The sequence below is a fragment of the Nerophis lumbriciformis genome, linkage group LG11 (genome assembly GCF_033978685.3).
Source record: "Nerophis lumbriciformis linkage group LG11, RoL_Nlum_v2.1, whole genome shotgun sequence".
Classification (NCBI taxonomy): domain Eukaryota; kingdom Metazoa; phylum Chordata; class Actinopteri; order Syngnathiformes; family Syngnathidae; genus Nerophis; species Nerophis lumbriciformis.
The window spans coordinates 23,123,882-23,412,239 of NC_084558.2; the positions used below are offsets into that span (position 1 = coordinate 23,123,882).

General features: G+C 39.9%; 1 protein-coding gene across 5 annotated transcripts; it reads right to left on the reverse strand.

Annotated features, from left to right (window-relative positions):
- Nucleotides 1-14,643: 14,643 nt before the first annotated feature.
- shisa6 (shisa family member 6) lies at nucleotides 14,644-233,401 on the reverse strand. Of its 5 annotated transcripts, XM_061967047.2 has the most exons (10): nucleotides 233,296-233,401; nucleotides 232,251-233,032; nucleotides 218,103-218,263; nucleotides 186,780-186,878; nucleotides 84,696-84,734; nucleotides 57,794-57,856; nucleotides 53,159-53,179; nucleotides 39,690-39,842; nucleotides 27,529-27,632; nucleotides 14,644-19,028 (listed from the first exon to the last, which is right to left on the reverse strand). In XM_061967047.2, the coding sequence occupies exons 2-10, from the start codon at nucleotides 232,769-232,771 to the stop codon at nucleotides 18,183-18,185; spliced, it is 2,007 nt and encodes a 668-aa protein (XP_061823031.1). In that variant the 5' UTR covers nucleotides 232,772-233,032; nucleotides 233,296-233,401; the 3' UTR covers nucleotides 14,644-18,182. The 5 variants fall into 5 exon arrangements, with proteins under 5 accessions (XP_061823031.1, XP_061823032.1, XP_061823033.1 ...); XM_061967048.2 differs by lacking the exon at nucleotides 84,696-84,734; XM_061967049.2 differs by lacking the exon at nucleotides 39,690-39,842.
- Between the last annotated feature and the right edge of the window lie 54,957 nt (nucleotides 233,402-288,358).

Below are 288,358 nucleotides of genomic sequence, written 5' to 3' on the forward strand. Positions count from 1 at the left end.
GGCATTGAACATGAAGACTCTTCCTTCACTGTTCCGAGTGGCCATGAGAGTCTTGGCAGTGCCTGCCTCCAGTGCTCCAGTGGAGCGAGTTTTCAGCCATGGTGGCATCATACTACGCCCCCATCGTGCACAAATGACTGACAGACTCTTGGCTAATTTGGTCTTTTGCAAATGCAATGCAGCATAGGGCCCTGACATATAAAAAGTACAACTTTTTTGTTATGTTCACGTATATGTCATGTTTTTTCAATGTTAACACTTTTGTACAAATAAGTACATTTGCACTTTATTTTTCAATGTGTTTGTTCTGTAAAGGAATGAGTTAATGTTTAAAATGACTGGTTAATAGTGCTATTATAAAGTGCAATGTCAGCACAATTTTCTTTCCTGCAATTTAAAATGCACTTGTTTTAATAAATAAATACAGCGTTTGAAAAGCATACACAATCTGTGTTAATATATTAGTCTGTGGTTAAAAGGACTTGAAAGGACTCGAAACTCAAAATGCAGGACTTAGGACTTGACTTGAGACTTTCCAGTCTTGACTTTGGACTTGACTCGGGGCTTGCCTGTCTTGACTCGGGACTTGACTCGGACTTGAGGGCAAAGACTTGAGACTTACTTGTGACTTGCAAAACAATGACTTGGTCCCACCTCTGGCAACAACGCAGGAAATGTGTCCCGTGAAAAATGTTTTAAATGAAATTTTTCTCTAAGGTTATATTTCTCCTCTTTTGTTGAGAATAATTGTTGTACGTTCTTTAGTAGCAGGTTATAGTTTGCTTTGTACATCATTTTAGATGTTTGCAATTTCAATGTTTGTGATTAAATAAATAAAGGGTTTGAATGTTCTCTATATCCAACATTATGTATTATTCTAACTGACCTTTTTTGTAACGCAGTTAGTGAATGAAGCTCACATTTGGAGTTGTTTCCCCATATTTCTACACAATAACTAATACATAATATTGGTAACACTAGCGAGCAGTAGAGAATATGAAGTGATTTTTGGTCTAGAACATATTTTGCTTTATTCATTAATGACGTGTTTCTTGACGCTTTATGTTGTATATTTTTTACATGAGATTTCAAGTTCATTTGATCATCTATTATACCAAAAAATGTAATTTATTTTATCCTTTCAATGTCTACACTGTCTATTTGTGTTTGATTTCCCCTTCTACTGTTAAAAAAAAAAACATTATATTTGTTTTACTCAAAAAGTTTTTATTTCAAACCATCTTTCTTGTTTGTTCATTTCTTCTGTTATTTGTATTATGTTTTGTGTGTTTTCTCCTGAACAAAACGCAGTTGTGTCATCTGCAAATAATACTCAGAGGTGGGTAGAGTAGCCAGAAATTGTACTCAAGTAAGAGTACTGTTACTTTAGAGATTTATTACTCAAGTAAAAGTAAGGAGTAGTCACCCAAATATTTACTTGAGTAAAAGTAAAAAGTATGTTGTGAAAAAACTACTCAAGTACTGAGTAACTGATGAGTAACACACACACTCGTATCATACATATATATATATATATATATATATATATATATATATATATATATATATATATATATATACATATATATATATATATATATATATATATATATATATATATATATATATATATATATACATACATATACATTGATATATACAGTATATAATTTATAAGTATTTATTTTGCTGTTTTTGTTTACATGTTAAAGGTGTTTTAATGAATATACATGCATGTTTAACATATAGATTCCTTTCTTTAATGAAGACTAGAATATAAGTTGGTGTATTACCTGATTCTGATGACTTGCGTTGATTGTAATCAGACAGTCGTGATGATAAAGTCCACGTTTTCAAATGGAGGAGAAGAAAAGTTCCTCCTTTCTGTCTAATACCACATGAAAGTGGTGGGTTTTTGGCATCCTATTTGTCCAGCTTCCATATTCGTTTTTATACACTTTACAAGAAATATATTGGTGTCAAACTCCGTAGCTTGCTAGCTTGTTTACGCTGGCTTTCGGAGACTCTTATTTTGAAAGCGCAGGCGCGATGGCGCGGCACTTTTATTGTGAAGACAGGAACGTCCTCATGTGCGGTCAGTATTGAGGCTTTTGACGGTACGGTTGAAATAAAACAAGTACCGTATTTTCCGCACTATAAGGCGCACCGGATTATTAGCCGCACCTTCTATGAATTACATATTTCATAATTTTGTCCACCAATAAGCCGCCCCGGACTAAAAGCCGCGCCTACGCTGCGCTAAAGTGAATGTCAAAAAAACGCTGCGCTAAAGTGAATGTCAAAAAAACAGTCAGATAGTTCAGTCAAACTTTAATAATATATTGAAAACCAGCGTTCTAACAACTCTGTCCCAAAATGTACGCAAATGTGCAATCACAAACATAGTAAAATTCAAAATGGTGTAGAGCAATAGTAACATAATGTTGCTCGAACGTTAATGTCACAACACACAAAATAAACATAGCGCTCACCTTCTGAAGTTATTCTTCATTCGTAAATCCTTCGAATTCTTCGTCTTCGGTGTCCGAATTGAAAAGTTGTGCAAGCGTGGGATCCAAAATGGCCGGTTCCGTCTCGTAGAAGTCATCGGGAGTCAGTGTCGCTGTTGTTCTGTGAATCCTGCCTTCCGGAAAGCTCGGACCACAGTTGTGACCGAAATATCTGCCCAAGCATTTACGATCCACTGGCAGATGTTGGCGTATGTCGTCCGAGGCTGTCTGCCCGTCTTAGTGAAGGTGTGTTCGCCTTCGGAGCTGTGTGAAAAAAGCCACCCGGCCTCTTCGCGTAAACTTCCCTTAACCACTCGCTCATCTTTTCTTCATCCATCCATCCCTTCGAGTTAGCTTTTATGATGACACCGGCTGGAAAGGTCTCTTTTGGCAAGGTCTTCCTTTTGAATATCACCATGAGTGGAAGTTAGCATGGCAAGCTAGAACCACAGTGAAGGATGACTTCTCATTCCCTGTGGAGCGAATATTCACCGTACGTGCTCCCGTTCCACAGTGCGGTTCAGTTGCTGTGAAATACGGTAGTAATCCGTGTGCGGATGGAGAGATTGCGTCTTTTTATGACCCGGATCGTTTAGTAGGAGCCATTTTGTGGTCTTTACAGATGTAAACAGGAAATGAAACGTACGGTGATATCCGCGCGTTTTTTCTTCTTCTTCCGGGGGCGGGTGAAGCGCTTCCTGTTCTATGGGGGCGGGTGAAGCGCTTCCTGTTCTATGGGGGCGGGTGCTTTCCTTGGCGGTTGCTTGCGTAGAAGAAGAAGCGCTTCCTGTTCTACCGGGAAAAAAGATGGCGGCTGTTTACCGAAGTTGCGAGACCGAAACTTTATGAAAATGAATCGTAATAAAGCGCACCGGGTTATTAGGCGCACTGTCAGCTTTTGAGAAAAATTGTAGTTTTTAGGTGCGCCTTATAGTGCGGAAAATACGGTATCTTTTTTCCTTCACACTTTTGATTGATTGATTGGAACTTTTATTATTAGATTGCACAGTACAGTACACATTCCGTACAATTGACCACTAAATGGTAACACCCCAATAAGTTTTTCAACTTGATTAAGTCAGGTCATGTGACCACCTGGCTCTGTTTGATTGGTCCAACGTCACCAGTGACTGCATCTGATTGGTGGAACGAAGTGAAACGTCACCAGTAAGGCAGGCACTTTGAAGGTCTGTCTGACAGACCAAAACAAACAAAGCGTGCATTAACAGATCGATAAAAATTAGTAGCGAGTAGCGAGCTGAATGTAGATAAAAGTAGCGGAGTAAAAGTAGCGTTCCTTCTCTATAAATATACTTAAGTAAAAGTAAAAGTATGTTGCATTAAAACTACTCTTAGAAGTACAATTTATCCCAAAAGTTACTCAAGTAGATGTAACGGAGTAAATGTAGCGCGTTACTACCCACCTCTGATAATACTAAAAAAGATTTGGTGACGATATCGATGTAATCATAGTAGTATCGACTAGATATGCTATTGTACTTGGTATCATTACAGTGGATGTCAGGTGTAGATCCACCCATGGCATTTGTTTACATTCAGACGCTAGCTTTTGTTAGCGGTGACGCCGGTGAGCTGGTGTACCCTCCTACGGTGTGTAGTGAAGCATGTTTAGCTATTCCTCGTCCTGCAGGGATGATACTTGTAAGCAACTTACTTTATTTCTCGCCATGGAAGCAAGGATTAGTGATTTAGAAGTAGCTAAAACACTGCCGACTGCGAATGGATGTTCGCTGCTAGCTAGCCATGTCTTAAAGCATCTCTTCCTGAGGGCGTTACAGTTTTATAGCTTCACCTTTATCGTCAATTTTTAGGCCAAAATGCGTCCGTTTTCCTTTTCTGTCTGCACACTGTCTGCTTGTAAAGTACTCTGTGATTGTGCGCTGCCGAACATGCTCCTCTGCTTGTAAACCCAGCAATGTCATGACGTGATGGCGCGCCTTCATGCCCATTGGTAACCGGTACTTTTGATTCATTAGTACCGCGATACTATACTAGTACCGGTACACCGTACTACCCCAGTACAAAGCATACATCATGTTGGCGTTGTGGTAATATTACATGTTGCCGGTGTGGCATTATTAGAAACTCGGGCAGCAAACTACTCAAACGGCAACATGCAAACTTTGCAGTATCTCTATTTCGAGGGGTGGGACAAATGTAGGACGTTTCAATACAAGCAACTTAATGAAACCTTTGAAAGCTCGCCATGCAAACACAATGAAGTTACTGTAACTAAAGCTAACGAGGCGGGACAAAAACAACAAACCCTGACATAGTCATTCCAGCGGAAAGACAGTTTTTATGAGAACCCAACGTAGAGTCGGCATTTTTGGTAAACTAATGGAATTCATAGTATTTAAATGATCATCCGCTCTCAGTGGTGAAGAATGTGGGAGTTTTCCACTTGCCTGGTTGTAAATACATGACTGAAACAGCCCTTCCCGACCTGTTTAAGACTATTGGTGTACTCATCTCCACCAAATTACAAGGCGCGGAGCGGACTCTGTCAGCTTCATGACAAGATATTTGGAGCAGTGATGTCACGTCTTTATCAGTGATTATTTTAACAGCATATCGGGTTAGCCAGGGGCCTTTAGCATCTAAAAGATAGAACCATTGGACCATTGGTAAGTTTTCTTGAATTTTTGCGGAATTTCTACATAGGAAATGCCTTCCAAAGCATCTAATAAATTGTAAAATCTCTTCAACTTCAGGGGGCGATGCTCCCTGAACTCCCAAAAGATCACCCGGTTTCGCCTCTTAACCCGGTACATCTCCTGGTGGCGTAGCAGTGAACAAGGATGTTTCTCAGTCACCCTCCGCAACTAGCCTTTCTCAGGATTTGCTCACTCCCCATGCTTTGTCTCGTCTTCTCAGCCAAAGCCAGAAGCTCAACCATTTTCCCTGCATTCTGCCACTAGGCACAAGCATGGGCCGCTGCAAGACCAACATGTGTAGATGGAGCTATGCTGATGCAACAGACACAGCCTGCAATTGTGGTACATCCGAACAATCCATGCCACACCTGATGAGATGACCACTCCTGGATGACCAATGTAGTTTGGGAGATCTAATGGCTGCAAATGAGAAGGCTCTCCACCACGCAAGAGGCTGGCCAATAATATGACGTTCATGGATGATGGACACGAAAGAAGAAGTGAATAACCTTGAGTATAGCTTCATGTACCAATTGCACACTTGTCTGAGCGAGGTTGACGTGACTGCCAGTTAGAGCAGAGTAACACGATAACTTTAGATGGCGTGGACACGCCTGTTAGCGTAGGCTGTACTCGGTCTACTAGCTTGGTTAGCATTAACCCGAAGCAGACTGCTAATTGCGGTACGCAGGTGAGGATGCATAATGGATTTAGCTCTTCAGCTAGTTCTACACCTCAGTCCAGCTGCCCCATCACCTTAGTTATAGGTGACTCCATTACCCACAACATTAATTTTAGTAAACCAGCCATGATAAAATGTACTGTATTGACAGAGCTCCCGTTGTTGAGGCTAACCTGAAAGAACGGACTCGCAAGAGACCGAGACATTTACAACAGGCTAATCACAACATTAGTTCTTCAAACAGTGATACAGGTTGGCTCCAATGACACTAGAAGGCAATCTGAGATTACAAAGAGATAAACAGCTCAGATTTGTAATCTTGCTAGGAAGATGGTCATTGTGATGTAGGGATCAATTTTATGTGCAGTTATACTACAGGAGATCTATGTCTTACGCATGTGTGTGATCTGTATCATTTCGCCGAGTCGAGCCAAGAGCAGGTGCTGTGAGTGTTCTATGAAGTTCAGTAAACAAGTTAAAAGAAACCGATCTCCCTCGTTTTATTAACTTCACAGTCATCGTCATCAAGTAATTGTCTCTGGTCCTTTGCCCGCAGGAGGCAATGATGAGCGATATAGCAGATAAGTCTCACTTACAAGGTGGCTGGCTAAATTTTGCATAGAACAGGGCAATAGCTTTCATAGAATACTGGCCTTGTTTCTGGGGCAGACTTGACCTGCTGACAATAAACAGCCTTCTATCTAACGTGCAAGGCGCCATTACTCTGTCGAGGAATATAGATTACTGTTTGAGTCTCACTTGATTGGATAGACTGGAGCAGGTCGGGACACGGGTGATTAGCGAGCCTGTTAGCCTGCATGGGGAGTCAGTAACGTAAATTTAGACACACCTGTCCTTTGCTAGTGCTTTCTTGTATTCCCTCCACGAGTCCAGACCATGCCAAACTTCCTCCTGCCAAATCAAAAGCAAGTATTTTTTCATTGTTTCATTTGTTACTTTGTTTTTGTGCTCAGCATTTTGCCCGCCTTCCTACGGCCAGTTTATTATGTACTTTATTTTTTTTTGTGGCACTGGTTCCTCCACCCAGTGCCAGTGTTTTTTGTTCCTTTCCTTATTTGGATAATTCAAGATGTTTTTTGAACTGTTACGTCTCCCTGTCTGTCTGGAATCTAAACTTTGCTGAGTGTGACAACTTCACCTCAAATGTTATATGAAGCATCTGAAATTAACAGTGTTTGTGTTGCTAAAAGTGCCGTATGTAAATGTCACATTGCAAAGCAAGCGATGGTCATTGACATAAAGAAACATGGCATCAGATGGTTGAACTTGGCGTCCGACCGTGGAGGTAGTCGTTGGGACTTGGACTTGCAGTTAACTCAAAATGCAACTGATATTTGAATCATCAAAGTATCCGACTTGTAACATGGCTGAGGTTTGTCACTGTTTTATATCGCAATGAAAGTTGCATGATATTTTCTGGTATTTCAACAAAATAGCCACTTCTGAGGGCTTTTTTTTTTTGTCTTTACCGATAAATCATCCCTAGGTCTGCAGCTCAGAATAGAGACCGAACCACAAACTGTGAAACCCGTATACAGGAGCCAGTTTATTCAAGTTTGTTGGTCTGTTTCAAGGTTTAGGTTACAATGTTGGTTTGTTGAAAATACTAATGTGATCTCAAATGTATGGAGGGTCAAGAGTGACAAAATAAAATACATATATATTTAAATTGAATGTGTCAGTAATTATAATTGGAATTAAAACATATGTGGGATTTCTTAAATGTAAAAGTACATTCAATAATGTTATCATTTAATCGATCTCATTATTTTGTGATTAAATTAAATAATTTCCCGACTAATGATTTACCAGCAACGTATGGACACATTCTGGATTAAAACTAACACTTCTCTTCCAACCTGATGGAGTGTGAGAGGTGATGCAAAGACGAATGGGCGAAAATGCTCAAAGATGGATGTGCCAAGCTTGTGGCATCGTATTCAAAAAGATTTGAGGCATGAAAGGAGGAGAACTTTCTCTCCTACGCGTATTTGTTTAATCTTTAATAAAGCTCACCAAGTCGTTGTCAATTTTCAGATTCACAACCTTAGATTTATTTTACAGTGAGATCGTTTGAAGCAGAGAAATACAATTCCCTCATGGCCACAAGCAAGGAAGAGGAGATATCCTGCCAGCTCCTCACACAATGTCTGTCTTCTCCTTCTGCACTAAGACCCTGTCTACTTTAAGCCGGATAACTCATTAAACAAATAATTATCTAGCCTAAGCCCTGTGTCAGCCACACTAAATCATCGTTTAAGGTTTTCCTCCTTGGATACATTTTTACACGGGTAAGTGTGCCGTGTATTTCTTGAATCTCCGGCTCTTAGCTTTGTATGGACTCATTGATCGTTTACAAACTGAGTTCGGAGAGGAAGTGACGCCAGAAAAACCGTGCCCCACACAGGAAGTGACGTCAGAAAGAACGCGCATCAACCAGCTTCATAATAAAGCGGTTTCGCAACTCGGCGCTAACCACTGGAAATATGAAGGCGAGTCATCTAGACATGCCATGTGTCTCCTTCCGTCTGTTGTGGAAATCACACAAGAATACCTTAAGATAAAGCGGTTGCAGCTATTTCAGATACAACACTTCTCAGACGGCTAGAGAACTTTCGAATGTCCAGGTCAGCTGTGATTCTACTTACCTAAAAACTTTGTCCATTTGTCAAAGGAGAGACAACGAGAATACGGGCTCCCGTGGATGTGATAAAAAAAGGTAGCACGTGCTTTGTATTACCTGGCCGTCGAGGGAAGACTACGGAAAACGCTTTTGGACTGGCAAAGCAGACGGTAACAGTTATTGTCCGCCATGTATGTCGCGGACTCAATGTCTAGGTCCAGAGTATATAAAATCACCAAGAACGAATGGACAATGAAGGTGAAGACAAAAGAGTGAGGAGTGTCCTGACCAGATATCTAGATCCCTAGATTGATTGATGTAAAATGTTCCTTATCACATTGTTTACTTTCACTTGTCCAATAAAGATTTGAATAATTTATGATGGCTCAGGTGTAATTCACTACATTAGGGGGTCTTAAACGACCATTGTGTGTGTGTGGTCAAGGATAAGGTTAGTTGGGATTTATCCTGGATAACCTTAGTGTAGAAGGGGCCTAAGTCTGATAAATTGTTCAAAAGGGGTGTTGGGTTGTCCATGTCCCATCTGACTCCAATTTACATGGTAATGACTCCTTTACTGGCTTGTCTTGATGAGTATTGCAGCTGGAAAATACCTCACACCCTCGTTTCAGGGCTCTATTGTGTGTTCCTTGATATAGTGTTACTTTAGAATGAACCATTTACAGTAATACCTAATGATATACTATAATAACTATAGGTAGTTAACATGATGGGAAGATCGAAATACTAATTTCATTAGATGTATGTGTATGCTAGCAATGTGCGTTTTTAGCTTTAAAAATATTACATTTCTTCAGGCTGTAATTTCTGCCAAAAGTGCATCATTAAAGAATTGAGCAAAGGCTGTGGATACTAATGTACATGAGATGTTTTATTGTTTTTATTTTATTTTTAAATAGAATACGTTTCACATTGTCACTATGGGAAATTGTGCGGAGAATTTTAAGGACAACAATTATTTTATTCCATTTTGAAATGAGACTGTAACATAATGCAATGTAGAAAGAGTGAAGCGCTGTGAATACTTTTTGGATGCACAGTATTTCCAAACTTTCAGACAAAGACATTGACCAGTACTCCACAGCTTTTCTGGTTTAAAGATCCACAGACAATCAGGTGTTAGGACCTGCCTACTGACATGGGTTTAATATATAAAATAAATTCAATAAATAAATACAAATTTAATAAGTCATGGAATAATGAATGAAATCATGGAACTATTTAATTAACAATTAAACTTTTTGGTTACGTTAAATACAAAAATAACACATTTAATAACACATGTATATATCTAATTCCAATAATAATGACGTTTAAGTAGTTACTTAGAAATGTATTTAATCTTGTCCAATTTGACCCTCCAAAGGGTAGATTGTTTTACAAAATATAATATCTTTGTTAAAAAACTTAATATCCTTTTGAGGAAAACTGCTCTACTGTTTCTGTGACACTTGAAATTGTGCTGTGTGGCTCTGTGATTTGATTTTTAAGGTAACTCTAATGTTTTTTATTCAATTATTTTGATTGTGTTCAATGATTGTTCACATTTGCAATTTATTTCACAAACCAAGCTCAGGAGAGCATAAAAAACAAACATACAATGCTTGAATCATGATGTTTATTGTTTAAACCTAAATAATTGTCATGGAAGTCATGTTAGAAATGCTGTTTGCATGTTTTTATACAACAGTGTGCTGCTAATTTTGTTACCATCATTAAACAGCACTTATTGAAAAGTATTGTCATTATTAGTTTTAATCAGTGGCGGGCCGTGCGTTTCCCACCTGGGCCTTCAGTGATGACCTGTGTCCAATGATTACCTCTCAAAATACCATAATTGATGTCACCACATGGGCATTGCTGGAGAAATACTAGGAACACGTTTACGCCCTACTTGTCATTGAAGCACATCAACAGTGTACAAAACAGATTATTTTCTGGCGCATTTAAAAAACAATTAAAACGCATCAGCAATTAAAACATATCTTATGTGGTACTGTCCAAATTTAGATTACTAAAAACTAATTAAAAGTGAAAAAAAAAAAAAATTTGAACTCACAATTTATAGAACCTATTCGACGCCGTATAAGCCAGCGGTTCTCCTCGTCGTCGGCTTATTCGAGTAGAAATGGCGAGCACTTCATCGCCAGAACAGCTGAGCTTGCTTCCGGGGTTGGCTGACGCCTTGCAAATATATATCTACCACCTAATCAACGTTTCGTTCTCCTTCTCTGCTATCCCGGTCTGGCTACCGCTTCCTGCTAAATTGAAACTTGTGATTGGATACTCACTTTGGAGTGACAAGTGAGAATCCAATCGCAGTCTCGTTAACATCAGGCTACTTAGATAGGCTACTGTCAACAACTTGTGATCTGATTGGCTATCGCAACTGTCTATCAACTCTGTGTTCTCAAATTCATCCGCTAACGGTCCCGATGAGTATCCAATCACAGGACGCGTAAATGTCACGTTCAACGTGAGGCCAGCTAGAAAGCCTTACTGACAACAACTCGTGATCTGATTGGCTATCGTAACTGTCTATCACCTGTATGTGTCCGTTTATTTACAGTGCACGGACGCCAGAATTGATTCTGAAGGTGCCTGGCAGATTTGGTACAGCATGGCAACATAAGATAGCTGATTTCTGATTGGATATAAACTAAAACTAAAAACAACAGCAATGGAAGGAGCTTAATAGAACATGAAGAGAATATGAATAATTTTAGATATTTAGGGAAAGTAATTAAAAAATAATTGTATCTTTAATTATGATCATGATTTCTGGTTATGTTAAGCCAGCAGAGAAGGCCTTGCTGGTCCTGATGGCACACCACTGATTTTCTTAATATACAAACCTAATTTTTCATATTAGACACATTAAAATATGATGCAAATCAATACTAAAAAATGTTTGGTATCATGCCTGGAATTTTGCCACTTGGCCTTTGGTTTCGTCAAACTTTTGAGGGCACAAAAGCCAAATGTCAGGGAAGGACGGGCATCAAATAAAACAATGATTTTAAGTCCGCGCTCATAATTTATGTAGCCTAAAGGTTAAGGCTGATTACATTTTTAATATGCATTACTTTCAACTGAATACATTAAGCTTTTTTTTTCACAGAACTGTTTATTTCTTAATAAATAACACCATTTTTTTTAATGCTGGAAGAAAAACAGTAAATGAACACAACAGCTTAAGTAAAGATAGTGCTCTGACTTCTTCTGCCTTTGGGACTTCCCTTAACCCAGGGGTCACCAACGAGGTGCCCGTAAGGACCAGATGAGTCGCCCGCTGGTCTGTTCTAAAAATAGCTCAAATAGCAGCACTTACCAGTGAGCTGGCTCTATTTTTTAAATTGTATTAATTTACTAGCAAGCTGGTCTCGCTTTGCTCGACATTTTTAATTCTAAAAGAGACAAAACTCAAATAGAATTCGAAAATCCAAGAAAATATTTTAAAGACTTGGTCTTCACTTGTTTAAATAAATTCATTTATTTTTTTACTTTGCTTTTTATAACTTTCAGAAAAACAATTTTAGAGAAAAAATACAACCTTAAAAATGATTGTATGATTTTTGAACACATATACCTTTTTACCTTTTAAATTCCTTCCTCTTCTTTCCTGACAATTTAAATCAATGTTCAAGTAAATGTATTGTTTTATTGTAAAGAATAATAAATACATTTGAATTTAATTCTTCATTTTAGCTTCTGTTTTTTCGACAAAGAATATTTGTGAAATATTTCTTCAAAATTATTATGATTAAAATTCAAAAAAAAAATTCTGGCAAATCTAGAAAATCTGTAGAATCAAATGTAAATCTTATTTCAAAGTCTTTTGAATTTCTTTTAAACTGGAAAATCTAGAAGAAATAATGATTTGTCTTTGTTAGAAATATAGCTTGGTCCAATTTGTTATATATTGTAACAAAGTGCAGATTGGATTTTAACCTATTTAAAACATGTCATCAAAATGTTAAAATTAATCTTAATCAGGAAAAATTACTAATGATGTTCCATAAATTCATTTTTTTAACTTTTTCAAAAAGATTCCAATTACCTAGTTTTTCTCTTCTTCTTTTCTGTTGAATTTTGAATTTTAAAGAGTCGAAATTGAAGATAAACTATGTTATAAAATTTAATTTTCATTTTTTCTCCTCTTTTATAAAAATGTTAGTGGCTAGCTAGTTAAAATGGGATATTGTGATTTCACAAGACTGTCTGAGAAGTGATCATTTGAAAATGTTCAATTTGAAAAATGTGCACTTAGAGAAAATATAAAAATAAAGTGTTGCATATTGATATTTATCTGTTTCTATTTGTATTTATTGTGAGAAATCATTAAGATGATCAATGTTTCCACAAAGATAAATATCATTAATTGTTAATAATAACATAGAGTTAAAGGTAAATTGAGCAAATTGGCTATTTCTGGCAATTTATTTAAGTGTGTATCAAACTGGTAGCCCTTCACATTAATCAGTACCCAAGAAGTAGCTCTTGGTTTCAAAAAGGTTGGTGACACCTGCCTTAACCTATGCTGTCCCACAAACAGCATTAAACTCACTGTTCTAAAGACACAAACAGTATCAAATGCAGTCTTAAACAATTGTTTAGCTCTGGTTGTACATTAAGAAAGAACTCACGCTTAGGCTAAATTTTCCTCTTGGCCACCAGGACGATAACATGTTGGGGATTTATATCATTTAGTGCACGGTCAGAATTGTTTTCTATTTGCAGTTTTCTTACACCTTCTCATGTTGTATCGCTAAATATAAACAATGTGTTACATATGTGAGAGTTTATTGTCTTCCTATGCTTTCACAAATGTATCGAAACTTACCTTAGTTTAGCTCATCCGACTCCTACATTCAGTGCACTGGGCATGAGGAGGCGGAGACGTTCTTACATCTGGATTACACGCTGCTGGGTGCGTTGGATTTAAATCCTGTTTGGTCCGGTGATGCTTTGTGTTGTATAGCACTTTGCTGAGTGTGGGACTCCGGCGGTTCATACGAGGCAGATTACACCTACCACTGTTCAAAGAAGCCGTAATGACATGAAAATAGCGCAGAGGAAAAAAGATGCGTCCGTCGGAGCTTCAAGGCCAATGTGGCCGCGGCGCATACCATTTTTCGAGGGCCACACGACCAAACAGAGGAGCAATGAGAGTCATGGCCGCCGTGAAATTCCTGCCCTATTTGGTACGAACTTGGACCACATCTGGTCCCAATGTAATATTTGGGTAACACATACGTATTTTATTGTGGCCGTATATGACCTTGATTTCTGCTGCTTTGGACAAGATTTGGCCCAGAGCTTTTTCGGATCTGGTCAATGAGTCCGTACCAGATCAGGGCCATGGTGCAAAAAGACACTAGTGCCAGATGTGTTTTAGTTCCAGGTATATTTTGCTGTATGGGGCTTTTTAGAACAGTTGATGTGCCGCTTCTCTGCTGTTGCTGCCACGTGGCCACAGTTAATTTCTGGAGAGGTACAAGTCTGGAGGAGGTGTTAGCTTACCCAACCTGATACCCGAAATGGACCAACTTTGTAGCACTCTCCTATGCAGAGCGACAGACATCTCTAAGTAGCTAACCGGATGAGCCAGAAAGAAGATACACTCCCCCCATGACTATCTGTTGGTTTTCTGATGGCCTGCACTCCCACTTTATCTATTCATTTAACAATTAATTAATTCACTGTCCCTACATCTGTGATCACTTCTCAATGTTTCTTCTTTTTTCCCGTCTGGGTTTTTTCTGTTTTTCCCTGCCCAGATGTGGATCCGGGGATGTCATAATGAGCTTGTGAAGCCCTTCGAGGCACTTGTGATTAAGGCCAATAGAAATCCAATTTGATTGACTGATTATACTGAAAATACATACTGATATTGACTTGTGATTGTTTTATGCTTCCAATTAACAAATAAAAAGCAGCAGAAACTAAAACCATTTTAATCAAAAGAACAAATATCTAAAAGTCCATCAAAATATATTTGATTTTGTAGGTGAATAATGTGGTTAGGTTTGGGGTTTTTCAGTCATCATCAAAATGAACAACACAGACTGCTTAATCAATATTGAATAGTTAGAAAAATATGGATGGTTTATTTGTTCCTACAAGCATTATAATCCATTTCCATGATGTTCAACTTGGGGGATGTCAATGGAGAACAGTATACATCCAAGTATGAGCAATATATCTGTTATTAACAACACATTCATTCCTTTTCTCACTACAACGTTCTGCAAGACACACACAGTATAGTAGTCATTTATCCTGTCAAATACTTGGTTAAGTGGGGTTCTAATCTGAACTAACAAAACAGTGATCATTTATAGTTGTTCTTTCGAAGAATCTACTTTCAACAGACAGTCTAAATCAAAGTCCATTCAGTTCAGATTTGCCAAAAACACTTTTTCTAGTATAGCTTATTTACAGACTAGAAACAAAGTAAACCCCCAAAATATGTGTGTGTGTGTGTGTGTGTGTGTGTATGTATATATATATATATATATACAGTACAGTCCCTCGTAAAAGTGAGTATCCACCCTTTAAATTTCTGCAAATATGTATTACATTTTCACTTTAATACAATATAAAGTGGTCAGTGGAGAGCTTAGTGTAAATTCCCCCTAAAATAACACACAGCCATTAATGTCTAAAACACTCACAACAAAAGTGAGTACAATTTCTAAATTGGGCCAAAGTGTCAATATTTTACTTGTATACATGCGCGATATCGACAACAAACAAATATCCTGATATGGGTAAATTAGGCAGGACTGTGGCACAGGGAGTAGTGTGTGTGCCTCACAATAAAAGTCCGGGCTCGGGGTCTTTCTGTGTGGAGTTTGCATGTTCTCCCCGTGACTGCGTGGGTAGTCCGGCTTCCTCCCACCTCCAAAGACATGCACCTGGGGATAGGTTGATTGGCAACACTAAATGGTCCCTAGTGTGTGAATGTGAGTGTGAATGTTGTCTGTCTATCTGTGTTGGCCCTGTGATGAGGTGGCGTCTTGTCCAGGGTGTACCCGAATGCGTAAGGCGGGGTACAAGCAATAGAAAATGGATGGATGGGTAATTTATATCCCAAATAACGATATATATTAAGATATAGTGTTTGTTATTAAAATTATATTTTTATGCACACATTAAATGAGTTTTACTTTTGGTCATATTTTCTTCTTTTATTTCGTCTCGCATTGACTATTGCAATTTTCTTTTCACTCTCTTCAACAAGTCAACGCTAAAGAGACTTCAGACTGTACAAAATGCGGTTGCCAGACTGTTGACCGGTTCACCCAGGACAGCCCATATCTCCCCCGTTTTTTCCAGTCTTCATTAGCTTCAAGTTAAAAATTCCGCATTGAGTTTAAGATTTTAGTCTTGACATTCCGTGCGTTGCATGATACATCACTGACTTGCTATGCCCCTACACCTCAGGGCCAAGCCTCCGGTCTTCAGGCCAGGGTCTTCTAAAGATCCCAAAAACTCGTTTTAAAACCCGTGGAGACCTGGCATTTCAGGCTATAGCTCCCAGACTCTGGAACAATTTGCACCAGTCGCTCCGTGATCTTGACAGTGTTGAAACTTTTAAGAAACATTTGAAAACTTCTCTTTTTAGTAAAGCTTTTAGTTGATGCACCTTTAAACTATCATGTTTAATCCACTTTGTATCCTTTTCATGATGTTGCCCCTGTTGTTTTAATTTAATTTCTGTTTTACTTCACCTATGTTTTGTACAGCGCTTTGTGATTTTATCTGTGAAAAGCACTTTATAAATAAAATGTACTTACTTATATTATAAACAAAACAAGACAATTTTAGTGCCAACCCTTTTTTTCAACAGTGTATACTCGAGCCATGTCAAAACATGAATTTAGAGACTTTAGAGACATTTCTTGGTGTCTACAGGACTGCTTGTCATAGACGGTGATAACACTTTGTGGTTTTAACATTTTGTCGCATTTTTTCACTGTCTCCGTACTGTTCCGTATAACGTGTCTTTGAGTGATAAAAAAATATGAGACGTGTTCAGGTGACTGGCAACGACTTGTTGGCGGCATATTTTTAAAAATGACCGTTCAGGCGGCCACTGACTTTTGTTAATCCGAGCCAAAGCTAAACAAAGGAGTTCATCGTCCATCGTTTTTGGCAGCAATTCCTCTTCAGGTTTTGTTGGCTTAGCTTCTGTTGGGTTTGTCCCTGCCTGCTCGTAGCAGATTGCTATGATGTTGACATCCATACTGACTCTTCCCGTGAAGTTAATTCAAGTGAAGTAAAAATGCCACTGCAAAGAAGCAGTGTTGCTGCAGTTACATTAGTCGCATTTTTAGATAACGATATAAGTCATATCGTACAATAGACATTTTTATGTTGTACTGCATTATATCGTTATATTGCACAGCACTAGTGGATACCATTATTTTCCAGCACTGCCTTAACTCTCTTGGGCATTGATTTTATTACAGCTTCAGGTTGCCTTTAGAATCCTCTTCCACTCCTCCACGACAATGTCACAAAAATGGTGGATGTTGCAGACTTTGTGCTCCTCCACTTCACTTTGCCATGAGGTGTTAAATAGAACTTCCAGTGGCCAGTATGGGAGAGTGTAAGAGCAATAACACTAAATATGACACACCTGTTCCCTTTTCACACCTGAAACCTTGAAACATGACACTTGGCAGGGAAAATTAATAATTTAGTCCAATGTCAGACATTCTTCTTTTGGTTGTAGTCACTTTTTGTTGCCAGAGGTTTTGACATCATTGACTGTGTGTTGAGTTATTTTGAGGGGACAGTAATTTAGTCACACAAGATGTACACTGACTACTTGAAATTGTATCAAAGTGTCTTAATTTTTCCCCCATAAAGAAATATGATAATATAATAAAATATATGCAGGCGTACTCACTTTTATGAGGTGATGTAACTGTCATCGCCTTACAAAAACCCTAGCCGTCACTAAAAATTCAGTAACAATATGATTATTCTTTTTTTTTTTATGATTTGTGCTTTATAACCCACATGTCATTTTTTAGAAATTGAAACATCTGTTAGAGGCACCAAAAAGTGCAAATAACATCAAATTCAGCGTCTCTCTACAGCTATAAATAGGATGGGTTGTACAAATATTTTTTTGTCCATTTTATCTATATATTTATGATGTTTTTATAGTTCATTATATGTGGTGCTGTAGTGTCGTTCATCAGAAGTCAATGAAGAATTGGAACCTTGGGTTTTACAGTGAAAAGCCCTTTTACAGAAAAGGTCATACACTAGATTTTTTTTTTGGAAAAAGGGGGCTGATCACGGCTTGAAAAGATTAGTGTTTCTTCACCAAAACCCACAGAACGAGACCAGGGCCTGTGCATGGAAATGATAATGCAGAGAGTGGTGCGATTGTTTGCAGGTGAGAGGGAGAACTCCTGAATTAAAGTATTCTGGATGTAGCATACAGTGTAGCTCATTTTACCGGTCTCTCACAGTAAGCGAGTTGATGTTCTGGGTCCTGGAACGTGGGTCAAAGAAAGCTAAATCATCACCGTCCTATTCTAATCGAGCATGAGCACACCTGATTACTTCAGCCAATGGCACAGTAGTGTTACTGTCCGTGAAATTCAGGCACTTCCCGGTTGCAGTTACACGGTCACCTCAGTCTTGCTGCCAGTGCGGTAGTGCTGCGGCGGCTGTTGCTGCTGGTGATGCTGGGGGACGTAGTGGAGCTGTTCCACGGTGTGAGTCCGTCTTGTGGCGAATGCCTGCCGCTTAGTGACAGTCTGGTTCATTGCTAAAGTGTTTGAGTGTGTTGAGGGCGCCGCTGTCAGAGCCCCAGCACTGGCTCCACTACCCCCATTGTTGGAGGCACTGGGATGGGAGTGCATTTTGGTCATCTTGTAGCGATCCATCAGAGGCGTGGTGGGCATGAAGACGTCTGTGTGCGAAATGGCACGTGACATGGACTTGTCCATGTCGTAGAACCCACCGGACGCACTGCTGACCATGCCGCGCTTTAGCGACATCATCATCTTGTCTGGCGAGAGGAGAGGATCTTGGGACAGAAGGCGGTCTTGTGAGTACAGGCGATCTTGTGAGTAGAGTCGGTCTTGAGAGTAGTGACGGTCTTTTGAGTAAAGGTGATCCTGTGAGAGCAATCGGTCCTTGGAGTACATGCGGTCCTTGGTGTACAGGCGTTCTTGGGAAGTGTGGCGGTCCTGCGGAAGGAGTCGCTCTTGGGATCGAAGACGTTCAGCTGACAGCAGCTGTTCATCTGAGAGGATCCGACCTCCGTAGGGTGACATACCATTCGAGGATGTGTTGTATTCCTGTTGCGGAGCTCTCTGTGGGGACAGAACCCGATCCTGAGACATGGCTCTCTGGACACGACGGGGTCTTTGTCTTTGCTGGGACGACTGCTGGGAAGACTGTGGTTGGGTAGAAACCTGTGAGATGGAGGACTGTTGGGCCTGGCTCTGAAGCTGTTGCTGCTGTTCAACATATTACAGAAGACAGAGTAGAATATAATTACTTAAGTTTCTTCTTACTATTAGAGTTTCAATTAAGGATGCTGGATCAGTGTCAAATGAATGTTTGATATATGTGTTGGACATGGAATACCACTCAGTGTTGATGGTAGAACTGGTGGACATGCCTGTTTGATGAACCTTAAAAAAATGAAACCCTACTTGAACAATAGCAAAAATTCACCAAAGACTGTACTGATCTGTCCGAATCAAATCCCGCCACACCTGCTTTCTCCTAAAAAAAGGCTCTAATGTAGTTGATGCATGAAGGCTGACTATGAAAATGTACCCGTCTATTTCTCGCTTGACAATAGGGTGAACGCGAGTCCCTACACAGCTCTGTGCATGCCGTACACCAGTCAGTGAGTGACTGACACAGCGCCACAGTCAGCACAGTTCAGTACGTGAACCTGAATCACTTCTGCAGCAGCAGTTCTGTGTGCAGGTCGCGAACGACACAAGTCCTCAGCACCCAATGAACGACGCGCACAGTGACTGAACGAGAGCCTCAATGTGACGTCCTCCTCCGCGACAGTCAGTTCTCTGTGTCAGTAGGCTCGCGAGTCCTGATTCTGTCGTTCACTGAGTGATTCATGTCGTTAATCCGCGGTGAACGAATCGTTCGCTCAGTCCCTCCCCCTGCCCACATGATGAGTAGCTGGTTGCGTCGTTCGCCGACGTCGAGGGTTCAGTGAGTCACAGAATGCGCCAGTTCCACTCATACCGGCATGGTCGCGGCGGAGCTCAACTGAACTGAGAAAGAAACAAATCAGTTCATGAAGTGATTCGGTTCAGTACGTTCACTCAAAAGATTCGTTCGTTCGAACGAATCGTTCGCGAACAACACAACATTATTCTTTAGGTAATGAATGGCTGAAATGCACCACAATTTTAGGTAATCAACTGTTGCAGGTCATGCCCCAACACGTTGGGGGCAGTAAGAAATGTCCATAAGGGAAATGTACCAAACTCATTTTTCCAGCGATAAACAAATACTATTTGCATTGCAGCCCTTCATTTCCAATGTATGAATTGTTGTTATTAACAGATCTATTGTTCATACTTAGATTTCTGAGGAATTTCTTCCCATTGTCTTTGTTTTATTCATGAAAGCAGCACTAAGTAACTTTTCAACCCTCATAAAATATTTTCATAACTTCTGAGATGATACATCGACTGACAGCTAGTTGAATGACACCTCCGTCATGGCCTGAGGGGGTCTGTATCGCTTTTACTGGCATTTAGCGATATTGAGGGGAGTGGCAGGAACCCTGCCACACAAAAAACTACAAATGTACTGACTTCCTTTACGATATACGTCACTCCTCTTTTCCCTAGTCGATAATAAGACGGAAGTGAGAAAACAAAAAGGAATTAGAAGAATGCCTATGTGCAATTACTAATAAAACATTTTGTCTGAGAGGACAATAAAAGAAAAACTGACCTTGCCCGGATAAAAAGGACAGTCAAGGATCAACATTGGCCCGGCTTTCACTCACTGGCATAAGCTCAAAGGCGAGGAATTTCAGACCGATGCTGCCTTGGCTCTGTTCCTGCTGGTCTAGTAAGTGACTTTTGATGCTCAAATCAAAATGCTAATGCTAATGTTAGCTATCGGAAATTTGCGTAGTAGCAATAAATAGCCAACAGCGTGATCGTTTCACTCCTACTTCCTTCGAAAAAAATCTCATGTCATGTTTGTTGCACAATCCAAGATCATTGCTTGATAGTGTCTGGTAATTAACATCAGCATAGCCATTAGAGACGTAATATTACGGAGGATATCATGTCAGTATGACGTTATATGCGCTAGTCAGCATGGGAAATGTTCTTCTGCCAAAGCACTACCGCTTTGGTCTACTGGCGCTGCCAAAATCAACCAAAACTGAAGGTTCTTAAGTGGAGGTTTAATACATCCAATATGAATGTGATTGTGATGTTCACCAGAACGTAAGGTATTTTATTTTGAAGTCCCGTTGCTAGACAGGAGGTACGCAGATTCGATTTGCTACTTGACTAGGGATGTATGCCAGTTATGAGATGCCGCTGATGCGTTGTTATTAAAGTTACGAGTTCAAGGAACAAACTGTCATTATTTCTGCAGTCACCATAATGCAAGAACATTACAGTGATATTTGCAATAAATTAGAACAAAGGACTTTAGAGCACTTTAAAGTTACAATCTATGCAGAGATGACATTTCTGCCATTTTGTGTTTTACACTACCGCATCTATTCAGACAGCAAGCAGCAGCACATTTGCTGCTGACAGACAGACTCAACATGTCTATCCAGGTGTGTATTCATTTTTTTAACAAACTTTAGAATCCTTTTTTAATTAAAAAAACAACAACATATATGCTCAACTTTAATACATCTGAATCAAAATCAGACTATATTTTTCCACAATCAATTTTTAATACTCTCAAGACATTCACTCCTATTCATCAGAAATAGTTGTTTTACTTTGCCTGCATTAAAATGAGTGCTTAAAAGTATTGTATCACTAATGATGACATGCAAGAGAAAATAATGGATATTAATAGTGGATATTCGCTTGCATGCTCACACTAAAGAAGCTCTCAGTGCTGTTATATGGCCTTTTTAGCAATAGATAGTATAGTTAATTTAACTATATTACTGGAATAGGAAGTAAGAGGTTATACTGTACATATTTTATGGGTTTCACCCTATCATTATATTATACTCATATATAATGAATATACTTTGCTTATATACTTTGATATTTAATTAGAGTATATCATTATATATACTGATTATTTTAACAGGGCATAGTGGACACTCAGTCAAAATGGAAAATGTTGGTCTTGTAAACAAATCATCATTATTTATCTATTTATTTATTATTTTATATATCTACAGATATAGTTCTAAGTTATATATATATATATATATATATATATATCCATCCATCCATTTTCTACCGCTTATTCCCTTTGGGGTCGCGGGGGGCGCTGGAGCCTATCTCAGCTACAATCGGGCGGAAGGCGGGATACACCCTGGACAAGTCATACATATATATATATATATATATATATATATATATATATATATATATATATATATATATATATATATATATGACATCTATTTTATTATTTTAATTAATTTTGTCGCCATTTAGTTTTTTTTCTCATTGTGCTTCTTGCTGTTTTCCCAATTTTTGCTGGTGTTTTTTTTGTTTTTTGTTATGTGCCTGGGACGCCTGGGTGTAACAATTGAATGATATATCAATAGTCTGATTCAAATTCAAATTCAAATTGATCTGTGCTCTGCTGGTTGGCCTTTTTAGACAATATATATTGATTTAACATTGTTTTAAAAAGGTAATTAATGAATTTTTTTTCTGTACTGAAAATGAATGAATGAATGAATGAATGAATGAAATACATTTATTTCGGTCATATAATCAACCATCAACCATTTTGTGTGATCAGTTTAACAGTACAGATTGTACATATTTAACAATCATACACATTTACACACAAAAAGAAAAGAAAAAAAATGACAGAGAAAGGAATAGGCTGAAAATGAAAACATTGGCTCTAAGAACAACAGACTTCGACTTTATATAAAGTTGATTTAGCATTTTTAAATGAATAGAGACATAAACTTTACACGAGTCTGTCGCCTGTCTAAAACATCATTACCAGGCGCCATCTTTAATCAAAACAAGTACGTCGGTTACCGGAAGAGAAGCAGGCGAACGAAAAATGAATAAGCCACCATTGCAATCCATTGTGTGGCAACCTTTGGGCTTTTGCAAAGACAGAGATGTTCATAATAAGTTGCTAACTGTTTAGGCCAATATTCAGTATTTATTTTACAGTCACACTGTTTTTTTGTTTTTGTTTTTTTTGCTAAAAAGTTACTTAAAGGCCTACTGAAACCCACTACTACCGACCACGCAGTCTGATAGTTTATACATCAATGATGAAATCTTAACATTGCCACACATGCCAATACAGCAGTAAGCAGTTAGCTTACTAAAGTGCAATTTTAAATTTCGCGCGTAATATCCTGCTGAAAACGTCTCAGTATGATGACGTCAGCACGTGACGTCACGGATTGTAGAGGACATTTTGGGACAGCATGGTGGCCACCTATTAAGTCGTCTGTTTTCATCGCAAAATTCCATAGTATTCTGGACATCTGTGTTGGTGAATCTTTTGCAATTTGTTCAATGAACAATGGAGACAGCAAAGAAGAAAGCTGTAGGTGGGAAGCGGTGTATTGTGGCCGACTGCAGCAACACAAACACAGCCGGTGTTTCATTGTTTACATTCCCGGAAGATGACAGTCAAGCTTTACCATTGGCCTGTGGAGAACTGGGACAACAGAGACTCTTACCAGGAGGACTTTAAGTTGGATACGCAGACACGGTACCGTGAGTACGCATGCAGCTGCGGCTTCCAAACATTTGATCGCTTGCCGGTACGTGCGTGCCGCTATGTGCATGTCACGTACGTAACTTTGGGGACTTTGGGGAAATATATGTGCTGTACGAACTTTGGGGAGGTGAACGGTACTTTGGGCTGTGGGATTGAGTGTGTTGTGCAGGTGTTTGAGTTGTATTGGCGGGTTATATGGACGGGAGGGGGGAGGTGTTTGTTATGCGGGATTAATTTGTGGCATATTAAATATAAACCTGGTTGTGTTGTGGCTAATAGAGTATATATATGTCTTGTGTTTATTTACTGTTTTAGTCATTCCCAGCTGAATATCAGGTCCCACCCGCCTCTCACAGCATCTTCCCTATCTGAATCGCTCCCACTGCCCTCTAGTCCTTCACCTTCACTTTCCTCATCCACAAATCTTTCATCGTGGCTCAAATTAATGGGGAAATCGTCGCTTTCTCGTTCCGAATCGCTCTCGCTGCTGGTGGCCATGATTGTAAACAATGTGCAGATGTGAGGAGCTCCACAACCTGTGACGTCACGCTACTCGTCTACTACTTCCGGTACAGGCAAGGCTTTTTTATCAGCAACCAAAAGTTGCAAACTTTATCGTCGATGTTCTCTACTAAATCCTTTCAGCAAAAATATGGCAATATCGCGAAATGATCAAGTATGACACATAGAATGGACCTGCTATCCCCGTTTAAATAAGAAAATTGCATTTCAGTAGGCCTTTAATCAATTTCCACGAACTGAATTGTTTCGGATCACTTCCTTCCAAAAAAATATTCTGAATCAAATCTAATTGTTGTTAAAACGAATCGTTGCACCCGTAGTATACCTGGATAATGTTGGTAGCGTAGTAAAGAGGAAACTTCGGTAGTTACTGGAAGGCTACGTTCTCACTGCAGGGTATGAACCCTATTTCAGATTTTTTGTAAAATTTGATCTTTTTATGTATCTTTTATTACCCCAAAAATATGCGACTCATGTGTATGTCCAATATGTGCAGAACCTTTCGATGACTACAGGTCGAATAAACACAACCTGAAATTTCAGAGTGCAGTCGCATTGGAAACATATCTGATTTATATCAACATACAAAAGCGGCGTAGGTTGGATTTAAAAAAAACGGGAATTGTCCTGTTCACATTGACAGGAACAAATCTGATACATGGCACATTTGGGCAAAAAAATCGGAATTGATCTGCAGTTTGAGCAAAGCCTAAACATAAACATTTGAATACCTATGTTACTTGGCAAGTGTACTGCAAAAGCTGCTTGTTCAGTGAGTTTTAGTGTTGAAACAATTAAAAATTTACCATTGGAATGAAAAGTGTTAGCTTTAAAGCTAGACCATGTCTGTTGCGGAAGTGCAGGGGTCGCTAACCCATCATCTCAAAAGACTACTCCATTTTTTGGACTTTACTGGTAGATCCAGAAAATATTAGGAGAAATACAGTGGTAGCTCAACCCATGAGTAACTTGATGCACTGTATGAGCTGTGCTTTTTTTTTAATAATTAACTTGCGAGCACAGTTTAAGTAACGAGCCACAGATTCCCTAGGAAGCTAAAAAAGCTAAATAAAGTTGTTTGTTCAGAGAGTTGAGGTCACGTCACAAAAAGCTATGAAAAACAACTGAGTCTAGAGAGTGGCGCAGGAGCCATTCATGGCCATTGTTCATTTTTCTTTGGCTGCTATTGCTTTGGTACATTGCCAAAACCAGGAATCTTGGGAACCAAATGTTTTGTGACCACTGCAACTATTAATGACATAATGTATTCTGTTTTTGGCTGTTCGCCTATTATCCACATTTGCCCATTTATGTGCGTGCTTGTGGTTTGAAATGTCTGTTTTGAAAATCAGTTACGTTTAGTTTTGAGCTGAGGGTCTTCCAGTTTTGGGTAAATATTTTTAATAATATTGAGCAATTGCCATTACAAAACAAACACAACCCTGCACTAGGGTTGTACGGTATACTGATATTAGTATAGTACCGCGATACTAATGAATCATATTCGGTACTATACCGTCTCTGAAAAGTACCGCTCCTCCCCCGCTCCCCAGTCGTCGTCACGTCGTGTCATTGCTGGTTTACGAGCAGACGAGCATGTTCGGCAGCGCACAATCACAGAGTACTTACAAGCAGACACAGTGTGTAGACAGAAAAAGGAGAACGAACGCATTTTGGCTTAAAAACTAATGATAAAGGTGAAGTTATAACACTGAAATGCTCTCAGGAAGAGGTGCTTTAAGACATGGCTAGCTTGCTGGCGGCTAAAGTCCAGCTCCAGTTGGCAGTGTTTTAGCTACTTCTAATCACTAATCCTCGCCTCCATGGCGACAAATAAAGTAAATTTCTTACGTATCTTAAGTATCATCCCTGCAGGACGAGGAATAGCTAAACATGCTTCACTAGCACTTTGGCTACCCCTGTGGTAAATTTTAAATGTGCTTTATAAATAAAGTTGATTTGATTTGATTTGATTTGACTACACACCGTAGCTCACCGGAGTCAAAATGTAAACAAACGCCATTGGTGGATCTACAAACCCCGTTTCCATATGAGTTGGGACATTGTGTTAGATGTAAATATAAACGGAATACAATGATTTGCAAATCATTTTCAACCCATATTCAGTTGAATATGCTACAAAGACAACATATTTGATGTTCAAACTGATAAACATTTTTTTTTTTTTTTGCAAATAATCATTAACTTTAGAATTTGATGCCAGCAACACGTGACAAAGAAGTTGGGAAAGGTGGCAATAAATACTGATAAAGTTGAAGAATGCTCATCAAACACTTACACACAGGTGAACAGGCAAATTGGGAACAGGTGGGTGCCATGATTGGGTATAAAAGTAGATTCCATGAAATGCTCAGTCATTCACAAACAAGGATGGGGCGAGGGTCACCACTTTGTCAACAAATGCGTGAGCAAATTGTTGAACAGTTTAAGAAAAACCTTTCTCAACCAGCTATTGCAAGGAATTTAGGGATTTCACCATCTACGGTCCGTAATATCATCAAAGGGTTCAGAGAATCTGGAGAATTCACTGCACGTAAGCAGCTAAGCCCGTAACCTTCGATCCCTCAGGCTGTACTGCATCAACAAGCGACATCAGTGTGTAAAGGATATCACCACATGGGCTCAGGAACACTTCAGAAACCCACTGTCAGTAACTACAGTTGGTCGCTACATCTGTAAGTGCAAGTTAAAACTCTACTATGCAAGGCGAAAACCGTTTATCAACAACTGTAATGATACCAAGTACAGTAGCATATCTCGTCGATACTACTATGATTACGTCGATATTTGTTGGCATCACAACATATCTTTCGTTTTTTTTAAGTTATATTATGTTTATAAACTCAGGAAATATGTCCCTGGACACATGAGGACTTTGAATATGACCAATGTATGATCCTGTAACTACTTGGTATTGGATCGATACCTAAATTTGTGGTATCATCCAAAACTAATGTAAAGCATCCAGACAACAGAAGAATAAGTGATTATTACAGAAGTGTAGATAGAACATGTCAAAAGAGAAAGTAAGCAGATAACAGTAAATGAACAAGTAGATTAATAATTCATTTTCTACCACTTGTCTTTAATAATTTCGACAAAATAATAGAATGGAAAATGACAAAATATGTTACTGCATATGTCAGCTGACTAAATTAGGAGCCTTTGTTTGCTTACTTACTAATAAAAGACAAGTTGTCTTGTATGTTCACTATTTTATTTAAGGACAAACTTGCAATAAGAAAACACATGTTTAATGTACCGTAAAATGTTTTGTTAATATAAAGCCAATAATGCAATTTTTTGTGGTCCCCTTTATTTAGAAAAGTACCGATAAGTACCGAAATAATTTTGGTACCGGTACCGGTACCAAAATATTGGTATCGGGACAACACTACCCTGCAGTCCCAGGTACCAAGGTCCTTCAGTTTTAAAAGGTTCAACTAGGATGTTCACACATGCAAATATGGAAAGATGACTTGCCAAAAAAAAATCAACCGTTTTACCCACCGGGTCTTGACTGATTTTAAGAACATGAAGGGGAAGAGTGCCTCTTGCTGCCAGGTCGGGCAGGTGGCGTTTACGAGAATAGTAGTCCTCCACTTCTTTATCTGCTGCAGAGGAGATGAGCGGGGAGAAAAATCAGAAACAAGAGGTTAAGGAAGATGTTCAGAGAGAAAAGCTTGGTGCTGAATGAGAGAGAAGATCAAGAGGGAAATGGTTTCTCTTTTATAGAAAAAAAGCAGGCTGTCACCCTTACAAGCTTTGCGGACTAGAAGAGAAGGCGAGTCGTTAGGGTATTACACATGCCAGACACATCATATCCACACGCCCACATTGGGAAGCCTACAGAGTAGACGTGGCGGATTCTCAAAGGTCATGGGGAAGGAGACCATTGCCATACCACACGGACACGGCGTACGTGCGGAACAGTGTCCTGTCACATGACACACATGCTGTCGAATAGGATTCAAACATGTACACACAACGCGACTTTATATACGGAGCAGAAAACTTCCCAAGACGGTTATAGACAACCATGCACTGTAGCAACAACCCCATGCCACACAAAACCATGCATTCAATTATGCAAGGAAATACAAAACCTCCACTTTCAAAATAGAAGCATCCATTATTGCAAACACATTCATTTATTTCCATATTTGTGTGTGTGCGTGTGTGTGTGTGCGTGTGTGTGTGTGGGAATGCTGACACAAGTGTTTAATCATCTTACACAGTCGACGATGGGGTGTCATTTAAAAAAACGGGCGGAATACACGACGGACCAGACGTCGCCTTATTGAAATTCATAGACAACCTTTGAGTGTGAGCTGTACGTACGTGCATGGTTCACGCCACCTGTCATAACGCGTCCCCGACAAAAATCCCATTCGGCGGCGAGTCACGTCTGCGCGCCGCAAATCGATTCATAATGAGAGATAATAACAAGATGTTGCTTTTCAAGTATAATGCGAGTGTAATGGCGTAATCCAGATGAGCAAACACGTGTTATCTATACCATCCAGCACAGGAAACACTTGTTTTTTCTGTCTGGACAATAAGTTGCAATTAACCCATAATAACCCATTGTGACAGCTCGGTCCTCCAACACACTTTTGTGCATTCCACCGAGTATATTTACGTCTATTCTCATGGTATTGTGATTCATTTCTATTGTATTCAATTCAGTTGAGACTTCTGGATATAATGTGATATTATTGTGCTACAGGCTGTATATGAATACCTCTAAGAGTGTTTAGAAATAAGTGTCTCTCGGGCTAATTGTTGTGCTTTAAGTAACACGCAAAAGTTTTAGTCACAAGCATCATCGTCATCAAAAGGCGTAGCAAATGCCACAGTGAACCCCGTAAGATCATACTTGCCAACCTTGAGACCTCCGAATTCGGAAGATGGGGGGGTATATATTTTCAAGTATTTCTTATATATATATATATATATATATATATATATATATATATATATATATATATATATATATATTAGAGATGTCCAATAATATCGGCCTGCCGATATTATCGGCCGATAAATGCGTTAAAATGTAATATCGGAAATTATCGGTATCGTTTCTTTTATTATCGGTATCGGGTTTTTTTTGGTTTTTTTTATTAAATCAACATAGAAAACACAACATACACTTACAATTAGTGCACCAACCCAAATTCAAATACATTTAATTTGACTAATTTTAATTAATTACTAGTTTCTATGTAACTGTTTTTATATTGTTTTACTTTATTTTTTATTCAAGAAAATGTTTTTAATTTATTTATCTTATTTTATTTTATAAATTTCTGTATCTTCACCATACCTGGTTGTTCAAATTAGGCATAATACTGTGTTAATTCCATTACTGTATATATCGGTTGATATCGGTATCGGTAATTAAAGAGTTGGACAATATCGGAATATCGGATATCGGCAAAAAGCCATTATCGGCCACCCCTAATATATATATATATATATATATATATATATATACACATACATATACCATATTTTTCGGAGTATAAGTCGCACCGGAGTATAAGCCGCACCTGCCGAAAATGCATAATAAAGAAGGAAAAAAACATATATAAATCGCACTGGAGCCCGGCCAAACTATGAAAAAAACTGCGACTTATAGTCCGGAAAATACGGTATATATATATATATATATATACATATATATATATATATATATATATATATATATATATATATATATATATATATAAATAATCCGTTCATGAATGAGTATATCCGTTCGGCCACCGTGTTCAATGGATGAATTGATTGAAACAAGTTGAAAAACTTATTCGGGTGTTACCATTTAGTGGTCAATTGTACGGAATATGTACTGAACTGTGCAATCTACTATTAAAAGTTTCAATCAATCAAAGAAGTCTGATCTACAAAATGTGCAGGCAGCATACCCCTTCCCCTTCGAGCTGTCCTAGATGAACTGAAATTATTTTTTCCAATCATTTTGGAACTTGCAAGCGTACTTCTTCTTCTTACTCGTCGTCGCCATGTCTCTTCTTCGTTCCTCTGCTTTGTCTCTGTTATGTTTTTGGACATTACTACTTGCCGTAGTTTTGAAGCAATGCATGATGGGAATCCAGATGTTGTGTGTCAGCGTATTAATGTGCCGGCTGGAATAAACACACGCTGAGAAATAGCTCCGTGCCTGTCTACTTTATGGGTTATAGATAAACCTATGGATAACAGAGACATATATAATAGTCTCCTTTTCAGGTGAGAGAGGACGCTAAAGGCAGTGCCTTTAAGGCACGCCCCCAATATCGTTGTCCGGGTGGAAATCGGGAGAAATTCGGGAGAATGGTTGCCCCGGGATATTTTCGGGAGGGGCACTGAAATTCGGGATTCTCCCGGGAAAATCGGGATGGTTGGCAAGTATGCGTAAGATCCTCCCAAAAGATCTGGTCTTGCTTGCCAGCATTAGCCTAAACTGGAGATTAATGTAACTGTGTTTTTCCCGCTTGTCTGCACCACACTGAAGCAGAATGAGTTTAACGCCGGCTAAGAATGTTTTAACAACAAAGGACATTTATCCATTAAAATATGGAAAAGCTGCTGATTTTTGTTTGACGGAGAAGCAGATGGAAGAGGATACCGTAGAGGTTCAGCTCTCAAAGGTAAATACTAGACATTGCTACTGTACTTGTTCGTAGTACACTCTATAGCAGGGGTGTCAAATGTACGGCCCGCGGGCCGGATCAGGCCCACGAACAGGTTTTATCCAGCCCGCGAGATGAGTTTGCTAAGTATAAAAATAAGCTGACTTTTTTGAATGAAAGAAACTGCTGTTTTAAATGTGTCCACTGAATGTCACAGTAGCAATTATTTGTGTCCTCTGTCGCTAGGGGGGCGGAGCTATGTGCCCTGTTAAGATAGAGGACTGGGGACACATTATCTGGACGGACATAAATATGCTGAAATAATTTGTATCCCCCTTCAACTTCATGTGTGATTAATGAAATAAGCCCAAATTCACAAGTTTTGGTGTAGAAGATGCTACACATGTACAGAATAAACCGCATGATGTTAGTACATCAGTTGAGGAAAATGGGTAAATAATAATAATAATAATAATTTATATTATCATTAATTCCATCTTCTGATAGATTAAAAATGAAGAACAATGGGAGCATTTTAAAACTCTGCCAGACTCAATTCCACCTATTTCACTGATGAACAATATTACATCATTTATTCAGAAAGTAGAAATAACGACAAAGGAAGATAAAACACTACTAACTGCAACATGTAAGTGTAAAAACAACAACAACATTATAATTTGTATATTTTCAGGTTGTGCTTGTTCTATTTAAAAAAAAGAAAACAATCTGAAGTTGTCTTTATTTTTAAGTTATCATGCAATGATTTTACCAGTCAGGCCCACTCGGGAATAGATTTTCCTTAATGTGGCCCCTGAGCTAAAATGAGTTTGACACCACTGCTGTATAGTATTGTTTGTATACAATATTTATATCTACAAGTTAGTTTTTCTTTGTAAAAGGCATTTTATATGGTAAAATGGTGGCGCCTTGGAGGGACAAAAGGACCAATTAAATCGGATTCAATTCATTTCAATGGGAGACGGTGATTTGAGATACAAATGATTTGAGTTAAGAGCTCTGTCACAGAACCAATTAAGCTCCTAAACTGAGGTACAGCTTTAATTTGTAATTTTAATGGTGGACCCCAGGAAGACTAGAAAATGTTGCAGCGGACGCAAAAGGGGATCCAAAATAATAAACATTGTATGTTGTAAAATTGTCCTGAAAGTTTTATGTTTGACTTGAAGTCATGATGTGCGATACCACTGATTTTCTTTCTGATCCGAAGCAGAATATAAATCAGGCTCATATCGGCGGTACCGATCTGATAGCAATGCTATGTGAAAATATACCTATTGTGTCAGGTAAGTAGTGTTTCACTTGTTGCTGCTCTTGAGGATTCATCTACCAACGATATAAAATCACAGGGTGAAACAGATTATGGTATTATGCTATTTATATTCAACTCTGTATGTAGTGTCTTCAAAAAGCCTACAATAAAATGGTGCATACACTTGCTGTTTTATCACACTGAGTGACTCCATTTAATTGCCAGTCATTTTCTTAAATAAACAAATGACAGACTGAATGTGTGCCAAAGCGCTTGCGCATTTCTCACTTACCTATCGTAGATTTATTTCCCACAGACCCCGTTTCATTTAGACAAGACTATGTGTTCTTGTTAATGATTTAAATTATCTAAAACAAATTGAAATATCAAAAGCATCGATATTTTGATTTTTGAGAATCGATAAGCGGTAGAAAGTGGATGGATGGATGGATATTAGAGCATAAATATCTGGTATCGACATAAAGGAAACCTGTCAAGCGGTACCCCGGGGTATGGCTTCTACAAAATGGCACTGTGTCAAGTAAACAAGCCATCAGACTCATGAACAATAACAAGATCCGATAGCTCAGTTACAGCTCATTTTTATTCCTATTCTGTGTTATGTGTTTTATGTTGCACGATTGCACCGAAGAAAAATTCCTAGTTTGTGAACTCGTTCTCAAACAATGTCAATAAAAACGATTCTGATTCTGATTCATTTACAAAAGCTTGTCGTTGACATCAAAGCTGATTTTAAAGTAATTTACCAATTAGTCCAATACTACAATGTAACTCTTCTTACGACATTTCAAGAAATCCACGGTCCTTTAAAACTGCTGCAGTTAGCCGGACGTGATGTGTTTGTTACAATAGCAGAACAGGTTTATTAAATAAGTAATACAAAGTTGCTGAGTAGTCTGGGGTTCAATCCCAGGCTCGGGATCTTTCTGTGTGGAGTTTGTATGTTCTCCCCGTGACTGCGTGGGTTCCCTCCGGGTACTCCAGCTTCCTCCCACCTCCAAAGACATGCACCTGGGAATAAGTTGATTGGCAACACTAAATTGGCCCTGGTGTGTGAATGTGGGTGTGGATGTTGTCTGTCTGTCTGTGTTGGCCCTGCGATGGGGTGGCGACTTGTCCAGGGTGTGCCCCGCCTTCCGCCCGATTGTAACTGGGATAGGCTCCGGCGCCCCCGCGGCCCCGAAGGGAATAAGCGGTAGAAAATGGATGGATGGATGGGTAATACATTTTGAAAAAAAAAAACATCTTCGGCATGTGTTTGTAGTATTTCAGTAAAAAAAAACATCTCAAGTGCCTTCCTCGTTTGTTCCATGTGTGTCAGGCTTGTCCCTGACAGTTTGACTGTGTTTTAGTTTTTCCTCTGCGTTTGTCTTAGTTTTCTGTCAGCGCTTTTATTTTGTCTTCATTTCCTGATTGTCTCCCTGAGTGCTGCTTCTCCTCAGCTGTGGCTGATTGGCACCTGGCCACACCTGGTGTCAATCAGCCAGCTGCTATTTAAACCTGCCTTCCCCTCCAGTCAGGGCTGGATTATTGTCATTCCTACTTGTCGATGCCAGTGTAGCTGTAAGCGGTAGCGGTAAGCTATTTATTGTAGATGTTTGTAGCTTGCTGTCTTTTTGTTCCTCGTCTTCCAGTTCCTGTTTTCCTGGCATCCTGTTTCCTGTTCCTAGTTCCTGGTTTGTGTTTTTTCCTTTATTTTATGAACATTAAATCATGTTTTCCCGCACAATGCCTTCCACCTTCTCTGCATCTTGGGGTTCGTCACCTACAAACTCTGACAATGTGTTCCACATGGTCTGTGGTATATCCTAGATCAGGGGTGTCAAACTCAAATACAGAGTGGGCCAAAATTTAAAACTGAACAAAGCCGCAGGCCAAGTTTGAACAAATTAACCTTTTAATAGGGACCCAAACAAGTTTTGCATTGAATATTGAACAAGCAAGGCTTATATAACTTTATAGTGACATGCAAAATCAAGTTTCAAATAATAATAATTAAAAAATATCAATGGCATATCAAATACAATTTAAATAAAAATGTAATGCCTCTTTTCTATTTGCAGCACGACATTAACTTTTTCCACAGGCTAATACATTTGAAAATAAAATAACAATGAATAAACCAACCATTCAGGACTTTAAACTGCTCAGTTTGCAACACACTGATATAATCTGATGTGCCCAAGCCAGATACCTGCCATCTTTTCTTGGATGCTAGTTCATTAATGTCGGGGCTCAGGCTTTGAGCTGAGGCATCTTTCATTATCGAACGAAGTTGTTCATCAGTCATTATATCTCATATTCCACAGTCTCGGGGGCGTGCTTTAAAGGCACTGCGTTCATCGTCCTCCACGAGCTGTCGTAACGTCTGCTTTTCATCCATTCCAACAACGGGCCGGCCCGATCACAAAATATGTGCGACTTCAGCACGCACACACACGTAAATGCAATGCATACTTGGTCAACAGCGATACAGGTTACACTGACGGTGCTCGTATAAATAACTTTAACACTGTTAGAAATATGCGCCACACTGTGAATCCACACCAAACAAAAATGACAAACATATTTTGGGAGAACATCCGCACAGTAACACAACATAAACACAACAAAACAAATACCCAGAATCCCATGCAGCCCTTCGGTTGAGGCGGAATTAGCGGTGAATGCGGTGTTACCACGGCACCGCCGCTGTATATAATTGGCGGGCCGGCGGGCCAGCTCTAGTGTTAATTTGATATTGCCTCAAGGGCCAAGTGAAATTACACGGCGGGCCAAATTTGGCCCGCGGGCCAGAGTTTGACACCCATGTCCTAGATCATTTCATTTAAAGCACAAATAGCTCGGAGTTCTTATGAGTTAATGTGCGCTCTGTATTCTCTCGTTTATTATACCCTGGCATTGAAAACAGCCTTACTTTCCTTTCCCTTTCCTTCCCAACACAAGTTGTGCAATCAAAGAAGCAACTGGAGGGCTTTTTGTTGCGACAACGGATTTGCTCTGGAAGCGGACGTGAGAATTGCCTCAAGGACGCTGCCTTAGTTTAGAATCATCTGCTACCAAAAGGCACTCTTGAAATGCAATACTTTTCTCTTCACATTGCTTTGGAAAAAAATGTGTTTATCCTCTCAAGCAGTAAACAGAAGTGCATTGCTGCAGCCTGTCATTTTGGTAGAGTCGTGCCTGGCAGCTAAACAAGTGTGAGACCTGATGGACGTCGTTTGAGATGTATCCCCTCACTTTGCTGCCAGCCAGCAGTGAAGTGAGGCAGGAATGATGAAATTACACACGCCTTGAGGAATATTTGTGTTCCCCCTTAATAATGTCACGAGATGAGGTCACGCAGCAAAGCGCCACTGAATTGATACCGATCTAGGCTTGATGGTGCAATTATTGAGGGTTAGTGTAACAAAGGAAGAAGACATTTACGGCGTTTTCATGCACACAATATTCCTGTTTTGAGCAAAATACTGTGCAATAAATATTGGGAAAGGTTTTTTGACACAAAAACTCGGCAACACTTTAGTATTGGGAACATATTCATCATAAATGAGTTGCTTATTAAAGTAACAAAGACTTAATTTAGAGTTATTTGGACACTAGGGGAACATATAAGGGTTAGGGTTAGGGTTACTAATAAGCATACTTGCCAACCTTGAGACCTCCGATTTCGGGGGGTGGGGTGGGGGGGGGGGCGTGGTTGGGGGCGTGGCTAAGAGGGGATGTGTATATTTACAGCTAGAATTTACCAAGTCAAGTATTTCATATATATATATATATATATATATATATATGAAATACTTGACTTGGTAAATTCTAGCTGTAAATATACTCATCCCCTCTTATATATATATATATATATATATACATATATATATATATATATATATATAAGAAATACTTGACTTTCAGTGAATTCTAGCTATAAATATATATTTCTTTTATTGTATATATATATAAAAGAAATACTTGAATTTCAGTGTTCATTTATTTACACAAATACTTGTTGAGTTAAGGGTTGAATTGGCCATCCTCGTTCTATTCTCTGTCACTATTTTACTAACCATGCTGAACACCCTCTCTGATGATACATTGCTGTGTGGCACGCACAAAAGTGCTTTCATCAAATGCACTAGATGGCAGTATTATCCTGTTTAAGAGTGTCACAACATTGCTGTTTACGGCAGACGAACTGCTTTACGGTAGACCAAAACGTGACTGCTGTTGTTGTGTGTTGTTACCGCGCTGGGAGGACGTTAATGAAACTGCCTAACAATAAACCCACATAAGGAACCAAGAACTCGCCCTCGATCATTCTACAGTTATAACGTCATTGGGCAGGCACACCGTTTATATTGTGGGAAAGCGGACTCAGGTCCGCATGGACCTGAGTCCGCCTGAATTTCGGGAGATTTTCGGGAGATAATTTGTCCCGGGAGGTTTTAGGGAGAGGCGCTGACTTTCGTGAGTCTCCCGGAAAATCCGGGAGGGTTGGCAAGTATGCTAATAAGCAATAATTCTGAGGTTATTGAGGGAAGACTCTTGGTTAATGGCTTACTGGTTGTATAATAAGGCCATGCAGAATAAGGCATTCATAAGTACTTAATAATGACTAATTAAGAGCCAATATGTTACTAATTTGCATGTTAATAAGCAACTAATTAATGGCGAATATGTGTTCCCCATACTAAAGTGTTACCAAAAACTCTTTTTCAGATAGACAATTCAGAATCAAAGTGATTCTGTGGTTATTAAAAAGGCGATTGGGACACCTGATATTAGGTGATCTGAAGACATAATTAAAAAACACGCATCTTTGTGGACCATGACGTCGTTATTCTGAATGCTCACTGCTCGGATGGCGTAGGATTGTGGGATTTATTTGGGTGGCGAAAGATTTACATCTGTGGTGTGAGGAGAAACAAATTGAACAATACTGTAGATATCCTGACTATTTCAAGGGCTTTGTTGGTACCTGCTTTTGTGTATTTGGGACCCGCATAAATCCCGAAAATGTGAAATCAAACCATGGAGGTATGGCGGCGATATTAATATAACATTCGCTTAAAATTTGGGAGTTTCGTGACGTTTGTATGCCTCAGTTACGCCAGCGGATCTCTTCTTATATAGTAATGGTTTACCCAAAAATCTTTCCACAAGTCCGCCATTTTTACTCAGTTGTAGTCCAAAATTGTAGTCAATGCGTTTCTTATTTTTGTCCATCCTCTTTTTATCATTGTGTCATACATGCACATGCATGCTAAAGTACTCCGCGGTTGCCTGGAAGGTGGCCGTGAAATCATGCAGCAGCTGGTCATGATTATCAAGAGTCGGTCCGAAGACAGTGAGTGCAGAGTGAAGGCTTTCTCTTTCTGTTGGCCAGTTGATTTGTCGCGATCGGACTTTGTCGTAGTAGGACCCCAACGCAGGGAAGAAATAATAAAAATCAGAACAAAAAGCGCACTCAAAAGGAGTGAAGAAAAATACATTCAGGACGCACACGAAAGGTGCTAAGGGGAACAAGTAAACAATACACGGCCGCGGCGGGGCAAAGCCACATGAACAAGCAGTGTGAGTGGAGCCAAAGCAGAGGATATGAACATGACTGGAAGTGTGAAGCATCAGGAATCTACTGGCGCTGAGTGAATGCACTGGAGAGCTTAAGTAGTCAAGAGGAAATGGGTATCAGGTGTGCATTAAGGTGTCTTCGACTCGTAGCCCGAAAACCAGGCACTGTAACAAAAAGAAAATAGGCAACAGCAGAGCTGCCAAATAATGACACAGCATGCTTTAATTTTCCAGTGTGTGGCTTTCGGTGGAAAAGGCTTGGACACCCATGATGCAGGACAATAGTACAATATTTAAAATTTATAAAATAAAACTAAAAAATGTTGGCTTAAAGACTTCAATATTATAGACTGCATGCCTCAACATTAATATCTGTTAAACCAGCACAGTCATTTCTCTCAACCTTGTGCGTCCAAGTCTGCAGCTTAATAATGTCATACTGTGAAAACTTACTTAGTCGGTCGTAAAACAGTGTTTTATGCTCTGGCTATGAAAATGATAGATTTGTAATTAATAAAGTTTTACTTAATGAAAATTCATTTACCAGGATCAAGCCCAGAACCAACTAACAATGATAAACGAGGGACAAGTGTATCTGATAAACTACAGAAAGACACTTTTTCTGTAACATTGTTGACTATATGTACGGTATACAAATACTGTTGATGAGCAAATGACACAAAACTGTCAGAGCAACAAATTTTACATAAAGGCAAACATTCTGTCGTTGAAAGCCAGCTTTTTTATGTAAACAAACAATATGTTTGTTTTATTTTGACGTCATGACCTTAGCAACAATATTGGGATTATGCAAAACGGGAATCTTATTGCTTGCGGATGCAAACGTCTCATCTTATAGAGAACTGAAATAGTGTGTGCATGGAAACTTACCGTATTTTTCGGACTATAAGTCGCAGTTTTTTTCATAGTTTGGCCGGGGGTGCGACTTATACTCAGGAGTGACTTATGTGTGAAATTATTAACACATTACCGTAAAATATCAAATCATATTATTTAGCTCATTCACGTAAGAGACTAGACGTATAAGATTTCATGGGATTTAGCGATTAGGAGTGACAGATTGTTTGGTAAACGTATAGCATGTTCTATATGTTATAGTTATTTGAATGACTCTTACCATAATATGTTACGTTAACATACCAGGCACGTTCTCAGTTGGTTATTTATGTGTCATATAACGTACACTTATTCAGCCTGTTGTTCACTATTCTTTATCTAGTTTAAATTGCCTTTCAAATGTCTATTCTTGGTGTTGGGTTTTATCAAATAAATGTCCCCCAAAAATGCGACTTATACTCCAGTGCGACTTATATATGTTTTTTTCCTTCTTTATTATGCATTTTCGGCAGGTGCGACTTATACTCGAAAAATACGGTACTGATTGTTTTTTTTTTTCTAAAAGATGATTTCCTAAACAGTAGAATCTCCAAAAGTAAAATATACAACATGACCAACATATGACATGCACCGTATACCATACAGCGCACCAAGAATCTTTTCGTTTTTGTTTTGAGTCATTGTCACTCACGATATCAGTTGGCTTTGCTTTGAACTTTTGAGGTCCTACTTTGTTCACATACTTAATGGTGCTGTTTGCAACTTCCTCACGGTAAAATTTATCAAAGCAAAACATATAACACGAATATCAGCGGCTAGCTTATGTTACCATTAGTGGTTTAACAGAACACATTTGACATACAAAAGCAGTCCAAGAGAAGCAATTAACAATTTGCAGTCATGTTGTTGTTATGATAGAATTCAATAACGCTATCCAAATTGCTATTAGCAACTAACAACACCTAATGTGCAAGAAGGTGTTACGTATGAACGTAATGACGTTATTGCGTAGGAGAAGCCATTAGAGAGGTGTAAAATACATTGGAAAGTTGGCGCCCTCTAGTTATCTGTTTAAATGTTGCAAACAGCCCCTTTAGCAGTGTTTTTGTCTCCTTTTGATGTGTGGTTCTTTCTTCTCACAATGAGTGCTCCAAAAATATCCTTGGTGAGACAGGTGAATCTATTCCACAGCCAGAGGTTAGGAGTAGGGCAAACGTTCCCCTTCAATATCAGTTTTTTTCTATTAGAGCATCATTACCACCATTGTCAACAGGGATCCCACTCTTGCATTAATGCAGTGAACTTGGACCTACTCAGTTTCTTCAAGGACGAGAAGCGGCTGAGGTCGGCTTTGATGGCCGCCTCGTATGACGGCGGCAGGTGGGACAGGCTCTGGAAGGAGCGTGAAAAAGACAGGTCGTAGGGCTCCGTCTGCGAAGTCAGGATGCCACTTATCCGATTGTTTTCTAGAGACACGTACATACATATACAGACACAGGGGTGGAAGGGAAAAAGATATGGGCAATGCTGGCGTCTCCTTTCCACGACTACCACAACCAAGCTGGATTCCATTGTAAACCTTTATCTTTGGCAGACGAAATACTTGCAATTCACACCCAGTTTGGGAATTGCCCTTTTTTAACCAGCACTTGATGACACAATTTGCTGCATGGCAGCTTTATCATTCAACCCATTAGAAGTGCCAAATTACCGAAAAACTTTTAATTTAATTGCTCTTTTGCCACTCAACTATCTAAACTATTCATTTGAAAATGTGATGAACTAAAGGCATCTAAATGTCCTTTTTTTGGAACCCCCTCCCCCCCCAAAAAATATTTTAATTGTTTTTTTCCTTTTTTTTCTTCCTTTTTTTGTTCCATACAATATGTTCATGAATTGTTGTAAAATGCAGACAAACATGCATTTATGTTTTTGTAAATTTGTAAAAAAAAAAAGTCCCCTTAGGGTGAAAGAAAAAATGACATAAATAAGATACCATAAGTATTGTAACTATCAGTTTGCTTGGCAAATGAGACTTTATCAATACAATACTTTGATGAATTAAATGTTTTGATTATCGTCCTGACTTGATGTTAATTTTAAAAGAAATATTTAAACTGGTGAGTGCATAACAATTAAAAAAAGAAGGCTTTAAGAACAAATTTGTCTGGGGAAAAAGGCCCAACATTCTTGCTTTACAGGTTTGAAAGCACGGCTTGGGCATTGTGTGGCACACCGGGGGTCTCATGTATGAAGCCTGGAAATGCACAAAAAAACTTTTTTTATGGAAGTATTACTTTAGCAAAATGATTTTCAAACGCTTTTCTCAATCTGTGCGTCTATAATCCAATTCCCGTGTCCGTGTACTAATGTGTATGTTACAAAATGTGTGTGTGCAATCAGAGCTGCGTGTGCGTGTTTTATGTTGTCTGTCCGTTTTATGATTTTTATGGGTAAAAATATTTCTGTCAGTATTTCTTCGATTGGCTGGCTTTTTGCATGGGACTTTTTCCTGTTTCTGTCGTGAAAGAGTTGTGTGTGCGTAATCATAGTTAAGTGTGTGCAAAATCATAATGGTGTGTGCATATTCAGATGTGTATATGTGTAAAGGAATCTGTGTCTAAGAGTTGTGTGTGCAAAAATCATAATTGTGTGTGTGTATTCAGATGTGTATATGTGGAAAGGAATCTGTGTCTAAGAGTTGTGTATGCAAAATCATAGTTGTGTGTGTGTACTCTGATGTATGTATGTGTAAAGGAATCTGTGTCTAAGAGTTGTGTATGTGAAAGCATACTTGTGTGTGCATATTCCGATGTGTATATGTGTAAAGGAATCTGTGTCTAAGACTTGTGTGTGAAAGCATAGTTGTGTGTGCATATTCAGATGTGTATATGTGTAAAGGAATCTGTGTCTAAGAGTTGTGTGTGTAAAAACATAGTTGTCTGCGCGTATTCAGATGTGTTATGTGTAAAGGAATCTGTGTCTAATAGTTGTGTGTGCAAAATCATAATTGCGTGTGCGTATTCAGATGTGTATGTGTGTAAATGAATCTGTGTCTAAGAGTTGTGTGTGCAAAAATCATAATTGTGTGTGTGTATTCAGATGTGTATATGTGTAAAGGAATCTGTTTCTAAGAGTTGTGCGTGCGTATTCAGATGTGTATATGTGTAAAGGAATCTGTGTCTAAGAGTTGTGTGTGCAAAAATCATAATTGAATGTGTGTATTCAGATGTGTATATGTGTAAAGGAATCTGTTTCTAAGAGTTGTGTGTGCAAAATCATAATTGTGTGTGCGTATTCAGATGTGTATATGTGTAAAGGAATCAGTGTCTAAGAGTTGTGTGTGTATTCCGATGTGTATATGTGTAAAGGAATCTGTGTCTCAGAGTTGTGTGTGCGTATTTCGATGTGTATATGTGTAAAGGAATCTGTGTCTAAGAGTTGTGTGTGTGAAAGCATAGTTGTGTGTGCGTATTCAGATGTGTATATGTGTAAAGGAATCTGTGTTTAAGAGTTGTGTGTGTAAAAACATAGTTGTGTGCACGTATTCAGATGTGTATATGTGTAAAGGAATCTGTGTCTAAGAGTTGTTTGTGCAAAATCATAATTGTGTGTGCATATTCAGATGTGTATATGTGTAAAGGAATCTGTGTCTAATAGTAGTGTGTGCAAAATCATAATTGCATGTGCGTATTCAGATGTGTATATGTGTAAAGGAATTTGTGTCTAAGAGTTGTGTGTGCAAAAATCATAATTGTGTGTGCATATTCAGATGTGTATATATGTAAAGGAATGTGTCTAAGAGTTGTGTGTGCGTATTCAGATGTGTATATGTGTAAAGGAATCTGTGTCTAAGAGTTGTGTGTGTAAAAACATAGTTGCGTGTGCGTATTCAGATGTGTATATGTGTAAAGGAATCTGTGTCTAAGAGTTGTGTGTGCAAAAATCATAATTGTGTGCGTGTATTCAGATGTGTATATGTGGAAAGGAATTTGTGTCTAAGAGTTGTGTGTGCAAAATCATAGTTGTGTGTGCGTACTCAGATATATGTATGTGTAAAGGAATCTGTGTCTAAGAGTTGTGTATGTGAAAGCATAGTTGTGTGTGCAAATTCAGATGTGTACATGTGTAAAGGAATCTGTGTCTAAGACTTGTGTGTGAAAGCATAGTTGTGTGTGCATATTCAGAAGTGTATATGTGTAAAGGAATCTGTGTCTAAGAGTTGTGTGTGCAAAAATCATAATTGAATGTGTGTATTCAGATGTGTATATGTGTAAAGGAATCTGTTTCTAAGAGTTGTGTGTGCAAAATCATAATTGTGTGTGCGTATTCAGATGTGTATATGTGTAAAGGAATCAGTGTCTAAGAGTTGTGTGTGTATTCCGATGTGTATATGTGTAAAGGAATCTGTGTCTCAGAGTTGTGTGTGCGTATTTCGATGTGTATATGTGTAAAGGAATCTGTGTCTAAGAGTTGTGTGTGTGAAAGCATAGTTGTGTGTGCGTATTCAGATGTGTATATGTGTAAAGGAATCTGTGTTTAAGAGTTGTGTGTGTAAAAACATAGTTGTGTGCACGTATTCAGATGTGTATATGTGTAAAGGAATCTGTGTCTAAGAGTTGTTTGTGCAAAATCATAATTGTGTGTGCATATTCAGATGTGTATATGTGTAAAGGAATCTGTGTCTAATAGTAGTGTGTGCAAAATCATAATTGCATGTGCGTATTCAGATGTGTATATGTGTAAAGGAATTTGTGTCTAAGAGTTGTGTGTGCAAAAATCATAATTGTGTGTGCATATTCAGATGTGTATATATGTAAAGGAATGTGTCTAAGAGTTGTGTGTGCGTATTCAGATGTGTATATGTGTAAAGGAATCTGTGTCTAAGAGTTGTGTGTGTAAAAACATAGTTGCGTGTGCGTATTCAGATGTGTATATGTGTAAAGGAATCTGTGTCTAAGAGTTGTGTGTGCAAAAATCATAATTGTGTGCGTGTATTCAGATGTGTATATGTGGAAAGGAATTTGTGTCTAAGAGTTGTGTGTGCAAAATCATAGTTGTGTGTGCGTACTCAGATATATGTATGTGTAAAGGAATCTGTGTCTAAGAGTTGTGTATGTGAAAGCATAGTTGTGTGTGCAAATTCAGATGTGTACATGTGTAAAGGAATCTGTGTCTAAGACTTGTGTGTGAAAGCATAGTTGTGTGTGCATATTCAGAAGTGTATATGTGTAAAGGAATCTGTGTCTAATAGTTGTGTGTGCAAAATCATAATTGTATGTGTGTATTCAGATGTGTATATGTGTAAAGGAATCTGTTTCTAAGGGTTGTGTGTGCAAAATCATAATTGTGTGTGCGTATTCAGATGTGTATATGTGTAAAGGAATTTGGGTCTAAGAGTTGTGTGTGCAAAAATCATAATTGTGTGTGCATATTCAGATGTGTATATATGTAAAGGAATGTGTCTAAGAGTTGTGTGTGCGTATTCAGACGTATGTATGTGTAAAGGAATCTGTGTCTAATAGTTGTGTGTGCGTATTGAGATGTGTATATGTGTAAAGGAATCTGTGTCTAAGAGTTGTGTGTCCATATCCAGATATGCGTAAAGGAATCTGTGTCTAAGAGTTGTGTGTGCGTATTCAGATATGTGTAAAGGAATCTGTGTCTAAGAGTTGTGTGTGTGAAAGCATATTTGTGTGTGCGTATTCAGATGTGTGTATGTTTAAGGGCATCTGTTTCTAAGAGTTGTGTGTGTGTAAAAAATGTCTGTAATCAGATTTGTGTGAAGCAGGAAGACTAATTGGCTGTCTGTTTACACGTGACTTTTGCAACACTTCTGCCATGTAAGAGTTGTGTGTTCGTGCAGTGATTTGAATTTGCAAGAAGATGTTTCTGTCCGTAACCTCACCTTGCCTTTCCCCATACTCACCACTAGTCGGCGCCGTCAGAGTGGGCGGAGCTATGTGCCGTGTTAAGTAAGTGATAGTAATGATACAAAATGTGGATTGTTACGTTCATGCCTTGATCGTCAAAGATATTGTTGCTAATATAACCTGCGACATTTATACCCAAAGAGGTGCTTTTGAAAATCTGTACATTTTGTGTTGTACTTACTTACTCAACTGGGGGACACATTTCCTGGGAAATGAATAAATATGTCTGAAATAATATGTACCTTCATGTTATTAATGAAATGAGTCCAAATTCACAATTTTGGTTGTGGATGATGCTAAATATGTAAAGAATAAATCACATGATGTTAGTTGAGGAAAATAGAAGGGAACATGTCAGTGTTGTGGTTAATCTTCATTGTCCTGAATAAATGCTGTGATAATGTTCATCAGTCAAATAGGTGACATTGAGTGTTTGAAAACCCTCCCATATTGTTAATTTTTAATCCATCAGAAGATGAAATGGATTATATTATCAAACTCAAACTACAGGAGGTTTTTCATATCATTTCCAGAGAGTAACAGGCTGGCCGCTGAGCAATATTACACTCTATTACAAAAGAGAGAAGGTTATGCAGTGATATGAGATAGTAAATACAACACGAAATGTACAGATTATCAAAAGCATTTTTGGGTGGTGTAAATGTCGCAGGTTATATTACCAACAGTTTCTTTGACGATCAAGGCATGAACGTAACAATCCACATTTTGTATCATTACTATCACTTCCAAAGACTATAAAAATGGGACCCATTACCTCCCTGCTTTTCACTCAGCATCACGGGTTGGAATTAGGGGTTAAATCACCAAAATGATTGCCGAGCGCGTCCACCGCTGCTGCTCACTGCTCTCCTTACCTCCCAGGGGGCGGAACAAGGGGATGGGTCAAATGCAGAGGTTAATTTCACCACACCTAGTGTGTGTGTGACAATCAGTGGTACTTTAACTTAACGTACAGGCAGCGTAAGTAGTGTTCGAACACGGAAGCGTGGCCTCTATCTTGAACACGGCACATAGCTCCGCCCACTCTGAAGGCGCCGACTAGTGGTGAGTATAGGGAAAGGAAAGGTGAGGTTACAGACAGACAACTCTTTTATAACTATAAATCACCGCACGGACATACAACCGTGGCAGAGGTGTGCAAAAGTCACGTGTAAACAGACAGCGAATCAAAGTTCTTACTTCACACAAATCTGATTACAGACAGACACATTTTTTTACACACACACACACACACACACACACACACACACACACACACACACACACACACACACACACACACACACACACACACACACACAACTCTTAGACACAGATTCCTTTACACATATACACATCTGAATACGCACACACAACTATGATTACACTCACACAACTCTTAGAAACAAATTCCTTTACACATACACACATCTGAATACGCCCACACAACTATGATTACACTCACACAACTCTTAGAAACAAATTCCTTTACACATACACACATCTGAATACACCCACACAACTATGATTACACTCACACAACTCTTAGAAACAAATTCCTTTACACATACACACATCTGAATACACCCACACAACTATGATTACACTCACACAACTCTTAGAAACAAATTCCTTTACACATTCACACATCTGAATACACACACACACAACTATGATTACACTCACACAACTCTTAGAAACAAATTCCTTTACACATACACACATCTGAATACGCGTACACAACTCTTAGAAACAAATTCCTTTACACGTACACACATCTGAATACACACACACATTTATGATTAAAACCACACAATTCTTAGACAAAAACTCCTTTACACATACACACATCTGAATACGCACACACAACTATGATTACATACACACAACTCTTAGACACATACCCCTTTACACGTACACACATCTGAATACACACACACATTTATGATTAAAACCACACAATTCTTAGACAAAAACTCCTTTACACATACACACATCTGAATACGCACACACAGCTATGATTAAAACCATACAACTCTTAGACACAAACTCCTTTACACATACACACATCTGAATACGCATACACAACTATCATTACACAACGATAACTCTTTCACGGCAGAAACGTAGAAAAAAGTCACATGTAAGAAGACGAAGAAATACAGACAGATTTTTTTTTTACCCACAGACTAATCAAAATACGGACACGCAGCTCTGATTACACGCACACACATTGATACACAGACACACATATTAGGACAAAGACATGTGAATTGGATTACAGACGCACAGATTGAGATATACATCTGAAAATAACTTTGCTGCAATAATCCTTCCATACTTTTTCGCAGCAAAGATGTCATGTGTCAAGAATACATTTGCAGTGGAAATGTACGCACATTTCGATAGGCTGTGTATACTTCCTGTGACTTCAGCAGAGCAGACACAATGGCAACAGAGGAATGGCCCGACTTTGTATCACGTACGGCTGCTATCGCAAGTAGTTTGCCTGCGTTCTAATAATAAATTGAGTATTCAAAAAAGAGTCAAAGTCATGTGTATCGTTCTTGAAAGCGCTGGGATGTTTAAGTTTAAAAGACTGCTCTAATCTAGCTGTGAGCATGCAACTGCAGAGACACATATTGTTGTAAATTATATCATATTGAAGGTAATCAGTCATTTTTATGTATCATTGCAACGCTTATCTTTTCAAATGTTGCACTAATTTATTATTTCCGGTGCCCCAAGTCGTCTGTTTTTGCCATGCACACCTATCTTCTTCTTTACCTGAACTCTGGCCATCTCTTTTTGGTTCTAGTCAATGTGCGGTTGTAACAAAGCTCTCAATCGCACTCCTCTGTTGTTCGCTCAAAACATGAGAAAGAAGCACCTCCTGCTAATTGGGATTGGGCAGAGCGTGCAGATCTCAGGCACGTGGCTACTTTCAATAGGATTTGCGTATTTATTAGGGGGCGTGGTCCGGGCCTGCGCAGGCACGCATTTCCAGGTTGATTGTGATGTAACAAAACATGTGCTTGGATATGTGTGGGCGCATACTCTATTACAGGGGTCCCCAAACTACGGCTAAAACCAGCGTCCAAAATCCGGCCCGCGGGAAGTCCCAAGTTAAAAAAATATAATAATACCAAAAATATATATTTATATATATGTATATATTTATTTTTATTTGCTGCCCTTTCTAATCCATTTTCTAACGCTTGTTACTCTCAGTGTCTCCTAGTCGCTCAGGCAAATCAAAATGTCTAAAAATGCATTTCCCTATTGATAACGTGACATCATCGCGCTCGGAACATACATATATATATATATATATATATATATATATATATATATATATATATATATATATATATATATATATATATATATATATATAAGGGCTGCAACTAACGATTAATTTTAATAATCGATTAATCTGTCGATTATTACTTCGATTAATCGATTAATAATCGGATAAATGAGACAAACTACATTTCTATCCTTTCCAGTATTTTATTGAAAAAAAAACAGCATACTGGCGCCATGTTCTTTCAACTTACCAAATAAAACAAAAAAAATGTTACAAAAATGCACACTTTTGACACCCGTGCTATAGATGATAAAAAATTAAATCTGATAAATGTATCGATAAAAAGCAAATAAAACAAAAAAAATGTTACAAAAATGCACACTTTTGACACCCCTGCTATAGATGATAAAAAATTAAATCTGATAAATGTATCGATAAAAAGCAGAGCCTGACGACGCATGCACGTTTATCACAACTCTCTCGCTCTCTCTGTCTCTCCCCATCCCTCACGAATACTGCTGCGTGCACAATTTGTTTTGTTTTTAATCCCTTCTTAACCCTGAACGTACATTGAAAATACACGCAACCCTAACTCAAAATGCTGGACATTTGAGACATAAAGGTTTAAAAAAAAAAAAGTAGCCTCTGCGCATGCGCATAGCATAGATCCAACGAATCGATGACTTAATTAATCGCCAACTGTTTTTATAATCGATTTTAATCGATTCAATCGATTAGTTGTTGCAGCCCTAATATATATATATATACATACATACTGTACCTACACATATACATACATACATACACACATATACGTGTATATATATATATATATATATATATATATATATATATATATACATATACATATGTATATACACAGCCTGGCCCCCAGTCAAGTTTTTTTAACCCAATGCGGCCCCCAAGTCAAAAGGTTTGAGGACCCCTGCTCTAATACATCCGATATTTTTCTTGCGTACAATGTTTTGTGGATTTTAACGTACCTCTCCTTTTAGTAGAAAATCCACACAACTCTTAATACATGAGGCCCAAAGTCAGCTCCTATTAGTGCCACTTTGTTTTGCTGTGCTTTATCTTAACTCAAGCATGACAAAATTAACTATAGGCCAGCTCTTTAACAGGTAAACATGATTCTTTAATCATTTGCCCTTTTGAAATATTTCCCAAAGTTTCTGAAATCCAAGGTTCCTTGATTTCTGATATGCTTTTTTGAAGTGAAATATAAATTGTTGCAGTAATCTAAGGGATTGTGTCAGAGCTGCTCAGAGAAGATGATGATCTGATACACAGCAGAGTGGGGGTTTGAGACTTTTACGTCAAAGTTATGCACACGTAGAAGATATTTTATTTGATTGCATACATGTTGAGGAGGTCGGAGGGAAGCAATCATTTGAAAACCCAGTGAGTAGCAAAGCTTATTGGATAGTTTTCTGTTACAGTTTCAGTTTGCGACCTCACAAAAACTAAACAACAGCCCCCCTGGCCACATTTTAGAACCCTTGTGTGGTTCATGAGTCAAAAAGTTGACCTACCATGGTTTAAAGAAAACATTTAAGTCACTCCGCCTTAAGGAAATGGCTGCAGGTGTAAAAACTTCAAAAGCGATAGTGGCAGTACTCTGGGGAGTCAAAGGCGGTCATATATCAAGAAAGTCAGTGGGATGATTGGTGCAGGACGGATGGGACAAGTGACGCGAGAAGAAGAGCGCTCCAAAAGATGAAAGACAAACTGAAAGAGACAACAAACAACAGATGTGAGCCTGGAGAGTAACCCTGCTTTGTGACAGTGCTGCGATGTGATCAGAGACCGTGGTCAGGGAGCAACGCCTGCTCTGGCTGGAAGCAGCATGATGTGATGCCAGGAAGAAGTACAGAGGAAGGGCACTGGACCAAAGCCCATCCTCATCTTTTTCATTCCTTCCCACATATTCGCATACACCCCCCCGTCTTCCACACTGTCTCCCGTCCAATGCCGGCTTCCACGCTCTGTCAGTGTTATCTATCCGACCATGCTGCCACCCACTTTTGCTCCTTAATTCTTTCTTATATTCCCCCTCCCTCTTGCTCTATCTGCCTCTCTCATATGAGCTTGCAGCAGTCATGGGTGCGGCTGCAGCCAGCCTCCAATGACCAGCTAAAAAAAGGGGAAGACGGTGGAGATAAGGACAGTTTAAAAAAAGGATAAAAGGGCGGCGGAATGACGACAAGGGAAGGAAATGGCTGTGTGAAATGAGAAGGAAAGCTTGGGCGAGGATGACGGGAGGCTCAAAAAAAAGAGGGGTTCTGAGAGCCGGAAGGAGGCATCAATAAGAGATGATTTGACAGCGAAGTTGTACATACTGTTCTCAATTTGAAAATCAATCTCTTCTACTTACAACAGATAGACTGACTTTAACCCATTAAAAACCAGCACACTATAAATGTAGTAATACAAGTCAAATACAACTTTGTGATTGAATTGAACCCCTTTACAGTGCATCCGGAAAGTATTCACACTATTTCCAGATGTTGTTATGTTCCAGCCTTATTCCAAAATGGAATACATTCATTTTTGTCCTCAACATTTTACAGACAATGCCCCATTACCACAATGTGATTATTATTATTTTTTAATATGCAAATTTATTAAAAAAAAAGGAAAACTCAAAAATCACATGTACATAAGTATTCACAGCCTTTGCTCAATACTTTGTTGATGCACCTTTGGCAGCAATTACACTCTCAAGTCTTTTTGAATACGATGTCACAAGCTTGGCACACCTATCTTTGGGCAGTTTGGCCCATTCCCCTTTGCAGCACCTCTCACGCTCCATCAGGTTGGATGGGAAGTGTTGGTTTTCATACAGGATGTCTCTATACATTGCTGCATTCATCTTAGTCTAGTCAGGGAGGTGACCAAGAACCATATGGTCACTCTGGCAACAGTTGGGGACGTCTCTGCGCTGCTGACGGGTCTCCATGCAAGAGGATCCCCAGCTGGCCCCACTGTGGACTGGACTCTCACATTATTAACCGCATCCACTCAGCATAAATTGCACTGGTCGCCCGGAGACCGGTCCCCACATCTGCGGTCCCCTCCAAGGTTTCTCATTACGCCCATTGGGTTGAGTTTTTTCTTGCCCTGATGTGGGATCTGAGCCGAGGATGTCGTTGTGGCTTGTGCAGCCCTTTCAGACACTTGTGATTAAGGGCTATATAAATAAACCTTGATTGATTGATTGATGATGTATGTAAGTATATATGTAATGTAGTAACGGGCACATTTATAATAACATTTAATATTTATATACTATGATAATTTTAGACATACGCGGCACATTATATTCAAAAACGCATCACAACGTTTGCTTTTTTTCCCCTTCATCAGTGATTATTACTCACTGTAGACTTTATGAGAGCCAACAAACATAATAAAACATTGCCTACTGTACAATGTCTGCTGTCATTAGGATGCAGACTGCTAAAATGTTCATATAATCCCATTTAGATGAAAAATGTCTCGTAATCCTCACAAAGAAACAAGGTTGCAGGGGGGACAAGCGCCTTTTCGTGTCATTCTTGCCAGTTCCAGGTCCTAAATGGCTATCAAAGTGTCCCAACTTGTGGCATTATATTCTCAGCCATCTACTTTCCAGGTGAGATGCATGATTTATAATCTAGAAAAAATGTACATGGAGCAGGGAAGCGAGGAAACAGCAAACCACTCGATGATGTAAACATAAGGACACAGCAAGTGATCACGTCGCCGCTATAAATAGTTTGTCTGCGTTAGCGTTCATAAACACAATATCAGTAATACTTGGTTAATATTCAAGTCACGGAATGTAAATTGAGTATTGTTGCTGCTTTTTGAATGGTTATTTATTGGATTTAAGGAGCGAAATAAAGGACCTCCCATTGGCTACGCTGTAAGTGGATTTTTATTTACGTTTATTTAATATTTAGAATGCATTAAAAAAATCCATTCGTAGTAGTGTCTTTCATGATGATTGTGAACGATAGGAAAAATTCACAAAAAAGTGCACTTCCCCTTCAAAGCTGTCATTGCTGCCAAAGGTGCAAATGCTGTGAATACCCTTTTAAATTTTTATTTTTTATTTTTAATGAACTTGTAAATTTAAAAAAAAGTCTCATTATGTAGTATTGTCTGTAGAATTGTCAGGACACAAATTAATGTATTCTATTTTGGAATAAGGCTGTAACATAACAAAATATGGAAAAAGTGAAGCGATGTGAATACTTTTTGGATTGACTGGATGTCTCTCAATTAAGTATAGAAAACATTTTTGGAGTAGTTGTCATGTGACAGTCATGTGACTATCCCAGGATATAGCTTTCCCAAAATGGCAACGTATCAGGTAAACATGCTCCTTTCCAAGAGATTATTCATAAATCCCTTTTTAAAGGTATACAAATGGAATGCACCACCTAGCTGCGCTACAAAGTAAACACTCATCCTGAATTCAACGTGTGCAATCTGAAAACGAAACCATCACGCAGGCAGATTTGCAATAAGCCCCATCAAACAAGAGGGTATGAACCCCAGGGAGCCCTGATCCTGACATACCCAAGCCCGGAATATGTGATTATTATTTATTTAACACAGCTATATTTGGGTAAAAATTGACAATCTTTTTGAAAAATCATAATATTATTAACAATAATGATAGTAATACAAATATATTACCTCCTTCTAACAGTTAAGTACTAGGGGTCTAATGGTACATATATTTGTAATCTGTTTTTTTGGTACGGAACTTTTAGATACAGTTTAAAAGTGAGAGACGGGAAGTGTTTATTTTGCTACATGTCAATGTAGTATGTAAAGAAAAATGGCCGGCAGCTCAGACTCTGGCTTATGGAAGTCATGACTTGCGATAGAGCCAAGGAGAAGCCATTGCTTGAAAAAGCACTTATGTAATGTTTGGGGCACTTTGCCAATGTCAACGGACAAACACAAGTAGATAAGACAAAAGCAATGTGCCACAATTGTTCATTGTTGGAATTGCAAATTAACTAATAAAATACAATATCTTCCTGTTCAAACCATGTGCACTATACTAAAAAAGGAATTTTGTAAACTATTATATATTTTATTTTTCTTAATCATATGTAATTTTCATTTGAGAGCTTTATTTGTTTGCTAGACACTTGCATTGTATATGTTCCATTTTACAAATCATAAGAACTGACAAAGGTGATCAGTTTCATGTTTTGCATTTTGCTCCTGGACTGTAACAAAACTAAAACTGACCTTAAAACCAAGGTAGATACCAAGCTGTGATGATGACGTACCGTTACACCCTAGTAATTACTCGGGTAATTGTAACATTACAAAAAGAACATACATCAGTGTCTTACAAGCTTATGCCTTCAGATCCACATTGAAGAAAGTACTGTTCCATCTGTCAAAAATATGATGGGACTTATGGCAGACATATCAAACAGCATAACTGTATTTCATGTGAGAACACTAATGGGATGTATGGGAACACAAATTGTATTTTTGTTCAACTTACCACGCCTCAGCGATCGGTGGGCTAACAAAATCAAGTGGAAAAAAACAAGTTTCAGTTACATGCTGACAATGGCAAGGACACAAGTTAATTTAAGAACGACTGACAAAGAAAGCCATCCCTCAAAAAAGTAAAAATAAAACTAACACTTAGCGTTCCAAGAATAATAATCAGAGAATAATTTTTTCTCCTGAGAAACTGCTAATGTGCGTTTGTCACAGTCCACATGGGGGTTCCTGGCAGTGGACTTTATCTTGAAATAAACACTGCGTGCTTAAACTTTAAGCCAATCAGAAGTCTCTACTATTGACAGTATGTTAGAATGGACTTTTACTGATTCATGAACATACAGACTTAACCATTAAAAAAAAGCAAGTCATGTTTGTATTTTGCAATTTCTGCATCTTTTCAGCTCAGTAGACAGTATTACTTGGAGTGTTGCTGACAAAGGAAACTACATTTCTACTGTATTTACAACTCTGGAGCATGTTTGGCCAATCAACAGGTTATCACGCATTAGGACCTTAAAATTAGTGCATCAATTGAAGCAGTAGAAAACAGATGGATGGAAGAACACTTTGCATGTCCTAACATGGGCCCTCAACATCATTGTCCAAACTTTTTCCACCGACGGCCGCATATTCGCATACTTAAAAACTAACTGAAACATTTCAGTGTATTGTATAGCAGCATATGCTAAGCTATTTGGAAAAGACAAAAACAACATTATTTTCTTGTGTTATATGTCAGTGTTAGGCCACGAATGACCCTTAGAGGGCCTCAAAAAATGTATTTGTGTCTTGGCTTTGGTCAGTTGTAATAAACTTTTTCACCACTTGTGGCAGTAATGACAATATCAAACAAACAGAAGAAGTTTGGAGCTAAAGTCATAGAAAAGTTTTATAAGTGCAGAAAATATAACTAAAGTTGTGAGGGTGTATTTTAATTTGCACTTAAATTTTATTGACATTTTATTTAAAAAAAAACAAAAACAACGTACATTATTACGATAAATATTTATTTATTTGAATTTATTTTAGCCTTGCATAATTTATTTTTCATCAGTTTTCACGAGTCCATTCTTTAGTATTAGTATTTATTCAAGCCTTGACATTATTAATTGTGATTAACACATTCTTTTATATCATTTGACAAGGTTGTAAACGGTATGTAAGTTAGATATAAATACTGTAATGAATATGATTAAAATCTACAGTAAGATTACTAATTTAGTGTTTAAATTTGAGTGGGCTCCAGAGCCCTCTGTAGTGGAAAAGTTGGGCTATGACAACAGAAAGGTTAAGAACCCCTGTTATAGGTGACCAATAATGTAATTTCTGGACTACAAGCAGCTACTTTCTTTCCATGCTTTATACAATGGTGCCTCTTATTTATGGATTTGTTCCGGGTTCACAAGCTTCACATGCCGCCAATAAATTTATCCTCGTCACAGACCAATAAACTAGGCGAACGGGTCACGGTGGACCAATGAAATTGTTCACGTTAAATTAAACACACTAACACAATCATTCAGTCAGCCACTTAACGTGTTATGGACTCACTCTCATCTTGGAGAAGAAATGACAAAATGCCCACAAACAACAAATACAATTGATCCAGCCATCGAAAAAAAAAAAAAAAAGATCATGACTTCAGCAGTTTTATTGCGCAGGACGAAGACCCTGCCTAATGACCTCTCTAGTAGGCTACTTTATGTCGTGTTACAGGCACTGTCTTTTGTAAAATTTGTAAATGAACGCAAGCACCCGTGCAAATATTTCATGCAGTTAGACTTGTGCAGCCACTCGATGTTCAAAATAAATTTTCTCCCAAAATTTGGTGGGTGTGGCTTATACATAGGGGCGCTATATAGCCTGGAAATTATGGTAGTTGTTTGTGTTGTATACACATACTTGCCAACCTTGAGACCTCCGAATTCGGGAAATGGGGGGTTGGGTGGTAGCGGGGGGTGTATATTGTAGCGTCCCGGAAGAGTTAGTGCTGCCAGGGCTTCTGGGTATTTGTTCTGTTGTGATTATGTTGTGTTACGGTGCGGATGTTCTCCCAAAATGTGTTTGTCATTCTTGTTTGGTGTGGGTTCACAGTGTGGCGCATATTTGTAACAGTGTTAAAGTTGTTTATACGGCCACCCTCAGTGTGACCTGTATGGGTGTTGATCAAGTATGCATGCATTCACTTATGTGAGTGTAAAAGCCGCATATATTATGTGACTGGGCCGGCACGCTGTTTGTATGGAGGAAAAGCGTACGTGACGACAGGTTGTAGAGGACGCTAAAGGCAGTGCCTTTAAGGTACGCCCCCAATATTGTTGTCCGGGTGGAAATCCGGAGAAATTCGGGAGAATGGTTGCCCCGGGAGATTTTTGGGAGGGGCACTGACATTCGGGAGTCTCCCAGGAGGGTTGGCAAGTATGTGTATACACCTCAATAATAATAAAGTCATTTAAGTTTTTTTAGAACATGTCGAGGGCCGATAAATAAAAGCTTCTGGCCAAAAATGGCCCCTGGGCCGCACTTTAGACACCCTTGAATTTGACAACTGATGTCCAAAGTGTGGCCCAAGGGCTATTTTTGGCCTGCAGCTTGAATTTTGTTGGCCAGCAGCAAATTTCCAAAACGAAATTTAACAAAAAAAACAACAAAAATGGACGGAAAAAACTTGACATTTTGATACTAATATTTGATAGTACGCTTTGTCACCTATAACAGTGTATCTCAATTTCAATTTCTGAATTTCTCAAACACAAAAATTCTGACTTAAGTGGGGAAGCTTTATTTTCATTTGCACTTTAATTTTCTTGACAGTTTATTTAAGATATGTATATTATTATTTATCATTATATTAGTTATAATGTATTTATTTTAGCACTGTGTAGTTGTATGTACTTTTATTTTTCATCAGTTTTTATAAGTCCCTTCTTTTGCAGTATATTTGATTAGTATTTATTTTTGTAAACAGCCTGATATTGATATTAATCGTTTTGATGAACACATTACTCCAGGTACTCTGGCTTCCTCCCACCTCCAAAGACATGCACCTGGTGATAGGTTGATTGGCATGAATATTGTCTGTCTATCTGTATTGGCCCTGTGATGAGGTGGCGACTTGTCCAAGGTGTACACCACCTTCCGCCCGAATGCAGCTGAGATAGGCTCCAGGACCCGCCGCGACCCCGAAAGGGACAAGCGGTAGAAAATGGATGGATGTTTTCATATCATTTGACAAGATTTATCCTGTTAAACTGGTAGTAGGTTAGATTCAGTTAATTTGAGTGGGTCCTGGGTCCCTCTGTAGTGGAAACGGTGGGCCCCGAGGTCAAAAAGGTTAAGAACCCCTGACCTATAACACAAAACTAGAGATGTCCGATAATATCGGCATGCGTTAAAATGTAATATCGGAAATTATCGGTATCGTTTTTTTATTATCGGTATCGTTTTATTTATTTTTATTTTATTAAATCAACATAAAAAACACAAGATACACTTACAATTAGTGCACCAACCCAAAAAACCTTCCTCCCCCGCCATCATTCACACTCATTCACACAAAAGGGATGTTTCTTTCTGTTATTAATATTTTGGTTCCTACATTATATATCAATATATATCAATACAGTCTGCAAGGGATACAGTCCGTAAGCACACATGATTGTGCGTGCTGCTGGTCCACTAATAGTACTAACCTTTAACAATTAATTTTACTCATTTTCATTAATTACTAGTTTCAATGTAACTGTTTTTATATTGTTTTACTTTCTTTTTTATTCAAGAAAATGTTTTTAATTTATTTATCTTATTTTATTTTATTAATTTTTGTTAAAAGTACCTTATCTTCACCATACCTGGTTGTCCAAATTAGGCATAATAATGTGTTAATTCCACGACTGTATATATCGGTTGATATCGGTATTGGTTGATATCGGTATCGGTAATTAAAGAGTTGGACTAAATCGGAATATCGGATATCGGCAAAAAGCCATTATCGGACATCCCTACACAAAACTGTCATATAGTTTGCATTTTGAATACATATAATGCCAGTTTTTAGCATTTTTTGATCTGCAAAATATAGTATCAACATGTCCCCCGCATGCTTTGAGTTTTCAGTGTGCAGCCCTTGGTAGAAAAAGTTTGGACACCCCTGATTATGTCACCGTCAAGATAAAAATAGCTTTGTGCCACTATCAGTTAATTAGTCTAGTGACCACAAAGCAGTCAATGCCCTCACAATAATAACTATTGTGACAAACTGAGTGACAGCTGTAATAAAACCAATTTAGCTCGAACGCTCTCTTTGCAGAGGTGCATGAGGCTACAGTGATAACGTTTGTTCTCAGACAACAATGAGGTTGCATTCGCCATGTCAACCAAGGGGACAAGTTGACCTCCAGCCAATTATTCTTTTCTGAGATGGTCAGTGACTGTTTCTTGCTCATAACTCTGGGAAGGGGAACAATTCAGTCCCCCAAAAACAATAAAGGATTTTGTTACAGAAAGATATACAGGGTTGAAGGGAGCGCCATGTCAAACTGTTTCTCGACCAACGATGTGAAACACTCCAATCAGGTGAATGGCCAGTTCCAGTAAGAATATTGCCCTCCAAACTAGTTTGTCTTACCGTTCTTAGGTGTGCGTATGGGGCTACCTAGAGCCACATGGTTATAGTTGTGCTGATGGGTACCTGCAATGACAAAAGCAACGAAAGATCTGTTCAGTGTTCATGGAATGGTCTGTATCAATCCTAATACAGAATGTTAAAAGCATGAGGGTGATTATGACGGGGTCTTTTTTTTTGTTTTGTTTTACTGCAATTCAGACAAACACTTCCATGCACCATTGTAAGAATGCTGCAGTCATGTGGCATTTTACAGTTGTCATGTCCTTTGAGTGTGAAGTATCGCTTTTGTCATGATTATTTTTAATAATCATTATTTTCATGCTGATGAATGCAAAAAAAAAAGATGATTGAGAAAAGCAGGAAGTGTGAATCCGCAAAAAGTGTAGTCTGCAAAAACGTTGGCGTTATCCTGCAAAAACAAAGTCAGATAGAACAGAATCAAGGTCAGGCTAGAGTTAAAAAAAAAACACTCCAGGTGAAATAAACATTTAAAAAGATGTGGCTTACAAACAACGTTTTTCACAGGAACTGTGTTCCTAGAATACAAACAACAACAATAATACAAAGCCTTCAACAATCCATGCAGTTCCAGTTAACATGTGATCTCTCAATACATGTACGAATTTGGGAGGCAATGACACAAAAACAAATCTGCAAGGTCTACATAACAATGAAAGATCCCAGCAGCTTTTAAGTAGCGTATCAGTTTAATACAAAATATATTTTTATTTTTCAAACTTTCCTGTTGCATGTACAGGTAAAAGCCAGTAAATTAGAATATTTTGAAAAACTTGATTTATTTCAGTAATTGCATTCAAAAGGTGTAACTTGTACATTATATTTATTCATTGCACACAGACTGATGCATTCAAATGTTTATTTCATTTAATTTTGATGATTTGAAGTGGCAACAAATGAAAATCCAAAATTCCGTGTGTCACAAAATTAGAATATTACTTAAGGCTAATACAAAAAAGGGATTTTTAGAAATGTTGGCCAACTGAAAAGTATGAAAATGAAAAATATGAGCATGTACAATACTCAATACTTGGTTGGAGCTCCTTTTGCCTCAATTACTGCGTTAATGCGGCGTGGCATGGAGTCGATGAGTTTCTGGCACTGCTCAGGTGTTATGAGAGCCCAGGTTGCTCTGATGGTGGCCTTCAACTCTTCTGCGTTTTTGGGTCTGGCATTCTGCATCTTCCTTTTCACAATACCCCACAGATTTTCTATGGGGCTAAGGTCAGGGGAGTTGGCGGGCCAATTTAGAACAGAAATACCATGGTCCGTAAACCAGGCACGGGTAGATTTTGCGCTGTGTGCAGGCGCCAAGTCCTGTTGGAACTTGAAATCTCCATCTCCATAGAGCAGGTCAGCAGCAGGAAGCATGAAGTGCTCTAAAACTTGCTGGTAGACGGCTGCATTGACCCTGGATCTCAGGAAACAGAGTGGACCGACACCAGCAGATGACATGGCACCCCAAACCATCACCCAACCATGCAAATTTTGCATTTCCTTTGGAAATCGAGGTCCCAGAGTCTGGAGGAAGACAGGAGAGGCACAGGATCCACGTTGCCTGAAGTCTAGTGTAAAGTTTCCACCATCAGTGATGGTTTGGGGTGCCATGTCATCTGCTGGTGTCGGTCCACTCTGTTTCCTGAGATCCAGGGTCAACGCAGCCATCTACCAGCAAGTTTTAGAGCACTTCATGCTTCCTGCTGCTGACCTGCTCTATGGAGATGGAGATTTCAAGTTCCAACAGGACTTGGCGCCTGCACACAGCGCAAAATCTACCCGTGCCTGGTTTACGGACCATGGCATTTCTGTTCTAAATTGGCCCGCCAACTCCCCTGACCTTAGCCCCATAGAAAATCTGTGGGGTATTGTGAAAAGGAAGATGCAGAATGCCAGACCCAAAAACGCAGAAGAGTTGAAGGCCACTATCAGAGCAACCTGGGCTCTCATAACACCTGAGCAGTGCCAGAAACTCATCGACTCCATGCCACGCCGCATTAACGCAGTAATTGAGGCAAAAGGAGCTACAACCAAGTATTGAGTATTGTACATGCTCATATTTTTCATTTTCATACTTTTCAGTTGGCCAACATTTCTAAAAATCCCTTTTTTGTATTAGCCTTAAGTAATATTCTAATTTTGTGACACACGGAATTTTGGATTTTCATTTGTTGCCACTTCAAATCATCAAAATTAAATGAAATAAACATTTGAATGCATCAGTCTGTGTGCAATGAATAAATATAATGTACAAGTTACACCTTTTGAATGCAATTACTGAAATAAATCAAGTTTTTCAAAATATTCTAATTTACTGGCTTTTACCTGTATTTTATGGTGTTTGCACGTGTTTTGTTTTGGGTCATTTTGGTGGTGAGTCTATGCAAGGCTATTATGACCGAGCAGTGAGGGAAATTGGGTAGCATGCAAAAAAAACATGCATACATCCAAGTCAAGGCTACCTCAGCCTTCTTGGATTGAATGTCATTCAAATATTTATTTGAATGTAGCAATGGTTAAAAATTAAGCAGAGGGCTGAAAGTGTTGTGTTTATTTTGGTTGGCGAGCAGGCTTCTGTGTGACTTTAAAGCTCTGGCTGTTATCACCAATCTAGAAACAAAATACATTCATTATAAAATGAACGTAGGAAACAAAAAAATGCCTGACTGGGCATTCTAAGGAGATTGAATAATGTTTGATTGTCTAAAAGACCTTAGTGGCCAGGACATGAATGCAACTTGTATCCTCCCATATACGCATCCCCATGTCCTACTTAGACTTATGTGCCTCCATTGTGTGCTCATTCTCCTGTATCTATTCATGCTTTTGACACAGGTGTCTTGTTTCTTCATCTTGGTACTGTACTGTACACTGTATGTATCATGTAAAGTGAGTCCATTTGTAAAGTGCTTTGTTCAGTAGCTTTATTGAAACAAGTTGCAAATATGCACTGGGAATATTTTATTCATGATATTCTGCTTTCTCTACCCTTAACCCCTTCTTTTTCTGGGGTAATTTGTGTGGCTAAATTTGCCCATCAAAGTACTGTACATGTAAAGTTGTCATTTACCCATTTGAACGACAGTTGAGTCATATGGATTTTGGGCTATTTTGAAAACTACAGACACATTTCTTCCCTTAACAGTTGTGTTAAAAGTATTACTGACACAAACACAACCAATAGGAGTTTGGATAGACACTGAAAAAAATAAAACATTTTTTTTAGGTTGGCCTATATTCCTTTGGGAGACATGTATCTTCAAAATAACTAGTCTGGACGCATGAACTGGAAAATACAATGGGACCATAGCTTTCAAATTAATAAAACATTTGACAATAATACTCTTTTGTTTTTTTCTTAAGTTAGGATCAGATGTTCAAAAGGTATTTCTTGACTCTCAGTCAGACTAGGTCAGAGTCTTCACTGACTCCATGCAAACAAAGCTCCATGGCTTCCTGACAAGCTTTGAAGAATGTTTTGTCATGAAATTTTGGAAAATTGAAGATCCAAAAAGAACTCAATAGGCTCAACGTTGGTTCACAGTCATACTTGCCAACCCTCCCGGATTTTCCGGGAGACTCCCGAAATTCAGCGCCTCTCCCAAAAACCTCCCGGGACAAATTTTCTCCCGAAAATCTCCCGAAATTCAGGCGGACCTGGAGGCCACGCCCCCTCCAGCTCCATGCGGACCTGGAGGGTCTGCATGGAGCAATGTTGTTGTAATATATTGAGTTGGAGGCAATAAACAGGCGAGGGGATGAAGTACGTCTCTTTACTGTAGACTTCAGAACAGACTCACACACTTGATGTCAGGTGCGCAACACCACGTAAATCGTTGGCCAACCAAAAAGTAACCCCAGTACGCTATAGCCAACATTCACCAGGAGATGGCAACAGACAAACATAGATCACTCTATTACATTCCTCCCCTTTTAGAAATGTAGAAGTTACTCAAAAGAAATAAACAACCCAACCAAAAAATGCAGCAGCTCAATTAAAAAACTGTACATCATGTTTCAGTGTTGTTTCTGTAGCACGGTGTGGCTAACATAAATACACTTAGTTCCACCCCTCTTTTCTTTGCGAGGATTATGAGTGATTTTTCATCTAAAAAATCAGTCGGCATCTTAATGACAGCAGACCTTATACAGCAAGTGATGTTTTATTATGTTTGTTGTCTCTCATAAAGTCTGCGGTAAGTAATAATCAGTGATGGGGTTGAAGGAAAAAGTGAACGCTGAAAGTGAATGTTATAATAAATGTTCCTGTTACTACATTACATATATACTGACATCATGTACAGTATGTTAAACCTTAATGGAGGTGTTTGGATGTTTATAGGCAGAACAGAGCAGCTCCCATATGCTCTATTGTAAGCAGACTTTTGTTCGCATGTATTTACTATCTAGAATGCATAAAAAAATAACATCCATTGTCATGTCTTTCATAATGATTGTGAACGATAGGCAAAATAAAAAAGGGCAGATCCCCTTTGAAATCAAAGAGTGCAAATATAATACTTTAATATTGCACACTTAATCAGAAGTGTTTTCTGTGTGGATTTCAACATTGCCAAAGTTTAGACCTGTCTCACACCTTCTGGAAGAGAAGTCCATATTCTAGGACAGGGGTAGGCACACTTTTTGTTTTAGGGGCCACACTGGATTTTGAAATTTGACAGATGGCCCTGGCAAGCACGTGATGTAGAGCTGTATTAAAGTCTATTCTCTAAAGACAGGAAATAATGCCAAAGCTTGGCAACAAAATCGTGAGTCCTCTGCACCTAGCTGCCACATACTGTCTCTGGCCATATCTCTTAGTATGCAAGACAACAGTCCAATCAACACCAACAGTCGGCTGTGGGAAGCAGAGTCACTTTTCTGCAGTTGGCACACAGAGAGGAAACACGTTTCCCTATCTGGTCCATTGTCATACTGTGCAGAAGCTTTAGTGGCCGACTGGCAGTGGCGCAGACCAGGCTGGACATGGCCGTGTGGAGGTGTTTTAGATGAAGGATGGGAGCTTTAGTGAGCCCACTGCTCGGAGAAAGTTGATGAATGACAGCTATTCTCAGGGGGTGTGTAGGAAATCGTGCGCAGCTATCATTGTCTGTTTGTACGTCTGCATGAGAGAAGGAACAGATAGATGGAGGACCGCAGTCGCAGGGAGTTGCGCTTGTGACACTTCATTTGCTATTTGCTGCTGTGCCTGTTTAAAAATGCATTAGAGGGGACTGCTGAAACATCCATTTAAATTTTTCACACAAGTGACAGAGGACGGGGGTGAGGGGGCTGACACACTCGCATCATGTGTTTCAATATTTGCAGACATGTGTCTTCACACACTTCCTATGCTATTTATTATTTTTTTCTCTTTGAAACTTGCAACAAATTATTAGACTTACAGTACGTCAGGGGTGTTCAAACATTTACCCGCTAAGGGCCGCATACACACATATTAAAGGTCGCAGGGACTCTTGATACATTTTTTACATTAAAGAGGATACAACCAATTTAATGTTGATTAATCTATGCTAAGCTATCTGAAAAAAACATCCATATCTTAGCTTTGTGTTAAATGTAATTAGTGTAATATCTAATGAAAATATGCTTGTAGCCATATTAATCAGATATTTTTCAGATCAGTTCAGTTCAGTTCAGTTTCAGTTTATTTCGAACATGCATACGACTCAATGTAATGCATCACACAATTCCAGTTGTTTCATTACAGCACGTCCGAAAAGGAGTAGGAAGAAGCAGAGCTTATTTAATCCTATCCCTTTTCATACCATAGCAATTTTATCCTATTTCCTTGTTCTCTGTAACACATACTTACCAACCTTGAGACCTCCGATTTCGGGAGGGGGGCGTGGTCGGGGCGGGGGCGTGGTTAAGAGGGGAGGAGTATATTTACAGCTAGAATTCACTGAAAGTCAAGTATTTCATATATATATATATATATATATATATATATATATATATATATATATAAACAGGAAATGAGGATCGCTGAGAAGAGTCTATTTCCTTGGTGAGGCCGTGGAGGCGTCCTGAGGGAGCAGAAGTCAAGTATTTCCTATATATATATATATATATATATATATATATATAAACAGGAAATGAGGATCGCTGAGAAGAGTCTATTTCCTTGGTGAGGCCGTGGAGGCGTCCTGAGGGAGCAGAAGTCAAGTATTTCCTATATATATATATATATATATATATATATATATACATATATATATATATATATATATATATATATAGGAAATACTTGACTTTCAGTGAATTCTAGCTATATATATATATATATATTTATTTTATTTTATATATATATATATATATATATATATATATATATACATATATAAATAAGAGAAATGCTTGAATTTCAGTGTTCATTTATTTACACATATACACACACATAACACTCATCTACTCATTGTTTAGTTAAGGGTTGAATTGTCCATCCTTGTTCTATTCTCTGTCACTATTTTTCTAAGCATGCTGAACACCCTCTCTGATGATGCATTCTGCTTCATCTCCTTGTTGTGTGCGCAGTTGTGCACTCTTTAAAAGCCGTAGGTGTTATTGTCACATCTGCATGTACAGTAGATGGCAGTATTGGCCTGTTCTCAACATTGCTGTTTATGGCAGACTAACTGCTTTACGGTAGACAAAAACGTGACTGCTGTTGTTGTGTGTTGTTGCCGCGCTGGGAGGACGTTAATGAAACTGCCTAACAATAAACCCACATAAGAAACCAATAACTCGCCCTCCATCATTCTACAGTTATAACGTCATTGGGCAGGCACGCTGTTTTATTGTGGAAAAGCGGACGTGAAAACAGGCTGTCGACACGTCACTCAGGTCCGTCTGAATTTCGGGAGATTTTCGGGAGGAAATTTGTCCCGGGAGGTTTTCGGGAGAGGCCCTGAATTTCGGGAGTCTCCCGGAAAATCCGGGAGGGTTGGCAAGTATGCTGTAACAGAACAGTGAACACATAAATAATAAATAAATAAAATATCATAGTAAGCAAAATATTAAATACATAAATGATATTTGTCTCAATTAAAACAAAGGAAAAAAAAAAGGGTTTAAGATGTTCATCATAATTCTTGTTCTGTGTACTTTGTGAACACTTGTAGTTTGAACAGTCTCTTAAACTGAATCATATTGGTGCTTTGTTGGATTTCTTTGGTTAATCCATTACATAATTTAATTCCACATACGAATATGCTAAAGGTTTTAAGTGTTGTACGAGCATACAAATGTTTTAAATTAGATTTTCCTCTAAGGTTATATTTGTCCTCTTTTGTCGAGAAGAATTGTTGTACAATCTTGGGTAGCAGGTTATAGTTGACTTTATACATCATTTTAGCTGTTTGCAAATGCACCAAATCATTGAATTTCAATAATTGTGATTTAATAAATAATATTAAAATACATTTTGATAATTAATTTAGTTTCACAATACACCAAGGGTAACATATTGGCATCCTGGTCTTTTGGTTATGGTTATGGCTATGCTGTTAGTTTCTTTTCGAACATGCATACAATTACTATAGGATTAGGACGGTATACAGAGTATGAATATAATATAATTGGGTCAGTCCAAAAGGATTATTAAGATTCTGGACAAATGAGATGGCTGTCTGTATTTTTTTTAATCCAGCTGTCTGCTGTCACATTCACTTCAGCTGCCACTGCCACGCATAAGGAATAATCACAAATAAGGAAGCAAAATCACAAAAGTTTGTAAAAAACAATATTTCCTCCTCAAAAATCACACACGCTAAAAAAAGTTAGTGTCAGTTTGAAGTCAACGCGCTTTACTCACAACCGCCGCTACTGCGCTTCAGCGATCCAATAATCAACCACACACAACGTGAGCGTTATTAGTGATCCATAAAGTAAAGTATCCGCTGACAGGTCACTAGTTACCGTCTGACATTACTCTACCGTGCCGCGGTTGCGTGGCAAAACACCATCCATCCATCCATCCATTTTCTACCGCTTGACCCTTTCGGGGTTGCGGGGGTGCTGGAGCCTATCTCAGCTGCATTCGGGCGGAAGGCGGGGTACTACCTGGACAAGTCGCCATCTCACCACAGGGCCAACACAGATAGACAGACAACATTCACACTCACATTCACACACTAGGGACCATTTAGTGTTGCCAATCAACCTATCCCCAGGTGCATGTCTTTGGAAGTGGAAGGAAGCCGGAGTACCCGGAGAGAACCCACGCAGTCACAAGGAGAACATGCAAACTCCACACAGAAAGATCCCGAGCTCGGGATTGAACTCAGGACTACTCAGGACCTTCGTATTGTGAGGCACATGCACTAACACCTGTTCCACCGTGCTACCGTAGCAAAACACATCTTTCTTAAATGTGTTTTAGTTCGTGCTGTCTCTTGACTTTACAAACTGGACGATAAAGCATTACACTTGATCACTAAGTCTTTTTATTGATATAATACACATTACACACCAGTGTTGTCCCGATACCAATATTTTGGTACTGGTACAAAAATGTATTTCTGTATTTTCCTAAACAAAGGGGACCACAAAAAATGTCATTATTAGCTTTATTTGAACAAAAAATCTTAGGGTACATTAAACGCGGAGAACCAGTATGGATACATTTCTACAACGATGTCATTAATCAAAATAACGGAAGAGATTACTAATATAATAGATGGTAAAGAATAGAGATGTAACTACATCACAATCTTACTGTATGATATTATCACGGTATTAAGACCACAGTATGATATTATTGTGGCATTGTTAAAAAATAAAACTGGCATATTGTGTAAAATGAAGTGACAGTTATGTTTAGGATAAACACACTTACTAAAATTGAACACAAACATAATGCTCACATGTTCTAATATTTTGTATTGTTACTATACTAACTAACATGTATGTTTAAGTGAAAGGAATAGTGCAGAACAAGCAAATATATACAAATAAAAAAAAAAAAAACTTACTTCTAAGTGTCTTCAAAGTGACAATGTAACAATTGTAAAACAACAATGTACAATTTTGTGTCTTTCAACTTTTATGGTTATGTTACATATGTTATGTTTTTGCCAGGATTTGTTGTGTCTGTTTGTTTGCAACATCATTCAAAAAGTTATAGACAGATTTTGAAGAAATGTCCAAATAAAAAAAAATCCTCTTATCGACTACGAACACACTTCTCTCTAATGCTTCCTCTTTTTCTCTCCTTTACAGCGTTCCACGCCCCTATCTTGCCAGTCCTAATACGTACAGAGGCTTTTGTGAGATGTAGTTTATTTTCAGACTGCCCACCGCAAAAGTGACAAAACTACACGCACTGAGTGTCCGTTTAATACCGTCACACGTCACTGCATTATTGTTAGGGTTTAGAAACCACAATACTGTGGTATCTACTTTACCCCTACATCCCTAATAAACAGTGTGCATCTGCAGTGTTTATGGACCTAAGTAAGCCTGGGCGATATATCAACGTTATCGATATATTAGAGTTTTTTGTTGCAGACCATATACAAACCCCTTTTCCATATGAGTTGGGAAATTGTGTTAGATGTAAATATAAACGGAATACAATGATTTGCAAATAATTTTCAACCCATATTCAATTGAATGCACTACAAAGACAAGATATTTGATGTTCAAACTCATAAACTTTATTTATTTTTTGCAAATAATAATTAACTTAGAATTTCATGGCTGCAACATGTGCCAAAGTAGTTGGTAAAGGGCATGTTCACCACTGTGTTACATGGCCTTTCCTTTTAACAACACTCAGTAAACGTTTGGGAACTGAGGAGACACATTTTTTAAGCTTCTCAGGTGGAATTCTTTCCCATTCTTGCTTGATGTACAGCTTAAGTTGTTCAACAGTCCGGGGGTCTCCGTTGTGGTATTTTAGGCTTCATAATGCGCCACACATTTTCAATAGGAGACAGGTCTGGACTACAGGCAGGCCAGTCTAGTACCCATACTCTTTTACTATGAAGCCACGTTGATGTAACACGTGGCTTGGCATTGTCTTGCTGAAATAAGCAGGGGCGTCCATGGTAACGTTGCTTGGATGGCAACATATGTTGCTCCAAAACCTGTATGTACCTTTCAGGAATAATAGCGCCTTCACAGATGTGTAAGTTACCCATATCTTGGGCACTAATACACCCCCATACCATTACAGATGCTGGCTTTTCAACTTTGCGCCTATAACAATCCGGATGGTTCTTTTCCTCTTTGGTCCGGAGGACACGGCGTCCACAGTTTCCAAAAACTATTTGAATTGTGGACTCGTCAGACCACAGAACACTTTTCCACTCTGTATCAGTCCATCTTAGATGAGCTCAGGCCCAGCTAAGCCGACGGCGTTTCTGGGTGTTGTTGATAAACGGTTTTCGCCTTGCATAGGAGAGTTTTAACTTGCACTTACAGATGTAGTGGCCAACTGTAGTTACTGATAGTGGGTTTCTGAAGTGTTCCTGAGCCCATGTGGTGATATCCTTTACACACTGATGTCACTTGTTGATGCAGTGCAGCCTGAGGGATCGAAGGTCATGGGCATAACTGCTTACGTGCAGTGATTTCTCCAGATTCTCTGAACCATTTGATGATACTACGGACCGTAGATGGTGAAATCCCTAAATTCCTTGCAATAGCTGGTTGAGAAAGGTTTTTCTTAAACTGTTCAACAATTTGCTCACACATTTGTTGACAAAGTGGTGACCCTCGCCCCATCCTTGTTTGTGAATGACTGAGCATTTCATGGAATCTACTTTTATAGCCAATCATGGCACCCACCTGTTCCCAATTTGCCTGTTTACCTGTGGGATGTTCCAAATAAGTGTTTGATGAGCATTCCTCAACTTTATCAGTATTTATTGCCACCTTTCCCAACTTCTTTGTCACGTGTTGCTGGCATCAAATTCTAAAGTTAATGATTATTTGCAAAAACAAAAAATGTTTATCAGTTTGAACATCAAATATGTTGTCTTTGTAGCATATTCAACTGAATATGGGTTGAAAATGATTTGCAAATCATTGTATTCCGTTTATATTTACATCTAACACAATTTCCCAACTCATATGGAAACGGGGTTTGAAAAAAAATAAAAATAAAAATATATATATATATATGTATATTTTTTTTCTCCTCTTGCTCCACCATATTTTTTCCCCCTAAGATCTTCCATAGCTTGCACCCCCTTTCCTTAGCGGCACACCTGGCAAAAAAAAAAACATGGCTAATGCTAAAGCTGATGAGAGCGAGGCATTTGTTTGAAAGAAAAGAAATGTGTTGTCAATAGTTTGATTTTGCGATACAGGCATGGGACAAATGACTGCACGCTGCAAGGTTTGTTTAAAAAAAGGCAGCAGTACAACAAACTAATTTCTGCATCTGAAACCGAGGCTTCCAGACGGGAAATGCAACTCTTTACGAGGCGGACTTGACTGCAACAACAAACAAACTGCGGCTGAAAAGCAACGTACTGTGATGGAATCCTTCACACCAGGCGATGTGTGATGATCAGTGTTCTGATGTCACGTGGTACGCTACTTTTGATGTGGTTTTATGTAAACATTTCAGAGTCAGAAGCACAGTTCAATGAAGGAAATATCCTTTTATTAATTGAAGCAACAACTGAACTTGTTATCAAATAGAAACAAGCGACATTACACAAAGCAAACAACAAACACACGTACACACTAAATGGCAAATGGGTTATACTTGTATAGCGCTTTTCTACCTTCAAGGTACTCAAAGTGCTTTGACACTATTTCCACATTCACCCATTCACACACACATTCACACACTGATGGCGGGAGATGCCATGCAAGGCTCTAACAACAACCCATCAGGAGCAAGGGTGAAGTGTCTTGCTCAAGGACACAACGGACGTGACGAGGTTGGTAGAAGTTGGGGATTGAACCAGGAACCCCCAGGTTGCTGGCACGGCCACTCTGCCAACTTCGCCACGCTGTCCCCTACTACTACTAACTATGAGGGAACAAATCTATGACTGCGGTTACATGGGCATTTCCAAACGTTTTTGGTCCCCTGCTGTTCAGTTTTCCCTCGGAGGTCAGTTTTCCAATTGTTAGGTTTACGGTGTTTACATGTGCTGCGAGAACTAGCGTATGCCGTTTACATGTGACAACATGGCCCCCCTCCAAGCCGACATCCACTCCGCTTGACTCCTCTGCTGCCAAGGTCAGCGGTCTATTCCCCAATAATTCATCCATTAGGTCGTAATGGACAAAACCGACAGGATTCCAGCCGCTGGTGTTGTTCTGTTTTTTAGCCTTATAGTATGCCGCCTTGAGCGTTTTCCAACGATACTTAACCTGCTCGGTTGTCCGAACATAGCCAGCATCGCGCAAGTCTTCACACACTTTTTTATAAATGTCATTGTTCCTGTGCTTTCTTCCATCTATACGCGCCATAATGGTAAGTTCTTGCATAATGCTAAGGCAGACCGTAGTCTCCTCGTCACACCAGAAATACTAACTTTTGCTCGCCATGCTGTTTGTTTGTATTTCTCCTTCTTCAGCCCCAAAATAATGACTTGTACCTCATCTGATTTAAGACGTTTCCTGAAAGTTAGATGAAAGTCTGCCTGTAACTTTTTGAGATATCTACAGTGAAATGAAAGAAACAGAGTGAAGACTCTTGTCGCTCTCCACTATCTTTGTCACGGCAGAGCCGCTATTACAAACCCCGTTTCCATATGAGTTGGGAAATTGTGTTGGATGTAAATATAAACGGAATACAATGATTTTCAAATAATTTTCAACCCATATTCAGTTGAGTATGCTACAAAGACAACATATTTGATGTTCAAACTGATAAACTTTTTTTTTTTTGCAAATAATCATTAACTTTAGAATTTGATGCCAGCAACACGTGACAAAGAAGTTGGGAAAGGTGGCAATAAATACTGATAAAGTTGAGGAATGCTCATCAAACACGTATTTGGAACATCCGACAGGTGAACAGGCAAATTGGGAACAGGTGGGTGCCATGATTGGGTAAAAAAGTAGATTCCATGAAATGCTCAGTCATTCACAAACAAGGATGGGGCGAGGGTCACCACTTTATCAACAAATGCGTGAGCAAATTTTTGAACAGTTTCAGAAAAACCTTTCACAACCAGCTATTGCAAGGAATGTAGGGATTTCACCATCTACGGTCCATAATATCATCAAAGGGTTCAGAGAATCTGGAGAAATCACTACACGTAAGCAGCTAAGCCCGTGACCTTCGATCCCTCAGGCTGTACTGCATCAACAAGTGACAATAGTGTGTAAAGGATATCACCACATGGGCTCAGGAAAACTTCAGAAACCCACTGTCAGTAACTACAGTTGGTCGCTACATCTGTAAGTGCAAGTTAAAACTCTCCTATGCAAGGCGAAAACCGTTTATCAACAACACCCAGAAACGCTGTCGGCTTCGCTGGGCCTGAGCTCATCTAAGATGGACTGATACAAAGTGGAAAAGTGTTCTGTGGTCTGACGAGTCCACATTTCAAATTGTTTTTGGAAACTGTGGACGTCGTTCCTTCAGACCAAAGAGGAAAAGAACCATCCGGATTGTTATAGGCGCAGAGTTGAAAAGCCAGCATCTGTGATGGTATGGGGGTGTATTAGTGTCCAGGACATGGGTAACTTACACATCTGTGAAGGCGCCATTAATGCTGAAATGTACATAGGGGTTTTGGAGCAACATATGTTGCCATCCAAGCAACGTTACCATGGACGCCCCTGCTTATTTCAGCAAGACAATGCCAAGCCACGTGTTACATCAACGTGGCTTCATAGTAAAAGAGTGCAGGTACTAGACTGGCCTGCCTGTAGTCCAGACCTGTCTGCCATTGAAAATATGTGGCGCATTATGAAGCCTAAAATACCACAACGGAGACCCCCGAACTGTTGAACAACTTAAGCTGTACATCAAGCAAGAATGGGAAATAATTCCACCTGAGAAGCTTCAAAAATGTGTCTCCTCAGTTCCCAAACGTTTACTGAGTGTTGTTAAAAGGAAAGGCCATTTAACAGTGGTGAACATGCCCTTTCCCAACTACTTTGGCATGTGTTGCAGCCATGACATTCTAAGTTAATTATTATTTGCCAAAAAAAAATGAAGTTTATGAGTTTGAACATCAAATATCTTGTCTTTGTAGTGCATTCAATTGAATATGGGTTGAAAAAGATTTGCAAATCATTGTATTGCGTTTATATTTACAGCTAACACAATTTCCCAACTCATATGGAAACAGGGTTTGTAATCAGTTGTTCCTTATCTCATTTCGAACATTTCCTGAAAGTTCCATTAAAATCCACTTGTACCTTTTTGAGTTATTTTGCCAACTGACAGACAGACAAACCAACGGCAACAAATATATAGCTCATTGGCGAAGGTATTGATGAATTGAATTGAAATATTGGTGCAGAATAACATACGTGTGTTTATGGTCAGCATTCTCACAATGAACCAACTATTTAACCATTAGGCATCTCAAATTTCATATTCAGGCAGTGAAGACGCTACTTCAGAGCTAATACTAACTTCACCCAAGCACTTAAAACAGTACATCTACAGGGTCTGATGCAATCCAAAATAAAAGTACCCTACTGAGCACAGTTCATAAATATTACAATATAGGACATTTTACGTTAAAGGCCTACTGAAACCCACTACTACCGACCACGCAGTCTGATAGTTTATATATCAATGATGAAATGTTAACATTGCAACACATGCCAATACGGCCGGGTTAGTTTACTAAAGTGCAATTTAAAATTTTGCACAACATATCCTGCTGAAAACGTCTCGGTATGATGACGTCAGCGCGTGACGTCTCGGATTGTAGAGGACATTTTGAGACAGCATGGCGGCCAGCTATTAAGTCGTCTATTTCATCGCAAAATTCCACAGTATTCTGGACATCTGTGTTGGTGAATCTTTTGCAATTTGTTCAATGAACAATGGAGACAGCAAAGAAGAAAGCTGTTGGTGGGAAGCGGTGTATTGCGGCCGACTTCAGCAACACAAACACGGCCAGTGTTTCATTGTTTACATTCCCGAAAGATGACAGTCAATCTTTACCTTTGGCCTGTGGAGAACTGGGACAACAGAGACTCTTACCAGGAGGACTTTGAGTTGGATACGCAGACACGGTACCGTGAGTGCGCTTCCAAACATCTGATCGCTTGCCCGTACGTGCGTGCCGCTATGTGCATGTCACGTACGTAACTTTGGGAACTTTGGGGAAATATATCTTCTGTATGAACTTTGGGGAGGTGAACGGTACTTTGGGCTGTGGGATTGAGTGTGTTGTGCAGGTGTTTGAGTTGTATTGGTGGGTTATATGGACGGGAGGGGGGAGGTGTTTGTTATGCAGGATAAATTTGTGGCATATTAAATATAAACTTGGTTGTGTTGTGGCTAATAGAGTATATATATGTCTCGTGTTTATTTACTGTTTTAGTCATTCCCAGCTGAATATCAGGTCCCACCCACCTCTCACAGCATCTTCCCTATCTGAATCGCTCCCACTGCCATCTAGTCCTTCACTCTCACTTTCCTCATCCACAAATCTTTCATCCTCGCTCAAATTAATGGGGAAATCGTCGCTTTCTCGGTCCGAATCGCTCTCGCTGCTGGTGGCCATGATTGTAAACAATGTGCAGATGTGAGGAGCTCCACAACCTGTGACGTCACGCTACTTCCGGTAGAGGCAAGGCTTTTTTTATCAGCGACCAAATGTTGCGAACTTTATCATCGATGTTCTCTACTAAATCATTTCAGCAAAAATATGGCAATATCGCAAAATGATCAAGTATTACACATAGAATGGACCTGCTATCCCCGTTTGAATAAGAAAATCGCATTTCAGTAAGCCTTTAATATCTCTCATGAAATTCCACATTCTAATACACTACTACCCGAAGAAAAGGATTGAGCTGGAAAGGAGACGAAACTTGGCTCATTAGGAGCCTGGGCAGTCATTTTGCGACATCCTCTAATTTGAAGACTAATTAGATGTTTTCCAGAAGAGTGCCTGTACAACCCCTGACCTCTACAAGCCAAAACACTGTCACCTTCTTTGCCTCCTTGAGCTGACATTTTTTTAAATAACCTTTGTCCCTTGTGTCAACAACCCAGAATATAAGTGAAGGCAGGGTGTCCATTGGTTACTTATTATCGTCATCATCGTATATCGCACTGCCATGGTTTAATCATACAGCTGATTAATGGTGATTGACATGCTTTACAGATTGTTGGGTTAAAGGGGGTCCTCATCTAAATTCATATCACTTTGCTCGGGATGGAGCTCTGGGTTTTTAGACGTGTCAGTCAAATGCGAGGCTGTAATAACTGTAAACCAATCATGACAGTAGGGCGCCGGGTTGGTGTTGCACTGGATAGCGTCGCCCTATGATTACTCACGCCAGATTTGCATATTGCTATCCAGATGGCACACAAGTGAGTCAGTAACGTGACATTTGGTGTGGTATTTTGTTGCACATCACAGTGACGGCACCCTGGGCTGACAAACACCTCTTAGCCTTGTGCCAAGGTTAACAAAGCATTTGCGCAATCGATCACCACGTCACGCCTGAAGCTATTGTGGTAACCAGCAAAACATTGATCTAGGAATTTGTATTCAAACAACTAGCTATTACATTCTCTTCTGTAGGGTTTTGTGTTGATTATTCTAAAGTGTGGGTGTAATGTTTTTTTCTGGCGACCCCACACAGTCAGATAAAAGCAAAGCAATCCATGCAGATGCTGCCATCAGCGTCATAGCCACAAGTTTGTCTATGATATTGATGATTATTGGGATATTTGCGACAAATGTTAATCTTTTACTACTACTCAACCCCAGTAACAGAGGGCATTGTGGTTACATTTGTGTTGCTATGGTAACTGCCACATAACGCTTGTCCATATAGGGCCCTAATTTACGAAATGTTTGCGTGTACTAAAACACGTGCAAATAAGAATTAGGCATGCAATCCATTTTGCGTCCCTGTCTTCATTAATATGCAAAATATTTGCTGGTCTTCAGAACACTCACAATTCTGGGAGAAAAAAAATGCAAGTATAATTGTTTAGCACACACAGCCTGATTTACCAAACTCGAAAGTGATTGCGGCACCTATATAAGTGTCTTTATTTCGCACGTCTGTAAAGTATAGTCGCGATCAAAACTTGTAAAGAACATAATGTCATGGCTGTCTTGAGTTTCCAATAATTTCTACAGCTCTAATTTTTTTGTGATAGAGGGATTGGAGCACATACTTGTTGGTTACAAAAAACATTCATGAAGTTTAGTTCCTTTATGAAATTTTAATGGTTCTACTGTAAATGTGACCAAATCTGCTGGGTCAAAAGTATACATACAGCAATGTTAATATCCCTTGACAAGTTTCACTGCAATAAAGCTTCTGGTTGAATTTTTGACCACTCCTCTTGACAAAATTGGTGTAGTTGAGCTAAATTTGTTGGTTTTCTGACATGGACTTGTTTCTTCAGCATTGTCCACACGTTTAAGTCAGGACTTTGGGAAGGCCATTCTAAAACCTTAATTATAGGCTGATTTAGCCATTCCTTTACCACTTTTGACGTGTGTTTGGTGTCATTGTCCTGTTGGAACACCCAACTGCGCCCAAGACCCAACCTCCAGGCTTAGGATTTTAGGTTGTACTGAAGAATTTGAAGGTAATCCTCCTTTTTCATTGTCCCATTTAAAGCACCAGTTCCATTGGCAGCAAAACAGGCCCAGAGAATAATACTACCCCCACCATGCTTGACGGTAGGGTGGTGTTCCTGGGGTTAAAGGTTTCACCTTTTCTCCTCCAAATATATTGCTGGGTATTGTGGCTAAACAGCTACATTTGTGTTTCATCTGACCAAAGAACTTTCCTCCAGAAAGTCTTATCTTTGTCCATGTGATGTCAGATGAAACAAAAATTGAGCTGTATGGCCACGATACCCAGCAATATGTTTGGAGGAGAAAAAGTGAGGCCTTTAAACCGAGGAACACCATAACTACCGTCAAACATGGTGGTGGTAGTATTATGCTCTGGGCCTGTTTTGCTGCCAATGGAACTGGTGCTTTAAATGGGACAATGGAAAAAGGAGAATGACCTCCAAATTCTTCAGTACAACCTAAAATCATCAGCCCGGAGGTTGGGTCTTGGGCGCAGTTGGGTGTTCCAACAGGACAATGTCCCCAAACACACGTCAAAAATGGTAGAGGAATGGCTAAATCAGGCTAGAATGAAGGTATTAGAATGGCCTTCCCAAAGTCCTGACTTAAACGTGTGGACAATGCTGAAGAAACAAGTCCATGACAGAAAACCAACATTTTTAGCTGAACTGCACCAATTTTGTCAAGAGGAGTGGTCAAAAATTCCACCAGAAGCTCTTGGATGGCTACCAAAAGCGCCTTACTGCAGTGAAACTTGCCAAGGGACATGTAACCAAATATTAACATTGCTGTATGTATACTTTTGACCCAGCAGATTTGGTCACATTTTCAGTAGACCCATAATAAATTCATAAAAGAACCAAACTTCACGAATGTTTTTTGTGACCAACAAGTATGTGCTCTAATCACTCTATCACAAAAAAATAAGAGTTGTAGAAATTATTGTAAACTCAAGACAGCCATGACATTATGTGTTTTACAAATGTATGTAAACTTTTGATCGCGACTGTACTGTATGTGCAAGCTGATTGTTACACACGGCTGCAGGCTCAGTGGCGCCGCTGCAAAGACAGACAATGGACGGAAAAGAATCCTCTGTCCTAAGTGTGTATGTCAACATATTTGGAATGACAAAAAATAATAGACATATCGTCTATTTAGCAACATCCTTTTATAATGTCATACTAAATACTGGGTGACTTAAGGGGCTGATTAGAACAAATTCAATTGATGTTTTGCTTTCATTTCAGATCCAGGCCCTTGAGGTGGCAGTAATGGGGCAGTACAAGTACCTGGTAGTCCACTTGAACAGCAGACTGGACTGGAAGGACAACAGCAAAGCTGCAAACAAGAAGGGCATGAGCAGACTCTTTTTCCTGAGGAAGCTTAGGTCCGTTAATGTGTGCAGCAAGCTGCTGGAGATCTTTTTTCAGTCTGTTGTGGCCAGTGCCCTGTACTTTGCAGTGGTTTGTTGGGGGAACAGCACCAGCAAAAGGGACTTAAACCGAACTGGCCAAACTATTGGCACGCAGGTGTTTGTGTCAGGGAGGGACAATAGGACACTGGACAAACTGCTCGCCATCATGGACAATCCTGCCCACCCACTCCACCAGACAATTGAGGGACAGCGGAGCTCATACTCCAACAGGCTTCTCCAGCTTCGTTCCCACAGTGTTCGATTCAAGAACGCCTTCATTCCGCACTCCCTCCAGCTATATAATCTCTCGCCATACAACAATAGATTATATGTGTCTATTACCTGACCGCTTCTATGTTTGCTACCTCTCTTTGTTTATAATGTATATTTGCTGCTGGATCTACTCTTTATTTTATGCTACCCTTTTTTTTGCTGCAGCTGTTACATATACTGTAATATTGTACATGGTAATTGGGATTTGTTATATATTGTATATATTATATACAAATATAATATATTATAATAATATAACATATCAATATATATTATATACAGTATATATAATATGTAATTATTACATATATGCCATCCATCCATTTTCTACCGCTTATTCCCTTTGGGGTTGCGGGGGGCGCTGGAGCCTATCTCAGCTACAATCGGGCGGAAGGCGGGGTACACCCTGGACAAGTCGCCAACTCATCGCAGGGCCAATCACAGATAGACAGACAACATTCACACTCACATCCACACACTAGGGCCAATTTAGTGTTGCCAATCAACTTGTCCCCAGGTGCATGTCTTTGGAGGTGGGAGGAAGCCGGAGTACCCGGAGGGAACCCACGCAGTCACGGGGAGAACATGCAAACTCCACACAGAAAGATCCCGAGCCCGGGATTGAACCCAAGACTACTCAGGACCTTCGTATTGTGAGGCAGATGCACTAACCCCTCTTCCACCGTGCTGCCCTTATTACATATATGTTATATTTTATATTGCTACTACAGTACATTTTTAGTCTACTTTATACCTGCATTATCCTTTCCATCCTTACACTTTCCATCCTTTGTAACTGAGCTACTGTGTGGAACAATTTCCCTTGTGGATCAATAAAGTTTGTCTAAGTCTAAGTCTAATTTAGTGTTTTTTTCAATGGTGTTCCTTTTTTCACATAGAGTTCACATACATATTAACATATCTCCTATTTGGTAAAAAGGTCTTAAAGTATGCATGTTTGCTTCTTGAGCACATAAGTGCAGCGTCATTCCCATGAGCACACCTTAAAAAAAAAAGTGTTCTCAATGTAGATGCACTTTGGACTGTCGAAAATGCCCATAAAAGGTGGTATGTTTGAAAACATAGCTAAACGTGACAGGTAGGAGCATGATAACACGGACGTGCAGTGAATGATCGAGTCTCTCCGTGGTGATGGCCAGTATACTACACACAAAATCCTATTTTAAATAAGGCGGTCTGCACCATTTTTGAATTTTTCATGCAGGGTTAGTAAATCACACGCAGCACGCCTTTGTTTTACGAAATATCATACACAACAAAAAGTTGGCCTCCCCTCGGCAGAGCTATTAAGATAATATATGAGTAGTATAACAAAGGTAAGGTTGTTGGCAGATGCAGGATTTGTTGACACTGGGGTATAAAAAGAGAAAAACACAGCAACATGGGCCAGTTACCAAAGCCTTCTAGCCTTTGACTCCTCAAAACTCACCACAGATCAAATCAGAGGATATCCTCAACTCTCCATTGCACTCACTTCACAGCATCCCTCTATCCAACCAGCAGCCCTGCCATCCCATTAGCTCTGCCAAGCAGAGCTGTTGGAGTTCTAAATGGCCCAAAGGAGGAAGTGGAGGATGGGTTACTGAGTCCATTGAGTGTGTCTGAATATTTTGTGCAAATGCGTGAATGCCGTTCTGAGTGTGTGTCCCACTGGTTCTGTTGACAGCCCAGTGAAACCAGCAGACCCGCAACCTCCTTTTGCAGCAAAGGGAAGCGAATCCACCAAGGACTTGACATTTAACAACTGAGAAAGAGAGTTCACATTTAACCGATGAATGTTAACAGTCACAATAGCCTCAGTTTGTAAGGGACAAAGCTTTGGGCTCATGGCTGGAAGTAGTTTCTACCTCGTGATTACAGTCCCTAGCACAGCATGCTGACCAGTGTGAGGAGCTCGGTCATCCAGGAGGAACTCAGAGTAAAGGGCTAGTTCATGTGGCTCTGGCATCTAGTTTGGATGCCTTCTAAATGCCTCGCTGATAGCATTCCAGGCACACCCAACCGACAGGTGGCCTCAAGTTAGAGGGAGGCACCTCGAGGAACATGCTTTCTTTAGGCTTCACTTAACCACCATGGGAGACTCGGAAAGATGGGTATGTTGTTTCCTTTAATGTTAATAAGGTGACAGTGTTATGCCGAGGTATAGTTATACAATTTTCTGGACACATTATACTATTTATAGTCACAGTGGAGAGTGGGTGTGGCGCAAAATATTTTCTTCTTCCGCGGGGGTGGGGTAGCAGAAAATATTTGAGAAGCACTGGGTTAGATTTAGAACATGCTGGAGGGATTCTGTCAGCTAGACCTGGGAACACCTTAGTGTGCTTTGAGGTGGGTGTAGACCAGTGACGTGCAGTCACTAGAGGCAGGTGAGGCCGGACCTCAACTGCCATCATGGAAAGAAAAAAAATGTAAAAAGAAAAAAAAATAATTAAATTGTTATATGTATCCAGTGATTATATTATAAAGTTATTTTCCATTTAACTTCACCAGTTTTAGATTATTTTTATTTAAAATCGCTGAATTTTCACATTTGGATTCCGGACTCGGCTAACTGCTGGCCTGCTGTGCAGTGGGACTGTATTGCTATATAAACTATATTATACATTTCCATAGTTTAGTTAGCTGAGGTATATAATGTACAGTGTATATTGTCAACAACTGTATGTGTGTAACGTATTTCTTGTGCTGAGCGATCATAAAACGGCTGCAAAAGACGCACTGGCTGAGGCTCCAGTAACCCCGCCTCCTGCACCCCCGCCGTAGAATTGTTATATCAACTAAAGCCCACACTTAAACTTTCCACGTGCAAGATTGAATCTATTTAAAAAAGTTATTTCATAAGAAGCCAAAAAGTGCAAAAACAATAATGTTCGTGTTGGAGGAGTTGTGAATGACTGCAGGGCCACAAAATTAGGTACACTTGCAGACTGCAGGTGTATCTAATTCACAACTCCTCCAACACGAACATTATTGTTTTTGCACTTTTTGGCTTCTTATTAAATAACTTTTGTAACCTATTTTCATGGGCTTTCCTCTTTGTGATGTTAAGTTCCTGTTATGCACTGTTATAGAGTATATACCTTGAGCTCTTATTTTGAAGGCGCTAAGAGCGGAAGTGATGACACGTTGCGGAAGTTTTTGAAAGAAGGTAAATAAAGTGGTCCTCGTGTAAACTGGAGCCTCCGTGTTTGTTATTTTGTAGTTTCATACAGTATAGGCGACATTTATAAACCCTCGGTTACACTTTTTTAAATAGATTCAATTTTGCACGTGGAAAGTTTAAGTGAGGGCTTTAGTTGCGGCGCATGGACTTAATTTATAAGTAAAGGTAAGACCATAATAAGGTTTTTTTTATTAAATGTGCTTTTTTGTGTGCTACAGTTTGTATGTGTAAAGTTAAAGTTAAGTTAAAGTACCAATGATTGTCACACACACACTAGGTGTAATGAAATTTGTCGTCTGCATTTGACCCATCCCCTTGTTCACCCCCTGGGAGGTGAGGGGAGCAGTGGGCAGCAGCGGCGCCGCGCCCGGGAATCATTTTTGGTGATTTAACCCCCAATTCCAACCCTTGATGCTGAGTACCAAGCAGGGAAGAATGCTGGTATGAGCTTTTAAACATAACCCGTTAACTGCTGCCAATCAAATGGTGAATAAGATACTCTTTAGGGTTCATATGTTTGTAAATCTGACTGTGATGAAGTCAGTGCCTCACCAGTCATGAACCTCACCGCACGTCACTGGTGTAGACCGAAAGTTTGGACATCCCCCCCTGAAACTGTTAACCCCGTAATTTAGACCTGTATAAGCAGATGAAAGAACGGATGAATTGAGAATACTTATGATCTACAAATATAAAACATTGCCAGATATCTCTGCTTTTTGGTTTACCTAAATATCTCATCTGCCAAAAAATAGAGCAAATAAGGCACATTCAAAATAGGTCCAACAGCTCCACTACTCAGATATCATTATGCATTTATATTGCATTTACTAATCAGTGTCAAATGAGCTACAGATTGCAAGGCTCTCATTCTTTTTAAAATGCAGTACATTGCCAGTTTGGACTGTTTCCATCCCTTTTTCAGTGAGCATCACCCTTAACCTCATAACTGCAGATCAGCCCCAGGACACCTCAGCCCAGGTTGTTACTGACATAGTCCTGCCTCTCCATCTTGACAAATGATCCCTGATAGTCTGAGCAGAAATGGAGAAGACCAGAAGGTTGAGGTACACCTCATATCAGGTTACAAGTACGATACACAATGAACCCATGTGGTTGAGTGCATAGGCGCCGATCCACGGACAATGACGAGCACCCACGCGGGATTGATGGCAAATTTTTTCTCACCACCAAGCAAAAACCGCACATGCTCAGAAGAGTAGCGTCAGATTTACCGCCCGTCAGAGCGCCCTCTGGAAGAAATGTAGATCGGCGCCTATGGTTGAGTGTGACCCAGTGTGTTATACGACAATAAGAGATCAAGTTTATTGAAGTAGAGCATTATGATGTTCCTACCTCTGTTCCTACACCTTAAGGCTAAGGTGACCCACTTCTTAAACAGTCAACAACAGTGTAACAGTGTCATCAATCATGTTGCTTTTAGTATATATTTACATAGATGAAAAAAAAAACAATTTATCCCAACAGTTGATTAACATACCAACTGACTCCATTTGTGGGCTGTTGAACGGCAGACTTCCTTTGAGCGGAGGCGAGGAAGAGGTAGAAGAAAAAGAGGAGGGTCTGTATATCGTGAGCAAGGATAAGCACAGATTTATCTGATGTCTTCTTAAAATAAGAGAAGTAACATCATCAAAACTGCCCTTATCCATGCCTTCATAGACCAGCCCTCCTCTCCACTGAGACGTACAGTTGAAGAGCACATTCATTGAAGTGGACGACACAGAAAAGACTCCAGTGAAACAGTTCAAAACATACAGCTCAGATATAAGTGGAGATTTGAACAGAGGAGAGAAAATGGATCAGTTGGGGTTTAAGGCACAACATGATGAAACAATACAATGTGGGTCAGCAGCAACAAACATTACAGAATATTGTAACAGTATGTATGCATGTTATGTCCTGGTTTTTAGTGAGATGTTTCCTAACAAAGCCCAAACAGCTCTTACACCAAGGGGAATATGTGGCAAACACAAAAACAATGTATTAGTGGAACTAACTCAGCCTTTCAGGGGTGTAACAGTACATATTGCATGTGTATTTCAAACCTTAGGTGCAAAGCAATTTGTTCATACTTATTCCACCTCAGTGCATCTTATATACTTAAAACATGTATTCGCTGGATGCTGAATTATTCCAAAATAGTTTGGATGATGTCTTCAAAAATATTTAAGCTATTCCTGTCTAAAAAAGGTCTACATGAATGATCTGATCAAGAGGAGAGTTTGATGTTTTCTGTTTTTTTTAAGGAGCGCCGTAAGTGGCTGATCCGTTGGCGGTCCCGTCTTGTCCCCTTGTAACGTATGTCTGCTCTTAGTGGGACTGTGCCAAAAATGAAATTTCAGTTCTTATGTGTCTTGTACATGTTAAAGCATGGACAACAATAAAGCATATTGAATCTTGAGATGTGAAAATGTGAAATATTTTTTTACTAAATAATCAAGCTGCTTGTGCAGTAGAGAAATGGTACTTGTACCATCGGACAGGCTGAGCATTAGCTTTAAAAGGCACTTACTTTGTTACATACTGTTTTTTGTAACAAAATTATTCATATATTACTTTACTTGGTTTCAACATTTGCCCATTTTAAGTGTTTGTGTTGTCGTTTTTTTTTTCTAAAAGTGTTTCTGTTGAGTTTTTTTTTTTAATTAATCCGACACTCTTTTGTTAACGTGGCTGTATAGCATGTATATAGTGATATAAGGGCTGTGGAGCAATTACCAATGCAAAAGCAGTGCAGCTGCACCAAGTACAGCGGTTTTAAAAGGACACCTGCATCAATATATGAATTGTCATTTGTTAACAACGTTGAAGGAGAGTGCTTTATTTGTGCATATTACTACTAACAGTGCAAAATGTTAAGTAAATGCATTTGCAATTCTGTATGTTACAATGTCAAATTAGTAAAGTGCAAAGTGATTCATCACATTACATTATAGTGTCTTTAAAGATAAAATTACAAGTTGTAATGCTTTTTCAAACAAATTTGTTTTTGGCCAGCATCCAAAACTAACTTGATCTTAAACGATTTAAAGTCAAATTGATACCCAACAGACGGATTTCAAACTTTGGGTATTTCTCCATTGACACATATTTTTTATATAAATGCAACATGATTGGGGTAAACAATTTTTGTCTGTTCTGTATCTATTGCATTGTTTTTTTTTCTAGGGTTCCACAATATTGTTGATCACTATTTTTCTTTCACTCTATATACTAAGGGGTATAAAGTAGAAAATAGTCAATATTTACAAAACCTTTGACACAAGGTAATTTTACCGTTATTAAAAAAAAAAAAAAAGGAATGGAAAGTGGTAAGTGATTAGTGATTGATGCTCCCTTCTCAGATGTCTAACTATTGTGGGATTTTTTTAGGTCTGGCATGGCGTGAAACAAGGGCGGTAAAGGATTTTATTTATGGAATGAGGAGGAAACAAATGTAATGATAAATATTCTGAAATGCTTCAATATGATGGAGTGCGTACATCAACACTAATATGTTTATAACAGTTTGTTAAAAACTTCAAAAATACACTTTTTTCCGTAAAATGTATCATATGTATTAAAATAATGCTCTTGATCAGTATACAGCCAAGGAAATAAAATGTAACATTTGGAAGCTTTTGTTTTCAGGGCCCAGCTTGCCGGTGAGAAAAACTAATGTTTTGACGTCAGGACGTAATAAACAACAATATATAATCGTATTATGGCAATATGCAAACAAGTCTTGTCCGAAGACAATATCAATCTTAACCGCTACATTGTGAGCATGGAAACCTGTTCTCTCTCTTGTTGCCTTGCTCAATAATAATTCCAATATGTCAACTCTTGGAGCATTCCAACTTTTACATTTATGGGTAATTTTTTGGAGCCCAAAAAATAAATGTAGGTTTGACCTTTAACACCATGCAATTAGCTAGGTTATTTATTTAAGATTTCTATGTATTGTTTGTAGATTGTTGTTGAAATGTTTTTAAAAGTAGTGTATGTACGGGTACACCCCTTGAACAAGAGCACAAGGACTAAACTACACACAACAAAAGAGCTCTATATAAGAGGGACAGGGGAATACATAGGGTAGAGGCAAAAGACTACAACTGAGACTTCAGGTAAAAGCTGCCTCCAAACACTGAACAGTAAAAAAAATCTATTTCAAAAATTCAGATGACATTTCGTTAGTCTTCAACACACAGAAATGACATATCAGTGATTAGAGACAACTTTGACCCTTTGACAATGAAGAGCCTTCCCTACCATGGTGACTTTGGGAGCGGACCGGCCAATGTTTTTCTCCTAAAAAAACAGAACCAAGTGGTTATTTATCAAGCTGTTCCGTCTCTACTTTAATACAACATACACATCCAGTAACATGTTCATAAAGAGTTAAAAAAAATTCAGAAATGAGCAGAAATGGGAAGTTTCCATGGGAATTACCAGTACAACACAGAAATGTAAGTAGAATGTATGGAAATCTTTAAACCATATTGCACTTAAAACAGGCAGGTTTTGTATTTAGTACACCAAATTACAATAACATTTCCATTACAGTAATTGCCAAATATTCCAAACTTTGTCCATAACATTTCTTTAATTCCCCAACTGAAATTTCCATGGAAATTGTTCAGAAATCTGCAGGAAATTTCCCGAAAATATTCTGCCCTTTTGTCACCCTAGTTACATTAAAAAATTATTTAATCCCCTTGCTGTTTTTTTTTAGGTTCACCCCCTAAAAAAATACATATATTTCTATGGGTGATTTATAGTACAAGAAAGAGACATAATATAAAACCAAAAAAACTGAAAAAAAAAAAAAAAGATGAATGATATCCATTTATTGAAATCCTATAAAAGAAATACATAGTTGATTAAGCATTCTGATACACACAAATTATCCCCTTACTTTTATTTGGGTACTTTTTCCTGTGTGGATAAAAGACAGCTGTCACAGAATTGGTCTCGTCCATTCAAACCTCTCCACCAGCGTGGGAAATACATTTACCATAAGGAATATGGTGTGTTCATATCTTTGTAAAGGGGTACACTTAAAGAGGATTAAATCCCTCTGCCCCCACTGTACATATACTATACACTTCATTTGTACTTTGTGTAGTAGTTATTTATGGTACATCTTACACATAGCATCAGGTTTCCTTCCTCTTGGTTTCATGTCCTTCACACATAAGGAGAGGATATCCGTGAAAAGAAAGGTGGTGATAAAAAGTGAGCACCGTTGTTGCTCCCTGACTCCACATTACCATGCAGCACTTTAATCTATCAATATCGATTTCCCATCCCTCTTTTCATTGATGCTGCCTCCCACGCCGAAGAGAGGTGTTGCCCAGAAAGATATGCGTGACAGTGCTGACCGAAAACTCTATGACCAATTGAATTAGTACAATAATGATAAGAAAGGGTGGCCTATTAAAATAAATACAGCTAGGCCCCAAATAGGCTGATTAGCATACATTTCAGAGTTTCCACATGAGTGTACTGATAACTGCTGGGGCTTAACAACATGGAGTCCCTTGTGAAAGAAACATTCAAACAGCTCATGTCAGCGTTTAAATGCTAATGTACACAATGGATGAGTAGAGGCAACGCACAATTCAATAACTACTGTCTTTTTGTTGGAGCTTTCGTCCCTCCTTAACAACATGTCATTATATTTACTACACTTTTGGAAACACAACCATATAGTAAAGTGCATATTAAACTAAGATGAGGAAATAATAACATTATTTTGCTGGTGTATTAAGTTTGGGGCCATGCGTGAGCTGAGTAAAAGATGTAATGGTCACTAGTATTAGCATTAGTACCAGGACACTTATACACAAACAAACATTCAGCTCTGTCAAAAGTGTCAAACTCCCAGCCCATAAAAACACAATTCGATTACGATTCAGGGGCTTCGATTCGATTGTAAATAGAATATTTATGCATCTATAATTACTATATTGTATTATATTATTATATTGTATATTGGTAATATATTGTATATTAGCATTATTTATTCTAAATGTAATAATTAAGTATTACAAATATGTCTACAAGGCTCCTCCTTTGGCTACTGATGCATGCAGTATTGCGTCTTTCCTATATATATATATATATATATATATATATATATATATATATATATATATATATATATATATATATATATATATATATATATTAAGGGGGTGGGAAAAAATTGATTCAAATTCGAATCGCGATTCTCACGTTGTGCGATTCAGAATCGATTCTCATTTAAAAAAAAACATTTTTATTTTTTTTTAATTAATCAATCTAACAAAACAATACAAAGCAATACCATAAAAATGCAATCCAATTCCAAAACCAAACCCGACCCAGCAACACTCAGAACTGCAATAAACAGAGCAATTGAGAGGAGACACAAACACGACACAGAACAAACCAAAAGTAGTGAAACAAAAATTAATATTAACAACAACAGTATCAATATTAGTTACAATTTCAACATAGCAGTGATTAAAAATCCCTCATTGACATTATAATTAGACATTTATAAAAATTAAAAAAAATGAACAATAGTGTCACAGAGGCTTACACTTGCATCGCATCTCAAAAGCTTGACAACACACTGTGTCCAATATTTTCACAAAAATAAAATAAGTCATATTTTTGGTTCATTTAATAGTTAAAACAAATTTGCATTATTGCAATCAGTTGATAAAACAATGTCCTTTACAATTATAAAAGTGTTTTACAAAAATCTACTACTCTGCTTGCATGTCAGCAGACTGGGGTAGATCCTGCTGAAATCCTATGTATTGAATGAATAGAGGATCGTTTTGAATCGGGAAAAAAATCGTTTTTGAATCGAGAATCGTTTTGAATCGGGAAAAAAATTGTTTTTGAATCGAGAATCGTGACCCCAAGAATCGATATTGAATCGAATCGTGGGACGATTTTGAATCGAATCGTGACCCCAAGAATCGATATTGAATCGAATCGTGGGACACCCAAAGATTCACAGCCTTAATATATATATACACATATATATAGGTACCACTAAACAAGAAGACCTGAATTTAGGAGCAAATCTATCTACACTTGAAGACAATATTGAAACAACACAACAGATTGCTAACAAGAAGATACGGAACGGAGAAACTTCTGCAACAAAGACCAGAAATGCCAGGAATTGGAGAATCACATTGGTTCAGATACAAACTGTTAGGAATAAGGAATAATCGTTGTTACCTTTTGAACCCTAATAAGAAAGACTATCGACTATGTATCGCATGAGTTTATATCCTAAAATCAGAAGGCCTAGCAGAATCACAGTACAAGGTGCTTTGCTTATTGATAATATTTGTACAATTCAGTCTGATAATAATACTACAACTGGTCTGCTAATAACCGACATCAGTGATCATCTAGCAGTTAGATTACTTGTAAGAGTGATTCAGAAAATCAAAATTCGGACAATGTATACAAAAAAATGATGTAGATGAAGCATGTGTTACATTTGTAAACACTTTCATGATGCTTTATGGCATCATTGTCCATGGAATAAACTGAGTAGGAAGCAAAATAGAACAATCAACCATTGATGACAAAGGGATTGAAAAATGTTTGTAATAAAAATAATACATTATACAGAACAAACCCTAATCAGAAGTGCTAATAATGGATATTATAGAAGCCAACATCATCGTTTAAATCCAGAGCAGCCATCTTTGAAACTAACTCGGGGGTGGTGAGAATGCTCCGACTTCACGAGTGAGCCGTCAAGGTAATGTAATATACATTTAGCAACATCCTGGCACACCCACTTCCTTGTTAACATCTGTGGGAGTGAGTCTGTGGGGGTATTTCCTAAAAAATTGTGTGACTACTTTTGAGTGTGTTTGGCATAAAGGAGTGAAACCTCAATCCGATTTGTTTTACAAACTATGCACACACTTGGGTCGCGAGGGGCAGCAGCCTAAGCAGGGAAGCCCAGACTTCCCTCTCCCCAGCCACTGTGTCCAGCTCTTCCCGGGGGATCCCGAGGCGTTCCCAGGCCAGCCGGGAGACATAGTCTTCCCAACGTGTCCTGGGTCTTCCCCGTGGCCTCCTACCGGTCGGATGTGCCCTAAACACCTCCCGAGGGAGACGATCGGGTGGCATCCTGACCAGATGCCCGAACCACCTCATCTGGCTCCTCTCGATGTGGAGGAGCAGCGGCTTTACTTTGAGCTCCCCCCGGATGGCAGAGCTTCTCACCCTATCTCTAAGGGAGAGCCCTGCCACCCGGCGGAGGAAACTCATTTCGGCCGCTTGTACCTGTGATCTTGTCCTTTCGGTCATAACCCAAAGCCCATGACCATAGGTGAGGATGGGAACGTAGATCGACCGGTAAATTGAGAGCTTTGCCTTCCGGCTCAGCTCCTTCTTCACCACAACGGATCGATACAGCGTTCGCATTACTGAAGATGCCGCACCGATCCGCCTGTCGATCTCACGATCCACTCTTCCCTCACTCGTGAACAAGACTCCGAGGTACTTGAATTCCTCCACTTGGGGAAGGGTCTCCTCCCCAACCCGGAGATGGCACTCCACCCTTTTCCGGGCGAGAACCATGGACTCGGACTTGGAGGTGCTGATTCTCATCCCAGTTGCTTCACACGCGGCTGCGAACCGATCCAGCGAGAGCTGAAGATCATGGCCAGATGAAGCCATCAGGACCACATCATCTGCAAAAAGCAGAGACCTAATCCTGCAGCCACCAAACCGGATCCCCTCAACGCCTTGACTGCGCCTAGAAATTCTGTCCATAAAAGTTATTAACAGAATCGGTGACAAAGAGCAGCCTTGGCGAAGTCCAACCCTCACTGGAAACGTGAGGGTTGGCTCGGATAAGCGGAAGAAGATGGATGGATGGATGGATGGATGGCACACATTTGGACTTCTGTTTATTGCTTCCTTCGCTTCTGTATTTCCTGTATAGCGCTCTTATTTTTGTTTCTACTTCCTGTTTGCACTTGCCACCCTTTTGGTTTTAGCCGTTGTCACAACGGGGACTATCTTGCAGCTTGCTGCGAGGATTGTTTTCCCGGAATGCAATCGGACCAGACCAGTCATGGCTTGAAGATAAATACATGATTTAATTTCAACTATAAAAAGGCGTACAAACAAAAAGCGTTCACAGCGGAGGCACAAACTTAGCGTGGGAAACAAAAACTAGCACTTAGGCCGACTATGGACATGAAACAAAAGTCACTAACTGTGGCATTAATAAACAAAAACTTACTTGGCAGAGCAGGAATTTATGGCATGAAACGAGCATGAACAGAGCAGATACAGAGTATGAAATAAGCAATGTCGCCAGGCCGACTACCTGGCAACTACAGGCTTATATAATAAAGTCTTGATTAGCGACAGGTGTGATTCAAACAAATGAGACAGGTGAAAACTATGAGTTGCCATGGTGACCAAACAATGGAGCATAAACAGGAACTAAAAGAGTCTTAAACCAACAGAACATATCTAAACAAAACATGACCACAGAACATGACAGCCGTCACCTACCCTGTTTGGCAATCAGGACACACCTGTCCCTGGTTGACAATCAGGAAGCCTCTTAAGCTAGTTTTGTCAGTCGGATGTGACTGGATAATTGTTTTGTGCCATTGATAGTGTACTAGTTAGCTTCTCTGTGCTGCGTAGATTTTACTTTTGCTACCTGTTTTTTGTAAGTATTTTCCACTCACCCGTGGTCTACTCTTGTTTCCACCATGTTGATGCCCGCTGGGTTGTACGGTATATATGTACTTTTTACGTCACCTTCGCTTTTTACCTCTGCATTTTGGGGTCATGTCGTAAGCAACACTGCCAGACCATAACATACTTATGTACCAATAAAGCCTATTTTGTTAGATGTATTGAAATCCTGTGCTTTTTTTTTTTGATTATGTTACAAGGAACACCTAAAACATTGATAACCAATTCAAAAATTACAGGTTGATCAAATGTTTGAAAAAAATAAAACTTTTGCTGTAACTTTCTAGGAAAAACAATCACCCCAAAAAAAGCCTGCAAAATCCTGAAGTAACTGGTTTGTGTTTAACCTTGGATGCGCTACAGTGTTGTGAATGGCCACACACAATCGATACATTTTGCCAGACCTGTACCTAGTCTTTCACCTCCCCTCAGCTCTCTCTTGCATTGTCCATGTTTGGAGTTTCTGAGGCAGACAGCAACTTTTTTCCTACGCTTTGAACCCTGCGGTTAATAAAACGGTACGGCTCATTTATGGATTTTTCTTCACTGACATTTTTTTATGAAGAGTGTGTTCTTATTTATGCTATGGCACTATCTTTTGGATGAGTTCGCTCAGTGCAGGTGCTGCGGGATGAACGTCTACAGTATGTCTATCTATTTAGTGCTGTCAACCGGAAGTACACGTGCCGTTTCATCTTTTAGTCGTTCATAGCGTTCCTACTCGTATGGTTTCTTCATTCATCACTCCAAATAACGTTTGTAAGTTTTACAATATAATTAAAACTATTAACCGTACCATGTGTGATGTCTGTAGGATTGTTTAGATGCATATTTGTACGTGGTATCGTAATGTAATCAAGCTGGCGTTGTTAGCATTAACTAATATGCTAACAGATGTGCGCATGTATGTGTTAGTAGGAAGGAAGAAGCACAAAAGCAATAGGAGGGAACGAGAGCCTGGGTCCCTGCTAGGTAAAAGGCTAACCCTAGTAGACCTGCAGTACCGTTGCTCCTGCTTTCTGTTTTCTCCCTTGCCAATATTCTACATCTGTTGAGAGAGACCCATATAGAATGGAGAGACTGTTGTGTGCTTGCTTTCACTTAAACTTGGCTCCATGATGTCTGAGACGCGGCCATTCTGCTATGTTAACGTTCCGAGCGGACAGAGATACAGCAAACTCCGGTAAGAGTCAAGGGGGCAGGCTCTGTATATACATAAACAAACAATGGTGTAGCAAATTCTTATTAGCTACTAAACTTTGGTTCCGTAATACGCCGGCCATTTTATTTGCAGAGGGAGTTCACCAATGTAATGGTCGCTGTTGTTTACATAGCTCCCAGTTCTAATGCTAAAGCTAACGCTAACAATCGGACACTTTTGTAGTGATTGCTAGGGATTGCAACTACACAATTTTTAAAACTGTGCTTCCTAAGTCTAAACACATTCTGGACTTTAAAACTGGAGGAGAAAACATGTTGGACGTAGTGTACACTAACTCTTGGGATCCATATAAGGCAACCCTGCGCCCCCACATTGGCCGTTCTGATCACATTTTTATTATGATGGTGCCAGCTTAGAAACCACTACTGAAACACAGCAAGCCGGAGAAAAGAAACAAATCAGGATCTGGCCAGAAGATGCAGACTCGGCACTTCAGGACTGTTTTAGGTGCACTGACTGGGAGGTTTTCAAAATAGCAGCCACCTCGGGAGATCACACAGACTTTGGGGAGTATGCTGAGGCAGTAACTCGCTACATAGCTACGTGCACAGAGAATGTCACTATGATAACGACCTCCACTGCACGTGGCCACCAAAAACCTTGGATGACCACAGAGGTGGGCTAACTGTTGACAGCCTGAGATGCCCCCTCAGTGCAGGGGAAAAGACTGCTTTCGGCTCAGCTAGGTCTGCGTGCTCAAAGAGGATCAAGGCAACAAAAACATACATATGCAGAGAAAATACTCTCTCCTCTGCGACCCAAGAGACACCAGACAAGTGTGGCAGGGAATGCGGCACTGGCGGATGACAAGTCCAGGCAGTGGGTGAACGACGACAACATTTCTCTTCCGGACCGGCTCAACAATTTATTCGCACGATTTGGGAATTGGTCATTCCCCACCACTTCTTGGACCAACTCTCACTATAGACACAGCTGACACTCAGAGGACCCTAGACAGGGTTGCCTCAAAGTTCGCGCTGGCGAACTGGCAGATGTTATGACTGACATTTTTATTATCTCCCTCAAACAGGCCATTGACTCTAGATGCTTCGAAACGTTCATCATAGTTCCAGTGGCAAATAAAGTTGTTGTATCCTGTTTAAATGACTATCGTCCTATCACTTTAACACCAATTGGGATGAAGTGGTTTGAAGGGCTTGTCAAACCACACATCACAGCTAGCTTCCCTGCGTTACTTGCCCTGCTCCAGTTTGCTTATCGTCCTAATCGCTCCACAGGACACAATATCCACCACCTTGCACGCTATTATTACTCACCTGGAAAACAACAACACATGCCAGAATCCGATACAGGGATTTCAGCTCACCATATAACACGACCATGCACCAGAGACTAATGGAGAAACTTCTCTTACTCGGCCTGAACACCACCACATGCCTTTGGATTTTGGAATTCCTGACAAAGAGACCACAGTCTATCTGTGTTAAGAAAAAAAACCCATCATGCTGAGCACTGGATCCCCTCAAGGCTGTATACTCAGTCCATTGCTGTTTACGCTGATTGTACATCAAAGTATGACGGGAATCAGATCATCACATTTGCGGATGACACCACGGTGATGGGACTCATTCGTGAAAATAATGAATCTATGTATGTATGTATGTAAAGTAAAAAACCTGGAGAGCTTGGCAAGGAGAATAACCTGGTGCTCAACATACAGAAAACGAAAGAGATGATCGTGGATTCTCGAAAGTTGCGGCAGCACTGTGGAAAATGTGGAGAGCATCAATTTCCTTGGAGTGCAGATCCCACAAGACCTCAAATAGAATTGCAACACTTTTAAGATCAGAAAACCTGTCCAGCAGAGACTGCACCTTTTGAGGAGGGTGAAAGAAGCCTCTCTTCCCACCAGCATCCTCAAGACCTTCTCCAAAGGTGTGGTGGAGAGCATTCTGACATACTGCATCTCTACCTTGTATTCTTGCTGCAGTATGTCAGTTAAAAACGCTCTGCAGAAGATAGTCAGGGGAGCTCAGTAGGTAATCAGAACCCCCCTTCCCTTCGCCTAAGATCTCTTACAAAACCGTTGCAAGGGTAGGGCCCTGAGTATTGTGAGGGGCTCCTCACATCCTCTCCGAAAAATAATGCCTTGGGGGAAACGGTACCAGAGCATAAATGGAGGACCACAAGACTAATCAAGAGCTAAATTCCACAAGCTGTAAATTTACTGTACTGCTGGTCATTAAATTACACAATCATCATTGGCATAGTTGTGACTCAGGTTTTTAACTTTTAAATTGTGTTTTGTTATTTTGACCACTGTTTTTATATTTTAAGGAAGCCATCTTCTCTGGCATTCTAATATATGAGCTGCTACAGATGTTTGTCATGCATGCCAATGACAATTTCTGCTGCTATGTTTTTAAACTGTTTGTGTGTGTAGTTTTTAAATCTTATTTTACCTCTATTTTTATATGTTGCTCTTTTGCAAAATGACTCATCTCAATCTTTAGAGAAACATTTTCTCAACTTGTCGTAACTAACAGCTAAAGGAAAATAATTAAGCTTGAATTAACTTACTGTATTGTTTCAGTTTCACAAGCTACTCAATAAATTCACCAAGACGTCACCGTGGAATTATTGAGTCTGTTTAGGTGATTGGAGAGCTAGCTTCTACAGGTAGTGGGTCCATGACGATGACTTCTGCTGATGACTTCAGCCAAGTGTGAAGCAACTGTGATGAGAATTAGCACCACCAGGTTCTTGCCCGGAAAAGGGTAGAGTGTCATCTCCGGTACAAGGAGTTAAGGACCTCGGAATCTTGTTCACGAGTGAGGGAAGAGTGGATCATGCGATCGACAGGCGATTTAGCGTCTGCATTGATGCAGGCCTTGCATCGATCCGTCGTGGTGAAGAAGGAGCTGAGCCAGAAGGCAAAGCTCTCAATTTACTGGTCGATCTACAGTACGTTCCCATCCTCACCTATGGTCATGAGCTTTTGGTTGTGACCAAAAAGACAAAATCACGGCTACAAGCGGCCAAAATTAGTTTCCTCCATCGGGTGGCGTGGCCCTCCCTTAGAGATAGGGTGAGAAGTTCTGTCATCCAGGAAGAGCTCAGAGTAAAGCCGCTGCTCCTCCACATCGAGATGAGCCAGCTGAGGTGGTTCAGGAATCTGGTCAGGATACCCCCTGAAAGCCTCCCTGGCAAGGTGTTTAGGGCACGTCCCACCGGTAGGAGGCCACGGAAAAGACCCACGACACCTTGGTGAGACTATGTCTCCTGGCTGGCATGGTAACACCTCGGGATACCCCGGAGGCCCTTGTCAAAGTGGTTTGGGAGAGAAAAGTCGGGGCTTCTCTGCTTAGGCTGCTGCCTCCCAACCTCGGATAAGTGGAAGAAGATGGAGGGATGGATTTAATCTGTGTAAAAAGCATACATTCTTGGCAGATTTGTTTAACAACCCCATTGCTTCTCCACATCGAGAGGAGCCAGCTGAGATTTGTGGTGGTTGTTCTTGAAAGTTGTTCTTGTCAATGTCTTGGTATCATAATCCAACATGTACTGAGAAAATGACGTATTGATAGATGTGGCATGCTTCACCATACAGTAGTTCTTATTGACATTTCCTGCATTGCCTTTTAATTACTTTGAGATGAATAAGGCATCCCTGTAAGATTACCTACAGTAAACTACATAACAGAACCTACATTAAACTGTACTGAAATAATAATACAAATAATAATAATTTATCTGTGGTCATAAAAGAAGATCAGAATCAGAATCAGAATCAGCTTTATTGTCATTACGCAAGGTAACGAGCATGCAGTAGTCATTAGTCCTGACTCAATATTATACAGAATATTAGCAATGTGTTTCAGCAAATAGTTTCTTGTTATTGCAACATGCTGCAGTAAAACATAGCAGCCTTCTTTAATATCACAAAAACTATTCTCTCTCATTTTGACACGATATTGTATAAAGCAGTCATTTATTTTAACATGCAATTTACTCGCAAGGCACCGACTGAAGATGAATCAAAGGCTCACAACTGACGGCAGTCGGATAAAATGTATAAAATTGAAGCTTCTGAGGCAGGGTTACAAAATGCCACACATTTTGTTGGTGGCTCCACTGTAAACAGCACTGGTAGTGCTCCCTAATTGGAACAGGACTTTGATGTTACAGTTGCCTTCATATAGTTGTCTTGGTGCATTAACAGGGAGACGTCGGCTGCAGCACAACAACAAAAAGGGTTCCCTATTGTAAACTTACTATGTCTACCATCAAGAATTTAAAACACTGCTAAGAAACTCAGCCCAACCTGAAGGTCCTACTGTATTTCCATCACAGCTACATCTCTTGCATAGTAAATGGTCTGTACAATAGATCCTGGGATCACCCAAGAATAGTGAAAAAACCCAATTAATTGAAACGACCCATACAAATGTTTCTTTTTGGCACTAAAAAAGTCTGGATTACGCTACAATATTGCGCTGAGGCACCATCGTGCACAACACCATCTCATATTTACATTTTTCACAAACCGCTAAATAGACAAATGCTAAAAACAACACTGAGAGACCATTCATCCATCGATCCATTTTCTAGCGCTTGTCCCTTTCAGGGTTGCGGGGGTGCTGGAGCCTATCTCACCTGCATTCGGGCGGTAGGCGGGGTACACCTTGGACAAGTCACCACCTCATCACAGGGCCAACCCAGATAAGACAGACAACATTCACACCCACATTCACAACCATACTTGCCAACCTTGAGACCTCCGATTTTGGGAGGTGGGGGGCGTGGTCGTGGGTGGGGCGGGGGTGTGGTTAAGAGGGAGGAGTATATTTACAGCTAGAATCCACCAAGTCAAGTATTTCATATATATATATATATATATATATATATAAAAGAAATACTTGAATTTCAGTGTTAATTTATTTACACATATACACACACATAACACTCATCTTCTCATTGTTGAGTTAAGGGTTGAATTGTCCATCCTTGTTCTATTCTCTGTCATTTATATATATATATATATATATATATATATATATATATATATATATATATATATATATATATATATATATATATATATATACAGTATATAAGAAATACTTGACTTTCGGTGAATTCTAGCTATATATATATATATTTATTGTATTATATATATATATATATATATATATATATATATATATATATATATATATATATATATATATATATATATATATATAAAAGAACTACTTGAATTTCAGTGTTCATTTATATTATATGAAATACTTGACTTGGTGAATTCTAGCTGTAAAAATACTCCTCCCCTCTCAACCACGCCCCAACCCCGCCCCAGCCACGCCCCTCACCCCACCCCCCCGAATTCGGAGGTCTCAAGGTTGGCAAGTATGGCGTAGAAATGTTTTATTGATGCTCATTACAGAGAAAACTTGCCCACAAAGATATGTGTTTATTTCTGTCAATATATAGGAGGATGATATTTTTTCTTGAAAACATTTTTTTTTTTTTTTGACATAGACATTTTGTAGAAATGAGGATGCCAAAACATGATGTGTCCACAGCAGAATAAGTAAAATAATAAATACAAAGAAAAATGTATTAAAAACTCGGAAAAAACCTAAGTGAGACACTATCTTTAATTGGATTGCTTTCCGGTTCCCTGCGATTCAATATGAATGAATATTCTCTCAAACCTAAAATAAAATATTGCATTTTTTTCAGTCCCAAAAAGTTAATTTCTTTTTCATACAGCTTGTTGATTTTTTTTAATCAGCTCTTCACCGAGTAAAGATTCCCATAGTCATTTGCATATTTCCAAATCAACTGGCACATCAGAGTGGATCTTTCTGTACCTGTGGTATAATACAGGGTGTAATATTATAGAGTGTACAGTACTCAAATGTGTGATTCGTTTCACATCTCCAACGCACGCACACGCACACGCACACACACACACGCGTCATGGTCCCTTGCAGGGTGTATTGGATTGCTATCAGTCCCTGAGAAGCGGCTTACATAACAACTCCGCCAGCACCAGCCCACGTTATCCTCCATATTAGATGATAGCATGGCTTTTTGACAATGGCGATTCTCACTTGCAGTTTATAGGGCGAGGCTGTATATGTGTGGGTGTGTGTGTGTCAGCAAGTGAATGAGGGTTTCTTTCTCCACAATAAATAATAAAAAAAAAAGACTCTATGTGCTGAAAGGAAATACTATATGGATGCTGTTAAAAACTGGAGCTCTTCAATCCATTTTAGGCAAACTTTAGCAAAGCAGCATGCTCAACAGTTTACAACACAATTGCCCAACCAGGGATCATTTCTGCTCTGCAAATAACACAAATAAACAAAATATATATATATATATATATATATATATATATTTAAAAACTTTTTTTTTTTAATGTTGACTAAATGTTTCATGTATTGTCTCTGCACATGTTGTTGGCAATAACAGATCATGATAACCTTGGGCTATAATTTGTTATGTTTACATTTTTTTAAATGCTTATTAACATGCAGTGACCCATCCATCCATCCATCCATTTTCTACTGCTTGTCCCATTCGGGGTCGCGGGGGGTGCTGACCCGTCCAAGCAAAAATAAATACAAGTCCCCCGCCCCCCCAGTAAACTATGAAAAAAGTCAAAGAGCAATAAAGTAAGAAGTTGAAATGTTAGTACTCACTAGATCAGGGGTCACCAACGCGGTGCCCGCGGGCACCAGGTAGCCCGTAAGGACCAAATGAGTCGCCCGCTGGCCTGTTCTAAAAATAGCTCAAATAGTAGCACTTACCAGTGAGCTGCCTCTATTTTTTAAATTGTATTTATTTACTAGCAAGCTGGTCTCACTTTGCTCGACATTTTTAATTCTAAGAGAGACAAAACTCAAATAGAATTTGAAAATCCAAGAAAATATTTTAAAGACTTGGTCTTCACTAACTGACAAAGAAACAGATAACAGATTTGGTGTTCAGTTCAAAGTGTGACATGATTTATTTAAAAATTTGAGAGTTGACTTTTGTATTTTACATGAGTTATTTGTACAAACATGGTGCAAAGTAATTCATGATTTGTTAAAAAATGTTAGTGTTAAAATGGGATATTGTGATATCTGTAAGACTGTCTTAGAAGTGATCATTTGAAAATGTTCAATTTTAAAAATGTGCACTTAGAGAAAATATACAAATAAAGTGTTGCATATTGATATTTATCTGTTTCTATATATATTTATTGTGAGAAATCATTAAGATGATCAGTGTTTCCACAAAGATAAATATAATTAATTATTAATAATAACATAGAGTTAAAGGTACATTGAGCAAATTGGCTATTTCCGGCAAATTATTTGTGTATCAAACTGGTAGCCCTTCGCATTAATCAGTACCCAAGAAGTAGCTCTTGGTTTCAAAAAGGTTGGTGACCCCTGCACTAGATGAACCAATTGTTTGTAGAAATTGCATGTCAATGCTCCAATGCTGAAGCTGAGCTGAAATGCTGAAGGAATGAAGAATGAATGTAAGAATAGTTTGAAAATTTAAGAGCTGACGCTGAACTGAAATGCAAATGTAATTTAAAGATGATTTGAAGGTTGAAATAGTTAAAAGGTTAAAAATGGTTTGAAAGGTGTACGGAAATGAGTTTGAATCTTCAAATGCTAAATGTTGGTAGTGTTAAATGAGCATACTTCCAAGAGAGTACAAAGAGAATCCATTCATTTTTAACTCTTAATATACAAAATTAGCTAAAATCGCACAAAAAGTAAGCATGCTAACAGGTGAAGAACTAGTGTACTTCTAAGATAGCGTAAAGTAACAAAATCCATGATTATTAGGTTACAACATAGATAATTATCTTAAATGCTAGAATAAAATGCTAGCATTAGCATACAAACATGGGTACAGCTACCATACTCCTGAGGTGGCGCTAAGTTACGAAATCCTTAGTTATTAGGTTAAAACGTACATGATGAGCTTAAATCAGAATCAGAATCGTTTTATTGCCATTGTTTGAGAACGGGTTCACAAACTAAGAATTTTTCTTGGTGCAATCGTGCAACATAAAACACAGATTTGGTAATAACAAGAACTGTAACTGAGCTATCAGATCTTGTTATAGACTTAGAAGGAATTCTAGGGAGCTACTGTTAGGAATTATTGTTCATGTGCCTGATGGCCAAGGGGAAAAAACTGTTCAGGTGGCGGAAGGTGTGGGTCTGGATGGACCGTAGTCTCCTGCCTGAGGGGAGAGGGGAGAATAGTGTGTGTCAAATGCTAGCATGTTGACATGAGAACAGTTAGCATACTTCCAAGATTGCCCCATGTAAATAAATTCATGAGCTGAACAGGTTGGTGGTTGAATTGTTTAAATCGATGGAGAAATGTGGGGATTTTGGAACTTGGAAACATTTTCCATTCAATAAAATGGGAATTCCAGGAAAATCTGGATTTTTTTGTAAGATGATAAATAGCATGGATGTCCTAAATGAGCTGAACTGGTTGGTATTGGAATTGTGTGAATTACATTTGGACCTTTTTAAATGTTAGTTTGCATGCCCAGGGTGAGTGGAATGTGTTGATTTTGAATCGGTTGAGAAATGTGGAAATTGAGGAACTTTGAAGAAATTCCCATTCCGTTCATTTAGATTTTAATGATGAATTGGGAATCCTGGGAAGTAGTCACATTTTTTAAATTGAGAAATGGTATCACGCAATTTAAGTAAACCCGGAATTTTCTGGGACATAAAAATTAAATAGCTTGAATGTCCTGACAACGTGGAATGCTTTGACAGTGGAAAGGGTTTAAATATGTGGATGGAGTAGTCGAAAGAACAAAGTGTGGAAATAAGGTTTTAGCTTGGTTGTCTGAATTTTGAAGATGAGTGGAATGTGTTTAAAGGGGAATGGTTTGAATTGGTTGAAAAATGTTGGAATTGTAGAAGTTTGAAAAACTGGGGATTTCTGAATGGGCTGAAAGTTTTGAAGCTGCAACGGTCACAATCAGATGAAAAATGTGGAAGGAGTATGCGGATGAAAAAAACGCTACAAAGAAAAGGACAAATAAGAATAAATAGGTACATTTTGGTGTAGAATAATACTGATAATATACACAAAGCTGGCATACAAGTTATTTAAATGGAATACAAAATTTTAGCTTATTTACATGGGCCTATTAAAAAATGTAAATATCAAAATGGCCCCTAAATTTTGGACACCCCTGGCTTACAATGTTAAAAAATAATTGTCAATTGTGATTCAAATGACAAGGTGTCCCCGCCCTTTTACTTCTTACATACACAAAAAGCGTTCTTCATTAACTCTTCATCGCATGGCGTGATTCCCCCAAGCTCAGGCTCAGTTTGAGCAGAGTGCACAGGGGGAAGATTATAAAAGGGCGCGCAAAGATCCGAAAAAGAAGGGGAGAGTTATTCCAGTGTTCCCCACACTGGTGTATGATCAAAGGAACAAATGCTGTTTTAATTCCAAGTATCATCTCTCATCTCCTGTGCACAAACTCGTTATAGAGAATTGTGCTGCAGGACTGTGTGGAAAAGAGGAGGCGACTCCTCCTCTTACATACTGTACTGCACTTTAAATTTGACACAAAGATGTACAACCTTTCAATGCCTGCTTTGGGGACTGTACACAATAAAACATGAATAACTCTCGTCCTCAGCAAACAGCTAATCTGTAATAGATAGGTTGTTTATTAATCCCCAGGGGAAAATTCAGGTTTTCAGCACAATTCCGTTCAAGATTAAACAAACATTGTACTGGGAGACAGAACAGGAACGCTGATGGGACTGCCAATTACAGCGGCCCTTAAAAGGTGGGAAAAAGGTGCAAAATCGTTGGTAAATTGTGGTAATTTAAAAGCTACATCTGCATTTGCCCATATGGTAGAACCTCTGTCAACCACCACTGCAGTTGTACAATTGAAAATTTGATCACAATTTTTTATAAAAAAATAATTGTTTTTAAAATCAAGCAAAACCCAGAGTGCATAAACTTGCACTTAAAAGGGGCATATCCCCCTCATTTTCAATATCACATACCAGGACTGAACTGGACTACGTTTCTTTAAATAAAACACACCATTGGGGTTGTACGGTATACCAGTATTAGTATAGTACCGCGATACTAATTAATCATATTAGTCGTCACGTCGTGTCATTGATGGTTTTACGAGCAGACGAGCATATTCCGCAGTGCACAATCACGGAGTACTTACAAGCAGATAATGTGTGTCGACAGAAAAGGGAGAACGGACGCATTTTGGCTAAAAAACTAAAGATAAAGGTGAAGATATAACACTGAAATACCTACTGGAAGAGGTGCTTGAAGACATGGCTAGCTAGCTAGCGGCTAAAGTTCAGCCGCAGTCGGCAGTGTTTTAGCTACTTCTAAATCACTAATCCTCGCCTCCATGGTGACAAAGAAAGTACCGGTAAGTTTCTTACAAGTATCATCCCTGCAGGACAAGGAATAGCTAAACATGCTTCACTACACACTTACCTCACCGGCGTCAACATGTAAACAAACGCCATGGGTGGATCTACACCTAACATCCACTGTAATGATATCAAGTACAGGAGCGTATCTAGTCGATACTACTATGATTACGTAGATTTTTTTTGGTATCACAAAATCTTCGTTTTAAAAAAAAAATGTATATTGTGTTTATAATCTCAGAAAATACGTCCCTGGACACATGAGGACTTTGAATATGACCAATGTATGATTCTGTAACGACTTGGTATCAGATAGATACCCAAATTTGTGGTATCATCCAAAACTAATGTAAAGCATCCAAACAACAGAAGAATAAGTGATTATTACATTTTAACAGAAGTGGAGACAGAACATGTTAAAAGACAGAAAGTAAGCATATATCAACAGTAAATGAACAAGTAGATTAATAATTAATTTTGTACCACTTGTCCTTAATAATTTTGACAAAATAATAGAATGATAAATGACACAATATGTTACTGCATACGTCAGCAGACTAATTAGGAGCCTTTGTTTGTTTACTTACTACTAAAAGACAAGTTGTCATTTATGTTCACTATTTTATTTAAGGACAAACTTGCAATAAGAAACATATGTTTAATTTACCACAATATTTTTGTTAAAAATAAAGCCAATAATGCAATTTTTTTGCGGTGCCCTTTATTTAGAAAATAATCGGAAAGTACCAAAAAGTATCAAAATAATTTCAGTACCGTTACCAAAATATGCGGCGAGTGGACCAGTCCAGGCTTTTGGGGTCCGCGCCGAACAATGGATGGATGGACATCTTATCTTACTTTTAAATTGGTTTACTTGTTTGTATATTTTAATGACTGTGGACATTTGAATATGTATTTAGTTTATATACCACAGATCCTTGAATAATATAGTGACCCAAACAATTGTCCCTCACATTTTCCTTTACTTCTACTTTTCTTTATTAAATGAATAATGTCAATCTCAGCAGGGGCTCCAATGAAAGTCACTGCATTGCTAGTTAATTCAAAACTCATTAATATTGGCGCTATAACAATAAGGGTAATGTGTGGGTGGACTGTCTTCATGCAGTAGAAAAAAGAGAAAGAAATAGGTTTTCATTTAACTGTCAGTCATTTGCTAAGATGAACGTTTCTGTGAGTGGACGTTGGGAATAGCTGCAAATTAATTACCGTTTATTGCAGTTGCACAAAGGAAACATTGAAAGTTGTGTCTAACGTGGGACTAACTCAGTGTGAATTGTGTGTTTCAACAAAAAAAAAGAGAATTCAAGTAGTGACACATTATTGGATTGTTTTGTCTCCACTGGCCTTTGGGTTTAAGGACAAATGAAAGATTAAATGATTTGGTTGAATATTAAACAGTCTCTTTCATACTCACTGAGCTCACTTCTCCAACTTCTGTTTTAATTTAAGATTACATTTTCCCAATCACATACAAAAAAGAAAATAGGAGATAACATACATGCCACAAAACTATAGTCATTTCAAATGGTGAATTTCTGGCTTTAAGAGACATTAAACAAATTTAAGACTATAGTTCTTTGTAGTCAGTACCACTTTCAGTTTGAGATCAATCAAAAATATATTAAGTTATGTAATCACTTAATCCTGCGAAAATCTGGAAAATCTGTTCATTAGTCTGCAGTTAAAAAGGAGTGTTCACACCTCGGGAAGCTGTTGCACAAGGTGGATTGACATGAATCATGGTTCCAACACAAGAGATGTCAATTGAAACAAAGGAGAGGATTATCAAACTTCTCAGAAGGACATCATCACGCACTGTTGCAAAATATATTGATTGTTCACAGCCAGCTTTGTCTAAAACCCCAACCAAGTACAACAGCATGGGCATGTTGTAAAATGCAAGCATACTTGTAGACAAAAGAAAACATCAAAACACATGTATCGAAAACACATAATGCACAGCAAAACAAATGAAGAACAAATGGGCGGAAAGTGGACTCACAGCTAAGCAAAGGCCGTAATTAAAAACTAAACAGAAAAAACAAGATTACAATGGGATAAGGAAAAGCAATCGTGGACTATAGATGACTTGATGAAAGTCATATTCAGTGATGAATCAAAAATCTCCATTGGGCAAATTCATGATGCTGAAACTTTTGTGTGATGCCGTTCCAATGACATTTCTGAAGACTTTTAGCCTGAAGAAAACATGCACATTTCCACAGTCATTGATGGGCCTGCATGTGAGGTAATGACACCGGAGAGATGGCTGTCATTACATCTTCAATAAATGCACAAAATTACGTTGACATTTTGGACACTTTTCTTATTCCATCAACCGAACCTTGCGCCTCCGCAGCAGGTGAGGAGGGCGAGCGCCAGAGAAGTGCTTCCTCAGCAGGCCAGGCTCAAAGTTGCGTAGGCTGCTGGGCGTCACGGGAAGACCCGCTAGAGAGGAGGATGGCAGCGATGCAGGATACCTGCTGGAGATGTGGACTGAGGCTGTGCGGGAAAACCCGCTGGGGGAGGATGGCGGCGGTCTGGGAAGACCGCTGGAGACGAGGATGGCGGCATCTGCAGGCCCACTGAAAATGAGGATGATGGTCGTCTCCAGGCCCACTGGAGTAGCTGGTGGCGTCTGCAGGCCCACAGGAGTTGCCGGTGGCATCTCCAAACCCACTGGAGTTGCTGATGGCGTTTGGAAAGCTGGAGCAGCAGGCGGCTGGGCTGGAGGTCGAACTGGAGCAGCAGGCGGCTGGGCTGGAGGTCGAGCTGGAGCAGCAGGCGACTGGGCTGGAGGTCGAGCTGGAGCAGCAGGCGACTGGGCTGGAGGTCGAGCTGGAGCATTAGGCAGCTGGGCTGAACGTATGACTGACAGCGGCCGTGCAGGAGGTGACAGCCTTGCTGGACGTAGGACTGGCAGCAAATGACCCACTTGAGGAGAGCATGGTGGTGTCGGAAGACTCACTTGAGGAGAGCATGGTGGCATCGGAAGACTTAAGAAGACGGTGGCGTCTGACCCACTTGAGAAAATGGTAGCAGAGCGGGTGTAAAAGCTAGAGCGAGTTTTGCCTGCACAAGCTTTGAAGCTGGAGCGAGTTTGGCTTGGGCAAGCTTTGAAGCTGGAGCGGGCTTGGTTTAAGCGGGCGTCAAAACTGGAGCAGGCTCGGCTTGAGCAGGATTCAAGGCTGGAGCGAGCTTGGCTGCTGGCGGTGTTGTCTCAAGAAGCTGATCCTCCATTTCCAGCTCAATCAACAGCTACCGGTACCACTCGTCCATCCACGCAGCACTGTACTTCTCTGAAGGGTCCCTGATGGATTGCGGTGCTGGAGCAGGAAGTGGAGCTGGAGCTCTAGTCTCGAGGGGCAGAGCTTAAGCGTTTGGGAGTGGAGCTTGTCTGTGTTCTATGCGTCCATTTTCTACCGCTTTTTCCTCTAGGGGTCACGGCGGTGGCTGGAGGTTATCCCAGCTGCATTCTGGCGGAAGGCGGGGTACACCCTGGACAAGTCGCCACCTCATCGCATCACAGATAGACAACATTCACACTCACATTCACACAATAGGGTTAATTTAGTGTTGCTCTTTAACACCCCCTGGTTCTCAACAACCTGGTCCTCCTGCAGGCAGCTTGCAGGTTCAGGAGTGTTTAATGTCCAAAAGTACCAACATCCAAGTTAAAGTGCAACAGGGATATGCACAAAACAATTACAGGGAAACTGTGCATGACAAAAAGGTAAAGAGCGTTAACCACAAAGAAATGCAAAAACAATGACTAACCGTCAAAGTTCTTCCGACAAACAAGACACCAAATTTTTACAATGCTCCCACAACTAACAACCTAGGAAGACTGGTTTAAATAGCTTTCTAACACCAGGTGAGCTCATCAATACAAACAAGCCAAAGGTGAAGTGCTCAGAAGCAAAGTAAAGCAAACTGATTACAGACAAAACAGGAAGTGTAATCAAAATAAGAGCGCAAAACAGGAAGTGAACCCCAAAAACACCAGAAAGACACCCATAAACTAAACGTAGAACGTAGGTCGTAACACTGGCGATTCCATGTTTTTTTGCCATGGGTTCTACATGGATAGTTTTAGAATCAAAGTAAAGAGGAGAATTTGATAGTTATGGTCTGTGTAAAAGTTTACATATCTTTGCTACTGGATAAGAGTAAATAAAGCTGCTTCAGTTACTTTTAGCCAAAGAGCAATGAGACTTACCATACTATTAGAAAGGCCAAATGTTAGCTTTCAAATGGTGCCTAGTTGATCACATAGATGTTTTGTTTCATGAATTTCATGACATTTATAACTGTTCGTCTTTTTTTCAGCATTTGCATATTTAAGTGCTTGTGTTAAGTATCAGGTACAGTAGCAATTTTCATAGCACCACAAACACAACCGAGCAGCTCCCAGTATCAGGGGTTTAAAAGGTTAATAAAAAAAAGTCTCTGTGGCAGGCAATTAATTCCTGACTGACATCACACTCTGCTTCAACAGCAGCATTACAGGCACAAAAGCTAACATGACTTGACAAGGTACGCCCAATTTGCTATACGTTTGCAGTGTGTGTGTGAAACAGATGTGCATAGTGATTTAATGCACCTATGCACCTATTGATATGTCAGTTATTCTACAGAACCTAACAGAGCGTATTAGAGTCATGAGCCGTGTAAAATCCTGTGGATGATATTTTCTGTCCTATTTTAATTGCTTTTGGCACCGTGTGCCATGACTCATAGTAATGAGCTAATGAAGTCATTGAGATTTTGTGAGCAGCCACAGGCTACGAACTTCTTCAGTATAGCTTTATTAAGATTTCACAAAGGCGCCACTGGTCGCATCAGCGGCAATGGGGATTCAATTTGCGGCTAGCTGGACCAGGCAGGAGGCAATTTTAGGGTGTGGTAGTGGAATTAAACTCTTTTGTACAAGATGTAGACATTTTAAATGCATTTAAATCTCTGTACATTATCAACAGGGGTTAAATATATTTGCCATTTGTACATTTACTTCAATTTGCTTTGATCACACATGTAATGCTAGTACCCATTCATTAATTATTTAAATTTTCTGCTAATTATCCTAGTCTGGGTCACAAATGAACTGGAGCCTATCCCAGTGGATTTTGGGCAAGACGGTTGGTACACGCTGGTCATGCTAGTGTTACAGTATATCTAGAGCATTTACATGTTTAGTCAAAGTTTACAAGTGTATATCTCCTAGATTTGTCAATCAATCAATCAATCAATGTTTATTTATATAGCCCTAAATCACAAGTGTCTCAAAGGGCTGCACAAGCCACAACGACATCCTCGGTACAGAGCCCACATAAGGGCAAGGAAAAACTCACCCCAGTCCGATTTGTAATTAAATCAACATAAAAAACACAAGCTACACTTACAATTAGTGCACCAACCCAAATAACCTCCCTCCCCCATTCACACTCATTCGCACAAAAGGGTTGTTTCTTTCTGTTATTAATATTTCTGGTTCCTACATTATATATCAATATAGATCAATACAGTCAGCAGGGATACAGTCAGTAAGCACACATGATTGTATTTTTTATGACAAAAAAAAAAGAAAAATACCAAACCCCCCCGGACGTTGACCGGTCCGCAGTTACAAAAAGGTTGGGGACCACTGTCCTAGATGATATCTGTGAAAACTAGAGATGTCCGATAATGGCTTTTTTGCCATTATATTCCAATATTGTCCAACTCTTAATTACAGATTCCGATATCAACCGATACCGATATATACAGTCGTGGAATTAACACATTATTATGCGTAATTTTGTTGTGATGCCTCGCTGGATGCATTAAACAATGTAACAAGGTTTTCCAAAATAAATCAACTCAAGATATGGAAAAAAATGCCAACATGGCACTGCCATATTTATTATTGAAGTCACAAAGTGCATTATTTTTTTTAACATGCCTCAAAACAGCAGCTTGGATTTTGGGACATGCTCTCCCTGAGAGAGCATGGGGAGATTGAGGTGGGCGGGGTTGAGGTGGGGGGCAAGAGGGTAGCGGGGGGTGTATATTGTAGCGTCCCCGGAAGAGTGAGTGCTGCAAGGGGTTCTGGGTATTTGTTCTGTTGTGTGTATGTTGTGTTACGGTGCGGATGTGTTTGTCATTGTTGTTTGGTGTGGGTTCACAGTGTGACACATATTTGTAACAATGTTAAAGTTGTTTATACGGCCACCCTCAGTGTGACCTGTATGGCTGTTGACCAAGTATGACTTGCATTCACTTGTGTGTGTGAAAAGCCGTAGATATTATGTGATTGGGCCGGCACGCAAAGGCGGTGCCTTTAAGGTTTATTGGCGCTCTGTACTTCTCCTTACGTCCGTGTACACAGCGGCGTTTTAAAAAGTCATAAATCTTACTTTTTGAAACCGATACCGATAATTTTCGATATTACATTTTAAAGCATTTATCGGCCGATAATATCGGCAGTCCGATATTATCGGACATCTCTAGTGAAAACCATTGCTGGCTGTTGGCAGGGGCGGACTTACTATTAGGCAACCCCAGGCCTCTCTTCTTTTTTTCCCACCAGTAACACACTTATGGCTTTCACAAAGCCTGCTCAGTGACCTTGCGGTTAGAGTGTCCACCCTGAGATCGGTAGGTTGTGAGTTCAAATCCCCGCCGAGTCATACCAAAGACTATACAATTGGGACCCATTACCTCCCTGCTTGGCACTCAGCATCAAGGGTTGGAATTGGGGGTTAAATCACCAACAATGATTCCCGGGCGTGGCCACCACTGCTGCTCACTGCTCCCCTCACCTGCCAGGGGGTGATCAAGGGTGATCACAACAGCAACAAGTGCTCATTGGGGACAGTAACTGCAGAGCGTCAAAAGTCTCCAAACACAAGGACAGTCTCCAATAACACCAGAAATAGATGTTTAACACAGGAAAAAGTCATGCATAGAATTGGAAGAGTCTCCAGGTCAATTTGAACAACAGAATGAAACTTGAAAAATGTTCCGTAAGTAGTTTGTATTACAAGAGCGCTGAATCTCTCATTTTGCTGTCAATTAAAATGGGATATTCCCGCCTATAGACAGCTCATCCAATTATCATGGAAAAGCCCAGCATCCAGGCCACCAGAGGCCAGCCCACTGCCTCACAGGCCCCCAGAGAAACAATATTTTTGGCCCGTTTATACAATCATGGTCTTATTTTTTTGTCTTACTCTCTGGTGTGAATGTCCCTCGTTTACTTCCCCAACGACCTACTCAACATGTTTTGCAATCAAACAAATACACAGCAAAAATGAAAAAATATAAAAGTAAATGGTAAAAAACACTGCAAAACTTTGTCGTACAAAGTTTGCTTTGATCTGTCCCCATCAAATTGCGCAGCCTGCTCTGTGCACAAAGCCCTACCCACTCATCGTAAGCATTGTTTTCCTTGAGCTGCTGTGATGTAGTCCCGGTGATTATCATAATGACCGAATGATATCAATAGAAAGCGCAGACTTTCTCGCTTCAGAAAACACTGGAACAACTTTGATGGATTCAAGGGTAGTTTGACAATAACATTGCAAATCCTATCGCTGTCCAGGCGCCTGGGTTGAAAAGCATAACAGACCATAGCTGAGAGGCCTTATTTTGCCTTGGTCTGGTCAACAAACAATTTTCCCTATAAGGTGCGCACAATTGCGCACAGCAAATCTATGCCACGCACAAAATCAAATCCCATCTGAACTATAAACAAAATCAACACATAATTTATTCTGTATTATTTTGCGATTCTGTGAGTGACAGGTGAAGACAAGCGGCCACAACAGATACAACAATGTCCGTCAACACTTTTGAATTATTGTAACATTTGTCGAGACGTTTTAAGGAGGACAGGAATTCCATCAATCACTTTATTGAGCAAAACTGTTTATAGTCCGCCGTAAACACACCAAACACATTTGTAAAAAACTTCTATTTAGGAAAACGGGTCATTGTCTGCAGCTCGCTCTGTCTCACTTGGGCCAACACATGCACTCATGGCACTTAGCCAGTGATTGTCAAGGTGTGGACTGTGAGGGTTTGTTTTCCCGGAATGCAAAGGAAAGTTAGAGCGGGCAAGGCGTGAAGGTAAGGACATATTTATTTAAACACTAACAAAAGGAACAAACGAAAAGCGCGCACAAAGTACAAACTTGGCTAATGAAAACAAAAGACTAGCACAAAGGCAAAAACTATGAACATGAAATATACAACACTTACTGTGGCATGAAAAACGTGCATGGAACAATGACTTGGAATAAAAGGTAGCATGGGTCGTAGAGGGTAATCTTGGCATGAAGTGAGCAGAGGTAATGTCGCCAGGCTGACTTCCTGGCAACAATGGGCTTAAATTATACAGACAAGATTGACAACAGGTGCGCGAGTGCAAAACGTGAAACAGGTGAAACCAATGGTCGCTATGGTGACAAAACAAACAAGAGTGCACAAAGAGTCCAAAAACCAAACCGAACATAACCAAAACAAAAACATGATCAACAGACATGACAGTGATGTGTTTATGGCCACATACAAATCCGGACAACTCCAACACCACACGAGTGTAAACTCCAGGTCTTTACACGATGACTCCCCAAACAGATGTGTGTTTATTCTACTGTCATTTATTAAGAATGTTAATTTATGGATTAATAATCATGAAATGATGTTACTAGATTACAGAAATGCTAATAAAAAGATATAAATTATAGAAAGAAAGTTAAAGGAATGAACACTTTATTCTGTATATTATGTAGGGGGGAAACTAAATGTTTGTATTCCAAAGGGGTAACAAATATTTTCAAACCAAGAACCCCACCCAGACATACAATACAAATACAGTCGCGGCAATCAACCTATCCCCAGGTGCATGTCTTTGGAGGTGGGACGAGAGGGAACCCACGCAGTCCCGGGGAGAACATGCAAACTCCACACAGGAAGATCCTGAGCTCAGGATCGAAACGAGGACCTTCGTATTGTGAGGCACGCGTACTAACCCCTATTCCACCGTGCTGTCTAATGTCATTTGCTGATTTAAATTGTTTTGATGTCAGGTCTGAGACAGCTGTGCTGCTGGTGTGGCCACAGTTTGCACGTCTGATGTTGCTGACGTGCTCCACTGAATGCAAAGGGAGTTTTTGCATTTGCTCACACACATGACAAATTAGAGGGAACATCGTCGAGAGCATTAAGGTAACAGTCTCTCAGTATCATCGACAGCAGAAATACTGGCAGTTATGGGACTTTTTGTAAAAACATGCTAACCAGATGCTACATAAGCAGAAGCACATACGCATGAGAAGAGACGTCTGCAGACTGGAAGATGATTGCGTAACCCTCTCCGTGGTTAACAGCCATTAGTTGCAATTATTTTGGTGCATTTGTAACTGCCCCAACACAAATCTTCTTGATGTGCAAAAAATACCAGAGAATCACTCTCACTTGAAACTTTACAAAGATGAGTTGGTCTTGCACACTTGATCATTGTGTATCTTGTGAGAGCTACAAATAATAAAACCTTGGCCAAAAAATTTGCTGCTGTCAGAGATTCATATAATTTTAAATGATGATTCCAGTGGAAAATATCTGCTGTACAACACTGTAACTAGGTATGAACCGGTGAAGCATGATATTTGTAATTATGCATTGGTGTTGAGCTTGATATGTTTTCCCGGATAAACAACATACACTCTTCTGAACACACACCCACACACACACACACACACACACACACACACACACATACACACACACACACACACACACACACACACACATGCACCCACACATACACACGTGCGCACGCACGCACACACACACACACACACACACACACACACACACACACACACACACACACACACACACACACACACACGCACACGCACGTGCACACACACACACACACACACACACACACACACACACACACACACACACACATACTTGCCAACCCTCCCAGATTTTCCTGGAGACTCCCGAAATTCAGCGCCTCTCCCGAAAACCTCCCGGGACAAATTTTCTCCCGAAAATCTCCCGAAATTCAGGCTGAGCTGGAGGCCACGCCCCCTCCAGCTCCATGCGGACCTGAGTGACGTGTCGACAACCTGTTTTCACGTCCCCTTTCTCACAATATAAACAGCGTGCCTGCCCAATGACGTTATAACTGTAGAATGATCGAGGGCGAGTTCTTGGTTTCTTATGTGGGTTTATTGTTAGTCAGTTTCATTAACGTCCTCCCAGCGCGGTAACAACACACAACAACAGCAGTCATGTTTTCGTCTACCATAAAGCAGTTCGTCTGCCGTAAACAGCAATGTTGTGACACTCTTAAACAGGACAATACTGCCATCTACTGTACATGCATATGTGAAAATAACATCTAGGGCTTTTAGAGAGTGCAGTGCACAACTGCGCACACAACAAGGAGACGAAGCAGAATGCATCATCAGAGAGGGTGTTCAGCATGGTTAGAAAAATAGTGACGGAGAATAGAACACGGATGGACAATTCAACCCTTAACTCAACAATGAGTAGATGAGTGTTATGTGTGTGTATATGTGTAAATAAATGAACACTGAAATTCAAGTATTTCTCTTATTTATACATATATATATATATATATATATATATATATATATATATATATATATATATATATATATATATATATATAAAATAAAATAAACATATATATATATATATATATAGCTAGAATTCACTGAAAGTCAAGTATTTCTTATATATATATATATATATATATATATATATATATATATATATATATATATAAAATACTTGACTTGGTGAATTCTAGCTGTAAATATACTTCTCCCCTCTTAACCACGCCCCCACCACCTCCCGAAATCGGAGGTCTCAAGGTTGGCAAGTACGCACACACACACACACACACACACACACACACACACACACACACACACACTCACACACACACACACACACACACACACACACACACACACACACATAAATAGATGAAACACAATAGGTGTTTGTGGGTGCTTTTTTAATTATGACATTATGCGCTTTCGGAGCCGACACGCTTTCTCTCTGCCTTTGACAAAATGTGACACATTTCAAATTTCTATAGGTTAAAGCCACATTTGAAAAAGAGTCAGGTTGATAACCACAAGATGATGCATTTCTCCCGTGATTGCTTTCATAGCCATTACTCATAGCATGAGGTGATTAGTAGGCTGGTGGCTGACACATCTGCTTGCGTCTACGTGACACTGCCACTTCATAGGAGCGTCCTAACACTGATTTCTCACTGCCTGGAGCCAATCAATCAGCCACAATAATGGATTTTGCACATTCATATCAATCAGCATATCCAAAGAATGGTAAACCAGACATTTGCTGTGCTTGTTTTGACAGTGGTTCAAAGGACTTTGACAAAAATCGCTCAAATCCTGTCATCTGGACGTCATTGCAGTAAATCTCAAGGGTATCTTGGAAGGGAACCTTTGCAAGAAAAGATTGGCTTTTAGTACTAATATTTTGTATCACAAAAACAATTATTCATCGTGATATTTAGATAAATACTACAGCTCAAATTCAAAGCTTGCTGCTCCATCCGCACTTTCACCGATTATGTTGTAGTAACTGTTCCTTCTCCCATTACCTCCCTTCTTGGCACTCAGCATCAAGGGTTGGAATTGGGGGTTTAATCACCAAAATGATTCCCGAGCGTGGCCACCGCTGCTGCTCACTGCTCCCCTCACCTCCCAGGGGGTGGAACAAGGAGATGGGTCAAATGCAGAGGGTCATTTCACCACACTTAGTGTGTGTGTGTGACTATCAGTGGTACTTTAACTTTCCTCTTCTTACCCTCTGTCTGTCCATTCCAAAACAATGCACTGTCCAGCGGCATTACAAATAAATAAACGAGTAAATAAGTAAGAATTTTGAACTTACCTTGATCTATGGTTAAAGGCTGTTCAACTAGTTTGTGTGTGTGACCTTTTTTTCGGCAAGGCAGTGTAATTGCCCAGTAGTTTTGAGATAAATTAGGCAAATAATTTGGCAATTTTTTTCCTAATTTTGATCTATTACGATCAGTAATTTAATATTTCCTTGGCGAATAGAAATTGTCACATTACAATTTTCCTGCAATCCTTTTAATTTCTATTTGTTGGACTGTTTTTTTTTTGTGTTTTTTCACAGATTTCCTAACTTCTGATGTGGGGTGAAGCAACAAAGACAGGACAACATTCCTTCTCCTCCTCTTGCACGCTACTAAGTATTTCTCGTTCCGACACATCCAGTAACTTTTTTCATGGTTTTGTATTCCGAATACCGCTTTGGTCGAGCTTATTTTTTTGATATTCCTTTTATTAATTATTTGATGTACCTTTTTTGTGTTTTCCTTTCACCGCCATCTTCATTTTTTGGTTGCCAAAGATTGCTGAGCGGTACTTTGTGTGCTAATGGACTATTGTGCTCTTTGTAAGGAAGCCATTAAATACTTTATTTTTCGCTAACTATGCGTCTGTCTCTGCATCTTGGGTCCAATCCAGAACCCAAATGTTACAGTAAATGTGTTCTCTCGATTAATGTTCTAAAAATAGAGTCAATGTGGAGGCCCGGGGTTATTGCTAATTTGGCTTAATCGTTACCTCGCTCAATCAAAAGCTCTTGAAATAGGCCATGCTCTTGTCCATTGTCCTTTTGCTCTTGCGGCTCAACAAAAAAACAGAAAAAAGATAACACAAATGATTTCATGACCCCATGTCTTTCACATAACCCTAATTATAAACTGTTTGAGTCCCCATCAGATTATACTTTGTGTCACAACGAGACATTTGGGGTTTTGAGCATAAGTCTTTGGGCTATAGATTTAAATTATGCAGCTCATACAGCCTGTAGGATCTCCTTTAGACACACACAAACACAAACATCCTTCACTTCAACACAAATGCCCAATGAACTGATGGATTCAAACTTTAACCAGGAGAACCCCAACATGACCTTGTCATGTTTCAAGCATGGGCAAACTACAGCCCACTGGCTGGTTAAACCTGCTTTTTAACCCAGCCCACCTAACTTTTCCAATGTATTTTAATAAACCCTTTAACACAGAAGCGGTCACAGGTGACAAGACTTGCAATGCTAATTATAAATGTTCATGAGTCAAATATTTTGCGCAATGCAAACAATTCTGAAACATGACTCTGTGCTTTCCAGAGACTTAAGTTCCATGCATTAAATGAAACCCAAACACATCTAGATTAAGCGATTGAAAACCAGATCTCTCGAGTGGGTGGGTGTGTCAACGCACAGGGTATAACCCGGAAGCGGACATAATTTAATCAAAACCTATGTATATCGGCAACAATTGTAATGAATAGGGGACTATTTGCTTCAGCAATTAAAAGACCATACCATTTTGAAGTGCATCGATGTAGAGGAGGGGGGGACTTCGATTTATTTAAGAAGGTAGCCAAGTAAGAATGGAGAATGGCGGATTAATTCGGTATCCCGAACGAAATACGAATGAGTTGAAAGAGAATAAAGCAGGTATATTACAAGTAGAGCTGGGCGATATGTCCTTTTATTAATATCTCTATATGTTTAGGCCATGTCACGAGACACGATATATAGCTCAATATTTTGCCTTAGCCTTGAATTAACACTTGATGCATATAATCACAGCAGTATGATGATTCTATGTGTCTACATTAAAACATTCTTGTTCATACTGCATATGCTAATTTTAAACTTCCATGCAGAGATGGAAATCACAACTAAGTCAATTTACCAAAACTGTATTTATTAAAAAGTTATTAAGCAGTGGCACAAACATTCATGTAAATTCAAAACAGAAAGTGCAAGATTGTCAGACATTTTAAAACAAGCTATTAGTGCACTTTTGTGCATGATGTCACTACGATGACTTATCGAAACAACACTATATTAAAGTGCACTTTTTGTACAGAACGCCACTATAGTTTAAAACAAATAAAGTTCACTTTTGTGCATGATGTCACACAAGATATTTCCCTAACTGTCAAATAAAAATGAGCTGCATAATAGGAAATCAAATAGTATATGTTCTCCGCTATGTGGTAGGTTCCTGCGGACGTTATCTCCTTCTGTTGTTGACTATTTTTTTCATACAATGTTGATCTGGAAATGGTTGCTTGGGCATTTTGTGGGTGTGGCACCGGCCGGAGATGTTGACATGCAGAGTTTCAAGCACTCTTCATTCTCTAGCGGGTGACTTTTCAAATGATGCTACACATTAGCAGTGCTGCTACTTTTTGTAGCAACGCTTTTGCCGCATACTTGACATATTACGGTTGTCTGTTCAACATCTTCCCGCTTGAAGCCAAACCACCGCCAGACAATGGACCCCGTGCTGTTTTTCTTGGGAATTAATTCTTCCTTCATTTGTTACCAAATTCGCACCTTCTTTCTCTCGTATTACCACTCGCACTACTCCGCTAGCATCACAGCTAACGTTACCCATTCCGCTCCGCGAGGGCTATTGACGTTGCACGCGCGACGGTATGTGACGTATGCAAGAAGGTGCGCTTGTTTTACGTCCCTGTGAGAAAGAGAGACAAGAAAGAGTGAGAAACGCCTGTAGTGTAATGCCCGCAGCTAAAAGCAACTGCGTGAGAATGTATACTCGAGTATCACGATATAGTCATTTTCTATATCGCACAGAGACAAACCCGCAATATATAGAGTATATCAATATATCGCCCAGCCCTAATTACACGGCAAAGAAAAAAAGCATACACAAACTATTTCACGCTGCATTTGTGCACTCCAAACTGATAACTCTGTATTCCTTCGAACCTAAAACTCCTTGCATAAATTCACAGAGCCTTTGGATAAACTCTGAGACATTCAAAAGTTTTGTTTTCATGATTCTCTGTCTGAAAATTCCTTTGAAATAACTCTCCACTACCAGTCTTTCTTTGATTCTGACCTGCATCCGCTCCAAGATATTCTTGGCATTAGCGTCATGTACGTAGGGCAATCTAAGATCATTTCTTGATGCTGTCTGCTATTTAACATCAGCATAGTACTTAGAGACGTAATATTTGTAATATGTGCCAATGTTACAGCGGACATCAGGTACAAGAAGAGCTGCGCTGTTGACTTGCAAGGAGCCGCATATGGCTTGTTTTAGTGCGACATCATAGTCAACCGGGAAAGCAATATATTAATCCATGCTGAAAGAAAATCAGGGCCCCCCCAGTATATGACCAATAGTCGCAGTTGATTGAGTGCATGGATACTTTGACATCACATTTAGGTGTGACAATACAAAAAAATTTACTATTTCAGGCTAAATTAGCGCATGGAAATGTACTCAGTAATATATATATGACCTTGTGATAATCCAAGGTACCAAGGGCTTTATTAGACTTAGACTTAGACAAACTTTAATGATCCACAAGGGAAATTGTTCAACACAGTAGCTCAGTTACAATGATGGAAAGTGTAAGGATGGAAAGGCCAATGCAGGTATAAATAGACTAATATAGCGATAAAAAATCTAACATATATACGAATATATACATATTATGTGTACAGAATATTATATATACAGATATATTATATTATGTCTATAACATATATACAATATATACCAATTTATATTACAAAGATCTAAAGAAAAGTGATATGTTATCGGATATTTGGTGCAGTGATTGACACATTTGTGCTTGATTCTGGAGGAAATCGATAAGGAAAGAGGAAACCACTTGAAACCCAACAAGTAGTAAAGATTGCTAATTCACTAATTACTGTGTACATTTTTTCTGTTTTCTATTTCACTAAAGCTTGTGACCCACATGTTAACAGTGCCTATCCCTGTGTACACTTTAACTTACTAATTACAAAAATCACAAATTGGTTGACATTTGTACTTATAATAATTTGTTTTACAAAATTGCTGAACATATTTTGCTATAAACTGTAATCACTATAAAATAAAAGCAAACTACATCATTTTCATTGCCAGATATCACCAGCAAATGTGAACTCAACGGCTCCTATGCTGTACGACAGTGAATCTTGCTCTGTTGGCTCCACTTTCGCTTTAAGACTCGACGAATCAACAATTTTAACGATCAATGAATAGATGAATATGTCTCCCATGAAGTCAAGTCAATAAGATGGTTTCATTATATTACCTACACTCATACACGTTACACTTCAAAATTTTAACGAGATACCTGTATTTATTACCCTTAATCTACTACTAAGTCTAAAGAACCACATATACACACACGCACACACATACAAACACAGTCATTTGTGACCAGGTACACACTAAGATAATGAGTTAAAGTCAATAAGTTGCCAGCACAGCAGATATCCCCTCTAGAAGCACATTCTGTTCACCACTAAATTTCCTTGGAGGCATTGTTGAAACTGCAAAGCTAATTCCTTCTCGTTTCATTTAATAACTTCTTGCTTATTTTCCGTGGCTACCACACAAACCACAGTGGTGAAGGGAACGATACAAGGGAACAATAGAGATTGGTTTAAAATCTTGCTTACTTTTTCCCAGAGATAATTTTCAAAATGCTAAAAGATGAGTCACCGTTGGTAAAATATTTAACTACTTTAAGCACTTTTTCTCTTTACAGAATTTTTTTTGCCACTATAAATAATCCATTTGCAAACATAATACTATACCAAACATGTAACCATATTAAATATTTATGCTGAGACAAGCACTTACATTGTACACACTTATGTCGTACACATTCTGTACTGTGCTAAGAACATGGCCATAACTACCATTGAGGACACTGAGGTCATGTCTTCTGTATTTTTTTAAGTGACAAGAAGAAGATGATATGACTGACTGCAAATACACATTGTGTGGGACATCGTGTGCGCTGTACATCACAATGCGGTAGGTCGTCCTCTCTCAATATACAATCTTTGGTCATGCACAGCTGAACACACAACAACTCCAGACAACAACCCACAATGAAGTCCACTTTTACTTTAAACATCATCCGATCTGATATGGGCTGTCAAAAAAATACTAATGTTGGTCTTACCTAAACTGATGTGAAACACTGTTGTTATAATACGGCCGTGCCACGGAGCATGCGGCTAATTAAATATTAGAGATTGTTTTTTCCCCTAAAATACTGGTGGCCCTTGTGGTGTGCATGACTAGGACATGAACTGCAAAGAATATAATGGAATGCCTTTTATTGAATGCCAGCAGAAGATTGTGAATTCAAATTGAGTCAAAATTGAGGTAAAGTTTTTAAACTTATGTTTTAATGTTAAAATTGTTTAATACGCTAAACTTCAGTATAGTAATCTCAGGGCATTCAATCAATCACAGTTGGACTTTTTGGTTTGTCTTAAAATTCGGTTTGACTCTCATCCAAGAAAGCTTCATCAGTTCATGCTCATAGACTTAGATTGGTCAGATCTAGTCTAGCGACTGGTGTCAAAACCCTAAATAATTATACTTCAATACCAGGAGGGTGTGCCTGGGCAAGGATGGTTTCGCCCTATCGTAGTGAGAAAAACAACTGTTGAAATGCAAACAAGCAAACCTACTGTCAACGCCAACAACAGTAGTTGTAGTGTAATTTCCCGTAGTAATTATAAAAAAGTAGATTGTTCGTTGTGTTGTTCAAGGTGATATTATTTATATGGGGCTGCATGTGATACCCATGATTCCAGCTTTTCAAAATTCCTCTTGGACCACCATTGTTTGACCTCGGTATCAAATCCTGGTTACAATCAATGAATATGACCCAGAGGAACGTATTTATGTATACTGAAGTACATATAAACCTTAAAACCATAACGCCCCTAAGAATTTAGCATTTGCAAATTTTTCTCCAGTTAGTCAGGTTTACAACAAATGCATTAAAGTCTATTTGGGCACCCAAGATTGTACATAGATAAACATGAGTGTAGCGGTAAAGTCCTATACTCTTACTGCTACTGGTTGCCGAATATAACTGAAGCTAGTTTAGACGTGTGCAGCTGGCTAATAATTGATGTCCAGAATTGTGTTCATGTTTAACACAAATATTTATTAACATAGAGTCACGTAAATCAATACTCACTTTGTAACAAAAACGGAAAATAAACGGGAGCATACAGTCAAAAACTGTTGCACCTCTACTCAGCAACACCTGAGCAAGATCCCAGCCCCTCCCTAAGTAGACTGGCACTTGGCCTTGAGCCAACCCCTTTAGTGACGTCATGAATTTGACGGACAGAAAGAGTAAATGGCTCTAACAATGAGAATGAATGCTTGTCTTAAAGGGGTCATATTTTTGATAAACATTTAAAACATTTCCTTAAACCTGCCTCACTCCCAAAGTCAGCTGTCATAGATTTCAGCTAACCTGTGGCCCTCTATGGCATAAGCGATCCACAATGAAGGAAAATGGGACAAATGACAGAGCTTGACCACGGCCATGAAACTGAGTGTTTGACCTTTAAGAATTCCGCTTTAAGGCGTATGCACAGTAGGCCATTTGTATTGTGTGCGATGCATCCCTCGTCTCATGGCCCCCGCTGGCCTGCGCTCACACTGTGCATTCATGCCATGGCCCATTAGCTCGTCTTATCAGAACCATCTTTTGCTGTTTCGTTCTGATTATTTTGCGCAAGGAGCGATAACATTAAATAATATCTTCTATTTTGTTGTATTTTAAAATGTTTTATTAAATGTAGACTATTTTCAACATTGTTTTGAGTCAATCTGATCATATATACTTTGTTCATGGTCCATCCATCCATCCATTTCTACCGCTTATTCCCTTTTGAGGTCGTGGGGGGCGCTGGAGCCTATCTCAGCTACAATCGGGCGGAAGGCGGGGTACACCCTGGACAAGTAGCCACATCATCACAGGGCCAACACAGATAGACAGACAACATTCACACTCACATTCACACACTAGGGCCAATTTAGTGTTGCCAATCAACCTATCCCCAGGTGCATGTTTTTGGAGGTGGGAGGAAGCCCGAGTACCCGGAGGGAACCCACGCAGTCACGGGGAGAACATGCAAACTCCACACAGAAAGATCCCGAGCCCGGGATTGAACCCAAGACTACTCAGGACCTTCGTATTGTGAGGCAGATGCACTAACCCCTCTACCACCGTGCTGCCCCGGTCGCCACTGATGGTCGCCACTGATATTAGTGTTTGAGAGAGGAGCGCATTTATCAAATGACACGTCGTTATTACAGGGTCCTTACCAGGATTTTGAAATAAAATACCAAGATCAAGATTTGGTCTGAGGAAAGGAGCAGCCAGTCACAATCCACAAAGACGCATTACAATTACATGAATGTAATGGATTATTCCAGGCCTGTACACCATCAGATATGTACGTTGTTTAACTCATCTGAATCTTCTTACATTTAAAGGCTACGCTTTTGCTACCGGGGGTTTTGATCAATTTGAAGATGATTGACCCCTGATTTGTGATCGCAGCCACGGGAGAATTACCTGGCATCTTCAAACTACTTTTGGTCCGGTGAGAGGCATTCATTTGCTGTAAAAAGACGAGTTGGAAGAGTTGTTTGCCCTCAAGCCAACAGCCCCCACAGCAATTCAAAGCGGTTGCTAAGCAACCAAAAACAACGGCAAGAGTTTGAAGCTGTTTGAAAGTGTTTCCGACGACAGAGAGTGATATAAGTTGACAGGCTGACACCTCAAGTTGATCTCTGAACGGCATGAGATACACATTTTTTTTTTAAATAAACACGTTAAAAGTGCTGCAAGCCGCTAAAGAAGCAACTGCCGTTAGCGAGCTGATACGAGCTGCTAAAGAGGCACTGACATCAGTGAGCTGCTACGACGTCAAAATCTAGAAGAAAAACTTAAATCCCGAAACCTTCGGTGTCATCTGAATCAAATGAGTCGTTGGGCACAGGACACGAGGGGATGCAAGATTTGATGTTGGATACAGAACACAATGGATGGATGCTGCAAAAAAATAGTCGATGGCATAAAATTATGCAAGAATTGATCACATAGCAGACCTGGAAAGAGTAACAAAATAACTTAAATCAGTTCTGAGAAAAGCAACATCAGAATAAAAGAAGATCTCTGAGAAGTCTGCAGGAAAATAGAGGAAGTCTGCAAACTCAGAATAATAACATGAGAGGATTTTCTGGAAATGCATCAAGAAGTAAAGATTCTCCAAGAAGTTATTGCAGTGAAACGAGACAACAACATGCTGAGGAATATCATGGATGAAATGATTCCATGCACCTTGGGATAGGCTGATTGGCAACACTAAAATTGGCCCTAGTGTGTCAATGTGAGTGTGAATGTTGTCTGTCTATCTGTGTTGGCCCTGCGATGAGGTGGCGACTTGTCCAGGGTGTACCCCGCCTTCCGCCCGATTGTAGCTGAGATAGGCTCCAGCGCCCCCCGCGACCTCGAAGGGAATAAGCGGTAGAAAATGGATGGATGGATGGATGGAAATGATTCAGTGCAAATAAATTAATGATATCATCGTGACAGGGCACACAATTAAACCAAGATCCTAAGCGAAAGCTGTGAATATCAACAAAATGGACATTGCCTCAGCTGAACATGAAGTGGTCAACTTTCTGCAATCAACGGAAATTGAAATCGACATTAATACCATCAACACATGCATCCCACTGAACGGAAGAAACAACAGCCCTGCGGCCATCCTCATCAAACTTGTTAACAGAAAATCTAAAATGGCACTGCTGAAACAGGGAAAGCTGAAGGGAATAAATGTGTACATGAATTAGCATCTCACAAAACATAATGCTGAAATCACTAGGAAAGCACATGACTTAAGAAAGCAGGGACAAATTAAGGAACTTGGAGCACCAACTTTAAAATCTACATCAAGCTGAATGGAGGTCCAGAAGCAAGAGTACTTGTTGTCCATGACATCAAAGACCTGGACAAATATTGAAGTTTACACTGCTTCGACAACAATGACGATAATGGAGTCTGACGGAAAACCAACACCTAAATTCAATATCAACACTACTATGTTACAAGGGACCACTAAACAAGAAGACCAAGATTCAGGAGCGCATCCAACTACACTTATAGAAATGATTGATTGTTGAACAAGAAAATATGGAACTGAAAAACTTCTGCAACAAAGACCGGAAAAAACAGGATTTGGAGAATGATATAGAGCCAGACTTTTTTCTCCCACGTCAGTTTTTATTATATAGATGAACAGTATAACAATAACATTAAATGTGAAAACACATTGTCAGTTATTAATTTTATCAGCAAAAACTTGTATGGAAATTACAACAACATGAAGCACTTTTAAGAACAATTCAACAAACCCTTCAAAGTGATCGCTGTCACAGAAACATGGATTGATGATAAAAAAGGAATAGAATTTGATCTGGAAGGATATGAAGTAAATTACATCAACAGAACCTACAAAAACAGAGGGGGAGTAGCTGTGTACGTGATGAAGAACCTTAACTACAAAGTGGTAAAAAACATGTGATTTGCTATTGATAAAATCTTAGAAAGCATAACTATTGAAATATGTCATGCAAAAAGGAGAACCATATTCGTCAGTCGTATATATAGATCACCTAAATCAAGTATTGAAACATTTGAAGACTAGATAAAGGCAAATATTATGGACACTCACTGAGAACCAATATAGATACAGAGCTAATATTTCAACATTGATGGCTGTTATTAAAATAACATAGGACATTGCCAATGCAATAGATTGCATTTGTAGCAGTGTTCATTGATCTAACTAAAGCATTTGACACAATTATTCACAATATTTTAATAAAAAAAATTTGAACGTAAGGCATCAGAGTGTTGGTCTTAAACTGGATAAGAAAAGCTACTTAACCCACAGGAAGCAATATGTGAAACTACACAAACACACGTCTACAAAGCCAATTGTATCATGTGGCGTATCACAGGGATCTAGGACCAAAATTGTTCAATCTTTATATTATTAAAATTGGTAAAGTTACGAAATACTTAAAATCAGTATCATTTGCGGACAATACAATGGCGTTTTGTTCAGGAGAGAACACAAAGAAGCTAATACAAATAATAACAGTAGAAATTAATAAATTAAAGAGGTGGTTTGACAAAAAGAGACTATATTTGAATCTCAGTAAAACTAAAATAATGCTATTCGGTAACAGTAGAAGAGAAAGTCAAACTGTCATAAGGTGGCAAGAAACATGTCAATTATGAATAAAACAAAATATGTTCTGGACCAAAAATCACTTCATATTCTCTACTGCTCGCTAGTGTTACCATATATGAGTTATTGTGCAGAAATATGGGGAAATAACTACAAAAGTACATTTCAGTCATTAACAGTGTTACGAAAAGGATCAGTTAGAATGATACATAATGTTGGATATAGAGAACATACAAACCCTTTATTTAATGAATTCAAAATATTGAAATTTTAAGATAGAGACTTTGCAAACAGCTAAAATGATGCACACAGCAAACTATAACCTATAACTTGCTACGCAAGAACGTACAACAATTCTTCTCAGAGAAAGAGGAGAAAAATAACCTTAGAGAGAAATGTAACTTAAAACATGTGTATGCACGTACACCACTTAAAAAATTTAGTATATCAGTATGTGGATTTAAATTATGGAATGGATTAAGCAAATAAATCAAACAATGTACTAATATGATCCAATTTAAGAAACTGTTCAAACCCAAAGTGTTTACAAAGTACAAAGAAGAAAAACCATGATCAACATTCTGAACTTATTGATCTTCTTATGTATCTCATCATATGAAATACAACTTACTTCACTAATTATTATGTATTTATTAATTTTTTATTGTTATTACTTATGGAGTTTTTTGTGAATAAATTGAGAACAGGAAGTGAAAAAAATTGATAGCAATTGCTATGTAATAGACTTACACTTGGACAAACTTTAATGATTCACAAGGGAAATTTTTCCTCACAAGGGAAATTGTTGGAATGGAAAAGGGGTAGGATTAAATAAGCACTGCTTCTTCCTACTCCTTTTCGAACATGTTGAAAAGAGAAACTGGAAATTGTTACTTATCATGTTGTAATTGTATGCATGTTTGAAATAAACTCAAACCATAAACATAACCATAACATAGGCAGCATTTAAAAAATGCTGATCCTGTCTCGACGTAACAAAGCATAAAACAAAAAACAGATTTTAAAGCTGTAAAATTATCTAAACATTTTTTTTATGTAACCCACCTGGTCTGGACCAGGGGTTTTTAACATTTTTGACCTAGTGGCTCACTCAAAGATTAACACTGAATTAGTAATCTTACCCTTGATTTTAATCGTATTCAATAATTATATCTAACCTACTTACAGTTGAACAGGATAGACCTTGTCAAATGATAAGAAAGCATGTGTTAATCACAAAGATTATTAACAAGGTTTCGGTCAGGCAGAATACAAAAATAAACACTTATCAAATATGCTGCAAAAAAAGTGACTCATAAATACTATTGAAAATAAATGTACATACTATTACACAGTGCTAAAATAAATTGTAACTAAATCAACTAAATCAATTCCGCGACCCCAAAAGGGACAAGTGGTAGAAAATTGATGGAAATCAATCCATCCATCCATTTTCCACCGCTTGTCCCTCTCGGGGTCGCGGGGTTGACTGGAGCCTATACCAGCTGCACTTGGGTGGAAGGTGGGGTACACCCTGGACAAGTCGCTACAGGGCCAACACAGATAGACAGACAACATTCACACTCACATTCATACACGAGGGACCATTTAGTGTTGCCAATCAACCTATCCCCAGGTGCATGTCTTTAGAGGCGGGAGGAAGCCGGAGTACCCGGAGGGAACCCACGCAGTCACAGGGAGAACATGCAAACTCCACACAGAAAGAGCCCGAGCCCGGGGATCAAACCCAAGACCTTCTTATTGTGAGGCACGAACTGTCAATAACATTTAAGTGCAAATGGAAATATAGCTTCACTACTTTAGTCGTATTTTTTGTGCTAAAGAAACTTCTCTATGACTTTAGCTCCAGACTTCTTCTGTCTGAAACTGTCATTACTGTCATAAGCAGTGTAAAAATGTATTACAACTGAGTACTGCTGCAGCCCATACGGACCACAGCTGAGAAAAAAAACTTTTGGTGGCCCTTTGTGGGGCGTATGCTAAATAAAATACACCTTCTTCATATCAACTTTGAAACACATTTAAATAATTCAAATACTAAACAAAATCATGCCACTTGGCGCTTTTAATTTTTGTGGATTTACTCCATCCCGGTTTTTCAAAACATATTTATTTTAAAATATCCCATTATAGTTCCTTGCTGTTTTGTGTATGACTATGGCCTCGTATTCGTCAAAAACATGCATATTTAGAGCAAATTTGATGTATTAACATGTTAGTGTTGTGTTTAAGAACTGTGTGTGTGTGTGAGCGTGAGAGAGTGTCTATATTCTTGTACAGTATTATAGACACTTGGTTATTTATTTCTTAAACTGCATGTATTACCGTGTTGTATGTCTCATTTTCTATTGTTATGTCTGCTGTACCATATTGGGTCAAACAAGTGTAAATATGACTGTAGGGGTGTTATTTCATCTGTAGAGGACTTTAATATAACAGTGATAAACAAGGGACGCCTGTATTAAGAATTACAAACCCCGTTTCCATATGAGTTGGGGAATTGTGTTAGATGTAAATATAAACGGAATACAATGATTTGCAAATCATTTTCAAACCATATTCAGTTGAATATGCTACAAAGACAACATATTTGATGTTCAAACTGATAAACTTTTTTTTTTTTTGCAGATAATCATTAACACGTGACAGAGAAGTTGGGAAAGGTGGCAATACATACTGATAAAGTTGAGGAATGCTCATCAAACACTTATTTAGAACATCCCACAGGTGAACAGGCAAATTGGGAACAGGTGGGTGCCATGAATGGGTATAAATGTAGATTCCATGAAATGCTCAGTCATTCACAAACAAGGATGGGACAAGGGTCACCACTTTGTCAACAAATGCGTGAGCAAATTGTTGAACAGTTTAAGAAAAACCTTTCTCTACCAGCTATTGCAAGGAATTTAGGGATTTCACCATCTACTGTCCGTAATAACATCAAAGGGTTCAGAGAATCTGGAGAAATCACTGCACGTAAGATCCTTCAGGCTGTACTGCATCAACAAGCGACATCAGTGTGTAAAGGATATCACCACACAGGTTCAGGAACACTTCAGAAACCCACTGTCAGTAACTACAGTTGGTCGCTACATCTGTAAGTGTAAGCTAAAACTCTCCTATGCAAGGCAAAAACCGTTTATCAACAACACCCAGAAACGCCGTCGGCTTCGCTGGGCCTGAGCTCATCTAAGATGGACTGATAAAGTGGAAAAGTGTTCTGTGGTCTGACGAGTCCACATTTCAAATTGTTTTTGGAAACTGTGGGCGTCATGTCCTCCAAAGAGGAAAATAACCACTTGTTATAGGCGCAAAGTTGAAAAGCCAGCATCTGTGATGGTATGGGGGTGTATTAGTGCCCAAGACATGGGTAACTTACACATCTGTGAAGGCGCCATTAATCCTGAAAGGTACATACAGGTTTTGGAGCAACATATTTTGCCATCCAAGCAACGTTACCATGGACGCCCCTGCTTATTTCAGCAAGACAATGCCAAGCCATGTGTTACATCAACGTGGCTTCATAGTAAAAGAGTGCGGGTACTAGACTGGCCTGCCTGTAGTCCAGACCTGTGTCCCATTGAAAATGTGTGGCGCATTATGAAGCCTAAAATACCACAACGGAGACCCCCGGACTGTTGAACAACTTAAGCTGTACATCAAGCAAGAATGGGAAAGAATTCCACCTGAGAAGCTTAAAAAATGCGTCTCCTCAGTTCCCAAACGTTTACTGAGTGTTGTTAAAAGGAAAGGCCATGTAACACAGTGGTGAACATGCACTTTCCCAACTACTTTGGCACGTGTTGCAGCCATGAAATTCTAAGTTAATTATCATTTGCAAAAAAAAAATAAAGTTTATGAGTTTGAACATCAAATATCTTGTCTTTGTAGTGCATTCAATTGAATATGTGTTGAAAGGGATTGTATTCCGTTTATATTTACATCTAACAAATTCCCAACTCATATGAAAACGGGGTTTGTAGAATGCATAACCTTCCCCAAAGCAAAGTTAAAGTGCCGACCATATCTCGTTGCTTCTAAATCGCCACAATAGTAATTCACCATGTTTTAAAGGTAACGGTATTGTAGCGTTTGAAATAGTAATTATCCAGATTCCCTGTTACTAGAAAAGAGTAACGACGTAAGTAACGGTACATGTGTGACGATCAGCCACATTCACGTCTTGTTATGTTTCCTTAGTTTGTGCTTATTTCCTGTCAGCGCTCTTATTTTAGTTCCACTTCCTGCATGTCTCCCTGAGCGCTCGTTTACCTCACCTGTCCCTAATTGGCAGCTTGACACACCTGGTTGCAGTTGCCAATTATGCCGCTATTTATGCCTGCCTCGCCCTCCAGTCAGGGCTCGATGATTGCTTCCTGCTGCCCATTACCTGTTTCCTGTATTCAACTGCATGGTTCTTGCATGTGCATTTCCAGGTTGCACTATTTCCTTTTGACATTAAAATCATGTTTTTCTGCGCTACGCCTGCCATCTCTGCATCTTGGGATTCGAGACCAGCAGTTCCTGACAACATGCTTGTCATTATACAATTGCCAAATACGTGTCCTTGATTTTTTTATTTTTCTAAGTTTGTTCCAACATCAGCTGAATTTTACAGACACCACAGAACATGTGGATAACAACTGTATTAAGTTGTAATACATTTTGACTCAAAGGCAGCAACTTTCAACATCCAATTCATGCAATTTCTGAGGAGATTTTGAGTTTTGACATCAAAATAGCAGTTGTTTGCTTGGCTGGTGTGCATCAATATCCATCTTGTATTGCATAAAAGGAAGAAAAAAAAGATTATTTCTGCTTTCCGCAGTACAAAAGGAGCTGTAGGGTGAAATTAACTGTCATGTGGGGTTCCCTGCTGAGGAAATAAAGACAGGCATACATTTTATTACTCTTCCCCTGATGGACTGCTAAACAGTTCTGTGCTGTTTAGACTGAACTTGATGCAATATTGATGGCATTGGTCAGGCTAGTAGAGATAATGGCCCGAGCAGACGGATCAATGCCACATCTAAAGAGATTGAGCTGGATGATTTGCTCGCACATTGTGTGCTTCGAAATGGTTTGGACAAAAGCTGCACACAGTAGGCGATGATATAGAGTGGTCTTGGACACCACCACAGCCTCGATGATTATACCTGACAAATATGACAGTATAGTGAATCTGTACAACCTCAAATAAGTTGTCAACCCCCTTTTAATCTTTTACAGTCAGTATGTTTTAATGCACTAAATTAGTCATATTTTTTAAATAATTTTCCTCTAAATAAGATTTCTACAACACATGTAAACTCCTTAATCTGATTGTGTTTGTATTTTTAAAGATCTGATTAACACACCTAGATTATGCGATTGAAAATCAGTTCTCATTGGGGACCATCATGCCACTCTTACTGATATTATTCACAGGCGAAGAACAAGCCAGGGTGTTGGGAAAACCGTTTGCACTAACAAGGATACAACATAAATATATGGAAGCTGAAATAAGTCAATATTTTTTTTAAAGTAAATGATCAAATAAAAACCTACCCGTTGAGTAAACGTCAGAATGGTCTTCAAGGCACTTTAAAGGGGAACATTATCACCAGACCTATGTAAGCGTCAATATATACCTTGATGTTGCAGAAAAAAGACCATATATTTTTTTAACTGATTTCCGAACTCTAAATGGGTGAATTTTGCCTAATTAAACGCCTTTCTATTATTCGCTCTCAGAGCGATGACGTCACAACGTGACGTCACATCGGGAAGCAATCCGCCATTTTCTCCGCACACTTTACCGACGAAAGCTATGCTACGGCAGAGATGGCAAGAATGTGTGGATATCCTGCGACACTCAAAGCAGATGCAATTCCAACGATAAAGTCAAAGAAATCTGCCGCCAGACCCCCATTGAATCTGCCGGAGTGTGTGAGCTATTCAGGGACAAAGGACCTCGGTAGCACGGCAAGCAATGGCGGAGGTTTGTTCCCGCAGATGAGCGAGCTAAACCCCCTGGATGTCTTGGCTCACACCGCTTCTACCGTCCCTTATGCCACCGAAGATGATCAAGAGAAGAATATCGACCCGAGCTTCCCTGGCCTGCTGACATCAACTCCAAAACTGGACAGATCAGCTTTCAGGAAAAGAGAGCGGATGAGGGTATGTCTACAGAATATATTAATTGATGAAAACTTTATTCATTACTCGCGGTTTTACGTAAATTATTATAAATAAACGGTGTTTACCAATAATTTAGCTTAAAAACATTTATTTTTTTCAATCAAAAACAGCACATTTAAAATGCTGAAATCGTGGAAAAATATATGTTCTTAGCGCGCCTGAAATGGGCTGTCTGCACTCTCAAAGTGCATGTTGTTGCCAAATGTATTTCATATGCTGTAAACCTAATTCATAGTTGTTAGTTTCCTTTAATGCCAAACAAACACATACCAATCGTTGGTTAGAAGGCGATCGCCGAATTCGTCCTCGCTTTCTCCCGTGTCGCTGGCTGTCGTGTCGTTTTCGTCGGTTTCGCTTGCATACGGTTCAAACCGATATGGCTCAATAGCTTCAGTTTCTTCTTCAATTTCGTTTTCGCTACCTGCCTCCACACTACAACCATCCGTTTCAATACATGCGTAATCTGTTGAATCGCTTAAGCCGCTGAAATCCGAGTCTGAATCCGGGCTAATGTCGCTATACCTTGCTGTTCTATCCGCCATGTTTGTTTGTGTTGGCATCACTGTGTGACGTCACAGGAAAATGGACGGGTGTATATAACGATGGTTAAAATCAGGCACTTTGAAGCTTTTTTTAGAGATATTGCGTGATGGGTAAAATTTTGAAAAAAACTTCGAAAAATAAAATAAGCCACTGGGAACTGATTTTTAATGGTTTTAACCCTTCTGAAATTGTGATAATGTTCCCCTTTAAATATGTGACATAACGCTAGCACAAGTAGACAGAAACCTCTAAACAGCTGTATTTTGACACCTAAACTTTTTGTGTACACAATGGAATAATACGGAGCATAATTAATACCTGTATGTTTTGTTAGTCAGTAGACAACAATAATACATAGTGATAGATTTATAAAATCTTCCACAAGCAAGATTGTTATTCATATTTTATTAAGTGGTGAACAAATTCAACATGTAGTTACTACATTTTAGCTAAAATAATTAATATTTTAACTAGCAATTAAAAATGATTCACTGCATAGTTTGTGTTAACAGAAAATAGTCAAAGCAGATCATCAAAATAGCGATTTTTTTTGCATGTCTCTGATGATCATAATAACCACAAAACAAAAGCAGATGTTACGTAGCCTGCTCAGTGACCTTGTGGTTAGAGTGTCCGCTCTGAGATTGGTAGGTCGTGAGTTCAAACCCCGGCCGAGTCATACCAAAGACTCCCTGCTTGGCACTCAGCATCAAGGGTTGGAATTGGGGGTTAAATCACCAAAATGATTCCCGGGCACGGCCACAGCTGCTGCTCACTGCTCCACTCACCTCCCAGTGGTGAAACAAGGGGATGGCTCAAATGCAGAGGGTAATTTCACCATACTTAGTGTGTGTGTGACTATCAGTGGTATTTTAATTCTAACTTTAACTTAAACACATTAAAACATTACCAACAACACTAAATAGCAGTGGAACGGTGTAGCTATCTGTTATATTAGCACTTTCCTATTAGCAAGTAGCATTCTCTTGCTCTACTTACATTGTCACATAGGTAAACAAGCTAAAATTACCTCTATTGCCCCCTAGTGTACACGGAGCACATTGCATATAGCCAACGTTGTATTAGACATAGAACATGGAAACTGACACTTCACATTTAGGTGTAAAAAAATAGAAGAAACCAAATTATTTGATAAAATGTGACTATTTTTGTGACATGTACTGATTGTTCCTGAGCCATTTATACATTTTATATACACATAGGTATTTCTATCTATTTTATAACATGTATTCGTTATCACGCATCTACATTCTTGAGTTAGTTTGCCCATGTGAGATGGTACATGGAACATTATTGGCTGATTGCGGACCAACCTGAGCAGTGTTCTGGGTGCCGATTGACTCAGCAACCGTTGCATTAGTCTACTTTGTCAGCATCTCGCTTTCTCGCTGTGCGTAATGCTGCTCTGCGCCATGTTTTTGTTTATGTGAAGCGCAAGCTTTCAGCTTTAATTCAGTAGGCGGCTGAACAAAAAATGCATTAAATTGTGAGGAACAAAGGCCTTTTTCAAACACAATCCCTTCATTTCAGGGGCTCAAAAGTAATTGGAGAAATTAAATGACTGAAAATGAAATTATAATATTTGGATGATAACCCTTTGCTCGCAATGACTGCCTGAAGTTTTGAACTCAGGGACATCACGAGACACTGGGATTCCTCCTTTTCAATGCTGTGCCAGGATTTTACTGCCGTGGTTTTTAGTTTATTTGTGGCCCTTTCTTTTTTAAATGTTGTCTTTAACAGGTGAAAAATATACTCTATTAAGTTTTGATCAAGTGACTGACTGAGGCATTCAATAAAATTCCACTTATTTTGTTTTAATAAAGTCCTAAGTTGCTTTATATGTATGTTTTGGACAATTGTCCAACTGTATTGTGAAATGGCACCCAATCAGTTTGGCTGTATTTGAGCCATCTGTGTGTCTCCGAACGCCTCCGAATTCATCTGTCTGTTTATGTCCTGTGTCGCACCATCGGTAAACTCCAGTAACCCAGTGCCACTGGCAGCCGAGCATGTCCAAGCCCTCACACTTCCTCTGCCATGTTTTACAGATGATGTGGTATCCTTTGGATCATGGGTGTCAAACTCTGGCCCGCCGTGTTATTTCTTTTGGCCCTTGAGGCAATATCAAATTAATATTAGAGCTGGCCCGCCGGTATTATACGGCGGCACCGCAAATTCTCATACTTGCGATTTTCCCGGGAGACTCCCGAAGTTCAGTGCCCCTCCCGAAAATCTCCCGGGACTATTCCCCCGAATTTCTCCCGATTTCCACCTGGACAACAATATTGGGGGCGTGCCTTAAAGGCACTGCCTTTAGTGTCCTCTACAACCTGTCGTCACGTCCGCTTTTCCTCCATACAATGAGCGTGCCGGCCTAGTCACATAATATATGCGGCCTTTACACACACAAAAGTGAATGCAAGGCATACTTGGTCAACAGCCATACAGGTCACACTGAGGGTGGCCGTATAAACAACTTCAACACTGTTACAAATATGCGCCACACTGTGAACCTACACCAAACAAGAATGAAAAGCACATTTCGGGAGAACATCCGCACCGTAACACAACATAAACACAACAGAACAAATACCCAGAACCCCTTGCAGCACTAACTCTTCCGGGACGCTACAATATACACCAAACCCCGCCCACCTCAACCCCCCATGCACTTTCTCTTGCTACTTCAATTCATTCATTATTGTTATTTTACTTTCAAATGTATTATTAGCCTGTGGAAAAGGTTTATTTTGATAAGAAGGCTGCAAATAGAAAAAAGGCATTCAATTTTTATAAAAATTTTATTTGATATGCCATTGATATTTTTGAATTATTATCATTATTATTTGAAACTCGATTTTGCATGTCATTATTAAGTTATATAAGCCTTGCTTGTTCAATATTCAATGCAAAACTTGTTTGGGTCCCTATTAAAAGGTTAATTTGTTCAACCTTGGCCCGCGGCTTTGTTCAGTTTTAAATGTTGGCCCACTTTGTATTTGATTTTGACACCACTGCTTTGGATCATAAGCAGTAACATGCTTTCGCCATACTTTTTTCTTGAAATCATTTTGGTCAAAGTTGATCTTAGTTTAATCTGTATAAGGAATGTTCATCCAGAACTGTGCTGGCTTTTTTAGTCTTTTTTGTGTGATTTTTTAAAAACTCAATCCTAACTTGCCTTTTTATTATTGAGGCTTATGACTGGCTTGGACCGTGCACTGAATCCTCTGTAGTTACGTCAAGACTTGGTTAAGGACATGCCGACCTCTATGAGAGTATTTTTAGTTGACTGTTGAGAAGGGGTTTCTCTTTACTGTGGAAATTATTCTGCAATCATCCACCATTCTCTCGATCCAGGGGCCTCATGTACTTAGAGTTGCGTGGCTTTCCTACTAAAGATAGACGCACAGTCGTGGTCAAAAGTTTACATACACTTGTAAAGAACATAATGTCATGGCTGTCTTGAGTTACCAATCATTTCTACAGCTCTTATTTTTTTTGTGATAGAGTGATTGGAGCACATACTTGTTGGTCACAAAAAACATTCATGAAGTTGGGTTCTTTTATGAATTTATTATGGTCTACTGAAAATGTGACCAAATTTGTCAAAAGTATACATACAGCAATGTTAATATTTGGTTACATGTCCCTTGGCAAGTTTCACTGCAATAAGGCGCTTTTGGTAGCCATCCACAAGCTTCTGGTTGAATTTTTGACCACTCCTCTTGACAAAATTGGTGCAGTTCAGTTAGATGTGTTGGTTTTCGGACATGGACTTGTTTCTTCAGCATTGTCCACACGTTTAAGTCAGGACTTTGGGAAGGCCATTCTAAAAACTTAGTTCTAGCCTCCAAATTCGGGAGGGCGTGGGAGGGTGTATATTGTAGCGTCCCGGAAGAGTTAGTCCTGCAAAGGGTTCTGGGTATTTGTTCTGTTGTGTTTATGTTGTGCTACAGTGCGGATGTTCTCCCGAAACGTGTTTGTCATTCTTGTTTGGTGTGGGTTCACAGTGTGGCACATATTTGTAACCGTGTTAATGTTTTTTATACGGCCACCCTCAGTGTGACCTGTATGGCTGTTGATCAAGTATGAGTTGCATTCACTTATGTGTGTGTAAAAGCCGCATATATTATGTGACTGGGACGGCACGCTGTTTGTATGGAGGAAAAGCGGATGTGACGACAAGTTGTAGAGGACGCTAAAGGCAGTGCCCCAATATTGTTGTCCGGGTGGAAATCGGGAGAATTGTTGCCCCGGGAGATTTTCAGGAGGGGCACTGAAATTCGGGAGTCTCCCGGGAAAATCGGGAAGGTTGGCAAGTATGATTGTCAACTATATCATCACAGTGTTTCCGAGAACAGAACATGGGCCGAAAAAAAAAAAAAAAAGAAATGGCCGTGTCAGGAAGAAAGAGAAGAAGAAGGTGGATGCCATTGGCCAGAACTGACTCGGGGAAATTAGTGCTACACTCAGTTTAAAAAGATGATCCGTCAAACCTTAGAAGAGGTGGGTGACTTTTTGTATAACTTATAATAACATTTGTTCATACAGTAGCATGCTCACGAGTCAGATTACAGTTTCATGTGGAACACCCCCTCCTCCCTCTAATCCAGGGAGAGACGATTGTGGGAGAAAATTCATGGATGGATTGATTTGAAATCTTTTAAATGTAAACATGCCAGCCAATCACAAAGGATACGAATTACTTTGACTCTTGCTTGATTACTCAATTTAATGATAAAATGCAGGAGCTCTTCTTGCGGGAGCAGCCGTATACGTGACAGCCTATTTTCAATTAATTTTGTGTGTCCTTGTTCATATGTCTCTGCAGGGCACATCAATCAGTCTTAGTAAAAATGGGCACTTTTTTATGTGAACAGTTACCCAGTATCACTTAAGTGCTTTGCTAAAGTTTTCACAGCCTGTAGAAATGTGCCTATGACAGCTATGAAGTTGTCATGTGGCAGCGCACATTTCGTACGGCAGGTATGTGCGTATGCAAGCGGGTTACATTAGGTCCCAGGTCTTTTTGTGTTGCCTCATTCACCAGAATCTACAAAGCTGTATTTGTTTGCCCCCCTAATACAGGTAGCAATATTACAGATGTTTATTTTTTCTGTTTTCACAGCCTAAAGATGGTTTGTTTCACTTGCATGGAGAGCTCATTTGACTGTTTGTTGTCTTCACATCAAAAGCTTCCAATGCAAACACTACATCTCAGATCAATTACAGGCATTTTAAATGTTTAATTGGTAATGACATACAAAAGGAATTGCCCTCACCCGTTCATAAAATAATAATAATAATAATAATGGATTAGATTTATATAGCGCTTTTCTAGACACTCAAAGCGCTTCACAGAGAAGTGAGAACCCATCATTCATTCACACCTGGTGGTGGTAAGCTACTTTTGTAGCCACAGCTGCCCTGGGGTAGACTGACGAGAGCGTGGCTGCCAGTTCGCGCCTGCGGCCCCTCCGACCACCACCCATCATTCATATGCAATATATCGATATACTCGATATATCGCGGGTTTGTCTTGATATAGAAAATGACTTTTGTGAACTTTCTCACAAACCGGCCCCAGTCAGTCAGAATCGGCAACCAGACATCAGGCACAAAGGTTCTAAGCATAGGGACCCCCCAAGGCTGCGTGCTGAGCCCCCTATTGTACACCCTCTTCACACACGACTGTGTGGCCTCCCAAAACAACACCAGTATCATCAAGTTTGCAGATGATACTACGATCGTCGGACTGATCACCGGGGGGAGCTGAGGCAGCATACAGAAGGGAGGTAGCGGAACTGGTGGCCTGGTATCAGGATAATAATCTCTCCTTGAACACAGACAAGACCAAGGAGATGATTATTGATCCACGGAGAAGGAGTACCCATTACACACCTCTGTACATAGGGGGGACAAAGGTGGACAGGGTGAAAACCTTTAAATTCCTCGGGACCCACATCAGCGAGGACCTCACCTGGGATCACAACACCCAACAAACAATAAAGAAAGTCCAGCAGCGACTGTACTTCCTAAGAAGGCTGAGAAAATTTGGCATGCCACCCAAAAAGCAACTTCTATAGAAGTACGGTTGAGAGTGTCCTTACCAGCTCAATCACGGTCTGGTATGGAAACTGCACTGCTAAGGACAGGAAGGCACTCCAGCGAGTGATTAAAACTGCTCAGTACATGTCAGGAGCAGCCTTCCCCTCACTACAGGACATGTACTCTACGAGGGCCACCAGGAGAGCACACAACATCATAAAGGACAGTACACACCCCCAGCACAGTCTCTTCAGCCTCCTACCATCAGGCAGACGATACAGGAGCCTGAAATCTAGGACTGCGAGACTGACAAACAGTTTCTCCCCACAGGCCATCAGGCTTGTGAATGCTAACTTGTGAATGCTAGCTCCCCCCCAGCCCCCCCGTTTTACTTGTGTCTTTTTGAACAAAAGACAGCTACCATGACCACCCCCGAACTGTGAACCATCACTGTAGACACTTTTCACCTTTGATCACTAAAGACACTTTAACTGCTGCTGTGACCAAATGTCACCTCCATATTTATACTGTTGACTGTCAATCAGAATGTGCAATAATGGTATGTTACTTACTGTGCCTTGTATATACATTTTTATTTTTATTTTTTATTTTTAGCTAAGTACCGTGTGACTTGTTGAAGGGTGGACTAGCAAAGTAAGATTTTCATTGCACGGCAAACTGTCTGTTTAACTGTGCATATGACAATCTTGAATCTTGAATCTATATCGTGAGTATTCGAGTATACGTTCTCACGCAGTTGCTTTTTGCTGCGGGCATTACACTGCATGCGTTTCCCACTCTTTATTGTCTCTCCTTCTCACAGAGACGTAAAACAAGCGCACCTTCTTACATACGTCACGTGTGCAACGTCACACGCTACCGCGGAGCAGACAGGTAGCGACATGGTAACGTTAGCTGTGATGCTAACGGTGCTGTGCAGGTGGTAATACGAGAGAGAGAAGGTGCGAATCTGGTAACAAATGAAGGAAGAATGAATTCCCAAGAAAAACAGCACAGGGTCCATCGTCTGGCGGTGGTTTGGCTTCAAGCAGGAATATGTTGAACAATTATGCGGCAAAAGCGTTGCTAAAAAAAGTAGCACCACTGCTAATGTAGCATAATTTGAAAAGTCACCCGCTAGAGAATGAGGAGTGCTTGAAACTCCGCATGTCAACATCTCCGGCCGGTGACACACCAACAAAATGTCGAAGCAACTATTTCCACATCAACACCGTATGACACAAATAGTCAACAACGGAAGGAGATAACGTCCGCAGGAACCTACCACATAGCGAAGGACATACACTATTTGATTTCCTATAATGCAGCTCATTTTTATTTGACAGGTATTGAAATATTTTGTGTGACATCATGCACAAAAGTGCACTTTATTTGTTTTTAACTTTTGTAGTAGCGTTCTGTACAAAAAGTGCACTTTAATTTAGTGTTGTTTTGAAATGCCATCTTAGTGACATAATGCACAAAAGTGCACTAATAGCTTGTTTTAAAATGTCTCTGACAATCTTGCACTTTCTGTTTTGGAAATGACATGAATGTTTGTGCCACTGCTTAATAACTGTTTAATAAATTCAGTTTTGGTAAATTGACTTAGTTGTGATTTCCCTCTCTGCATGAAAGTTTTAAAATAAGCATATATTAATGAAGTATGAACAAGAATGTTTTAATGTAGACAGATAGAATCATAATATATGCATCAAGTGTTCATTCAAGGCTAAGGCAAAATATCGAGAGATATATCGTGTATCGTGACATGGCCTAAAAATATCGAGATATTAATAAAAGGCCATATCGCCCAGCCCTAATTCATCATTCATTCACCAGTGTGAACGGCACTGGGGGCAAGGGTGAAGTGTCATGCCCAAGGACACAACGGCAGCAATTAAAATGGTAAGAGGTGGGGAGCGAACCTGCAACCCTCAGGTTTCTGGCACGGCCGCTCTACGCCATGCCGCCCCAAATGTTCATTTGTCAATTGTCCAAAAAAGCTGAAATTCCTAAATCCTACATCCATTAAGCTATTGGCTCAGCTTCTCTCTGAGTGTATGCACCACCTCCACCCACAAAGACATATAATGAAATAATTTGAAAAGGCACTTGATTAAATCTTAAAGAGCCATATATACGTAACTGCCCATGAATGATCCAGAACCTGACTGACTTTGTATTGCATCTATACCTCCTCTAGCACCCCTCCAGGAGGATTTGCAAGTGTGCAACACAAAACAGATCAGACAGTCAACAAAACCTTTAAATATAGACTGAACTTGAATTGCATACTTCTTTTTTAAAATTTGGTGTTTGTATCCTTGAGTTCCGCCATACGCGCATACAGGAGTACCCCTCTGTGATAGCATTTGCTCTTTCTTCTGCTACTCCTCAGGGATCTTGGAGCCCTCTCCACTGCCACATCTGTCAGCCCAGGCATGCTAGCTGGGGGGTTTCTCTCTGTTGCGTTCTCCCCAAGCTTCTGTCTGTCTCAGCTGAACCCCCCCCCCCCCCCCCCCCATGGTGGCTGAAAGCTCTGCAGTGCTGCACTGTGCCAAACATCAGGTAATTAAGACACAGAGACTGCTCCACTCAGCTAGGAAGAAGAATAAAAAGCCCCTATCTGTCAGCAGTGGCAGCATGTGGCCATTTGTTTCTGATTTGAAACTGTGCGTATACTAATGATGTCTTTAACTTTTTGCAAAAGAAAAATGTTTGCAGCCATATTACTTTACTCTGACTTTTACAAAGTCATTGTTGGGATTCTTTCCCCAAACTGTTTCCCTATTTGTATTTCCGCTGCAGATACCGTTACTTTTGGTGTTGGGCGGAGCCAGGGGACGGCACATACTTGCCAACCCTCCCGGATTTTCCGGTAGACTCCCGAAATTCAGCGCCTCTCCCGAAAACCTCCCGGGACAAATTTTCTCCCGAAAATCTCCAGAAATTCAGGCAGAGCTGGAGGCCACGCCCCCTCCAGCTCCATGCGGACCTGAGTGACGTGTCAACAGCCTGTTTTCACGTCCACTTTCCCACAATATAAACAGCGTGCCTGCCCAATCACGTTATAAGTGTAGAACGATCGCGGGCGCGTTCTTTGTTTCTTATGTGGGTTTATTGTTAGACAGTTTCATTAACGTCCTCCCAGTGCGGCAACAACACACAACAACAGCAGTCACGTTTTCGTCTACCGTAAAGCAGTTCGTCTGCCGTAAACAGCAATGTTGTGACACTCTTAAACAGGACAATACTGCCATCTACTGTACATGCATATGTGACAATAACATCTAGGGCTTTTAGAGAGTGCAGTGCACAACTGCGCACACAACAAGGAGACGAAGCAGAATGCATCATCAGAGAGGGTGTTCAGCATGGTTAGAAAAATAGTGACAGAGAATAGAACAAGGATGGACAATTCAACCCTTAACTCAACAATGAGTAGATGAGTGTTATGTGTGTGTATGTGTGAATAAATGAACAATGAAATTCAAGTATTTCTCATATATATATATATATATATATATATATATATATATATATATATATATATATATATATATATATATATATATAAAATAAAATAAATATATATATATATAGCTAGAATTCACTGAAAGTCAAGTATTTCTTATATATATATATATATATATATATATATATATGAAATACCTGACTTGGTGAATTCTAGCTGTATATACTCCTCCCCTCTTGACCACAAGACATGGTGCATTTCAGATAATGCATGAAGAGGGGAGGCACAGGAGAGGCAAGTAAGGGAATCATGCTTTTTCATTTTATCATTGAAAAATGTTCCTAATTCTCTTTTTTGTGTCATAATGCTTAGGTAATGCAGCCTTATCTGGATGCCCTGGTAGAGAATATCGACAGACAGTTTCAACATATGGACGTGCTTGAAGCCTTTCCTACACTAGGACCCCAGGCAGCCAATGAAGATGATGCTGTGAACACCAACATCTTCTGACCCTCTCTGCCAAGTTGGGATGCCAGATAATTCCACACTCCTACAAGAATGGTTAACCTACAAGCATCTGCTGACTGGAGCCTTTAAGGTAAAATGAGAATTAAATCAAGAAGGTAACTGTGAAGACAAATGAGATTGAAGGAGCATAATCCTTAACAGTGTAAATCAATTGAATGTGTTTCAGAGTATGGACCAGGTCAGTATGATGTCAAAATGGCATCAGAGACTGATGAAAAGGGACAACTGTACTCGTGCTTGAGCCAGCAGTCAGCCATTGCATTGACAGTGCCCATCTCTCTAAATTAGAGATGGATTGCTTTCTCTTAATTTCCCGTTTTTATCTTTTTGTGTGTGTGTGTGTGTGTGTGTGTGTGTGTGTGTGTGTGTGTGTGTGTGTGTGTGTGTGTGTGTGTGTGTGTGTGTAGGTGAAGATATCCCAGAGGAACATTCTGCAGGGGGACCATCTGGCAGCATGCCTCCTACTTACCATCAATGGACCATCACTTGCTCAGTAGCCATACCGAAGAGCATTAGAATTGTTTTTCAAAATAAAGTGCTCTCAGCCAGGCTCTAAGATTTGCCACTAGATTAACAGTGAATTGTTCTCGGTTTATGTTTTTCTTGCCTGGAAAAAGATAAATGGTTATTCATAACCACAACCACAGCTTAAAAAAATCCAATCCCAGGGGAAACCCTGAGTGTGTGTGTGTGTGTGTGTGTGTGTGTGTGTGTGTGTGTGTGTGTGTGTGTGTGTGTGTGTATACATATACACTATATTGCCACAAGTATTTGGCCACCTGCCTTGACTCACATATGAACTTGAAGTGCCATCCCATTCCTAACCCATAGGGTGCAATATGATGTCGGTCCACCTTTTACAGCTATTACAGCTTAAACTCTTCTGGGAAGGCTGTCCACAAGGTTGCGGAGTGTGTTTATAGGAATTTCCGACCATTCTTCCAAAAGCGCATTGGTTAGGTCACACACTGATGTTGGTCCAGAAGGCCTGGCTCTCAGTCTCCGTTCTAATTCATCCCGAAGGTGTTCTATCGGGTTCAGGTCAGGACTATGTGCAGGCCAGTCAAGTTCATCCACATCAGACTCTGTTATTCATGTCTTTATGGACCTTGCTTTGTGCACTGGTGCACAGTCATGTTGGAAGAGGAAGGGGCCCGCTCCAAACTGTTCCCACAAGGTTGGGAGCATGGATTTGTCCAAAATGTTTTGGTATCCTGGAGCATTCAAAGTTCCTTCCAAGCCCTACTCCTGAAAAACAACCCCCCACCCTAATTCCTCTTCCACCAAATTTCACACTCGGCACAATGCAGTCCGAAATGTAGCGTTCTCCTGGCAACCTCCAAACCCAGACTCGTCCATCAGATTGCCAGATGGAAAAGTGTGATTCCCTTCCTCATCATACCTCTTCGGATTGTAAATAATCAAATGTAAACAATCAAATGTAGTCACTTATTCTTATAATTTCTGATCTCTCTCTCTGTGTCCAATACTGGCTGTACATATATACCAAGTCAGACCTACACTGTTCCAATGTCCATTTCTCTGATGATGCATTTGTTGATGACTGAAGTGCTGATACCAACCAAACTTAACCCCCCCACCCCCCTCCAAATCCCACACCCCGGATTGTAAATAATGTAAATAATTCAATTTATATACTGTGATGATTATCTTGTGTGATGACTGTATTATGAAAATAGTATATATCTGTATCATGAATCAATTTAAGTGGACCCCGACTTAAACAAGTTGAAAAACTTATTTGGGTGTTACCATTTAGTGGTCAATTGTACGGAATATGTACTTCACTGTGCAATCTACTAATAAAAGTTTCAATCAATCAATCAATCACTCCAGAGAACTCGTCTCCACTGCTCTAGAGTCCGGTGGCGACGTGCTTTACACCACTGCATCCGACGCTTTGCATTGGACTTGGTGATGTATGGCTTACATGCAGCTGCTTGGTCATGAAAACCCATTCCATGAATCTCTCTGCGTACTGTACGTGGGCTAATTGGAAGGTCACGTGAAGTTTGGAGCTCTGTAGCAACTGACTGTGCAGAAAGTCGGCGACCTCTTTGCACTATGTGCTTCAGCATCCGCTGACCCCTCTGTGTCAGTTTACGTGGCCTACCACTTAGTGGCTGAGTTGCTGTTGTTCCCAAACGCTTCCATTTTCTTATTATAAAGCCGACAGTTGACTTTGGAATATGTAGGAGCGAGGAAGTTTCACGTCTGGATTTGTTGCACAGGTGGCATCCTATGACAGTTCCACGATGGAAATTACTGAGCTCCTGAGAGCGGCCCATTCTTTCACAAATGTTTGTAGAAACAGTCTCCATGCCTAAGGGCTTGATTTTATACACCTGTGGCCGGGCCAAGTTATTAGGACACCTGATTTTGATCATTTGGATGGGTGGCCAAGTATTTTTGGGAATATAGTGTATGTATGGATATACACAGACAGACGATATATGGTATTGGTATTTTAAAATGAGCAGTCAATTATTAATTTCAGTTGATTTGTAATGAAGCAATTTAGATTATCTCCCTTTGTCCTCCCTGCTTGAGCCATGACTCAGTCTGCTGGGGCCAAACAGGCGCCAACACTTGAAAAGAATACCATCCTCCATTCGACATACTCCCTTTCCCAACCCTTAATAGCCCCTTGGGAGTCCTCATTATTTATCACCGTTGAAGGCACCTTTCATTATACCTTAGCCTGGCTTTTCCCCCACTGTTCAGGCTTGTAGATTGAATACCTGTAGTCTCTTCCAGCGATATTTCAAGGTAGAGGTTCACTCAGGCTGCACCGGCAACAACATAGGGGCAATTTGCAGCTCTATTCATAACCGAGCCGGAGGTGTGGTGGGCAAGACTGATGGAGTAAAGTGACAGCAAAGAAATGTAGACATGGCTGAGCATTCTTGCCAAAATGACTTGCTTTAGCACCCTTGCAGATTTAGCAGCCGAGCAGAGCTCCTCTCAGCACGTCAAGTCTTTCACATCCCACAAGATTTTCTAATGGGGACCCTAAAGTGAAGGCTGACAAGGTGTTGATCCCTCATTCCTCAAGCGTGTATTCTGCGTGAACAACAGTGTGAAACGAAAGCCCAGGGAAGCCACCACCTGCCATATCAACAGGCACAAGCCCGGCGTGCAGTTAAATATATGAGTGTTATAAAAAACACATTTGAAGGTTTAGCGGGGCAGATTCAGCAAATTGGATTATCACGGTCTTCAATTGCCATTAGAACCAAATGAAAGGTTTATTATCATAGTTTATCAAGCACCAAATAAAAGAATGCTTGGTTAAAAAAAACAAAAAAACTGCCCATTGTAAATTGGTAATGATTGTTAAATACTGCTAGTACCGCATAAAATCTTCTTGACTGAAGATCAAACTAATATTAAACAATTAAATCCTGGGCAGAAGAGTGTCATTTTGATTAAAAAATAAATACCCAATGAAATGTTTTGGAATGTTGCCTATTATTCACAAACCTTATATGAGACAAGCACACGTTTTCTTTTTTTGAACATTTTTTTTTAATAAATTTTCACATTAGCAGCATATCGTTACAGATTGCTTTTCATAAAGCAACACCCCTTAAGATATCACTTAAGATGTGACTTTAAGGTTTTACTACTTACCGGTCTAGCTCCAGCCTATCTTGCCAATTGTATTGTATCATATGTCCCGGCAAGAAATCTGCGTTCAAAGAACTTCGGCTTCCCAGAGCCCAAAAAAAGTCTGCGGGCTATAGAGCGTTTTCTATTCGGGCTCCAGTACTGTGGAATGCCCTCCCGGTAACAGTTAGAGATGCTACCTCAGTAGAAGCATTTAAGTCCCATCTTAAAACTCATTTGTGTACTCTAGCCTTTAAATAGCCCCCCTTTTTTAGACCAGTTGATCTGCCGTTTTCCTTTCTCCTCTGCTCCCCCCTCTCCCTTGTGGAGGGGGAGACACACAGGTCCGGTGGCCATGGATGAAGTGCTGGCTGCCCAGAGTCGGGACCCGGGATGGACCGCTCGCCTGTGCATCGGTTGGGAACATCTCTGCGCTGCTGACCCGTCTCCGCTCGGGATGGTTTCCTAATGGCCCCACTAAGGACTGGACTCTTACTATTATGTTGGATCCACTATGGACTGGACTCTCACAATATTATGTCAGACCCACATGACATCCATTGCATTCGGTCTTCCCTAGAGGTGGGGGGTTACCCACATATGCGGTCCTCTCCAAGGTTTCTCATAGTCATTCACATCGACGTCCCACTGGGGTGAGTTTTTCCTTGCCCTTATGTGCGCTCTGTACCGAGGATGTCGTTGTGGCTTGTGCAGCCCTTTGAGACACTTGTGATTTAGGGCTATGTAAATAAACATTGATTGATTGATTGACCCCTTTCCTCCCACCATGGCTCCTCTTAGGAAAAAAAAAAGACAGGTTTGTTATAGTGTAGTATATGATTCCACTATACACTTTAATTTTTATTTACAGTAAATTTCTTAAAACGTTGAAAGAGAAGGTTCTCACAAATTCAGTGAAATGGTTCTAGGTCTCAGAAAATTTCTGTTGAGCTGGGAATAGTCTATATCTGAACTTCTTCTATGGCAGGAAAGACAGTACCTAAAAAATAATACAAAAGTGCAAAATGCATGGCTCACTAAAAGCATAATGAAGTCAATCAATAAGAAAAATAAGCTCCACAAATGTTACATCCAAAGTCCAACTGATTAGAATAAAAAAAGTACCGTATTTTTCGGACTATAAGTCGCAGTTTTTTTCATAGTTTGGCCGGGGGTGCGACTTATACTCAGGAGCGACTTATGTGTGAAATTATTAACACATTACCGTAAAATATCAAATAATATTATTTAGCTCATTCACGTAAGAGACTAGACGTATAAGATTTCATCGGATTTAGCGATTAGGAGTGACAGATTGTTTGGTAAACGTATAGCATGTTCTATATGTTATAGTTATTTGAATGACTCTTACCATAATATGTTACGTTAACATACCAGGCCCGTTCTCAGTTGGTTATTTATGCGTCATATAAGGTACACTTATTCAGCCTGTTGTTCACTATTCTTTATTTATTTTAAATTGCCTTTCGAATGTCTATTCTTGGTGTTGGCTTTTATCAAATAAATTTCCCCCAAAAATGCGACTTATACTCCAGTGCGACTTATATATGTTTTTTTCCTTCTTTATTATGCATTTTCGGCAGGTGCGACTTATACTGCGGTGCGACTTATACTCCGAAGAATACGGTACACTAAATATAAAAATAAACTAACAAGTGTCATGCGAACAAGGAAGCAGAACTATTATACTGATCGTATTAAGGCTTCTTGTGGCGATCAAAAGCAATGCTAGAAAGTATTAAATAATGTGCTTAGCTGGGGTAAAGAATCCACTGTCCTTCCTGACACCAAAATTAAACTAAATGAAAATTACTATCCTAATGAGGTCAATCTTGTCACCAAATTTAACAATTACTTCACTTCTATAGGTGAAACACTTTCAAAAAACATAACTCCATAAAAGGGAACAGCGTACCAACATTACCTCAAAGGTAACTATTTAAACTCATTCACAACTACTAATAAATCAGAAGTTATTACAAATATTAGCAACCTGAAAAGTTCCCATAATGCTGGTATGGATGATGTACGTAGTAAAATTGTCAAATTCATTGCACATAAAATTGCAGACCCGCTTGTCTATTTTACAAAACTCTCTCTGTTGCGTGGAGTGGTACCTAAAATAACTAAAATTGCAAAAAATGTACTAATTCACAAAGCTGGTGGTAAAAACTACTTGCAAAATGATCGATCTCAATCAATTATACCAACATTCTCAAAGGCACTTGAGAGAGTTGTATACAAAAGACTAAGCGGCTACTTGGATAAACTAAATATACTTATCCCATCCCAATATGGCTTCAGGAAGAAGAATACCACCTGTAGGGCAATCCTTGATCTGATTGAAAAAATCCATGATGCTGATGATAATGGTAAGTGTGGAATCTGTATTTTCCTTAATTTATGAAAAGCATTTGATACCATTGATTTTGAAATTGTATTGAGTACATTTCAACATTATGGTGTCAGAGGAGTGGCACTCAGTTGGTTCAGAAGGTATTTATTTAAAAGGGAGCAATACGTGCAAATAAATAACAGCAAATCTCCAAGTAAAATTATAACATGCGGGGTTCCACAAGGCTCCATAGTGGGACTTTAAAACAAATATTACATATAAATGACTCATCAATTGTTCTTCACAAAGTAATTTTTGTTGATGACACCAATATATTTATGTCACACAGAAATCCTGAAAGCCTTCAAACTATTGTCAATAGTGAATTAGTCAAAGTAGATAATTGGTTCAAATTATCCTTAAATATGAATAAAACATATTTTTATTATATTTCGTTTAAATAGAAGCCGTACAAACTTTGATAAGATACTGATTTAAATAAAAGGTAAAGAGAGTTGAGAGCACTGAATTCCTTGGCGTATACATAGATGGATTCATACATTTTAAAAACCATATTGAATATTTAATGAATAAATTATCGAAACATGTCGGTCTACTCTCAAAATTGAGGCACTTCACCTCTTAACGCTCTCCCAATTCTGTATGGGACTATTTGAACCACACATAAACTATTGCAATATCATTTGGTGTAACACGTATCCTAGTTGTCTTAAAGAACTGGAGATTCTTCAGAAGAAAGTCATACGCGTTATATCATGGGCAAACTTAAATGCTCCCTCAGATCCTCTTTTTTATGGGTACAATCTTCTGAACCTTACTGAGTGTAAGAGATTCCATAGTGCGTGTATTATGTATAACGTAGTATATGGAATAAATTCTAGACTCTGTCAGCTCATTCCAGTGAACACTACTTCTCATAAACACAACACCAGAAGTAAAACCTTTATTAAGAGGGAACAATTGTCATCTAAAGTGTACAAGCTTTAGTATAGCCTGTAGAGCCCCGGTGAGCTGGAATGAGATTGATAGCTCTAAAAATAATCACATTCTTTACACATATTTAAAAAGCATTTTAAGCAAAATGTATTGCTACGTTAGGCTTAGTATACTTAGCACACCCTTCATGGCTGAAGATTTCACACTAGTCGCATAATTTTGGTCTTGACCCCTGTGTGTATGATATGATTATTGCAAAACTTCAAGACGCAACCTTTTAATAACATTTGAATAATAATTTATCGAGACTGATTTGGTGGATTAAAAGCTTCCTTCTCTGTAAATATCAACCTGTTGGTAGGTTGGTATGAAATTGTAAATCGGTATTGGGTGGGTAGATTTAGAAAATAATTGTATTGTACTGTATTTTGTATATTGTATGATGATGTATATTTTAACTGTAGGTCCCTATCAATAAGATCTAAGCTTCTAGGTATTACCCTTTTGCAGAGTATAATATTAACAAGAGAGGTAATAATGTAATATGAAATTATGTCTGTAAATAAATGAATAAATAAATAGAGGATTAGCCAACGAGCAAGTAACGTGGCAAATGCTATGGCATTTACTTGAAATGTGTTGGCCTTGTAATGTGGTGGGGTAATCCCAAAAACTGCAATCTTAGAGTCCACTTATAAATCTTGTCCAGCAATATGAGACAGCACCTGAAATATTTTCATCCAGTAATTGTCAAGGCTGGGGCACAAACTTATCACGTGACCCTCTGTAGCTGGGGTATGATTGCACCAGGGGCAGGCAGTGTCCAGCCCAGGATACATTTTTGCCAGTTTTTCTCTTGTGTAATGGAGATGGTGATGTGTTTTACTGTTCTCCTGCCTTCCCTTTTATTTTTTGCCTACATTTTCTCTGTTGTGTTCTTTTTTCAGTTCACTCTTCTTGGGCGAGGGGCGGACCTTGAGGCACACCTGCAGCTAATCAGTTCATAGACTATTTAAGCTTGGCACAAAAAGCTGTGCCTTGCTGGTTATTGTTTCCTGTTCCTTCCACGTGGCATGCTTTTGCTTGACCTCCACATTTCTTCGCCCTTTTTTATTATACACCTAACCGCTAACCTATTTTTTTCCCTCCCTGATGTAGAGAAGATATCTGTTGTGGACCTTTTGTTAACCTTTTGGTCTTGATTAAAGAATCTCCTTTTTTTGATTCCATCTTGCCACTTTGACCAAGTCCTAACATTATACCCAGCCAGATCATGGACCCTGCGGAGACCGACCCAGTCAAGATCGCTCTGCGCCAACAGGCAAGAAGACTAGGCCAACAAGAGGAACATTTGGCGTTGTTGGGACTTGTGTCAACGCCGTAATGCTCTGGAGACACCGCTGGGTAATATACTCACCACGCTGCAGGCGATGACTACCCACACGGTCGATCCAACAGTCCAGCTGAATCCTCCTCTACCCGCAGACATTCCGTCACCCGGTGACAACCCCCACCCATGCCACTTGTCTGCCATTCTCCAAGCCCGAGCAATTTTCCCGCGAGTCAGGTGACGTGCGACCCTTTCTCACCCATTGTGACATTAATTTTGAACTGCTACCCACTTCTTTCTGCACTGAAAGCGCTTGTGTGGCTTTTGTCTAGTCCCACATGACCGGCCGGGCGGCCGCCTGGGGTACAGCTAAGTAGGGACGTCGATCTCCCGTGTGTGCCTCGTACGCCGCCTTCGCCCAGGCTATGATGAACATTTTTAGCGCGAAAATGCCAGGACGTGATGCGGCACGGTCATTGCTTCGGCTGCAACAGGGACAGCGGAGCGTCACAGACTTCGCCATTGAGTTTAGAAGACTTGCTGCTGACAGCGGGTGGCTCACTTCCGCATTAGTGGATGTCTTTGCCCTCGGCCTTGCTGATCGTGTAGATGTCCTGCTTAAGACCCCCGACAGCCGAGACGAGCTTGTCGCTTTGGCAGTGGAGATTGAAAATCGTCTCATTGACTGGGAGAGAGACTCCGACGGCAGAGAAGCTGCGCATCGGCGTATAGTGGGAGTGGCCCTGGTGCTTGTCAAACTGCAATCGGACCAATACCCAACGCCGATGCCTTGCCTATATCATTGGAGGAGGAACCAATGCAGCTAGGAGGGAATCGTCTCTCCCCCGCTGAGAGGAATCAACGCCTTTGTTTGCAGCTATGTTTATATTGCGGCGAAGCGCAACATCTCATCGCACGCTGTCCTCTTCGCCCTGCCCGCCATCGCACTCAAGCTACACACTCGCCTCGATCCAGGTCTCCAGCGACCAAACCTTCTCCTCGACTGCCAGCTACAGGACATATGCTGTCTAGAGTTCAATTCTCAGGTAAACTTGCCTGGGATAAGGATCAGAAATTGGACATTAGGGCTCTCATTGACTCTGGTGCCGATGATAATTTTATTTATGAATCAGTCATTAAGCGTTTTTCCATACCTGTTTCTAAATTACCTAGACCTAGAGTTGTCCGATCTCTTGACGGAGCCCACTTGGTGAGCGTAACCCATCAGACCAATCCCTTATTCCTTCAATTATCTGGTAACCACTTTGAGTCTATTCATTTTCTAGTCATTCCCTTTCGTTCTGCTCCTATTGTGCTCGGGCTTACCTGGCTTGCTCAACACAATCCCCATATCGACTGGGCCAAGGCAACTATCATTAACTGGTTAGTATTTTGTCAAACACACTGTCTCTGGTCCGCAAGGCCTCGCACAGTGCCCTCCTGTGTTGACACCCAGGAAATCATAGATTTGTCCGTTGTCCCCACTGCTTACCATAATCTTAAAGTGTCATGTCTGTTGATCATGTTTTTGTTTGGCTGTTCTGTTTGGGTTTTGGACTCTTTTTAGTTTCTGTTTACGCTCCATTGTTTTTGTTTCCATGGTTACCCATTAGTTTCACCTGTTGCACATTTTGATTCATGCACCTAATCATGGTACTGTTATTTAAGCCTGTCTTTTTCTGTTGGTCGTGCTGGCGACATTACCTCTGTTACCTCTGCTCACTTCATGTCATGCTTACTGTCATTATTCATGCCTGTTCATAGTTTTCATGCTAATGTTAATTTCATGCTCCGCTCATGCCACAGTAAGTGTTGTTTGTTTTATGGTCATAGTTTCTGTCCTTGTGTTAGTTTTAGTTTTCATAGCCAAGTTTGTTCTCCGCCTTGTGCGCGCCTTTTGTTTGTTCCTTTTTTATAGTTAAAATAAAACATGTATCTACCTTCATCCGATGTCCAGTCCAGTTCGTTTGCATTCCGGGAAAGCAATCCGCGCAGTAATTTGCGCTGCCATAGTACATGTCGTGACATAAAGAAGTATTCAGCAAAGATTGCGCATTGTCGTTACCTTCACACCGTCCCTATGATTGTAGTATTAATCTCTTACCTGGTGCTAAACTCTCTTCTTCGCGACTATACAACTATTCTAAACATGAAAGAGATTCACTAGAGGACTATATTACCACTTCTCTTACTTCTGGTCTCATTTGTCCCTCCAACTCTCCTCCTTTTTGGGATTTATAGTGGAGAGGGGTCAACTCTGAGCGGATCCGGCTAAGATCCAGTTAGTGGTTGATCTAGAAAGCACCTCCTAAGGTTTTTAGGTTTTGCAAACTTTTATCGTCGTCGGGTAACTGAACCCTTGATGAGACTTACATCCACTAATTTTTGTGGATTTCGAAGGCTCAGTCTTCTTTTGATAGATTCAAATTGTTGTTCACTTCTGCACCAGTTATTGTTCATCCTAACACTTATCAATTTTTTGTTGAGATCGACATATCTGACTCCGGCGTGGGGGCGGTCCTCTCCCAGCGCTTCTCCTCCGTCCAGAGACTGCACCCCTGCTCTTTCTTCTCCCGTCGTTTGACTGCAGCGGAACATAGTTATGTTATTGGCAATAGAGAACTACTCGCTGTTGTTTTGGATCTTCAAGAATGTAGGCACTGGCTGGACGGCTCAGATATCTCTTTTGTTGTGTTCACAGACCACAAGAATCTGGCCTACATTGGCACTGCTCAACGGCTCAACCCAAGACAGGCAAGGTGGGCACTATTCTTCGCCATATTCAACTTCACCATGAACTTCCGCCCCGGATCACAGAATGGTAAACTGTCGAGAATATACTCCTGTCCCTCGAAAGACGTCAAGGCGGAGATCACCATTCCTCAGTTACGAGTGCTGGGAGCGTTACAGTGGGACATTGAAGGTCGGGTGATGGAGGCACTATAGAACTTTCCCTCTCCCAAGAACTGTCCTCTGGGGTGTTTGTTCGTGGTCCCAGAGCTTCATCCGGAAGTCCTGAACTGGGCCCACAGATCCAAGGTCGCCTGTCACCCGGGGATAACACGCACATATTTTCTCCTATCCCAGCGCTTCTGGTGGCCTACCTCCAGGGCTGACGTCAAGGAGTTTGTGTCTGCCTGTGCCACTTGTGCCCGTAATAAGGCTTCTAATCGGGCACCAGCTGGTCTTCTGTGCCCACTTTTTTTTGTTGGACTTTGTCACAGGACTTCCACCATTTAATGGCAACACAGTTATAATAACTTTGGTGGACCGTTTTTCTAAAATGGTCCATTTCATCGCTCTTCCCAAGTTGCCTTCTGCACTCGAGACTGCTGAGTCGCTGGTACGCCACGTTTTCCGGCTGCATGGAATCCCTGTTGATGTGGTTTCAGATAGATGTGGTAAAATAATAACCTGTAATATATTTGTATTTTGCTCATTTTACACATATGGCGGCACAACAATTTAATAGATGCATCATAACGTTCGCTTTTCCCTTCCACAACTACAATACTAATCATGGCAGACTTCATGAGAGACAACAAACATACAGTAATAAAAAAAATACTTACTCTACATTTTCTGCTTTTAGTGATAAGCCGACTGATGGATGTTCATATATTCCCGTTTAGATGAAGAATTATTCATAGTCTGCGCGAAGGGTTAAATCAAAGGTGGGTGCAAAACCATCATCTGTTTGTGTATTTCTCAGCATTTCCGGGTCTAAGTTGAATGTCAAAGTTGACCAACTTCTCAGTTTATGGCCACAACCTTCTACTACTCAAGTGGGAAGCATGATTTATAATCTAGAATTAACTTTCTGATAATGTTAATATAGCAGCATAAGCCAGTTACCTCTCTGTGATCAATGCGATGCTAAAAGTAGGTCCTTAACGAGGCGCTTATGATTACAATTATGCTAATACTTAGTTAACATGCAGGTCACAAAATGTAAATGGACTACTGTTGCCGTTTTTTGGATGTCTTTTTAGTGGGTTTTATAGGCGCAATAGAGGAGCTTCCATTGAGTCAATTGTTAGCTGACTTTTATTTACGAGATAGAACGCATTAAAAAAAAAAAACACGTGTTCTTGTCTCTCATAATGATTGTGAATGATAAGCAAAATTCCCCCAAAAAGTGCTGTTCCTCTTTGAGAGGCTGTTTGCAACGGTTATGCGGCTACCTGGAGGGGGCTAACTTTCCAAAGTTAAGCGTGTTAAGCATTCCAGCTTTGAGCACATAAACTGCGACCCATGTTACACAAACACACATTAGCTTTGTATGTTGTCAGCTAATGATAGTAATTTGACAAAGTTTAGATGCTAATGTTAGCTATCGTTAAAATGTATTGTCTATCATAACAACATGACTGCAAATTGTTAGTTGCTACTCTGAAACCGCTTTTGTGTATATGCATGACACAGTAGCGAGTGAAAAACCTCAACGACAGATTATTTCCTGGGGCCGTTAAGCAATGTTTATTGAATATTGTTTGTAATCAAGAAACAATTTTTTGGTTTGTAAAATGTATCTTTGAGCAAGTTGCAAACACCTCAAATCTACAAGGTCAAATGGTAAGGTGGGTTTATTCCAGCTGGCAGGATCAATTTGAAAAAAAAAAAAACAGGCATTAAAGACATGAACTCCACATGAACTTTAACTTTTTTGTTTTTAAAATATCCGCTAGGGAAGCACCGTTTTTAGTCAGAGTAGAAGATGCGGCATATTTCTGGGACTCAAATATGCTTGAAGCCTTAAAAGACCCAAATATGCAGAACTGTGTCTTGAGAAGCGACACCATTTTTTCCAACATGAACCTGAATTAAACTTCCTACGGCCCACTTTTTGTATGATTCGGTTTTGGACATTTTCTCCAAAATTTTACGGCCAACCATTGCACGTAACAAACAAGTCCACATTGGCGTATAATTCTGAAGGGTTGAGTGCTCAAGCAAACAATCGCTGGTTTCAGAGACGTCTTCATGCTTTTTTTAAGACTGCAAAATAACCCACCACAGGGCCAAATATGTGATGATGTGTTATGGCTAGGGCTCCAGCACCCCCCCCGCGACCCCGAAAGGGACAAGCGGTAGAAAATGGATGGATGGATGGGTGTTATGGCTACAACCCCATGCACCACGGACAGTATCTCCCGCATACAATGCTGTCCTTTCATCCCTTCTAACAGATTCAACAATTATCCTCTAACAAATAAACATAATCACCTTTGGTTTTAGGTGCTCCCTTTACCATTGTTAAAATGTGCTTCACGTTTTGTCTGACCTTTTGGAAGGGACTAAAAACAAAAACAGAGGTACCACTGTACTGATCATTTCTAGTAGGAGTGAGTAGATCAATACAAATATAAGTAGAGTATCAGTATTGATCCATATGAGCGTAATGAGATCAATATTTTTCAGTTGTCAGTTTGCTTTCACAAATGTCTTGTTTTGTTGTCATGTTGCTAATATGGTCATATTTACATTGTGTTGTATTTTTTACAAACTCACAGTATAGGTCTCAAAAGTATTTGTGGACAAAAAGCCAAAGAATTTGAAAGAGAGCCAATAGCGGTTTTAACTAACTTATGTTGCACTATTGAGTTTATATAACAGGGTTTAGTGCGTGTCCATCCATCCATTCATAACCCCTGTTCCACCGTGCGTGTGCCTCAAAAAAAGAAGGCCCTGGGTTCGATCCCCGGGCCTGGCATCTTTCTGTGTGGAATTTGCATGTTTTCCCTGTGAATGCATGGGTTCCCTCCGGGTACTGTGGCTTTCTCCCACCTCCAAAGACATGCACCTGCGGATAGGTTGATTGACAACACTTAATGGTCCCTAGTGTCTGAAGGTGAGTGTGAATGTTGTCTGTCTATCTGTGTTGTGCTGCGATGAGGTGGCGACTTGTACAGGGTGTACCCAGCATCCTGCCCAAATGCAGCTGGAATAGGTTCCATGCACCCCCGCGAAAAAAAAAATATTGCATTTAATTAATCAACAAATAAAGAAAAAAAATTCTATCATTTTATTAATTTTAATAAGTTTGTCGCATTAGTGATTTGTTTTATGGATTTAATGACGAAATATGCTGGTCTCTGCTTGTTTACTTGTTTTCAACATTTGCCCATGTAAGTACTTGGTTTGAAATGTCTTCTACAATAAGTTTGGTTGCGATCTAAGATTGATAAGCGTCTGGTAATTGTATGAGTTTCTTGATACGACCGTGTAGCAATTACCATAGCAACACAAAATAAACCTAGATGCCCCCTGTACTGGCGTTGGACACTTTTAAAAAAACAATCAGTTCCTATAAAACCCAATTTAGACCAAAGAGCATGGATATAAAAAACTCTAATCAAATTCAATTCAAACCAACTAAAATCAAATCCTTCAATTTATACTATGAATAGATTAGAAGATACATTCCAATTAATTTGAATTCCATTTCCCCATGTCTCATTAGTTGACCAGTGCAAAAGGTGGTAGCAAGTCTGCATTCAAGTCCTGTATTCAATAGAACATTTTTCAAAAGGTTACTTGTTTTCCCACATAATAGCCGCTGAATAATTGTCATGTGAGTTTGGGGGAGGAAGGAGCAAAAGTGACCAATGTATCTGCCTTTGCCTGTCTTGGTCAGTGTCTCTTTATTATGAATTATATATTTGAGATGGGAGCCGGAGTTTGTCCTGCAGGGAAGGAGGATAGAAAGCTGCTTGAGGTCAACACATCAGTCTTTTACCAGTGTATGGAATCCAAAACACTTTCAGAGGTATTCTCAAAACACCATCAGCAGGACTTTTCACATCAGATGATTAATCACAAGCAACAAGGACATGGCTGTCCAATATACCATTCCAGTTTTCAGCTTCGGTCAGCTATTGTTGGCGTTTAGACGTAAAGAGTGGCCCTGTTCAGAGTGTTGCTGTTACTTTTGTGTGTCATAGTGACATCGTAGGTGGTAGGTACACCCATTATTAGAGATGTCCGATAATATCGGCCTGTCGATATTATCGGCTGATAAAATCGGCCTGCCGATATTATCGGCCGATAAATGCTTAAAAATGTAATATCGAAAATTATCGCAATCGTTTTTTTATTATCGCTATCGTTTTGTTTAGTTTTTTTGTTTGTTTGTTTAATTAAATCAACATAAAAAACACAAGATACACTTACAATTAGTGCACCGACCCAAAAAACCTCCCTAACCCATTCATTCACACTCTTTCACACAAAAGGGTTGTTTCTTTCCGTTATCAATATTATGGTTCCTACATTATATATCAATATATATCAATACAGTCTGCAAGGGATACAGTCCGTAAGCACATGATTGTGCGTGCTGCTGGTCCACTAATAGTACTAACCTTTAACAGTTAATTTAACTCATTTTCATTATTACTAGTTTCTATGTAACTGTTTTTATATTGTTTTACTTTCTTTTTTATTCAATACATTTTTTTAAATTCATTTATCTTATTTTATTTTATTATTTTTTTTAAAAAGGACCTTAACTTCACCATACCTGGTTGTCCAAATTAGGCATAATAATGTGTTAATTCCACGACTGTAAATATTGGTATCGGTTGATATCGGTATCGGTAATTAAGAGTTGGACAATATCGGATATTGGCAAAAAAGCCATTATCGGACATCCCTACTCATTATGACGTAAAATAAAAATATAATACATTCCGGTGTCTTTAAAATATTTGCTGTTTACATTAAACTGGAAATCTTTTCAAACCAACCTTGCTATTTTTTTTATTTTACTTACCTAAAAACAGCTATCATGCCTGACGCCACCTAAGATCCTCAGCGTACCTCCCAGGAACCCAGTTCAGTTACATTTAACAAATCATATTTTGCTTTGTCTTTGGGTTTCCTTATCTTAATTTAACAAACCTCAACCAGGCATGTGTCATTGTCTACACCCCAACAGATTCTTATTTTCTACAGTTTCTGTTTCCATCCATCCATCCATCCATCTTCTTCCGCTTATCCGAGGTCGGGTCGCGGGGGCAGCAGCCTAAGCAGGGAAGCCCAGACTTCCCTCTCCCCAGCCACTTCGTCCAGCTCTATCTAGTTTCTGTTTCCAGTCCTCTGCTATTTGTCTGAGGCAGCCTAAACTGTGACTGGAGGCGGAGCAGATGGACAGGTGGGCATAATAGACAATCATCATCCTTTTTGAGTCCTGGGTTCACACCACGAAGACGCCATCATATTTCTCATGGTTCCTCTATGTAGGCCTAAATTCTCCTGTTTGTGCCACTACTTCCTTGCTACCATGATGCTTGTTACCAACATTCCTGCAAATCATTTAATTCAAGTCGTTTGTACTTTTGAGATCTGCTATAGCTAGGTTTTTCCTTTGTCCTCCTAGACTACCTTGTTGTCCCATTTCCAATTATTTGCTTTTTGGCCTAAAGCTGAAGTAGTTGCTCTTTACTTTATTACTCTAACACTCTTAATTACGTCCACCACAAGGTTATCTCGTTGTTGCAGTATGTTTGTCGTTGTCAATTAGTTGATTAACAACATTACTCAAACGTTTTTCTGAAACTTTCAGGAAATGTCCAAAATAGGATAACCGCTTTAGATTTTGGGCCTAAAGCTGAAGTAGTTGCTCTTTACTTTATTACTCTAACACTCTTAATTACGTCCACCACAAGGTTATCTCGTTGTTGCAGTATGTTTGTCGTTGTCAATTAGTTACATTACTCAAACGTTTTTCTGAAACTTTCAGGAAATGTCCAAAATAGGATAACCGCTTTAGATTTTGGGCTTGATCCGGCTCATTTTCATGTTGTTTAATGTTACGTGTGTGTATGCTTACCATCAGCCCAAAAGACAGACAGTGTATGACTGACAAGAGGCTTCACCCTGTTTTTTCATTCCGTTCTCGATAGCGCAAAAAATTATGAGCAGATGTTGATTCAGCTTCTAGGAATAGAAATTCTGAAAACATGCAATTTTAAGAAAATAGCCCTAAGGCTAGTGTTTTCATGAATGAATAGATCAATTTGAAATTCCAAACATTTAAGAATGACATAATTATGATAAACAGAGCAAGGGAGCTAGCAATTACAAAACATGTGTTACTTCAAAACAAAATCACTACACGATATTTACCACTCCTACACCAGAATGTTAACATGTTGAACACCTAAACAAGTACCGAAGTACCAAAACATGCGAAGATGTTAGGAACAGCAAAGCCGCTGATATTTATGTTTCTGCCTATATTTCTCCTCCGAGCATTCCGGAATGTCATCGGAAACAACAGACACCGACCTAAACATACTGTAATGTTTCAAGAATGGAGGCTCACAAAAAATCCCAGTTTGTCTTCATTTATTTGACAAAAGGCAACATTCTCGTACAACAAGCTCAATGTACTTCTCTCTCCTTTCCCGGCAACACTCGCACAAACTTTCACCCCATAACAACAGGTCACTTCCCCATCCTTTGCCCGGAAGGTCCGCCCCCGAATCAAAGCCATTGGCTAGGACCCCGTAGCCAACCACAACACCACGAAAGCAACCTGACTCGATCAATACGCATTGTTTTATTGGGTTTAAAAAAAAAACAATACCACTTTTGCTAGAAAAATTGCGGAATTCCACTAAACAGAGGGCATCTGGCAACCCTGTTATAAGAAATATCAGAAGTTGGATATGGAACAGGTCAGTACATTTTGAGGGTGATCCGGATCACTGTCTGGATTTTTAAAGAATTATTTACAATTGCAAAACATGTAAGGCCTCACAGAGGTCTGCACTCTTTGAGTTCTTATCTAGTTATCGGTATTTGTTGTTGACTTTTTCCATAGCTCTGTCTGTAGTTCTTGATTTGTAATTCGTTCTTAGCTATTTTGCCGCAGTCTTGAATTTTGTACACACTCAGATCCACAATTCTTGTGTCTGCGTAAAGGTCCAAAAGCCTACTCAGGCAATGTTAGAGAGTAAAGACAATAATAATATGCATTATATGCACATTTTACATGTTTCTAAAATAATAATAACGGAATTATTATGTCAACATTTATGCATTTGCAGGAAAGGGGGTCTCTATTGAAAGACAGATTGATCAGCCTTGGAAGATGTGCTATGTGTATGTGCCATTCTAGTTATTTGCCTGTTCACAAGGGAGAAATAAATGTCTAAATAGTTTGAAAATTTTTGATAAAATCAATAGTATTTTAGAGCATGCCACTACATTCTTCAACAGTCATTAGTTTTGAATGTGGTCCACAATGAAGCTGATTTAAAGTTAAATCTTCCTTTTAGTAGAGAATTGCTTTGTGGGTAAAAACTAAACGACAGCTGCTTTGGCACACACTTTCTGTTTTTGTTTACTTTTGATTTAACAAAGTGGCATCATTTCTTTATTCACTGCTTTACTGAATTATCTTGATATACTCTCAAAATCTTTGACCCACTATATAGTTCATTAAACAATTGCAGCTCCACTAATTCTGTGTGTCAAAGCTACAGCGTGAAAAGAGTCCAAGAGTCCTCAGGCGTAAGTCCTCCACGCCTGTTTATTAGCATACAGAATGCTGCTGATCGAAGACGATTAATAACAAATCTAAAGGCAGAAAATTAACATGAAAACAGTCCCCGCATTCCAACCGATGCATAAAATAGCTGCACTTACTTTAATGAGCAACGATAAAAGTTGCCATGCTATGCGGCGAGCAGCATCTTGATTGATGCGCCACATTAGTGTTTTATACAGGGTCTAAACAAGGCGACATAGCAGCCTTGTCAAAGCATTGTCCTCGTTGGTTCATTTTTGCAAGGACGCTTCTCCAGCCTGTCTACAGTGAAGCCTCTAAAATTGAACGTTCTTAGGCATTACAATTCCGAATTTTTGGATAAAGTTTATGGGGAAATGAATCTCTGAGTTTTAAAAGTGTGACATTACAGTATACGTCTGCATATAGAGATCACATTTTGACTTTTGACACATATTCTAATTAGACCAGCATAAACATAGGATGGTTAGAGAAAACTATCACAGGACTAAAATTTAACATTTTCATCGTAAATTATCCTAGTAAGTCAGGGAACCCTCATTCAAATAAGTAAAAATAAGAAGTATGGATTTATGTTAGTCATTGATTTTATATTTTACAACTAAATTTGTTTTTAACAATTGGATTCAATTCAAAATTTGTGGTTGCTGATATGAATCAAGGACAATCTCATGTTTTTAGTGCGATACAAACCAAAGCAATAAAGTCAAATTGATTCAGTAACTTTAACAAAAAAAAAATACATCTACCAGTGTGACTGCGAAATAAATAGTGGATACTGGACACTACAGGTGAAGTTTCCTATATTCCTATTATTTCTTATAAGGGAATTATATATAAATTAATTATGGATACAAACAAACAAGTAAACAACAATTAATGGCCAATACATTCACATCTTATTGAAATAAAGTGCAACCAACACTTTAGGTTGAATTATCATTTAAAAAAAAAACACTTTCTGCTCACATTTTCCATATTCAAGCAAATTTCAATAAAACCACAGTAACCAACAGCAGATTTAACTGCTAAATAAAGTTCCCTGACCCGGCCATACAGTATATGTTCTTTCGTTGGCATCGCCGATAAAGATCATTGTCCCAGGTATGCGGAAACATGCATGTGACCTCATCCCTGTTGAAGGTGTAGGCCCCTTGCTTCCTAATTTCCATAACCTCCTTGATTAATCTCTTCTATTTATTTGTTTCTGATAAAACAACTTTTCCTTGTGTTTCAGAAGTCGGTGCGTCGCCTTAACTGTAACTTTGTCGGTTGCGTCTTTATCATTGTGTCGTTTGTATTTGTTGTGGCTTTTGCAATTGTGCTGTAACAGAAAGTTATGATATTGTGTTGCCCCACAAGGGAGAAGGAGAGACACAGTCGGCGATACACTCTCAGACGCTTTATTAACAAGCGGTAACAAACTCAGGGAGTCAAAACAAGTCACTCATAAACAAGAGCTACTGTGCGCCACAACTCACGTTTGTACACTACACACAGACACACAAAGTCTTGCGTGACTCCGTTCACTCTGCCGCTCTCACACATGTCACACACAACACCACATTGTCTTGTGGTGTTTGTTGTGACTTTTCTCGACCACCGTAGGTATCCGCCATTTGTGTTTTTATGATGCTGCAGACGGGAAAATAGACCTAATGTTTAACGTCCTTATTTTTAAAAGCGCTAAACTTCATATATAGTCTGTAGTTTTTAAATCCAATGTTTTCCTTTTTCTAGTATCGATAAATTCGATCGATTCGCTTTTAAAACGATCTTAGATTGATACCTATCTTTTGGAAGTCAAACTTGCCAAGCACAGATCGAGATATTTGAAATTTAGGAATATAAATCAATCTATCGATATATTGATCAATCGTTACACCCCTAACGACTAGTCATTCATTTTATTTTGCTTATACGCATCCAGGTTGTGAGAGCAACAGTTTTAGTAGGGAACCCCAGCCTTTCCAGTCTCTAGCTACCTTCTCCAGTTTCACCAGTGAGACATCGAGGCATTTCCAGGTGAGCTGTGGGACACAATTACTTTAGCGAATCGGAGGTATAACCCAGAGCCTCATCCTGGTTGGCATGTCCAGAACACCGGCATGGAGGCGCCCGGGAGACATAGTAACTACAAGCCCGAGCCACCTCAACAGGTTCCTCTTGTCTTCTGTTTTTCTATAATGTAGTTTGGTTGAGCTTTTAACTGCTGTTCTTTCAGTTGCAGTATGTAGGTGTATAGCATGTGTCGATGAGTCAAGTATCACGTAGCAACTACCATAGCAACATATATGGAAACAAGCAGGGCACTGGACTTGAGTCCGCCAGTTTTCAAGTTTAAGTATTCACAAAAAAAGATATTATGTCAACACACCGATTTCTATTTCCAGGGAAAAAACCTGATGTTTGACCTTACAGTTTCTATTGTACTTGCTTTTTTTCTGCAGATTGCTCGCTTGATTTCCTTCAGAGATTGCCCTTTATCCTCCTCGTAGAGGAGAGATATAACTTAAGAAAAAAAATACCCTTGAAACATTTGTATGCATGTACAACACTCAAAACCTTTAGTACAGTGGTTCTTAACCTAGGTTCGATCGAACCCTAGGGGTTCGGTGAGTTGGCCTCAGGGGTTCGGCGGAGGTCAAAACATACCCGACTCATCGTGTAAATACAAACTTCTCCCTATCTGCGTATTACGGATACGGCAGCAGCTGACTGATTTGCAGGTGTGTAATTTGTTGTGAGTTTATGCACGTGTTGGTTTTGTTGTTTGAACAAGGTGATGTTCATGCACGGTTCATTTTATGCACCAGTAAAAGAAACATGGTAAAACTTTAGTATTGGGAACATATTCACCATTAATTAGTTGCTTATTAACATGCAAATTAGTAACATATTGGCTCTTAACTAGTCATTATTAAGTACTTATTAATGCCTTATTTGGCATGGCCTTATTATAACCCTAATCCTCTAACCCTGACCCTAACCCTAACCATATAACTCTAAATTAAGTCTTTATTACTTAAAATATGTTCCCCTGGTTTCCAAATAACTCTAAATTAAGTCTTTGTTACTTAGAATATGTTCCCCATACTAAAGTGTTACCAAAAACCTATAACTTTGTCTTGAATTTGAAAAAAAAAAAACATTTTATTTTTTACTAAAGAAGGGTTCGGTGAATGCGCATATGAAACTGGTGGGGTTCGGTACCTCCAACAAGGTTAATAACCACTGCTTTAGTATATCAGTATGTGGAGGTAAATTATGAAATGGATTGAGCAAAGAAGTCAAACAATGTACTATGTAATATGATCAAGCTTAAGAAAATATTCAAACTCAGTGTTTACAAAGTACAAGGAAGAAGAATCCTGATAAACATCTAGAACTTTATCGTAAGAAGAGATAATCTTTTTCACTACATTATGGGAATCACAATTTATTCATGAGAACCTTATCATTTATTTATTTAGTTAATTAGTGAAGTTAGTTATATTTATAGCGCTTTTTCTCTAGTGACACAAAGCGCTTTACATAGTGAAACCAAATATTTAAGTTACATTTAGACCAGTGTGGGTGGAACTGGGAGCAGGTGGGTACAGCGTCTTGCCCAAGGACTCAACAGCAGTCAAGAGAATGGCAGAAGCAGGGATCAAACCTGGAACCCTCAAGTTGCTGGCATGGCCGCCTATCAACCGAGCCAGGCCATGGTTTATTTGTTTGTTTGTGTTACAGATTGAGCACAGGAGGTGAACACATTTGTTACAAATTGCTGTAAAAACAGAAAAGGTTAAATAATCTCTGCTTTCCGAGTGCTTTTCAGACATGACTGCAAATATGTAATGTACCATATTGTAACTGTATGCATGTTCGACATAAACCAATACCATAACCATTTGTCTCTTTGTCGTCAGCATCCTGACAAATAACTCTAGTTAGATAGTCACTAGTTTCAAAGTAGCCACAGCAGAAGGACACTGATAAGAGTGCTGTCTTCCAGTGCTGTCATTTTTGTGTCCCTACGCATCTAACATCACTGTCATTGACTAGAGTGTTTTTGGAAGTGTTGTTGTTCCCAAGAGGCTTGTCAGGCATTGTAGGGTGACTTGTCATTCACTGACCTCCACATGTTTGTGCTCTGTTAGCTTTTATAGACAATGCTACCAGGCATTTGGAGCCGTGTGTTAATTTTGCAAGGCAGGGAAGTTGTCAAACTCATTTCTCAGTGAAAGGACACCAAGGATTCCTTAATGAGCTGTGCGAGTAAGGGCGAAGAGAAACAGCAAGTGGGTCTATATGGGTGGTCCTGAAGGCCCACTTAGTCTGTGCAGTATAAACTTCCCCCTCCTTAGCTACTGCTCAAAGTCTAATATATGATGGGAATATCACACACAAGTGAACTAGCAAGTAAAAACGCTTTCTCCACCCTTTTTAACTTCTACCTTAATCCTTGTTATAGCTTCAATATTTAGTAGCTGGAGCCTCAGAGACCGAGCAAAGACCAGTCCAGTTCAGTCTATTTTTCAAATTGTGTGTTTGAGAAAACTGTCGAGCTACCCTTTCTACTAACGAACACAATGGCCCTGATCTTGGTCTCTCTAGGACCTTATTAACGCTTTATTATTGGTTATTACACAAAGTGCTAAGGTAGCAAGTCACTCGTACAACCTCGCCTGAACACGACCATGAATTGGTAAGTGCAGCTACCCAACTGATTCTGATACGCTTGCGAGACCAAGTTTTCAAGAGGATGTTTCCGACTTGCTGACTGTGCTAGTCGAACTATGAAGTTAATTAGTACAGAACCACACAGCATCGACGTGCATCTTTTTAAAACATCGATAACATTATTCTTGAAGTTTAAACCCCCATGAAGTATGTGGATTTTTGTTTATCATACAACATCGTAAAAAAGTGCAATGCGGGCAATAACTAGTCTGTAGTCATTGAGACAAATTATTACAATATTGTTCATTCACACTCATTGCAGTTTCTCTCTTGGCACTTGGTAAAAGCGGTCGCATTCCTCTCCCTCCCTGTTTCTGCACGCTTGCCTCTTTCTTTGTCTTGTCTGCACTTTTAAGAGCATCTTTTTCTGTGCTGTCCTCTGAAATCTAAACACCTAAGCATGTAATTGATAAGTTGGACTCTCGACTCAAAATTGACAAAATCTTCTCGATGAGGAAACAAGGTTCGGGGGAACCTGACTGCACTGATGGAACGTTCGCTGCTGGGTACGTGAGGGACTTGTGGGAGAAATGGAGAGTCCTGTGCCTCAGTGCTTTCCGTCGAGGACGTGGAAGACATCTATTTATTGGGAACTGTGATAGCAGGGCATCTGCTGATTGGGCTGAGCATTGCTTTGGTGTATCGTCAATTTTGGAAGACGATCGCAGCCGTTCAAGGAGCCCAAAGGCATCGGAAGACATAGGTCGGGCTGTGGGAATGGACGACTAGATCAGACAAGCCATTTAAATGTCTGCTCGCTTGGAAAACAACAATCCTTATCTACGATTTGACTCCCACAAATGGCCTTGACGATGTTCACAACAGACGGAGGTTGTTCTGAAAACATCCAAGCGAGGACATCATAGTGATAGCCGCTCTGACATCCCTCCCTCTTTCAACAACACCTTGGAGTTGAACTTTGTTCGTAATGCCTGCAGAGTGACTCCAGGCCTATAGACACAACATTATGCACTGGCAATTAGCATATGCACGCCCACCCCCGATTTTTCCGCCCCTTCACCCCACTTGGTTTAATGGACAACGGAGCAGCGCCCTAGTGACTGGCAGCTTCGGACCCGATGCCTGCCCTCTCCCCTTCTGTTGCAAGTCTTGTTGTTTCTGTATAAAATGTTTATGTGTGCTTTTCGGCTATCAAGTTTTTTTTCTCGGCCCCATTCTGTGCCTGCTTCCCCCCATAGGAGCCCAGTGTGAGATCGACTTTTTTTTTACCCATCCTTCCCTTGCTACCTTTTTCCCACCTTTTACGGGGCGCCGTAAGTGGTGACCCATCACCGTTTCTGTTCTGTAACCCTGTACAATGGTTGTCTAATCTTAAATGGGTTTGTGGTAAAAATGAAATGTTGTTGTACTTGTGCAATTACAATAAAAAGCATACCATACCATACTATAAACTCAAATAAAAAAAATTTAAAACTGTTTTTTAGAAGATGGACAGCAATAATATATAGTAACTTCAAGTGGAATATCCAAATGTTGACATTCCAACTTAATTCTGAACAAACGCAATGACATTGCAAATCAGTTTAATCAATACTTCACTAAATTGTCTAAAGAAATAGTAAACATTAATCAAGTTGATGCTCTAAGCAAAATACCAACTCCTGGTAAAACTATATTTATTCAAGCCACTGATGAAAATGAAATAATTTCAGTTTGGAATCAATGGCACTGATTCCCAGCTGCTGACAGTAAGCTGTGGGCTTCCAGAGGGGTCAGTTTTGGGTCCTTTTTTGTTCCTTATGTATATTAACGGTCTTTGTTTAGTTTAAAAAACATTCTATTTGATTGTATTCGCTGATGACACCAACATACTTAGTTGTGGTAACAATCCAGAAACATTAATAGATACACTAGAAAAAAAACTATTATTGTTAAAGACATGGTTTGATAAGTTAACTCTCAATTTAAACAAAACTTAGTGTATGGTGTTTGGAAATTGTGCCATTGATGTATGTAAGAATTTAAAAAATAAATCATACTGAGATAGATAGAAAGAATGAAAGAAATACATTTTCATGAAATATTTTTACAAAATAAGCTCAGTTAGAAGCCCCATATAAACTATATCAAGGCAAAGCTATGTAAACCTCTTGCAATAATATCTAAAGCCAAAGAACCGTTAAATTAAAAAAAACTGTATATTTTATACTATACCCTGGTTTTCCCTTACATACCCTATGTCCTAGAAGTGTGGGGAAACATTTATAAAAAACAATCTTAATCCAATAAATATCATTAAAAAAGAAGACCACATTGTGACTAAAGCGGCTTAAAAGGCACAAACAAATTAGCTTTTCATTTGATTAAAAGCACTAGAGTTGAAGGATTTGGACTTTAAGACAGCACAATTTATGTATGACATAGACAAAAACAAGTTACCAGTGTAGTATATATTCAGGGATAGTTTCAAAAACGAGACTGTGTTTAGAATTTCCGAAACAAATAAATGTTTAAGAATGAGTGCAAAGCAGCATTGTGTGTCTTTTTTTGGGAATAATGTATGGAATAAGTTAGACCAAGAGCTAATCGACTATAAAACTTTAATTCAATTTAAAATTATTTTGAAGAAATCTATTTAAAAAAATATGTGATGATGATGTAGCATTTTTATCTTTTTTTTCTGATGAATGGAAAAAACTAAAATTGTACAACTGCATGCATAAGACATTGGTATGTTTTTATTTTCTGTTTTGGAATACACTGGGATAAGTGTAATTAGCTTTAGCTTCTGCCTATTCCATTTCAGATTTTGGTATATAAAAGCAATGCCTTTACTTTATGTGTCAAATGTTTAAATGTCTAAATAAATGGAACGTAAAAAAATAAATGCCACTGCATGATAGAATGGCAAAACTGAACAGAGCTAATTTATTTGTTTTAATGTTATTCTGCCTTGACATTTCACAGCTTTCATTGTGATCCTGTGAGTCAGTGTGGATATGTTTGTTTTGTATTTGTTTGTCTTCTGGCAATTCTTCGTGAAGGCCAGTATGTTTTGTTTGACATCCAACACAGAGAAATATTTTACTTGTGCACGTATCTTGCTGTGTCTGCCTGACAGTGACATTTTTTTTTTTTTTTTTTTTTTTGTATTTTCATTTGTAATTATATTGAATACAAATTGCTTGTAGTTTTGAGAAATTAGTCTAGCGTTTAGGCTTGTTATTCACCGGTCTCGTACACACATACACATGCAAAAACAGCCCTAGAGTCATGTTGTTGTTATAATAGAATATACATTCAATGATAGCTAACGTTGTCTATCCAGATCGCTATCATTGGGTAACAACACACAAAGCTAATGTGCGTCTCACATACAGACGTAGTTACGTCATTACGTGCAGAAAGCCAATGGGGGGCGGGATTTAATACTTAAAATATATTGGAACAGTGACGTGCGGTCACTAGAGGCAGGTGAGGCGGGGCCTCACCTGCCATCATGGAAAGAAAAAAAATGTAAAAAGAAAAAAAAATAATTAAATTGTTATATGTATTCAGTGATTATAGTATAAAGTTATTTTCCATTTAACTTCACTAGTTTTTGATTATTTTTATTCAAAATGTTCAAATACTGAGAAGAGACGGTGCGGTGATCAGCAGCCAGTTGAGGCACGTCACTCAGTTGTGCCTCAACATGGATTGCGGACTCGGCTAACTGCTGGCCTGCTGTGCAGTGAGACCGTATTGCTATATGAACTATATTATACATTTCCATAGTTTAGTTAGCTGAGGTATATAATGTACAGTGTATTTTGTCAACAACTGTATGTGTGTAACGTATTTCTTGTGCTGAGCGATCATAAAACTGCTGCGAAGACGCACTGTGTGAGGCTCGCAGTAATCCCGCCTCCTGGTGCCGGTTAATGCACCCCCACTGCAGAATGCACCCTCCGACGGGAGCGCCACACCAACCAAAGCCCACACCCAAACCCTCCACGTGCAAGACCGAATCCACCCAAAAAAAGTCACTTAACAAGAAGCCAAAAAGTGCAAAAACAACAATACTCGCACCGGAGGAGCCGTGAATGACTGCAGGGACACAACATTAGGTACACCTGCAGACTGCAGCACGGATTTCATATTTCATTCATTCACAACTCCTCCAACACGAACACCACTGTTCCCGCACTTATAAGTAAAGGTAAGACCATAATAACGTTTTTTTAATTACATGTGCTTTTTTGTGTGCTACAGTTTGTATGTGTAAAGTTAAAGTTAAGTTAAAGTACCAATGATTGTCACACACACACTAGGTGTGGTAAAATTTGTCCTCTGCATTTGACCCATCCCCTTGATCACCCCCTGGGAGGTGAGGGGAGCAGTGGGCAGCAGCGGTGCCGCGCCCGGGAATAATTTTTGGTGATTTAACCCCCAATTCCAACCCTTGATGCTGAGTGCCAAGCAGGGAAGAATGTTGGTATGAGCTTTTAAACATAACCCGTTAACTGCTGCCAATCAAATGGTGAATAAGATACTCTTTAGGGTTCATATGTTTGTAAATCTGACTGTGATGAAGTCAGTGCCTCACCAGCCATGAACCTCACTGCACGTCACTGTATTGGAAAGTTACGGTCTCCTTGGCATCCGCGTAAAGGATGCAAACAGCCCCTTTTATTGGGGACTAGGGCTGGGCGATATGGCCTTTTATTAATATCTCTATATGTTTAGGCCATGTCACGATACACGATATATATCTCGATATTTTGCCTTAGCTTTGAATTAAAATTTGATGCATATAATCACAGCAGTATGATGATTATTTATATCTACATTAAAACTTTCTTGTTCATACTGCATTAATATATGCTCATTTTAAACTTTCATGCAGAGAGGGAAATCACAACTAAGTCAGTTTACCAAAACTGTATTTATTAAACAGTTATTAAGCAGTGGCACAAACATTCATGTCATTTCAAAACAGAAAGTGCAAGATTGTCAGAGACATTTTAAAACAAGCTATTAGTGTACCTTTGTGCATGAAGTCACTAAGATGACATATCAAAACTACACTAAATTAAAGTGCACTTTTTGTACAGAACGCCACTACAGTATTTTAAAACAAATAAAGTGCACTTTTGTGCATGATGTCACACAAGATATTTAAAAAACTGTAAAATAAAAATTAGCTGCATGATAGGAAATCAAATTGTGTATTTCCTCCGCTATGTGGTAAGTTACTGTGGACGTTCTTTCCTTCTGTTTTTGACTATTTTATTCATACGGCGTTGATCTGGAAATGGAACACGCCAGGCTCAATTTGGTCAGTGCTGGTTGCTTCGGCATTTTGTTGGCGTGACACCGGCCGAGATGTTGACATGTGGAGTTTCAAGCACGCTGTCACGCCAAATTTCTTCCCCCTACAACCACCCCCCCCCCCCCCCCATTTACTTCCGGGGTCATTTCATCTTACGTCATTTCCTCCTACTTACATCATTTCCTCTTACATCATTGACAGCGATCGATAACACTTCGGCTTTGACACAGGACAGCAGCACACACAATATTGTAGTGAAATGGTTTCAACAATAATGTTGATTTAAAGTACAGACATTTAACAGTATTATATATTAATTCATATTTTTTTGCACGTTACCACGAAGACAAAAGTTCCCAGCAGCGGCCCTAACACTCCGCCTGAAATTTTCCCTAACACTGCGCCTGGAATTTTTCGAAGCCTGCTGCTGTTTGACATAAGTCCCCTGGGAAAGATAAAGACAAATGTCATTCAGTGACACCACCATTTTCAGGAGATTTGGATTCTATCGGTTGCTGTCAATAACGTAAGAGGAAATGACGTAAGTAAGAGGAAATGATGTAAGAGGAAATGACCCCGGAAGTAAATGGGGGGAGGGGGGGGGGGGGTTTGTAGGGGGAAGAAATTTGGCGTGACAACTCCTTATTTTTTAGCGGGTGACTTTTCAAATGATGCTACAAATTAGTAGTGCCGCTACTTTTTGTAGCAACACTTTTGCCGCACACTTGACATATTACGTTTGTCTGTTCAACATCTTCCCGCTTGAAGCCGAACCAACGCCAGACGATGGACCCCGTGCTGTTTTTCTTGGGAATTACTTCTTCTTCCATTTGTTACCAGATTTGCATCTTCTCTCTCTCGTATTACCCCTCGCACCGCACCGCTTCCCCTTCTTGCCACAGCTAAACTTACCTATGGTACATTCCTCTCTGCTCCCTCTCTGCTCGGTGAGGGCGTATGACGATGCACGCGCGGCAGTATGTGACATATGTAAGAAGGTGCGCTTGTTTATGTCTCTGTGCGAAGGAGAGACAAGAAAAAGTGAGAAAAGCCTGTAGTGTAATGCCCGCAGCTAAAAGCAACTGCCTGAGAACGTATACTCGTATACTCATGGAATAGTCATTTTCTACATCAAGACAAACCTACGATATATCGAGTATATTCGATATATCGCCCAGCCCTATTGGGGACCCACTGAAATCATCTCCTGTGGGTCCCAGGGACTCACACATTGAAAACCTATCAACATTACTGTATAAGTTTAACTAAAGGGGTTGTTTATGTACATAACTATAGCCTTGTCGTGCACTAGTTAAAAAATGATATGAACAAGTTAAAAGTTGGGTATATGAATGTGATGAAGTGAGGCACAGCCAAGTTACAGACAATAGTGTATCTGAAACAATCACTTCTCTAAAAGCAGAGACTTGGCAGTGTTATCCTACCCACAAGATTGAAATATGGAAAAATCATTTGAATGGGAACATTCAAGTAATAACAGCTGGCGAGTTGAATATTTAAAACTCACATTTGCATGCTGGCTGTCAACCCACTCCACGCTGCAGTGTCCGAGGTAGAAGCATTTGATCAATTGGGGCATGTGAGTTGGAAACATCAGTCATAAGAATTCTCCCTCTATCCATCTGCAAACACAGCTTTGCTCTCTTTAAACACTCGGCAGAGCAGAGAAATATGTGTGCAAATGTGACATTGATTTACAGTGCAGAGTTGCACTCAGTGACGCTGAGCGAATACCAAGATACATCGCACTTCCTCTGTGACACTAACAATTAATTTAATCCTGCTATTGGGCTGTAGTTTGCATAGCAATGATGTGAAAGAGCATTGGCACTGCCTTAAAACAAGGAGGGTATATTTTAAACATGTTTTTAACCCTTTCTCATTACAGGACAGATTGTTCAGGATTAAAACGCCTGAGAAATGAGTTATGCCAAAAGTACATGTAAAGCTGTCCTTTGACCATATGGCAGCAGCTTTGGATTCTTTTGAAAACCAACAAGCTGGTTATTTCTTCCCAACAGTGAGAATCTCTGTAAGTGCTACTTGGACTGAAAAAACAGGAGTTTGAATAAACTGGGAAAAAAATGATGTTTATTATGTGGAAAATATGTATTTAATGAAAATGATAAAACTGTGCAGTAGCTGTGGTGGGTCTGTTTTTATGGATGGGAGTGGACAGACGGCTTGGTGTGGACTAAGCATCTATATTTACTGGAAAGTTTTTGGTTGAATTGTATCTGGTGTTGGAATATTGTGAGACTTCCAAGGGGATTTGTCATACTTGCCAACCTTGAGACCTCCGATTTCGGGGGGGGCTAAGAGGGGAGGAGTATATTTACAGCTAGAATTCACCAAGTCAAGTATTTCATATATATATATGTATATATATATATATATATATATATATATATATATATATATATATATATATATATATATATAAGAAATACTTGACTTTCAGTGAATTCTAGCTATAAATATATATTTATTTTATTGTATATACATATATATATATATATATATATATATATATATATATATATATATATACACAAGAAATACTTGAATTTCAGTGTTCATTTATTTACACATACACTTGTTGAGTTAAGGGTTGAATTGTCCATCCTTGTTCTATTCTCTGTCACTATTTTTCTAACCATGCTGAACACCCTCTCTGATGATGCATTGCTGTGTGGCACGCACAAAAGTGCTTTCATCAAATGCACTAGATGGCAGTATTGTCCTGTTTAAGAGTGTCACAACATTGCTGTTTACGGCAGACGAACTGCTTTACGATAGACAAAAACATGACTGCTGTTGTTGTGTGTTGTCACCGCGCTGGGAGGACGTTAATGAAACTGCCTAACAATAAACCCACATAAGGAACCAAGAACTCGCCCTCCATCATTCTACAGTTATAACGTGATTGGGCAGGCACACCGTTTATATTGTGGGAAAGCGCATGGACCTGAGTCCGCCTGAATTTCGGGAGATTTTCGGGAGATAATTTGTCCCGGGAGGTTTTCAGGAGAGGCGCTGAATTTCGGGAGTCTCCCGGAAAATCCGGGATGGTTGGCAATTATGGGATTTGTGGTCATGATTATATTAATCGCGATTCTTATTTGTAACAATTCTTAATTGATTAAAAAAAATCTAAAGTAGTCGCAAAATATTTTCTTCTCCTTGGGGGAGCGTAACAGGAAATATTTGAGAAGCACAGCGCCCCTCGCAACCCCGAAAAGGACAAGCGGTAGAAAATGGATGGATGGATGATATAGATCGGTGTTTTTCAACCTTTTTTGAGCCAAGGCACATTTTTTGCGTTGAAAAAAATTCAGAGGCACACCACCAGCAGAAATCATTAAAAAACGAAACACAGTTGACAGTAAAATGTTAAAGTCAATTGTTGGGTATGACTTTAAAGCATAACCAAGCGTGCATCAATGTTGCTCTTGTCTCAAAGTAGGTGTACTGTCACCACCTGTCACATCACGCCCTGACTTATTTTGAGTTTTTTGCTGTTTTCCTGTGTGTAGTGTTTTACTTCTTGTCTTGCGCTCCTAATTTGATGGCTTTTTCTCTTTTTTTGGTATTTTCCTGTAGCAGTTTCATGTCTTCCTTGACCGCTATTCCCCACACCTGCTTTGTTTTAGCAATCAACAATATTTCAGTTGTTTTTATCCTTCTTTGTGGGGACATTGTTGATTGTCATGTAATGTTCGGATGTACCTTGTGGACGCCGTCTTTGCTCCACAGTAAGTCTTTGCTGTCGTCCAGCATTCTGTTTTTGTTTACTTTGTAGCCAGTTAAGTTTTAGTTTTCTTCTGCATAGCCTTCCCTAAGCTTCAATGACTTTTCTTAGGGACACTCACTTTTTGTTTATTTTTGGTTTAAGCATTAGACACCTTTTTACCTGCACATTTCCTCCAGCTGTTCCCGACATCTACAACGCAATTAGCTACCGGCTGCCACCTACTGATATGGAAGAGTATTACACGGTTACTCTGCCGAGCTCTAGACAACACCGACACTCAACAACAACACATAATTTGCAGACTATAATTACTGGTTTGCAAAAAATATTTTTAACCCAAATAAGTGAAACTAGATGATATCACACGGCACACTAGTGTGCCGCGGCACAGTGGTTGAAAAACACTGATATAGATGATCATATCTGCTGTATAGGTTTACTTTGGAAAAGAGAAGTGTGGGATACTCTTGTTACCTTATTTGTATTTTACTTTATTAAATGTTTGGGAGGCATTCTATTAAACAAAACCTGTTTTCTTTTAATTATTACAGAAATTGATCAGAGCTGTTTATCTATTTTATGGCGGAAAGTAGGTAATCAGACAACTGGCATCCAATGTTATTAAAAAAAAACATTGATTTATAATCAAGAATTGTTTTGAATCGAAAATCTATTCTAAATCGAATTGTTACCGCCAAGAATCGGATTGAATCGAATGGTGTGGTGCCCAAAGATTCCCAGCCATGCTATAAATACAGGTAGGCGTGTTGCGGATTATCAACTAAAGACTGCGTGTACAAAGAATACCAACTGCATAAGTGGGGCAGACTGCCCTTTTTAAATGAGGTTTTAGTGTGTACTACCAGTGGCCACCATGGAGCCGCTCATTGACAGCACAACTATGGTATCATGCTCCAAACTGCAGGCGTTTTGCTGTTGAACATGCAGCACACAACTATTATCTGTGCCACCTTTTAGGGCATTGTGAAGCGCTATAATATTGCCCATTCTGATAATTATGCATATACATTGAAACTATTTTGCTAATGTCAGAGACACAATCCTCAGGGCACGAGCTTAGTAGATCAGTTTTGTGTAGGTCAGGCCGTATATTTTTAAATTATGTACAACCCACCTAGGCACACGAATAGAGGGCAGCATAAAACCCCATCTTAATCATGAAGATGGTGGGCACCGGAACACTCACTTTTACTTGGACAGATGGCTCAGGGGGTTGCAAGAGCAGTAAGTAAGCAGCTGTGACTGCTAAATAACGTTCAACTCACTTAGTGTCACTTTGGGGAAACATAAGCTTAAAAAAAAACAAAAAAAACATGAGTCATATAAAACTAACTAACTAAAACACAGTAATCTCTATTAGGTCGCTTTCAGGTAATTGTAATAGTTAGTTTTATTTCGAACATCATATGTTCACACTTGCACAACTCAACATGTATTATAAAACAGAAGAAGTAGCGTTGATGTAATCCTAGCCCTTTTCCATGTCTCAGTTATCCTCCCTATTGGTTTAGTTGTTTTATTTTTCCAGAAAATAATTCATGTACAAATTTTATTCAGTACGGTAATCATACTTTGTATCAACAGAGTACCTTATGTGTGGCGATAGACACACAGAGGTACATTTATTAATTGAAAATGTGGAGTTTATCTTTGCCATCTAAATTAGTCCAGTCATCAGAATTGCTATTTCGAAATCAAGTGGACACATTTAGAACAGCAGTTTCTTTGATTTAAAGGGGAACATTATCACAATTTCAGAAGGGTTAAAACCATTAAAAATCAGTTCCCAGTGGCTTATTTTATTTTTCGAAGTTTTTTTTCAAAATTTTACCCATCACGCAATATCCCTAAAAAAAGCTTCAAAGTGCCTGATTTTAACTATCGTTATATACACCCGTGTGACGTCACACAGTGATGCCAATACAAACAAACATGGCGGATAGAACAGCAAGGTATAGCAACATTAGCTCGGATTCAGACTCGTATTTCAGCGGCTTAAGCGATTCAACAGATTACGCATGTATTGAAACGGATGGTTGTAGTGTGGAGGCAGGTAGCGAAAACGAAATTGAAGAAGAAACTGAAACTATTGAGCCATATCGGTTTGAACCGTATGCAAGCGAAAACGACACGAAAGCCAGCGACACGGGAGAAAGCGAGGACGAATTCGGCTATCGCCTTCTAACCAACGATTGGTATGTGTTTGTTTGGCATTAAAGGAAACTAACAACTATGAACTAGGTTTACAGCATATGAAATACATTTGGCAACAACATGCACTTTGAGAGTGCAGACAGCCCATTTCAGGCGCGCTAAGAACATATATTTTTCCACGATTTCAGCACTCAGGTTAACCATACCTAAATAGACACAAAATACTGCATTACACAAGACTACCCGAATGTACTCGAATGATTGAAAAAAATAAATGTTTTTAAGCTAAATTATTGGTAAACACAGTTTATGTATAATAATTTACGTAAAACTGCGAGTAATGAATAAAGTTTTCATCAGTTAATATATTCTGTAGACATACCCTCATCCACTCTCTTTTCCTGAAAGCTGATCTGTCCAGTTTTGGAGTTGATGTCAGCAGGCCAGGGAAGCTAGGGTCGATATTCTTCTCTTGATCATCTTCGGTGGCATAAGGGACGGTAGAAGCGGTGTGAGCCAAGACATCCAGGGGGTTTAGCTCGATCGTCTGCGGGAACAAACTGCCGCCATTGCTTGCCGTGCTACCGAGGTTCTTTGTCCCTGAATAGCTCACACACTCCGGCAGATTCAATGGGGGTCTGGCGGCAGATTTCTTTGACTTTATCGTTGGAAATGCATCTGCTTTGAGTGTCGCAGGATATCCACACATTCTTTCCATCTCTGTTGTAGCATAGCTTTCGTCGGTAAAGTGTGCGGAACAAACGACTGACCATTTCGTCGGCTTTCCCCACACCCTCGTATTTCGAACAAATTTCGTCCAATTTCTTGCCACTTTCGCATCTTTGGGCCACTGGTGCAACTTGAATCCGTCCCTGTTCGTGTTGTTACACCCTCCCACAACACACCGACAAAAGTGAGAAAATGGCGGATTGCTTCCCGATGTGACGTCACAACGTGACGTCATCACTCCGAGAGCGAATAATAGAAAGGTGTATAATTCGCCAAAATTCACCCATTTAGAGTTCGGAAATCGGTTAAAAAAATATATGGTCTTTTTTCTGCAACATCAAGGTATATATTGACGCTTACATAGGTCTGGTGATAATGTTCCCCTTTAAATATGCAGCTCAATTACAATTACACTTAGCAAACTAATCTCGCGGGCCGGACTAAACCTGTTCGCAGGCCAGATCCGGCTCACGGGCCGCATGTTTGATATCCCTGGTTTAAACTGATCACTGACCATAAAGCAACCTGCTACGCCTTTCAGGTAACCATTCACGGTTAAGGGAAAGAAGCATGTGCAGTCCAAATACATTCCCAGATTAATCAGTGTTGATACATGAATAATGCAATAATGTTTTGCATATAACTGCATGCATTATAGAATTTACTTTAACAGCCTTAAAATACAACCATGTACTCGTTAACATGGTTATAATGCAATTACAACTACAATCTTATTTCTATTGTTTTAAAAAAAAACTGAATTCTAACTGATATGTCCTTTAAAAGACACTAGCGACAAAAGAAACTGCAAACTCATTCATAGGCAGATTTTTAATGACGTTCTGCTATTAAATCCCATTAAATGGGGCAGGTGTATCTTATCGGAGTTGCATGTCTGTTATGGAGTATGCAGTAAGGCAAACTGCCTTGAAAACAAAGAAAATCCCTGCTTGATGTACAATTAGGCTGGGTGGCTGACATGAGCGAAAGTCATTTTTAGACTTTCAATTAGGACTTCCGTTTTCCTCACCGGCACTCACGGCTGATGTGCTTGTGTTGTAATATCAGCAAGCAGATGTGGGGCATCCAGCTGTTGTGATGCTCAACAACACCACCCATTGACCTCACCTGTCCTCCCCATGGCTTTTATAACTACACACACACACACACACACACACACATTCACACACACACACACACAAACAGCTTGACTTATAATTAACCACCAAACACATTTTCTATCTTCCTATATAATTTAATAGACCATAACAGGCACCCTATTTAACCAAGCGAGAGGACGAAATCTCGACTACAAAACTCTGTTCTGTCAATGTGGCAAAAAGAAACACAATCGGTGCAAAAAAAACTAAATAGATGCAGAAAATAAAACGATGTTGCCATTTGATTCTGTGGCCAGTGAATATTGTATTTACTTTTTTTTTCCAGCTTTGTTACCCTCAGCCAGAGCAAACCAAGCTGTGCAAACCTCTTCAAAAAATAATGAAGCTCGGCTATGATTTATATTCAACCTGACTGCTTATTTAGTGTTAACCTCATTCCGACTCCAGCCCATCACAAAGTGTTCACCCCACAAGTTTACCAGCTGGGATACATGATAGAATCCATCTACCAATTCCGGATAAGTGGAACTTATGGCGACAGATTAAGTAATTTAACGACAATTCCCCAATCATAAAAAGATAAATGGATGTCAGTGTGGAAATTCATAGTCAGTTACAGGACAATGTTGGTACGGAAATGAGGGGAACAAATAAACATCAAATCAATCAAACATCAGTGTTTCACTGATTTAGGAATAAATCCACAGTAATACCGATTCAAAGTGCTGAGGCTGTCATTATTGCTTTACATCCTTTCTGTGCATCCATTTCTTCAAGATCACAATGTCTATGAAGTGTGTTTTGATGAGTTTTGCAAAATATTCAAAGCCTTCTAGCCAAATTTAACTGCAGATATTTAGCTCATCCTCTTTACACTCATATGTTGACGACACGTAAGTCATTTCTTTTAAATGCAGAGATAATCTTTGCTATTACATATTTACATTTATGTCACAACATATACTGTAGTTCAATGTTTACGCGTATGAACAAACAGCATTCCTTTCAGTGCAAAGTGCGCTCATGAATTCACACACGTGTTTGGATTACATTCATAGTGTTTTCATGAACAAAATACAAATATATACATATTCATACATATACAGTCGTGGTCACAAGTTTACATACACTTGTAAATAACATAATGTCATGCTGTCTTAAGTTTCCAATCATTTCTACAACTGTTATTTTTTTGTGACAGAGTGATTGGAGCACATACTTGTTGGTCACAAAAAACATTCATGAAGTTTGGTTCTTTTATGAATTTATTATGGTTCTCCTGAAAATGTGACCAAACCTGCTGGGTCAAAAGTATACGTACAGCAACATACATTATCAACCTAACCACGACCCATCAGGAGCAAGGATGAAGTGTCTTGCTCAAGGACACAACGGACGTGATGAGGTTGGTGGAAGGTGGGGATTGAAGCAGGAACTCTCAGGTTACTGGCACGGCCACTCTCCCAACTCCGCCACGCCGTCCAACAGGGTGTTTCAACAGGACAATGACCCCAAACACACGTCAAAAGTGGTAAATGAATGGTTAAATCAGGCTTGAATTAAGGCCTTCCCAAAGTCCTGACTTAAACCCCATTACGAACGTGTGGACAATGCTGAAGAAACAAGTCCATGTCAGAAAACCAACAAATTTAGATGAACTGCACCAATTTTGTCAAGAGGAGTGGTCAAAAATTCAACCAGAAGCTTGCCAGAAGCTTGTGGATGGCTACCAAAAGCGCCTTATTGCAGTGAAACTTGCCGAGGGACAACTATTAACATTGCTGTATGTATACTTTTGACCCAGCAGATTCAGTCACATTTTCAGTAGACCCATAATAAATTCATAAAAGAACCAAACTTCATGAATGTTTTTTGTGACAAACAAGTATGTGCTCCAATCACTCTATCACAAAAAAATAAGAGTTGTAGAAATTATTGGGAACTCAAGACAGCCATGACATTATGTTCTTCACAAGTGTATGTAAACTTTTGACCACGACTGTGTGTGTGTGTGTGTGTATATATATATATATATATTAGGGGTGGGCAAGTTAATGCGTTAATTTCGAGTTAACGCATCAATCTATTAACGGCGGCAATTTCTTTATCGCGCGTTATTGCGTTTTTTTTTTACATGCTTTTATTTTGTTAATGCCTATTGCCGGCTCCTGCGGAAAAGGAAGGAGAACGCGGAAAAAAACAAAACAAGCATGGAGAAGAAGGGTAACTCAACAGAACTTTTACATGGTCATTTTCATTATAAAGTACTTCCAGGCGGCAGTTTTGACAGAAGCTAAGTGGTTTGTAGCCACTGCCAAGCTGAATTTTTTCATCACATGAGTACTTCCAGTCTAAAATATCACCTTAACGTGAAGCACACTGTAGATGCGAGCAAACCATTCAACAAAGCAGAAAGTGGAGCCAGGCTGCGGCAGACTACGTTAAATGCAGCGTGCGGGAGAAGTATAGATAAACGAGACCAAGAGAAGCTAACAAATGCCATAACAAAGTGGATAGTTACAGACTGTAGGCCCATTAGTGTTGTGGAAGACGCCGGCCTGAGTGACAGCACGTATGAGCCGCCATCAAGACGCACCATCGCACCAAGAATACAGCAGTTGTATGAAAGGAGAGGACTGTAAAAGTGACAACTTTACAACGTGCAGCTATAGTTGCTCTCAGTGGGGACTACTGGACATCAATCGGTAAGCATAATTACCTCGGAGTTACAGTGCATTATATTGATGAAAAGTGGGTGCTGCATTCACATGTTCTGTCTATAATGCAAACAGAGGAGAGGCATTATGGAAAAGAAAATTAGAGGAAAATATTATTGCTTTTACCTCAGAAATTGCCTGTTCGGATGTTATGATTGTGGCTCAGGGATTTGTATGTAGATTATATTTATTTTCCATAATAAACAGGATAACTTGAATGTTTGTATTGACATTTTTTGAGTTGGTTTTCATAAAATATGCTATTTAACTGCTACTGTTTAACAAGTACTGATTTAAATTGTGTTTGCACAACAAATGTTTTGGCGCTTTTGTTCATATGGGAGAATATTCCAATAAAGGTGCACTACACACTACTTTTGAATTCATTATTGGGTTTTGCGTATACAATGCAGTTAATCGTGATTAATCGGAGAAATTGTGCGATTAATTATGATTAAAATTTTTAATCGTTGCCCAGCCCTAATATATATATATACTATGAAATATGAGAAATATTTGAGCTTTTTTCTTCCATGTTGTAAAAGATTGAGTAACACGAACCTCTTCCTGGAAAAAACACATTGACTTATTGCATTTGGTAATTGTGGTGATTGTTATTAATTTAGCTATTCATCAATCATCGAATGATAAGTGCATGCTAATGAGACAATAAAAACAATCAGTGAATTGGCTAATCCCTGTCTCAGGGTGGTGCCTCTGTAAATTAAATAATATTTATTTAATATAATTGATTTTTATTATTGTTATTGTTATTATTATCGTTGTAATTTCATATCATAGAAAATAAATGAAAGTACACAAATACTAAATTCTAAACAACCCTCCATGCTGTGGAATATTTGGCTGACTGCCATTGTGAACCAAGGGAGACAATGGTTTACAACACACATGTTTTATACAGCCTAATCATGGTTGTCTGTTATTATTAATTTTCCAAAGCTTGAGTGGTGAGGGTAACGAAAAGCAGCAGGGTTTTTTTCCACCTTCTAACATTGCGTCTATTTGAGTATTAATGAAAACTAGACCTCCTCTGGGGCAAACATAGAAGTGGATAAAAACAAGTTTCTACATGACCTAAACAACAATCTGATGAGACTGTGGGATGAAAAATACATTTTGTTAGATGCTGTATATTAATGGAAACCATTTACCATGTTTTTTAAAATTAACCTTATACTGCACAGTAAATCACTTTATTTGGGGATTTTAAGGAAACAGTCTTTTGAACCCTTAGAAGGACGCTGGCAATTTTAGGCATAATCTAGAACTGTCATGATCCTGTTTTTGTCATGGCTCTGTTCAATCGTCCTCTTATTGTGCCCCTGTGATAGCCACAAGATTTGCTGATTTATTCCTGTTCCTAGAACTTTTGTCTCTATTGTCATTTATTGGCCTTTTGTATATTTTCTTGGAACGGCTATTATGCACTATTAGCCAAAACCAACGTTTCTTACCCAATGGTACCTGCTGTTGTGTATTTAGGATCAGCATAATTAAGTCCTGAAAATTCGAAATCAAACTGTGGAGGCATTGCGGAAATATTTATAAAACAATCTGGCCTAACTTGGAGAAAGACTTATTTGTCCCACTCCAAAAATATACAGCGGAAGCATACGTCACAGTTACAGCCGTTTGGTTATATTCATATTTAGAAACCATATCTTTTGAGTTAAAGGCCTACTGAAACCCACTACTACCGACCACGCAGTCTGATAGTTTATACATCAATGATGACATTTCAACATTGCAACATATGCCAATACGGCCGGGTTAGCTTACTAAAGTGCAATTTTAAATTTTGCGCGAAATATCCTGCTGAAAACGTCTCGGTATGATGACGTCAGCGCGTGACGTCACGGATTGTGGAGGACATTTTGGGACAGCATGGTGGCCAGCTATTAAGTCGTCTGTTTTCATCGCAAAATTCCACAGTATTCTGGACATCTGTGTTGGTGAATCTTTTGCAATTTGTTCAACGAACAATGGAGAGAGCAAAGAAGAAAGCTGTAGGTGGGAAGCGGTGTATTGCGGCCGTTTGCAGCAACAACACAAACACAGCCGGTGTTTCATTGTTTACATTCCCGAAAGATGATAGTCAAGCTTTACCATTGGCCTGTGGAGAACTGGGACAACAGAGACTCTTACCAGGAGGACTTTGAGTTGGATACGCAGACACGGTACCGTGAGTACGCATGCAGCTGCGGCTTCCAAACATTTGATCGCTTGCCCGTACGTGCGTGCCGCTATGTGCATGTCACGTACGTAACTTTGGGGACTTTGGGGAAATATATGTGCTGTATGAACTTTGGGGAGGTGAACGGTACTTTGGGCTGTGGGATTGAGTGTGTTGTGCAGGTGTTTGAGTTGTATTGGCGGGTTATATGGACGAGAGGGGGAAGGTGTTTGTTATGCGGGATTAATTTGTGGCATATTAAATATAAGTCTGGTTGTGTTGTGGCTAATAGAGTATATACTGTATATGTCTTGTGTTTATTTACTGCTTTAGTCATTCCCAGCTGAATATCAGGTCCCACCCGCCTCTCACAGCATCTTCCCTATCTGAATCGCTCCCACTGCCCTCTAGTCCTTCACTCTCACTTTCCTCATCCACGAATCTTTCATCCTCGCTCAAATTAATGGGGAAATCGTCGCTTTCTCGGTCCGAATCGCTCTCGCTGCTGGTGGCCATGATTGTAAACAATGTGCAGATGTAAGGAGCTCCACAACCTGTGACGTCACGCTACTCGTCTGCTACTTCCGGTACAGGCAAGGCTTTTTTATCAGCGACCAAAAGTTGCGAACTTTATCGTCGATGTTCTCTACTAAATCCTTTCAGCAAAAATATGGCAATATCGCGAAATGATCAAGTATGACACATAGAATGGACCTGCTATCCCCGTTTAAATAAAAAAATCGCATTTCAGTAGGCCTTTAAGTCCTCAGTCATCGATGTGGTTTGGTTGGTAGAGCGGCCGTGCCAGCAACTTGAGGGTTCCTTACTCCTGGTCGTGGTTAAGGCCTTGAATGTGTGTGTTAAAGTTATAGTCTTGTCGAATATTTCTTGACGGGAACAAGGGGGCTGCATGCCAATTATTTTACCAGCCCTCTTGATAAGGTTTTGAAGTTGGGTTTTGAGTTTGACAGACAGATTTCCAAACCATGTGGAGATGCCATAACGGATGACAGATTCAATGTTTGCCTTATAAAACAACATCATGATATTGCTTGCCACACCGTGGACGATGAGCCTCCTTAGAAAGTGCAGGTGCTGGTTAATACGGAAACAAACACAGTCAACTTTGTTGGCCCAAGTTAACTGGGAATCAAAACAAATACCCTAGTACGTATAGGAGGACACCTGCTCCACTCTCTCGCCATGGATAATGACCGGGCTGTGATCCCCCACAGATGTGGGATCGAAAACCATCTCCTTCGGGTTTTTTTTACATTTAAAATCAGATTTTTCTCCTCACACCACCTCACAGCCCCTTCTATCTCTTGTTTGTATGAGTCGATGTTGGACGATAGTTTAGGCTTTGTTAATCGTTTGGGCTTTGTCAATAGTTTGGGCTTTGGTTGGGGCTTTGTCGATAAACTAAGGATGACTATCGTCTGAAAATTGTATTATATAGTTGTTTGGTTGCTGATTCCGTAGATCCTTGGTATATGCAATAAACAGGAAGGGGGAACTTACACAGCCTTGGGGGGCCCCTATGCTTATAACCTGTAGGTCAGAGAGAGTGGAGTTTACCTTTACTTGTTGTTGGCTTTCTATAAGAAAATCGCAGTACCACTTTATTATGTACGGGTTGACATCCATCTGTTTTAGGCTAGCTGACAGTATCTGAGGGAGAATTGTATTGAATGCACTACTGAAATCTACAAACCCCGTTTCCATATGAGTTGGGAAATTGTGTTAGATGTAAATATAAACAGAATACAATGATTTGCAAATCATTTTCAACCCATATTCAGTTGAATATGCTACAAGGACAAGATATTTGATGTTCAAACTGATAAACCTTTTTTTTTTTGCAAATAATCATTAACTTTAGAATTTGATGCCAGCAACACGTGACAAAGAAGTTGGGAAAGGTGGCAATAAATACTGATAAAGTTGAGGAATGCTCATCAAACACTTATTTGGAACATCCCACAGGTGAACAGGCAAATTGGGAACAGGTGGGTGCCATGATTGGGTATAAAAAAAGATTCCATGAAATGCTCAGTCATTTACAAACAAGGATGGGGCGAGGGTCACCTTTTTGTCAACAAATGCGTGAGCAAATTTTTTAACAGTTTAAGAAAAACCTTTCTCAACCAGCTATTGCAAGGAATTTAGGGATTTTACCATCTACGGTCCGTAATATCATCAAAGGGTTCAGAGAATATGGAGAAATCACTGCACGTAAACAGCTAAGCCCGTGACCTTTGATCCCTCAGGCTGTACTGCATCAACAAGCGACATCAGTGTGTAAAGGATATCACCACATGGGCTCAGGAACACTTCAGAAACCCACTGTCAGTAACTACAGTTGGTCGCTACATCTTTTAGTGCAAGTTAAAACTCTTCTATGCAAGGCGAAAACCGTTTATCAACAACACCCAGAAATGCAGTCGGCTTCGCTGGGCCTGAGCTCATCTAAGATTGACTGATACAAAGTGGAAAAGTGTTCTGTGGTCTGACGAGTCCACATTTCAAATTGTTTTTGGAAACTGTGGACGTCGTGTCCTCCGGACCAAAGAGGAAAAGAACCATCCGGATTGTTATAGGCGCAAAGTTGAAAAGCCAGCATCTGTGATGGTGTGGGGGTGTATTAGTGCCCAAGACTTGGGTAACTTACACATCTGTGAAGGCACCATTAATGCTGAAAGGTACATACAGGTTTTGGAGCAACATATGTTGCCATCCAAGCAACGCTACCATGGACGCCCCTGCTTATTTCAGCAAGACAATGCCAAGCCACCTGTTACATCAACGTGGCTTCATAGTAAAAGAGTGCGGGTACTAGACTGGCCTGCCTGTAGTCCAGACCTGTCTCCCATTGAAGCCTTATGAAGCCTAAAATACCACAACGGAGACCCCCGGACTGTTGAACAACTTAAGTTGTACATCAAGCAAGAATGGGAAAGAATTCCACCTTAGAAGCTTAAAAAATGTGTCTCCTCAGTTCCCAAACATTTACTGAGTGTTGTTAAAAGGAAAGGCCATGTAATACAGTGGTGAACATGCCCTTTCCCAACTACTTTGGCACGTGTTGCAGCCATGAAATTCTAAGTTAATTATTATTTGCAAAAAAAAATAAAGTTTATGAGTTTGAACATCAAATATGTTGTCTTTGTAGTGCATTCAAGTGTGTGTGTACTTGCGTGCGTGCGTGTCCCCTCAATGTTGAACTCGTTCCTACAACAACCGGGGAGAAAACGCTGTCCAAGTGGAGGCACGTAAATACAAAACCGTACATCCTGAAGAGATGGTCAGAGAGAGAGCAGCTTGAAAACAGTCTGTAATGCATAATCCATGCAAAATTGTTCAGACCACAAGGAAGTGTTTTAAATGTAGAAAACAAAATTCATAACATGACACATTTAAGTACGCTTTTTATAAAGAAATATTATCATACTGTTTAGTTGTCCCTGTATCTGGGTCCAACAATTGCTACAGTACAAATTCATAATAAGAACATTATAATGTGCATACCTATGCATGTCTTGGGAAAAAAATTCCATCCATCCATCCATCCATTTTCTACCGCTTGTCCCGTTCGGGGTCGCGGGGGTGCTGGAGCCTATCTCAGCTGCATTCGGGCGGAAGGCGGGGTACACCCTGGACAAGTTGCCACCTCATCGCAGGGCCAACAGAGATAGACAGACAACATTCACACTCACATTCACACACTAGGGACAATTTAGTGTTGCCAATCAACCTATCCCCAGGTGCATGTCTTTGAATTTAGTGCAAAAATATATTATTTTTGCTTAAAATATAGAGCAAAGGTAAATTATAAGCACAGTTAATGCAGCTCTGAGAAAAAACTGGGTTATTTTTTTATATAGTGTACAGTACAGTATATCCCTCAGTACAAAGCCACAATTCTCATCCTCACTGTGGCACCAACATTTCCAATTAAACCTTGGAAAAGAGGATCAAGTAAAAGGGGGCTCCTTCCTTGCAACCCCCCATGCAGTGAGACACACGATGTCTGATTTGTGGAGTCAAAATGGATGGGAATAAATCAGAAGAACCTGGCCAACATGGCTGCAAACTAATCAATGTATTACCCAAGGGAGAGCTGTGGTCCCTCACTAATGGCTCAGTGTGTAGGTATGTGTGTGTGGTGGATGAATGTGCAGCACTCAACGTCCCCTTATCCACCCCCACCATGCTTGCCTGTGTGAGTGCGTATGCGTGTGTGTTGAATTTAATTGCAAAAAACATGGGCGAGAGTTCTATGCATTTTTATAGCCAAAATTGTCTCGCCGTTGATTCGGCATCTAAACACATTGCTACATCTTGAAACTTGTGCAGTGTCCAATTTGAGAAATACAACACATATTACCTTTCTGGTGACCACGGCCCAACGTGACAAACCCAGAGGAGATGAAGTTATGAAGGTCCGCACCACCACTGCTCCGAACACTCTCCTTTCCATAGTGACCTGTTTGTACACAAAAACACAACATGCATGTCTTTATCACACATTAGTACATTTGCACTTATACCGTACATGACTTCAAACTAAATTGTGTTTACGTGTGCTTTTCTTGTTTATGCTTTGTTTTGCTGCCAGTACTCTCTGTCGAGTGCAGGGCAATTCTGGCGGCCCTGGCTTTCTGTTGGCCGTTGTCTAGTGCAGTGATTTTCAACCACTGTGCAGTGTGCCGTGATATATTGCCTGGTGTGCCGTGGGAAATTATGCAACTTCACCTAATTGGTCCAAAAAAATATTTTTTGCAAATCAATAGTCATAATAATGTGCCGTTGTCTAGTGCCTGTGCTGTGTAGAGCTTGGCAGGGTAACCATGTAATACTCCATATCAGTAGGTGGCAGCAGGTAGTTCATTGCTTTGTAGAAGTCGGAACGCGTCGAGGATGGTTTGTCGTGATCCCAATAGGCAGAGCACAGCGGGAGACAGCGTGCAGGTAAAAAGGTATGTAACGCTTAAACCAAAAATCAACAAAAGGCAAGTCCCGCTAGGAAAAGGCACTGAAGCATAGGGATGGCTATGTAAAACAAAAGTAAAACTGAACTGGCTACAAAGTCAACAAAAACAGAATGCTGGACGACAGCAAAAACTTACAGCGTGTAGAGCAAATACGGCGTCCACAAAGCACATCCCGTACATGACATGACAATCAACAATGTCCCCACAAAGAAGGATAGCGTACGCACAACTTAGATAGTCTTGATTGCGAAAACAAAGCAGAAGCGGGCAATAGCGCTCAAAGGAAGGCGTGAAGCTGCTACAGGAGAACACCAACAAAACAGGAAGGGTCACCAAAATAACAGCGCAAGACAGGAACTAAAGCAATACACAGGAAACAACAACAAACTCAAAATAAGGCACGACAACCTGGTGGAGTTTAATTTTTTAACCTTTTCTGCTGGTGGTGTGCCTCTGTATTTTTTTTATGAAAAAAATGTGCCTTGGCTCAAAAAAGGTTGAAAAACACTGGTCTAGTGAACTCCTGGTGCAGACGGCTTCTGTGATAGAGTTTCTTTCTGGCACCTCCGTACTCAGCCATGCATTCATTTGGGTGTGTTGGTGTGTGCATGTGTGTGTACTTGTACGTGTGTGCCTTTGTGTATTTGACTGATGATAGGGGAGGTCTGAGATCGGGGCATTGTTTTTAAGACCGTAAAGCACTTTGTGTTGCATTTCTTTGAGGTATGAAAAACGCTTTAAAATAAAGTTTTATTTGATTTAATTTTGAATTGAAATCTGGCTTGGGAGTGACAGGCTAGAATGGCAGGTACAGTTTTTGCAGCAAAGTCTTAAAAAAACTAGAATGTTCCTGTTGTATAGAAGATCTTGGAACATTGTGTAACGGCAAAATATTTATTTATATTTCAGTTATTTATTGTCTAACCGACAATTTAGGACTAAATGTTTGTTCAGTAGTTTCTTACCCTTCTCTGCCAGTGTCTGGGTTTTGTCCTAGGATAAGAAAATGTTATGGCCTATAAAACTTTTGGAGCCCATTTGGGATATCTTTAAACCTTCCCTCTCTCCAAGGACAGACTACTGTGATATTGTTTGATCACTAATTTACAAACCCCAAAACCAGTGAAGTTGGCAGGTTGTGTAATTCGTTAATAAAAACAGAATACAATGATTTGCAAATCCTTTTCAACTTATATTCCATCGAATAGACTGCAAAGACAAGATATTTAATGTTCGAACTGAGATACTTAATTTTTTTTGCAAATAATCATTAACTTAGAATTTAATGGCAGCAACACATTTCAAAAAAGTTGGCACAGGGGCATTTTTACCACTGTGTTACATGGCCTTTCCTTTTAACAACACCTTTTAACGCTTGCTAAACTGAGGAGACCAATTTTTGAAGCTTTTCAGGTGGAATCATTTCCCATTCTTGCTTGATGTACAGCTTAAGTTGTTCAACAGTCCAGGGTCTCTGTTGTGGTTTTTAGGCTTCATATTGCGCCACACATTTTCAATGGGAGACAGGTCTGGACTACAGGCAGGCCAGTCTAGTACCCGCACTCTTTTACTATGAAGCCACATTGATGTAACACGTGGCTTGGCATTGTCTTGCTGAAATAAGCAGGGGCGTCCATGGTAACGTTGCTTGGATGGCAACATATGTTGTTCCAAAACCTGTATGTACCTTTCAGAATTAATGGTGCCTTCACAGATGTGTAAGTTACCCATGCTTTGGGCACTAATACACCCACATACCATCACAGATGCTGGCTTTTGAACGTTGCGCCTATAACAATCCGGATGGTTCTTTTCCTCTTTGTTCCGGAGGACACGACGTCCACAGTTTTCAAAAACAATTTGAAATGTGGACTCGTCAGACCACAGAGCACTTTTACACTTTGCATCAGTCCATCTTAGATGAGCACGGGCCCAGTGAAGTTGGCGGCTTTTCTGGGTGTTGTTGATAAATGGCTTTTGCTTTGCATAGTAGAGTTTTAACTTCCACTTATAGATGTAGCGACAAACTGTAGTTACTGACAGTGGTTTTCTGAAGTGTTCCTGAGCCCATGTGGTGATATCCTTTACACACTGATGTTTGTTTTTGATGCAGTACCGCCTGAGGTATCCAAGGTCACGGGCATTCAATGTTACGTGCAGAGATTTCTCCAGATTCTCTGAACCTTTTGATGATACTACAGACTTTAGATGGTGAAATCCCTAAATTCCTTGCAATAGCTCGTTGAGACATGTTGTTTTTAAACTGTTCGACAATTTGCTCACGCATTTGATCACAAAGTGGTGACCCTCGCCCCATACTTGTTTGTGAGTGACTGAGCATTTCATGGAAGCTGCTTTTATACCCAATCATAGCACCCACCTGTCCCCAATTAGCCTATTCACCTGTGGAATTTTCCAAATAAGTGTTTGATGAGTATTCCTCAACTTTCCCAGTCTTTTTTGCCACTTGTGCCAGCTTTTTGGAAACATGTTGCAGGCATCAAATTCCAAAAAAATAACAATGTTTTCCAGTTCGAACGTTAAGTGTCTTGTCTTTGCAGTCTATTCAATTGAATATAAGTTGAAAAGGATTTGCAAATCATTATATTCTGTTTTATTTACGACTTACACAACGTGCCAACTTCACTGGTTTTGGGGTTTGTATGTTGTATTTGTCTTTTCAGTCAAATATTACTCTCCAAATGGGGTTTTTTTTGGTTGATGTTGTTAACTAACCTTCCAAATGCTTAACCACAACTTTCCTGGTTTTTGCAAATATCACAATCAGATAAGTGTGTGTCTGTCCTTCTCCCGCCACCTCCAAGGAGACAAGAGGTTTTGCCCCCAAAGCCCTCTGCTCCTCCTCTCATTCCCAAAAGTTCTAAAGTTGTGGGAAGAGTTCTCTCACTCACTCTCTCTCTCGCTCTTGCTCTTCTCCTTTCTGCAGCAGCGAAAACCCTTTTGTCTTTTGTAATATGTGGCTGTTTGAGTACTCAAACAAAAACACTTAAAATATCTTAGTTTTCTCTACACATTGAATAATTGAATGGCAAAAAGATTCCAAAACAATTGTCAAATCCTTGCATTGACATTTTAACCATGCCAGCAACTGGGGTCCGAACTTGTGATTTACATACCTAAGGCATTCCTCAAGTCAACCCTTTAAGTCCGCTCTTCTTCTTCGGTGTGGCTTACTCCAGATACAGTCAGTAGTCAACATATATACCGTATTTTTCGGAGTATAAGTCGCTCCGGCCGAAAATGCATAACAAAGAAAGAAAAAAAATATATATAAGTCGCACTGGAGTATAAGTCGCATTTTGGGGGGAAATTTATTTGATAAAACCCAACACCAAGAATAGAAATTTGAAAGGCAATTTAAAATAAATAAAGAATAGTGAACAACAGGCTGAAAAGGTGTACGTTATATGACGCATAAATAACCAACTGAGAACGTGCCTGGTATGTTAACGTAACATATTATGGTAAGAGTCTTTCAAATAACTATAACATATAGAACATGCTATACGTTTACCAAACAATCTGTCACTCCTAATCGCTAAATCCCATGAAATCTTATACGTCTAGTCTCTTACGTGAATGAGCTAAATAATATTATTTGATATTTTGCGGTAATGTGTTAATAATTTCACACATAAGTCGCTCCTGAGTATAAGTCACACCAAACTATGAAAAAAACTGTGACTTATAGTCCGAAAAATACGGTAGTTATACTACAGTAGCAGTGTTCCTCAGGGTTCCAAGTTAGGTCTTCTCTTTTTCATCATTTAGGCCAGGGGTCGGCAACCCGCGGCTCCGGAGCCGCATGCGGCTCTTTGACCACTTTGATGCGGCTCAGCTGCATACTTGCCTACCCTCCCGATTTTTCCGGGAGATTTCCGGATTTCAGTGCCTCTCCCGGGGCAAACATTCTCAGATTTTCACCCGGACAACCATATTGAGGGCGTGCTGTGATGGCCCAGCATTCAACGCTTTCTACAACCTGTACAAACAGCGTGCCGGCCCAGCCACATGTTGTATGCGGCCTCTGCTTGCACACGTAAGTGACAGCAAGGCATACTTGGTCAACAGCCATACAGGTCACACTGAGGGTGGCGATAAAAACAACTTTAACACTCTTACTAATATGCGCCACACTGTGAACCCACACCAAACAAGAATGACAAACACATTTCGGAAGAACATCCGCATCGTAACACAACATAAACACAACAGAACAAATACCCAGAATCCCATGCATCCCTAACTCTTACGGGCTACATTATACACCCCCGCTACTAACAAACCCCGCCCCCCCCCCCCCCCCCCCCTCCAACCCTGCCCTCACACATCACCCCACCCCCCACGCCCCTCCGTGCGTCGGTTGAGGTGGGCGGTGTTTGGCGGTAGCGTGACCTAGACAAAATCAATATAATTTGGAGTGCACTGCAAAAACTGAAATCTAAGTAAGATGAAATATCTCAAATAAGGGTGATATTTGCTTATTTTCCGTCTGACAAGATCATTCTTCTCACTAAGCATATTTTATGTTAGAGTGTTTTACTGGTTTTAAGTGTTTTGGTCCTAAATGATCTCAGTAAGATATTACAGCTTGTTGCTGAGATTTGATGACCAACTGTATATTGAGTAAAACATGCTTGAAACTAGAATATCAAGTGTTGCAAACCTGTGTCACCAACATTTACACGTATAAAACTACTTTTTCTAAGTAATAATTTCTTATTTCAAACATGAAATAAAAATCATGACTTTGACACAATTGTGTCTCATAATTGATTCAAAACAATTTTGAATAGAAATAGTTCATGCACATTCAGATACAATCTTCAAAATTACAATAAAAAAAATTGGCCGGGGGCCGGGTTGTAAATATACATATATATATATATATATATATATATATATATATATATATATATATATATATATATATATATATATATATCCTATATTCCTTGCTCACTAATTGACTGAAAGAGCACGCACTTGGCGCGATGATGTCATGTTATCAATGGGAAAATGCATTTCTAGACAATATGATTTGCCTGAGCGTTGCCATTTTGCCTTTCCATTAAGAAAAATAAACTCGTTTTTAGTGTAAGTTTGAAGAAATGTAATGCCGAGCGCATATCATTATGTCAAGATAATGGCACTAGAATTTACTTAATTTAAGAATATTTTTCAACATATTGAGAAAAAAGGTCTCATATTTGTTTTTGCTATCAAGAAAAATGCACTTGTTATTAGTGAGAATATACTTATTTTAAGGTATTTTGGGGTTCATTGAGGTTAGCTAATTTGACTTGTTTTGGAAAGTCTTGACAAGCCAAATGTTCTTGTTCTAATGGCAGATAATTTTGCTACGTTCAAGTAAAATACCCCTCATTTTTGTATTTTTTTTTCCTTGTTTTTGAACACTGACTTTTTGCAGTGTGGAGGCCCCTTTTTTGAGCGCAAGTCACCTCACCTGTTCCTGATTGGTAATCAGGAGACACACCTGTTCCTGGTTGTCAATCCGTAAGCTTCGAATGCCTGTGTTGTCTACTGGAAGTTGCTAGATCCTTGCTTGTGTTTTGTGCTTTCTGTATTTTTTGTGCTACCATGTTTCTGCTTTCGCATGTCCTTTGCTTTTTATCCGTGGTCTTCTGCCTTGACCATGCTGATGTTTCCTCTTTTTGTCACCATTAAAATATACCTTCACCTGCACATCACATACCGTCTCTGCATCCTTTGGCCACGCCTTATGTGCAAACCTGCTACAGTGTGACAGTATAACTTTGTTGTACACTGAAATATTATTATAAATAGTTTACAGATTTTCTCTGTAGCTCTGTCGTTTTTTGGTTTTTTGGTAAGTAGCTGTGTGTATCTTTCAAATGAATGCAGGATCCTGCATTCTTGGATCAAAAACATACCCGAGCTGTTACACATGCACTATGTTCCTCATAAATTATAATTACTAAAACTTCTAACAGCAGAAACAAAGCACACAAATCTACCGTATAGATTTTATGAAGCATGATTTGATTGTGCAGTATTTTTAGGCAGTGAATGTCAACCAATGATCCGGTGAGGGTTGGACTCCGCCAAGGCTGCCCTTTGTCACCGATTCTGTTCATAACTTTTATGGACAGAATTTCTAGGCACAGTCAAGGCGTTGAGGGGATCCGGTTTGGTGGCTGCAGGATTAGGTCTCTGCTTTTTGCAGATGATGTGGTCCTGATGGCTTCATCTGGCCAGGATCTTCAGCTCTCACTGGATCGGTTCGCAGCTGAGTGTGAAGCGACTGGGATGAGAATCAGCACCTCCAAGTCCGAGTCCATGGTTCTCGCCCGGAAAAGGGTGGAGTGCCATTTTCGGGTTGGGGAGGAGATCTTGCCCCAAGTGGAGGAGTTCAAGTACTTCGGAGTCTTGTTCACGAGTGAGGGAAGAGTGGATCGTGAGATCGACAGGCGGATCGGTGCGGCGTCTTCAGTAATGTGGGCGCTGGATCGATCCGTTGTCGTGAAGAAGGAGCTGTGCCGGAAGGCAAAGATCTCAATTTACCGGTCAATCTACGTTCCCATCCTCACCTATGGTCATGAGCTTTGGGTCATGACCAAAAGGACAAGATCACGGGTACAAGCGGCCGAAATGAGTTTCCTCCGCCGGGTGGCGGGGCTCTCCCTTAGAGATAGGGTGAGAAGCTCTGTCATCCGGGGGGAGCTCAAAGTAAAGCCACTGCTCCTCCACATCGAGAGGAGCCAGATGAGGTGGTTCGGGCATCTGGTCAGGATGCCACCCGAGCGCCTCCCTAGGGAGGTGTTTAGGGCACGTCCGACCGGTAGGAGGCCACGGGGAAGACCCAGGACACGTTGGTAGGGCACGTCCGACCGGTAGGAGGCCACGGGGAAGACCCAGGACACGTTGGGAAGACTATGTCTCCCGGCTGGCCTGGGAACACCTAGGGATCCCCCGGGAGGAGCTGGACGAAGTGGCTGGGGAAAGGGAAGTCTGGGCTTCCCTGCTTAGGCTGCTGCCCCCGCGACCCGACCTCGGATAAGCGGAAGAAGATGGATGGATGGACGGATGGATGTCAACCACCCACATACCAGCACACTTTGAACCCCATGCTTCCTACCACCATTTTGATGTCATGGCTTACATTAGGTCTTGATAACAATACAGTACTTCATGTGATGTTTCTTTCACAATATTGTCATCCGCCTTTGTCACTTAAGTCATTGGTAGGCTTCTCCCTGGCCCGCTGCCACGTTCTTGAATGTGAAAGACACTTCACAAGGAATGCCCCTAACCCCCTGTCCACGTTCTCATCTTATTAAGGTGAGGCCGTGTGGTGAGCCTGCGGGCAAAAGGCGACGCACCATGAATCTAATGTCCTTGCTTCAAAGGAGATTTTCACCTCAACAATGTGCCATAAAATTGTGCATGCGGCGGATGAAGTGGGTGCTCTGTGGTTTATGATAATGCTTTTAATCAGAATTCCACACCGGACACCCATAGCCCTTACATTTGAGGGAGGAAAAATGTGTCATGATATCATTTTTTTCATACACCCTGCTGTCGGGGGAAGCTATAGTTTACCCAACTCTAAGGTCGATTAGGCTTCAATGCAGCAAGGAAAAACCCCTCATTGTGTATGACAAAAAACTTCAATAATGGACACAGCCATAAATAAATTGTGTTTGTATCTAACTCATTGTTGTGGTCTGGTTAATTCTAGGTAACTAAAGTAACACACACATACTCATTGGCACATTAATATGTTGCAAGCTCGTATGCTAGGTTTGCTCTCTGAGTGACTTGTGAAGACTGCAGTATCTTAGCTTGGATTATGTTGTTTGTACAATATTACGTAACTTAGGAGAACACCTGAATATGTGTCCTTAAGTCTGTGTTGGACGATGAAAGGAGCTTCTAGATAATTGACATGAATTTGTTTAGATACGGCTATGTTGATTTACTGTATATGCCATCTCCTCCAACTATGACGTGCTGCTATTCATCCGACCTGCATCAGATAATTCTTATACAGATCAGTCTTGACTGTGCTTGGCAGGAGCAGGTAAGTTATCAGGTATGTTCTCGTAATATGGAAGAGATGCTCTATAGCATGGGTGTCAAACTCTTGGCCCGTGAGGCGATATCAAATTAACACTAGAGCTGGCCCGCCGATCATATACAGCGGCGCTGCCTTGGTACACCACTAATTCTCATACTTGCCAAACCTCCCGGGAGACACCCAAATTTCGGTGCCCTTCCCGAGAATTATAACGTACCCTTTACGTTCAGTCCAACAAGTGCTGACCCATATACATAATATGTGCAGCTTTGGCACGCACACAGAAGTGAATGCAATGCATACTTAAACTTCAGCGATACAGGTTACACAGAGGGTGCCAGTATAAAAAAAACGTTAACATTGTTAGAAATATACACCACACTGTGAACCCACACCAAACAAGAATGACAAACACATTTTGGGAGAACATCCGTACAGTAACAACATAAACACAACAGAACAAATACCCAGAACCCTCTGCTGCACTAACTCTTCCGGGACTCTACAAGGTGTGTGTGTGTGGGGGGGCGCGGCGGGGTGGAGGTAGCGGGGGTGTATATTGTAGCGTCCCGGTGTTGTGCCGGATAATGCACCCCCGGCGTAGAATGCACCCCCTGTGTTATATAAACTAAAGCCCACACTTAAAGTTTCCACATGCAAGATTGAATCTATTTGAAAAAGTTATTTAATAAGAAGCCAAACGTGAAAAAACAATAATGTTTGTGTTGGAGGAGTTGTGAATGAATGAAATATGAAATCCGTGCTGCAGTCCCCAGGTGTACCTAATGTTGTGGCCCAGCAGCGACTGCAGCACGGATTTCATATTTCATTCATTCACAACTGCTCCAACACGAACATTATTGTTTTTGCACTTTTGGCTTCTTATTAAATAACTTTTTCAAATAGATTCAATCTTGCATGTGGAAACTTTAAGTGTGGGCTTTAGTTTATATAACACTCCCGTCAGGGGGTGCATTCTACGCCGGGGTGCATTATCCGGCACAACACCTGAAGAGTTAGTACTGCAAAGAGTTTTGGGTATTTGTTCTGTTGTGTTTATGTTGTGTTACTGTGCGGATGTTCCCCCAAAATGTGTTTGTCATTCTTGTTTGGTGTGGATTCACAGTGTGGTGTATACTTCTAACAATGTTAAAGTTGCTTAAACGGCCACTCTCAGTGTAAACTGTATCGCTGAAGATCAAGTATGCATTGCATTCACTTGTGTGTGCATACAGGAGCCGCTCATATCTTGAGACTGGGCGGGCACGTTGTTAGAAGGGATGAAAAGCGGACGTGACGTCAGCTCGTAGAGGACGCTAAAAGCAGTGCCTGTTAGGCACGCCCCCAAGACTGTGGAATACAAGAAATAATGACACCTTCGTTTGATAATGAAGGTTGCCTCAGCTCAAAGCCTGAGCCCCGACATTAATGAACTAGCATCCAAGAAAAGATGGCAGGTATTTGGCTTGGGCACATCAGATTAGATCAGTGTGTTGCAAACTGAGCAGGTTTATTCATTGTTATTTTATTTTCTAATTTATTAGCCTGTGGAAAAAGTTAATGTTGATATTCACCTCAGAAGGCTGCAAATAGAAAAGAGGCATTAAATGTTTATTTAAATTGTATTTGATATGCCATTGCCAAACCTTAACAAATACTTAGGCCTACCACACTACTGTATTTTAATGTTGGTCATTATGGAGGTACTTGGACAGCCAAGTGTTTTCTGAGTTGGTACCTGGTTAAGAAAGTTTGAGAACCACAATTTATAAAATAGTACAATAGATCAACGCCTAGTCTCAAATTGTCATTGATACCAATTTGCAACTAGGAGTTCATCTATTGTATTTATTTATTTTTTAAACTAACTACTCTTATTTTATTATCATGTTTACATGACAACATGTCATGTCTGTCGACATGGCCATTTTCATAAGAGGAGCTATCCCATTAACTGGCACGTCTTTCACTTTTTGGATTATTGTGAAGTCTATTGGTTTCTGTTATGAAGGTTTGCTAAATCTAACTGTGGAAGAGCGATTGCAATCACGGTTGGCTACGCAGCGTCCATATGTGCGCATGTTTGTGTTGTGTTGTTTCGTCAGCCAAATCCAACGAGTGCTGAGGTAGGTATACTTTTCATGAATTACTGATTTTGTAGCACATCTGAATTGACTTGGAGCGGAATACATCATGTTGAAGAAGCTGTGAGCTTTGCGTTCACATGCTTCCCACACTGAAGCCCACCGCTCTAGTGTCTTCCAATGAAACTAATGCAGTAAGTGCTGCACCTGCACACTCAGCGGTCCAAAGGTCCAGTTGTATAATAAAAGCCAATAATGAGATTGAGGAAGGGAAATACATTGGTGGAGGCCTTGCTGAGGCTTAACACAGGTACACTCAAGAGGAAGCTTCTATTAAAAATGTTGATGTGGTCAGCATAGAAATGTTTTTAACATGTGAGTGGATTGAGAGTTGATGATGTCACAAACTTAAGCTGCACACAGTATAATTGCAGTGCGGGTGTAGCCAAGGGGGAGGTGTTTAAGAGCCTGTAATTACCTCTCACTGAAGAGGCGTTATTCTCACCCATGTCTGTTGTAATGTCCGATACGCCATTAAATAAAAACCTCTACATTACATGAAACGTTGTCAAGAGGTATAACACAGTCCACGGGCCATGCAATTATAACCCCAAAGGAAGAACTATTAAATGTGGCAAATGATTCCTCATGATGTGTGTGTTGACCTGACTTCTGCTTCTGATGTGCCACGCCTTCCTTGTTACTCCCTTTTTTTAACCATTTTTGCTTTATGGTCTTAAAAGGGAACTGCAGTTATTTTGGAACTTGGCCTATTGTTCACAATCATTATAAAAGACAATGGGAGCTCCACTATTACACCCATAAAATCAGATAAATAATCATTCAAAAACAAAACAATACACCATTTACATTTCTTGACTTGAATATTAACCAAGTATTAGTGAAATTGTTACTATAAGCCATGGGTGTCAAAATTTGGCCCGCCGTGTAATTTCACTTGGCTCTTGGGGCTATATCAAATTAACACTAGAGCTGGCCCGCCGATTATATTCAGCAGCGGTGCCGCGGTAACACCGCATTCAACGCTAATTCTCATATTTGCCATCTTCCTGGGAGACTCAAATTTCAGTGCCCCTCCCAATAATCGTCACGTCCGCTTTTCACCCAGTCCAGCGAATGCTAGCCCAGTCACATACTATGTGTGGCTTCAGCATGCACAGTGTGTGCAACGCATACTTGGCCAACAGCGATACAGGTTACACTGACGGTGCCCGTATAAATAACTTTAACACTGTTAGAAATATGCGCCACACTGTGAATCCACACCAAACAAGAATGACAAACACATTTTGGGAGAACATCCGCACAGTAACACAACATAAACACAACAAAACAAATACCCAGAATCCCATGCAGCCTTAACTCTTCCGAGCTGCAATATACACCCCCGCTACCACCAAACCCCGCCCCCCTCAACCGACGCGCACAAAAGTTAATCCTGCAAAACTCACTTAGTCTTGATAAACTGCAGCTTTCATTCACACTTAATTATATCCACAGTTGCAAAACAGCGTTTTAGTTTTTGCCAACCACTCATGTCTCTCCTTCTGCCTATGGGCTCCTCATGCAACTACTGATAATATTAATGCAAATTAAATGAGATCGCTATATCGCCATTGTGGGATAAATACAAGTCTGTCTAGTATATGTGACGGCAGAAGTGGTGCAACAGCGCCTGTTACTGGTTAAACTGTGGTATATATATCGAAGGAAATGCTCACAATTGTTAAAGCTTTTTGAAAGATCCATCCATCCATTTTCGACCGCTTGTCCCTTACGGGGTCGCGGGGGGTTCTGGGGCCTATCACCGCTGCATTTGAGCAATAGGCGGGGTACACCCTGGACAAGTCGCCACCTCATCACAGGGCCAACACAGATAGACAGACAACATTCACACTCACATTCACACACTAGGGACCATTTACCGTATTTTTCGGACTACAAGTCACAGTTTTTTTCATAGTTTGGCCGGGCTCCAGTGCGACTTATATATGTTTTTTTTTTCTTTTTTATTATGCATTTTCGGCAGGTGCGACTTATACTCCGGTGCAACTTATACTCCGAAAAATACGGTAGTCTTGTTGATATTCCCGTAAATTACGGGTAATGTGCACTACATGTTACAGGACACTGCAATAAAGACTATAATCCACTTGATTTGTAGTGATGTTGACACATCAAAATATCATACACATAAATGATAAATAAATAAATGGGTTATACTTGTATAGCGCTTTTCTACCTTCAAGGTACTCAAAGCGCTTTGACAGTATTTCTACATTCACCCATTCACTCACACATTCACACACTGATGGCGGGAGCTGCCATGCAAGGCGCTAACCAGCAGCCATCAGGAGCAAGGGGTGAAGTGTCTTGCCCAAGGACACATATTGTGGACATGTACAATATATAAAAGTGAATTATCTGGACAAAATAAAAACTAAATGCAAAACAAACCAAACAATAGTACAACATTACAATAATTTTTAGCAGTGCAACATTACATAAAAATAACTGGCTATTACATAGAGGACAACAGGCTCTCATTGATGCAAATTCAGTTTTCAATGATTAAGGCCTGACTGGCCAACATCAATGGTCCCCAATGACCAGTGAGTTAGTGTTACTAAATCATCGTTCGTAGTTCTTTCCCTCAGTATCTGTAATTCAGTGAGTTGTCGTCAAGCACCTACAACAGCACACGCCAAACTGTGAGACGAGTGATTCAGCTCGGGCAAAAGGTGGAAAAAAATAGTTGATTTGAGGTCAGAAACATATTTGTTGTTATTTATTTCGGGCTAACACATTTATAAAAATACAGTTAGACTAACAGGGTAATAAATAATTACATGTCACATGGTTTAATCTCTTAATTGGCTAGCGTGGCAGGGGCGAGTCATTGACCGAGTTAATGGAGGCAACAACCCATGAGCGCTGATTCAGTAAAAACTTGCGGGTTTTGAAAGAATCGTTCATGACTCGCACATCACTAGCTCAAATGTTCTAAGCATATTCATTACCACTAATATGTATGATTATTAGGCGTGTAACGGTACACAAACATTTCGGTTCGGTACATACCTCGGTTTAGAGGTCACAGTTCGGTTCATTTTCGGTACAGTAAGAAAACAACAAAATATGCATTTTTTGGTTATTTATTTACCAAATTTGCAAAATCTTCGACCAAAAATATTTTTCTTAGTGGAATATTTGATGTGAAGTAATCGGAACCTTGGATAGGTCAATAATTCATAATAAGATTGATTTTGATTCAATATTATGTTTTGAGCAATGACAGTTTGAAATAAATAAAAAAACAGCTTTGTTTTATTAGTCAACATTGCAACTTTTTCTAAATTACATTTGACCTTTTAGCTTTTTTATATCACTTTTGTTATGTTTTTGTTTATTTTAATAGTATTTTTAGAATGTGTCTTGGGCCTTTAAACATTAGCTGTGGGCCGCAAATGGCCTCCGGGGCACACTTTTGACACCCCTACTATAGATAATAAAAAATTAAATCTGATAAATCTATGGATAAAAAGTGTTTATCATAACTCTCTCGCTCGCGCTCTCTCTGTCTCTCCCCCTCCCTCACAAATGCTGCTGCGCGCACAATTTGTTTTGTTTTTAACCTTCTTAACTCTGAACGTACATTGTTAATACACGCAACTATAGCTCGGGGTGCCGGACATTTGGGGCGTTTGGGGGGAACCGCCTGGGCGACCCCGCGGGGGCGGGCATGTCCAGTGGGGGGAGGACGTGCGGTCAGGACCTAGCTTGGTTTCGCCGGACATGTCCTCTTTTGCTGGCATGCTGGCGGCTAATTTTCCGAGTGATGGTTTATCAAGGAGCTTTTCATATTTCCCGCAGTGTGCAGAGTCCGCACTCTGACTGGACGCTTTCCCACCGTGGCCATGCACTGCGACCCGCTCTGTGTCGCCTCGGAAACGCTCGAGACTAAGGTCACGCTTTAGTGTGCAGACCCCCCGCCAAAGAGGTTATGTTTTCACTAGGGTTTGCTTGTGTTTTTGTTAGATACATAAATCAAAATGTGGTGGATGGACTTTAATGAAATGTACAGGAAATGTCCATAAAAAAACATTTCCTCTTATCTACAAACCCCGTTTCCATATGAGTTGGGAAATTGTGTTAGATGTAAATATAAACGGAATACAATGATTTGCAAATCCTTTTCAACCCATATTCAGTTGAATATGCTACAAAGACAACATATTTGATGTTCAAACTGATAAACATTTTTTGTTTTTGCAAATAATCATTAACTTTAGAATTTGATGCCATTAACACGTGACAAAGAAGTTGGGAAAGGTGGCAATAAATACTGATAAAGTTGAGGAATGCTCATCAAACACTTATTTGGAACATCCCACAGGTGAACAGGCAAATTGGGAACAGGTGGGTGCCATGATTGGGTATAAAAGTAGATTCCATGAAATGCTCAGTCATTCACAAACAAGGATGGGGCGAGGGTCACCACTTTGTCAACAAATGCGTGATCAAATTGTTGAACAGTTTAAGAAAAACCTTTCTCTACCAGCTATTGCAAGGAATTTAGGGATTTCACCATCTATGGTCCGTAATATCATCAAAGAGTTCAGAGAATCTGGAGAAATCACTGCACGTAAGCAGCAAAGCCTGTGACCTTCGATCCCTCAGGCTGTACTGCATCAACAAGCGACATCAGTGTGTAAAGGATATCACCACATGGGCTCAGGAACACTTCAGAAACCCACTGTCAGTAACTACAGCTGGTCGCTACATCTGTAAGTGCAAGTTAAAACTCTCCTATGCAAGGCAGAAACAATTTATCAACAACACCCAGAAACGCCGTCGGCTTCGCTGGGCCTGAGCTCATCTAAGATGGACTGATACAAAGTGGAAAATGTTCTGTGGTCTGACGAGTCCACATTTCAAATTGTTTTTAGAAACTGTGGACGTCGTGTCCTGCGGACCAAAGAGGAAAAGAACCATTCGGATTGTTATAGGCGCAAAGTTGAAAAGCCAGCATCTGTGATGGTATGGGGTGTATTAGTGCCCAAGACATGGGTAACTTACACATCTGTGAAGGCGCCATTAATGCTGAAAGGTACATACAGGTTTTGGAGCAACATATGTTGCCTTCCAAGCAACGTTACCATGGACGCCTCTGCTTATTTCAGCAAGACAATGCCAAGCCACGTGTTACATCAACGTGGCTTCATAGTAAAAGAGTGCAGGTACTAGAGTGGCCTGCCTGTAGTCCAGACCTGTCTCCCATTGAAAATGTGTGGCGCATTATGAAGCCTAAAATACCACAACGGAGACCCCGGAATGTTGAACAACTTAAGCTGTACATCAAGCAAGAATGGGAAAGAATTCCACCTGAGAAGCTTAAAAAATGTGTATCCTCAGTTCCCAAACGTTTACTGAGTGTTGTTAAAAGAAAAGGCCATGTAACACAGTGGTGAACATGCCCTTTCCCAACTACTTTGGCACGTGTTGCAGCCATGAAATTCTAAGTTAATTATTATTTGCAAAAAAAAAATAAAGTTTATGAGTTTGAACATCAAATATGTTGTCTTTGTAGTGCATTCAATTGAATATGGGTTGAAAAGGATTTGCAAATCATTGTATTCCGTTTATATTTACATCTAACACAATTTCCCAACTCATATGGAAACGGGGTTTGTACTCCGATCACACTTCTCCAGCATGCTTTCTTCTTTTCTGCCCTTAACTGCGTTCCACGCCCCCACCTTCTGGTCCTGTGCAGCGCAGAAGATTATGGGAGATGTAGGTTTTTTTTTTAAACTGGCCAATGCAAAAGCGCCAGAAAAAAACTACACTCACTAAGTTTTCGTTTCACACTGTCAGACGTGACAGCATTATTGTAATGATTTTGATACCGCAATGCCACAGTATCTACACAACTGTTACACCCCTACTCATTATTATTATTATTATTTTGATTATGTTTGCCAGGTTATGCAATCAGTGCAAACAGTTAGCAAATTAAATCAGTTATTTGTACTTTCAGGTGATGTTGTAAATGGGATAAGGAACAAGTCATTACATGTTGGGGATGATCTGGATATTTTTCTACTAAATTACTTATATTAAATTATTTACATTACAAGGCTGAACTTCTGTGTGTGTATGCTGTCAGCATTGGCCCCGCCTCTACCCTCAACTATCAAGAGAGTGGATGACTGACAGCCTGTTTGGAAGCAACATACGAACAAAACAAACATGTATGGACATGGCAATTTTATTCATCCTGTTCATCTGTTAGCAACATTGCTGAAAAAACAATGGGCGGATTTTGTTTTAACTTACAGGAAATGTCAAAAATTTGATAAGGAAAAAGTGATTAGATTTTGAGGGTGATCGAATAACCATATGGATTCAAGATTGTTTTTAAATAATTATTTACTACTTGGAGAGTCTGGCAGAGGTTTGCAATTTCCGAGTCTTTTTGTAGTTATTATTATTATTGTTAGTAGTAGTAGTAGTAGTAATAGTTGTAGTAACAGTAATAGTTATTGACTTGTTTCTGCCGCTTGTCGTCTTTGGTTTTTAACTTTGTTCTTGACAAACTTGCAATATGTTTGCACTAGTTTTGAGTATTTTGTATTTCTTTAACCGTTTTCTGTACAACATGCGTGACTGTTTTTTTTTTTTTTTATTAATCAGGATTTCACATTATACTCTGATCATTGGACATTGTGTCTAACTCTAGCCATACACAATTCTTTTATTGTACAAATGAAGGCCTACCCTTGAATGGAATTTATTGTTGTCAAAATAACATCATTGGCTTCAATGTGAGGAAATAAGTTTGTCATTTTGTCAACTTTGTCTTATAAAAAAGCATTGTTGTCATTCTGTAAGAAAAACTTTGTGTTTGCCTTCTTTTTCGCTATATGGAACTATTTCTGTTTTTTTGGTAATTGCTGAGTAAAATGAGCCTTGTTATTTTCAGTGTCTGCAAACTATGTATTACATTTCTTTGTATATGAGTAAATAAAGCAAGTCAGAGGAAAAAAGGAGTAAATCATTGCCTGTGAATTGTGGTAAATTAATCATAAGAGAGAGTGCATTACTTAGAGAAGCGATTATTGTTTATTTTAACTGAGGGCATAGTCCTGTAAACGTGACTGCTCCTCATTTCCAAAGACTGCTTGTTGTGGCTGCAGGGTGCGTTGTGTTTACACTCACATCTAAAAGGGTCCCCCAAAGATGTAGCATGGATACCAATAGAAAGAAAAAATGCAGTGCTCAAAGCATTATATTATGCTGTCTGCACAGTTTTTGCTTCTGGCACAGGTTTTTAAAAACATTATATCGTTCCAAACACACAACATTTTGTAGTGCACCAAAAATACAAGGTCATCACACAAGGACCGCAGTGTGAAAGTAAGGCACCGTATGTTTAAAACAGACTTAAACAGGTATTATGCTTTATTTTTTCTAGAAAAGAACAACAGTAACGGTATGAGCAGTGTGAATGATTCCCGGGATTAGATTTTCTTAGTAAACTAAAGTTACTTTTTGGTAGAAGTCAACATTAAGAGTTCCAGCTTGTATCCCCATTCCCCATCTTTACTGAACAACGGCCACACTGCTTTTGTGTTTATTTATGTACAGTATTTTACAAGGAAAGGCCAGGTGTTCCCAAGCAGGAACATTTTACAACACAAGAGAGATTTCAAACTCTGGCTTGTCTTTGGCACCAGAGTTCACTGTCATTCACTGTATTTGTTCAAAGAGGAGACGAGCAGTGTTAGGAATAATGCCTTTGCAGGATAACGGCTGTAGTAATTATGATTGTTTTCTAATAAACGGTCACCGTATTTTTCGGACTATAAGTCGCAGTTTTTTTCATAGTTTGGCCGGGGGTGCGACTTATACTCAGGAGCGACTTATGTGTGAAATTATTAACACATTACCTTAAAATATCAAATAATATTATTTAGCTCATTCACGTAAGAGACTAGACGTATAAGATTTCATGGGATTTATTGATTAGGAGTGACAGATTGTTTGGTAAACGTATAGCATGTTCTATATGTTATAGTTATTTGAATGTCTCTTACCATAATATGTTACGTTAACATACCAGGCACGTTCTCAGTTGGTTATTTATGCGTCATATAACGTACACTTATTCAGCCTGTTGTTCACTATTCTTTATTTATTTTAAATTGCCTTTCAAATGTCTATTCTTGGTGTTGGATTTTATCAAATAAATGTCCCCAAAAAATGCGACTTATACTCCAGTGCGACTTATATATGTTTTTTTCCTTCTTTATTATGCATTTTCGGCAGGTGCGACTTATACTCCGAAAAATACGGTAATAATAAATTATACAATTTTGCATGTTGCATCGTTTTAACAGTGAAATGCTGCACATTATTATTGTAATGACCTGCTTGTGGTCAAGGAGAGACACAGCCACCAATGTAATTTCAATGACTTTATTAACTAACAAACGTATTAAGTAGCGGTAACCCAACAAGCAGTAACACATTCAACAGGAGCTACTAACTGCTAAAGGACTGCTAACCCTAAACTAAAACCGCTACAGTGCATCCAGAAAGTATTCACAGTGCTTCACCTTTAAATGTTATGAACACTTCTTTTCCCTCACTTTTATATTCTGTGAGAACTTTTTGATCAATTCCTAAATAGGGGCACATGGACATGCATTTTGTAAATGGGAGAGTGGGTGTCTACGAGCCTGTTGATGCATCAAGTGGAGTTTCCAAATTACATTACATGCTACAATGTATCCCAGGATGTCACTGCCTTTCAATATTGTTCAAACCATCAAACAGTAACAGATCTTCAGATGAATAGTGAATCTAAATCAGTGGTTCTTAACCTGGGTTCGATCGAACCCTAGGGGTTCGGTGAGACGGCCTCAGGGGTTCGGCAGAGCCTCCACCGCGGAGGTCAAGACACGCCCGACTCATCGTGTAAACAATGTTCCCTCTAATTTTCCATATGTGAGAGCAAACACAAAAACTCCTTGAGCATTCAGTGGAGCATATGTGAGCGACGTCAGACATGCAGCACACCTGTCCCAAACCTGACTAAATAACAAGTTCAATGTTTTATTATTGTAATCAAATGACAACAGTAATTTCCATGAGATTATTTTCTAATATAAGTGTTTTGGCCCACTTACAATAACTATAACATATTGTTTTTCATGAGCTGTGTACTAGTATTATATGTCTGGGTGGGGGGGTCCTACTTTGGAAATAATGTGCACCCCTTTCAGATATCGCATTTAGTTCCCACTAAAACATTCACATGTTGCACAATGAGATGTAAACATGGGATCATGTGTACATTCCTGTAACTTTCTGTTTGTAAAATATACCTTTATTAGTATTTCTTTAATATAATAACATCATTTTATGATTACGGTTCGGGTTCGGTGAATGCGCATATGAAACTGGTGGGGTTCGGTACCTCCAACAAGGTTAAGAACCACTGATCTAAATGCTTCTAAGGGTGTCCAGAAGGCTGCAAGCACATCAGCTTGCATGAACAGTATGTTTACTGACCGAGGCAGCGAATGAGAGGACAAGCAGACTGACGGAGAGTTCACAACAGACGGCTGACAGGCGGCGAGGTGGCAGAAAGAGGCAAGGTTCACATGGCATATGAGACGAAACCCAAATATATAAAAAACGTGCACGTCTTACTTTTGATCATATCTAGCAATGCCGTTTTTGTGATGGAAAGGAACTTACGTCACATGTTTGGACGTACACATACCTCTGTAAATGTGTCCAAACTTTTGACTCTTGCTGTACATTTTTACACGGTCATATCATTGTGGTAAGTCAAACATACTTAAGCATGTAACTGGCAAACACTGGAACTGTCCATTATAATTTGTATTGTTTTCCCCTACTCTGTACTTTTATGTTTCCTCAGCAGATAATTCCTATACTTGCGAGCTGGAACAACAAGACACACCTGCAGCCGCTTCCCTATTATTGGCGTTAAAAGGAAGATGCCACACATACAACTGTGAATGCTGTATCTCGTTCTTGTCCTTTTCCAAGTTCCTAAACTACTATATAATATTTTGTAATTACTTTATAATATTTTGTAAATTACTACCGTATTTTTCGGAGTATAAGTCGCACCGGAGTATAAGTCGCACCTGCCGAAAATGCATAATAAAGAAGGAAAAAAACATATATAAGTCGCACTGGAGCCAGGCCAAACTATGAAAAAAACTGCGACTTATCGTCCGAAAAATACGGTATATAATATTTTTGAAGCTTATATAAAAAGGGGCAACATTTTTCAGACCATAATAATACAACAAGAACACCACCGGCTATTTTATGTTACCATTAGGTTTGACACAACATGTTTTTGTTTGAAATGTTATATAAGAACTGTGTGTGTGAGTGTGTGCGTTACGTGGGGCGTAATTTACATGCTCGAAGCCGGAAGAGGTCGGGATATAATGCTAACAACCCTTTGGAAGGTTAGCGACCTGTAAAGGTTGTCAACGACCCACTTTAAGATAAATTGTCCCACTGACTTCTTGTCGTTTCTGTTGCACCTTCTTGCCTAATCCTACTCAAAACGCAACATCTCGCACAATTGTTGTAATATCTCACACAAACGATTGAGCACAATATGATATTCAGAGTTTTCAGTCTTTTAATCACGTCAGAGACCCACTACTCGCCACAAATATGGCATACATAATTAATCTCAGTCACTTTCCTGAAAACTGTGCATTAATTTTCATAGAATACCCTACTCAAGCCTTAAAAACAGGCTTACAATTATGCCCATAAAAGAAGAAAAAAACATATGAATGGGACATAAGGCTGTGAAATCTACCAGTGCTCTTTAAACATAACTTTAAATATTTGACAAGGGATAGTTGTAACCACTGCACAATTTTGCACATACATACATACAGTACATACTTTAACTTACAACATACTTGCCAACCTTAAGACCTCCGATTTCGGGAGGTGGGGGGTGGGGGCGTGGTCGGGGGTATATATATATATATATATATATATATATATATATATATATATATATATATATATATATATAGATAGATAGATAGATACATATCTACATCCTGAAAATATGCAAACAAAACTGTGTTTAGATAATTGATACTTCAAACTTGCATAAATAAATATTAAGGAATATAACATAACTTGGCTTCTGAGAGTTTCAAAATGTAATGAATAAAATGCTAAAGTTGTTGATAAACAAGCAATTATTTTAATAATTAAATATGGTCATTTTAAATGAATTATTATGATAATTTAAAATCAATTATTTAAAATATGTTTAATTTAATGTATAATTCTATGGCTGGATGTAATAAGGAGTCAGGAAAAAATACAAATAAAAATACAATTAATTTTGATGTTTTTAGCAAAATATAGTAAAAATGTATTTATTTATTTATTTTTTTAAATTAATAAATATATTTATTTTTAGGTAAGATAAACATAACAATACAATTTATCTCTAGTCTGGATGATTTAGTTCTTGTCACCCTGTTGTCCTCCCGTCATGAAAAAAGGCTGTCCTCAGTCAGGTCCGCATGGAGCTGGAGGGGGCGTGGCTTCCAGCTCCGGCTGAAAATCGGGAGATTTTCGGGAGAATATTTGTCCCGGGAGGTTTTCGGGAGAGGCGCTGAATTTCGGGTGTCTCCCGGAAAATTCGGGAGGGTTGGCAAGTATGACTCACAAGCTAAATTGGTTACACCAAAGAAACTGAGCTTGCATCTCAAAACATGCACCCCTAATGAAATGAATTGAAATCAATTTAATTCGGGTTTGCCCTGGCCCCAGAACACCACAATTTTAATATGTAACATGCCTTTTTAAAGGAAAAACTAACTTTTAGATAATAAATATTGTATTAAAATACAATATTCACAGATAGTACACAGACAAAATATTCTGTATTATCAGAACCTCCACCTACCTTATGTTGAACATATTAGTGTCGATACGCTTTACTGAATTTTTATTGTATTCTATTTTAACAGTTTGATTTTTTTATTGACCTTTTTCTGTTGCGACATAAATTTCCCCATGGGGATGAAATATGTTTTACAAGACGATGTACAACAAATAACAACAGTAGTTTTATGAAGTGATAATGTACAGCAGAGATATTCAATTGAATAGTTTTGGGGGCCACATTTGCAGAAAGCAAAGGAGACCTTTACTATTAGTTTTATCATGTGTATTCCGAAGAACCAGTGTCTTCTATAGTGGACATTTGATTTTGGTCTATTTATTTTGCCAGAGTTACAGGAGCGCTCTGTGGTATTTAAGGATTTTCTGCAAAAAAGCTAGTCAAATATCATTCCTATGACAGTCCTCTAGTATTTTAAGAATCTGCTGAAAAAAATGTTGAGTTTCTTACAAGTTTTTTGAACTGGAACACCAGTTGAATAGCCCAAATAATGAAAAAAGAGAGGACCAAATATGAAACCTTTTGGAACTACTACTAGTACATCTAAATAAGTTGAAAACATGACTACTGACTGTATTGGAAGTACACAAGCTACAAGCAACACCTTGCATAAATCACATTACAAAAATATAATTGCCAAAAATGAGAGGACTTAAAGGGGTGCCTTGAGGAATGCCTGAATTATGTAAATCACAAGTTTAAACCCCAGTGTTCTTTGTATGCTAGCAAGGTTAAAATGTCAATGCAAGCATCTGCCAATGTGTTTACAGAGGCTTAAGTTCCTCTATACAATAGGAGCACTCTAGTGTTTTTAGGTATTTGCAGGAATAATGTTTGTATCCCAAGTTTTGAAGTGAACTCGGGGCTGGTAGGTGTCAGTCCGGGGCCGGAGTTGGCCCCAGAGGCCGCCAGTTGAATAGCACTGATGTACAGTATGTATCTTGGAAAGCGGCCGCGATCCAGTTGGTTTACACGGTGGTTGGTTATTCGCCTCTGTAGTTACAGTGGCAGTTCACCCTCACTGTGCTCAGACCTCTCTGTCATGGTGCAGAGAGCTTGCACCAGTAGTAGTGCATCAGTTATACAGACTTGTCTGCTTCGAACTGCTTCTCTGCCACACACACCATCAGCAGCTTCTCCTTATTTTCATGGATACATGTCCACCGTATTTGCTGGCACAAAAGCTTTAGTATGGTGGGCGAGACTGCCGACTAGCATAGCTACGCTTAAATCGTTCATGTTTTAGATTATTTCTTTAATTCAATAAATATCATCTGCTTCTTCTTCTCACCACTGTCCTTCACACTCACCTTCTCTGTACCCATGATTGGAAAACAACAATATGTCGATCTGTAGCTAAAGACTACAGTATTGTGAGCGAGTACATTTTGTGGGTTGATCTTACGATGTTCATTTGACATTTACTACACTTGCTAATAGTTTTGTGTGATGACTGTATTATGATGATAGTATATATGATAGTATATATCTGTATCATGAATCAATTTAAGTGGACCCCGACTTAAACAAGTTGAAAAAAGTATTCGGGTGTTACCATATAGTGGTCAATTGTACGGAATATGTACTTCACTGTGCAACCTACTAATAAAAGTCTCAATCAATCAATCAATAGTGACAAGGCTCGTAACTTAAAGGGGAACATTATCACCAGACCTATGTAAGCGTCAATATATACCTTGATGTTGCAGAAAAAGACCATATATTTTGTTTAACCGATTTCCGAACTCTAAATGGGTGAATTTTGACGAATTAAACGCCTTTCTAATATTCGCTCTCGGAGCGATGACGTCACAACGTGACGTCACATCGGGAAGCAATCCGCCATTTTCTCAAACACCGAGTCAAATCAGCTCTGTTATTTTCCGTTTTTTCGACTGTTTTCCGTACCTTGGAGACATCATGCCTCGTCGGTGTGTTGTCGGAGGGTGTAACAACACGAACAGGGATGGATTCAAGTTGCACCAGTGGCCCAAAGATGCGAAAGTGGCAAGAAATTGGACGTTTCTTCCGCACACTTTACCAACTAAAGCTATGCTACGACAGAGATGGCAAGAATGTGTGGATATCCTGCGACACTCAAAGCAGATGCATTTCCAATGATAAAGTCAAAGAAATCTGCCGCTAGACCCCTATTGAATCTGCCGGAGTGTGTGAGCAATTCAGGGACAAAGGACCTCGGTAGCACGGAAAGCAATGGCGGCAGTTTGTTCCCGCAGACGAGCGAGCTAAACCCCCTGGATGTCTTGGCTCACACCGTCCCTTATGCCACCGAAGATGATCAAGAGAAGAATATCGACCCTAGCTTCCCTGGTCTGCTGACATGAGGGTATGTCTACAGAATATATTAATTGATGAAAATTGGGATGTCTGCACTCTCAAAGTGCATGTTGTTGCCAAATGTATTTCATATGCTGTAAACCTAGTTCATAGTTGTTAGTTTCCTTTAATGCCAAACAAACACATACCAATCGTTGGTTAGAAGGCGATCGTCCTCGCTTTCTCCCGTGTCGCTGGCTGTCGTGTCGTTTTCGTCGGTTTCGCTTGCATACGGTTCAAACCGATATGGCTCAATAGCTTCAGTTTCTTCTTCAATTTCGTTTTCGCTACCTGCCTCCACACTACAACCATCCGTTTCAATACATTCGTAATCTGTTGAATCGCTTAAGCCGCTGAAATCCAAGTCTGAATCCGAGCTAATGTCGCTATAGCTTGCTGTTCTTTCCGCCATGTTTGTTTGTGTTGGCTTCACTATGTGACGTCACAGGAAAATGGACGGGTGTTTATAACGATGGTTAAAATCAGGCACTTTGAAGCTTTTTTTAGGGATATTGCGTGATGGGTAAAATTTTGAAAAAAACTTTGAAAAATATAATAAGCCACTGGGAACTGATTTTTAATGGTTTTAACCATTCTGAAATTGTGATAATGTTCCCCTTTAAGTCTATGCTTTTAAAATAATGCCCCTGAGTCTTTTCTTGCCCTTTGTTTAAGTAAGGTTTATGTTTTTACTTTCCCCTCTTTTCCACTGGCTTCTTCCTGGGTGAGACCTCTTTATAAGCTATTTTTGGTTCCCAGCCTCAATGCATACTTGTTATTTGTTGTGATTTTTTTCCACAGTCCAGTCTGTTTTTGTTTTGCAACTTATGCTTGAAAATTCATGGTTTTTTTTCTAAGTTTTGCATATTTTTGTTTTGCTACTATCAATAATTCTGTATATTGTACTTATATATATGTGTGTGTGTGTGTGTGTGTGTGTGGGGGGGGGGGGGGGGGGGGGGGTGTATATTATATATATGTGATAAAATTATACTTTTGTCAAGATGACTCAAATAATCTTTTTTTAATGATAAAAGTTAGTTGGGTTAAGTCACAGTTTGTTTAGATGCACTTAAAGTTGGAGTTATTTGTTAGCTCTGAGCGCTTCTGCTAGTGCAGGGGTCGGCAACCCGCGACTCTAGAGCCACATGCGGCTCTTTAGCGCCGCCCTAGTGGCTCTCTGGAGCTTTTTAAAAAATGTATGAAAAATGGAAAAAGATGAGGGGAAAAAAATCTATTTTTTGTTTTAATATGGTTTCTGTAGGAGGACAAACGTGACATAAGCCTCCCTAATTGTTACAAATCACACTGTTTATATTAAACATGCTTCACTGATTCGAGTATTTGGCGAGCGCCGTTTTGTCCTACTCATTTTGGCGGTCCTTGAACTCACCGTAGTTTGTTTACATGTATAACTTTCTCCGACTTTCTAGGACGTGTTTTATGCCACTTCTTTTTCTGTCTCATTTTGTCCACCAAACTTTTAACGTTGTGCATGAAAGGTGAGTTTTGTTGACGTTATTGACTTGTGTGGAGTGCTAATCAGACATATTTGGTCACTGCATGACTGCAAGCTAATCGATGCTAACATGCTATTTAGGCTAGCTATATGTACATATTGCATCATTATGCCTCATTTGTAGCTATATTTGAGGTCATTTAGTTTCCTTTAAGTCATATTAATTATATTGTGCGTTACCGAATACATTTTAAACTCCTTTTATTTGTTTTTAAATGTCTAAACAACCTCGCGCCAACCTATCTCTCCGACCTCCTTCAGCCTTACTGCCCCACCCGATCCTTAAGATCAGCCGATCAGCTGCTGTTGACGGTCCCTGACACAAGGCTGAAGCTTAGAGGTGACAGAGCTTTCGCCGTTGCTGCTCCCAAGCTCTGGAACGACCTACCCCTGAGTGTTAGACAAGCCTCCTCTCTTCCTGTTTTTAAATCTCTCTTAAAAACATACTTTTATTCCATGGCTTTTAACACTGAGTGATATCCATCCTGCAATGGCGCCCCATAATACACCTGCTGTGATCCTGTTTTTATGTTTTTATGTTTTTATTAATTCTATTTTAATTATTTATTTTTTATCATGTTCTGTTTGTGTTGTGTTGTGTTTGCTCGGTACTCGTTTTATCTTTTAACCTGCTCATTGTACAGCACTTTGGCTACCCCTGTGGTAAATTTTAAATGTGCTTTATAAATAAAGTTGATTTGATTTGATTTGATTTGATATTAATTCAATTTATATCTCATGACACACTATCTGTATGTAATATGGCTTTTAATTTTTTGCGGCTCCAGACAGATTTTCTTTGTATTTTTGGTCCAATATGGCTCTTTCAACATTTTGGGTTGCCAACCCCTGTGCTAGTGAGAGCCCTATACCATTAGCCTCACATTCATATGTGAAAAATAAAAGAAACCAATTTATTTGTGAAATCCAACTAATTAAGTGCATGTAAACGTAAAGTGTGAGCATCCCCTTCAACCACTGTGTAACTCTGAGGTCATCATTTTCACCCTGTCAGACACTGCAGGGGCTGCGTTACCTCGCCAGACTGTAATTATCTGCTGTTGCAGGCTCCCTTTTCCCTTCGCCACGCTCTCGCCATCACACTCTCTTGCTGAAATTTGATGATTGCAGAGTGTTAACAGTAAAGGATTATGCAGCTGACCGGTTGGCATTGTGGGCGCTCTTTGTAGGAAAAGACAAAACATAATGCTGAAATTGTTTAAAGTTGTAGGCAAATATGCTGCAATCTCCCTCTCAGTATTTATGACAAACCTGGATAGATATAAACAGTATATATAACGTAAACATATGTATAGAACACTTTTTGAAAACTAATCCATCAGTCTACTGTTACTGTATATTTGACAACAAATAATGTTCTTTTTAATATTAATATTGTATTTGGATGATTAGAAAATGTATTAGACATTTACATTCTTGAGAATGATAAAGTATTAGCCTCTACTGTGGGTATAATCACTTATCCTACAGTACATGCATTGGCTGGCGACCAGTCCAGGGTGTACAGCTGGGATAGGCTCCAGCATACTCATGACCCTGAAAAGGGCATGCGGTATAGAAAATGGATGGTTGGATGCATGGCTATATACATTTTATATTTTTAACTTTCTGTTATGATTGTTTTAGGATTATTCTTACATTTCCAAATTGAAGCCAATACTCTTTTTTTTTTTTTTTTACAGCAAACCATTTTTCTAATTTAAAATTTAAAAAAAATTGTTTTCTTTTTAGTGCGGCCCAAATCGGCTGTTTAGAGTGGGTTTTTCTTTTCTTTTTAACTACTCCAAGGGCCAATTAAATATTTAGAAACAATGGTTCCTAGATGGAACTTTGGACTTTGACTCTCAAAGTGGACATTGGGCCTACTCGCAATGGGTTATGGCTCCCCAGTTTGTATTATTTTTTTGGCTGTAAATTAAGTTAGGGTCTATTGTTAAAAAGAATAACTATGAAGAGGACCTTCTAGGCCAGTGATCCTCAACAGGCGGACCGCGGTCCATGTCCGGACCCAGCGACGTGTCCGTCCGGACCCAGCACGAATTATAGTAAAAAAATAAAAAAATAAAAAAATAAAAAAATGTTTTTTTTATTATTATAATTATAATTATTATAAAAAAATATAATAATTGTATTTATCTGTGAGTTATCGCTAGCGCAAGTCAACGTTCTTTGTTGTTTTTAGTCAAATATCTCCACGTTTCGTTTACACTTCTCGTGTCTCACTCACTCCGTCTCTCTCTCTCTCTCTCTCTCTCTCTCTCTCTCTCTCTTTCTCTCTCTCTCAGAGAGAGAAAGAGAGAGAGACGGAGTGAGAGCGAGAGAACGCCACTCTGATTGGCTAATTCCGGGGTATAGGTTGTCATCTCTTTCACAACGACGCGCTGATAGGCTGTTACCACCTGGGTCATGTGCACAGTGCATGGAACCTTTCGCTGCAGGCACACAGTTATCGCTACTTCGCTAACAGTTCACTTGTCAGTCACTGAATGTGAATCAAATCACAATGGCATGCTCCAAGTTGGCTCAGGCTGGTAAAAGAAAGGTGGACAGGGAAAACCGACGTTTCAAGGAAGAATGGACAGAGCAATATGTTTTCATCCTACCTACTGCAAGTACCAGACCAATGTGTCTACTATGCAACACTACTGTTGCTCTGGTGAAAAGTGAAAATCTGAAACGTCACTATCTGAAAGAGCACCGCGAATTTGAAGAGACATTTCCTCATGATTCAGAGCTAAGAAAAAAAGAAATCACGAGGCTGAAAAAGCCATATGAAACATCAAGCAAGATTTTTGTTAAATCTATGACACAACAATAAATAGCAACAGAGCAGTAACGTGCGGTGAGGTTGATGGCTGGTGAGGCACTGACTTCAACACAGTCAGATTTACAAACATATGAACCCTAAAGAGTATCTTATTCACCATTTGATTGGCAGCAGTTAACGGGTTATGTTTAAAAGCTCATACCAGCATTCTTCCCTGCTTGGCACTCAGCATCAAGGGTTGGAATTGGGGGTTAAATCACCAAAAATGATCCCCGCGCGCAGCGCCGCTGCTGCCCACTGCTCCCCACTGCTCCCCTCACCTCCCAGGGGGTGATCAAGGGATGGGTCAAATGCAGAGGACACATTTTTTCAAAGTTCTTATTTATTTTTGTTTCAAAGAAAATATTTCATGTATTTTATTGGATATTTATTTTATTTTTGTTAATTTTAAGAAAATGTTAAACTACCTACCTCCTGCTATTATATAAGCTTGACCGATAATAAACGGACCCAGCCTGTTTCAAAAAAACATTTGTGGACCTTCAAGGACCCCTGTTCTAGGCCAATAAAACAAAAACAATCTGAACCAATAACTCTCACCTACATTAGTGGTTAGTGAATTTAAACTAAATATTATTGTCACACACCAGGTACATTTGTAAATCACCAAGATGACACACGAAGAGCGCAACTACTGCCACTGCTTTAAATAGCACTATGGACAAATATTTAGGTCTATCTTTTTTATCAACGGACCCAAAGGCCAACCAATCCATCCATCCAAATTTCTACCGCTTGTCCCTTTTGGGGTCGCGGGGGGTGCTGGAACCTATCTCAGCTGCATTCGGGCGGAAGGCGGTGTACACCCTGGACAAGTCGCCACCTCATCACAAGGCCAACACAGATAAACAGACAACATTCACACTCACATTCACACACTAGGGCCAATTTAGTGTTGCCAATCAACCTATCCCCAGGTGCATGTCTTTGGAGGTGGGAGGAAGCCGGAGTACCCGGAGGGAACCCACGCAGTCACGAGGAGAACATGCAAACTCCACACAGAAAGATCCCGAGCCCGGGATTTAACTCAGGACTACTCGGGACCTTCGTATTGTGAGGCACATGCACTAACCCCTGTTAAGCTAAAAAACATTGTAACGTACAGTAAAACCTTGATTGACAAACTAAATTGATTCTTGAACAGGGTTTGTAAATAGAAAAAATTGTACATTAAAGCACATTTTTTAATAAAAAAAAACCCAATATAAATATTAACAATGGGTTACAGTCTCGACAAAAGTTCACATTTTAGTAAAAGTTTGTACACTTCGAATACAGTATCAAATTCCATAGAGTATTGTATATCAAACAAACAAAAGGGGAAGATGGATACACTTTTTATTTAATAACTCTGTGAATTCTCCTCATTTTCAGCTGCCCTGCTGACACGCACACACACGGTCACAAGGACTGTGGTGCACTCAGTTTGAAATAAAACAACTCCACAACTTTACCAGGCAGGTCACTACAATGACTAGAAATAAAAGATAAAATCCACTTCACCTCGTCGGTTAATTTTCTTTGTGTGCATGGGGACGGCAGCAACGCAGTAGCTACTTTCTGAATGTTTCAAACCACACATCGCGAGTCCATTGCTTTTTTTGCATTCATATTGAGCTAGCATAAATAGAAAAATGTTGACTGAATTAGCACCAGAGATGGATCAGCCCAACCACAATCACTGTGCTGCCGGGCACAAAATACCTACTCCACGAGGTTGAATTGTTTGTACACTGAGACAAGGTTCATACAAAGAGGGGTATGTAAAATAGGATTGAGAACCACTGCTTTAGAGTATTGGAGCAAAGAGAAAATAGAGGTCTTACCGTGATTGGATTTGGAGGTGTGAACGGGAGTGTAATGGTTCTTGGATGAGGTTCTGATCGGTGTGTTGTCTTTGGAAGAACCATTAATCGCTGCAAAGTTCTCACAGTCATATTGAGAAATGGGTATGGGCCCCTGCTGCCTCAGGATGTCTGCAAGCGCCCTGAAATTCCAAACCGAAATGTTATTTCACTCTATGCGTCTTTCTACATGCAGAGTTAGAAATGAAGCGATAACGCATACAGTATGTTTTCTGCAAGCAGAATAGCAGCTAATTGTTAAGACGGTGTTGTGCTATTACGAGTAATTTGGGGCTTCTCTGGTTTGTGTTTTTTATAAGCCCAGGAAGATGATGAATGGGAAACAACATTAGGATGTGTGAGCATCTCATCTAATTAGAGTGAATTTGAATGTTTTTCAGACCGCAGCAGGTGCACATGAAACCCTCAAGAGGGAGTGAGGATGGGAGGCAGCGGCAACCACGATGAAACAAAGTTCAAAAATGTTTGTTATTTTCCTGGCATTTAAAAAGGAACTTTTCGCATGCTTGCATGGTGCACTGGTGCAAAGCTTTTAATCGGACTCGGAATAACCTATTGATTCAACCAATGCGAACCCAGAGCCATTGAAAGTAAATCGATTGAAACTGTAAAGCACACAGAGGACAATTGTGACCACTAATAATTGATTGAGTTTACACAGTGCATTTTTAGACAGCTAAAGCGCTTCACATTGAGAACCCATTATTTATTCACTCCACAGTCACACACTGGTGGTAACCGCTGCCACGGCTGCCATAAACGTAGCTCCCAATTTGCACCTACGGCCTCTCCGACCATCACCAAACATCATTCACATTTATACACCAGCATAGGATGCACTAGAGCAGTGGTTCTTAACCTTGTTGGCGGTACCAAACCCCACCAGTTTTATATGCGCATTCACCGAACCCTTCTTTAGTAAAAAAAAAAATGTACGGGGAACATATTCTAAGTAACAAATACTTAATTTAGAGTTATTTGGACACTAGGGGAACATATTCTATGTAATAAAGACTTAATTTAGAGTTATTTGGTTAGGGTTAGGGTCAGGGTTAGAGGGTTAGGGTTATAATAAGGCCATGCCAAATAAGGCATTAATAAGTAATTAATAATGACTAGTTAAGAGCCCATATGTTACTAATTTGCATGTTAATAAGCAACTAATTAATGGTGAATATGTTCCCCATACTAAAGTGTTACCATGTTTTTTTACTGGTGCATAAAATGAATCGTGCATGAACATCACCTTGTTCAAACAACAAAACCAACACAGTGCATAAACTCACAACAAATTACACACCTGCAAACCAATCAGCTGTTGCCGTATCCGTAATACGCCGATGGGGAGAAGTTTGTATTTACACGATGAGTCGGGTGTGTTTTGACCTCCGCCGAACCCCTGAGGCTGACTCACCAAACCCCTAGGGTTCCATCGAACCCAGGTTAAGAACCACTGCACTAGAGGAAAGGTGGTTGTGTCTTGCCAAAGGACACAACAAAAGTGAAAGGAATGGACTGAGAGCAAAATATGTTTAATGTTGCATATACTGTGGGTGTGGGTCAAATTTGGTCTCCTTACCACGTGAATCCCGCTTTAAAATCTAATGCCTGCAGCTGAGAGGAAAACGGGGGTTATTTACAGGAGTCGTTGCAGTGTGCGCAAACAACTACCAGATAGCAAGTGTGAACAGATATCTTCAGCGTGGTGTATGAAGAGAGAATGGCACACTCCGTTTCAGGTAATCTCCTCAATGATTGGTCAAAAAGTACTCACGTGAGTACAGGGCGCCATGACTTCTACTAACTTTGAGCGCATCCTATGTGTTTGCGACGCTTCCACGTTAGTTTTTTCGACGTCTATAAATGCTCTATTGTGCAGCATGGGGCTGCTCCACCCGCGAGAATTGTGGAAAACCATTACATCGCTTTCCCTATAACCCGGAAAGAAGACAAGTATGGGAAGTGAGGGTTCGCGAACAACACTGGAGAGCCACCGATTACAGCGTCTTGTGCCAGGTAAACACACGACACAGTGAACACACAGAAGCAAAAACTGGGATAGGCTCCAGCACCCCCGCGACCCCAAGAAAGGGACAAACGGTAGAAAATGGATGGATGGTGAAGTATCCCACACTTCTCTTTTGTAAAGTAAATCTGTAAAGCAAATATGGGCATTTACATCAATAATATTTGATTTGCCTGAGTGACTGGACAGGAGAACAAATAAATATGTCAATAATGAATAAAGCAAAATATGACAAGCGGTAGGAAAATGGATGGATGGATGGATGTTCTGGACCGAAAATCATTCCATATTTTCTCCTGCTCGCCATTGTTACCATATCTGAGTTATTGTGCAGAAATATGGGGAATTAAGTACACTTATTCACTTAGCAAATTACAAAAAAGAAAGATCAGTTATAATAATGCATAATCACTTAAAGTTAAAGTACCAATGATTGTCACACACACACTAGGTGTGGTGAAATTTGTCCTCTGCATTTGACCCATCCCCTTGTTCACCCCCTGGGAGGTGAGGGGAGAAGTGGGCAGCAGCGGTGCCGCGCCCTGAAATCAATTTTGGTGATTTAACTCCCAATTCCAACCCTTGATGCTGAGTGCCAAGCAGGGAGGTAATGGGTCCCATTTTTATAGTCTTTGGCATGACTCGGCCGGGGTTTGAACTCACAACCTACCGATCTCAGGGCGGACACTCTAACCACTAGGCCACTGAGTAGGTGATTACAACTACATTGGAGGGAGCCACCACAGTTGACATACTTCACACAAAAGTGATTGTTGGTCCAAAACTAATGAAGATTTTGGCAAAATAAGGGTAACACGTTATTTTTTTGGTCGTTTTCTGTATTTTGTTTTTACGTTTATTATCAGATGCGTGCTGATGTGCCTGCTGGTCACGAAACACTGCAGGAATGTACGGCCGCAAAATTATTATTTCAAGAAATAAATGCATCTTTTATTGTAAGTTTATGAACTGGAGTATGTTTCAAACTATATTTAGACATTTTGGTTTATTGTTTTTATTTATATTTTTGAAAAAAATCATACTTTAAAATCTATTATAAAAAAATCTACAAATCAAAATCCATCAACCCAACATATCGATTGACTCACAACTTGGGTTTTGTCTACTTTTTTCTACTAAATACGTAGACAAAATAAACCCCAAATAAACTCCATAATAAAAGATTGGTAAAGAAAAATTCCAATTCACACTGTCTGTGTTGCGCTATACATTAAAAAAATATATATTAAAGTAAAGTAATTGTATATATATGAATATATACACACACACATTCACACACACATATACACACTCTATATTGTTGAGGCTTTGTTGGTTTGTTTAGTTATTGCTTTTTTATCCTGCACTACCATGAGCTTATGTAACGAAATTTCGTTCTTATCTGTGCTGTAAAGTTCAAATTTGAATGACGTTAAAAAGGAAGTTTAAGTCTAAGTCTAAACTTAATTTAGATAGCTAGCCATTTAGCCGTTCTCAGGAAGCACACAGCATCTCGTACATGTCTGTTACATTATTTATGGTAAATGTATTTCTTATTTCAAAAGAACTCGACGAAACACGTTTTTGTGTATCACAAATGTACTGCAGAATCGTAACAGAGACACAGTCTAATATTTATTTTTTTTAATTTAAACTGTGAAACGTATTGAGTGTCTTATTAGCATTTTTGCTTAGTACATCGCATCAGGCGATGTACTAACACTAACACTGCAATGTTAAGGTAAAAAGCCTTGTTGCATTATTTTGACATTTTATTTTCTATGAATTAATTGAAAAAAATGTAGTAAGAACATTTGTAATTGTAATATTAAAAGCATTAGATGCTTTTGGAAATGAGCTACCCCATTCATGTGACATTGCCATTTTCGGGAGGCCATAGACTAGGACAGTCATATGGCTGTTACATGACAACTACTCCAAAAATGTTTCCTATATGGCACTTAGAGACTTCATGAGTTCAACGCAAGCTCAAAACATTTTTAGGGACTGCAGCTACCGATTATTTTCGTAATCGAGTAACATATCGATCAGTTTGACTATTCAGATAAAACGCACTCCACAGCCTCTACGCGTGTTTTAGGAAAAAAAAAAAAACATTTGTAATACATTGAATAAAATCTTATCCATGTTCATTATTTAACATTCATTAACAATTAATCAAAGCAAAAAAATACAACTCAACGCTTTTTTTAATCAAAATCTATGACATCCATTTATTAGTTGCAACCCTTCATAGTTTCGGACATTTAAGGTCTTATGGCTTCTAATGGGTTAATATTTCCGCTCCCCTTGTCTTTGTGCTTTTGATTTCATGTTCATTGGTGCATACATGTCACATGACCTTGGTACAAGCCCAACATTAACACTATCCATTATTTACAGTCTTAAGATTGCTCAAGTTTTGAATAATGCATAAAAACAATTCAATCTTGAGGAAATAATGTGTGTCAGCATTTGTTTCCAGATATGCTTGCAGTCTGCAGTTCACTCATGTATGATAACTCTGTCAGAAGGAAACAAGAGGAAGCTAAGAGCATCGACATGGTCGCTATGTATTCTATATCTAAAAAGCATCCCTCCTACCAACAGTCATCGTATTGTGTAACACGACATACATAGAAAATACTTTCGGAGTAGTATTTGTTTGGGGAATGACAGTACATAATTACTATAGGACTTGATTGGAAAGAGTGCTGCTGATATTACATCAATATTTACTTGTCCAACTATTTGCCAAGCATATTTTGACCTTAATTGTGTAGCATTTTAAGATTTACATTTTTCCGTCTGTGGCCCTCAGTGGAAAAAGACACACCTGAACTAGATTGGTGTTAACTAGGCATGTGCCAATCAATCGGCCACCAATCATTTTGATATTTACATGTATTAATATTGTAATGTGCCCTGCGATGAGGTGGCGACTTGTCCAGGGTGTACCCCGCCTTCCACCCGATTGTAGCTGAGATAGGCTCCAGCGACCCCCGCGACCCCAAAGGGAATAAGCGGAAGAAAATGGATGGATGGATGGAATATTGTAATGTTTCAACTTTAGTTATAATCAATGTGGCCCTAAGGCTATGTTAACACTAAGTCGAATAACCCCTTAAACAATTAATTATTTAGCCTCAGCCCCGTTTCAGCCACACTAAACCATTGTTTAAGGCATACTTGCCAACCTTGAGACCTCCGATTTCGGGAGGTGGGGGTGGAGGGGTGTGGTCGGGGTGTGGGGGGTCGTTGGGGGCGTGGCTAAAAGGGGAGGAGTATATTTACAGCTAGAATTCACCAAGTCAAGTATTTCATATATATATATATATATATATATACTGTATATATATATATATATCCATCCCTCCATCCATCCATTTTCTACCGCTTATTCCCTTTGGGGTCGCGGGGGGCGCTGGAGCCTATCTCAGCTACAATCGGGCGGAAGGCGGGGTACACCCTGGACAAGTCGCCAGCTCATCGCAGGGCCTATATATATATATATATATATATATATATATATATATATATATATATGTCCAGGGTGTACCCCGCCTTCCGCCCGATTGTAGCTGAGATAGGCTCCAGCGCCCCCCGCGACCCCAAAGGGAATAAGCGGTAGAAAATGGATGGATGGATATATATATATATATATATATATATATATATATATATATATATATATATATATATATATATATATATATATATATATAAGAAATACTTATATGTATATATACGTATATATATATCAATATATCTATCTATCAAGAGGGACAGAGACAGCACACTGCATGTGGATCACATGTTACCATGGCGAGAAAACATGGAGAGACTGCCAGTTATATAGTCTCCACCAGTTGCAGAAAATGTGCCATCAGTACAACTGGACAGTGCTGTTTCAGTTCCATCACCAGACCATCAGTGAGTCAGACACAAACTAGTCTCATCATTGAACCAGATTCAAGGGCTGCTGAGTTGCCATCGTCAGAACCCAGATCAGACACAACAAAAACCCCACCAGTGATCCGCAGATACCCAGAAAGGTTTCGAGTACCTCCAAAAAAACGGAATCTCTGAAGACAGTATAAAAATCTGTGTTAAAGGTGTACAAATACTGTTTGTATAATAAGCATGTTATTGTTTACAAATGAGGGTTAAGAGTTCAGTACTAAAAAAAAAAAAGAATGTGGCTTAAGTACAGTTTTTTAATTGAGCTGCTGCATTTTTTGGTTGGGTTGTTTATTTTTTTTTAATGTAATAGAGTGATCTATGTTTGTCTGTTGCCATCTCCTGGTGAATGTTGGCTATAGCGTACTGGGGTTACTTTTTGGTTGGCCAACGATTTATGTGGTGTTGTGCACCTGACGTCAAGTGTGTGAGTCTGTTCTGAAGTCTACAGTAAAGAGACGTACTTCATCACCTCGCCTGTTTATTGCCTCCAACTCAATATATTACAACATTGCTCCATGCGAACCTTCCAGGTCCGCCTTAATTTCGGGAGATTTTCGGGAGAAAATGTGTCCCGGGAGGTTTTCGGGAGAGGTGCTGAATTTCGGGAGTCTCCCGGAAAATCCGGGAAGGTTGGCAAGTATGGTTTAAGGTTCCCCTCCTTGGATAATTTTTGACACGGGTAAGTGCGTCGTGTATTTCTTGAATCTCCGGCTCTTAGCTTTGTATGGACTCATCGATTGTTTACAAACTGAATTCGGAAAGGAAGTGACGCCAGAAAGGCCGCGCCCCACACAGGAAGTGCCGTCAGAAAGAATGCGCCACAGCCAGCTTCATAACAACCTGTTTCCACTCGGAGGTAAACACGAGAAATATGGAGGGGAGTCATCCAGACATGCCCGTGTTTCTCCTTCTTCTCCATGTACAGACGCTTGTGAAAATCACACATGAATACCTTAAGAGAAAGCGATTGCAGCTATTTCAGATACAACACTTCTCAGACGGCAAGAGAACTTTCGAATGTCCAGGTCAGCTGTGATTCTACTTACCGGGAAACTTTGTCCATTTGTCGAAGGACAGACAACAAGCGAGTGCTTTTTATTACCTGGCCGACAAGTGAAGACTATGGAAAACATCGAATGCATTTGGACTGGCAAAGCAGACTGTATCAGTTATTGTCCGCCATGTATGTCGTCAACGTCAACGTCTAGGTCCAGAGTATATAAAGTCACCAAAAACGAATGGACAATGAAGGTGAAGGCAAAAGAGTGAGGAGTGTCCTGACCAGATATCTAGATCCCTAGATTGACGGATGTAAAATGTTCTTTATCACATTGTTTACTTTCACTTGTCCAATAAAGATTTAATACATTTATGATGGCTCAGGTGTGATTCACTACAATAGGGCCCCACAGCGCACTGGATTCTAGTTAATTGAAATACCACAACAGTGGATATTGTTCAGATAAGTTCAATTTAATTTAAGAACTTGCACACAAAGCAACACTGGAGGTGACTATGACGTGCGCATTTCCCGCACATGCGTACTAGGTCGCATTGCGCCGGCGGACGGGGAGGGTCTTAAACAATCATTGTGTGTGTGTGGACAAGGATAAAGTTAGGCGGGATTTAACCTGGATAACCTTAGTGTCGAAGGGGCCTAACTCTCCTATATCATGTTTAAAAAAAGTCAAGCTGCGAGCCACTTTGTATCGCCTCATTGAGGACATGGGAGTATCGCTTGGGGTTGGATCTCTAATTTGTCAAAGTCGTGGCCAGGTTGGAGGGTTGTTTTTTTTTTTTCAAAACACAACTAATGCAACCCAGAAAAAAATCTGCCTTTACAACTAATAATGCCACTGCTTAATTTTGATTGACACTGCAGAGGGAGTAATTTTTTAACACATTTTACTTGTGTAGGCAGCATTGCATCATGCTGAGAGCTTTTTCAAATATTTCTATTCGCATTGGCAGCCAAGTGGCAAGCATAACATTAGACGCAGCTCTCAATATGATGCATTTCTAGACCACAACAAACACAATAATCATATTATTAACCTTTAAGAAGCCATCTGTGCTCAAAGTAAAATGATGATGGGTTTACAGTATATCACAATTGTGTTTTCTCTAAAATATATCAAATGTTTATCCAACTCTACACATTATTATGTAGCAATGAGGTGTAGAGTTTAAAACAATTTTATTGTGAAGTGAATTATATTTATATAGCACTTTTCTCTAGTGACTCAAAGCACTTTTACATAGTGAAACCCAATATCTAAGTTAAATTTAAACCAGTGTGGGTGGCACTGGGAGCAGGTGAGTAAAGCGTCTTGCCCAAGGACACAACGGCAGTGACTAGGATGGCGGAAGCAGGAATCGAACCTGGAACCCTCAAGTTGCTGGCACGGCCACTATACCAACCGAGCTGTACCGCTATTGAGTACTTTTAATTTAACAAAGAACATACTGTATATTTATATACAAATCATAATAAAAAATAAAAATATATATATATATGTCCCATCAGGCTTTCCATATCAATTTTAGTGATATAAAAGCTTAATAGCCATATTTTCATTGATTGGTTTGTATGAATTCATTGTAGAAATATACTAAGAACAGTTATATTGCAATATTTGACATCCTATTAAAGTATTACAATTATGAAATTGCTTTAAAACGGGCTGTAGTAATGTGTTGTCCGAGGGCCAAATGATAGGAAGTATGATAGAGGGTAGATTCTGTAACTACTTGGTATCGGATTGATACCTAAATTTGTGGTATCATCCAAAACTAATGTAAAGTATCACCCAACAGAAGAATAAGTGATTATTACATTTTAACAGAAGTGTAGACAGAACATGTTAAAAGAGAAAGTAAGCAGATAATTACAGTAAATGAACAAGTAGATTAATAATTTATTTTCTACCACTTGTCCTGTATGATCAGTGTCAGAGCTTGGTCCGCATTGCCGGCAGTAAGTCGGACACGTTTCCAGTGAGGGTTGGACTCCGCCAAGGCTGCCTTTTGTCACCGATTCTGTTCATAACTTTTATGGACAGAATTTTTAGGCGCAGTGAAGTCATTGAGGGGATCCGGTTTGGTGGCTGCAGGATTAGGTCTCTGCTTTTTGCAGATGATGTGGTCCTGATGGCTTCATCTGGCCAAGATCTTCAGCTCTCACTGGATCGGTTCGCAGCTGAGTGTGAAACGACTGGGATGAGAATCAGCACCTCCAAGTCCGAGTCCATGGTTCTCGCCCGGAAAAGGGTGGAGTGCCATCTTCGGGTTGCGGAGGAGACCCTGCCCCATGTGGAGGAGTTCAAGTACCTCGGAGTCTTGTTCACGAGTGAGGGAAGAGTGGATCGTGAGATCGACAGGCGGATCGGTGCGGCGTCTTCAGTAATGCGGACGCTGTATCGATCCGTTGTGGTGAAGAAGGAGCTGAGCCGGAAGGCAAAGCTCTCAATTTACCGGTCGATCTACGTTCCCATCCTCACCTATGGTCATGAGCTTTGGGTTATGACCGAAAGGACAAGATCACGGGTACAAGCGGCCGGAATGAGTTTCCTACGCCGGGTGACGGGGCTCTCCCTTAGAGATAGGGTGAGAAGCTCTGCCATCCGGGGGGAGCTCAAAGTAAAGCCGCTGCTCCTCCACATCGAGAGGAGCCAGATGAGGTGGTTCAGGCATCTGGTCAGGATGCCACCTGAACGCCTCCCTAGGGAGGTGTTTAGGGCACGTCCGACCGGTAGGAGGCCACGGGGAAGACCCAGGACACTTTGGGAAGACTATGTTTCCCGGCTGGCCTGGGAACGCCTCGGGATCCCCCGGGAAAAGCTGGACGAAGTGGCTGGGGAGAGGGAAGTCCGGGCTTCCCTGCTTAGGCTGCTTCCCCCGCGACCCGACCTCGGATAAGCGGAAGAAGATGGATGGATGGATGGATGTCCTTAATAATTTTGACAAAATAATAGAATGGAAAATGACACAATATGTTACTGCATATGTCAGCAGACTAAATTAGGAGCCTTTGTTTGTTTACTTACTGATAAAAGACAAGTTGTCTTGTATGTTCACTATTTTATTTAAGGACAAACTTGCAATAATAAACATATGTTTAATGTACCCTAAGATTTTTTGTTAAAATATAGTCAATAATGCAATTTTTTGTGGTGAAAAGTATCGAAAAGTACCGAAAAGTATTGAAATAATTTTGGTACCGGTACCAAAATATTGGTATCGGGACAACACTAATGTGCACAATTGAATAGGTTAGTTGTTCAGACAGTAATGTATTTACATAAGTTTGGACTGGGGTATGTCGTTTCTTAATGAGGAAACCGTTAAAGCCTCTTGTATTGATATTACCATTTAAGCTACCGAGCAAGTGCGATTATCAATCACAGATTTTCAGTCATTTTAATTCAAAACGTAATTACTAACAGTCAGGGGTTTTACCGTGATTTATCATTAGTACCATTTACCGTTACTTCGCTAGCCGCAAACTAATGCAAGGAAATGAATCGAACTTCATAAAGTGCCTTTCTACACAGTGATTCAACTTAATAGGTTTTTATTCACACACACACACACACACACACACACACACACACACACACACACACACACACACACACACACACACTCACACACACATTACTATATTTAGGAACCAAATAAGCATCAAAGAGATAAATTATGCTTTAATGGCCAAATACCATCAAGTAATATTTCAGGCTTACTTGTGAAAGGTAATACCATTTTATCTGGTTTGGACTATTACTACACCCATTGGTACAATTCCATGCAGCATGTTAAAGAGGCATCTTTTCTTCTTGTGCTTGCCACATCCAATATGGTGGCAACTTTGAGTACAATGAATGTGGCGTGTATGTATATGTCTATTTGACACATTGCCGTTTTAGGGACGTCATATGCTGCATGGGATAGGCGCATGACTGTCACATGACCACCACAGCAAAATGTTTACGACACATTACATATCAATACTTAATGCGTTCAATTCCAGCGCAATTAAAACTGTATGGGACAGCTTTTGGCAACATGTATGTTGTCATGTTGTGTTAGTGGATATCTGATAATGTGTCGTAATTGGGGCTATCAAATGATTATTTGTTCGAATCGGATTAATGACATTTTGGAATTCGGATTAATCATGATTAATCACTTGTTTGCTTCAGAAAAGACGCACGCATGTGAAATGTCCGCGAAAACGTGGATATCCACATTTTTAAACATTGATTTTCACGTCAAAATATCACTTAAGGGCTTTTGGTTTTCTTAATGAAATTGAAATAAAAATACGATCTAAACACAATTTTTTGAACGCTCCCCTCAGCCGCAGGTACTCGCTGTTCCTCTTTTTGCAGGACAGGGAGACGATCAGAAGCACTGAAACAAGCTCGCTACTTAGCTAACCTTCTAGCTGGCTTACTTGTTGTTGCCTCCGTTCGCTCTCCGAGCTACAATGTTGATGGCTTCCTACCTTTTTTGCATTCATCTTTGCGCTGCGCTGGGTGCACCTCCAAGAGCGCACCTGCGCGCGCCGCTGCGGCAGGCAGCTACAATCGATCTGCAATCTGCACACCTGTCGCTGATGAGCTCTCTGGGCTTCTTAAGCCAGTACAGACCTGCGTTCCGGGCCAGAACGTAGCGATCTGTTCCAGTACAGTAAGCCGACTCATCAAGCTTTATGCACACACTCTCTCTGTTTTCTCCTCTTCCATGTTCATTTGTCTCTTCTTCCCTTGTCGTCTTCCAGCAGCCTTTCACGAGCGGTGTCTCTCGTCTCCCTGTATTCCCTCTGGTTCCCTGGCTGCCCCTTGGCTCTTGACCTCCCGCCTGGACACGGACTCTAACGTCTCGCCTCCTGCCCTTGACCACACGCCTGCCCACAGACCTCCGAGCCTGCCTTGCCCCCTCTGGGATTTCCGTACCTCGCTCAACACTACCGGTAACACACTACAGCTAATCTCTACACATAGTCACACATAGTCACACACCACACACATTTTGGATAAGTTCACACACTCCATTTCTATTGTATAGATAATAAATATTGAGCTAAAACGATGTCCCCGCTGTCTGTGCCGTCTTCTTTCCCTGTACCGTAGCAATTTGGATGATAGCAATCCAAACCAGTTGTAGTTCTAGAGTATGTATTAGAAGCCAGCCCGAAGGTATTTTTAACGTGACGGATTGTAAACAGAGGTCACAACACAGGAAGTTTATTACCCGAGGGGGTGTGGCTACAGGATAATTGCCAAATGGGAAATGTTTTACGAGTTCTTTGCATGCATGTTATAAAATTTTACATGACATTTTCAGTGATAATAATGTTAGTAAATGATCTACTAAAAAACTTACGTGGTACATTACATGGCACATGTGTCCAAATAACAGCCAAAAGAGGTTGATAGATGAGAACAAATATAAAGGTAAAATATAGTGTAGACATGCACACAACTGCAGTGCAGGTAGTCATTATTTTCAAAATAAATAAAATTGTCCTCTTTTTCCTACATTTACCTCTTTTTTTCTCTCAGTTTTCCTTTTTTTTCCTCAAAGGGTGCTCACATCCCTAAATGTGTACACTAATTTTATTGTCAGCATGTCATCCAGGAACGTTTTTAAATGTTGTACTTCATTTATTTGCAGAAAACTTGGTCCCAGTTTTATCTAAAGTTATTTTATTCTGTATTTTGGAGTGGAATTTGCCAGCGAGTCTTTGTACAATACGTATGCATTCATCTGGTCACTCACAGTACTGTGGTAAAGGTTAAATTGTACAGTTAAAATACATTGCATGATTATTCTAAGTCAGGGGTGTCAAACGTACGGCCCGAGGGCCGGATCAGGCCCGCGAACAGGTTTTATACGGCCCGTGTGATGAACTTGCCAAGGATAAAAATGAACCTGAAATTTTTGAATGAAAGAAACAGCTGTTGGAAATGTGTCCACTGGATGTCACAATAGTAATTATTTGTATCTTTTATAGATGATGCTATATAAGTACAAAATAAACCACATAATGTTAGTCGAGGAAAATGATCAAACTACATAAATAATATACTGTAATTGGATTTTGATATACTTTTTTTATCTTGATTGAAAATGAACACCAATGAGTTGACTGATGAACATGATCACATCATTTATTCAGAAAATATAAATAACGATAAATAAAGATAGAATACTGTTAATCGCAACATGTAAGTGTAAAATAAAAAAACCAACAACATTATGATTTGTACAATTTCAGAATGTGCTTGTTCTATTTTTAAACAAAGAAAACAATATGAAGTTGTCTTTATTTTTAAGTTATCGTGCCGTGATTTAACCACTTGGGAGTAGATTTTTCTCCATGTGGCCCCCAGTCTAAAATGAGTTTGACACCCCTGTTCTAACTCGAACCTGCTCGGTGGCCTTGTTGTTAGAGTGCCCGCCCTGAGATCGGTAGGTCGCGAGTTCAAACCCCGGCCGAGTCATACCAAAGACTATAAAAATGGGACACATGACCTCCCTGCTTGGCACTCAACATCAAGGGTTGGAATTCAGGATTCAGGATGCTTTATTATTGTCCATTCTTTAACATGTACAAGACACATAAGATCTGAAATTACCTTTTCGGCATTGGGGGTTAAATCACCAAAAATGATTCCCGGGCGTGGCCACCGCTGCTGCTCACTGCTCCCCTCACCTCCCAGGGGGTGAGGTCAAATGCAGAGGATAATTTCACCACACGTAGTACTTTGTACCAGGTGTTCAACTTTTAACTTTATGTGCACCTGCATACATGACGAATGCAACATTTCCTTGTGATCGGGGCGGTATAGCTCGGTTGGTAGCAACTTGAGGGTTCCCGGTTCGATCCTCGCTTCCGCCATCCTAGTCTTCGCCGTTGTGTCTTTGGGCAAGACACTATATCCACCTGCTCCCAGTGCCACCCGCATTGCTTTAAAAAAATGTAACTTAGATATTGGGTTTCACAATGTAAAGCGCTTTGAGTCACTAGAGAAAAGCGCTATATAAATATAGTTCACACATTCACATTAATCCCTCAAGTATGGTTCATTTTGACAACTGTAGGTTGGACTTACCTGTGTATGTTCATTTCTTGTGGAGGTTCTGTGGCTTTGTCATAGGCAACTTTGGCCAACACTCCCATGACGATGATGAAGGCGATGATCCCACAGGTGATGTAGACGGCGGTGTTGGTTTGGTCCACGTACGTCTCCTCCGTGGGAGCCTGGGACGGAGCGGCCGTCAGCACCCAGATGGGCGTCTGGTAGTTCTTACAGGCTTTCTGGTCCAGTCTGTCCTTTTTGTACTCGCAGCAGAAGCGCAGGTAGCAAGTCCCGCAGCAGTAGCGATGGTCCGTGTTGTTGCACTCGAACATTTTGTCGTACTGGCCGCTCACGTCGTAGTAACCCAGGCAGGTGTCGTGGTTGCTGACCGGCACAGGCAGCGGGGTCTTGGGCTGCGGGGCCGCCGTGGGTGCCGCTGTGGCTTTGGGAATCTTCCTGTGCGTCTGCTTGGCTTTTTTACCACCCGCAGCCGCGCTCAACACGCTCATCGGGTCCAGATAGACGAGCAGCAGCAGAATGTGTCTTATCCCCATGGCGCACACTGCAAGTCACGTCTCAGTACAGTGACAACCGGGGAAGGTTCGCTGGAGGGTTCAGTCTTGCAGAAGTTTCTCCGCCTCTTTGGGTGGTGTGCGCAGCCTTCATGCTGGGGGGAAGTCACTGGCGGTTGTCATCGCGGCCGGCAGCGGGGCGCTCTGTGGACGAGCGCATATCCAGAGCGGGAGTTGATCCGATGGAAGCCCGGGCTGGCGGGGGCTCTCTATAGGGCTTAATTGGCGGCGCTGTCCGGCGTGCTGGCGAACAGAGCTCAAGTCAAAGTTGGACTGGAAACATAAAAGCTCGTTCGGGTTTTAACTTGTTATCAGTTAAAATATCAAGCATACATTCAATTTATAAACATATAAATTATGAACACAACTTATTTTTGCGTACAGCATTATTACAAATTTCCCACTACTTTTCATCTCATATTACAATACATGTTGTCAATATTGTGTGAATATAGTCAAATTCATTAAGAAAATGCGCACCTTGCAAATGATGGACATGTGCCTACCTGTGCTAAAAGCCCCACATGGAGTCCGTGATGTCTGGTCCACGATAAAGCCAACCGTCAGCGCTGTGAGGTAAAATCCCTCTCTTTCTCTCTTTCTCTCCACTTCTCTCTTCTCCCTCCTCCCGGTTTCTTACATCACGTCGGTGCTGGCGTCAGAACTACGTTAAGTATCGGCAAATTGCACACAGCCACCTCCTTCTGCAGCAACAGACGAGCTTCCCTCCTCTTATTTGCATAATACTTAACATGCACTGTGGTTATTAACTGCAAATACCACTTTCCATATGGTACAAAATGTCTATCAACGCACACATTTTGTGCTAAACGCCTAGCGACGCCACATATATATATACTGTATATATATATATATATATATGTATGTATGTATGTATATATATATATATATGTATGTATGTATGTATATATATGTATGTATGTATGTATTTATGTATGTATGTATGTCTGTATGTATGTATATATATATATATGTATATATATATATATATATATATTTATATATACATATATATACTGTATATATATATATATATATATATATGCATATATATACATTTATATGCATATATACATATATGTATATATATATATATATATATATATATGCATACACATATATATGTATATATATGTATATATGCATATATATGTATATACATATGTATATATGTATGTATATATATATGCATATATATGTATATACTAGAGATGCACGGTTTGCGGACACAACCGCTGAGTCCGCGGATAAACCGCGTGTCGGGCGGGTAAAAATAGATTTTAAATAGATGCGGGCGGTTGGCGGTTGAACCAATTCGGAAATATATATACATAGTTAAATGTTGTTACCCACATACGAAAAACGAGCAGCACTCTTTGAAACAGTCAATTATTAATCAGGCACCGCGTACCAGCAACAAGTGGCGCAAGTGAGCACTCCTTCAGCGCAGCAGGGCGCATTTTAGAGGCCAGGCGCTCTCGCATGAATCCTGACACTGTAGATGCCATTTTATTCCTGCATAGTGCTGACAAAAAAAAAAGTAAGTAGACATACGGTTGGATATGTTAAACGAATTAGTCTACGTTACCTATAGGCTATACCAAATAAGCCCATGTCTAACCTATATTGAGTTCGGTCAGCTAAATAATTTTGATGGTTACGTGTTGTTTGGGCGCACTACAATGCAAAGGAATTAAGGCAATTGCGTTGTTTATTGTGTTTTTTTTCTATTCGAGATATACTACTATGTGTGAATAATTATTTGGCCTCGCTTTCAAGTGAAGCGCATCTCCGATTGGCGACAATGTAAGGATATTTAGCCTACTTTGTTTGTCGCGACTGTCTATTTTCATTATAATTCAAGTTTGATGATAAAGTGCAGTCTGATGGGTTTGATTTCCCCCCTTCAGCTATTTGCCTTGGCCAATAAGTTGCAGGTAATTTGTTATTATTATTTATTTAATTTATTTTTGTTTAAATAGAGATGACATACATATGTTATTGTATAATTTAAGTTTGTGCGCGTGATTGACAGCCTAAGGCTTATGAGGCACATTTTTTATTTATTTTTTTATTTCAACTTAAAAACGTATGAGCCTATGCCTACAACATAGGCTATGTGTTTATCTTTATTTTCCTGCCTGTCGTTGACAATGGAGATTGTCTGATATTTTGTCATGGCTGCAGATCAATCAATAAAGGTTCATCTTTGTCGCGAAATTGTTCACTGTGCACCCCGCCCTCCTCCCTATTTGAGCATTATAACGTTAACAAGTTAATATTCATTGAAATAAATTCAGAACATTTTTACCTAACGAAAATATAGGCCTAGTCTTTCTAAAACATTGTTTTAACTTCTTAAAAGCCTCGTTCTGCTTTCTGCAACTGTGCACACAAAGTGTGAGGAACGCACTCCTGATCTGAGGGCATTGGAAACAATAGTCAACACTTTCTTAATGGAAATGACAATAATATTATAATAATGATAAATAATATTATCACGCATTAATATATCTTAGCCACTAATGCGTGGCCAAGATATATTAATGCGTGGCACGCAGTCTCTGCTGCATTGGATCAGTCTCCTTTCTTTAATAGGCAAAAGCTTTATAACCTCACTAATATGCCTGCATCGTCTATATTAGATATATAACAACTGGCGGATGGCGGGTGGGTGTGGTTTTGATAAAATGTTGGTTCGGGTGGATGCGGATGGTTGACGACTTTTGTGATGCGGTTGCGGATGAAATAATTGCCTATCCGCGCATCTCTAGTATATACATATGTATATATATATATATATATACATACATATATATATATATATATATATATATATATATATATATATATATATATATATATATATATGCATATATATATATATGTATATATATATATGCATATATATACACCTCCAAAGACATGCACCTGGGGCATACTTGCCAACCTTGAGACCTCCGATTTCGGGAGGTGGGGGGTGGCGTGGTTGGGGGAGGGGGCGTGGTTGGGGGCGTGGTTAAGAGGGGAGGAGTATATTTACAGCTAGAATTCACCAAGTCAAGTATTTCATATATATATATATAAAAGAAATACTTGAATTTCAGTGTTCATTTATTTACACATATGCACACACATAACACTCATCTACTCATTGTTGAGTTAAGGGTTGAAATGTCCATCCTTGTTCTATTCTCTGTCACTATTTTTCTAACCATGCTGAACACCGTCTCTGATGATGCATTGCTGTGTGGCACGCACAAAAGTGCTTTCATCAAATGCACTAGAGTCTGGAATCTTCCATCTCTCCCTAGCATGGCCCAAAACCGGTCAATCTTTGCTTCCTGAGGAAGATCTTCACTGCCAAGCACTTGGTAGTCCACTACTTCTTCCCGGAGGCTATCCAGGTCCAATCGCAGCTGCGGCTTGGAACTTACAAGCGTATTTCTTCATCTTACTCGTCGTCGGCGTCGCCACGGCTGTATCTTCCTCGTTCTTCTGCTTCGTCTCCTTGTTGTGTGCGCAGTTGTGCACTGCACTCTCTAAAAGCCGTAGATGTTATTGTCACATATGCATGTACAGTAGATGGCAGTATTGTCCTGTTTAAGAGTGTCACAACATTGCTGTTTACGGCAGACAAACTGCTTTACGGTAGACGAAAACGTGACTGCTGTTTTTGTGTGTTGTTACCGCGCTGGGAGGACGTTAATGAAACTGCCTAACAATAAACCCACATAAGAAACCAAGAACTCGCCCTCCATCATTCTACAGTTATAACGTGATTGGGCAGGCACGCTGTTTATATTGTGGGAAAGCGGACGTGAAAAAAGGCTGTCCTCACTCAAGGTCCGCATGGAGCTGGGGGGGGGGGCTTGGCCTCCAGCTCCGCCTGAATTTGTTTAAAAATTTGTCCCGGGAGGTTTTCGGAAGAGGCGCTGATATTCGGGAGGCTCCCGGAAAATCCGGGAGGGTTGGCAAGTATGACCTGGGGATAGGGTTATTGGCAACACTAAATGGTCCCTAGTGTGTGAATGTGAGTGTGAATGTTGTCTGTCTATCTGTGTTGACCCTGCGATGAGGTGGCGACTTGTCCAGGGTGTACCCTGCCTTCCGCCCGATTGTAGCTGAGATAGGCTCCAGCGCCCCCCGCGACCCCGAAGGGAATAAGCGGCAGAAAATGGATGGATGGATGAATATATATCTATCTATATATATATATATATATATATATATATATATATATATATATATATATATATATATATATATATATATATATATATATATATATATATATGCATATAAACATATATATATATATATATATATATATATATATATATATATATATATATATATATATATATATATATATATATATATATATATATATATATATATATATATATATCAGTGCGGTCACTGGAGGCAGGTGAGGCCCCGTGTGTTCTACTTCACGCAGTAGAACACAGGAATAGAGCAGCAGCGAGTCCAAAGTGTTGTCTTTTGTTTTGTTGCTCAAAACCAAGGAACGTCACGAGCCTTGGCGAACCGTGACGTTTTGGCCCATGTACTTGTGTTTCAAGTACATGGGCCAGACGTGGCCGTCAAAGAGGCCGGGGGGGTCTGGTACCGTGTAGTTCCTCATGCACCTCCTCTTTTTGCATTCTTCATACGGGATGGAAATAAAGTAACGCAGGTTCAGCATATCGATCAAAGGTTGGTAGGTGTAAAGCAGCCTCACCTGCCATCATTGAAAGAAAAAAAAAGTAAAAAGAAAAAAAAAATTAAATTGTTATATGTATCCAGTGATTATACTATAAAGTTATTTTCCGTTTAACTTCACCAGTTTTAGATTATTTTTATTCAAAATCGCTGAATTTTCACATTTGCCGTTCAAATACTGAGAAGAGACGGTGCGGTGATCAGCAGCCAGTTGAGGCACGTCACTCAGTTGTGCCTCACCATGGATTGCGGACTCGGCTAACTGCTGGCCTGCTGTGCAGTGAGACTGTATTGCTATATGAATTATATTATACATTTCCATAGTTTAGTTAGCTGAGGTATATAATGTACAGTGTATTTTGTCAACAACTGTGTAACGTATTTCTTGTGCTGAGCAATCATAAAACTGCTGCGAAGACGCACTTTGTGAGGCTCGCGTAATCCCGCCTCCTGGTGCCGGTTAATGCACCTCCGCCGCAGACTGCACCCCCCGACGGGAGCACCACACCAACCAAAGCCCACACCCAAACCCTCCACGTGCAAGACCGAATCCACCCAAAAAAAGTCACTTAACAAGAAGCCAAAAAGTGCAAAAACAACGTTGCTCGCGCCGGAGGAGCTGTGAACGACTGCAGGGACACAACATTAGGTACACCTGCAGACTGCAGCACGGATTTCATATTTCATTCATTCACAACTCCTCCAACACGAACACCACTGTTCCCGCACTTATAAGTAAAGGTAAGACCATAATAATGTTTTTTTTTATTAAATGTGCTTTTTTGTGTGCTATAGTGTGTATGTGTAAAGTTAAAGTTAAGTTGAAGTACCAATGATTGTCACACACACACTAGGTGTGGTGAAATTTGTCCTCTGCATTTGACCCATCCCCTTGATCACCCCCTGGGATGTGAGGGGAGCAGTGGGCAGCAGCGGCGCCGCGCCCGGGAATAATTGTTGGTGATTTAACCCCCAATTCCAACCCTTGATGCTGAGTGCCAAGCAGGGAAGAATGCTGGTATGAGGTTTTAAACATAACTCGTTAACTGCTGCCAATCAAATGTTGAATAAGATACTCTTTAGGGTCCATATGTTTGTAAATCTGACTGTGATGAAGTCAGTGCCTCACCAGCCATCAACCTCACCGCACGTCACTGAGATATATATATATATATATATATATATATATATATATATATATATATATATATATGTATGTTATATATATATATATATATATATATATATATATATATATATATATATATATATATATATATATATGTTATATATATATATATGTTTATATGCATATACAGTATATATATATATATATATATATATATATATATATATATATATATATATATATATATATATATATATATATATATATATATATATATATATATATATATATATATATATATATATATATGTATGTGTGGGAAAAAAATCACAAGACTATTTCATCTCTACAGGCCTGTTTCATGAGGGGGGGTACCCTCAATCATCAGGAGATTTTTATATATATATATATATATATATATATATATATATATATAAATCTCCTGATGATTGAGGGTACCCCCCCTCATGAAACAGGCCTGTAGAGATGAAATAGTCTTGTGATTTTTTTCCCACACATACATATATATATATATATATATATATATATATATATATATATATATATATATATATATATACTGTATATGCATATAAACATATATATATATATATAACATGTATATATATATATATATATATAACATACATATATATATATATATATATATATATATATATATATATTTATATATACATATATACACATACACTGTACATACATATATATATATATATATATATATATATATATATATATACACATACATCCATATACATTTACATATTTATATATAAAGTGTTGACAAATTCATACCTGCCAACTTTTGAAATCAGAAAAACCTAGTAGCCAGGGTCCAGGGGCCGCAGGCCCCGGTAGGTCCAGGACAAAGTCCTGGTGGGGGGTTCCTTCGCCCCCCGACGCAAAATGATTATTAGCATTCAGACAGGTTAAAATGATGCTAAAACCATCACTTTTCTATCAGTCACAGTGACTTTTCAAAACAAAAATATTACAGCAAAAATCATATGGGTTGATTGACATGTTTTTTCTGTAAGCTAACTTCAATAGTTTGAAATTATTTTGACAGTTAATGACAGTTATCCTGTCAACCTTTCACAAGACTTCAATTTGTTAATTGAAAGTATAAACAGTATAAACACTTTTTACAGTAAACAAATGGTAAAACAGTACTAAACAATTCCATTAAAAAAAATATTGGTGTCATTATTAACTTTCTGTCCAAGCTTGTATAATCTACTACCTTGTTCAATTGTAAAAAATATTCTGTGCCTAAAATTCACATTTCTATTACAATTATCATACTGTAAACATGGTAAGCTAACTTCATTAAAATTAATAGTCCTGTCAATAGCATGGAATTACAATTCAAATGTAGTTTTTTTGTAAGCCTTTCAAAAGAATTCAAAATATGAAAAATTAATGAAAATTAATTTAAGCCATCAGACACTTGAAAAGTGGCACATCACATCTCTAATGTAATCATTTTAACTTTTCAACAGAAATAGCACTGCAAAAATATTAAGGACATACTTCTGTATTTTGGTAGTTATGCTGTCAACATTTAACAAGATTTCTTCAACTTGGACTTGAAAGCATAAATAGTATAAACACTTTTAACAGTATAACAGTACTAAACAATTCCAATAGATAACATTGGTGTCATTACCTTTTTGTTTGCTCAATTATTGCCTCCGTAAATAAAACTTCGGCATTTATCACATCCCACTGGGGTGAGTTTTTCCTTGCCCGTATGTGGGCTTTGTACCGAGGATGTCGTTGTGGCTTGTGCAGCCCTTTGAGACACTTGTGATTTAGGGCTATATAAATAAAGATTGATTGATTGAGATTGATTGAAAGAATCTGTTTGGGCGACAAAAAACGTTGAAAGTTTTCCACTTGTATCGCTAGCAACGGCATTAGACTTGTGTTTTTTTGTCCCAACGTGGTCTTTTACATCGCTAATTCCTCCGTGTCCGATCGAAAAATCTTGTCTGCACAAGGTGCAATTCGCGTAGTTTTCACCCTTTTTGGAACGGATAATTTTTCCCGTATAGGCTTTTGAATATTCTTCACGGAATGACTGCAGTTTTCTTTTCGGTTTAAGACTCGTTTGCGATTTTTCCATGATCGTTCGCTCGTTTGAAAACAATGGCAACAGGTGCCTTGTGCTTGGCAGCGGTGCTATAAATAGCCTCGCGCATGGCATTCGGAATGGCTCGATAGGAAGTTACGGGAAACAGTGTCGATTGTCATTGTTGTTACGCGATTTCGTGAATAAAACTTAAAAAAAAAATATTTTTTTTAATTAATGAAAAACCATATTTTTTATCACTGCAACCATAACCCGGAATAGGTTGATGAAAACCGTACTAATTACGGGAAAACCGGAGTAGTTGGCAGGTATGCAAATTCAATACAAAGTGGTCAGAATACAATTTTAAAAATATGTGATTATTCACTTTAATATTTTCATAAATCTGTCAGTTTCCCTCAGCTTTATAGTGTGAGGTGGAGAGCTCTTGAGTGGGATGTGGAATGATTCCACTTGTTCAGAGAGAACGTCACTGAAAATCCAGTTGACATTTTTTTCCTCTGGTTTTGCAGGCGAATATAATCGTACAGCATAAGAAGAAACAAAATGGATAAAAAACGTTTTTCAAGACAGTCAGTAGTCGTCACTGCTAGTATAGTGAGTATTAGTTAGCTTCAGCCAGAGATGGATGTAAGATTTAAGAAAATCCAGCATTTATACCCAAGATGAGTGATGGAATTTAACAACATGTGCAAAAACAAAGTGTGTTTTTTTATTATACAGCATCTCAACTTTCAAATTCTGCAAGCAGACAAAAAGCACTGACTATACATATAAAACATTTAATGGGCAAAGCTGTTATTATCCAAGCCTGTTTGAATTATAACTATCAAGAGAAATGTGTGTCTTATTATGGAAACAACCAAAAACAAGATTTGAAAAAAGAAAAAGATTTGCAACATTACCTTCAAAATAAAATAAAGTGAAATATAGAAATACATTTGTTAAACCAGCAGAATAACATCAAACACTTTTAAAAAAGATTTGCAAACCTTAATCATCACCTGTTTCATTACAGCTGGTGGTGTTGTCAATCTTCCGCAATACTTTTTCTTTACAATAAAAAAATATCTTTATGTCCATGTTTACAGTTGTTCCATGCTCATGCAGGCCGCCACAGGGCTGCTGCTGAAGCAACTCATTTTCAGGGGAGGCCCAGGTATGTTACATTTTGATCGCAGGGCTGCGATGGTTGTGTTCTTTTGGATGCAGAAGGACAAGCAGGAGCAACGTGCAGGTAGCAGTCTCTTTTAATTATTCAAGGCAGGACACAAATACAAAAACTCTCAGACGCTAATAAAGCGTGGAGCCAAAAACCAAAATAGTCGTAAGGGCGAACAGCGAGAAAGACTATAACAAGGAAAACACTTAAAGGTGGTGAAAACAGGACTAAACGTAAATGTCGCGAAGAGCGAGCATTGACCCAGCAACTTGTGATGGGCAACTGAGGAACATAAAGGGGAGTGACTAACCAAAATGTATTAAACAAGGGCAGGTGTGGAGAATTAGTGTCCATGGCAACCAAAAGGGAACGAAAGGAACGAGGGTAGAGCCCGGAAACAGACTAAAACTTAGGAAAAAAGCTACTAAACATATCGTATTTTCCGCACCATAAGGCGCACCTAAAAACCTCCAATTTCCTCAAAAGCTGACAGTGCGCCTTATAATCCGGTGCGCCTTATATATGGACCAATATTGAGCCACAACAAGTCTCACAACTACGGTAACTACGCCGACTTCATTTTCCCTCTTCTACAGCTGCTTACCGTAGAAGAAGAAGCGCTTCTTCTTCTACGGGGGAAAATTAAGTCGGCAGCTGCTTACCGACAAACGGTGAGGTTGATGGCTGGTGAGGCACTGACTTCATCACAGTCAGATTTACAAACATATGAACCCTAAAGAGTATCTTATTCACCATTTGATTGGCAGCAGTTAACGGGTTATGTTTAAAAGCTCATACCAGCATTCTTCCCTGCTTGGCACTCAGCATCAAGGGTTGGAATCAGGGGTTAAATCACCAAAAATGGTTCCCGGGCGCGGCGCCGCTGCTGCCCACTGTTCCCCTCACCTCCCAGGGGGTGAACAAGGGGATGGGTCAAATGCAGACGACAAATTTCATTACACCTAGTGTGTGTGTGACAATCATTGCTACTTTAACTTAACTTTAACTTTACACATACAAACTGTAGCACACAAAAAAGCACATTTAATAAAAAAAACGTCATTATGGTCTTACCTTTACTTATAAATGAAGTCCACAACTAAAGCCCTCACTTAAACTTTCCACGTGCAAGATTTAATCTATTTAAAAAAGTGTAACCGAGGGTTTATAAATGTCGCCTATACTATATGAAACTACAAAATAACAAACACGGAGGCTCCAGTTTACACGAGGACCACTTTATTTACCTTCCTTCAAAAACATCCGCTCCACTCCGTGTCACATCACTTCCGCTCTTAGCGCCTTCAAAATAAGAGCTCAAGAAATATACTGTATAACAGCGCATAACAGGAACTTAACATCACAAAGAGAAAAGCCCATGAAAATAGGTTACAAAAGTTATTTAATAAGAAGCCAAAAAGTGCAAAAACAATAATGTTCGTGTTGGAGGAGTTGTGAATTAGATACACCTGCAGTCTGCAGGTGTACCTAATGTTGTGGCCCTGCAGTCATTCACAACTCCTCCAACACGAACATTATTGTTTTTGCACTTTTTGGCTTCTTATGAAATAACTTTTTTAAATAGATTCAATCTTGCACGTGGAAAGTTTAAGTGTGGGCTTTAGTTGATATAACAATTCTACGGCGGGGGTGCAGGAGGCGGGGTTACTGGAGCCTCAGCCAGTGCGTCTTTTGCAGCCGTTTTATGATCGCTCAGCACAAGAAATACGTTACACACATACAGTTGTTCACAAAATACACTGTACATTATATACCTCAGCTAACTAAACTATGGAAATGTATAGTATAGTTCATATAGCAATACAGTCTCACTGCACAGCAGGCCAGCAGTTAGCCGAGTCCAGAATCCATGTTGAGGCACTGAGTGACGTGCCTCAACTGGCTGCTGATCACCGCACCGTCTCTTCTCAGTATTTGAACGGCAAATGTGAAAATTCATCGATTTTGAATAAAAATAATCTAAAACTGGTGAAGTTAAATGGAAAATAACTCTATAGTATAATCACTGGATACATATAACAATTTAATTAATTTTAATTTTTCCTTTTACATTTTTTTTCTTTCCATGATGGCAGGTGAGGCCATCATGCCTCTAGTGACTGCACGTCACTGACTTCCGAGATATTATCGTCCCCTCAAAATTAAAATTCCTATTAGGGGCTTTTCAGCAAACATCGGAGGCTTGAGCCCCAGTAGCCACCCCCCTAATGCCACCCTTTGCTCCAGCCCCAACTAACAGCAGTCCCATGTAATTATGAACCAAATGCAAAATGCTTTTTGTTTGACAAATACAAACCTGCCTTGCATTGTAGGAAATCTCTGCACACGTACGTCTTACTTTTGCAGTCAAAAAAAAAAAAAAGTTTGTCACATGGCTATCGAATTGGTGTGAAATGCATTGTCATGTTACCAAACAATGAACTTTGCAATCTAAAATCCATCCATCCATCCATTTTCTACCGTGTGTCCCTTTTGATGTTGGGGGGGCTGGAGCCTATCCCAGCTGCACATAAAATTTGAAAAATGTAAAAAAATAACAGAATGAAATAAATACCACAGCCTACCTGTATTCCTGTTTTTAAGTCTACTTTTTAAAAAGCTAATCCATGCATTTCCTACCGCTTGTCCCTCTCGGGGTGGCAGGGGTGGATGGAGCCTATCCCAGCTAAAATGAGGGGCGGAAAGCAGGGTACACCCTGGACAAGTCGTGAAAAGATAATCATGGTTTAGGTTTCAACACAGCTCCCAATTTGATGCATTTCTCCACCACTCAAAACATCACAAGATTAAATATAGTTATTGAATTAATACCTCAGTATCAGGTAATATGTTTAATTCATGTATCATTACTTAATAACTATTGCTCAAAGGGGAACCACACTTTTTATGAAATGTTGCCTATCATTCACCATGCCTCGACAAGAACACACTTAACCGAGTATTAGCCATATTGTTATTATAAGGGCTAACGGCGAGGGACTACTTTTAGCGGCGTCTGATCACAGACAATGAACTATCTTATGCAGCTATTGACATAATGAGCTAGTGACGTACTACATCAGCTCTGAGTTGGTGGAAGTAATTATCGATTATAAATCATGCCTCTCACTTGTAGAGTACAATGTTGCGGCCATAAACCGAAAAATTGGTAAATTTTGATATTCAACTTAGATGGCGAGAAAGACATGAAAAGACGCTCGTTTGTGCCCTCTTCTCCCTTTTTTTTCTAATGAGTAATTCGTCACATAAACATCCCATTAGTCGGCATCCCAGTTAGAGCAGACATTTTATAGTAAGTGATTGTTTTATTATATTTGTAGTTTGAATTTTTTGTTTAGCACTTAGCAATAGTGTATAAACCCTGTTTCCATATGAGTTGGGAAATTGTGCTAGATGTAAATATAAACGGAATACAATGATTTGCAAATCATTTTCAACCCATATTCAGTTGAATATGCTACAAAGACAACAAAGAAAACATTTTTTTTTTTTGCAAATCATCATTAACTTTAGAATTTGATGCCAGCAACACGTGACAAAGAAGTTGGGAAAGGTGGCAATAAATACTGATAAAGTTGAGGAATGCTCATCAAACACTTATTTGGAACATCCCACAGGTGAACAGGCAAATTGGGAACAGGTGGGTGCCATGATTGGGTATAAAAGTAGATTTCGTGAAATGCTCAGTCATTCACAAACAAGGACGGGGTGAGGGTCACCACTTTGTCAACAAATGCGTGAGCAAATTGTTGAACAGTTTAAGAAAAACCTTTCTCAACCAGCTATTGCAAATAATTTAGGGATTTCACAATCTACGGTCAGTAATATCATCAAAGGGTTCAGAGAATCTGGAGAAATCACTGCACGTAAGCAGCTAAGCCCGTGACCTTCGATCCCTCAGGCTGTACTGCATCAACAAGCGACATCAGTGTGTAAATGATATCACCATTTGGGCTCAGGAACACTTTAGAAACCCACTGTCAGTAACTACAGTTGGTCGCTACATCTGTAAGTGCAAGTTAAAACTCTTGTGCTGATCAATCATAATATGGCTGCGAAGACGCACCGTGTGTGGTTCGCAGTAATCCCGCCTCCTGGTGGTAGAGGGCGCTAGTGATCCCAGAGATCATTCATGCGACTACTCGGCTGCAGAATAAGTGACAACAAGCAGCAACAGTTAGCAGCGATCGTTTATTTTTTCCTCTCGCCTGGACTTTTAACATGGAGGATTACATATCTAAAATAAAACAGTTTTTTAACCTTGACTTTCAATAGAAGCAGGAGGTAATACTTAAAGGAAGATCTCCATCGAGACAGAGAGACTTTTAAAACTGAAGAAAGATATGGAAGACTTCTATAAACAAGTTATCGATGCTTTTGTTCAGAAGGAGTTGCGCATGGACTTCATTTATAAGTAAAGGTAAGACCATAATAATGTTTTTTTTTATTAAATGTGCTTTTTTGTGTGCTACAGTTTGTATGTGTAAAGTTAAAGTTAAGTTAAAGTACCAATGATTGTCACACACACTAGGTGTGGTGAAATTAACCCCCAATTCCAACCCTTGATGCTGAGTGCCAAGCAGGGAAGAATACTGGTATGAGCTTTTAAACATAACCTGTTAACTGCTGCCAATCAAATGGCAAATAAGATACTCTTTAGGGTTCATATGTTTGTAAATCTGACTGTGATGAAGTCAGTGCCTCACAAGCCATGAACCTCACCGCACGTCACTGCAATACATGTAGATCGAGGAGGGGTTCTGAGAAGTAAAAGAGGAGAGACGTTCATATATTGTTAATATTTAGTTTTTTATCATTCACATTCCCACAATCAGCCTCAGACAGATCATGCAATCATCATGCCTCAGCCCAGCATCCAGGCCAGCCGAGGCCAAGCCGACTGTTCATACACTTCAGGAGACGCTGAACATCTGATGGTTGGGACAAAGCGAAACATTTATCCAATTACTGTCTAGTTTGGCTGCAGTGAAACAACCCACTCCCTAACGGCATTGGTCCATTGGAATGATCCAGGTGCAAGAAAATGCAACAAGTTTTTCCATAGGAAATATAAAATGGCCCAAATCAGCCCTTAAGCCATCCAGCACATTACATATTGAATTGCTAGATAGGTGATATGAATCCAATATTTTTGTTGCTGTCAGTCCAAGTTTGTTTTCACATGCACGGATGACTTTCCCTCTCTGTCGTCTGTCTTTGCACAAACTGCCTACTTCTCCCTACAGTGAACATAGCCATTGCAACGTAGAAGCGTCAGTTGGCACTTGCCTTTAAAATGAGCTAAATTGGATTGTGCTTACTATTTTGGTCATTTAACAGATGCAATCTTCGGTGCAAAAGCTTACTGTATTGATCAGCTTTGCTTAAACAAAAACGCAAACTTTTTGTAGATCAGGCCCATAGTCTAAATTGAACTCCTAAAATTCAAATGTCTTCTTCATGGTATTCTAAATGTATGTGTATATAGTCTACATTTTTACGACGTATCTTGTTTTAATGCCAGTATTGTATTGAGAGGAGTAATGTTAAAGTTAAAGTTAAAGTACCAATGATTGTCACACACACACTAGGTGTGGGGACATTTGTCCTCTGCATTTGACCCATCCCCTGGGAGGTGAGGGGAGCAGTGGGCAGCAACGGTACCGCGCCCGGTAATCATTTTGGGTGATTTAACCCCCAATTCCAACCCTTGATGCTGAGTACCAAGCAGGGAGGTAATGGGTCCCATTTTTATAGTCTTTGGTATGACTCAGCCGGGGTTTGAACTCACAACCTACCGATCTCATGGCGGACACTCTAACCACATCCATTTTTCTACCTCTTTTCCCTTTTGGAGTTGCGGGGAGTGCTGGGTGCACATGGGCGGAAGGCGGGGTATACCCTGGAAAAATCGCCACATCATCGCAGGGCCAACACAGATAGACGGACAACATTCACACTCACATTCACACATTAGAGCCAATTTAGTAATATGGTAAATGTTAAATGGGTTATACTTGTATAGCTCTTTTCTACCCTCCAGGTACTCAAAGCGCTTTGACACTATTTCCACATTCACCCATTCACACACACATTCATACACTGATGGCGGGAGCTGCCATGCAAGGCCCTAACCACGACCCATCAGGAGCAAGGACACAAGGAACATGACTAGGTTGGTAGAAGGTGGGGATCGAACCAGGAACCCTCAGGTTGCTGGCACGGCCACTCTCCCAACTGCGCCACGCCCTCCGTATAGGTTGCCAATCAACCTATCCCAAGGTGCATGTCTTTGGAGGTGGGAGGACACGCAGTCACGGTGAGAACATGCAAACTCCACACAGAAAGATCCCGAGCTCAGGATTGAACCCAGAATCTTCGTATTGTGAGGCACACGTACTAACCCCTGGCCACTGTGCTGTAGTTTGGGTACATTGTAGGTAAAAAGATGAAAGCCCAAAAACTAGATCCTGGATAGCTTAAACTTGATGTGTAGTACAGGCCGTAGTTGGCTAAAAGTGTATTTTGATATTGAATAATTTCATAAGATTGGGGCACTTCCATGTCTATTGGACAAATAGATAACCGCTAACCTCTTTTTACTGTCCAAATACTGTATTGCCTTACATTGAGTCGTGTGTTGAAGCTTTAATGTAGTCAGACAAAAGGACATGACCAAAGTGCCCTTACTAAGCCACACACGTTTCCCTGCTTCGAGCAGTTTGACCACTCTAAACTTTACATAACCCCTCTCTGCATGGCAACACATCTCGACTGCCGGCCAACAACTCATACTTGTTTCAGACAATGAGTTTGTGCTGTTTCTAGGAAATGTGTGGCTGTTCCAAGTAGATTCGAAATGTTTTGAAAAGTGAACAAAAATAGAACTGTGAATATAAAATCAAGTGGAGGAGTTCAAGTACCTAGGAGTCTTTCTTCACGAGTGAGGGAAGAGTGGATCGTGAGATCGACAGGCGGATCGGTGCGGCGTCTTCAGTAATGCGGACGCTGTATCGATCCGTTGTGGTGAAGAAGGAGCTGAGCCGGAAGGCAAAGCTCCCAATTTACCGGTCGATCTAAGTTCCCATCCTTACCTATGGTCATGAGCTTTGGGTTATGACCAAAAGGACAAGATCACGGGTACAGGCGGCCGAAATGAGTTTCCTCCGCCGGGTGGCGGGGCTCTCCTTTAGAGATAGGGTGAGAAGCTCTGTCATCCGGGGGGGAGCTCAAAGTAAAGCCACTGCTCCTCCACATCGAGAGGAGCCAGATGAGGTGGTTCGGGCATCTGGTCAGGATGCCACCCGAACGCCTCCCTCGGGAGGTGTTTAGGGCATGTCCAACCGGTAGGAGGCCACGGGGAAGACCCAGGACACGTTGGGAAGACTATGTCTCCCGGCTGGCCCAGGAACGCCTCGGGATCCCCCGGGAGGAGCTGGACGAAGTGGCTGGGGAGAGGAAAGTCTGGTCTTCCCTGCTTAGGCTGCTGCCCCCGCGAGCCCACCTCGGATAAGCGGAAGAAGATGGATGGATGGATGGATGGATGGATGGATGGATGGAATTGCAGTGGTTTCCCGTCAGGGCCAGCCAGGCCTTCTCTGCTGGCCTAACATAAATCATGATCATAAACTAATAAAAGTTGATTTGATTTTTAATTTACTTTCCATATATATATATTCAACTATTCATCATATTCTCTTTGTGTCATTTTAGGCTCCAGTGTTGCTTGATTTTACATTAGAGATTTTATCCAATCAGAATTCAGCTCGCTTGTTGCCAGCGCTGTCTGAATCAACCTTAGCGGCGGCTTGGAAGTGTAAACAATCAGAAGACATTCAGTTAATAGACAGTTGTTGACAGTAACCCATCTAGGTAGCTTTACGTTAAACGTTGCTGTCATTGGATACCGTATTTTCCGCACTATAAGGCGCACCTAAAAACCTCCAATTTTGTCAAAAGCTGACAGTGCGCCTTATAATCCGGTGCGCCTTATATATGGACCGATATTGAGCCACAACAAACCTAAACTTCATTTTCATAAAGTTTAGGTCTCACAACTACGGTAAGCAGCCGCCAACTTCATTTCCCCCCGTAGAAGAATAAGTTCTTCTTCGTAGAAGAAGAAGTTCTTCTTCTTCTACGGTAAGCAGCCGCCCCCGCAGAAGAAGAAGAAGCGCGCTGTGCATGCTGGGATATATGACTGCGCGAGGCGTGCCGTTTTGATTTCCATTTGTTTGTTTATGTAAAGACCCCAAAATGGCTCCTATCAAGAGACACGCTTTCGACACAGAGTTTCAACTTAAGACGATCAGTCACGCAGTAGAACACAGGAATAGAGGAGCAGCAACACTGACTCCATTAATGACGACTTCGACGAGACGGAGACTGGCATGTTGTATGCCGTATCCGCCCAACCGTATAATTCGGACACTGAAGAAGAAGAATTCGAGGGATTTGTGGATGAGGAATAACTTCATAAAGTGAGCTTTACATGTTTATTTTGTGTGTTGTGTTGTGTGACATTAACGTTTGAACAACGTTGAGTTATTGATATATTGTTATTGCTCTGCACTATTTTGAGTGTTACTATATTGTGATTGCACTAACGTTTGATTTACCGTAACAGTATCACTGTTTTTTACGTGTTTATTGAATCAGGGAAAAGTTCCCCTCCACTATGTGATATAAATGTTGCACTACATGTTATACCTTGCTGTTGTTAAAAGATAAACAAAACACCACGTCATTGACTTTACCTCGGGGAAAATAATAAAACAGCTGTGTATTCATTTTGGGAGTTGTCAGAATGCTGGTTTGTAATCTATTAATAGTTTGACTGACCTATCTGACTGTTTTGTTGACATTCCCTTTAGCGCAGCTCCATCTAATGGATGCAAAGGTGCGCCTTATAATCCGGTGCACCTTATATATGAACAAAGTTTTGAAATATGCCATTCATTGAAGGTGCGCCTTATAATCCGGTGCGTCTTATAGTGCGGAAAATGCGGTACTCACTTGTCACTCCCAAGTTGTGATTTACGAAAGCAGGAAGTGCACTAAGCAGAGAAATCACCGTTACTCACTTTTTTAACCCACAAAGTAGGAGAGTAAAATGTTGATTATGTGACATACATATACAGTATTTGCAAGGCCATTTAAAAAAAACAACTAGATCTTGTGAGAAGAGGTCGGCCGACCCCGGAAGCTAGCAAAGCTGTCTGGACGGTGAAGTGGTTTGCCCGAAACTTCCACTCGAATCAACCAACTACGAGATTGGTGCTACAAATTGTAATAACAATAATAATAATCAATTTTATTTATAAGGCGCCTTTCTGGGCACTCAAGGACACCGTACAAAATCACAACAATAAAATCAAATTGGATAAAAAACAACAACAACAATAAAGAGAAAAGAAAAGATGATTACCACGAATAAGCAGTCAGGAATAGGTGTGTTTTGAGTCTTGATTTGAAGAGGGATATTGAATCTAAGTTGCAAAGGTCTGGTGGTAAAGAGTTCCAAAGATGTGGGGCAGAGCGGCTGAAAGCTCGGGCACCCATGGTGGACAGTTTAAATAAAGGGACAGTGAAATGGATGGATGAAAAGGATCTTAGGGAACGTGAGGGCTTGGCGACATGCATCAGGTCAGAGAGATATGATGGAGAGAGGTTATGGATGGCTTTGAAAGTGAGGAGAATTATTTTAAAGTGGATGCGATGTTTGATGGGTAGCCAGTGGAGTTGCTGCAGAACAGGGGTGATGTGCTGGATTGAAGGGGTTCTGGTGATTATCAATTAATTGTGAGTTCAAATATTGAATGTCCTTATTTTTTCACGTTTAATATGTATTTTATTTTAAAAATATTTTTATTTTGACCACATACGATATGTTTTACTTACTTACTGATGTGGGTTTATTGTTTTTTAAATGTGCCGAAAAATAGCATGTTTTGTACATTGTTGAGGTGATTCAATAACCAGTAGTGCACAAGTGAGTTTATGTATAGTATTTCTCCAGCCATGGTCATGTGGTGACATAAATTATGGTATTTTGATAAGTATTAATTGAAGTGGGACTAAGTAGGGGTGGGCATCAGAAATCTTTTTAGCCCCAGTTGAGCCCCCCCCCCCTCCCCCAGCATTTTATGTCCCTATTATGCAAAACTAACTTTTCCTACCTATTTGTGCCTGCGTTGTGTATTTGGGATCTGCATAAGTCCTGCACATTTGAAATCATACCGTAGAGGGGTGGCGGAGATAATTATAAAACAATCTTGCCTTCCTTCATACTTCCTCCAAACGAAAACCCAGCTACTTCTTTCAATCCCAGCTCAGATATGGACTTTTTGTCTCGCCCCTATGCGCACCAGGCACAGCCTATCTTTCCTAAACCTATGACCGGGCTGAGTCCATCTTTCTGTGGCCAATCACGTAACAAAATTTAATCGCCAGGTCGATCTTTTGGCTGTCCAATCACAGCGTGAATGTGATATTGTTTGTCCCGCTTCTCCAGAGCGAATTGAAAGGTACCGTATTTTTCGGACTATAAGTCGCAGTATTTTTCATAGTTTGGCCGGCTCCAGTGCGACTTATATGTTTTTTTCCTTCGTTATTATGCATTTTCGGCAGGTGCGACTTATACTTCGGTGCGACTTATACTCCGAAAAATACGGTAATAACTTTTGTGTTGATCACTTTCGCTTTATTTGGCACTAACCTATTTGTGAGTGTTGCTTCATAGTTATCCTAAAAAACATATGCTATTATTATTTTGCCTACATTTTGACTGTGGTAGTGTCGTCCAAGCACCCCAAACACCACAAGGCAATGTATCAAAAGGTATTTCTTTTAATAAATAAATTACAGATTACAGATAGAAAAGTGAGGAAGTGGATTGGGGAAGTAGACACAAAATCAGCTCGTGATTTCACTTACAGTGCTTACCTTGAGCCGATTGTAGTCCATCTTTGCCAAATTACCTGGCTCTGCCCTGAGATCGGTTGGTCGTGAGTTCAAACCCTGGCCGAGTCATACCAAAGACTATAAAAATGGGACCCATTACCTCCCTGCTTGGCACTCAGCATCAAGGTTTGGAATTGGGGGTTAAATCACCAAAAATGATTGCCGGGCGTGGCCACCGCTGCTGCTCACTCCTCCCTTCACCTCCCAGGGGGTGAGGGTGATGGGTCAAATGCAGAGGATAATCTCACCACACCTAGTGTGTGTGTGACAATCATAGGTACTTTTTTTTATACGCGGTGAAAATAGTGCTGTGTAATGTAACTTGTTCTTTGTAACTATGTACCGTATTTTTCGGACTATAAGTCACAGTTTTTTTCATCGTTTGGCCGGGGGTGCGACTTATACTCAGGAGCGACTTGTGAAATTATTAACACATTACCGTAAAATATCAAATAATATTATTTAGCTCATTCACGTAAGAGACTAGACGTATAAGATTTCATGGGATTTAGCGATTAGGAGTGACAGATTGTTTGGTAAACGTATAGCATGTTCTATATGTTATAGTTATTTGTATGACTCTTACCATAATATGTTACGTTAACATACCAGGCACGTTCTCAGTTGGTTATTTATGCCTCATATAACGTACACTTATTAAGCCTGTTGTTCACTATTCTTTATTTATTTTAAATTGCCTTTCAAATGTCTATTCTTGGTGTTGGGTTTTATCAAATACATTTCCCCCAAAAATGTGACTTATACTCCAGTGCGACTTATATATGTTTTTTTTCCTTCTTTATTATGCATTTTCGGCCGGTGCGACTGTTACTCCGGAGCGACTTATACTCCGAAAAATACGGTATATTTTTGTACATTTTGTACACTTACTGAAAATATCTTACTGGATGTTTGTTGTAAATAATTGAATATATGCTGTATGTTGTGTTATTTGTTGCTTTCATCCCCCCTGTATTGCCCTGCAGAGGAAATACTATTGTACAGAAAAAAGACACTTCTTTTTAGAAAGAGATATCAAAAGCCCCCTGACTGGAACAGTAGGTGGAAAATGGTTTGCATAAGCATCTTTTTTTTCCAGTGGTATGACTGACAGCCAGATTGGAACCCTGTTCAAAGTCAAAGACTCTCTTCTAAAACTCACCTGAATGCTATATACACATTCAGCACATCAGATGACGTTGGAACTTGATCCGTCCTTCAGGAGATAAAATTGCAAGGCTTTCTGATCAAAGGTACTTATTTTTTTTTTTACACTCTTTAAATACGTTCCAAAGTCACTACTGGTTGTTCCACACTTAGTGACGTGCGGTGCAAGAAAAGAGAGTTTGATGATGTTTGTGTCTGACTCTGAAACCAACAACGTCGCTGATTGGAAAGCTTAGAAGCAGTTGCTTGGTAACCATGTTACCATGTTTTATGATGCCATCCGTACTCGTAATGAAAAATTGTAATTTACATAAAAAAATGTTCACCATTCCACCATCAAATATGTGCTCTGAACAACATAGTGTAAAAGCATGTGTACTGCAGAGAATACACTTAATCGAGACATCACTCCTTCTTAATTATTAATGAAGTTACAAGAGCTGCAGACACAATAATTGTTTCAAGTGGGCCCAAAACCACATAAAATGATATGACAGCATGCAAATTGCGTTTGATAGCGCAGGTCTCCTACATTCATCACTATGACTGCTACTTTGACAAAAAGAAAGGAGAGGTGAGAGATTTGTGTTCTATTAATATGACTGGCAACGTTTCAATCGGGTCTTATTTATGAAGCAGATACCCACATTTAAAAATGGTGGTCTTTATGCTATAGTGTTATGAGTTATGGGTTATACTTGTATAGTGCTTTTCTACCTTCAAGGTACTCAAAGCGCTTTGACACTATTTCCACATTCACCCTTTCACACACACATTCATACACTGATGGCGGGAGCTGCCATGCAAGGCTCTAACCACGACCCATCAGGAGCAAGGGTGAAGTGTCTTGCTCAAGGACACAACGGACGTGACGAGGTTGGTAGAAGGTGGGGATTGAACCAGGAACCCTCAGGTTGCTGGCACGGCCACTCTCCTAACCACACCATTCCATCCACAAGACTATATTGTGGTCATGTGTCTTTAAACAGAAGCATCATGTCTCTATTGAACCCTTAAAAAATGCTAAGGTAAAGCAAATATTATTTGACTCTTTGGTGAGTGGCTGTTACTAGCTACCTGTTAGATCAGGGGTGTCAAACTCATTTTAAATTTGGGGCCACATGGAGAAAATACTACTCCCAAGTGGGCCGGACTGGTAAAATCACGGCACAATAACTTAAAAATAAAGACAACTTCAGATTGTTTTCTTCATTTAAAAATAGAACAAGCACATTCTGAAAATGTACAAATCACAATTTTGTATTATTACTTTTTTTTTTACACTTACATGTTGCGGTTAATAGTATTCTATCTTTATTTGTGGTTATTTACATTTTCTGAATAAATCATGTGATAATGTCCGTCAGTCAACTCTTTGGTGTTAATTTTCAATCCACCCATCCAAAATCTATCAAGATAAAAACAATTATATCAAAATCAAATTACAGTATGTTATTTATGTAGTTTGATAATTTTCCTCGACTGATGCACTAAAATGTGGTTTATTTTGTACATATGTAGAATTGAATTGTATGTAGAAATTATTGCTATTGCAACAGCTGTTTATTTCCTTCAAAAATTTCGGGTTCATTTTTATACTTCGCGCGGGCCGGATAAAACCTGTTTGCGGGCCTGATCCGGCCCTCGGGTCGTACGTTTGACATCCCTGGGTTAGACTCATGTAATGTAACTATCATAATAACGCTGGACACATTTTGTTTATGTTTATGGTTTCACCAAATGACATTTCTAAAAAAAAAAAAAACGACTTAGCTATACTACTAATCCAGCACTTACAAACCCTGTTTCCATATGAGTTGGGGAAATTGTGTTACATGTAAATATAAACGGAATACAATGATTTGCAAATCCTTTTCAACCCATATTCAATTGAATGCACTACAAAGACAAGATTTTTGATGTTCAAACTCATAAACTTTTTTTTTTTTTTTTGCAAATAATAATTAACTTAGAATTTCATGGCTGCAACACGTGCCAAAGTAGTTGGGAAAGGGCATGTTCACCACTGTGTTACATGGCCTTTCCTTTTAACAACACTCAGTAAACGTTTGGGAACTGAGGAGACACATTTTTTAAGCTTCTCATTGTGGAATTATTTCCCATTCTTGCTTGATGTACGGCTTAAGTTGTTCAAAAGTCCGGGGTCTCCTTTGTGGTATTTTAGGCTTCATAATGCGCCAAACATTTTCAATGGGACTCAGGTCTGGACTACAGGCAGGCCAGTCTAGTACCCGCACTTTTTTTTACTATGAAGCCACATTGATGTAACACGTGGCTTGGCATTGTTTTGCTGAAATAAGCAGGGGCGTTCATGGTAACGTTGCTTGGATGGCAACATATGTTGCTCCAAAATCTGTATGTACCTTTCAGCATTAATGGCGCCTTCACAGATAGGTAAGTTACCCATGTCTTGGGCACAAATACACCCCCATACCATCACAGATGCTGACTTTTCAACTTTGCGCTTATAACAATCCGGATGGTTCTTTTCCTCTTTGTTCCGGAGGACACGACGTCCACAATTTTCAAAAACAATTTGAAATGTGGACTCGTCAGACCACAGAGCACTTTTACACTTTGCATCAGTCCATCTTAGATGAGCACGGGCCCAGTGAAGCTGCCGGTGTTTCTGGGTGTTGTTGATAAATTGCTTTTGCTTTGCATAGTAGAGATTTAACTTACACTTACAGATGTAGCGACAAACTGTAGTTACTGACAGTGGTTTTCTGAAGTGTTCCTGAGCCAATGTGGTGATATCATTTACACACTGATGTCGGTTTTTGATGCAGTACAGCCTGAGGGATCGAAGGTCATGGGCTTAGCTGCTTATGTGCAGTGATTTCTCCAGATTCTTTGAACCCTTTGATGATATTACGGACCGTAGATGGTGAAATCCCTAAATTCCTTGCAATAGCCGGTTGAGAAAGGTTTTTCTTAAACTGTTCAACAATTTGCTCGCGCATTTGTTGACAAAGTGGCCTCCACACCTGTGGGATGTTCCAAATAATTGTTTGATGAGCATTCCTCAACTTTATCAGTATTTATTGCCACCTTTCCGAACTTCTTTGTCACGTGTTGCTGGCATCAAATTCTAAAGTTAATGATTATTTACAAAAATAAAATGTTTATCGGTTTGAATATCACATATGTTGTCTTTGTAGCATATTCAACTGAATATGGGTTGAAAATGATTTGCAAATCATTGTATTCCGTTTATATTTACATCTAACGCAATTTCCCAACTCATATGGAAACGGGGTTTGTACTTCATCAACATATGCAGTTTCCTAGTTAGACAAAAACAATATTTCAACTTCTCCAATTGTTCCTTTTTATTTTGAAAAAATGGCGCTGCAGTAAAAAGTCATATTTGGACTCTGATTGCTAGAAACTAGGCAAATAAATGGATAGCTGCCGCCAAGCTGAGACGAGTGACAGCAGCCAAGGCAAAACGAACAGATGACGAAAAGTCGATTGTCAATGAGTTTGAGGTGAGCAATCAGACACGCTGGCATCCATTGGCTTAGTCTGTGGCAGACTGTTGTGAAGATGTTTTTATTCGATAGAAGCTATTGATATATGCATACTGTTTTTTATTCTGACTGTAATAAAAAATATGGGAAAGCGTGTCAGCTCAATACGCAACATGTATTTTTGATTCTAAATTTGGGACAATTTGAGTTTTTCAAGGGATGTTTGGCAACCCTTCATGATGACGAAGTACAACATCCGTGTCAAACTGTGGCCCGCGGGCCAAATTTGCTGCAGTCTGCAGGTGTACCTAATGTTGTGGCCCAGCAGCGACTGCAGCACAGATTTCATATTTCATTCATTCACAATTCCTCCAACACGAACATTATTGTTTTTGCACTTTTGGCTTCTTATTAAATAACTTTTTTAAATACATTCAATCTTGCACGTGGAAACTTTAAGTGTGGGCTTTAGTTGATATAACACTCCCGTCAGGGGGTGCATTCTACGCCGGGGGGCATTATCCAACACAAGAGTTAGTACTGCAAAGGGTTCTGAGTATTTGTTCTGTTGTGTTCATGTTGTGTTACGGTGCGGATGTTCTCCCAAAATGTGTTTGTCATTCTTGTTTGGTGTGGATTCACAGTGTGGCGTATATTTCTAACAATGTTAAAGTTGCTTATACGGCCACTCTCAGTGTAAACTGTGTCGCTGTTGATGAAGTATGCTTTGCATTTACGTTAATGTGCGTACGGGAGCCGCTCATATCTTGTGACTGGGCGGGCACGTTGTTAAAAGGGATGAAAAGCGGACGTGACGTCAGCTCATAGAGGACGTTAAAAGCAGTGCCTGTAAGGCACGCCCCCAAGACTGTGGAATACGAGAAATAATGACTGATGAACACCTTCATTCGATAATGAAGGTTGCCACAGCTCAAAGCCTGAGCCCCGACATTAATTGATTGATTGAATTATTTATTTCAAACCTGCACAGTACAACAACACACACTTTTTTTTTTAAACATTTTGGCAGGGACATTTATGCAAGGCTTGAAAAGGGGTTGGATGAAGCAGATGCTTATAATATCCCAACCCCTCTCACTCATTCCACATTTAACATAAACAATATAATACAAGAACAATACTATACAAACAAAAACAAGAAAAGCTCCTGTACACTAACAATACAATAGTACCACTGCTACTATAAAACAAGACAAGACGAGACAAAACACACACACACACACACACACACACACACACACACACACACACACACACACACACACACACACACACACACACACACACACACACACACACACACACACACACACAGGCCCAAACACTCTCTGACCATACACCTCTCTCCCATCGCTCTGTGCTGAGGGCATCACTCTCTTTCCTCCTCGTACTTCTTCAGTACTTCTTTTTTAAACAGTCTTTTAAATGTAATCATGTTAGAACAGGTTTTTAACTCGTCCCCTAAGTTGTTCCACAGACTGACTCCACGCACTGAAATGCACATTGATTTTAAAGTTGTTCTAAATTTAGGCAAATATAATTTGTTGTTTCCTCTTAGACTGTAACTATGATGAGCATCTCTATCCTGGAATAGGTTTTGTATATTGGATGGTAGAGAGTTTTGGGATGCCCTAAACATAATTTGAGCAGTTTTAAAATTGATCACATCGTGCAGTTTAAGTTGCTTTAACTCCATGAATAGTGGATTTGAATGATGTAAGTAGTGAACATTGGACACAATCCTAATGGCCTTTTTCTGCAGAGTGACTAAAGGCTGTAGATGGGATTTATAACAATTTCCCCAGACTTCAACACAATAGTTTAGATATGACATAATAAATGAATGATACAATAAAAGCAGAGCATTGGTGTTCAATAAATGACATGATCTCCTCATCATTCCAACACATTTAGCAACTTTTGTCCTCAGGTAATTTATATGAGGCTTCCATGATATATTTTCATCTATTACCACTCCTAAGAATGAATTTTGTTGAACATATTCTATTGGTGTATCATCAATAACAATCCTGATGGGTATTTCACTTTTGCGATTGCTAAAGAGCATGATTTTGGTCTTCTTTAAATTGAGAGACAATTTGTTGGTATTAAACCAAGTTTTTAACTTGATCATCTCCTCAGTTACAGAGGCCAGAAGTTGCTTAACGTCGTCACCTGCACATGTAATGGTTGTGTCGTCAGCAAAGAGGATGAACTTCAGCAGTGTTGATACTTTACATATTTCATTGATATACATTATAAATAGTGTGGGTCCCAGTATCGACCCCTGGGGGACTCCACAGGTTATGTTCATGAGTGTAGATTGATGTTGGTCGATCTGAACAATCTGCTGTCCCTCATTCAAGTAGCTCATCAGCCATTTCCCTGCCACTCCCCTTATGCCATAGTTTTCCAGTTTGTTTACCAAAATCTGGTGGTCAATGGTATCGAAAGCCTTTTGCAGGTCAATAAAAATTCCTAAAACAAATTTGTTTTTCTCGATACCATTAGTAATGTTCTCTATTAGATCACTTAAAGCTAATGAAGTTGACCTATTTTGTCGGAACCCATATTTACAATCAGATAATAATGTGTGCCACGAAGTCTATTATCAAATAATTTTTCCAAAATTTTTGACAACTGTGGCAGAAGGGAGACGGGCCGGTAATTTGTGAAGTGGTGTTTGTCTCCAGATTTGAAGATGGGGATGACTTTTGAGAGTTTCATTTGTGAAGGAAATTGTCCAAGTTGAAAAGATAAATTGCAGATGTATGTGAATGGTTTGATGATTTCTTCCGCTACATTCCGGACCGTCCTCATGTCGAGGTCATAAATGTCACGTGATGTTTTGTTCTTGCTTTTCTGAATAATCTCTAAAACTTCCTTTTCGACAGTCGGAGTAAGGAACATCGAGTAAGGATTTTTTCCAATAAGTTCCATAAGCTGTACATCATTAATTGGGATTTTTTTTGCCAGCTCAGGCCCAACTTTAACAAAAAATATATTGAAGCCGTCAGCAATCATCTTCTTGTCACTTATGATTTGGTCGTTCTCAACAAAAAACTCTGGATAACAAGGACTGTTTGAACCATGCCCAATAATTGTATTTAATACCTTCCAAATTCCCTTTATATCACTTTTCTTTTGGATTAATAGTTTGGTGGTGTATTCTTTTCTGCTTGCTCTTAATATGCTGGTTAATTTATTTTTATATGTTTTGTACTTTTGTTCTGTTTCTATGGTTTGATGCCTAAAAAAAGTCCTATATAAATAATTTTTATTTTTGCAAGCGTTCGCAAGCCCTTTAGTTATCCATGGAGTTCTTGTGGAGTTAGTTATAGTGCATTTTTTGATGGGGCAGTGTGTATCATAAAGTGAGAAAAAAATGTCATGAAATAAATTATAAGCTGCATTTATATCTGACGTTTGAAAAACAGAATCCCAGTTGTGTTTCGCTAAATCATTCTTTAGTGCTGTTAATGATCTTTCTGTTGTGGCTCTACGATAATATTCACTATTTACAGGTTTGGATGTTTTGCAGTTAATATTGTACACCATGAACACGGGTAAATGATCACTGACGTCACTCACTAACAAGCCTCCAGTTACAGTCTGATCTACAATGTTACAAAATATGTTGTCAATAAGTGTCGTGCTGTGTGTTGTGATTCTAGTGGGTCGTGTGATCAGTGGGAATAAGCCCATGGAGAACATGGTGTCAATAAATTTTGCTGTGTGTTTGTGTTTATTAGGATTCAAAAGGTTGATATTAAAGTCACCACATACTATATCTTTTTTGTTTCTCTTAAATAATTTTTCCATCCATTCATTAAATATTTTTAAGTCGGATCCTGGTGTTCTATAAATGCAGCTTACAATAATGTGTTTCCTATTTGAAAATGATAATTCTACAGTGACGCATTCGAAGAGTTCCTCAACAGTTAAACACATATCAGTTACAATACTACAGCTGATATTTTTGTCCACATACAGAGCCACACCTCCTCCTCTCTTATTTTTACGGTTGGTGCAAAACATTTCATACCCATTTAATTCAAACTCATTACTTGTATTCTCATTCATCCATGTCTCTGAAATACCTATAATATTAAATGGAGATTTGAACTGATTCAAATAATCCTGGATATCATCAAAATGAGAGTATAGACTCCTGCTATTAAAATGTACTAGAGATATGTTTTTATCTTGCATAAATGTTTTATCAAATGTGACGTCAGTATAATATAAACAATCATTGTTGGTGTTTTGAGGAGCATTTCTATCTGGATCCATTTCGCTCATAAATCTTTGTGATTTGTAGTTGATGTGGTCTGAGAAACGATCGATTCCAAATTGTGGGAGTTTATCAAATCTTCATTCTCCTCTATTTCAGAGGAGAATTCACTATCAGAACTATCCATATAGTGTTATTTCAGAAACATGAAAGGAAGAAGAGGGTGTGTGATCATGGTCAGATAAATCATTCCTCTGTTCATGAAACATGAACAAGAGAAGAGGGCATATGGTCAAGGACTGTGGGCCACAGACACACAACACAAACATGCACACAACTGGACCATCCAAGCAAACACATAAACAATCTCTCATCCACACACACACAAACATACACTCGTACACTGCAGGCAATAAAATAAACATGGAAAATAAAAAAACAAAACAAAACAAAAAGCTCCCCCCAAGAGCTACTAAATATCCAATTGCAAAAGTAAAAAACTAAAGAAGTAATATTAACAAAAATATGCACACAAATACACATACACATATATACATATATATACACATGCATATCATACATGCATGAGGTGTGGAAAGTATCACATATTTAATATGGAACAACTTCAAAATGCAAAAATAGTTTCCTAAATAATTCCCATTCATCACACCATTTGCATAGTTAGGTTCGGATATCAAATAGAAACAAATAAAAATAAAACTCTTATATATCTTCTGTGTACAAAATAATATTGTGGTTTAGTGAAAAACAGAAAAAAGAAAAAACAGTCACGTGGCAACATGACGCGTCAACAACCCAGGAAGTAAACAGATCCATGCCTGTCTCCTGCTCAGAAGCACTGCGATGAAAAAGTCTCATTGAAGAAAAATCAAACAAAAATAGTCTTACCAAGTGTCGTATGTCCATGTCTCTGTGTGAGTACCCCCAAGTTCAGTGGAGTTTACGAGGCTGCGGAGATGAACTTTTCAGCCTCTGCTGGATTGTCAAAAAAGTGTTGTTGGAGCCTTTGGAGAGTTTGATAGTTGCTGGATAAATGAGAAAGGCTTCAAAACCAGCTTTTCGAGCGCTGTCTATAGTGGAGTAGCAGGGTCGTCTCAGCTTGGCCGTCACGTCACTGTAGTCCGGGGCAAAGCGAACGGAGTTACCGGAGAGCTGAAGAGGAACTTTCCTAGCCTCCTTCAGGATGCGGTCCCTATCCGTGTACCTCAGACACTTCACAATCATCGCCCTGGGACGGGGAGATTGTCGCGGGGGGCCAATGCGATGGGCCCGCATGAGCTCCGGAGGATTTGCAGCCAAGGCAGGGAACCACTTGGGGATGTTGGCGGACAGGTAAGACAGCGCGTTATTTCCTTCTTCGCCTTCTTTGATGTTGATGATTCTAATGTTATCCCTCCTGCTTCTGTCCTCGAGATCTATCATTTTTTTTCTCAATCTTCGTGAGCATGCTGGTGAAATTGAGCATAGCGCCCTCATTGCTCTGGACACGTGTTTCAATAGAAGACACTTCATTGCGGACAGTTTCTATATCGGCAGCGTGCTTGGATAAAGTATCTTGAATTGTACCAAGTTGATCCTCCAATCGCTGGAATCGCTTTTAGGATCTATCCTCAGCCTCATTGAAAAATTTCCTGAGTAAATTCTCAAGATAGGCCTCAGTGACGACAGGTGTTAGAGACGAGGACGATCCCGACTCCATTGTTGCCCTTTTCATTAAACTTTTGTAACGGGTGTGCAACAAATAAGGAAAGCGTTGTTCGTAAAAGAAAAAATTATGGCAGAAATCCAAGTAGCTTAGAGTTTTTTAGAGCATGCACAGGGGAGCTTCAGTTTTTGACGTGCTCTACTCCGCCATCTTGTTTACAAATATAAAAAAATGAAAAAATTAATGAACTAGCATCCAAGAAAATATGGCAGGTATCTGGCTTGGGCACATCAGATTAGATCAGTGTGTTGCAAACTGAGCAGTTTAAAGTCCTGAATGGTTGGTTTATTCATTATTTTATTTTCAAATGTATTAGCCTGTGGAAAAAGTTCATGTTGATATTTACCTCAGAAGGCTGCAAATAGAAAAGAGGCATTAAAGTTTTATTTAAATTGTATTTGATATGCCATTGATATTTTTTAATTATTATTATTATTATTTGAAACTCGATTTTGCATGTCACTATAAAGTTATATATGCCTTGCTTGTCCAATATTTAATGCAAAACTTGTTTGGGTCCCTATCAAATGGTTAATTTGTTCAACCTTGGCCCGCGGCTTTGTTCAGTTTTAAATTTTGGCCCACTCATGTGGTCATTGTAATGTCTTGAGTGGATTTGTCTACAAAGGCACTTCAAAAAAGTTTCACAACTTCGTGTTTGTGGAGCCATTACTGCAACTTCACAGTGACCAGCTGAACGGAGTAAGAGCTTTTAACATTTTTTTGAGTGCTTGAGACTTGTCGTCCCCCACCACCCTCCAGCCCAGTAATTTTAAGTGAGCAATCATAACAAGTCAAGCAGAATAAAGGCTGCTGAGACATTTTCACTGTGTTTTTCTTTTCCATTTCCATATGACCACCAGAAGAAAGCACTGGAGCTGAGAATCATTAGCGGCCTTTTTAAAGTGCAAGACTGTACGGTACTAGTGGCTGCTGGGATGTATCAGTGTTGTCTGAAAACTATTTCAGAAAAAGAGAAGACAATTCAAACACTTATTTGCCTGTAAGGTGTCATTGGGTGTTATGAAAGGTGCTAAAAAATAACATGTATTATTAGTGAGCTCATCTGCAGTCCCTTCCAAGTTTCTCGTTGTTCCCATTGGGTTGAGTTTTTTCTTGCCCGGATGTGGGATCACATCCGAAGATGCGCTTGTGGTTTGTGAAGCCCTTTGAGGCATTTGTGATTAATGGCTACCGTGTTTTCTGGACAATAGGGCGCACCAGCTTCTAAGGCGCACTGCCGATGAGCGGGTCTATTCAGGTCTTTTTTCATACAAAAGGTGCACCGGATTATAAGGCGCATTAAAGTGGTCATATTATGATTTTTTTCTAAATTTAAAAAACATTTCCTTGTGGTCTACAAAACATGTAATGGTGGTTCTTTGGTCAAAATGTTGCATAGATGATGTTTTACAGATCATCTTCAAGTCGTTTTCTGACAGTCGCTTCAGGATGCGCCGTTTTGTGGGCGGTCTTATTTATGTGGCTCACCTTCGGCAGCGTCTTCTCCCCGTCATTTTTGCAAGGACGGGAATTGAAGAAGTGGATGGAACTAACTGTTTTAATGACATTCAGACTTTACTTAATTCAATAACAGAGCAGCATCTCCTCATCCATGGCTCACTAGTGCAGTGTTTTTCAACCTTTTTTGAGCCAAGGCACATTTTTTGCCTTGAAAAAATCCGGAGGCACACCACCAGCAGAAATTATTAAAAAACTAAACTCAGTTGACAGTAAAAAGTCGCAATTGTTGGATATGACTTTAAACCATAACCAAGCATGCATCAATGTAGCTCTTGTCTCAAAGTAGGTGTACTGTCACCACCTGTCACATCACGCCCTGACTTATTTGGAGTCGTTTGCTGTTTTCCTGTGTGTAGTGTTTTAGTTCTTGTCTTGCGCTCCTATTTTAGTGTTTTTTTTTCTTTTTTTGGTATTTTCCTGTAGCAGTTTCATGTCTTCCTTTGAGCGATATTTCCCGCATCTACTTTGTTTTAGTAATCAAGAATATTTCAGTTGTTTTTATCCGTCTTTGTGGGTACATTGTTGATTGTCATGTCATGTTCGGATGTACTTTGTGGACGCCGTCTTTGCTCCACAGTAAGTCTTTGCTGTCGTCCAGCATTCTGTTTTTGTTTACTTTGTAGCCAGTTCAGCTTTAATTTTGTTCTGCATAGCCTTCCCTAAGCTTCAATGCCTTTTCTTAGGGGCACTCACCTTTTGTTTATTTTTGGTTTAAGCATTAGACACATTTTTACCTGCGCACTGCCTCCCGCTGTTTCCGACATCTACAAAGCAATTAGCTACCAGCTGACACCTACTGAAAGGGAAGAGTATTGCACGGTTACTCTGCTGAGCCCTCGACATCACCGACACTCAACAACACATAATTTGCAGACTATAATTACTGGTTTGCAAAACATATTTTTAACCCAAATAAATGAAATTAGATCATCTCCCACGGCACACCTGACTGTATCTCACGGCACACTAGTGCCGCGGCACAGTGGTTGAAAAACACTGCACTAGTGCAATAACAAGGCTGGAAATGTGTCCCGTGAAAAAACGTCCGACCGGATCTCTCTAATAACTGAAGTTCCGTGGGTGAATTATGTAAACTCACTACACTGGTAGTTTTTAGCGCTTCCATAGCGAGATATAAGTTAGAACTTTACGCTACTTTACATTAGAAATGGCAACAGCGGAGGATGAATGCCCCATAAAAAGAAGATAGTGAAAAAGAAGAAGCTTATCGACTACGACATCCGCACGGACTACAGCGGCGGACCTGCGCAAATTTTCAGGACTTATGCAGATATCAAATACACATCAGCAGGTACCAGAAGGTAAGAACAGTTGGTTTTGCAAAATAGTGTGAAACAAAACGCCAGATAATATGTCTGCTAATGAGTGCCATTTTGCGGTCCTTATCCTTGTATCTTTGACTACGGTAGCCATAATGGGCTGACAATCCATCAACATTTTGACAGATTTTTGAGTGCTGTGTGTAATGTTCTTTATTTTCAATGGAACATTTAAAGTTTTGGTGTTGTTTACTGGCGTCATATTGCAGTCCGCGCGTATCTATTATGTGTGACTACCATCTACTGGTCACACTTATCATTACACCATGTACCAAATAAAATTGCTTCGAGGTCGGTAAGCACAACCAGAATTATTCCGTACATTAGGCGCACTGCCGATTTTTGAGAAAATTAAAGGATTTTAAGTACGCCTTACAGTCCGAAAAATACAGTATATAAATAAATGTTGATTGATTGATTATTATTATTGGATCTCTTTACAACTAGCTCAAAGTAATAGTTTCTAATCAAACACTATAACAAGAGCACCACTTGTTACCATTCGTGGTTAACAGAAGTGTCCATGTTTTTCACAATTCCATACAATAAGGTCAATATTAGTATTATAGGTTATTGTCTATTTATGTGCAAAATCCTGAAAAATGCTTAGTTTTTGTGAGCTTTTGCTGGAGTTTTGCGGCATAGGGTAGAGAGAGCAGTTAGCAAATGAAATGCTGTCACCTGAGTTAAGTCAAGTAGCAAAGTGCTGCCCTGAGATAATTCACATTACCTGAATGAGAGGAGGCGAGAGATAGGAGAACACTTTGCTGTTACAGTACTGGCAAACAAATAAAGTCAGCTTCATCTGAGCTGGCCTTTATTGTTCTCGACTACTTTTGCTCTTTCTCCAGGGGCCGATCCTTTATACATGCCATGTCCTGCCATAACCATGACCCAATTTCTTTTGAAAACTGTGATTCCCAAATTGCAGAAATAGCTCTGGCCAGTAGGAGAGCTTTTAACACAAACTGCCCCCTTGAGTTAAGTATGCAGGCTGCTGAGTCCTCACCATAAAGTGCTTTGTCAAGAATTTCTGATAACGCTTTGTTTTTTGCCCACCGGTGTACAAGTTAAAGCCGACGGCTTTGAGCAAGCAGGAGGAGAGTGAAAACACACACGGCTTTCCTGACATGGAAAAGGACGCCATCCCGAAAGGGACAAGATGAAGAGGCATTTCTTGTTTGCAGCTTTAAACCAAAGCTGATAAAAATGACTGACAGTGACACATTCACTCTCGGTTCTGCCTGGTGCACTCGTGCCAAACACAACCGAGTGCTGCTTAAGTGTCTTCACCCAGTCGAGGTTTCTATAAGCTTTTTGCCAGCTGCGTCCTCAGGATGAATAGTGCATAAAGACTGGAGTAATAACACCTGCCAACATGCTGTCATCACTTCCTTTACTGCCTTGTTATTTGGGTATCTAGTCAGAGTTCTTGTCAGGAACCTGGCCCCAGCACACTGTAATGCAGGCATTGGCAAACGATGACCCGCTAAACTTTCCTAAATTATTTTATTCAAACCCTTTAACACCAAAAGTTTGCTAGCAACATAAATTATAATCCTATTTTGACACCACCATAAGTATTGGACTATTGGTATTGGTTTCTAAAACCAGAGTTGCTGTGCTTTTTAGTGATATACTGTACATGTACATGTGGTTTCTCATTGTATCCCATTGGGTTGAGTTTTTTTCTTGCCCTGATGTGGGATGTCATTGTGGCTTGTGCAGCCCTTTGAGACACTTGTGATTAAGGGATGTATAAATAAACTTTGATTGATTGATTGATGTATGAATCGGTACTTTCACATTTGAACCTATACTGTGAACATTCCCGGTACCTGGAAATGGATTCTGGTACCCATACCAATTTTTGGTACTTTTGTGTGTGTTCTTGTGTTAGCAAACGTTATTTGTTTAATGTTAAATATTTTATTGTCAAACACTGAGCTGAAAATGATAGCTGCAGTTAGCATGCGGGTGCAATTCCAAAATATTAGATTGCAGTAGCAGTATATAGACCAGGGGTGGGCAATTCATTTTTACCGGGGGCCGCATGAGCAACCCGAGCACTGCTGGAGGGCCACACCGACAATATTTCAATTAAATTTTGCTCAAATTATTTTTGATATACCGTAAGATGGCAGCACGGTGGAGGAGGGGTTAGTGCGTTTGCCTCACAATACGAAGGTCCTGAGTAGTCCTGGGTTCAATCCCGGGCTTGGGATCTTTCTGTGTGGAGTTTGCATGTTCTCCCCGTGACTGCGTGGGTTCCCTCCGGGTACTCCGGCTTCCTCCCACTTCCAAAGACATGCACCTGGGGATAGGTTGATTGGCAACACTAAATGGGCCCTAGTGTGTGAATGTGAGTGTGAATGTTGTCTGTCTATCTGTGTTGGCCCTGCGATGAGGTGGCGACTTGTCCAGGGTGTACCCCGCCTTCCGCCCGATTGTAGCTGAGATAGGCTTTCAGCGCCCCCCGTGACCCCGAAAGGAATAAGCGGTAGAAAATGGATGGATGGATGGATACCGTAAGATAGATAATAATAATAATAATAATAATAATAATAATTTCATTTAACCTAACTTAACTTTATACAAAAGCAGATTGCTTTTGATGGTTTTATTTTTAACACTGTCTTACACAACACTTCCTGATGTATAATACAATGCAAAAATGTCAATTTCTGTCACTTTATCCTGCATCCTCTTTAAAAGTCCAACATTTTTCCCCGTCAGATTTGGACAACCATCTGTTGTCACACCTGCAAGCTTGTCCCATTTCAGTCCTAACATGTCCAAACACGCATTTACCTATGTGAACAAGTCATTACCTGTGGTTGTCTCTTTAATTGACTGCATGGCTGCCAGCTCCTCCGTGATTTGAAAGTCTGCAGTTATCCCACGTAAGAAGATGAGCAGCTGGGCGGTGTCACGTACATCGCAGCTCTCATCCAAAGCCAGCGAAAAACAGTCAAAGTCGGCTGTTCTGTTCTTCAACTGAAACTCCAAGTTTCCAGCGATGGTCTCAACCCGCCTCGTTACAGTGCGTCGGGAGAGTGACACGCTCGCAAATGCGCCCCTCTTCTCCGGGCATATCAGCGCAACAGAGTCCAATAAGCACTCCTTAATAAACTCTCCGTCAGAAAACGCCTTACTTTTTCTGGCGATTTTGTGAGAAATGACGAAACTTGTCCTGACAGCTGCATCTCTGGGGGTGTGAAATTTGGCAAAAAGTCCTTGTTGGGTTTGCAGTTTTACCATCAACGCATCAGCCTCCCTTGCGCGCGCTTCATCAGACAGATTCCTGTATTTTTCCTCGTTCTTTGTCGTGTAGTGGCGATTCAAATTATATTCTTTAAACACAGCAACCTGTGTACCACAAATTAAGCACACGGCTTTACCTTTAATTTCTGTAAAGAAATACTTGGCAGTCCATGCCTTGTTGAAAACACGGCATTCGTCATCAACTTTTCTCTTTTTAGCGTCTCGGGGGTAACCGTGCATCACTTGTCGCTGTGCACCTTCACTCACAGGTTACACACGGACATACACCCATAAATAACACTTTTCAAAATAAAAGCAGCACAGTTGTATTGCACGCACGACATAGATGTTTTTTTACATGTATTTTGTAATTTGTAATTGCCGCTGTTCACACTCACTCACAATCGCGCACAAGCATAGTCCACACGGAAGTAATACAAATAACGCTTTTCAAAACAAAAGCAGCACCGTTGTATTGCACACTCGACATAGATACTTTTTAAAATGTATTTTGTAATTTATGATTGGCCTCACGCGGGCCGGACAGGGACGCACAAATATTGGGGATATTTATAAAAACCGCGGGCCGTAGAATGCCCAGGTTTGATATAGACCATGGTGTGTGGCCTTAGCCAGAAAGTCCGAATCTTATCTTTTGTTGAGCCCTACAAATATTTATACTGTAAGTGTTGTACTTATTACACACCAGCTGTTTGACTGTATTTTGCATCTTAGTTGTAGTTTTGGAGGTGTTGAAATCGCCATATACAATCGCCAATGCTAACTGGTAACATGTATATGGCATACCTAATAAAACAAATAGCATAAAACTAGTGCAATTTGGAAAAGTAGAACCATACTGTACTTCTGAGTGGCTTCTTCTTGCTTTTTTGGCATTAAGAATTGTAACATTACACAGAGGCAGTGAACTCCAGATGATTCTGCTCTGAGTGCCTTTGTAATTTTTTGATACGAGGGTAACCACACTTACTTGGGGTGCAAAACAATGAATATATATATATATATCCATCCATCCATCCATTTTCTACCGCTTATTCCTTTTGGGGTCGCGGGGGGCACTGGAGCCTATCTCAGCTACAATCGGGCGGAAGGCGGTGTACACCCTGGACAAGTCGCCACCTCATCGCAGGGCCAACACAGATAGACAGACAACATTCACACTCACATCCACACACTAGGGCCAATTTAGTGTTGCCAATCAACTTATCCCCAGGTGCATGTCTTTGGAGGTGGGAGGAAGCCGGAGTACCCGGTGGGAACCCACGCAGTCACGGGGAGAACATGCAAAACTCCACACAGAAAGATCCCGAGCCCGGGAATATATATATATATATATATATATATATATATATATATATATATATATATATAAATATACACACACATATGTATATATATATATTAATATACACAGACATATATAAGGGGTTGTGTTAAAGCATTAGCCTAGTTAACTTTTTAACAAAGAGAAACATAGCCAGGACTTGTGATCTCGCTAGAAAGATGTCCAGGCATCGAGTATTTGTCTCTGGCCCCCTGCCTGCGAGAGGCAATGATGAGAGATATAGCAGATTAGTCTCGCTTAACAAGTGGCTGGCTAGCTTCTGTAGACAACAGGGACTAACGTTCATTGATAATTGGCCCTCTTTCTGGGGCAAACCAGGCTTGCTGATGAGAGACGGCCTTCACCCTATCCAGGAAGGCGCCATCATCCTGACTAAAAACCAGTGTTGGGTTAGTTACTGAAAAACAGTAACTAGTTATAGTTACTAGTTACTTCATTTCAAAAGTAACTCAGTTACTAACTCAGTTACTTATACCAAAAAGTAATGCGTTACTGTGAAAAGTAACTATTTAGTTACTTCTTTTTTTCTTCTTCTTTTTTTTAAAGCTCCAATTAATGCCCTTTTAGCCTTCATTTCAGTACTGTTATTGTAGTGGAGAATAATACAATCTGTTGATCAACTTGACATACATTTGTATCACTGAACTCTGCTAAGCAATGTGGTCTACATACAACACACAAAGACAAAGATATATTACAAAGGCCAATTTGTTTCTCGCCAGAACAAATTGACAAAACTATTTTAAATAGCTGCAACATAACATACATAAGTAAAAAAAAAAGCATAACAGCATAGCTGTAAAGCAAGAAAGGCACACACTACATACACAAAGCCTAACCAGGCATTTTTTCCTCAAGAAATTCTGACACAAAATCATGTCTGAAGCCCGGAACACTCTACACATTTCCCCAGTTTTAGTTTAGAGATAAGGAACGATTGGCCTGGCCCACTAGCATCCCTCTTTATGTTTGTGAACTTTATAGTCTATACATTTAGAGTGATGCGTTTACAGCCACACAAAAAGTCGGACAACTCCAACACCACACATAAAGTGTAATTCCAGGTCGTTACTCTATGATTTACCAATCAAATGTGTGCCTATTCTAGTATCATTTATTAGGAATCTTAATTTATAAATATTAATCATTAAATGCTGTTAATATATTAAATACATACTAATAAAAATATATTTTTTACAAACAGGAAGTTGCAGGAATGTACACATGATCCCCTGCTTACATTTCATTGTGCAACATGTGAATGTTTTAATGGGAACTAAATGCAATGTCTGAAAGGGGTACAAACTATTTCCAAAGCAGGACCTCCACCCAGACAAACAATACAAGTACACAGTTCATGAAAAACAATATTTGTTGTTATTGTCATTGTAAGTGGGCCTAAACACTTATATTAAAAATGGAAATGACTGCCGTCATTTGATTATAATAATAAGAGAATGTTGTCTGTCTATCTGTGTTGGCCCTGCGATGGGTGGGGACTTTTCCAGGGTGTACCCAGCCTTCCGCCAGAATGCAGCTGAGATAGGCTCCAGCGACCCCGAAAGGGACAAGCGGTAGAAAATGGATGGATGGATGGAGATGGAACTTGTTATTTAGTCAGGTTTGGGACAGGTGTGCTGCTGGTGTAGCCACAGTTCTGATGTTGCTCACATGTGCTCCACTGAATGCTCAGGGAGTTTTTGCGTTTGCTCACACACATGAACAATTAGAGGGAACATTGATTGACAGAGTGTGTGTACCTTCAGTGCTGAAGTGTCATTGGAGTCTCTATCTCTCTTTACTAGCCTCGTCGAAGCATGTTGCTTATGTAGCTTGTTTCAGCAGATTTGAATTGCTGTTTTGGGCAGTACATGGGATCTTTGATCCAAAGCACAATTTACATTTAACTAAAATGTTATTTTCTTTGTGCTCGACAAAAGAAAAGTAGTGAAAATATCTCCATGTTAGCAAACTCGACTTCTGGCTCCGCCATGATCAGACACGCCCACCCCCCACCCCACCCCACCCCTCTCCCCACACTCACACACACCCACACAGAGCGCATTTCTCTCTCTCTTCTCCGTCTTGTGACACAAGAATAATCAGAACGATGACACAGCAGCGCTCCGATAAAACACACTTTATACTACATAAAAAGTAACGTAAAATAACGCAGTAACGCATCATGTAGTAACGGTAACTGAGTTACTGAATATAAAAAATAACGCGTTAGATTACTAGTTACCGCCGAAACTAACGGCGTTACAATAACGCGTTACTTTGTAACGCGTTAGTCCCAACACTGCTAAAAACATAGACTACTGTTTAAGTCACATTTGACTAACTACACTAGAGCAAGCCCGGTCACAGGCAATTACAGAGCCTGCTAGTCCGGGTGAGGAGTCAGTTAAGCTAGAACTAGCCAGCACCAGGCTGGATAATTCCTGTACGCATAGCAATTTTCTTAGAATAACACACAACTCACATAATGTGTTTTCTGTTGTGAATGTGTCCGGGGTAGATATGCATTCTACTGAGGTGACAAATCATGATGCGCTCAGTCGATCGCAGCATCAAGCAAACAATCTGAAAATTCCCGTCGTATCAATTCCTAGATATGGTCGAAACTATTTAAAGTGCACTACGTATAATAAACGCAACATTATTAATATTGCTACTACGGATAATTTAAACAAAAACTCGTCAAAACAGCCCAATACTTATAATATGGGCTTTTTAAACATAAGATCATTGTCTCCCAAAACGTTATTAGTTAATGAGGTCATTAGAGACAACAATCTTAACGTCATTGGTCTTAGCGAAACCTGGCTCAAACCAGACGATTTTTTTGCGCTAAATGAGGCATCTCCTCCTAACTATACGAATGCGCATATTGCCCGTCCCCTTAAAAGGGGTTGGGGGGTCGCACTAATATACAATGAAAACTTTAACCTTACCCCTAACCTAAATAATAAATACAAATCGTTTGAGGTGCTTACTATGAGGTCTGTCGCACCGCTGCCTCTCGATATGGCTGTTATCTACCGCCCCCCAGGGCCCTACTCGGACTTTATCAATGAATTCTCAGAGTTCGTTGCTGATCTAGTGACGCACGCAGACAATATAATCATAATGGGGGACTTTAATATCCATATGAATACCCCATCGGACCCTCAGTGCGTGGCGCTCCAGACTATAATTGATAGCTGTGGTCTTACACAAATAATAAATGAACCTACGCATCGCAACGGTAATACGATAGATCTAGTGCTGGTCAGGGGTGTCACCACCTCCAAAGTTGTGGTACTCCCGTATACTAAAGTAATGTCCGATCATTACCTTATAAAATTCGAAGTTCTGACTCATTGTCAACAAACTAATAATAATAATAACTGCTATAGCAGCCGCAACATTAATGCTGCCACAACGATGACTCTTGCTGACCTACTGCCTTTGGTAATGGTACCATTCCCAAATTATGTCGGCTCTATTGATAACCTAACTAACAACTTTGACAATGCCCTGCGCAAAACCATTGATAGTATAGCACCGCTAAAACAAAAAAGGGCCCCTAAAAGGTGCACCCCATGGTTTACAGAAGAAACCAGAGCTCATAAATTATCATGTAGAAAGTTAGAACGCAAATGGCGCGCGGCCAAGCTTGAGGTTTTCCATCAAGCATGGAGTGATAGTTTAATATCGTATAAACGCATGCTTACCTTAGCTAAAGCTAAATATTACTCAAATCTCATCCGCCTCAACAAAAACGACCCTAAATTTTTGTTTAGTACAGTAGCATCGCTAACCCAACAAGGGACTCCTCCCAATAGCTCCACCCACTCGGCAGATGACTTTATGAATTTCTTTAATAAGAAAATTTAACTCATTAGAAAGGAGATTAAAGGCAACGCATCCCAGCTACAACTGGGTTCTATTAACACAGATACAACTGTATCTCCGACGGATACTGCAATACAAAATAGTCTCTCTCTTTTTGATGAAATAACATTAGAGGAACTATTACGGCGTGTAAGTGGGATAAAACAAACAACATGTTTACTTGACCCGCTTCCTGGGAAACTTATCAAGGAGCTTTTTGTATTATTAGGTCCATCAGTGCTAAATATTATAAACTTATCACTTTCCTCTGGCACTGTTCCCCTAGCATTCAAGAAAGCGGTTATTCATCCTCTGCTCAAAAGACCTAACCTTGATCCCGACCTCATGGTAAACTACCGACCGGTGTCCCACCTTCCCTTTATTTTCGAAAATCCTCGAAAAAATTGTCGCACAGCAGCTAAATGAACACTTAGTGTCTAACAATCTCTGTGAACCTTTTCAATCCGGTTTCAGGGCAAATCACTCTACGGAGACAGCCCTCGCAAAAATGATTAATGATCTACTGCTAACGATGGATTCTGATGCGTCATCTATGTTGCTGCTTCTTGATCTTAGCGCTGCTTTCGATACCGTCGATCATAATATTTTATTAGAGCGTATCAAAACACGTATTGGTATGTCAGACTTAGCTTTGTCGTGGTTTAACTCTTATCTTACTGACAGGATGCAATGCGTCTCCCATAATAATGTGACCTCGGACCAGAGCCGGCCCAAGGCATAAGCGTACTAAGCGCTTGCTTAGGGCCCCGCGGCCACCAGGGGGCCCCCAAAAGCAATTAACAAAAAATTATTTATTTTTTATTTTTTGCATGTACGAGTCTGACTGATGATTTCTAAATGATCAAAGATATATTATTGTACAAAAACACAATTTTAGGTCAACATTTTTGCACATTGCTGTTTCAGGTTTTTGTTACCAAAAATAATAAAGTGAATCAGAATCAGCTTTATTGTCCAGTTATGTTTAACACACATGGAATTTAACTTCAGTAGACTGCGCTCTCTTTGTACAAAGTAAACATTAAATATGAACAATTAACTAAAAATATAAACTAGTAATTAAAGACTAATATGTACAAGACTGATGAGACAAGATGACACTTTTACTGTAAATACAAAGCTTTATCACTTGGACTGTTCCACCCCAGGCCACTCTTGTAGCTGAATGTTTTCTACATTTTAAGATTAGGAACCATATGTGGCACTCTGGACATCATTCATTCATTCATTGGTATTATTTATGTTCTTAACTGGGCCACCCACATATCTTTATAAATGACATGTCATTTGTAAAGACATGCCAGGCTGACAATAGGATAATGTAAACAACACTGCCAGAGCCGCAATGAGTTTATAGTAGGTGTGTGAATGATCAATCAATATTATTGGCAGAAATAGAGGGCCCCAAAATCAAATTTTGCTTAGGGCCCCATGGAGGCTTGGGCCGGCACTGCCTCGGACTATGTTAAGGTAACGTGCGGAGTTCCTCAGGGTTCGGTTCTTGGCCCTGCATTCTTCAGTATTTACATGCTGCCGCTAGGCGACATCATACGCAAATACGGTGTTAGCTTTCATTGTTATGCTGATGACACCCAACTCTACATGCCCCTAAAGCTGACCAACACGCCGGATTGTAGTCAGCTGGAGGCGTGTCTTAATGAAATTAAACAATGGATGTCCGCTAACTTCTTGCAACTCAACGCCAAGAAAACTGAAATGCTGATTATCGGTCCTGCTAAACACCGACATTTATTTAATAATACCACCTTAACATTTGACAACCAAACAATTACACAAGGCGAATCAGTAAAGAATCTGGGTATTATTTTCGACCCAACTCTCTCCTTTGAGTCACACATTAAGAGTGTCACTAAAACGGCCTTCTTTCATCTCCGTAATATCGCTAAAATTCGTTCTATTTTATCCACTAGCGATGCTGAGATCATTATTCATGCGTTCGTTACGTCTCGTCTCGACTACTGTAACGTATTATTTTCGGGTCTCCCTATGTCTAGCATTAAAAGACTACAATTGGTACAAAATGCGGCTGCTAGACTTTTGACAAGAACAAGAAAGTTTGATCATATTACGCCTATACTGGCTCACCTGCACTGGCTTCCTGTGCACTTAAGATGTGACTTTAAGGTTTTACTACTTACGTATAAAATACAACACGGTCTAGCTCCGTCCTATCTTGTCGATTGCATTGTACCATATGTCCCGGCAAGAAATCTGCGTTCAAAGAACTCCGGCTTATTAGTGATTCCCAGAGCCCCAAAAAAGTCTGCGGGCTATAGAGCGTTTTCTATTCGGGCTCCAGTACTATGGAATGCCCTCCCGGTAACAATTAGAGATGCTACCTCAGTAGAAGCATTTAAGTCCCATCTTAAAACTCATTTGTATACTCTAGCCTTTAAATAGCCCCCCTGTTAGACCAGTTGATCTGCCGTTTCTTTTCTTTTCTCCTCTGCTCCCCTATTCCTTGTGGAGGGGGGGGGGTGGCACAGGTCCGGTGGCCATGGATGAAGTGCTGGCTGTCCAGAGTCGGGACCCGGGGTGGATCGACTGGGAACATCTCTGCGCTGCTGACCCGTCTCCGCTCGGGATGGTGTCCTGCTGGCCCCACTATGGACTGGACTCTTACTATTATGTTGGATCCACTATGGACTGGACTCTCACAATATTATGTCAGACCCACTCGACATCCATTGCTTTCGGTCTCCCCTAGAGGGGGGGGGTTACCCACATATGCGGTCCTCTCCAAGGTTTCTCATAGTCATTCACATCGACGTCCCACTGGGGTGAGTTTTTCCTTGCCCTTATGTGGGCTTTGTACCGAGGATGTCGTTGTGGCTTGTGCAGCCCTTTGAGACACTTGTGATTTAGGGCTATATAAATAAACATTGATTGATGATTGATTGATTGATTAACTTTTGGCTAACAACATGTTTTCTGGTATTTTTGTGGAAAGTAGTTTTCAGACATTGAGGGGTTATGCATATATGCCTCATTGCAAACTGCATCGAAACCACACTTTGTGTTAAGTGTGCTAGAACTGGTTGCACGCAGCTATTTAACAGAAACAAGGCATTCAAGATTATTTTTTAATAGCTCACTTGAAGGAACATATTGCGTTGTGACACAATGTTGTGAGTTGTCCAGTAAAAGGTGGAACAAATACTTTGAAATACTTCCCACATGTCATGGAAACCCAACATTTTTGCAGATGCTAGTATTAATGACTTATACAAAGAATGTCCCCAGTCATCATCATTAATTCAACCCGAATCACATAACTTTGGCCCTAAGTGTATGAGACAGGCACAGATGAAGGTGACATGGATACATTTAAGGATTTAAGTGATATTTTTTTCAAAAATGCCTAATTACTCTAAATGACATTACAAAGGCAGTTTCTAGTACAGTCTTCCATTATCCAGAACATCGTCGAGAAGATTCAAAACATTCATGAATTCCATCAAACAATTTGAAGAGGAAACTGTCTGATTTTGAAATTGCAAACAGCAGGGGCGTCACAAGGTTTGAAGAACTTAGCACCCAGGGGGTCCCTTGATGCGAGCAAAAAAAAATTGGCATGCAAGATCTTTTCGCTCACAACCTTTTGTTACTGTATTAGAATTACACAACAAACACTGCATTCATCTAGATCCGGGGTGTCAAACTCAAATACAGAGTGGGACAAAATTTAAAACTGAACAAAGCCACAGGCCAAGGTTGAACAAATTAACCTTTCAATAGGGACCCAAACAAGTTTTGCATTGAATATTGAACAAGCAAGGCTTATATAACTTTATAGTGACATGCAAAATCGATTTTCAAATAATAATAATAATAATTAATATCAATGGCATATCAAATACAATTTAAATACAAATTGAATGCCTCTTTTTTATTTGCAGCCTTCCGAGGTAAATATCAACGTTAACTTTTTCCACAGGCTAATAAATTTGAAAATAAAATAACAATGAATAAACCAACCATTCAGGACTTTAAACTGCTCAGTTTGCAACACACTGATCTAATCTGATGTGCCCAAGCCAGATACCTGGCATCTTTTCTTGGATGCTAGTTCATTAATGTCGGGGCTCAGGCTTTGAGCTGAGGCAACCTTCATTATCCAACAAAGGTGTTCATCAGTCATTATATCTCGTAGTCTACCAGGACCACAGTCTTGGGGGTGTGCCTTAAAGCAGCATTTCTCAAAGTGTGGGGCGCGCCCCACTGGTGGGGAATAGAGACATGACAGGTGGGGCGCGAGGAACGGGAGGGAATTTCACTTTAATTTTTTATTTTTATTTTTATTTTTTAGATGTTTTTTTTTTTTTACTATGCTTTCATTTTCTATACACACTGTAAATCGCTTTGTGATTCTGTCTGTGAAATCCGCTATATAAATAAATGTAAATTACTTATTTTTCCTGTAGGCTTTAAATTTCTAGGTAGGAGCAAAAGTTTGACAGACATAGCAACAGCAACTAATGGGGGCGGGGCTAAGCGGAACAAACTTGACGAGACAAGCGCAGCAAAATGAAAAGCTGTCCCACTGTCAAACGACACAGTTGCGAGACGTATATGCGACATTGCAAGTGATCTTGAGGAACAACTCGGAGACAAATGAAAAGAAAGTCGTTATGCTTTACAAGTGGACGAAGCTACTGACAGCAATAAAGACTGCCTGTTCATCACATACGTCCGCTTTGTGAATGGCGAGTCACTGTGCGAGGATTTGCTGTTTTGCAAATACATCAAAAATAGAGCCTCTGCTGATGAGCTGTTCAAGATAATGGACAGTTTCCTCAAAGAACACGACCTTAAATGGGAAAACTGTGTGGGCTTTTGCTCTGATGGCGCAATGACCATGGCAGGGTCAAGAAACAAGCTGCAGGCTCTAATAAAGAGGGTTGCGCCAAATGCGCATTGGACACACTGTGTCATTCACCGGGAAGCACTCGCGTCAAGGCAGCTCAGCCCCGAACTCAATGAGGTTTTAACAGATGTGAGCGCGGTGAATTTGATCAAAACACGACCACTGAAAGCGCGACTGTTCTCTGCACTGTGTGAAGAACTGGGAGCTGATCATACAGCCGTGCTGTTTCATCATACTTGCCAACCTTGAGACCTCCGATTTCGGGAGGTGGGGGTTGGGGGCGTGGTTGGGTGTGGGGGCGTGGTTAAGAGGGGGGGAGTATATTTACAGCTAGAATTAACCAAGTCAAGTATTTCTTATATATATATATATATATATATATATATATATATATATATATATATATATATATATATATATATATATATATATATATATATATAAGAAATACTTTCAGTGAATTCTAGCTATATATATATATATATATATATATATATATATATATATATATATATATATATATATATATATATATATATATATATATATATATATATAAATAAGAGAAATACTTGAATTTCAGTGTTCATTTATTTACACATATACACACACATAACACTCATCTACTCATTGTTGAGTTAAGGGTTGAATTGTTCATCCTTGTTCTATTCTCTGTCACTATTTTTCTAACCATGCTGAACACCCTCTCTGATGATGCATTCTGCTTCGTCTCCTTGTTGTGTGCGCAGTTGTGCACTGCACTCTCTAAAAGCCCTAGATGTTATTGTCACATATGCATGTACATTAGATGGCAGTATTGCCCTGTTTAAGAGTGTCACAACATTGCTGTTTACGGCAGACGAACTGCTTTACGGTAGACGAAAACGTGACTGCTGTTGTTGTGTGTTGTTGCCGTGCTGAGAGGACGTTAATGAAACTGCCTAACAATAAACCCACATAAGAAACCAAGAACTCGCCCTCGATCATTTTACAGTTATAACGTGATTGGGCAGGCACGCTGTTTATATTGTGGGAAAGCGGACGTGAAAACATGCTGTCGACACGTCACTCAGGTACGCCTGAATTCCGGGAGATTTTCGGGAGAAAATTTGTCCCGGGAGGTTTTCGGGAGAAGTGCTGAATTTCGGGAGTCTTTCGGGAGGGTTGGCAAGTATGTGTTTCACAGTGAAGCAAGGTGGCTCTCCCGGGGCAAAGTGCTGTCACTTGCCCTGTCTTGCCAAATGCATAGCTCCTCCTTTTTTTTTGCAAAGATTGCAAAGTGGCACTTTTATTTTATTTATTTTGAACTTGATGCAAGTTATTTGATTTATTTTTGAACTTGATGCAAGTTATAACACTTTTGTTTTATTTATTATTGAACTTGATGCAAGTTATTTTATTTATTATTGAACTTGATGTAAGTTATACCAGGCAGCACGGTGGAAGAGGGGTTTAGTGCATCTGCCTCACAATACGAAGGTCCTGAGTAGTCTTGGGTTCAATCATGGGCTCGGGATCTTTCTGTGTGGAGTTTTCATGTCCTCCCCGTGACTGCGTGGGTTCCCTCCTGGTACTCCGGCTTCCTCCCACCTCCAAAAACATGCACCTGGGGATAGGTTGATTGGCAACACTAAATTCAATCAATCAATCAATCAATCAATCAATGTTTATTTATATAGCCCTAAATCACAAGTGTCTCAAAGGGCTGCACAAGCCACAACGACATCCTCGGTATAGCCCACATAAGGGCAAGGAAAAACTCACCCCAGTGGGACGTCGATGTGAATGACTATGAGAAACCTTGGAGAGGACCGCATATGTGGGTAACCCCCCCTCTAGGGAGACCGAATGCAATGGATGTCGAGTGGGTCTAACATAATATTGTGGGAGTCCAGTCCATAGTGGATCCAGCATAACAGTAAGAGTCCAGTCCACAGTGGGGTCAGCAGGAAACCATCCCGAGCGGAGACGGGTCAGCAGCGCAGAGATGTTCCCAACCGATATACAGGCGAGCGGTCCACCCCGGGTCCCGACCCCGGACAGCCAGCACCCCATCCATGGCCACCGGATCTGTGTGTCTCCCCTTCCACAAGGGATAGGGGGGAGCAGAGGAGAAAAGAAAAGAAACGGCAGATCAACTGGTCTAAAAAAGGGGGGCTATTCAAAGGCTAGAGTATACAAATGAGTTTTGAGATGGGACTTAAATGTTTCTACTGAGGTAGCATCTCTAACTGTTACCGGGAGGGCATTCCATAGTGCTGGAGCCCGAATAGAAAACGCTCTACAGCCCGCAGACTTTTTTTGGGCTCTGGGAATCACTAATAAGCCGGAGTTCTTTGAACGCAGATTTCTTGCCGGGACATATAGTACAATACAATCGGCAAGATAGGCTGGAGCTAGACCGTGTAGTATTTTATACGTAAGTAGTAAAACCTTAAAGTCGCATCTTAAGTGCACAGGAAGCCAGTGCAGGTGAGCCAGTATAGGCGTAATATGATCAAACTTTCTTGTTCTTGTCAAAAGTCTAGCAGCCGCATTTTGTACCAACTGTAATCTTTTAATGCTAGACATAGGGAGACCCGAAAATAATACGTTACAGTAATCGAGACGAGACGTAACGAACGCATGAATAATGATCTCAGCGTCGCTAGTGGACAAAATGGAACGAATTTTAGCGATATTACGGAGATGAAAGAAGGCCGTTTTAGTAACATTCTTAATGTGTGACTCAAAGGAGAGAGTTGGGTCGAAGATAATACCCAGATTCTTTACTGAGTCGCTTTGTGTAATTGTTTGGTTGTCAAATGTTAAGGTGGTATTATCAAATAAATGTCGGTGTTTAGCAGGACCGATAATCAGCATTTCCGTTTTCTTAGTGTTGAGTTGCAAGAAGTTAGCGGACATCCATTGTTTAATTTCATTAAGACACGCCTCCAGCTGACTACAATCCGGCGTGTTGGTCAGCTTTAGGGGCATGTAGAGTTGGGTGTCATCAGCATAACAATGAAAGCTAACACCGTATTTGCGTATGATGTCACCTAGCGGCAACATGTAAATACTAAAGAGTGCAGGGCCAAGAACCGAACCTTGAGGGACTCCGCACGTTACCTTAACATAGTCCGAGGTCACATTGTTATGGGAGACGCACTGCATCCTGTCAGTAAGATAAGAGTTAAACCACGACAAGGCTAAGTCTGACATACCAATACGTGTTTTGATACGCTCTAATAAAATGTTATGATCGACGGTATCGAAAGCAGCGCTAAGATCAAGAAGCAGCAACATAGATGACGCATCAGAATCCATCGTTAGCAGTAGATCATTAGTCATTTTTGCGAGGGCTGTCTCCGTAGAGTGATTTGCCCTGAAACCGGATTGAAAAGGTTCACAGAGATTGTTAGACATTAAGTGTTCATTTAGCTGCTGTGCGACAATTTTTTCGAGGATTTTTGAGATAAACGGAAGGTGGGACACCGGCCGGTAGTTTACCATGAGGTCAGGATCAAGGTTAGGTCTTTTGAGCAAAGGATGAATAACCGCTTTTTTGAATGCTAGTGGAACAGTGCCAGAGGAAAGTGATAAGTTTATAATATTTAGCACTGATGGACCTAATAATACAAAAAGCTCCTTAATAAGTTTCCCAGGAAATGGGTCAAGTAAACATGTTGTTTGTTTTGTCCCATTGACACATCTTAACAATTCCTCTAGTGTTATTTCATCAAAGAGAGAGAAACTATTTTGGAGGGCGGTATCCTTCGTAGATACAGTCGTATCTGTGTTAATAGAACCCAGTTGTAGCTGCGATGCATTGTCTTTAATCTCCTTTCTAATGAGTTCAATTTTCTTATTAAAGAAATTCATAAAATCATCTGCTGAGTGGGTGGAGCTACTGGGAGGAGTCCCTTGTTGGGTTAGCGATGCTACTGTACTAAACAAAAATTTCGGATCATTTTTGTTGAGGTGGATAAGATTTGAGTAATATTTAGCTTTAGCTAGGGTAAGCATGTGTTTATAAGTTATTAAACTATCACTCCATGCTTGATGGAAAACCTCAAGTTTAGTAGCGCGCCATTTGCGTTCCAGCTTTCTACATGATAATTTATGGGCTCTAGTTTCTTCTGTAAACCATGGGGTGCGCCTTTTAGGGGCTCTTTTAAGCTTTAGCGGTGCTATACTATCAATGGTGTCGCGTAGGGCGTCGTTAAAGTTGTTAGCTAGGTTATCAATAGAGCCGACATAATTTGGGAATAGTGCCAATACCGAAGGCAGTAGGCCAGCAAGAGTCATCGTTGTGGCAGCATTAATGTTGCGGCTGCTATAGTAGTTATTATTATTAGTTTGTTGACAATGAGTCAGAACTTCAAATTTTATAAGGTAATGATCGGACATTACTTTAGTATACGGGAGTATCGTAACTTTGGAGGTGGTGACACCCCTGACCAGCACTAGATCTATCGTATTTCCGTTGCGATGCGTAGGTTCATTTATTATTTGTGTAAGACCACAGCTATCAATTATAGTCTGGAGCGCCATGCACTGAGGGTCCGATGGGGTATTCATATGGATATTAAAGTCCCCCATTATGATTATATTGTCGGCGTGCGTCACTAAATCAGCAACGAACTCTGAAAATTCACTGATGAAGTCCGAATTGGGTCCTGGGGGGCGGTAGATAACAGCCAGGTGGAGAGGCAGCGGTGTGACAAACCTCATAGTAAGCATCTCAAACGAGTTATATTTATTATTTAGGTTCGGGGTAAGATTAAAGTTTTTATTGTGTATGAGTGCAACTCCCCCACCCCTTTTAATGGGACGGGCAATATGCGCTCCCGCATAGCCAGGAGGAGACGCCTCACCCAGCGCAAAGAAATCGTCTGGTTTGAGCCAGGTCTCGGCGAGACCAATAACGTCAAGATTATTGTCTCTAATGACCTCATTAACTAATAGCGTTTTGGAAGATAATGATCTTATGTTTAAGAAGCCCATATTATAGGTAGTGGGCTGTTTTGAGGAGTTTTTGTTGAAATTATCCGTAGTAGCAATATTAATAATGTTGTGTTTATTATGTGTAGTGCACTTTAAATAATTTCGACCATATCTAGGAATTGATATGACGGGAATTTTCCGATTGTTTGCTTGATGTTGTGATAAACCGAACGCATCATAACTTGCCACCTCAGTAGAGTGCATGTCTACTTCTGACACAGAAAAAACATTTTTTGAGTTGTGTATTGTTCTAAAATAGTTGCTAAGTGTGCAGGTATTATCCAGCCTGGCGCTGGCTAGTTCTATTTTAACAAACTTCTCACCCGGACTAGCGCTTCTTTGAGGATTAGCCTTTCGCTTTGTTGTTAGCCCCGCTCGGCATCCCCGCTTCTGCTTCCGCTCACACCGCTTACGTGTCTTCCGTTGACGGTCCTCGCTGGCACTTAACGCCGCTGCTTTCGAGGCCGCTTGATGTAGCCAGCGAAGAATCCCCATGCTAGCGAGGAGGTCGAAAGTACCCGCATCTTTCAGCCTATAACGGCCCGATTTATCCACATCCAGAATCGTCTGTCGGTCGTATCTGATCACGAAGTGTCCACGCTGTGAGCCAGCCATGAAATAGACAGAATTGACGGGTATTTTTGCCAAATCGCTCTACACTTCCAAGAGCGTCTGCAAGCCGCTGCCATCAGGGCGCCGCCATCTGTGTGAATGTGAGTGTGAATGTTGTCTGTCTATCTGTGTTGGCCCTGCGATGAGGTGGCGACTTGTCCAGGGTGTACCCCGCCTTCCGCCCGATTGTAGCTGAGATAGGCTCCAGCGCCCCCCGCGACCCCAAAGGGAATAAGCGGTAGAAAATGGATGGATGGATGGGCAAGTTATACCACAGCTGCACAGTTATTTTATTTATTATTGAACTTGATGTTATTTTATGTTATTGAGTTTGAATGTATACAACTTGATGTTACTTGATGTTCAATAAATTTGAAAATGTTAAGCTTGGCATTAGCGTTCTGTTGGGGCGATGGGGGCAGGTGGGGCTTGAAAACTCCCCCTTGTCCAAAGTGGGGGATGACAAAAAAAGTTTGAGAACCACTGGCGTAGAGTATCATCACGAGACTGCTCAAGTGGAAAATCTTCCATGGGGTTCCACTGGGGACTTACCGCGAAGCCCCCCCCTCCCCTTTGGCAGTGACCTCGCGTCACCACTGAAAACACCGCAGATATTCCATTTCACTACCGGTCATGAACGCACCCCTGCGCACTGCTTCACTAAATCATGAAGCCCCGCCCAAGTGGTTCCCAGGATTAAGGGGTGCGTCAGGTGTGAATTTACAGCAACATTGACACTATATTTTTGTTTATTACATCGAATTTCCACCGGCACTACAGGGTATTCGTGAACATCCCCATGCATACATTTAATTTTAACCCATGTAGCCTTCCTCAAACCCCCGGGTCAACCTGGTTCTGGTGGGTCAGGGACTGCTCCAAGCCTGTATCCACCATCGCCCGGTGTGTACTCCCTCAAATCCTTAGCGGAACACAGTACGTCTCTCCCGGCCTCGGGGAGGGCGCCAGAGGGTCCAACAACCCGGATCACCTGCCCCACCTCCATACGCGAAGATTTCTGACACACGTGACCGGGCTGCCCACACCTCCAGCACGCCTGCCCAGGCGTTTGAGGAGTCGTCTGCGGGGGAAGTATATCCTCCGCAGCAGACGAGACCTGTGAGGCAGAAGAAAAAAAGGAAGTCAGTAGTCCAGGCCCGAGGGACCGACAGCCCTGCCTCGGCCGGTGGCGCGCACAGCCTGCGCGGCGACGGTACTGGACGCGTCAGGGTCTGTGAGGCAGAAGAGAAGAAGGAGTCAATCTTGCGGCGCCGTGGGCCCGGCGGACCCGCCTCAGCTTGCAGCGTGCGCCACCTCCGCGGCGCCGACACTGGACGCTCGGCCACCTTCGCTGCCCTCTCCCCCTTCCGCGTCTCGCGGTGAACCGCAAGGTGGTCCTCCGCCAACACCACCGCTGCTGCCAGGTCTCGAGGGCGATGGTCGCGGACCCAGGACGATGTCCGCACCAGGATCGCCTCCAGGAACTGCTCCAGGACCACCAGGTCCATCACTCGGCCATCGGCCTCCCCCGGCTGAAGCCGGCGCGTCGCCGCGTCCCGGAGCTGCTGCCCCAGAGTGAACGGTCGATCCTCCAGACCCAGACGCAGCCCCCGGAATCGGCGCGTGTAGTTCTCGCCGGAGCACCCCATCCTGTCCAGTACCGCCCGCCTCAGGTCCTGGTAACGCACGCGGGAAGTTGCCGGCAGGTTGAGCGCCGCTCGCTGCGCCTCTTCTGTGAGCAGCGGCAGCAGCCGCACTCCCCACTCCTCCTCCGGCCAGGCGCATGCCACCGCTGTGGCCTCAAAAATGTCCACAAATGCCTGGGAGTCCTCCGTCTCGGTCATGCAGTGAATGACCGCGGCAGCTGATGTCGGCGCCGCTGATGATGGCGCCGCTGCTCTGACCTGGTCCACCAGCGACTGCAGGATCCGGGTCTGTTGGGCCAGCTGGAGTCGGAGCGCCTCTCCTTGCTGCTGACTGGCCGCCGTCACCTCCGCAAAAATCCGCCCCAACGCTGCCAGAAGGTCGGAGGTTGTCATCTTTTCTGGTGATCAGGTTTGTTGGGCGCCAAAATGTAGAGGTTGCCCTCGAGTGGGTTCTTCTGATCACCACACACTTGCACGAGAGCTCGGTATTCAGGATTCAACAATGTTTATTGCGTCCACGCTTCAGCAATCTTACTCGACTTTTCAGTCCCAGTCTCTCCTGCTGCTCTGCTCTGCTCTCCAGCATGTGTCTCGCTCTGCTCTCAAGCGTGTCTCTCTCTCTCGCTCCAACTCCAACAGTGTGACTCGGCCCCGGCTGCTGCTGATAAGCATGACAGGTGATTGGATGATCAGCTACAGCTGCGTAATCCAATCACCTGCCAGCTGTGCTCCAAGTCCGGTCCTTACAGACCCCGCTCCGCAGCAGGCCCGCAGACCACGCCCCCCTCCACAGTGACTAAATCTGCTGGGTCAAAAGTATACATTCAGCAATGTTAATATTTGGTTACATGTCCCTTGGCAAGTTTCACTGCAATAAGGCACTTTTGGCAGCCATCCACAAGCTTCTGGCAAGCCTCTTGTTGAATTTTTGACCACTCCTTTCGACAAAATTGGTGCAGTTCAGCTAAATTTGTTGGTTTTATGACATGGACTTGTTTCTTCAGCATTGTCCACACGTTTAAGTCAGGACTTTGGGAAAGCCATTCTAAAACCTTAATTTTAACCTGATTTAGCCATTCCTTTACCACATTTGACGTGTGTTTGGGGTCATCATTCTGCGCCCAAGACTTAACCTACGGGCTGATGATTTTAGGTTGTGCTGAAGAATTTGAAGGTAATCCTCCTTTTTTATTGTCCCATTTAAAGCACCACTTCCATTGGCAGCAAAATAGGCCCAGAGCATAATACTACCACCACCATGCTTG

Bases quoted from the DNA above. Each gene is read 5' to 3' on its own strand.
- shisa6 (XM_061967047.2), bottom strand. From the start codon at position 232,771: ATGGGGATAAGACACATTCTGCTGCTGCTCGTCTATCTGGACCCGATG. The intron at 57,857-84,695 runs GTAGGGAAGGCT...TTGTCATTGCAG, and splicing joins CCGCTCCCAAAGTCACCATG to GTACCCATCAGCACAACTAT. The intron at 39,843-53,158 runs GTAAGTTGAACA...ACGTGTCTCTAG, and splicing joins CCACCGATCGCTGAGGCGTG to AAAACAATCGGATAAGTGGC.